Source organism: Gopherus evgoodei, chromosome 4, assembly GCF_007399415.2.
Source record: "Gopherus evgoodei ecotype Sinaloan lineage chromosome 4, rGopEvg1_v1.p, whole genome shotgun sequence".
NCBI lineage: Eukaryota > Metazoa > Chordata > Testudines > Testudinidae > Gopherus > Gopherus evgoodei.
Window position 1 is genome coordinate 84472649 of NC_044325.1, and position 238687 is coordinate 84711335.

At 41.9% G+C, this 238687-nt stretch overlaps 2 protein-coding genes across 5 annotated transcripts; both read left to right on the forward strand.

The window, feature by feature from the left end:
* Positions 1 to 1042: 1042 nt before the first annotated feature.
* On the forward strand, positions 1043 to 73927 carry PAMR1 (peptidase domain containing associated with muscle regeneration 1). 4 transcript variants are annotated; one of them, XM_030560049.1, is made up of 12 exons: positions 1043 to 1263; positions 15302 to 15478; positions 16294 to 16422; positions 28599 to 28713; positions 33453 to 33670; positions 39382 to 39489; positions 62582 to 62752; positions 65910 to 66122; positions 68076 to 68142; positions 69905 to 70137; positions 71244 to 71536; positions 72907 to 73927. In XM_030560049.1, exons 1-12 carry the CDS (start codon positions 1191 to 1193, stop codon positions 73441 to 73443), a joined length of 2334 nt encoding a protein of 777 aa, XP_030415909.1. In that variant the 5' UTR covers positions 1043 to 1190; the 3' UTR covers positions 73444 to 73927. The 4 variants fall into 4 exon arrangements, with proteins under 4 accessions (XP_030415909.1, XP_030415910.1, XP_030415912.1 ...); XM_030560050.1 differs by having other exon boundaries at positions 69944 to 70137; XM_030560051.1 differs by having other exon boundaries at positions 1190 to 1268.
* An 11574-nt stretch (positions 73928 to 85501) lies between these two features.
* SLC1A2 (solute carrier family 1 member 2) lies at positions 85502 to 221978 on the forward strand. The gene is made up of 11 exons (XM_030560053.1): positions 85502 to 86389; positions 178052 to 178191; positions 180960 to 181112; positions 181809 to 182059; positions 185461 to 185629; positions 188463 to 188589; positions 196293 to 196526; positions 201183 to 201377; positions 206170 to 206304; positions 213011 to 213242; positions 217308 to 221978. Exons 1-11 carry the CDS (start codon positions 86373 to 86375, stop codon positions 217380 to 217382), a joined length of 1728 nt encoding a protein of 575 aa, XP_030415913.1. The 5' UTR covers positions 85502 to 86372; the 3' UTR covers positions 217383 to 221978.
* Positions 221979 to 238687: the final 16709 nt, after the last annotated feature.

Sequence of the window (238687 nt, forward strand, 5' to 3'; positions counted from 1 at the left end):
GGAGATACAGGTGCATGGTAGAGCTGGTCAGAAAAGAGAATTTCCATGCAACAGGAAATTCCAACACTGAATTAGCTTTTGTTCTAAATGGGAACAAAAAGTAGAAATTTTCAATTTGGAACCATCAAAACACTTCATTTTGATAATGTTGAAACATTATGCTATAATACAAAGCATTATAAATATAAAATAAATCTAATTTTAAAATATAAAAGTTGAACCAAATTAAAATGCAACGATAAAGTCAGAATGAATTGTTTTGACTTTCTTCCCTCAAAATTGATGTGTTCCCTTGAAATATTTAGATTTCAACAAAACTACATTTTCCAATAGAAAACTATTCTGTCAAAAGTTTGTCACCTACTAGGGTAGGTGTTCCGAGCCATTCCTTTTGCATTTGCATTTTATAGCCATAGTGGAACAAATCTTTAAATAACCTTTTTCATTATTTGATCGCTGCATAAAAATGTGTGTTACAGTGGTGATGTTGTAGTCACCTTGGTCTCAGGATGTTGGAGAGACAAAGTACATGGGTCCAATATCTTTTACTGGACCAGCTTCTGTTGGTGAAAGAGACAAACTTTCAAGCCTACACAGAGTTCTTCTTCAGGTTATGTTATGATAGAGGCATCCTCGAGCAGCACATTTCACGTGGTGAGATTCCTGGCCATTGATGGGGATGATAGGAATGCTCTCCCCATGCATGCCCAGCCTTTCACTAACATGCATCATTCGACCAGCACACAAACTCCTGCATAGTTAAAGGGACCTTGCACTGAGCACCTCCTACTGGGGATACAGGCACCTTCTGCTCATTTACACTAGCTGGTAAGCCATACAAAGGATTTTTTTTCCTTTATAATTTCTTCCCTTTGAAGATGAAAAATGCTGTCTAAATTTGAGCATTATTCCCCTTTTTTGATCTCCACCCCAAATATCCTCCATTAAGTGGGTTGCCTGCTGGAGCCCAGAAAGGGTTAATGCAGCAGTGAAGAGGTTTGGGGTGACGTCGCGCTTCTGGACGCCTGAGGAGTCTCTTGAAGGTAGTTCCCCTCTGGTGATGATGGGAGTGAGCAGAGGTCTGAAATCCGAGATGCCTCGCAGCCTGGACTTGGTGAGGTCCCAGTAAAAGCAGCTCGCCTGCTATCCCTCTCCCTGAGCAGTCACTCCGTTGCATTGGCCTGGGCAGCATGGAGCTAGCCCCTTGGACTCACATAGGACTCGCACTCCTCCAACTCTTTTTCATTTCCTGCTTGCCAAGAGGTACTGTAAGTAAGCGAGTGCATTCTATACGTGGCTGAATGCTTCCCTTCCCTTTACTGTGGGCAGGGGGCTTTGATCTCTTGCTGCTGTCCCGAGAAGAGGAGAGATCTGAAGGGATGTTAATAATAGAAGGGGCTTATTATTTATTTATTTATTTATTTATTTGTTACTGGCACCAGGGAGAAACATCCAGGATAATTTCCCGAGACATTTAACAGGCTTAAAAGGGAAACAACTGGCTGAATTTATTGGCCAATGGCCATCAAGAGAAGGGGGTGCAATCACTTCACCTACTTAGTGCTTTATTTTCTTAACACTCGGCACTAAGGAAATAATGATAGAAGGGGCACTTAAGTCTATGATTTGTAAAGCTTAATTTGTTTGTCTTGGCAACAGAGACCAACATCAAGAGAGGAGGGGAAAAAAGCCCAACAGGGAAAGAAGGAAAACAAAAGCCACACATTGTTTCCGACCTGAGCTTTAGTTCTGCCAGTATTAGTGTTTCAAAGGGGAAACCTTGTTAAAGCTGAATGATCTTTTTATAGCAAATTCTTATTCCACTTTCTGCTGAACTAGCATACTCAGTTCCCTCTTGATAAGGTTAACAATGAGCATTACAATAGAAGCACACACATTTACTATGATTATTCCTAAGAATGTGCATTGTTTACATGTGAATGCGGCTCTAGCTACTTATAAACATTGGCTCCTAATGTCAGCTCTTTGTGCTGCTCTGTGAGGAGTGTTACCCATTAGAAACCAGCAGAGGACTCATTCAGAGATAAGGCGCCTCTAAATCAGTGTTTCTCAATGACCAGTCGTGGACCAGTGCAGGTCCCTGAGAGATCCCTGACATATAGTTTAGGAAGGCAGCATGGGGGTCCCTGGTAAGATAGAGTAACACTGCTCACATTTCAGTTGTGAGAGACCCATGATATCGGAATTCCCAGTAAGGTAAGTATCTCTTTAAAAAAATAATGACTGTAAATATCTAGTAAACACTCCAGTGACCCAGACAATGCAGCTTTCAATAGCTATAAATAGCACAGTATTTATGATAATGGCTCAGGATCCTCCCCAGTCTCCGTGGGGAAAGGGGACATAAACAGAGTGGCTTCCCTCTGTCGCAGTTTTATTCTTGTCTCCCAGATAGGCCCCGGGTGGAGGATGGGCACTTTCTAGTCAGGTCATGTGCTTCCAAAATGTTAACAAGGGGCTCCCTCCAAAAGGTTCTGACTCAGTGATACAAGTGAACATTCCCTTGGAAAAATACTGTGCCTCCCACTCCACAAAACTCATTCATTCTTTCCATTGTTTTCCCTCCCAAATGCATCAACCCTTTCTCTCTAATCCTCAGCCCACAACTTATCATGCTTCACTCTCCCCTCTACCTGATGTGACCCTGCTACCCAGCAGCTGTTCCTTACCCTAGCAGCAGCGATGGCAGGTGGGTCCATCCATCCCTCCCACAGCCTCTGCTGGTGACAAAAGAATAACCTCACAGTCTCTAGTTATGGGGTCGTTGTTCTAGTGGAGAGTAAATCCCCCTTAGTTGTTGGGCTGGGTGGTCAGTGGTGGATGAGTGCCTTTTTGGAACTGGAGGTGGGCAGGTCTCTCCTGACTGCTGAAGGCCTCAGAGGTGGGAGGAGGTCTTTACCAGGCTGATGATAGTGGTGAAATGGGTTTTCCTTGGCTGGTGATTGGAGGAATGGGCCTGCAGGTCCCCTGCTGGTACTAATTCTTCAGATGCTGGGAAGGTAGACACCAGCATGGCAAGAGGTGAGCTAGAGTGATTGTAGGACTCCCTCGCAATGCAGCAGCACATTGGCCCTATCTCCTCTCCTGGTCCTCCTCTTGCACTGCTATAGCTGGTGGCAGGGAGGAGTGCAGGGACTATGTGGTGCTTTCCCCACATGCACCTGGAGGAATTGGTGGGGGATGCAAGAAGGGAGTTCCTCATACGGCAGGGTCACTCAGAAAAGATGGGCCATTTTAAAGAGCAGAGTAGCCATCACATTTTGGGGCAGGTTCAGAAACAATGCTTTGCCACCTAAGGAAATAACCAATTTCTGTCCATGATTATCACACTTTACTATACAAGGTTTGTGGGGATTTGGGGACAGGGAGGGGGTAAAATTAAGGAGCTGGGTTTTGGAATAAACCTGAAGCATGGCTGATTCGTATTTCCTAAAAAAGGTGTGCATATGTTGAGGTCCCCATGTCTCTTGCTGCAGAAGTGGACCCCAAATGCATTCAAGATACATCCAGATGCATTCAATCTTAGCCACCGGGTTACCTCAATTTATGTATTTTTAGACTCTTCACAAGGACAAAGGGCTAGAGACTTTCATTCTAAATGAAAGCTGGGATTATCTTTTATAGGACCCCAAGGGCCAGACCTGGTAACAAGAGGTTTGCAGGATCCCCTACCAGCTCATCAATGCCCTGTACATTGTCCATCCACCAAACCTGCAAGGACCCCCACCTTAATACTGTCAGTGTCAGTATTACTTTGGGTGCTGTCTCCTATGTGAGATGAAACCCCAACATTCCAAGCTTCCAGGGGCAGCAGCCACCAGGGGAGGTATTGCCATATGGATATATTAGAGGGGGATGGGGTCAAGGGCCATAGAAGCAATATAGATGCTCTAGTTTAGTGAGAGAACCCCATGTCCCTTGTGTAGAGGGGAGTAAATCCCACATCCCCATGGGAATAATTGAAAGGAAATTCTGGGATGTAAGCCTCATGGCTTTTCCTGACATCCCTGTGCGTAATTGCAAGGAATATTATTTGTAAGCAAACCTGCTGAGGTGCTCAGGGTGATGGACAAGAATTCATAATAAAAACTAGAGACTAGTTCAGTCCAAAATCCTTTCTCCAAACACCCACAGATGCTGGGGCTGTTTGGAGATGGATTTGAACTTTGCGGCTTGCCCTTCTCTGTAGAATGGAAAGGACCAACACCTTCCACTCTTTGGGAAAGTTCGGCTCAATATCCTAATAAAGATGTGAGCTTTGTGGGCTTGGGCTCCATGTGCTGGTGGGCTCTCCTTCCAGCTCAGGAAAGAAACAGTGTCCTGCCCAAGTCAATTTCAGGCCCTTGTCTCTCAGCACCATTCATTGATCAAACACAAAAACTCAGGAGTAACACCAAACAAAGCAATTCCCTTGCCCAAGATGGCCTCTAGTCCTTAGAGGTCTTTCACCTTTCCTCTCAGTGGTGGAAGGAAGCCACACCTTTCCCTTAAGTCCCTTGCTAGCTCATGTGACAGGCAGGTAGCCCATAACCCTTTCCTGGCTGTTTTACCCAGTCACAGACCCGTCTCAAACAAACTCATGATAGCAAACTAACTACAGCAAGATAATAATGCCAAAACTACACAGGGGAAGCTGAGAGGGGAGCAGGGTTGGGGCAGACTGGCCCAGAGTGCTTTAGAGGCTGAAAGCATCCTGCTCATTTTGGTTTACGGCCTGTATTTTGGCCTGACTGGTCAAAAACCTACACTGAGGAGGTGAGGTTTGAGGTTTCCAGGGCTGGGGGAGGATGTGGGTTGAAGAGGAGGGTGCTCGAGAAGATTAGGATCTGAACAAGGTTTGCTGTGGTCTGTAGTTGTAGCATAGCATTCTGGCCAGTGACCGAACCAGCCTGCCTGGAAGGGGAAGAGGGAATTTTGGTGGGCTCAGTATAAGGCAATGAGGAAGGGAGAAAGTTCTCAATATGGGGCAATGATGGGTGTGATAAAAATTGCCTTTGGGGAAAAAAAAGGTGCTGTTGAAATGTGGGGAGCAAGGAACTGAGAGCTGCTGCTGGGGTAAATATCAACCCCCTGGTGCCTGTCATGACTGCTTATAAATTAGAGTTCCCAAAATGGCAGTAGAAATACCTGCTGGGATGAGGTGGCCTGTAGAACACTGCAGTCTTTATTGTACCAGGGGGATTTGTAGGGCTCATGTTGCCATGCTGGAATTAGAACGGGTACAACATTGACTTTCTTGTGTTGGAAGACTGTGCTCGGCATTATGCTGACCACTCATTTGGTGTCACGTCGGCAATGAAGATCAAGCACCAGAAAACCCTAGAAATATTCTTGTTATGTGCTGTTCCTGCCATCATACCACCTAGATGGCCACTTCCAGCCCCAGCACATACCAAGTTACTCTCAGAATTTTTCAAACAGCCTCACTTTTGTCAGACTTTTACTTGGCCTTGTTTTTAGTTACATGGAGGTATTTTCAGAGTTGCTTTTTAGGATGGGTCAGGCAAGGCCACTCATATAGAGAAACAAACTTCAAAACCATATTCAAATTCCTGTTTATGACAGGACAAAAACCTGAAAAGTCATTTGTTCCCCCTACTAACAATCTTTCTTTTCCTTTCTACAGAGGAAAAGCTTATGAGAGGTTTTTGTTGTTGTATTCTTGCTAAGAAGCAGAGTTCCTGTGTTTATAAAGGGTATGATTGGTGCTTAGTATTGGTATTTAATATACAGTAACACTTCTACAGCCATCCAGGAACTTCACAGTTGTCACTTTGCTGCACTTCTGGGCCACTCAGTACTTCATTGCAGTATTCGGAGCCTCTTGCATCAAAACAGGCCCCACTTCTTGAACTACAGTAGAGTCTCCATTACTGTTATCAGTGTAGAGCAGTGGTTCTCAACCCACGGCCTGTGGGCTGTTTGCAGCCCAATCAGCACACAGTTGCGGCCCATGTGACATCCTCATGGGCATATAAGTAGTATATATATTGTGTGGATGAAGCCCACATAACTCAGAGAGCTGCATGTGTGGCCCACAATGGTTAAACAGGTTAAGAACCACTGGTGAAGGGCTTATAAAACACAGTTGATCAGACCTGATCCAGCAGCAGGCAGGTGTATTTACACTAAAAAGTGAATTAAATTTTTTAAAAAATACAGTACTTAAATGGAAAGTATTCTTTGTGGGTAGTTTAGTCCACTTCAAATATACTTCTGCATCTGGAACTAAAAATAGCTTCAGCGCTTAAAAATGATAAAAATATAATTGAATAACACTTACGGCACTTTTTGTCTTTATAAATATTCAATAACTAAGGGGACAATGTTAACCAGGAATCTAAGCAATGCATAAAAAAGAATTAAAAGCAGTGTCAGTGCTTGTTCCTGAATTCACCTGCCAATTTTTGTGGCTTATATACAAACACTTTCTGTTTGTTTTCCTTCCTTCCCTCCCTTATTTTTGTGTGAAATGCCACACAAATAGCAGGGAAAACATACTAACAGGGGAAACAATGACTCAGTCCTCACAAAGTTGCTGTCCAATGCACAAAGTAGGCAAACTGAATAGAACAGGAAAATATTTCCCCCTTTCAGCTATCTTAGTTGTTTCCAAGAATTGTAAGTACAAAAATTTCAGATTTTTCAAGTTGACATTTTTGCCTTCATCCTTTCAACATCTGTAGGAAGCTGGATATTATGAGCATCATTTGTACAACGTGGAAACTGAGGCAAAAAGAGGGTAGAACAAAGACTTTCATTTTCAGCAGTGATTCGTGATTTTGGTTGCCCTACTTTCTGAGTGCCCAACTTGAGATATTTTGAAGGGGCTTGATTTTCAGAGGTGCCAAGCACCGACTAGTATGGCTGCAATCCACTGGGGCTGCAGATATGCAGCACCTTTAAAATCAGGTCCCTAGATATCTCAGATGGGGCACCCAAAATATGAGACATCCAAAATTAGAGCTCTGTGGCTATGTTGACATTGCATTCAGAAGTGTGACTGGAACACACACAAACATACCCAAGCTAGCTTTGATCTAGCTAGTGCAGCAGCAGGGACTAAGCACTTGAGTACGTACCCAGGGTCCCAGGAGGGCTTCAGTGATGTACCCAAAATCAATAAGAATTAGTTTTAGGGACGGGATTAGAAAGCTATTGTTCTTGACTCCCAGGCTTGTGCTCAGACCACTAGACAATGACTGAAACCCTGGGCCTATTACATTCAGTGGGAGAGTTTTGCTATTCACTTCAGTGGAGCCAGGATTCTCTCTTGTTTACAGCTGATAAATTATATAGCTGCTGTGTGTGCTCAGAGCTCTCATAGATTTTAATGTCAGTTCAGCCCGCAACAGCTACAGGATGGGGACCAGAGACTAACTGCAATATTCTCAAGAATGAAAGTACAATGGAATTAAAAAAAATAAAGCAAATTTAAAACCAATAAGCACAGACCTGAAAGGGAAAGAAAATGTATCACCACTTGTTGGGTTTCACCTCTGTCAGTGCTATTTTTTTTAATGAGAAAAACTCATTTCAAAGATATTACACTAGGGAACATTATTTAATATGAAAAACTTAAAAATTGCTCCTTGAAAGTCATACCCAAGCTTTCTCCATACAAGAGAACAATTGTTAATGAGTATCATAGAGTAAGAATTAAATAAAATAAAAAGGGTCATATTTTTCCTGTCTAACACGAACTGGTTATATAAACATCCAAAGGGATGCAAAAGGAGTATATCTGTTCAAGCTTACTCTGAATTATAAAACGCTTTTAATTTGCACAGCACAATTGTCAGAATTCTGGATATAATTACTTACAGGGAAAACTGTCAATTTAGGCCTCCAGATTAGGTGCCACCCATTATTAAAATAGAAATAACTTGTGATTTGTTTAACGTTAATGAAAACCATTTTTTTAAAATGGATTTCTATAGTCCCCTGGAGTGTTTTGCAACATAAATTTTGCAACATGTACAAAGGAAATTGAATGTAAGCAAAAGTGAACTTGACCAGTCTTTTATCGTTGGCAAAAATAAGGAAGGTCAAAAATTACAGGCATACAAAAAAAAGTCCAAAATAATTTATTTCTGTAGAAGTATTTCATTTTAATTAATGCTTAATTATTAAGTCGGGTAATGCCCAAACTGTGATTAGTAACATGGATTTTAGTTTTTTTAAAATGTGAGATTAGGTTTTTATAAATTAACTATTTTATCTTGACAACTTCACCTTATGTCCAGTATACCTGAGGATGTTGCTACCTGAAAAGTGACATCAGGATATTTGCAGGAATGTTTCTTATTAATTATTATTATTTTAACAATTTAGACGTGGATCCACAAATATATTTGTGGATAATCTCATAATCTCCACTGATTGCAATAGGATCTAGGTATTAGCTTTTGTCTAGCAAATTTCATCCCTAGATCTCAAAGCGTATACTAGGGAGAAGGGTAAGTATCACTAACTAGATTTTACAGCTGGGGAAAGTGAGCCATGAGAGAGCAGAAGTAGCTTGTAGGTTTTGAAATTGTTGTAATTCAAACAATAATAAGAATGTGTTTATATTCTCTTCCTTTCTCTTGGGGACCATGTGACTGTTGGATCCAGCAGTGCCATAGGATTCTCTCTTTTTGTGAGTTTTGGACAGCATTAATGTACCATTTTTATATAAAGAGTATGGGAAATGGGGCACTGCCCTCTTTTACTGGGGGAAAAGTGTGGATGTGTATTTTGAAAATCAGGATTAAATGAACTAACTAGTTTGAGATGAAAAACTGTATATCTCATTCCTAAGCCCCCGGAGTCATCCAGTCCCTGACAAACCATGGCTAATATGGAGCCTACAAGCGAAAGTCTCTGTATCCCAGGGCTTGTCTACATCACAAAGTTGCAGCGCTGGTGAGGGGGTTACAGTGCTGCAACTTAGGAGGTGTACACATCTGCAGGGCATCACCAGCGCTGCAACTCCCTGTTTGCAGCGCTGGCCGTACTCCCGTTTTGTCTCGGGTGTAGAGGATCCAGCGCTGGTGATCCAGTGCTGGTAATCAAGTGTAGACACTAACCAGCGCTTTTCTTGACCTCCGTGGAATAAGCAGGTATCGCAGCATACCTGAGGAAGCCTCTCTGGTGATCAAGCAGGTCTCGTTCCCCGGTTTGCTCTCGCGTTCCCCGAACCCCCGAGCAAGCAGGTCTCCTTCCCTGCGGTTTGCAGGGGGGTTCGGGGAACGCGAGAGCAAACCGCGGGGAAGCAGGTCTCCTTCCCTGGTTTGCTCTCGCGTTCCCCGAACCCCCGTGCAAGCAGGTCTCCTTCCCTGCGGTTTGCTCTCGCGTTCCCCGAACCCCCCTTGAAGCCGCCCAACAGCGCTGCAGTGTGGCCACATCTAACACCACTTGCAGCGCTGGTTGCTGTAAGTGTGGCCACTCTGCAGCGCTGGCCCTATACAGCTGTACTAATACAGCTGTAACAACCAGCGCTGCAAAATTGTAGATGTAGACATACCCCCAGTTTTCCATTCTCTTCTGTCATACAGTCCCATGCTAACCTGGATCTGGTTACAGCTATAACTTAAAGGTGCAGGGTAACATTTTCAAACGTGCCTTTGGCTAGATCTACACTATAATATTCCACTGGCATGGCTATGTTGATCAGAGGTGAGATGAGATTTGATCCTTACCGATACAGTTGTGCTCGCAAAAGCCCCCAACACAGATGCATTATACCTCCAGAAGTATAGTTTGTTTTGTTTGATGGGGGTTGGGGTGTCAAATTAGCTATGCCAGCAAAATTACAGCTTTGTGGTATAAAACTGCAGATGCCCTCAGAGCACTTTGCTGGTATAGTATACTGGTGTTACCGAAAAAACACACTCTTACATGGGGATGAGAGTGTCCATGGGGAATTGTAGTGTTATAACTAACTTTAGCTTATACCCATATAACTTTCCATGTAGACAAGACCTTGTTCACTTAGGAGCCTAAATCTCATTGATTTCAATGGGATTTAGGTGCTTAACACTTTCTGAAGTTTATGTGGAAGGTTTTGTATCTCACTCCCACGCTCTAGAACCATCCAGCTCCCTCTCCCTACAACCTGGAACTCGTCTGGTTGCCCCTGATCTATGACCAAGTTGCCAGTGATCTAGCAGCAAAATGCTGATGCTTTTTGGCTCAGTCCAACCGTCACTGAAGTCAGTGTCAAGACTTGACGAGAGAGGAATCAGGCTCATCTCCCATTCTCAGTCCCCAGGAGCTACATGCTCTCCCAGTCCTCAGACTGAGTAAAGCTGGTGATTTAGAGTTTCTCTCTCTCCCAGCCACCTCTCCCTTATTTCAGTAAGACCTTATTGTCTGTACAAACCCTTTTAAGGTTGTTTTTTTTCTAACTTAAAGAAATACTATGGAACTATTTGAGGGAGGGGTACAGAGTGTTGAAAGAGAGATTGCACCCCTCTCTGGAGAGGTTTCCAGCTCTCCAGAAGGATGCAGTGAAAGTTACATTTTGGATGATTGTGTTTTCATTGAATTGCAAACAATAGTTCTGTCAACCCCTCTGACGTGAGTAGTAATAAAATAATTTCTTGTGGGACTTTATCACCTCATTCTCCGAGGTCCTGCAGTTTGGGATAGAATTGCATTTGAGGTTTGGCAAGGAGGTGGCTGGGTGAGTCATATGTATGCCCCGACCATCCCGGTGATGGAAAAAAACAGACTCTCTTCTGTCAAGGTGATGTGATTAATAAACTGTTTCAGTTCCTCTGCCACACTCCATGCTGGGCAGCACAAGCAGGTCACTCGGTGGGAGGGGGCAGCAGCCTTTTTAGAAAGGTGAAGTTGAAATAAGTCTATTTGAAAGAAGGAAGAAAAGAATCCTAGGCAGGAAGGAAAGAGAAATTATGTCAGAGGCTGACAGCCAGGGAGCATTCCTCAGGACTAGACTTGCTGTGGATTCATTTGCAGAGTGCATTGGGTGCTAATGAAAGGTTGACAGCCCTGAAGATTAGCCATGGAGCTGCTACAGTGCAAAGGCCCAGTTTCATCCCTGGGCCAGCCCTGTGTGATATATGCTATATAAGTGAGAATATGAGTATCATTTATATAGAGGCAAAAAGAGGTTAAGAACAAAGCATTTCCACAGGGACCAGTCCTATGGTCAGTGCATAGACTGTGACTCTCTTATTCAGCAGTTCAGCTCCAAGGACAAATTAAACTGAACCCCCTCTGCAATAACCTTGATAGGCACGTCTACAAGGTAAGTGAGGTGACTTGTATTACTGGGGCTCATGTTAGTGTGCTGAAAATAGCTGTGTGGATCCTGCAGGGGCTTGGGCTAACCACCCGAGGGGTGAGACCCTCGAGTGAGTCTTTGGGCTCTCTGATGAGACAGCTCACAAAGGGGTCATTAGTACATAGTAAGCTGAGGATGCAAGGCTGGATCCCTCCATTCCTGCTGGGTACTGAACAACCATCAGATGGTAATGGCCTTATGAACCATAATGGCCCCCAACATTACAAGCGCATTTATGTGCTTACTAATAACTGTGAGCGCAAATAAAAAGGATGCACACATCTAAGTACCTTACTGACCTGTAGACCAGGTAGCTAGAGCTGGAAACATACTCACAATATCAAAGGCTAGGTTGAAGATCTCTTTAAAATCAGATCCCAGCTCACTACCACCAAAAAGGACTGGACTGGAATCAGTAACTGAGAGGTGAAAAGTTCCACACTACACTGACATGCTCCTAAGTCAACCAGTACTCCCACCCACTCTCTGACACCTTTTCCCCTGCCATTTTCACTCTTTAATAACATTGCTCTTTCTTGCTCACAGTTTCCATGACCTGGAGCTGGTTTCTTGTGTGCAGTTTGTGCTGGATCTAATGGCCTTTTCTTCCATCATGAAAACCTTATAAATTACCCATTGTTTGTTTGCTTGTTCTTGTTTCAGATAAATATTTGCATGGGGAGTTTTGCAACTCAGCCTCTTTAGAGTCACTACAAGTCTCTGCCTGGACATGTATCACACCCTCCGGAAATACAGCTGCTGGCTACAGACTTGCTCCTTTGAAGGGTGCTTCTATTAGCAAAGTCAAGCCACTAACTGCCCCACAAATATTTTAGCCATGATTCAAAATGGTCCAGCTTCTAATTTATTGCACTAAGCTCCACCAATCAATCCCTCCTCCCCTCTTCCTTCCTCTCCCCTCAGTTATGAAACTAATGGTAAAGGGTGAGTGGGGGAGTAAACTGAGTCCCAAAAGGGATGAATGACATACTGCCCCCAAAAACAAGAGAATAAAAGCAGGGGACCACTTATGCTTCTCTGAGTCACAGTTCCTTCCTGGAGCTCCTGCTGGGGCAGAATATCTGTGTGCTCTTCTAAAGGCTCAATCTAGCCTTCATCAAGACACAAATCGTCTTTAATATATGTTAGTCGCTCTTTTTATGTCCACTTTAAAGTGTCCAAGCAAAATAGCTCTTTCGCCTTTTATTACACAGGGTGAGGAGACATCTGTGTAAAGCAAGCTGGATTCCAGAGTTATTAAAGACACACTGTCAAGTCTTTATGTAGATTTAAAAAAACAAAAGTGTACAAAACCTAAGAACATAGATTCCATTATTTTTTGTTTAAATCCAGAGGAAATGGTTAAAAATGCCACACCCAGGAATTCCCCTGCCATGTGTACTCCCCAAACTTTGCAACCCTGTGTTAGTGCATGAGAACCTGAAAGTGAATTAAATTGGTTATAAATCAACGGAAAGCCCATTTCAGTGTCTCAGCTAAGTGCTAGAAGTGAGCAAACAGCAGACACAGGGAAAAGGAAATCTCATGTTTACAATTCTTTAAGGGCCAGAGTCTGCTAACCCTTCCCTATGCTGCTTTACTCTGCAAATAGACCCGCTGATTTCAACTTGAGTAAAAAGAGAAGAATCTGGCCTGTGGGTCTGGTCTAGTTGTACCAACGTAACTAAAGCTGTGATTTGACATCAGTTCAGTTAAAAACACTAACAATTTTGTATGTGGATACTCAGATTGATTTAAACCTGGCTTATATCGCTTGCATTGGTAAATTTATCAGCACAAGCTAAACTGATATAGATACCATTTATCGCTATGTACTAGAAATCTTGAAGGAAATGAGATTTCCAGCTTGATTTTGGAAACTGAAGAGATTTACATAAAATTTGTTAAAACTTTCAAATTTCAGAGTATTTGTTCAGGGGTTCAGCTTTCACTAGGAATGAGCTGCTTTCTAGGACACCTAATTGCATTGTTCTTTTTTAATGGTGGATGGTGAGACGTGTTGAATGGAATGTCAAAAGTTGAGCAGTTTTAATTAGGAGAATGATCTTGGCTTAGGGTGAATAGTGGTGAACAGGGACAGACAAAATCAAATAATTATACCTTTGTAATCAATTTGCTTAGGAATCTGCATGAAATACAGTTCACAGACAATCTATACATCACATATCTATATTTCTGTAGAAGAAAGAGGCATAGTTATGTGTTTAGTGGACCCAATATGGTCCAGTTGTTTGTCTGCTGTTCTGGGAGTTAGGCGACTTGAGTTTAATTTTTGGCTACTGTTTTCACTCTGGGACCACGGGAATAGACACGTCACCTCCTCAGTTGCCCATTTGTAAAATGGGGGTAATGATACAAATCTTTGCTATATAAGAATTAAGTATTATTGTGATTTTAATGCAAGCATATATTATTAGATTGGACAAGTACCAAACAAACCACCACCTCCCCAAATGCCAGGAGTTGCTTTTTTGTTGTAGATGAGAAGAAGGCAGGCAACAATCAGGCTTAGAATGCAAATTGACTTTTGACTAACTCTGGATCCAAACTGTGATGCAGTTCCCAGAAGTTTGTGAGGCTGGAGCTAGGAATAGGCTATGGAATTACACCAGGGATGAATTTTGCCTACAGCGATTTAGCTCTCCAGCTAAATACAAAAATCAAGAAGCTGTAGGTGGTCCCTTTTTGCTGGGCTGACTAACTATCATTAAGAAGAAAGGCAAGCTTCTGAGTGAGACTCAGGCTTCATCAGGCCATGGAGAATTGAGTGAGGCAGACCTACCACTGAATCCTACAGAGAGTTAACTCAGACCTCATTATTAAATTATGAGACACACTGAATCAAAAAGGAACTATGTGAAAAGGAAGCCAGGTAACATGGATGGGAGTTCGGCTCCTTAATAGCAATGTCTGGTTTGTTGCAATAACAAAGCAATTCTATCACTCAGAACAAAAAGGAAAGAATATTCTATGGCCAAAAAGGAAAAAAGAGAGTCTCATTATGTTTCTTTCGCATCTCATCTCTCCAGTCTGCTCTCTCACTTCTTATTATCAGGCTCCAGGAAAACAGCCATCAGGTCTGTCAACTGGTTAAGAGACACGCTGACAGTATCATGAGCTCATTAGATTTCAATTTGTAGAGTTAGACAGTATGGTAGAGGAAGGGAGATGGGATCTGTAGATTTACTGTATTAGTCTGCAGTCACTATCCAAGGTATTTCAAGATGTGGTTTCCTAGAAGGGCACTGCCAGGATAGATTAAATCTCAAAATGTAGCAGTGGGAGATAATTAAAAATGATTTAAAAATCCTGATCTAATTAGAAATGTTTTCATGAAATGAAATTTCAAACAAACAAAAATCAATGGAACAAACTGTTTTCTCCTGCAATGAAAGCAGCAGGTACTAGTGAAATGAAACTAGGAAATAAACTTGACTAGAAGCCAGAAGTGAAACTGACCTCTCCATTCAGACTCCCCATTCTCCAAGCTGCATGAATAGCAAAATAATACACAAAATGGCAGGAAAATTAAACAGTTCAGCAGATATTTTAAATTCCTTTGGAATAAATAATTTAAATTGGAGATGAGGTAGTGAACAAGGCCTGGGATTTTTAAAAAGAACTTTAAAGTGAAAATGTCCCTTCAAACTGGGGTTTTCCCCCTCTTAACGCAGAAGCAGGGAAGTCTAACAGAGAAAGGAAGGAACATATTTCCTTAATTCTGGGCTCAGTGCCTCTTTGGCTGGCAACGCAAATCTGCCTCTTTGTGTTTTAGCCACTCAAACTCAATTTATATTTTGGCAGGATCAGATATGTTACAACTTGGGTTGGCATTTGCCATGTTGCAGGCCTGGGCCAACCTCATGCCATGAAGGATCTGACTATTAACTGAACAATAGTCAGTGAATTGGATAGTTCTCTGCATTTTATGCATTATTTCTCCCCCACCATACTTTCTGTTTGCAGAATACATGGTGATCAATGAAAACTGCCCTGGAGCTGAATGGAATATCATGTGCCGGGAATGCTGTGAATATGACCAGATCCAGTGTGTCTGCCCAGGTGGGAAAGAAAAAGTGGGCTACACCATTCCCTGCTGCAGGAATGAGGAAAATGAGTGTGACTCCTGTTTAATCCACCCAGGTGTGTTGTGTTGGTTTGTAACATTGTCCCTTGCACTTTTTGTGCTCTCACGCAGGGTTTGCGGGGAAGTGCCAGCATGTGCAGCCGGTCGTTGTGCACAGAACCAGATGGGCACGCAGCCCATTTTGGCTGCCTGACTTCATGGATTGCTTTTAGTCTCCTCAGGGATCCATCTGTGTCAGTGCAAGCCGCTCCTGCACCAGTGTGAGCTAATGCGTTCAGCATGTGGCCTCATGTAGCACCATTGCTGGTCACACAGTGGGCTGAGAGTTTCCAGGGTTTTCTGTGCAAGCCTGGATGCTCTCCACAAGGTAAAGTCATAATCAGTTTCACACAGGTCATTTCTGGCTGGGATTTGATTTCCTCAGCCTCCGGATCTGGTTTGTACATTGCATTATGAAATGAGAGGGGAAAGAGGCTGGGGAGTTCGGACTCTTCAGAAAGCGATGGGAAAGCAAAGTTAAAAGTAGAAAGAGGGAGAACAAGCTGAGAACAAATTAGATTTACTTACAACCAAGGATGGAGCCACGCTGCACTGACATGCAAACTCACACTTCCCTGAAGGGTTTTCAGAGCAGGGGGATGGGATGTAGACATACAGGGCAGCTACCAACTCAGATCCAGATTCGAGAGCTAGATCTTGCCAAAGTGGGGGATGGATGAGATCCACAATAGTCAGCACCACGAAGACCACAAGCTTCTTTTGCAGTGTGAAAAGCAAACAAAGAGATTCCTCGTCCGCTTTTTCCCACCCCATCCTCTCCCTCCAACACCAGCTGTCTAGATGTCATTCAACAAAGTGACTCTGCTTTCAGGCTGCACCATTTTTGAGAACTGCAAGTCCTGCCGCAACGGCTCCTGGGGTGGAACGCTAGATGACTTCTACATCAAAGGGATCTACTGTGCAGAGTGCAGAACAGGCTGGTATGGAGGGGACTGCATGAGTAAGTGCCTTCAGTGAGATACCCTACAACTGGGCAGGGTGGCACTAGGGATATAGTGGAGGGGATAGTGGAGGGGGTGACTTAATCCGTTCATAGTAATTGCCATGTGTGACGAAGTGGGAACGTTCTTAATGTTTTCTCTGAATAATGTGTGGGTGCCTCAGTTTCCCCTATGCCTTTCTTAAGTATCTAGGTGGTGGGATAAGGGGGTATGATTGATACAGAGGGCCAGTGTGATGATGTCTGCACAGAGAATGACCGACTCCCTGTCTCCTGGCAACTGATGGCCTGGGCCCCTCCCCTGCAAAGGTGCCAACTGAAGGTGTTGGAGAACAAAGAGATCAGGTGGCCTCCTGGCTTGGGAAAAAGACAAAGGCCAGAGGAGGGGCTGGAGAGTTTTAGTTTGGAGCTGGCTGGGGGAATGGAGGGAGCCCCAGGGCTGGGGTCTAAGCTCCCTGCCCCTCAAAATGGATCTGACTCAGGGGTCCTGTTGTCCTAACCTACAAGCTCTGTCGTCTAATAAACTTTCTATTTTACTGGCTGGCTGAGAGTCACAGTGAATCGCAGGAAATGGGGGGTGCAGGGCTCTGACTTCCCCACACTCTGTGACACCATGCTATACCAAACCAATGGTCCAGTTAGTCCAGCATCCTGACTCTGAGAATGGCCAGTACCAGATGCTTCAGAGAAGGGTGTAAGAAATCCTGCTGGGAGCAGTTAGATAATAATATGCAGTGCTCAGAGGGATAACTACCTGCTTGCCCTCATCAGTGAGAGGTGGGCTTAGGCCCCGAAGCACGAGTGTTTAATAAGCCTTCCAAACTCCTGATGTAGTTTTTTAATTGTTAACTATTGTAACTCTGGATGTTCTTGTTATCCATGTTATTTCTTTGGATTTAGACAAAAATAAAAAGGGTGCCTAACCAAATGCAGAGACTCTTGAGGAAGCATAAAGAATCCTGTGGCACCTTATAGACTAACAGACATACTGGAGGTAAGCATCCGACGAAGTGGGTATTCACCCACGAAAGCTCATGCTCCAATACGTCTGTTAGTCTATAAGGTGCCGCAGGACTCTTTGTCACTTTTTACAGATCCAGACTAAAATGACTACCCCTCTGATACTTGAGGAAGCATGAAGATTTACAAAAACATTTATATTAAATAGCAGCTTATCCTCACAGCCAGCAAAACTCAGGCCCCAACAAAGCACAAATCTCTCCTCGCACAGATGTAACCACCTTCCACAGCAGAAATACAGTGCCTTGTAACTTATTCTGATGGTCAAAAGACTGGGGCTATTTCAGACCAGGATGGGGCTATTTCAGGTCGCGTTCCAGGGTATTATAAAATAATAGAAAATTTTTTGTTTGTGTCCTGCTGAACTCTTGGCCTCAATGGTCTCTTCTGCTAATGAGTTCTAAGGCTAATGGTATAAAAAGGTATTTCCTTTTCTCAGTTTTAAATCTGCTGCCTTTCATCTTCATTGCCTATCTCCTTGCCCTTGTATTATGAACAAGGATAAATAGTATCCCCACATGTACCTTCTCTGTTCTAGTCATTATTTTGTACACATTTATCATGTCTCCTGTATTCATAGCTTCCTAGGCCAGGAGAGTCCATTGTGATAATCTAGTCTGACGCCTGCATAACACAGTCCATAGCTTTTCAGTAGATAAAAATAAAAATTCATGGTGTAAATATCAGGTTTTAAATACCTAAACTGTCTAGTATCAGAGGAGAGCCGTGTTAGTCTGGATCTGTAAAAGCAGCAAAGAATCCTGTGGCACCTTATAGACTAACAGACGTTTTGGAGCATGAGCTTTCGTGGGTGAATACCCACTTCCTCAGATGCATGTAGTGGAAACTTTCAGGGGCAGGTATATATATGCTAGCAAGCAAGCTAGAGATAACGAGGTCAGTTCAATCAGGGAGGATGAGGCCCTGTTCTAGCAGTTGAGGTGTGAAAACCAAGAGAGGAGAAACTGGTTCTGTAGTTGGCAAGCCATTCACAGTCTTTGTTCAATCCTGAGCTGATGGTGTCAAATTTGCAGATGAACTGAAGCTCAGCAGTTTCTCTTTGAAGTTGGTCCTGAAGTTTTTTTGCTGCAGGATGGCCACCTTAAGGTCTGCTATAGTGTGGCCAGGGAGGTTGAAGTGCTCTCCTACAGGTTTTTGTATATTGCCATTCCTAATGTCTGATTTGTGTCCATTTATCCTTTTCCGTAGAGACTGTCCAGTTTGGCCGATGTACATAGCAGAGGGCATTGCTGGCATATGATGGCATATTACATTGGTGGATGTGCAGGTGAATGAACCAGTGATGGTGTGGCTGATCTGGTTAGGTCCTGTGATGGTGTCGCTGGTGTAGATATATGGGCAGAGTTGGATTGGTTCCTGAGCTAGAGTTATTATGGTGCGGTGTGCAGTTACTGGTGAGAATATGTTTCAGGTTGGCAAGTTGTCTGTGGGCAAGGACTGGCCTGCCACAAGGCTTGTGAAAGTGTGGGATCATTGTCCAGGATGGGTTGTAGATCCTTGATGATGCATTGGAGAGGTTTTAGCTGGGGCTGTATGTGATGGCCAGTGGAGTCCTGTTGGTTTCTTTCTTGGGTTTGTCTTGCAGTAGGAGGCTTCTGGGTACACGTCTGGCTCTGTTGATCTGTTTCCTTATTTCCTCATGCGGGTATTGTAGTTTTGAGAATGCTTGGTGGAGATTTTGTAGGTGTTGGTCTCTGTCTGAGGGGTTAGAGCAGATGCGGTTGTACCTCAGTGCTTGGCTGTAGACAGTGGATCATGTGATGTGTCCGGGATGGAAGCTGGAGGCATGAAGGTAGGCATAGCGGTCGGTAGGTTTTCGATATAGGGTAATGTTAGTGTGACCATCACTTATTTGCACCGTGGTGTCAAGAAAGTGGACCTCCCGTGTAGATTGGTCCAGGCTGAGGTTGATGGTGGGGTGGAAGCTGTTGAAATCATGGTGGATTTTTCCAGCGTCTCCTTCCCATGGGTCCAGATGATGAAGATGTCATCAATGTAGCGTAGGTAGAGAAGGGGCATGAGTGGACGAGAGCTGAGGAAGCGTTGTTCCAGGTTGGCCATAAAGATATTGGCATATTGTAGGGCCATGCGGGTGCCCATAGCAGTGCCACTGATCTGGAGATATATATTGTCATCAAATTTGAAATAGTTGTGTGTAAGTATAAAGGCACAGAGCTCAGCAGCCAGTTGTGCTGTGGCGTCATCAGGGATAGTGTTCCTGACAGCTTGTATTCCATCTGTGTGTGGGATGTTTGTGTAGAGAGCCTCTACATCCATGGTGGCTAGGATGGTGTTTTCTGGGAGGTGACCAATGCATTGTAGTTTCCTCAGGAAATCAGTGGTGTCACGGAGATAGCTGGGAGTGCTGGTGGCATAGGGTCTGAGTAGAGAGTCCATATATCCAGACAGTCCTTCAGTGAGAGTGCCAATGCCCGAGATGATGGGGCGTCCAGGATTTCCGGGTTTGTGGATCTTTGGTAGTAGATAGAATAACCCTGGTCGGGGCTCTAGGGGTATGTTGATTTCTTCTGGTGTTAGTGTAGGGAGTGTCCTGAGTAGATGCTGTAGTTTCCTAGTGTATTCCTCAGTGGGATCTGAGGGAAGTGGCCTGTAGAATTTGGTATTGGAGAGTTGGGCGGCCTCCTTTTGGTAGTCAGACCTGTTCATGATGACAACGGCACCTCCTTTATCAGCCTCTTTGATGATAAAGTCAGGGTGGTTTCTGAGGCTGTGAATGGCATTGCGTTCTGCATGACTTAGGTTGTGAGGCAAGCGATGTTGTTGTTCCACGATTTCTGCCTGTGCACGCCAGTGGAAGCATTCAATGTATAGGTCCAGACTGTCATTTCGACCCTCAGGAGGAGTCCATGTGGAGTTCTTCTTCTTGTGCTGTTGGTGGGAGGCCATCTGTGTATCAATGCACTGTTCTGTGTTGTCCTGGAGTATTCTTTGAGTCGGAGACGGCGAAAGTAGGCTTCCAGATCGCCACAGAACTGTATCATGTTGGTGGGGGTGGCAGGGCAGAAAGAGAGTCCCCAGATAGGACAGACTTTTCTTCTGGGCTGAGTGTGTAGTTGGATAGATTGACGATATTGCTGGGTGGGTTAGGGGTACCACAGTTGTGACACTGTCTAGATCAGCAAGTTCTAACTTGAGCAGAGTCCATTCAGGCCTCCATTCTTCTGAGGCTGATAAGCTGAGTTTCTCACAGTTTGCAGTGTGAGTTTTTTCTGATGACATTTTGAAAACCAGCGACCATTCTGCTCTGTGTTGATACTCAAGATCCCATTGGACTGGACTTTCCATAAGAGTAGAGATAGGAAAGAACCATTGGGTCCATCAAGTCCTTCTTCCTTCTGCCGGCACAGGGTATGGCTACACTTTGAGCTGGGGCATAATTCCCAGCTTGAAGAGACATACCCGTGCTATCTCTGATCAAGCCATCATGCTAAAATAAAATGTAGCTATTGTGGCTCAAGTGGCAGGAGGGACTAGCCACCCTGAGTATGGGATGGGTTCCTTGGACTAAAATTGGCACTGTCACCCAATCTGCCAGCCAGCCCATACCATATGTCAAGGCATTGCATCAAGGAGCATTACAGCTCTTGTGTTCACATTGGAATATTGCGTTCATTCTGGGCTCTTTGCTAGCAGAAGGGTTTCAATCGACTGAGGGAATACAAAGGAGAGCAGCAAATGTGACCTGTCTGCCCAGTGCTGTGTCTAAACACTGGAGTGCACTTTGCTAGTGAGCACACTCTTTTTTCCAGCACTGTGAATGGCTGCTTATCCATGTTCTGCACATTTACATGTCTTAGCCTTGAATGAGGATTATCAGTGTGGGGAATAGTTTTGTTAAGTGAGCCAAAAAAGTGGGGCCTTTGTGGCTGAACTGGCAGAAACTGCCATTCTAAGGTTTTCTCAGCTGAAATTCACTGCTCACATCTGGACGTTTCTTTTCAGCTGGGAGAGCCGACCCTCTGTATGTGGGACACATCATTTTTTCCCATATAGCCTTAATTTTATTCTATTATTGAACATTTAAAATGCACAGGCAGCTAGGGTGCTATATACACCTCAAGCATGATGCTTTAGAGTTTGCATTCTGGAGTGAAAAGACCCTATAGTTACTTAAAACCAGAACAATTTCCATTGGTCAGAGGACAAAAAGCTTTGTCTTCAAAAGCAATTGCAGCCTGCACTAGGAGAGTGTGGTCCTTTGTGTCCCTCTAGTGGTGGTCAAATATGAAGTTTATGAGTCTGCTTCTGCTTCTTGCTAGAGGAATTAGTCTTTTAGTTTAACAGACAGAATCTCTTGCTTTTAGATCAAAAGGTTCCTGAGTCAAACCTTACTGATGGCCTGAGCAGAATCAATTCCATAATCACTGTCTGAAAAATACTGAGAATGGATTGCTATATGAAAAGAAAGACTTTCCTGTAGTAGGTAAAAAATAAAAAAAAACAATTCTAAAGGTGCATTTTTTGGTCCATCACTTCCGCTTGAAGTCTGTGATTTCCCATTAGAAGTTGAGCAAATAATCACTTATAGAATCATTTACTTGTTTAGTAGACTCTCTCCTCTTTTTTTCTGGTGGCAGAATGGCTGGGAGCTGATCTCAGATTACTCATTATTTGACATTTTTTGCAAATTGCCTTGCTGTTTGATGCTTAAATGGTGGAAATATGAGCTTTGTTATGTAGTTGTGATTGGTCATGCAAGTCACATGGAGATTTCCCCTGGATAAGTGTTAAGCTTGTAATCAGGTTTCAGGTGCAAACACTCCAAGTAATCAGGTTTCAGTGTGCAAACTTTACACGCAGTGTGAAGAAATATATGTGTGAGTTATCGCTATTTCTTGCTTTTAAATACTTGGGAGGTGCTCAGAGACTGTATGCAAACAGAGGCTGTATAACTGACTGCTAGAGAATGTTTACCTTTTGGGCTGTTCAGAGTCAGCAAACAGAGGAGGGAATAAGCACAACCAAAGCAGAGTCAATGTTATCCTTCAAAATCTGAAGACATCTTGACACTACAGTTTGAGAGGCATGAAGTGCTCCATTCATCTCAATAAATTGTTGACTCTGAAGCTTAAAGATGACACATACTGCAGTGGTGGGTGTCAGTACAAAATCCTCAGATAGGCAAAAATGGCAATGTTTGGGGCGGTTTCACTGCTGATCACCTTAGCAGAAATATGCAGCTGAAGTGCTCATCCTACAGTTCTAAATTACGTTCCATGCCTGCCCAGGTACCAACCAGCTAGGTTGACCAGACAGCAAGTGTGAAAAATTGGGACAGGGAGTGAGGGGTAATAGGAGCCTATTAAGAAAAAGACCCAAAAATCAGGACTGTCCCTATAAAATCGGGACATCTGGTCACCCTACAACCAGCCAACTGTCTCGATGCAGCTGTGCCTAGGCAAGTTCTGCAATGCAGATCAGCATTGTGAATAAAAAAGTCTGGGGCACATTAAGCCTGACAGTAGGGGTGTCAGGTTTAATGTGCTTTCAGCTTAATGTGGTGCCACTTCCAGCAGCTCCCATAGGCCTGGAGCTGCGATCGGTAGAACCTGCGGACAGGGCAGGTCTGGACACACTGGCCCGGCCCAGCAGGGGCTTTCCCTACACAAGCGGAGACCCCTGTTTGAGAAACCCTGGATTAAAGGGAGATGAATGCACCCTTTTCTGTGGTGTAAAATACACTGCAGTACCTGAATCCACTCACCAGATGGTGCCCAGAAGCTCTTAAATGGCTTCTTTGATGTGTAAGACAACAGACATTGCAATGGGTTATAAGTTGAATGAGGCAAGCTGATTTTTCTTTTTCCTGTGTCATAGTTTGCTGGGCAGGAAGTCACAATATTAAGTAAGAATAAGACAAATGAGGACCAAATTCATTTCAAATGGTGCATAAGGGTACACAGCTGCACTTCAGCCTCTGAGGCCCACATTTTAACATTGGGCTATTTTGATAAGCCTTTAGACAGCGGTTCTCAAACTTTTGTACTGGTGTCCCCTTTTACATAGCAAGCTTCCCTTATAAATTAAAAACACTTTTTTACATATTTAAACCATTATAAATGCTGGAGACAAAGTGGGGTTTGGGGTGGAAGATGACAGATCGTGACCCTCCATGTAATAAGCTTGTGACCCCCTGAGGGGTCCCAACCCCCAGTTTGAGAACCCCTGATTTAGAAAGTCTTTTTGGGGAAAATAAAGGAGAAGGATATGAATTTTTCTCTGGACCTTGACCCTTAAATATTCTTGAGAAGGCAGTGCACATGTACACAGACAGACAGACAGACAGACAGACAGACAGAGACACACACACACACACACTCCCGTTAGAGTAAACCTATTACTGATTAGATGGCTGATTGCTTAAATGTGTAGGGCTAAATTAAGCCCATCATTGTGAAGTGTGCTCAAGTGGGGAGAGAACAATTTTGGGTCATTATTCACTTAGGGCTTGTCTACATCAGAAAGTTGCAGCGCTGGTGAGGGAGTTACAGCGCTGCAACTTAGGAGGTGTACACATCTGCAGGGCACCACCAGCGCTGCAACTCCCTGTTTGCAGCGCTGGCCGTACTCCCGTTTTGTCTCGGGTGTAGAGGATCCAGCGCTGGTGATCCAGCGCTGGTAATCAAGTATAGACACTTACCAGCGCTTTTCTTGACCTCCATGGAATAAGCAGGTATCCCAGCATACCTGAGGAAGCCTCTGGTAATCAAGCTGGTCTCCTTCCCCGGCTTGCTCTCGCGTTCCCCGAACCCCGAGCAAGAAGGTCTCCTTCCCTGAGGTTTGCTGGGTGGTTCGGGGAACGCGAGAGCAAACCGCGGCGAAGCTGGTCTCCTTTCCCGGTTTGCTCTCTCGTTCCCTGAACAAGCAGGTCTCCTTCCCTGCGGTTTGCAGGTGGTTCGGGGAACGTGAGAGCAAACCGTGGCGAAGCTGGTCTCCTTTCCCGGTTTGCTCTCGCGTTCCCCGAACCCCCGAGCAAGCAGGTCTCCTTCCCTGCGGTTTGCAGGGTGGTTCGGGGAACGCGAGAGCAAACCGCGGCGAAGCTGGTCTCCTTTCCCGGTTTGCTCTCGCGTTCCCCGAACCCCCCTTGAAGCCGCCCAACAGCGCTGCAGTGTGGCCACATCTAACACCACTTGCAGCGCTGGTTGCTGTAAGTGTGGCCACTCTGCAGCGCTGGCCCTATACAGCTGTACTAATACAGCTGTAACAACCAGCGCTGCAAAATTTTAGATGTAGACATGGCCTTAGACTTAATGGTGGTGATCAAGAAGTGAAGGCCTGTGCCTCTACCATTACCACTCCTCCTGCGCCACTGAGGTTCTGTCTCTCTGGCTCCCTCCACGCCCCCCCCCCCAGCAAATTTCTGAATGCCAGTGGATGTAACACTTCTATCATTGTTGCTTTGTCTCCGGTCTTGGCTCCTGATGGAACCCCACACTGATGGGGAAACCCAAACAACAGATGTTGAATTGTGACCAGATGTCTCCTCCCCCAGTATGAACACTCATAATGGGATAGAACTCAAAGGACTCTTGAGTTGTTTTTCTCTCTGTTCCAGGCCTCAGAGAAGAATCTTTATGTGCCGCTGAAATCAGCTTTTTTTTTCCAGACAAGAAAGGAACCCTGATGCTGACACTTTTCCAAAGTGGATTATTTTTTTTGAAAGAAGCCGGATTTGCCAGCATTAGTGGCTGGGGTACAAATTATTCTTGAGAATTTTCCAGGCCTCCCACAGCTTTAGAAGGGGAAGAAAAAAGATCCCATTTGATCAGAAGGTGATGGAACTGTTGTTTGCCTGCTGTTTTTCTGGGGGAGGCAGCACAATGTCTGCTAGATGAGCAGGAGAAAGGGTGAAGATCTGATCTGATCTCAGATGTGCTTCATGCAGAGAAGCACATCTGAGAATATTCTTTTGGAGGAAGTCCCTGAATGGCTCCTCTTTAGCCTTCAGACCACCTGCTTTGCTGGCCAAACCTACTTCCTTGGCATGGACATTCAGAAGTTCAGACTGTACTGTTCCAAATAGAAAAGTGCATTTAGTATGCCCCTCACATAAGCATTCTTTTGCTTCCCTTTATGAAAGGCAGGAGTGCAAAGGAAGCTCAAAAGCCCCTGGTTACAAAAGGGAAGCTTTCTTTGAGGTGATCCAAGAACCTTGTCACGCAATCTGAAGATTTCCCGTGCTTTGTCTCAGGTTGTTTTTGAGGCAGGAGCCAGTAACAACGCAAGGTCCCTTTCCTTGCGTGGGAAGGCACATTATCATGTGTGCTGTAGCAGATTCTGGCATCCTAGCTGCATCCTAATGGGCCTACAGGAGTGTAGTAATTAATTTTCATCTTTTACCTGAGTAACCAACTAAGCCCGGTGTAGAATGAAACACTTGTGACGAACTCCTCTGAGCTGGAGTGCTGTTTCATCAGGTTCCACTTAATTGCAGGTAGCTGAGGGTAAACCAACAAAGGTGTTTTATTAGACAGACAATTCTCAATAGGAAACTGGACAACTGACCTTCAATTTTCCCATGTCTCTCACCATAGTTCAGACACATAAGGCCTGATTTTCAGAAGCTAAGTTCAATGGAAGCTATGGATGCTTTGCACTTGTGAAAATCAGGTCACTTCCACACTCGCGTGTCCTCCAAAGGGAAGTGTGCTTATGGCAAATGCCACTTACAGTGACAGTCCCATCAGTCAAGAAGGGAGTGCACTGAGCAGCTCAGGGTCCCTGTTTGGGAATGGACCAAACTTACTGATTCTCAGTCAAGGAGCATGGGAATGGACTAAGGAGGCTAAAATTCTGGGAAGTCTCTTGGCCCCTCCTCCACAGCTTTACTACAGTCTCTTGGCCTCTTTCAACAGTTCTTCTCCTATGCTTGGTCTGCAGCCTACCCATAATCCTCCAGTGCAGACATGTTATTACCCACAAGGCAATTTCTAGAACAGAAGATTCAGTCAAAACATCCAGTAGTGTATGAACAGAATGCTTAATGAAATCCTGATAAGCTGTAAGACTCCACCAGGAAAAGTGTAGCCAAAAAATTAGGTATCAAAAGATGTGATCTGCATGGTATGTGATGACATAATTCTGCACCTTCACTTAAGTAATGTTTATAAAGTCCTTTAGGATCCTTGCCAAGGATTTCCGTTCTACAAGCGGGGAAACTGAGGTATGGTGCAGTTAAGTGGCATACTCAAGATGTTTGGTGGCAGAGCTGAAAATAGAACCCAGGATTCCTTATTCCCAGTTCTCTGTGTTAAAAGTGTTCCATTAACTCCAGGCTGTGGGGAAGAGGAGCATATCAAGTATGGATTATTGAAATTTAGGCCCAGGATTGGGAAGGGATCCAGTGGTGCTCCAGATGCAGCAGTCCCTCTCAAAACTTTCCTGTATCCCACCTACTTTGCCACAGCTCTGCAGGCCTCACTCTGACTAGTTGCTGAGTGGGAGACTGCAAAGGTTAAACGTCTTCCTCTTAACCACATCCACATGTCACATGTGAAAAAAGAGGATGAAGGGGACAAGGACTGAGGGGAGGAGTCTTTCTGAGGAGGGGTGGGAAGGAAATGGGATTAGGGGAGCCCCACATTTTAGGGTAGGACTTTGGGAGGCCAAATATTGGTGAGTCCAGACCTTAGCTATGATTAATCTGGTGCTGATGTGAAGAGGTGATACTATATAAGTGTAACCCTTCTGTCCCTCTGAGTTGGCAGCAACAAGGGCCGGGTTCAGTATCCAGGGGTTCCGTTTCAGTAACACAATGCATAACCGGCTCGAGCCCCCACCCAGTGACCTGGGACACTCACATACCACACCCCCTGGGCGCCTCTAGGAGGCAATACTTCCCTCTCGCAAGCACGGAGTCTGAGTGTAGCAAAATCTTTTTAATAAAGGAAGGAATTAATGCGGCATCCCATTGGAGAAACACCACAAACAGGGTTATAACACAAACCATAAACAAAAACCCACCTCCAAGTACTTTTGGCACTGTCCTTTTTCCCCTTAGGGTCTTAAGTCCAATCACCCCAAAGTCCAACAACCCAAAAGTCTCTGGTCAATGCCACCCCAGAGTTCGAGAGTTTATCTGTAGAGGTCCCCCCTCCAGCCTGGATAGAAAGGGGCACCTTACGTGGTCCTGGGCCAACTGCCCTGCCTCTCTGTGGGTTCTGCTTCCGCCTTCTCCACGAACTGCTCCGCTTTACCAGCTGCTGCACGCTGCTCCTCCAGCCGTCCTCAGAAACTGCTCCGCTCCACCAGCTGCTCTGCTCCATGAGCTGCTCCGGTTCTCTCTGCAAACTGCTCGGCTCCGCTCGCTCTGTGTGCCGCTCCACCTGCCACAGCTACTCCGCTCTGTCAGCCACTCTGCTGCCACCAGCTGTCCCGTGATCTGCTCCAGCCGTCCCCACAAACTGCTCCACTCCACCAGCAGCTCTGTTCCACAGTATAGCTTTGGGCTCCCCACTAGTTAGCATCGTACTCAGTGCTCTCAGCTTTTTAGTGATTTTCAGCTCTTAGTGATTCCAGCTCATAGTAGGGGAGCCCCAGTGCTATTGCACCATTAGCCCAAAGTGATTTCAGCTCAGTAACCTGTATTTAGATTCTTGAGGGAATAAAAAAATCATCTCTGACATTCCACAGTGGAGAGAGGAGGGGATGCAACTGGTGCTTCTGGCTCCACAAGGAGCCTGCACCACCAGGCACAAATACCTACCCCCAGCCTCTCTCAATTCTCTGGGTTTTGGAACCCATGTCCCATGTCTAGCCAGTACCGCCCAACTGAGGGTGAGCAATTTGTCACCAAGCAGTCCCACAGCTTGGGAGTCTGGGATAGGGTAGGCGTGCCTATGCAAATACACTCTCTGAAATTCTTTCCACCAGATGTCAGTGTAGAGCTTATCCTGACTCTGCTTACATAAGCTTAAAGGAAAGGCTTTGAATTTCTAGATAATGTTGAAATAATATAGTAGCATAATAATACTAATAATATAGTAGGGCATTTTAGTCATTCAGGAAGTTGCCTCAGATGTTAGTATGTCAAATTTGTCTATTCTGGCCCCTTCTCCCTGAGGTGCTGACTGATAGTCTCTAATGGTCTTGCTGTTTTTACTTTTCCTCTTCAGGATGTGGGCAGGTTTTTCGAGCTTCCAAAGGTCAGATTTTGCTGGAGAGCTACCCACTGAATGCACACTGTGAATGGACCATTCATGTTAAACCAGGGTTTATCATCGAATTAAGGTAAGTGGGAGGTGAATTTCAGCAAATTCTGTGTTCTGTGTGAAGCAAAGTGGCACGTGTAACAGATGGGAATCAGATTTTGATTTCCAGGTGGGTCAGACTCTGGTGGCTCTTTGGCAAAGAAAGTGCTGCCCCAATCTTAGGAAGCTACTCCATATTTAGCACCTGGCCCAGCGGGAGATCTGGGAATGCTGCACTCCTGGCCATGTTCTGCCTTCAGTTCCTGCTTGGAACATCAGCTGATACCAATGGATATTTCTAGAGACATCCAGGGCAATATATATCCCTAGGTGCCATTATGGTCTGAGCATCCAATGGTCCAACAGGGAAACACCAGGCTAGTGTAGAATGGATTCACTGAAGACAAAACTCAGGAGTGTTTTGGGGCAGGGAGAAACTGGCTCAGGTTACTCTGAATTTGTGTGAAAACAATTAATTAATTTTCATTAATGTACCTTCCCCCCCATAGAATCACAGACATTAGAGAGGGAAACTCCCTCAGATGGAGATGGAAAATGCCTCACACGAGGGGGCGCCCACCACTTTTTGCAGACTTTAATAGATTTCACGGTCAGGAAGTATTTCCTGTTACTCAGCCTAAATTTTCCCTTTCTAAATTTCATATAGTTACATCAAGTGACGTCCTCTTGAACTACCTTAAATAATTCCTTTCCATCCCTGATGCCTACAAGCTTCCTATATTTGTATAGTTAGTTGTTCAGTCAATCTACATATCTAGCCCTTTCAATCTTCCCCAATGGCTCAGTTTCCTCAGCCCTTCATCAGGGTTTCTTTTCCAGTGCCTGAGATTCTTCATTTGGTGCAATTAATTTTGTTTTTGAATGCGTGTGGCAAAGAGCTCACACATACAGCAGGAAGCTTGGCAGAGGATCAGATTCAGCCCCCACCAGCAACTACAATAAGAACATGAGTTAAAGGCTTCACATCAATCTTTCCCCAGCTTTGGAGACCAGACAAAGAAGCAACGTTAGGTGCACAAACACTTTTCTAACCATAGATTTAAAGATACTTTAATATTAAATCAGAGGAAGGAAAATCACTCAAGGAGAAAATAAATGTGGGGGTTCCTTTGACATTAACACAAGTCCTTTATCATGCTTACCACTGTGTAGTTATTAGCAACAATAATTACAAACACTGATAGGGGGTGAAACCTCCTTAGAGCAAGTGCAAGATTCTGTAGGTACCTTCAGGGGTGGCTAGATATAGCAGTGCCTATAACATGGTACAGGGAGTTTGGTGTTCAGGTGACTGATGCTGCTTTCTGTTACTCTTAATGGGACTGAGACACATTTTCTTTGCTTTTACAAGTGCGTTGTTGGAATGGGCTGTAGCTCACTCTGTGCAAAAAGCAACAAGATTATAAATGATATTGCTTTACATTTATGCACGAGACTCTTTCATTCCTAAGGATGCCAAAGTGCTTCACAAACGGTGGGCTTGACCCTGCTTTCAATCATATCAGTGGGGGCAGGATTGGGTCTTATGTTTTACAGCACCAGTGAATACAGCTTCTCTGGGGTAGGAGGGTGGCAGCCACTGGCACAGATCAGCAATGTACAAGAAAGAAAGGAGAAGGATATTAGGGCAAACCTCTACACTTGTCAATAGTGCAATGGGATCTTTAATTGCCAGGCAGAGTAGACAGGGTATTTGTTTTTAAGGTGTAATCCGCATGAGCATTGTAGAGTATGCTGCATGGGAAGCCTGCTAGGAATTAAATCTGCAGCTCTAGACCACTCTGTTCCCGCCCTTTCCAGAGGGAGGAGTGATGGTTCTGTGCGTGGGAATTTGTGTTACCACTCAAGCACTGAAAATTGTTATCACTACTGCTGCCACAGGGCACAAGGTATCTGATTTGAATGGACAGGTGGCATTACCTTATGAGAGCTTCCTTCTAGCTGATTTGCTCATCTTTCCATTGTGGCCATTCCCCACACAGTTCAGCAAACTCAATACTAACCCCTACCTCCCTTGACACAGGGTCCCACTGTTAGTGTGAAAGTGTCCAGAAGCAGAGTCTGATGAGGGAGCTCACACTGTTGGGTTTAGGGGAGACAGTAGTTTAAACTCCACCAAATCTTTCCATCCTAGTCCTGCTGCCTATTCCTGGCTCTTTGGACTTACTCCACTTCCACATAAACAAGCAGAATCCCTCTGCCATTGTTATTCTCAGCTCAGAATAGTAATTGTTAGCAAACGATTTGCGGAGTTACCATGATTCCTGGTCTCCATGTAGCCCCAGCAAACCCTGTGTGATTGCCACAGGGCAATGCTGGTGATCCTATCTGTGTGAAGCAGAAAGGAAACAAGTCACCTGCAGTAGCCAGCCAGCTAGGCCAGGTTTCTGTCCCTTTCTTCAAGCCTTTGTTTATCTTCCCAAACAAAGCAAGAAAAGTATACAAAAAAACCACACCGATAATCTGGTTAGAGGTCTGGACTCGATCTGCCAGCTGATCCTATATACCAACAAATATACCTCCCCTCCTCTGCATTGCTAAGCTCTCCTTTATATTCCAGCTGAGAGTGTGGGCTAGTCAGGAGTGCTGATCAGCTGTGTCAGCTGATTCCCAGCACCTGTCTGCCGGCTGTTCTCTGGCCTAGGGTCAGCTGCTCCCTATCTCACTCTTCTCCCCTCCCTCCAGCCAGGGCTTTAAAAGGGCAGATCTCCCAGTTCCAGTGGGTTTATATAATTTATATAAATAAATAAATAAATAAATAAAACTCTGAATCTTACAGGACTAAAAATAAATCATCTTCTGATTTGAGATGTGCTATGCTGTCCTAGGGGATTTAGTTGACCAAGCCCGCTTTGATAAATGGTTGTTGTAGTAGTTTGTTTTGTGTGCATTTTCTATCCTCATTTTTCTTTAATTTGTGATTTATCATGCTACCTCAGCCCATGTCTCATCAGGAGATGAGATACAGCACTCTAGGTAACGCACAATTCACATTTTCTTTTATGTTGTGACAGAGCTGTATCTTGGAATTGTTCTTTTCTTTTTGAGAGAAGCTCCCCCCCCCAGAGGTATATTCTCAATGCACTCACTAATAACATCACCTCATAACAGTACTTTGAGCTCCTTTTCAGTCTGAGGATCTCCAAGCATTTCATTAACATCAGGGAATTTGGCATTATCATATCCAGGACAGTTAGGAAAATAGCCCCAGTTTTACAAGTGAGGAAATTAAAGTTGAATAACTTGCCCATAACTGTGCTTTAGTCAACAATAGACCCCAAGATTTCAAAAGTGTTCAGTTGACTCCACTGGGAGCAGAGTTAGGACAATGTTGAGGATTTCTGAAAATCCTGTGCCAGGTCTGTCAGCTCCCATCCCTGCACTTTAGCCATGAGGCCTTGTGCGTTTGTACAAATCTATTGCTTCTGTAAGAGCAGATCCTGGGGCTTGATCAACCAAAGAGAGTTTGTTCTGAGGATGTCACACTGGTAACTTGATATCTCATGGCAAGTAACAGAGTGTCAGTCAGACAGAACTGGAATTTGGACTCACCAACTTGCTCATGAAGTTTAAGTGAAACTGAGATGAATTAATGCCTGATGTTTATTGAAAGCAGATGTCGTTTTTTTCTCAACCACCATTCAACAGACCCTTATGAAAACTCTGATCCATATCTTCCTCTGGTATAACTTGGTACAGCTCCATTCAACTGCTCATTCAATGGAGCTATGCAGATTTACACCAGCTGAGGTTCAGCTGTTACTCCAAACACAAAAATAAGTACTGACTGAGTGAAGACAAGTGAGTGTGTATTAATGTTAGTCTGATGGGAGGGGATAGAAGGGCATCAGCCATTTCACATAACATAGGCTTCCTTATGCACAGTCAGGAGAAATCAACTGTAGACTGTAGGAGTATGCTGAGCATCCAAAATGATTGTGCATTTTTCCCTTCTCTTCAGTTAGAAAATGTTAGATTGCCAGACAATTCAGCCCACATTTGAAGAGTTAGCCTGATAGATTCAGTCTGATCCATTATATCTCTTAAATGTGGTCTACAGAGTTGAGAGTTTTCATGGAGATTGGGAAGATTAAAAGTTACATTTTTTAAATATTCTACTGAGCAGTTAGTGGTGTGGTGTTCTCTCAGGCACAGAGCTTGGAATGCTTACCTTGCACAGCGATGTAGAGCACAGCACCTCAGGCAGTTGGTTATTCTAAAGGCTCTTTTTTATTAGCTCTCTGTCTGTTTTTCATTCATATTCCGTTTGAATATTTTGGCTTTGTGCTCTGCTAGCAGCAGCATGTTATACTGTTAACTAGTGAGAGCCTTGCTCCATGGCTGATGCAAAAGGACAGATAGCATTTACTGTCAAAGCCTCCAGATATTACCCTCCCCCTTCTGCATTAACCCTGTCCCTTTCCCCTTACACAAAGGGTGTAAGTACTGGCTATTGAGAATCAGTTCCTGTTTTGTCTTCTGATCTGAAATAAATTGTTTTTTCTTTTGTTGCCATTCTCTCTCTTTCTATCATATTTCTAAGGGACCTATCATAGTTTCTAAATGCAGAGCACAACAATTTAAGTAACACTAATAAAGTCCAAAATGGAGTTTAGCTCTCTGCCCCTCTAGTGTATCCAGCTGTTCTCCTCTCCTTTAGATGGATGCTGTAAGGGGGCAGTAGCCTCTGAACTGAATTCAAAATACAGTCCAGCCAGGTGAGAGTGGCAGTCTGATTTTGATGTCCTTCTGCCTCAGGTTTGCCATGCTGAGCCTGGAGTTTGACTACATGTGCCAGTATGATTATGTGGAGATCCGGGATGGGGACAATATAGACAGCAGGATAATTAAGCGTTTCTGTGGCAATGACAGGCCGCCTCCAATCCGAAGCACTGGGACCTCACTCCATGTTCTCTTCCAGTCCGATGGATCCAAGAACTTTGATGGGTTTCATGCTATCTTTGAAGAAATTACAGGTAAAGGAATTAAAAAAAAACACATGGCATTTTATTCTCTTTAATTCAGTCTCACTAATCTTTTTCACTGTTCTGCTTCATTAAAAACTTTCATGCTGTGTTGCCAACAGCAGTTTATACAGGTAGGTACAGTGAAGGCACAAAGTCACCGTATGGCTTGCTAAAATGAAGCTCTTCTAAAGTAGACCCCAGTCCCATTATTTGTGCAAAGACTCAACTGATTGCAACAGTTTAGGGCTGAAGTTTCATGAGGTTTGTGATGTTTCTTTTTGCACCAAAGAACTGGGAATGAGTGATGAGATGGAATTTTTGTGCACAACTCGTTGCAGTCAGGGAGTTGCTTGAAGTAGTACGTGGAAGCAGAGTAAACAGTTTAAAATGGTAGAAACCTGTTGCATTTCTGGTGTTTTGTCCATGCGAAAATGCTTTAATTATTTCTGCTACTTCACATTTCAGACCAGTTGGGCTTTTTTTTAAAAGAAATTGTTTGTACAGGGAAGATGCAGAAGGCTCTTCCCATATAGAAAGCAAACAAAAACATTTTTCTCTCTCCTTCAATGAATAATGTGACGTGCTAAATGTTTTTATGAAAGAAGTTGAGTTCCAAAATTCCAATCTATTTATTAAACATATTAAGCTTGAGTCTGATCTTATTTACACAGGGATAGCACCTTCCCCTCTGCATTACTCCCTATCCCTTCTGCCTGCCTGCCTGCCTGCAAAAGGAAGGCTGATAGCTCCTGTTTTGCCTTCTGATTTGAAATGTCTTGTGTCTTCCTTGTATGGGGCAAGTCTATAAAACCTGTCCATAGAGTTCTTAGCAGAGAAGGACAACTAGTGTGTGCTGGTTTGCCATGGGAAAATCCTACAGGATCTATAACAGCTAACATTAGGATTTCCCAATCCCTCCCTGAAATAAGACATATGAGACCCTAGACACACATCAGTGTCCCAGATTTAATGGGATCACATGAGCTGTAAATCTAGTTCAAGAAGTTCAGTTAATTCATGTAATCTTTGCAGCTAAAGCACACCTGAGCTCCAAACCTATTGGGGTTCAGCTGTTACTAATAACCCAAGGTGCAGTTAACAATCTGAAACATGCACACACACAGGAGAAATGGCTGCCCCACGTCTGCATTTACTGTACCCAATTGTCTACTTGCTGGTCCCTATAATACAATCACAATCACAGCAGGAACAGTTAGACAATGAGAGCTAGCACTGTGCTAACGAAAGGGCTGATGGAAAGCAAACATTGCCTCCACCAAATGAAACCTGGTGTGGGGTATGTTGCAAAGGCTGCCTACACTCCTAGGCCTAACATTTTTGATATGGAGTAGGATGAATTGATTCCATTTTCTCTGCTCAGCATGTACCACTTAGTATTCTAGCACTGTTCTGCACTTTATTTCCACCCCATTATTAATGGTATTTATTTGAGACTGGATGGTGCAAGCAGGGTAATCCCTGCAGAGCATGATGCAAAGGGGTGAGAGTTTGTCAGGAGGCCTCATTGTGCACCTTATTATGAATCTGTCCTGGCCTGATGAATAGCTGAAGCGAAAAGCTTTAGAAACTGTCACTGTGTCTCTTTATGTGAAGTGTTAACCTGGCCAGCAATACTGTTCATGGAAGAATACAATGTACAGGGGGAGCTGAGGGACTGAAAGCTCTGGCAGCATACAGCAAGCTTCAGCATTCAGTCTTCTGAAATCCTTCTCAATGCAAAACCCCAGTGGGTAGGCTGAACAGGGCTCACTAGGTCATTCACTTGCATGATTGTTGAGAACAGGATCAGGTAAACACACTCCAAGGCTGAGCAATGGCCCAAAGGGATGCTATGGTATCTGTTGTAGCTTAGCACTGGAGTGGAGAAGATAGGAAAAGTGGCTCGAGCAGAGTTTTTTCATTTACATGTGTCCAGCTTTGCAGGGCTCTTTGCACTTGGGTCACCTTTATTCTGGGGACCCTATGTGGGATAGATTTGGCAGAAGTTGTCTCAGAAGTCATGTTCTTCATGAAACGATGACACTGATCGAACATGGGGAAGTATTAAGACCAAATGGTCAGAGAAACTTAGGGAAATGCAAAATAATCTACAAAAAGTATGTCCCTAGAGGGAAGACCAGTGGACAGCTAGTTAATAAAAGAAACAGCTTAATCAGCTGAATGGCCTGTCCTGGAAGCAGGTGTTAACCACCGAGTGCAGCAACAGACACTGTCAGGGATAAAGGGTAATCCAGTCTTTGGAGACAGTGGCCAGAAGTGACTAAGCTGACCTTAGATGTGAAAGACAGGAGGAGGGAGGAAGACTGAAATAAAGTGAGCGGGATAATTCCCCTGCTCCTGTGTGTGGTTGTCCTTCTTAATAATCCCTTGTGGAAGGTGAGGGTTTCCCAGCTGATTTGCTGGCAACTATTACTCATGAAACATTATAAACGTCAATACAAAATCCCATAAGTAGCGAGAAAAGCTAACTTCTCTTCATATTTATAATAGAGACAAGCTGGGTGGGCTTGATAGAATGTGTATCCATGGAAATAGAAAGGTTCTGGGAATATCCTAGTTATGTGAGTTTGTTGGATAAGTTCTATTGAAACAAAATGTAGCTGGAAAGCAGAAGACTTTTTTTTTCCTTGCAAAAACTATTTTGAAAAAAATGTTTTCCAACCATCTCTCCTAACTAGTTATAGATAGTTACATGATACCCATCCACTGGAGAGATAGGGCCAAACCCTAGTCCACCAGAGAAAAACTCCCATTGAGTCCAGTGAGATTCAAATTTGGTCCATAGGTCTGTTTGTACTACAGGCCTACTAGATGCTGTCTTAATGGTTTTCATATGCAGCCAAGAAGGAGTTACAATTCCTCAGGTGAAACCAGAACACAAAAGTGAACAATTGTGAGCAAAAATTGGATGTCTAAGTCACTGTGTGGGTGTTTTTCGGTGCATTCTGTGGTTTAGATTTTTAAAGGGCACAGTGAACTATGATAGATTAGAAATAATGCTGAGTCTGACTTAATGAGAATCATGACAATCACCAGTAGCCAGGGGTCAGTGGATACTGATCCCTGCCACATGACATGGCGAGGGAACTTTTATAACCTTGTTCCATGTCATATGACTGAAACCAGGCAATAAAGACTCATTTTTATCAGCTTTTTTGTGTGTCACACCTCCATCATAATCAGGGGCAGCTCCAGGCCCCAGCACGCCAAGCGCGTGCTTGGGGCGGCATGCCGTGGGGGGCGCTCTGCCGGTCGCCGGGAGGTCCACCAAAGCCGCGGGACCAGTGGACCCCACAGGCACGCCTGCGAGAGGTCCACCGGAGCCGCCTGCCGCCCTCCTGGCGACCAGCAGAACGCCCCCTACGGCATGCCGCCCTGCTTGGAGCGGCGAAATGTCTAGGGCCACCCTTGATCATAATAACCCACATACATGCCAGGGCCACCCGGGGGGGGGAAAGTGGGGCAATTTGCCCAGGCCCTGCAGGGACCCCATGAGAGTTTTTCGGGGCCCCTGGAGTGGGGTCCTTCACTCGTTCCGGGGCTCCGGAAAGGTCTCATGGGGCCCGGGCCCCTGGAGCTTCTTCCGCTCCGGGTCTTCAGCAGCAATTCGGCAGCAGAGGGTCCTTCCGCTCCAGGACCTGCTGCTGAAGTGCCCCAAAGACCCGCGGCGGGGAGTCCTTCTGTCCCAGGACCCGCCGCCAAAGTGCTGGGTCTTCGGCGGCAATTCGCCAGGCCTCCTGAATCCTCTGGGCGGCCCTGATCCGTGCTCATTCATTTGACACAAGTGGCTCCACAGAATAAACTGGCAGACAAATAATGGCTTGTGCTATCAAGACAGAAGCAATAAATAAACTTACCATTGGTCCCACTGCATTGACTTCAACTGACAGGAAGATATGGCCTTTTCGTTGTAAAATATCAGTGCTTCCCTGGCTCTTCAGCCTCTTCTCTGTCTCTCTCTTTTTTAAAATATGTTTTCGAACACCAGGAATCATTATCATTATCATTTGTAAGCTTTTCAGGAATTTGTTATCCTCCGCCCACCTCCCATCCTCATATCCAAGTCTTTAAAGAGATTGTGCAAGGTTTTAGCAAGGGCTTTCGCTGCCCAACCTAAATACAAATAGCTTTACATCTCCACGTGAAATCTTGTCAGAAATCTGGTTTTGATGTTATGAGTGGAGTTCTGTTTCTCTTTCACCAGCTGGGTCAAAGAGACTTGAAAAGCCTGTTTCAATAAAAAAGAACTTTGCAAAAGAATCAGCTGATTTGACATGTGCCATTCTGGGTTTCATCACATTGAGAGTTTGAATATATTAGTGCCATCTCTGAAACTGATTGTTCTGGTTGAGATTGTGGTCTACGGGGGGCAGCTAGGGCACTACCGACCCTGCTTTGCTTCATCAGCGATGTTTAGTGGTATAGTTCATTCCTCCCTTATGTTAAAGTGGTAATTGGTGTATTGTTGATAGACAACTGTGATCTCTAAGTGAATTAGAATTTACTCTTTTTATACTTTTGTAGCAATGATAGACTAGAAGTTCAACAAATAAAGTTATGAGGAACCTTTAGAAAGTCTCCTAAAAGTGGCAAGAGCATTTTTATGGCAAATTGGGGTGAACTCTTCAATTTGGATCTAGATGTGAACTTTACAGCTCTGGCCTAACTTGGTATGATGGATCTGAACCAGAACATCAGATTCAGAACTTCACAGACCTTTGGAGATGTTCCTATTTGAATCTGGATCTAAATTTTATGATTTGGGCCCTAGTTTCTACCTGATAAGACCTGAGTTCAGGCTGATTTTCTTCTGAAACAGTTGGGAACTTCACTACCGCTTGAAGTAGTGCTTGTGTTACATCCCATTAGGAGCTAGTGATTTTCCTCTGCTATAATAGAGGAAATACAGAACCCTGAGGGTCTAAACTCAGATCTCTGAAGGTAAGTGGAGGAGGAACTGACTTTAAGCAATTTGTTTTAAAATGTATTTATTTGTAGCTTTAAGGGTGCATTTTGAAAAAGGGAGTGCAGGCCTGGTGCCCAAATGTGTGTGCAGCACAGTGGCTTTTGCCCTTGTTAGTAAGCCTGGTGCATGTGCAAATAATTAGCTATGCACATAGAAATCCATTTATGCTTAAAATTCTGATCTATTTATGCCACTTCTCTAATTGCACCTGGATAATTGTGCCAGGACGCATCCCAATCAGCTGGTTCCCAACCTGCTTCCTTTGCCAGTTCAAGGTCATCATCCTGATTTAAAAGTTCATAATAGGGGTTAAGAGGACACAGGAACATCAATCATTGCATTTGCATCCATGACTCAAGAGACAGCTATGCTCCTTTAGGGCAGTACTGCTCACAAAGCCCAGGATGAGGTATGTAAGAGACAGAGGTAATGTGACCCTTCAGGTAAACCCACTGTAACTCGAAAGCAGTGATAGAAAGATGGGGGGCCACGACGGACAAAAGAAAAGGAAAACTACCACCAATAAAAGGTTGTACATTCCGAGATCTTCCTTCTAGCAGGGAAGTAAGAAGATTGGAGGGTTCCTTGAATCTATTGAGTACTTATCCCTAGATATCTAATTTACCTGGGAGGCCTTTAGAAACTACTGTGATGAATTGTATAGAAAACCGTAGCTAGCTGGTTAGATAAGAACCTTATGAAAGACTGAATATTCTTGCCTCTTCTTTTGTAGCTTGTTCTTCATCTCCATGTTATCATGATGGAACATGTATTCTTGATAAAGTTGGTGCCTACAGATGTGCTTGTCTGGCAGGCTATACCGGGAATCACTGTGAAAGCTGTGAGTATAGGCATTGTGTGTGTGTGTGTTTGTGTGTGATGAAATGTTGTCATGAACTCAGCCAATTGGTAACTGTTTATATTTATTTATGTGTAGGTTGATTATAGTAATGGAGGATATAGTGAGCTCCCCATAGCTCCATTAAAGGCATAGCACCTGGTTTCTATTAGGATTGCCATTGAAGACTGCAAGGATTTTATGTGCATCATATAAAGAGAGTATATGGAAAGTTTGTGTTGGAAAAAACAGTACACAGGGAGACTTATAAAGGAGCATGCTTACTATGAGAGATGTGTATCCAAGCAGCCATTTTCCACCCTGTGGGCAGGGTTCCTCTCTTCTACCAACAACCATTTCAGTAGTGCCCCAAGTTTTATGCTATTGCTTTAGCAAATGGCAACCTTTGGGCAGAGATATTCTACCTGCCCTTACAGGCAACTGACACAGGGATTAGGTGCAGGGCCAATCAATCAAATGGGAGCTTCTGATCCTGTACAGGTGAATGGTCCCAGTTCTAGCTCTTTATTCATATGGGGGAACTTTTGTTTCTACCATGCCCACGTGGTAAAATAACTGGATTCAGGTGAGATCAGGTCAAATATCTGTTCTTGCCATTTTTATCCTTGATGCCTGAGTAAATTATTCTGCCTAATGAAGAATTTAAGGCTGAGGAGGAATAAGAACTGTGCAATATATGCTAAGATAACTGTATCAGCAATATCTCAAGTCATTAGGCCAGGTGGAATTCCAAGTATCTGAGTCATGATTGAACTCTGGGGGTATCTGGCTTATAATTGAAACAGCTTACAATGGTAGTGCTGAAAACTTCTTCAAATGAAAGCCCACTATGAATCATAGAATCATGCTGTGTTTGCCCATCAAGATTTTCATTTTATGTCTGCGTAAGCCATTATAAACCTGTCCTTACATGATTTCACATCTTTGTTCATGATGAAGATTTCACAAAATTCCTCAGGGCCAAGTTCATCCCCTGGTGTAGCAACCTGAGTGGAGTTGCATCGTTGCAATGGCTTTAGCCCCTTATGTCCCTGGCTGTAAGTGGAGGTGAAGGACAGTAAGATTCTTACAATTCCATAACTATTTCATTCATATGACTAGCTTCATCTCATCAAACACCAGAGTCAGAGGCAAGAAAGTGAAACTGACTATACATAAACATGGTATTAACTTGTCTAGTTTCACAGGACAACACATGGAGCAAACAGAATAAATGGTGGCAAAAACAGAGACACAAACATCCATTTTGGTTTTAGAAATCTAAGTGGTGCTTAGTAATAGAGTTCAGGGAAGAAGTAATTTAAAATACTTTATAAAATGATTTTTAACTTGACATGAATCCTTTAATTTGATTTAAGAAGGAACAGTGCCATTGGATGAAATACTGGAGATTTTATGATGTCCGATGCATGTGGTCCTTTGGCTTCTGTGGAGGAACATTTTTGCAGCACACACCTCACACCTTTTCTGTCAAATACAGAAGGCTTGATATTTTTTCCCCATGCATGAATTCCAAATATCTGAGTGGGAAAGCATCATGATAAAGTCTCTGTTCAAACTGGCTTCTGAGGAATATTTTAAAGATCTTTCCTTTATTGTTGCCAAAATGTATCCTAAACATTTGCCAAGAAAGTAATGGGGAAAAAAAGCAGAAAATCAAGTTTAATTATACTTTTCAGAGCAAAGGGACAAACTGGAAAAATATCCATGGCAGTAATACTGTAAAAATGGAGTCAAGTAGTTTCCTAACAGAGTTGTAGTTCCAAGAATTACATGGAGACCGAATTATGTAATGTAGCTTTTCACCAACCAGATCTTTCAGATATGGAGCTGAGGGGGAAGTGTAGGCTATCTTTAGTTTTACATTGGACATTTAAAGTGAGGTCACCTTTGCAGCATTGAATAAGCAGTTGTGGAAACTTTGGGTCTGAGTCTCCTTCCAATTTTATTGGAGTTAATGGGCAGTAATCCCACTGAAGTCAATGGATTTATCTCAGTGTAAAATGGGTAAAAGTGAGAGGAGGATTAGTGCCTTTGAATATTAAACTGATGTAACAAAATTTGCAACAGAAGGCAGTCAGAGCATTGCAAAGATTTTCATAGGGAACAGTTAGAGAAACTAGACCTGCATTCTCTTGAGGAATAGAGATGGAGGGAGCATCTCAGTGAGGCACAGCGAAAGCTGTGGGCAAGGCTGCTGGGGGGGTAGATGGGGCAAGTGGGGCAATTTGTCCCGGGCCCCACAGGGGCCCCCACGAGAATATAGTATTCTATAGTATTGCAACTTTTTTTTATGGAAGGGGCCCCCAAAATTGCTTTGCCCCAGGCCCCTGAATCCTCTGGGCAGCCCTGGCTGTGGGGACTGAGACAGACTCAGCAGAAGTTAGATTTGAAAAAGATGTATGGTACTGGATCATCTAGACTCTGACCATGCCTATGCCAAATTATTCCCTGTCAAGTCTAGTTTTATATGCACTAATATATAGGGACATTTCCAGACAATAAGGAGAGCTGCTTTAATGGTACAAACTTCATTGAACCATTTTTTTCCCTCTAAACTGAATTCTGTCACTGTGATGAAATGGCCCCGTGTTCAAGCTGCTTCACAGGGACAATATTCAGCCTAATTATGCTGGTATTAATAAAGTGATTAAGGCCACAGCTCGTGCTCTCTTCTGTCTCATACAGTGGCAGCCAGGAAATTGTCTCATCATTTACAATTAGAGGTGTTAATACGGTGGTTTAAAGGCGTCAGCTGAGGGAACTGAGTTGAGGACACATGTTAAACATCTGGTAATGATTCAGTCAAACTGTTTAAATGGACAAAAGGTGGGTGAGGTATTATCTTTTATTGGACCAGCTTCGATTAGTGAGAGAGACAAGCTTTTGAGCTGACACAGAGCTCTTCTTCAGGTCTATCTAATATCCTGGACCAACATGGCTACTACAACACTGCATACAAAATGCATGAGAAACTACTAATTGAGACAATTCTGATTCCTCTGTGATGACCCTATTAAATGATATATATCACGTGACCTTAATAACAAAATGTCAATCAGCGGAGGAGTTTAAGTGAGGGCTTCATTACTTCTCCCCCATAAATACAATAACACCACTCCCAGAGACTGCCTACCTTTAAGAAAGTTATGATAATCAAGTAAATAGAGAAACTTAACATTACATTAACAATATTTTTTGCCTCATTCTGTTCTCACACTGAGTTAATTGCAACTCCATTGACGTCACAGAGATAGCTGTGGATTAAGCTGGTATAGGTGAGATCAGAATCAAGCTTTTTGTGTGTGTGTGTGTCTCTCTCTCTCTCTCTCTCTCTCTCAGTAATCATGCGGTCATAGACGTTAGAGACAGCAAAGATCTGATCATCTTCTTCATTTCTCTTGTCAATGCTGGGTTGTTTCCTGCCATAGCCAGGGGCAGAATAGTGATAAATCCTTGAGAGATATAAACTGAAGCAACGGTAAACTGAGTAGAAGGTCTGATCCTGTCGCTTTATGCATGGAACTGCCACTCAGAGTCATGTTGTTGATGTTTTTACAAAGTGATGGCTTGTTCTGCAATTGCAGACAGAATTGGTGGAGGCTTTCCTAGCATCACAAAGTTGAGTTTGTCCTCCGAGGACAAACTGTAGAAAGATGGCAGCGCTACTTGAGAGCAACGAGTGAGTTGCTCCCTCCCCAACTCCTTCCATCCTGGAACTGAGCGTTCTGACTCAGTAGCCCTCCCAGAGCCTGCTGGCCCCACAAGCAAGGGACCTCTGATCTCTTTCTGCTCTGAAATTTCCTGTTATCTTTGTTTAAAACAAAACCAAGAAAACTTGAGTTCTTGAGCAAATGCAGGGATCTGAGACTGAATGGGGAATTAATTGCCTCAGATCCGATTTCCGTTTTTCTTCTGTTTCTCAGTCCTGTTTGCCAAGGAGCAAAGAATTGTTCTACATCCTAATGAAGGGACATAGCCAACAGACTCAGCTGTAGCATGCTGTTCCCTCACTACTACCAGAGCTTTTCGTAGCACAAGGTTTCTCAAACAGGGGTCACAGCTTGTGTAGGGAAAGCCCCTGGCGAGCCGGGCTGGTGTGTTTACCTGCCCCTGCTTCCAGCAGCTCCCATTGGATTCGCAGCCAGTGGGAGCGGCAGTCGGCCGGACCTGCAGACGGGCAGGTAAACACACTGGCCTGGCCTGCCAGAGGCTTTCCCTACACACGCAGCGACCCCTGTTTGAGAAACCCTGCCTTAACAGTTTTGAATGGGCCTATGAAAAATTGTTTCAGGCCCCTCCCCACTGCACCTATAATTGATCCCCATCCATTGTCATCATACAAATTAATATGCACAGGCCTGGCTTGAGGATTTTGGAGAGAGTTGGTAAAGAAAATCATTGAGATTCCTTCATTCTTAACTGACTTGTTGTGTATAAAAAGGGGAGGGAAACTTTATCCTTCTTCCCCCAGCCACCTTCTGTCAGAGAAGTGGAGCCCAGCTGTCTGAGCTGAGTTTTGTGCGGAGGTTATATAGGTTTAATCCTGTGTTTCAAGGGACAAATCTCCAGATAAGGCCAGGATTGAGGGCTTTTTACCAATAGAATATAGGTGCTCACATTTGCAAACTGGACTCCTTATGTGATCAATGCAAACCATCATTGTAACTCAGTACCTCCAAAGGGATCCACTGTTGTTTTTTCAATTAGCAGGTGCGCTATCGTACTGTATGCGCATCATAAGGCCAAGTACATGCCTCATAGTTGTGCTTTGGTAGCTCAATGGTAATAAAATGTCTCTGATTCATGAGAAGTCACTATCAACCCTTCGGCTCAGCTCTGAGACAGCCAGGGACAGTATGCAGCAGTGCCACGCCAGAAGGAGGAACCCTGGACGAAGTGGGTATTCGCCCACGAAGCTCATGCTCCAATACGTTTGTTGGTCTATAGGTGCCACAGAACTCTTTGACCCTTTTACTTCAGTCACAATTACTTCCCTGCTCCCTGCACCCATTTCTCCAAGTAGGAAATAATTTACTGCAGCTTTTTAATGTGGGTGCAGCTTGCTTCTTCCCTTTCATCAGCTCAACTCTGCTAGTTGGTGCGTTGGGGACGTGAAACCAAGACTCCACCCACTGCCCATCCTCTGTTCTTGCTAACCTGTTTGGGATGAGGACTAGCAAGAATACAAGCCCTGCTCCCTCCCACACAGATAGACTTGGAGGTGTGATAAAGTGAGTGCTAATGGGCTTGTCTTCATTGTCTTAATTCAAGTCCCATCCACACCCACAAACGCTTGAATGTGACCGTGCTTTTAAATTAGTTTGGCTGGCTGTCTGGAGGTATAGGCTAAAACTTGAATTAGCAAAACTCATGTGTTTTTAATATGATCTCTCTGTATGTGGGCACAGGCACCAACTTTCTGTTGTACCAAGGGGAGCTCGACTCCTGGCTTTGCCCCAGGTCCCACTCCCACTCCATCCCTTCCCCACCTCTTCCCACCCTGCCTCTTCTCCCGCCCAATTCTGCCCCCCTCCTCTGAGCATGCCACATCCTCGCTCCTCCCCCAGCCTCCTGCACACCATGAAAGCGCAGGGTGAAGCACGGATTGGCAGGGCTTGCTGGTGGGCAGGAGGCACTGGGGAGAGGGAGAGGTGCTGATAGGGGGACTGCCAGTGGGTGCTCAGCACCCACCATGTCCCCCCGGTGGGTGCTCCAGCCCTGAAGCACCCACAGAGTTGGTGCCTGTGGACACAGGCTAGGTCCACTGGAGGGCCAGTAGTCCTCCAATTCCTTCCTATGTGCCCAGAAAGGACAGACAAGTCCATCCATAATGGGATGGCGGGGGAGGGAGGGAACAATTCATAGAGTATCTTAGTTTACTGCATCACAAGAACCATGGGATGTGCTCCAAAAAGTCTTAGTGCCACACACGAATGCAGTGACAGTGCGGACACAGCAGCATAAATGTTATTGCACACTGTGGGGTCTCCCACTTGAGCTAGGGTAACTTGAGAAGAGTAACTCAGCTTGGGTTATTGACTCTTAATTGCAGTGAAGACACACCCAATGGGACTACACAAGCAGGTTTTACTGTTCTGTACATCTCTTCAGAGGATGAGGTCTCAATGCATTTCTATGGTAATACCATAGGCCTTAGTGATGTGGCTAGTATTTTTTAATATTTGGGAGAAGGCCAGTTATGATGGAACAAGGCCCCTCTCCATCATCTTTCTCTTGCTCCTATTGTACTTATCGAACCTCTTATTGGCTTTTATGCCCCTTGCTAGGTATAACTCATTTTGTGTGCCTTAATCTTGCTGATTTTGTCCCCCCATGCTCGTGTATCTACCATAAAGGACACTGCTTACCTCACTACACTACTGTTGAGATAGATATGTTTAAGAGGTAGGCATAGTGTTGCTTAGACTACAGAAAACATGCACCTGGAATTACTATCATGCAAACCCTGTTTTCCTTGATAGTAATGGATGTAAGGAGAGAAATTTGCTTTTGGGGTTGGAGAAACAGCATGGTGCAGAGGACAGAATTACAGTCTGAGTCCCAGCTCTGCCACTGACTCACTGTATGGCCTGGGACAAGTCGTGCAATAGTTTTTCCATCTGTGAGAAGAAGTTGATAACCTTTGGCTGCCTGGTGGCAGTGTTGGGAGGAGTCATCAGCTTATATGGTTGCAGTGCTTGGAAATTGTAATGGGCTAAGTATTGTTACTGGGAAACAGGTGACATTTCGAGCAAACCTGAAGAAAGCAGCACCATTTTTAAAATTGTTTCTCCTGGTCCTGTCACCGGTTGTTTTTCAATGCCCATTTGACACCCAGAAGGATTAAATGATATGGAGGTAAAAATGCCTGAGCCCTGTCTATAGCATAGACTCCAGCACTGCTACCACTGGGGACAATTAGAGGTCTCAGGTCTCCTAGTTTTTGCTTCATTAGGAAAAGATGTATATTTTAAACTGATTTTAAGGTACCTTGTGGTAAAACTTTAGGGGGAACCTGGGGTTTACTTCAACCTGCTAACTCAACTTTCTAGTCTTCACTAGAATTTTACCTTGTGCTAGTTACCATGTGTTAGCTAAAAGCATTCACCTTTTTCCTAGTGAAGACAAGGCCTTTCTGTGAGAGCAGTTCAATCTCTGGCCCAGATTCTATCCTGCATTTTATCAAAGGCACAGCTCAAGGGGGTGGGTAAAGGTAGTTTTCACCATCTTTGCACTTTCTGAAGTCTGGGCTAACACAGTCCCCATTATAAAGCTAATTTATGGCAACATTTCACAGAGACTTTAAGCCAGAATAGTTGAAATGCAGAACACTCTAGCCACACCCACTCCCATCGCCAACACACCTGGGCCTACCATCATGTCCCTATGCTAGTGGCTGCGAGGAAGGTTGACATAAAGTCATTACAATAGATCTATGATCAGGGGAATACCTAGTTGGGGTGTCCTGGTTGCTTTTGGCTTCTTTATGCCACAGGAAGAGGGAAAAGGAGCCAGAGTGTAACCAAGAATTTGGGACTCTACCGCCATTTGCTCCTTGCTCTCTCTGGAGACTGCCAGTGTGGCTGCTAATTAATACAATTCATAGCTCTTCGGGTACAAATGCACAAACTGAAGTTTGTGGTCGTCTGAGAATCACATTGAACACTTTTCTGGTATGCCCAAGTACAAAATGATTCTCTCTGCCTTTCTTCAACAGTTCTTCTCAGAGATTTTGCTACTCTGAGATTCAACCATCTATGATGCTGATTGCCCTATGTGCTCCTCTCTGCTACACACTGTGGACCCAATTCTTCACTGCCTTGCACCTTATGGAACCACTTACCTCTGGGCTAAGTGAATATAAAACACTACTAAATCAGAATGGTAGCATTGTATACCCACTTTGCAGAGGTGTGAATGATGACATAAGCGACAAGGCAGCAGGGAAATCACACTCACTTCTTGTTCTCTTTCAGGCTGCCCCCATGCTCTTCTTGTTTTGTTCACATGCTCAGCAACTGTTTTTTTCACCCAATCAAAGTACCTTGCTTAGCTGCTTAGCACTCTCCAGCAGGGTGTTGTCTCTGCATTTTATTTCATTCAGTTCTCTTCCTCCCAATACCCTCATACCATCACTTGGTAGTTTTGATCTTATTTTCTTAAACAGGCAAACAGCACAGGACATCATAAGTCTCTTATTTCTCTTATGCATTCAAGGAATGAACTGACCTTTCTGTAGCCCAAACTAACGCAGGTCTAGATTAGGGTGATGAGATAGCAAGTGTGAAAAATTGGGACAGGTGTTAAGGGGTAATAGGAGCCTATATAAGAAAAAGATCCAAAAGTCGGGACAGTCCCTATAAAATCGGGACATTTGGTCACCCTAGTTTAAAGCACTAAGATGGTGTTTTTCTATTTGATCATTATTTTTTGTTACATTTAAGACACATTTACAAATATTTTCTTGAAGCATCTGGTTTTTCCTTGCAGGTCACCCATCTTGATGACCAGGTTTGTCCCTTCTTAATTTAAAATCCGACGAGTGGAAAGGCTTTGGGCCAATTTCATAATTGGATGTAGTGATGAGAATATAATCTTTTATACTACTGTGGTTTTCCTTTTCAGCTGCATGAAGGTTGTATTCTGTGGCATGAGAATGTGACATTTAAGAAGGGACATGTTTTAGAATTTGTTCTATGTATTAATTTTCAACGTGCATAGAGAAGGTAAATGGTGGGGATCATAAGGATTTCAGTTAGGTCAGCATCCTATGAACAAATCGGTCTAATTGTATAATTAAGTAGGCCATCCAAATACCGGAAAGGTTGTAACCAGAGACACAGTTTTCTAAGGACTAAGAACAATGCTGATAAAGATCAAGTGGCTAACTGTAAGCAGCAGCCTCCAAATTGCCTCCTGATGAATAAATCATAGTGGGTGAGCCAAGCATATTTTCACATGGATACTCTCTCATTCACAGAAGCAGGGAGATGGAAAACATTAGGGGTGTGTTCCAATTGACTGGAAGGGAATGAGAAATTTTGGTTGCAGTAGGGATTACATCATAGATTGTCTAATTATTCCTAGCTGGTGGAACTGTTGCAGAAAAGATAATTACTTGTGAAGAGGCACAGAGAGCAGGACTGGAAATCCACTGGGTAGAGTACCTGTGGATGGATTCATAGATTTCATTGATTCATAGACTCTAGGACTGGAAGGGACCTCAAGAGGTCATCCAGTCCAGTCCCCTGCCCTCATGGCAGGACCAAATACTGTCTAGACCATCCCTGATAGACATTTATCTAACCTACTCTTAAATATCTCCAGAGATGGAGATTCCACAACCTCCCTAGGCAATTTATTCCATTGTTTAACTACCCTGACAGCTAGGAAGTTTTTCCTAATGTCCAACCTAAATCTCCCTTGCTGCAGCTTAAGCCCATTGCTTCTTGTTCTATCATTAGAGGCTAAGGTGAACAAGTTTTCTCCCTCCTCCTGATGACACCCTTTTAGATACCTGAAAACTGCTATCATGTCCCCTCTCAGTCTTCTCTTTTCCAAATTAAATAAACCCAATTCTTTCAGCCTTCCTTCATAGGTCATGTTCTCATGACCTTTAATCATTCTTGTTGCTCTTCTCTGGACCCTCTCCAATTTCTCCACATCTTTCTTGAAATGCGATGCCCGGAACTGGACATGATACTCCAGTTGAGGCCTAAGCAGCGCAGAGTAGAGCAGAAGAATGACTTCTCGTGTCTTGTTTACAACACACCTGTTAATGCATCTCAAAATCACGTTTGCTTTTTTTGCAACAGTATCACACTGTTGACTTATATTTAGCTTGTGGTCCACTATGACCCCTAGATCTCTTTCTGCCATACTCCTTCCTAGACAGTCTCTTCCCATTCTGTATGTGTGAAACTGATTGTTCCTTCCTAAGTGGAGCACTTTGCATTTGTCTTTATTGAACTTCATCCTGTTTACCTCAGACCATTTCTCCAATTTGTCCAGATCATTTTGAATTTTGACCCTGTCCTCCAAAGCAGTTGCAATCCCTCCCAGTTTGGTATAATCTGCAAACCTAATAAGCGTACTTTCTATGCCAACATCTAAGTCGTTGATGAAGATATTGAACAGAGCCGGTCCCAAAACAGACCCCTGCGGAACCCCACTTGTTATACCTTTCCAGCAGGATTAGGAGCCATTAATAACTACTCTCTGAGTTCGGTTATCCAGCCAGTTATGCACCCACCTTATAGTAGCCCCATCTAAATTGTATTTGCCTAGTTTATCGATAAGGATATCATGCGAGACCCTATCAAATGTGTTACTAAAGTCTAGGTATACCACATCCACCGCTTCTCCCTTATCCACAAGACTCGTTATCCTATCAAAGAAAGCTATCAGATTGGTTTGACATGATTTGTTCTTTACAAATCAATGCTGGCTATTCCCTATCACCTTACCACCTTCCAAGTGTTTGCAGATGATTTCTTTAATTACTTGCTCCATTATCTTTCCTGGCACAGAAGTTAAACTAACTGGTCTGTAGTTTCCTGGGTTGTTTTTATTTCCCTTTTTATAGATGGGCACTATATTTGCCCTTTTCTAGTCTTCTGGAATCTCTCCCGTCTCCCATGACTTTCCAAAGATAATAGCTAGAGGCTCAGATACCTCCTCTGTTAACTCCTTGAGTATTCTAGGATGCATTTCATCAGGCCCTGGTGACTTGAAGGCATCTAACTTTTCTAAGTGATTTTTAACTTGCTCTTTTTTTATTTTATCTCCTAAACCTACCCCCTTCCAATAAGCATTCACTATGTTAGACATTCTTTCAGATTTCTCCGTGAAGACTGAAACAAAGAAGTCATTAAGCATCTCTGCCATTTCCAAGTTTCCTGTTACTGTTTCTCCCTCCTCACTGAGCAATGGGCCTACCCTGTCCTTGGTCTTCCTCTTGCTTCTAATGTATTGATAAAAAGTCTTCTTGTTTCCCTTTATTCCCATAGCTAGTTTGAGCTCATTTTGTGCCTTTGCCTTTCTAATCTTGCCCCTGCATTCCTGTGTTGTTTGCCTATATTCATCCTTTGTAATCTGACCTAGTTTCCATTTTTTATGAGACTCCTTTTCATTTTGTAGGTCATGCAAGATCTCGTGGTTAAGCCAAGGTGGTCTTTTGCCACATTTTCTATCTTTCCTACCCATCGGAATAGCTTGCTTTTGGGCCCTTAATAGTGTCCCTTTGAAAAACTGCCAACTCTCCTCAGTCTTGATTCCCATGGGACCTTATCTATCAGCTCTCTGAGCTTACCAAAATCCGCCTTCCTGAAATTCATTGTCTCTATTTTGTTGTATTCCCTTCTACCCTTCCTTAGAATTGCAAACTCTATGATTTCATGATCACTTTCATCCAAGCTTCCTTCTACTTTCAAATTCTCAACGAGTTCCTCCCTATTTGTTAAAATCAAGTCTAGAACAGCTTCCCCCCTAGTAGCTTTCTCAACCTTCTGAAATAAAAAGTTGTCTGCAATGCAGTCCAGGAACTTATTGGATAGTCTGTGCCCCGCAGTGTTATTTTCCCAACATATATCTGGACAGTTGAAGTCCCCCATCACCACCAAATCTTGGTCTTTCGATGATTTTGTTAGTTGTTTAAAAAAAGCCTCATCCACCTCTTCCACCTGGTTAGGTGGCCTGTAGTAGACTCCTAGCATGACATCATCCTTGTTTTTTACCCCTTTTATCCTAACCCAGAGACTCTCAACACTTCTGTCTCCTATGTCCATCTCCACCTCAGTCCAAGTGTGTACATTTTTAATATATAAGGCAACACCTCCTCCCTTTTTCCCCTGTCTATCCTTCCTGAGCAAACTATACCCATCCACACCAACATTCCAATCATATGTTTTATCCCACCAAGTTTCAGTGATGCCAACGATGTCATAGTTGTATTTATTTATTAATGATGATCAACTGTTATGATTTCCTTTGGACTTCATATGAGGAATGATAATTCTTAATGTTTATACAGAGCTTTTTAGCTTCAAAGACATGTTACAGATGGGTAAACTGAGACTGAAAGGGTTAAGAAGCCAATCTAGTTCCCTTTGCCTCTCCCCCCACTTCTGCAGATAATGAGAGTACTGATCACACAGGGTGGAGTTGGACACTGGGAGGTTGCCAGAGGGTGTGCACCCAACGAATTCTGAACAGTCTATCTCTGTTGGGTCTTTGTCTGCATGAGGTGCTAGGCCTGAGATAGAAGGGAAATGAGGGTAGAGACAGTTGATCCATAACCGTTATTGGTTGGTATTTCTCCAACACAATCAAAAGTGGAAGCTACAGAAATCTGGTGATCACATGATCATCTGCAGAGGTTCTTTGTGGTCTTGTAGGAAAGGAGTCTTTTGGGGGAGTTCCCCTGTGCTCGGCCTTGGAGTAGAGGACAGGATTTGCCACTTAGGGTATGTCTACTCTGCACCTGAAAGCATGCTTCCCAGTGTGGGTGGACAGACACATGCTAGCTAAAGGACCCCCTGGGTACATACTAAGGTGGCTAGCTCAAGCCATCATCTGTTATTTTTCTTATGCTAGGTTAAGCAGAGCTAGCACATGTCTGTCTACTTACTTTGGGAAGCACATTTCCAGCTTCAGTGTAGACATACCCCGAATTAATTGGCTGAGGCCTCTGAAAGTGACTGTGCTGGAGCTGAGGTTAGAATTCAGGAATCACCAACCTCTCTCACAACGAACGTAGATACAGTAGATTCTGCTTGATAGCAACCTAGATATTGACAACTTCTGGCTAACAGCAGCATTTAGCTGGGAATCAATCCTGTCCCATTGACTTTAATGTTAGTGGGAGTTCAATATTGGCAACAGCATGCCACTTATTAAAACATTTTTTGGAAGAAGTGTCCCAGCTGCAGGCAGGTTTGCAGGGCTGCAATCCAGGAAGGAAGCAGTGAGATGTAATGAGTCCAAACGCCTGTAGAGCACAGGGAGAGGTACAGTGCAGCCCCACAGGCCCCCAGCACCTCTGCTCCCCATAGAAAGCCCTAGCGCCCAGGCTGCAGCACCTCTTCCCACTACTGCCTTGCCCAGAGGCTGGTTTGCAAGACTGCAGCCAGGGAAGGCATATCCGAGCACTTCCTTCCCTGTCTGGAGCCTCACAAACCTGCCTTCCGTTTATTAGCAACTTCCAAAGAACAGCAACATTTTGCTGGCAACTGAGGGGTTACTAGTAACTGGAATCTACCAGGCACTATATAGCTAGAGGATTTTGGCTGGTATTCATGTGGCAATAATAGTTCAGTAGCAGAGTTCCCCAGTTCTTGGAGATTCGGTCATACAGCTTATTATAAAAAGTGCCACAGTTAACATGAATATTTTTCTAAGAATAGAACCGCCCTTCCCTGCAGCTTCTGTACAGAATGACAGGAGGTCTGCTGCAGTATTTATATCTACGCTTGGCAGAATTCAATTTCTCTCTTTTTTATAATTTTGCTGAATAATACTGATGTCTATTTTTAATTTTTTTTATTTTTATCAAAGTAAATTTTCACATTTACGGAATCTTATGGTGGAGGGGCTACAATAATTATTTATTGACAGTGGAACTTGAGATTCAAAAAGTTAAAGCTTATAACCAATGAAACACAAATTATCAACAGCCTATGTCAAAATATGCAAAGTAAATAGCCTTAAATCAACTGTTAATCATTTCTCAAGGTCATTTTTCTTACTTTGCCTGTTTGTAAATTTAGATAACTATTGATGGAAACATTTTTTGCATAGGTTTGTGTGCATATGGTGAAATCGTTCATTGTTGTATGAGACAATGTGGGTGAGTGTAAAGGTGCGGGACTCACACCTGCAGCACCTCCTACTGGTCATCTCAAGGAATTATTTCTTCACCCGTTGGAGCATCCTCTGCAGGGCCAGTGTCCTGCGTGTAGCTGGCCCCATGTCCCTTCCGCATCCCGGTGCCCCTTTATCCTGGGGCTGCCCCCTGGCAATACCCCACCAGTCTCTATGGGTCTCCCCTCTCTGGGAACCCCCCAACCCTCTACTCCTCACCTTGCCTCAGTCTGGGCTACCACCAGTCACCATCTAGCCCCCACTTCCTGGGGCAGACTGCAGTGTAAAAACCACTCATCATAGGCAAGGGGGTTCAGACCTGCTGTCTTCCTCTGCCTCCGACTACCTCTATGGGCCTAGGACCGGCCCTGCAGCCTGGGGGGTTGCCAGCTGGGAGCTCTCCTGGTCCTCTGGCTCTCCCCAGGCCTGCTTCTCTCCCTAGGGTGACCAGATATCAAGTGTGAAAAATCGGGACAGGGGATGGGGGAGGGGGGTAATAGGTAGCTATATAAAAAAAAAGCCCCAAATATTGGGACTGTCCCTATAAAATCAGGACATCTGGTCACCCTATCACTCCCAGTACCCTTTCTGTAGGCGGCCAGGCCCTGTTCTCTCCCAGCCTGGAGAGAGACTTCTGGGCCTCTGGCTCAATACAGGCCAGCTGCGGCCTGATTGGGGCATGGCCCAGCTGCAGCCTTCCCCAATCAGCCCAGCATAGCAGCTCTCAGTCACAACCTTCTCCCAGGACTGACTTTAACCCTTTTTCCGCTGGAGTGGGGGGAGCTGTCCCACTACACACCCTTCCCCTTAAGATCTCACGGTGTGTGTGTGTGTCCTGTCTCCCCAGCATTCCTCTCAGCTGGCCCCCTAGAGAGTCCCTCTCCTTGCGCATGCTCTCCAGTGCAAGACGCAGCCAGCTCCCTTCCTCCATAGTTTGGGTTCCCACGGTAGCCCTTCCAGCTCCCCGATGGGATCCCAGGTTTGTCTGATGCCTCCCTGCCCTGACAATCCCCTCTTTTGGGTCCTGGTCATCACCACCCCCTCCTTCGGGGCAGTCTCAGACCTGGCCTGTCCTCTGGCCTCCTCCTCTTTCTCTGTACAGCACCAAACACACAAACATATAGCATATGCACACACACAACCACCCGTTGAGAGGACGGATAATATCCTCCAAAGCAATTCAGCTTTCAGCAGGCCCTTGCTTCAAGACACAATGCATTGATCAAACACAAAAACTCATGAGTAGCACCAAACAAAGCAATTCTCTTGATCAGTGTGTACTGGAGCCTACAGAAACTCTTTCCCCTTCTCTGTCTCAGCTGCAGATAGATGACACACTCTCCCATGCGTCTGAAAGTGGGTATTCACCCACGAAAGCTCATGCTCCAATACTTCTGTTAGTCTATAAGGTGCCATGGGACTCTTTGCTGCTTTACACCCTTTTTAAAATCCCTACCAGATCATGTGACAGGCAGGTAGCCCTCAATCCTTTGGCTGTTTTACCCTGTCACACAATGATTACCACTCAGGAAGGCCACTTAAGTCCTCCCCACCAACAAGAGCCAGGAATTTACGGGAGGGAGGTAGTGGGGGGGAGAGGGGTGAGTGTAGATTAGGGAGAGAAGGAATAAATGTGGTTGGAATAAATGTTATCAGAAGTTTGTTGTTCACACAGAGTTTCAGAACCCAATGAGCAAGAGTAGAGAACAAACTCTATGAAAAATAGAGATGACAATAAATATCATAAGGATCAGATCTGAAAATGTAGTTAATTATGGGGCTTTGTGACGTGCATCCCAGTGCTCTAAGATAGCTGCTGAGCAGTCCAGTGGAGGCACTGTCGAAGCATGTGCTAATCAATCTGGGGTGCTGGATCATCTGCGCCTGCAGGGAGCTATCCTTTGGAAGAGCTAGTCTGCAACAGTAGCAGTTGTGACTAGCACAGAGATTGAGGTGAAGATACATTTATTTTATATTGAATCAAGTTTCTCATTTTTCTGAGAGAGGGAGCGTCCCAAGCTACTGCAGCGTCAGAGGATGCAGCATGATCTGGTGGATAAAGATATGAGGAAACTTGGTTTCTGTTCCTAACTCTGTCACCAACTCACTGGCTGACTTTGGGCAAGTCACTTAATCACTCTCTGCCTCAGTTTCCCCAACAATAAAATGGGGATGATGATAGCTATGCATTTTTATAAAGGTCTTTGAGATATATGGATGATTAGAGGTAAATATTATTATTCTAACTAACTCTCTTCAGGCAGTTATTTTAATAATCTTGCCCTCAAAAGAAAAACTGGAACAGAAAAAATAAAAGGCAATCAAATGAGATCCCTCAAAGGCAAAATTCAAACCTATTTTGATGTAACACTCTTTATTTCAGCGGGGTTGGAGGCATGCAGGGCCTCTGTATCTGTAAAGGGCATTAAGCTGCATGAAGTTCAGGCAGGTAGAGCTTGGTGAGAATTTTCCATTGGAATGATTTTCTGACAGGAAATTCACTTTCAGCAAATTTGAAATTTTCCCAGTTTTGCAGGAAATTTTTTATTTTCAGTTGGAAAATGGTTCCCAGATCCATGGCTCCCTCACTCCTCACTAGCCTGCCTGGAAGGCCACTAGTTAGCCTGGCCTCCCAGGCTCCCAGAGCAGCCTGTCAAGTGGATTGCCCCAGAGCCAGCCCTTTCAAATTTCCAGGCTCCCTGAGCTGCCTGAGTCTCCACCCAGTGGTCTGCCAGAGCTCTGTGCCATTCAGGAAGTTTCAGAAACATTTCAAAAGGATCCAAATGAAATTTCAGAATTTCCATATGATGGGAAATTTTAAAAAACAACAACCAGTGTTTCACTGCATTTCCAAATGATTTTTTTTTTTAATTTCGGAATTTCTTGTGGAATGGGAATTCTGGTTTCCTGCCAGATCCATATGCACATCGCTTCTAACTCCTGTATATGAACTTCATTCAATATGACACTAACAAACAATGTTCCAAGTGGAGTCTGTAAGCCTCTCTTCAGCTACAGAACAAATACATCAGAAGAAGCAGCAGCTTCCCCTCCATACTCCCTACTGCCAAGGCACCTCATCAGTCTTGACCTAAGGGAGTGCACTTAGCAGGGCTGAGAAGAGAGCTCAGTCTCTGCGGCTCATTCAGTTCAATCCTTGGCTTCTCAGCTGAGGCCTGGTCCACGCTACAGCGTTAAATCGATTTAAACAGCGTTAAATCGATTTAACGCTGTACCCGTCCACACTACAAGGCACTTAAAATCGATTTTAAGGGGTCTTAAAATCTATTTCTGTACTCCTGCTCAACGAGAGGAGTAACCCTAAAATCGATATTACTATATCGATTTAGGGTTAGTGTGGACGGAAATTGAAGTTATTGGTCCCATTCTTTTACTGAGCTACCCAGAGTGCACCGCTCCGGAAATCGATGGTAGCCTGGGACCATGGACGCACACCACCGAAGTAATGTGCCCTAGTGTGGACGCGTAAAATCGATTTTATAAAACCTGTTTTATAAAATCGATTTTATTAATTTTGATTTTACTCTGTAGTGTGGACGTGGCCTGTGATTGCCAATACACCTTATGCAAAAGCAATACTGCAAGTTAATAGAAAGACCTTCCCTGAAAGCAGTTGAATAGGCACAACGTGTTATACACATTAGAACAAAGGTCAGACTGGAAGCAAGTCTCTGACTTGGGACTGTGTGACCAGATCAACTTCTTTAGCAGCAGCAGCATTAAAAAGCCTACACAAGCAATTTAAAAACAAACAAACAAAAAACATTTCTAGGCCCTACTGTGTCAGATTTTCCGAGGATGGACTAGAAATGCAAGCCTTGCATTAGGACCAGTGATGATAAATCAGGTATCATCTGGGCATGCAATCTATTATTGAATAGGAGATACGTTATTTAGATATGATGTATTATGTTATATATATATATGGGGAACTGAGTGGGAGAGCAGAAAAGTGGCATTTGTTTGAACAACAATGAGGCCATGGGACAAGAACAAATGGCACCTCCAGCAGGGAGTTGAAGGATACTGAAGGGAGAAAAAGAGCAGTTGATCCAGTTTCTCCCATTGCAGATTATGAGCATGAAAACCATTTTAAAATGACAGATGATTCAGAACTGAGGAATGTCTCCCAAAAGCAATTGAAAAAGGAAGAGGAATCTGCACTGTATTATTTATAATGGAACATCTGACTTTAAAAACATTTGTTCGTTTATTCTAGTTTTTTTTGAATGCAAAAAAAAAAAATCTGTCCAACAGGGAACAATTTTTAATATATTTCACGAGACAGATATGTTTTTCCTTTTCCAGGATGTATCAGTAGGAGACAAAGGAGGGTGCTATTAAGTTTTATTACACAGTCCATGAATATGTTACAGAAGCAATTGAGACATCTGTTTGTTTTTTTTTGTTAGAGCATCTCTTTAACAACAGTGCAGTACCAGCTGTGTCAGCATTTCTGCTAGAAAGGCCTGCAATCATCCCTCTTTGTGCTTTTTACCCTTTCAGCTCTCACAAGCTACATAAGTCAGGCTGGGTGCATGCTTACCTTAGATACTGCAGTGATGAGGATCTGCAAGTACCTAGGATAGACTGGCTGGGAAATGTCCAAGGAAGACTGGAGGTTGAAAAACAAAGAAAAATTAAAGATGGGAAAGATCTGTTGGATAGTCCAGTCCATTTGCCCACCAGTGTAGGATTGTTCTCTCCAGGGCACTTTCTAGTGCATTATCTGGTTGAATTTTCAGTTCTCAAATGGTGAATTCTACTGTTTCCATTGGGAGTCTATTCTACAGTCTAAATGGAAGGTTTTCTTGATATTCACTAAGAATTTTCTGATTCTTAATTTCACACTATCACTCCTAGATACACCCCTTTGTGCTGCCCTTAATAATTTCTAGCCATCCTTGATCTTTTCAGACTTCAGATTATTGTAGGCTGTTAGGCATTGATAAAGTATACAAGCTCAGCCCTGAACCTTTCTTCATGGGCAAATTTCACATCATTTATGTCACTTCTCTCTGAACTCCCTCCAGTTTCTCTATATTTTTCTAGCAGTGACGTGCTCAGAACAAATGCAGTATCCAAGGCATGATCACACCTGTGACATGTAGAGAGGGATTATTTGCAGCTCCAAGACATCATGCATCTGTGTTTAGATAGCCCTAAATTGCACTGACTTTTGTGGTGTGATTGCATTGAAAACTCATGTTTAATTTGCTGCCCATTATCATCTTGTGTTCATATTTGCCTCCCAGAACCTCTCTCAGTTACTCCATCTGCTGGGTTGCAGGTGAATATTCTCCTCTGTTCTCAGAGGGGAAGGCATATCCCCTATGCAGCAGAGTTTGAAAGTCCTAAGCAGCCTAGAGCTATTGCTTCAGATGCTTGCAGAGTTTTCTCAATCTGTTATTCCTTCAATGTAAATAAATTGCAGTTTTTTATAGTTATTCTTCTGTTTGAGTCCTTAAAAATCAAGGTTCTGTTGGCTCTGGGTGGGCATAAAAGGTCTGATGGTACTTTTCAGAGAGACTCTGCTTGTGTCTGGTCAAAGTTTCCCCTACCCCCCAACTAGTAGGGCCATCACACTGGTGCTGCATCTACATAGCTTGAAAAAGTGCTGTGGGAGGAGATGTTATAATCTGAAAAGCTGGCAGTGACTGCCAGGGCATATGACAGAACAGGGGACATTGCATTGACATCAAGTTGCTCCCTTAGTCTTAGAAGTAGGATAAGAACCACTGATGCCTGTGCTTGACTCAGAGAGAAAGTCCTCCTCCTATAGTTTATCAAGACAGGTTTTTCCTTCTTCTGGCCCACTATAGCCATCTAATGCTACATTTGATCAACATGTGAAATCCGTAATTACTTAAGAATCCCCAAAGGTGTGAAGCTAGAATCACAGGACAATAGGAATCACTTATTTCAGAGAGAGGACCTGATCCCCAGCAGCTGGCTGGTTCAGGCTCATCTTGCTTCACAGTGAGAGTTTGACTTAAAACCAGATCTCCAACAGAGGTCAGCCGCTAAAGAGAATTATAAATAGAACCAGGCGCAGATGGCTGGATGTTTTGCTGGATTGCATGGCACAGGGTTAGGTATAAATGACATCTACTTTCACAAAGTAGTGCACTATTTTTTTTAAAACTTTTGAGAAATAGCTGCACAGACCACTGGGGGCGGTAGCGGTTGGGTGTATCCTGAAAGGAGCTGAGAATGTTGAAAGACTTAAACAAAATATTTCAGACAAAGAAGACCATCCTAAAATTCTATTGCATGCACTACACAATCTGAGGGAGATGAGAATCAATCAGGTTCATGCACCTGACAGGCAGCCATCCAGACGATGAAAGGAAAGAATTATATGAAGCACACAAGGTGCTAGGATTTCTTTCAGGATCATCAGTGGAGATTTCATTGCAAAAAGTGGCCATGAGGTGAAAAGGATAAGGGTCCAATGGAGCTATTTAAAATACAGTAGGGGATAAGGATGAAAAGGAAGAGAAGCTGAAAGGAACAAAACAACAGAGAAACTCAAAAGGGTAAAGGATGCTATAAGGGTAACTTTATTACGACTGCCAGTCCAGTTATTATAGAAGACGATGCAGGACTCCACTACAATAGCACAATCTGATGAATGTACTGTGGTATAAAATCTGATTAGTTTTGATGAGAGCAAAAACTAACATACAAAATGATCCAAAGAGAAAACAAAATGATTGACGAATTCTGCGCTTACAGTGGCAAAGGTGGAAGAACAGGACAGAAGTGAGATAAATGTTTGAAAGACTGTTATGTCAGAAGGGAACAGACACACGGCAGGTAAAAATATAGGTAACAAAAGGAATGTCTTTATTTATAATACTTAGCCATTATATGATGAAAGTACTGTAGAGATATTAGCTAATCCTCACAGCATTTCTGTGAGGTAGGTAGTTTTATTATCCTCATCTGGGGGATATAGAAAGCAAAGTAACTTACCAAGACCCCACCATGAGTCTGTTGACCAGTGAGGATTAGAACACAGGCCTTCCAACCGTGTGCTCATTCCTCTTGATGACAGTGTCTTTATTAAATTAGCCCATAATTTAAATGCAATTTAGCTCATAATTTTGATATTGGGTGTTGTACCAAGATAATGGAACTGAACTGTTAAAGAAAACCTTGAGATGGACAAAGCGAAGAAGGTCACCAGACTGGAAACTAATATAATGGACAGGACTAGAAACTGAAGATCATCATGTAGGATATCAAGCAAGAAAGATACCCTGAGTCTGTGATATTCTCCCAGAAAAAGTTATAGTAGCTGGACAAAGATTCTATCAGAATGGATCCCAAAGATTGGGAAGCACAATTTAAACTGGTTGAAATATACTGTAGAGCTGATATGGGATATTGGTTAGGACTACTGAGATGCAGAAAGCCCTATATGGGAGAGGAAGATTAATTCTGAGTGTATTTTGCAGATATAGTGTTTTCCTTCTTTTTTTAATGTATGGCAGTTGACAAGTCTGTTGTGACTTTATATTTAGGGAGGAAAATTAGGAGTGTGGTGGAATAATTTAGCATTCCAAGAAAGATATGAAGAGTGACTGAGAATGGAGAGACTACACCTGAGCAGGCAAAATATGTTTAGAGATTTTAAAATACCTAGAAAAAATGCTTGAACAGTATGTTGAATACATTTCCCCTCTGCTCTCTTTCCTTTACATATGTAAAGCTATCAACTAGAACCATAACTGTATAAAAGATTCTTTGGTCAATTTTTATGATTATCATTTGGAGAATTCTGGATACGGATGTATCCAAGTCTAAACTCTGAAGCCCCCAAGTTTGGGAGTGTTTGGATTTGGTATCTTTTCTAGTTACTAAATGTCCAACGGTTTTCTCTCCCAAGGCTCACAGAGCCACGTTGCCAAATGATTGCTTGAAGTGTGTAATATTTCTCAAAATGGTGAGAATTCTATGGACTCTTGATGCTTGTGAATGGTATGATATTCAGACCTGGTCTTGCAAAACTCACTCACATAAATAGTCCTTATTTATGTGAGTAGCTGCACAGACTTCAGTGAGTCTACTCGCAGGTCTCATGAGTAAGGATTACAGAATTGGACCCTGAGAGGCTTTGCCATTGACATTGATAGGAACAGGATTTGACCATCAGTTAATAAGTAACAATATTCTTTACACTTCCAGTTAATGAAATAGTAACATAGTAGAAGAAAAATTCATAATCCTATGAAGGAAGTGTGAAACAGGAAAAATATATCTGGCATCCATCTGCATTGAGACTATCATCTTCTCTGGGCCACAACTGCTCTTATATAACAAGATAACAGGCACCACTGAAACAGGTAAAACCTTAATCCTGCAGGGCTACACCTGCGTGGAGCCCAATTGACTCCAATGGTGCATCTGTTCTCAGCGAATTGTGGAATAGGGCCCAAGATACACAGAAAGAGAGAGACACTGAATCTTGTGCTCTCTATTATGCCCTTAGAGACATTCTTCCTCGGTGTGATTAAGCTACCCAGCCAACCAGTGTACAAAGGGTGCTGTCACTTGAACATTTACTATCTGCAATAGTTATATTTATTGGGATTTTTCAGTATATCCCAATATAGAAAATACTATGTCAATGGTAAATATTACATTATGCTAAATGACAAGGTCCATTTTTAATGGTCGTTGTTGGGGTCCCACAAAACACAGCTCTACATGCTTTTAGATGTGAGTGAGAAATATTAAAGAGTATGTGAAAGCTGAAACAAGAATTTTAAAGAATTTCAAAACTGGGGTTTCCAGGTTCTAAATTATATCTAGTATTTCTGTGTTGACCGACAGAGTACTTCATTTAAAACTCCTACTGAGATAGAGGGAGCTTCGAAAAGGGACAGTTTCAGCAAATTAAGGCCCCAATCCTGCAAACATTCAGGCGTGTGCTTACCTTAGTACACATGAGAAATCTCATTGAACTGAATGGTACCACTCGTGCTGAAAGTTAAGCATGTGCATAAGCGTTTGTAGGATCAGGATCACTGAATTTTTTAAAAACTTGCATGTATCTGGTCTTGTAATTTTGATTCCTGTGCCCATTTTAAGCTATTTTTTTAATGTTCTACATAAAGAATCTTCCTAACACAATCCTGTTTTTGTAATAAAGTGGATTTTTTTGAAATATCTGAACTGTCAGTGGTGATGTGTAGGACTCCAGGTGCTCCTGCTCATGGTATTGCAGAAGGAGATGACTTTAAATACGGGGCCCAGGTTTACTTCAAGTGCAACGCAGGTTACAACTTAAAAGGCAGCCGTGTTGCCTACTGTCAGCTTGATGGGAGTTGGTCAACACATCATCCCGAATGTGGTAAGGTTGCTTTAAATGTTGATTCTTATCATGCCTAATCCATTGTATTGTCATTAAAACAAGCTATTGGGATTTAAATATTGGAATGTCCAAATCTCACTTGGAATTGGGCATATTCATGACTTAACACAATATTCTTTCATTTCTGTATTTTTAAGACACCATAGTGGATATTAATTTACTATCTTGGTGCCCAGGCCTGCAATCCTTACTCAAGCAAAGCTCCCATTGTTTCATCTATGCCTAAGCAAAGACTGCTGGGCTTGGACTATGATTGCACAATTTCTAGAACCTGAAATACAAAAGAGGACCATGTGTCTTGTGCATTAATGAATAGCTATTTCCAGCACTACTATGCATCTGATGTTTCTTCTGAAGAGGTTTGTTGCACTCTGTGTCAGTGATTAAGTGGCATATTGTGGGGAGAACAGAGTAACATAGCAACAGGACAGTTGTGCTAGAAAAAGAAAAATACTTTTGGTTAATGTTGCCTTACTAGTATGAAGGCAAACCTTAGATTTGCCATTGAAAATCCAAATCTTTCTTTTCCACTCCTCTGGCCAAACAGTGTCATGTATATATTTCTTCTTCCAGAAAGATCCTTCTGTTTCAGTTGTTTCCCACTGGAACGCTTTTGTTCCCAGATTCCAGAATCCTTTGCACTGCTTGGAGTAGGGCTTTCAAAACGATGCTAAGGCAAACAATGCAAAATATTCTGGGGAATATTTGGGAACTCCTTAATAAGAGCTCTTGGAGGTCAGCAAGCACAATTAAGGACATCCTTTGGGATGGATAGAAATTCTCCAACTGAAATAAAATGTTTTGGAGTTGGGTCTATGACAGTGTCCCTAAATTATGATGACATTGGCTGCACCTCTTTAGTCTATAACTTGGTCTGCCTCTAGCCTTCTCTATTATTAAAGCTATCTATGTTGTAAGAAGTGTGTACTTTCCAACTGGCTTCTCCTTCTGTTTAATCTGTCAGATAAGTCATAGCCCTATACTTAACATGTCACAGTCTGATACCATAGAAATGATAGTGCTGTCACAAAGTCAGTGATATGCAGGGTCATATAGAAGAAGGCCCTTTTCAAGTGGAGGCAGTTAGCTTACTTGGTTCAGAGAAGTTCAGGGACTTCTGAAATACAAGGGCTTTACTAGCCACTTGGTGCAAACATGCTGGATGCTACTATGGAAAATAGTGTAAAAAAGGGCTCCTTGGTGTGATTTCTTTGCATTACTCAACAAGGATAGACTGATGTGGTGTGGTTTCCTCCTGTCCAGAATGACAGGCCAGATGGCAGCCTGGGTCAGTGCCTGTAGGCAGGTCAAGTATTCGTAGGATAACTACAGATACGCACACCAGGTATCTTAATTCCCCATCTCCATTTCTGTGACTTTCTGTGAGATTACCTGGTGATGGGAGTGGTACTGTGAGTCATGACCACTAGCAATGTACCAGCCACAAGGTCTTGTGAAGGCAATGAAATTAATACGTGAACAGGAGTAAAGCAAGGGGGAGAATGATGGAACTAAACTAAGGCCTCGTCCAGACTAGGGGAGGAAAATCGATCTTAGATACGCAACTTCAGCTACGTGAATAACGTAGCTGAAGTCGAATATCTAAGATCGAATTACTCACCCGTCCAGACGGCGCGGGATCAATGTCCGCGGCTCTCCGTGTCGATTCCGGAACTCCGTTCGGGTTGATGGAGTTCCGGAATCGATGTAAGCGCGCTCGGGGATCGGCATATCGCGTCTAGACAAGACGTGATATATCGATCCCCGAGCTATCGATTTTAACCCGCCGATACGGCGGGGTAGTCTGGACGTGGCCTAAAAGCAGGCATAGAGCTTCCTTCCTTTCCCTCTCCTGAGTGTTAGGGAGCTCAGCCTCACCTCTTCCTGCATCTTCAATATGGTCCTGATTCGGCAAAGCACTTATGCATGTGCCTAACTTTAAGCAAGTGATCAGGTCCATCTCTATTCAGCACAACACTCAGGCATATGCTTAACTTTAATCACGTGCTTAAGTCCCATTTAAGTTAATGTAAAAAGAACATGCTTAAGCACTGTGCAGAATAGGGATGGATTTAAGCATGTGATTAAGGCTAGTCATATGGTTAAGTGCTTTGTTGAGTGAGAAAGTATCTGGCAAAATGAAGACTTATGCCCAGTTCAGGAAAACAGATAGGAATTGCATTGACCCCATCTATGATGCAAAAAATACACATTAATTTCAGCCTCATAAGAAAAGCAGGGGGAAAAAAGTCAATGATTGCCAATGGACAATATTAATGGGAAATATTTTTATTACAGAGTTTCTAAATGGGTAACACAAACAACAGAAAGCTGAAAAAAATAAAGAGTAGGGGGAAATATCACTTTAAGGAACATTTTCAACTAGTTGTAAGTCACAAAAAAGCAGTAAAGGGTAGGAGAAAAACAAAACAAATAAAGGGAAAAGAAAAATGGGAAGGAGATTGAGGAAGAAAAGAAAAAAAAAGGTTTTTATAGACAGAACCTAATGTGAATAAGAACGTTTTCATGTTTGTTCTTTATTTCAGAGAAAATCAGTGTTCTTTATATTTCACCACTTCCCTGCATTAAGATTGCTATGTTAACGCTAAAAAAAAGAGAGAGAAAAGAAAAGAAACTGAATATAAACAAAAGTGAATCTAAGTAATCTAGTTTCATTATCCAAACCTAGTGAAATGTGGAAAGTAAATAAAATAGGAAAAATGATGCAAAAGACCCTGATCCTGCAATGTTTTATGTATATGCTTAATTTTATGCACTGTAAGTAGTCCTGTAGAGGCCAATGGAAAAACTCACTGTGTAAAGTTAAGCTTATGCCTATGGTTTTATAGGACTGAGGCCTAAATTAGATTTTTAAAATTGTTTTCGGTTTAGAGCCTTTCAGCTTTTAAAAAACCTACAGCGCTGTTAGCAGTATGGCTATTAAGTCTAGGGAAAAACTTCTACATTTACATTGTCCCTTTAATATTTGTTGCTGACTAGTCCTGGCATCACATTTAGTTTAAAAAAAATTGTAAATTAAGTATAATTTGTGTAGCACTGTCTGCATGAAATGTCAAATGATCAGGGGCTCACAATTAATTTTCTGTGAAAACTGTTTACTTTTTTTTCTTGTTAGTTCTACAAGAAAAAAACTGCTCAGACCCTGGTGGCCCATTCAATGGGTATAGAAGAGTGGTGGAAGACACTGGGCTAATGACTGGACGCTATGCAAAAATCGGCACAGTCATTGCTTTCTTTTGTAACAACTCATATGTTCTTAGTGGTAATGAGCAGAGGACCTGCCAAGACAATGGAGAGTGGTCAGGGAAACAACCAATCTGCATAAAAGGTAGTTTTCAGTCTCTTTGCTACAGCTCATAAAAACTGATATGTTTTACCTGGAGTTTGTTTTGTATATTATTTTCTGGTTAAACTATCTGTTTTCTAAATGCCTTCAATAAAAGTGTATGAAATGGCTCAATCAGATTAGCACCCGATACTGAAGCTGATAGTCTGCCAACTTTCTCTGGCTGCTGAGCTCAGCCAGGGAAGATGCTAGTGATTCCAGCAGAAGTTTCTTCCTTTAAGAAAGCATAGAAATGTATCTCATTTTCCCCAATACCTTTGTTTTCCCTACTCTCATATTGGGATCAGATATGGGCAGGGTCAGTGAATCAAAGTAGATCACCGAGGAACTGGAAAATGAAGAAAGGTCTATTGTGTATAAGGAATTATTAGTCTTGCTGTCACAAGGTCCAGTTTGCAATCAGGCTTAGTCAAAAGGACTCTTTACAATAGTAAGGGTTTGCAAGATCAGGCTTACGGTCTGCAGCCTTTCAAGACTTGGTTCAGCAATCCATCTGCATTCAGCAAAGCACTTAAGCATGTGTTTAAGTGCTCTGCTGATTCAGGGTCTAATAGACATGTGATGGGAACCACAATAAGAGGAAGGAATTTGTGTTGGGAACTGTCTAAACTTTTCCCCAAAGAGAGAGAATTTTGTAATACATATTAACAGATTTTTGTTAAACAAAATGAAATATTATAAAGACAATTTATCCTTTTGGGGTTTTGTTCTGTATTTTAAGGTTTAAATACCCTCGCCACACATTGTGTTAAGTGTTCCATTGATAGAAAGTACCTTTTCCCTCTAGCCCTTTTGATTGATGTTAAAAATTACCCAAGATTTGACATATCTTATTAATCAAAAATGCAACTAAATATTGTAGAATGCCACAGTGTACAACTTCTCAAACATATAGATGAACCATATCCAACAGGAATCCCACAGTCCATCTACTTTACTGGAGGGAAAGAGATCTTGGCACAATCAGCTGAATTATTAAGGACCCATCAAATATCTATTCCCCCCAACCCCAAATAATTATAATATACATAATTTAAAGTCCTGGGATTCCCACTTCTGTTATCTTAGGCAAATTTGAGTCAACTTGTTATGTTCGTTCGAATTAGGCCCCTCTCCCAGAAGGGTGTACTAGCTGACAGGTTGGCAGCTATCTGTAATATCCTACTATTTTCATGCCAGGTGCCCAAACATCTGGATTATCCATGTATGCCTAGGCAGATGGTGATTATATATTTTAATTCAATTTAACAAAAGTTCACTCAGATTGCAAATAATCAGATGTGGTCTTTTAATTATTGCTCTGCAAAAGCACTGGTGGTCATTTCTCTCTCTGGCTAAAACTATTATACCTGCCTAAGGCAGAAGAAACTCAGATATTACACGGATGGGTGCCTGGCAAATGAGATAGATAGATAGATATAGATAGAGCAACAGAAAAAGTATTTTTAGGGGCAGAGAAAAAACTGGGATCCTCAACTAGTCTCTTGTAGTATATCACATTCTTGTTAAACAGAGAAAAGAGTTTGAGAGAGATTGAGAGAGAGCTCAAGCTCAACTCTTTCCAATGTACTGGGAATGTAATATACCACAAGAGACTAGCTGAGTATCTCAGCTTTATCTAGCTATCTAGGCAGGTTTAACAGGTTTACAAATCCTTGCCATGTATATATCTGAGACAAAACAAATTATCATTCCAACAGTGAGCATTTGTTTAGAGAAACATACAGTAACATAATAACCAGCTCTCCCTATAACAGGGCCAACAACAGGGGTGTTACTGCATATATTTTAATGAATATAACTATATCTACTTATTGCCTCTTCTCTTAATCCAGTCCATTGTTGCTAGTGGCAGGAAAGGTGGACAGGTATCTGAACCATAATATTTGAGCTCTGAACATGGAAAAGGATTGTGCAACATTGTATTTTTTCTAGCCTGCAGAGAGCCAAAGATCTCTGACCTGGTGAGACAGAAAGTGCTTCCAATGCAGGTTCAGTCAAGGTGAGATTGTAATGCCTCAATTTTAAGAACATTTGTAGTTTATTCCCCCTACGGGATGCAGCCAGAATTAGGGTTGTGAGCTTTGTAACAGCTAACAGGGATTCCCCAGAGACTCCTTGGGGCTAGTGATGGTGTTTTGCAACTTGGGACTGCGGGGTTTTACTGAAGAAACTGGAGGTGAAGGGGGAAGGGATCATAGGGTGGCCTATTGCAGTAGGCCCCATCACTCAAAGAGATGCTACATGATGTGGTAGGAAGTTGGGCTGGATAGGGATGGGAAAGCTTGGTTAGAAAAAAATCAGAGCCTGCCCTGAACTTTAATTCATTTCTCAAAAAGAACCTAACTCAAATTTGTCTGGGGATTCTGACATGTTCAGAGAAACTGTTTTATAATTGTCATTATTTTTTGGCTTTGTGCCACTCTGCAGTGCTGATCTTGTATGTTTTTAGAGGCAGAGCAAACATCACCAATATCTTCAGTCTCCCTCCCCCACACACACACTTCTAAAAGATTCACACTGCTTACCACACATGTCACCAAGAAACATATCTGGCCCTTATCACCATAGTATCTGGGCATCTGACACTCATTAACTGAATTTGTTTCCCCAAGCAGTAGGAAAGTATTATCCTCATTGTACAGATGGGGAACTGAAGCAGAGAAAGTGATTTATCTGCTGTTACACAGAAAGTTGGCAGCTGAATAGGGAACTGAACATAGGTGTCAGAAGTCTTAACTTAATGCCCTATCAACTGGACCATCCTTCCTATTCAGACTTCTTCTTGTTTAAAGAAAAGAAATAGACTTTACTGCCACTGCTCTCAGCCATAGTATCTTGGCTTTGAGGAGTGTCACATGTAATCCACATACATAAGACAATCTGTCTCTCTAGGACCATAAGGGATATATGCTTAAGTATCATGAGAAAAATCTATCCCCCAGGCATTTCTGGCTCGACTGACTGCAACAGGTAGCAGGAATCTCACAGGAAACTAATTTCCTGTCCATTTTTGCAGATTTCAGTAGGTTTCCCCACAAGCAATCAGACCTTCATGTACTTCCAAGTGCTTTCTCACAAAGATCATGTAATTCTCATGAATGAAGAATTTAAAATATTAGCTTTGTAAAGTTCATAGTACACATTCAGAATGATTAATTTCATTTTGAGAGCACATTTAAACTTTAAAAATAGGTCCCATATTTCATCAAATCAGTGCAATTCCTAAACTAAAATGTAGTGATTGGTGCAATTATATATTCTCTCTGGTATGGTAATTATCTCTGTTAATTGCAAAATCAAGCTACTTTATCAACAAGGTTTAATCTGAATCTTTTCCCAATATTGCCTATTATAATGCACTAGAGAAAAAGAATGAGTCTAAACTCCTCTCTAGTAAAAATTAATTATAGCGACACCCAGTTCTAGTATAATTTTTCCATTTAAAAATGCAGCATCACATGTCTTTTGCAAATGGTGATAACATGAACTATCATCCACAAAATATTCCTATGTGATTGGAGACATTCCAGAAAAAGTAAACTAAAAAAAACAAAAACAAAAACAAACCCATCTATAAAAAGGTTGAGCTGCAAATGGGAATTCTGCTAAACTGTGTTGGAGAGGTTTTTACCTTGTGCTTCCAGCAAATAAGCAAAGCCTTTGTGTTTTAAATGGTACTTAGCACAGCTGGTGATAAAGCAATGATCATGATCTTTTTTGTCATATTATTATTTCCCCGTGTTTCTTGTGTGGTGAAACAGGGAGACACCTTTGCATCAACTCTACTCTTCTGCATTCAGTAAACAGAAGCTCGAAATATATCCAACCAAGAAGCCAGCCCTGCCCTTTGGAGATCTGCCTCCAGGGTACCAGCATTTGCACACTCAGCTTCAGTATGACTGCATTTCTCCCTTCTACCGCCGCTTGGGAAGCAGCAGGAGGACCTGTCTGAAGACAGGAAAATGGAGTGGGCGGGCTCCCTCATGCGTTCCAAGTGAGTTGTTAAGAAGAAAAGAAATGCACATCTCCTTGGGGGGGACATATATTCTTCTTAGATAACTGGAGATTCCTAACAATGTAGGCTGCCTGCTCCCAGCTGGGCGAGAAGGCTCAATAACACTGGGAAGACAGATGACTCTTTCTACTTCTCAGTGGAACTTCTGTTGATGACACCAAGCAAGGAGTCAAGCTTTCAGTTTTGTAATTTGCCAGCAGGCTTTCTAATCATCTAGCTAAGCAATAGACTTAACCAAGTTTGCCTATGGAAACATTTTCCTATTAGTCACATTTTCCTGTCCCACTTAGAGCAAATTCTGTTTTTCACTTGTCTCTGCGCTTTAGCAGATAATTTACAGATATATCAAACCAAAAGCAATATAGTGGAACCAGTGAACTTTTAAGAGGCTACTCCCTTTATTCGATCCTGCTGAGGATGGGCTGGTTTTGCAAAGTTCAGAACTGGGTATGAATTAGCTCAGAGTTAGGGGCTATGTAAATCTGGAGATTTGGGAGAGCCCGTTATTGGCATAGGGGCAACTGTAAAATTCAGATCCAAACAAAAGTTCAGAGGGCTTTGGATCTTGGACTTTGGTTTGGGCTCATCTCAAGTATCTAGAAATATTTTTTTCAGTCTTTAGTTGCATAAAGCCCATTTCTACGAGATGACCCATTTCTGGTTGACTCTTGTGTGGTTGCTTAAGATGGGTTTTAGGGTGGAATTTTCACATAGCTGTGGTGTCATTCTGATTTTTTCATGTCTTTATGTAGTTATATTGTTATAGGACAGTCTTACAAAATTGTAATGGAAGATTACTAGTTCAGATGCAAAATTTACCTTCCCACCTTCTACCAGAAATTCCAATGAGAATGAAAAAAAACTAATAATATTCTATTCGCCCGTTAAAAATAAAAATTCTCATGGTGTTTGTGAGTGAGTAGAATGTTGCAAGGCTGATCCAGGGGTGAATTGGTAAACACTTTCCTAGTGCTAACAATAAAGTTTAGTACCCTAAGGTGCACCATAGTTTGGAATCAGGAAGTGGAGACATTCAGATTCTTGAGGAAAAAGAATCAACTCATCCTGGGTTCGTATTTTTACAGTCTGTGGAAAAACGGAAAACATCACTCTTCAAAAGACTTCATCTATCAGATGGCCCTGGCAAGCAGCCATCTATCGGAAAGCCAATGGGGTAAAAGATATCAGCCTCCGGAAGGGGGCGTGGATCCTGATCTGCAGTGGGGCCCTGGTGAACGAGCGCACCGTGGTGGTGGCAGCTCACTGTGTCACTGACTTGGGGAAGAGCACTGTCCTCAAGACAGCGGAACTCAAAGTGGTCTTGGGGAAATTCTACAGGGACGATGACCGAAATGAAAAGACCATCCAGAACTTACGGGTGAGTAAGGAATTCAGGTGGGAGTGTAGAAATGCTGACAGAGATACAGACCCGGACTACCCCTGTAGTCCATCTTGAATGAAGAGAAAAAAGCCCATTCATAGGAATATATTATATATATTTACATACTTTTATTTTGACATTCCTGGAGCCTGAAGTCTCATGTTCATTGACAAAACTGTTGGGAGGGTGGGAGGGTGGGGGGTTCAGCAGCACTGCAAGCTTCCCTGCACATCATCCCACTAACATTGCTCACTTCTGACAAACAGGGATGAATAGACTAGTTCAGCTTGTTGAGCCCTAAAACCATTGGCCTCTTGGGTGAGATTGCCAAAAAAAGAGATGCCAACCGGTGATTATATTTTTGGAGAGGGAGACACATGTCCACTGATCCTGGTCTGTCGCCATCAACTCATTATACATTTCAGCCCCAGATCTGAATAACTCCAAACTTTGAGGAAGTTTGGATCTGACTCCAGATCCATAGATAACAGTTCAGGTCCAGTTCGCATCAAAGTAATTTGATGAGTTAATTGATTTTCCAAGCTAATCTGGGCAGCCTAATGGTTTCATATCAAAATCAGGAGAAACTCAGCAGTTTTCAATGTGTTTTTCTTTTTGAGTTCATTAATATGTTCTTTCCAATAAAATAGAATTGCTTTGTTTTTTATTTTATATTCAACTTTCTGCTTCATTTTGGTACCTAACCCCACATTCCTCTGCCTCGCCAGAGTATTTTACTATTCTTGATAGGAATGTCTTTCCCTATTCTGCTCCTGCTGCCTGGAGTTTTCTTCTGACAGCATCTTATCAGCCCAGTAAGGGATAAAGGATTAGGCTCTAAAGTTATATATTGCATAATGCATTAATTCTTTCTTTTGCAGTGAGTTATTGGAAAAAACTCAATAAGATATATTTTAGTTCAGCTGTAGGACACTGTTACATTTCTGCAGACTGAAACGGACATGCAGTTAGTCATTGTCCACTAAAGGACTAGGCATAGTTTTCTCAATAAAAGGTGAAGCTACTTGAAATATATTTCCCTCTTCCAATTTCATTGCAACTGTAAAATGGGCCCATATTTGTTGAAAAATTGATTGCCTTTCATGATTTCTTTCTTTTTGCTGTCAGTAAAAATTGATTTGATCCCAAGCAAAGGTTGTCTTTGAAACACCGCATTTGAGTATTTTGCATGTTTTTTATTTGAAAAAGGATTTTACCAAGTTGCATGGACAAGGAACTTTTAAGTGGTGTGAAACCATCTGAAATGAAATGTGAAATTATCATGGAAAAATTGTCATTGATTTCCCATTCTTCTATTGTCCATCATTAGTAATCCTGTAAATTTTCCTTCCCCGGTTTGTTCCTAGATTTCTGCCATCCTAGTGTATCCAAACTATGACCCCATATTGCTTGATTCCGACATGGCCATTGTAAAACTTCTGGACAAAGCCAAAATCAGCAGCCACGTTCAACCCATTTGCCTGGCATCTGCTCATGATTTGGACCCATCCACAGAGGATTTAAAAATAGTGATTACTGGCTGGAAGATACTGGCTGACATTAAGGATCCCAGCTACAAGAATGATACAATTCGCATGGGAGCTGTTCAGATGGTGGACTCGCTGTTGTGTGAGCAGCAATATGAGGATAATGGAATCCAGGTCATCATCACTGACAGCATGTTCTGTGCCAGGCAGCATCCCACCGCCTTTTCTAACATCTGTCCTGCTGAGACTGGAGGCATTGCAGCCATAACTTTGCCAGGAAAAGCGTCTCCTGAGCTAAAATGGCACCTGATGGGATTAGTGAGCTGGGGTTATGATAAAACTTGCAGCCTAGAACTCTACACTGGCTATACCAAAGCAATTCCTTTCAAGGACTGGATTGAGAAGAACATGAAATAAAAAGCTTGGTCTGGAAATGGCCTTTTGTAAGTTTCATAGTTTCTCTCACAATCTCTACTGCTTTAGGCTTCTCTTCCCACCGATGAGCCACATTTGGGATTTGGCTAAGGCAGATGCCCTGATAATTTGTCATAGGTTCCGCTGTTCAGTGAGGCCACTTTACTTACAATACAGGCTCTCTCTGTGTGAGGGGTTTCAACAGATCTCAGCCTGCCTGTCTCCCTGGGTGGGAAGATGGTGCTTGGCTCCTGAGTCTGACACTCATAAGCAGGACTACTGGAATGGCTGAATTTAGTCTGTGGTATATAGTCTGCTGGATAAATGGATCTGTGTGCATTTCACAAAGGAGCATAGGTTTGAGAGAATTCGGAGGTTGGAAAGAGTAGCCTGAAGTAATTACTATGGATGAGCTTGTTATGGTGTATTCTCTGTATTGCCATAGTATGATGTATTCTTTTCCCCTCCTGAGTGCTGTACACATTAAACGAAGGTTTGTTTTTTAACCTATTTAACCATGTCTGATATCACTTTTATTCAGAGTCCCTGTCTCCTTTTTTATGTCCTACTGTCAGTGGGATGGGCCTCTCCGCTTAGCGGTTATGTGGTAGGGGAACCCAGTCCCTCCCCCTCCACTCTGTTCCAACCCAAGAGCCCTCTTGAGCACCATAAGGGAGGAGTCCACTACTGGCAGTCTGGCTAATGCCTCCCCTGGGCCTCCTCAGGAGGGTAGGGATTCTTGGCTCTGTGCAGCAGACCTCCCTTGGGAAAGTCTTCCTGGCATTGTCCCTTTGCAGCAGCAAGCGCAGGTCTGTCTTGCTCCACCTACCATCTTGCTGTGCTGAAGATACTCCATTCCACGTCCCTCCTCCAACTACAGCAGGCCCATGATGCCGCCCAGAATTGTTCCTGCAGCCTTAACTCTCCAGTGTGGGGGTTTGTCTACCACATGACTCCTACCAAGAGGTATTTTCTGCCTGTGGCTGCATGTGCATTGCTCTCACTGGGTGCTGTTCGTACACATTGAAAGGAAAAATTGGCACAAAGCCTGAGGCAGGGCCATCCTTAGGCACAGGCAGAATAGGCAACTGCGTAGGGCCTCACACTGCCTGGGGGCACCACTCTCCAGGCAGCCCAGACAGTGTAGAAGCAGGGCTGCTGGGTCCTAGAGAGAGCCGAATGCAGCACAGTCTGAGGAATGGGATTGGCTGGTGGGGTCTCTGGGAAGGGGAGGGGGTGGGGGTTGGGAAAGGAGCTCACCTGTGAGTGTGACTCTTTCCCCCCCGGCTGAGGTCAGGTGAGGCAGGCTCTGTGGCTCTGCAACGAGTATCCTTTGTTGTCTCAATAACATCCATTCTTCTCCCCCCTGCCCCACGGAGCACCCCCTCCTTTCTCCCTCCTCCCCAGGAGCACCCCCCTCTCTCTCCTCCCTCCCTTCCGTCAGGGCTAGGTTGGGTGAAGTGCTGGGAGGGAGGGGAGGCTGGCTGGCTGCTTGCTGAGGAATGAAAGTGAAAGTAACTCACTTCCTGGGCAGGCAGCCAGAATTGGAATGTCACACAGGGTTTGGCTGGGGTTAGCCAGATGTGTGAAAAATCAGGATAGGGGATTGGGGTAGGGTGAGCAGATATCCCTATTTTATAGGGACAGTCCCAATTTTGGGGTCTTTTTCTTATATAGGCTCCTTTTACCCCCCCACCCCCACCCATCCCTGTCCTGATTTTACACACTTTCTGTCTGGTCACTCTAGGTGGGGGTAATTGGTGCCTATATAAGACAAAGCCCCAAATATCGGGACTGACCCTATAAAATCAGGACATCTGGATCTGGCCACCCTAGCTGGGGAGTGCCTCTCCCCCGGGCTGGCAGCTGCCAGCGATCCATCTCATCTGGGGGGAGCTGCACAGGGCAGGATAGCTGCTGTGGCTCCATGGGTGCCCTGCCCTGAGATCAGATGCTGTGCTAACTTCACCATGGTCCATAAGGCTGGTGGTGGTGCCCATTGGCGTGTGATTGGACCTGAGGGTTTGCTGCTGCTGTTGCCACTCTGCACCCCAAGAGGTGGATTTTGGGGTCCTGCAGTTTTCCACCTATCTCCTCCTCTACTGCAGCTGTTGGACCAGCGGGCTGGGGGGTGAGCCAAGCATGAAAGCAGTACTGTGTTGCCATTTAGATTGTCATTTAACAACTTTGTTTGCCAAAAATTCTTGCTAACAATCCTGAATCCAATTTCAATATTTTTTTTAAAAAAAATCAGTATCTTAGCCAAAAACAGAAAATTAAGTTGTTGACAATTATTAGTGACAGGTTTGGTTTGAGGCAGGGAGTGGGCCAGTTTTCATCAGAGAAACAAAAAATGTTGACTGACTTTCCTATAGCCTGTTACTCCTGATAAGAGCCCTCCAACAACTGTAATATGCTCATCTCCTTACTAGTTTATAAAGCAGGGGTCGGCAACCTACGGCACATGTGTCAAAGGTGGCAAGTGAGCTGATTTTTGATGGTATGCAGCAGCAGGCTGAGCGGCTCAGCCCATCAATGCTCTGGGGTTCCAGCTGCTGCCCTATTGCCAGCTGAGATACCAGCCATCGACCCCACTCAGCACCTGCTGCTGGCCTGGGGACCCCCAAGGAACCCCAGGCTGGCAGTGGGCTGAGCAGGCCAGCTGAACCACTCAACCTGCTGTCAGCCTGGGGTTCCATTCACTCAGCTGGCAGCGGGCTGAGTGGGCTGGTGGCTGGCTGAGCAGGGCCGATGGGGGGTTGAGTGGCTCAGTCTGCTGCCAGTCTGGAGTGCCAGCAGCACTCAGCCTACTGCTACTCCGGGGTTCCGGCTGCCGGCCCCTTGCCAGTCAGGAGCTCAGCCGCCAGCCCCACTCTGCCTCCTGCCAGCCTGGGTGAGCAGAATCCCAGGCTGGTAGCGGGCTGAGGGGGGGTTGGCGGCCGGGATCCTGGCTGGCAGGAGTTGGTGGTCAGAACCCCAGATCAGCAGCGGGCTGAGCAGGGCCTGGAATCCTTGTCTAGGGTTCCAGCCACCAGCCCGCTGCCGGTTTGGGGTTTCATTTACTCAGCTGGCAGTGGCCTGAGCAGCACCAGTGGTCAAGACCTCAGATAATAACAATAGTTTATTTATATAATATAGACATAGAGAGAAACCTTCTACAAACATTAAAATGTATTACTGGCATGAGAAACCTTAAATTACAGTGAACTTGGCACACCACTTCTGAAAGGTTGCCGACCCCTGGTATAGAGTGACCATATATTGTACTAAGATTCTCCTGCTTTTTTTTTCCCTTGTGAGTCAGTATAACTTTTGCCAGCCCAGAAGTTGGGCAGCCAATGTTTTACGTTTTCACAATGTTTTCTCCAACTTTCATAAAGTAAATACATAGTTAATATGAGTTAAAAAGGCCAGGGACACTTATTTGTGAAGAATCTGTACAGCAGATCATGCCCATAGACGATCCAGAAAAGAAATTTGAGGTTGAATTTTTTAATGTTGTGATGGATAAAGCAGTATCTGCTGTTGATGAAAGGTTTAATACCTTGCAAGTACATCATGAACAGTTTGGATTTTTGTATGACATAACTAAATTCAACGAAATAGAAAAACAAGAGCAACTAATGACAAAGTGCAAGAATCTAGAGAGCCTCCTGAAGCATGGTGATAGTTTTGATTTAAATGGACTTGAACTGTACGAAGAATTGAGTACACTGTCATCAATGTTGCCACATGCAAAATCGGTGATGGACATTGTACAGTTTATTCATACCTGCAAACCTGTTGACATATATCCTAATGTGTACATTGCCACTCGTATTCTACTGACAATTCCTGTAACAGTAGCAACAGGAGAATGGAGTTTCTCAAAACTAAAGCTCATTAAAAACTATCTCCGCTCTACAATGAGTTAGGAACGCTTGACTGGTCTTGCTGTTCTTGCGATCGAACAAGACACGACTTTGTCTTTGTCATACGATGACATTATTACTGATTTTGCAGCCAAAAAAGCCAGAAAGATTGCTTTTAATTAAAAACAAATCTTTGTTTCAATACCTCTTCATATAAATTTCCAATAAAATTTTGATAAATTAAAAAAAATATATTATTTGCATCATTCTGTCATATCAGAATTTTTTCTATAGTGCTGCTTCTTTAGTGCTAGTCCATCAGCATTACAGTGTGCTTAATTAAGTTAAACTGGTTTTAATAATGTGAATGTGGCAAGTTTTCCAATACTATAAGCTTATGTTTGTGTTGCTAAGAGCAGATCAGGAACAGGGGCACCAGTTTAATAATCTCGCCTAGGGCACCATACATCCTAAGGCCGGCCCTGGCCTGAGGTTTAAGGTGTAAACAATTGACAGCTTTTTGGAATACATCCAGCTCTGTTATTGGTCTACACAGAAACACTCTGATTAAACACAGTTGTAAAGTCCTCGTCATGTATTAAAAACACTAAAGATATTTTTCAGAAGCTTTCTTGGGGTCATATCCAAGACCTACTAAGGCCTAAGGGAGTGGATCTCTTTAAAACATTCTGATTTGATTTACGATCAGTGAAGCCCTTCACTGAATCCTGCAGAGTTAGAGTGATGGTCATGATAAACTAAGGCCATGTCTACATCTAAAATTTTGCAGCGCTGGTTGTTACAGCTGTATTAGTACAGCTGTATAGGGTCAGCGCTGCAGAGTGGCCACACTTACAGCAACCAGCGCTGCAAGTGGTGTTAGATGTGGCCACACTGCAGCGCTGTTGGGCGGCTTCAAGGGGGGTTCGGGGAACGCGAGAGCAAACCGGGAAAGGAGACCAGCTTCGCCGCGGTTTGCTCTCGCGTTCCCCGAACCACCCTGCAAACCGCAGGGAAGGAGACCTGCTTGTTCGGGGAACGCGAGAGCAAACCGGGAAAGGAGACCAGCTTCGCCGCGGTTTGCTCTCGCGTTCCCCGAACCACCCTGCAAACCGCAGGGAAGGAGACCTGCTTGCACAGGGGTTCGGGGAACGCGAGAGCAAACCGGGAAAGGAGACCAGCTTTGCCGCGGTTTGCTCTCGCGTTCCCGGAACCACCCTGCAAACCGTAGGGAAGGAGACCTGCTTGCTCGGGGTTCAGGGAACGAGAGAGCAAACCGGGAAAGGAGACCAGCTTCGCTGCGGTTTGCTCTCGCGTTCCCCGAACCACCCTGCAAACCGCAGGGAAGGAGACCTGCTTGTTCGGGGAACGCGAGAGCAAACCGGGAAAGGAGACCAGCTTCGCCGCGGTTTGCTCTCGCGTTCCCCGAACCACCCTGCAAACCGCAGGGAAGGAGACCTGCTTGCACAGGGGTTCGGGGAACGCGAGAGCAAACCGGGAAAGGAGACCAGCTTTGCCGCGGTTTGCTCTCGCATTCCCGGAACCACCCTGCAAACCGTAGGGAAGGAGACCTGCTTGCTCGGGGTTCGGGGAACGAGAGAGCAAACCGGGAAAGGAGACCAGCTTCGCCGCGGTTTGCTCTCGCGTTCCCCGAACCATCCTGCAAACCGCAGGGAAGGAGACCTGCTTGCTCGGGGTTCGGGGAACGAGAGAGCAAACCGGGAAAGGAGACCAGCTTCGCCGCGGTTTGCTCTCGCGTTCCCCGAACCATCCTGCAAACCGTAGGGAAGGAGACCTGCTTGCTCGGGGTTCGGGGAACGCGAGAGCAAGCTGGGGAAGGAGACCAGTTTGATTACCAGAGGCTTCCTCAGGTATGCTGGGATACCTGCTTATTCCACGGAGGTCAAGAAAAGCGCTGGTAAGTGTCTATACTTGATTACCAGCGCTGGATCACCAGCGCTGGATCCTCTACACCCGAGACAAAACGGGAGTACGGCCAGCGCTGCAAACAGGGAGTTGCAGCGCTGGTGGTGCCCTGCAGATGTGTACACCTCCTAAGTTGCAGCGCTGTAACTCCCTCACCAGCGCTGCAACTTTCTGATGTAGTCTATTTCCAGCTCTGACGTCTAGGATTCCATGAAAACCTTGGTTAGACAGGGTTAGCACTCAATGGTTTGTCTGCATTTAAGATTTGAAAATTATTAAAATGATGGAAATTACTGCTGCAGATAGCAATATGTAGTTTATTTTGCTTTCAGTGGCAGAGGGACTCAGTGTGTTATCTTTTGGGTAGTGTTATTTTTATTGGCAATATTGGTAGACAAATGCACTGCCAAAGTTCAAAAGTTTAAGGGATATGGCCACTGCAATTGACTTCTCATGTTGCATTTTTCAGTTCCAGTTCAATTCCCAGTCAGCCATATGCCAGCGGACTATGCTTGGCTGACATGCTGCATGGCAAGAAAAAAAGTCTTAATTACATTTGAAAAATCAGGTCTATTTCATTCCTCTTATGGGAGGAACTATTTGCCAGTGAATGTATGTGATTTCCTACTCTTACTGTAGAGGTTAGATGTTATTAGGTGACAGTTTTGTGGAGAGAACTGTCTTGTGGTAGGTCAATTGTGTGTTTCTTCCTAAGGCTATTAACAAAGAATGAACTAAGAGCATGACAAAAGAAGACACTTGTATATTGGAACGTGTCCTATCCAGTGAGAGCTCTTTCATGGCTGAAAGAAAGGGGAAGGTGAATGTCTCTATCTTTAATAGTTAGAGTTGCTCACTCCCAAAGCAGTAATAAAAAAGGGCCAGGCCTGATTTTCCTCTCACTGACACCAGCATAACACCAATGTAACTGCATTGCTTGCCTTCAGCAGTTATTGAGGACTGAAACCAAATGTGAGTGAGAGGAGAATAAGACCCCAAATTCCTCCTTTTCGTGGATATAAACAATGCCCAAATAAAACTTCTTCGGTGCTCTGGAGTCCAAGCAGCACCGCAAAATCTTATCATGAGTTAAGTCCAGCCTCAACTTCTCCTCTTCTCCCTTTTATACCTATTAGCTGGGCCTAGTAGCATTATGATCCCCAGCCATATCCACTCTTCAGCCACTTATCTTCTCCCTGACTAGTTCCAGTCTCTCACAGACCAGATAGGGAAAACTGAAAGGTTGGGCTTTAGCTATATCTGAGTGACCATAACCCAGCTTTCCACTGGCTACCCAAGAGTCAGATGGGTAAGAGCATACGTACCCCATCATACAAGTAGAGGGATTCAGCTGAAGGAATAACAGAAATGAACTTCAGAATAAGTAAAAATAATTACACCTGTTACATACATCAGAACTCAATTTCCCTTCATTTTGCAAAGTCCATGAATCTGTTCTGAGAGGACATGGATACGAAAACTCCAACCCAGGCTGAGAGTTTGTCAGAGTCCAGGTCAAGAATTGTAACCCATTTTGGTCCACACACATATAGAGTCATATTCATATACCCACACGGTTGTGTGTTCAGATGTTTGCATGTATAATCCCTCATACAGACGTGCACACATATACACACATCCTGATTTATATTCATAGAAATTACAGATGGAAAAGCCCTAATAGGTCAGCTAGTCCATCCTGGCTCAAAGGCCAATGAAGGGCTGTTCCCTTCAGCATTTACCAGTACTTTCTGAGTCTAGTTTTAAATATCTTGAGGGAGGGGACTACTGCAAGTTCCCGTGAGACTCTTCCAGCAAGATTTCAACTTCTGCTTGACCCTGTGGTTGTGATGTCAAAGGAAGTTAGCATCTGAAATGATCAAGCTGTCACAACTCTTGTATTCTGGCCTTATGTACAGTCAAACCCAATGGCGTTAATTAAACACAGAGCTCAGATAATTAACCAAAAAAAAAAAAATCTGAAAAACAAGCTGGTATCATAACTCCTAGGACCTATTTTTAAAATATTAAACTGGCTCAAACATCCCTCTTTAAGCAGGTGAGAATCTATGCCATCTGCTAAAGGGAGGCTGTGAAACAGCACAACAGGGATAGCAATGTATTTGCATCAGGGAGAACATCTATGTATTTTAAAAGGTACATAAAGAGATCCCTATTAAAAGCTAATCTCTACCCTCTCTCACTCCACTGGAGTGACTGGTTCCTCTCTCTGGCTTCTATTTATAAGTCTTTTGGACAAAATCTGATAAAAAGGTTGGCATATGCTTACCATTTTAGAAAACCTCTAAAAGGAGTGGGTGTTTGTGGTAGAAGATAGTATTGCGCAGAGTGAACATCTGAAGTTAACTATAGGAGCCAAGAAAATGGAGCCAAATTCATTCCTGGTGTAATTTTTTTGATTTCAATAGAATTACTCAGTGATTAATTTGATCCTTAGGCCCTTAAATCTGCATTTAATGACTATATCCATCTTAGGCACCTGAATGTTCACTTGAGACACCTACAAGCAGATTTAGTCAGACATAAGTGCTTATATTTGAATACCATGTGAGGCAGTGATGTCCAAACTTCTTGCATTTTTGGCACTCAAGGCGCTAAATCAGGACCTTCCAGGGTGATTGTGTTAAGAAGGAAATTTGCATATGAATCTGCAAGGATGGTGCATCCTCTGAGCTGCACCCTGCAATTTTTAAACAGAAGGATTGGAACCAGTTCCATCCAGGAAGGAAAATCAAGGTAGGCATCTGGTTGCTCTGCCTGAGTCCACGGGAGCACCTAAGCAAGAGATGGCTCCTCTCCTTGACACAGAAAAGGTGGAAAAAGATGAAAACCAACAGCCATATACAACTCCCTGATTCCCTGCCATGCTTGAGGTCTGCTCTAACTTGTGCCAGCTGGCTATGGTCCCCATGGCAACATACACCAGCTGGGGACAGATGAAACACAGCACACTCCCTCCCCATCGCCTTTGCCTCTGCACCATGGACTGTGGTGTGGGAGGCATAAGAGCCAGCTATGCTGACTCTATGGCTGCTGGAGATTCTTCTACTCTGGGGTAATCTCCAGCAGAATACTTGTGGGTGATGCCTGCCCCTTTGTATTGCCTGATCAGGGCAAAGGGGGAATGAACCAGGGCAGAACATCTACCCACAGTATTACATTGTGGCTCCTTAATCTTAGTGAAATACTATGTTGGTCCTTCAGCCTAAAAAGGTTGGACACCCCTGAAGTAAGAGGGCAATGCCAACATCAGCAGCCAGATCCTCAGCTGCTGTTTGTCACTCCATAATGAAGCAACTCTGATTGACATCAGTTTAGCATCTGCCACAATATATTATAGGTGGAGCTGGTAGCACTGCCTATAGTTAAGGTTGCCCAGTGCTTTCCATTATAACATGCGGTTTTCGGTTCAGGTTGAAATTTTCTACCCCTGGTGTCTGCCTCAGGCTGAATGTTTTGGGAAAGTTTCAGCAAAACTGGTTAGCCATTTCCAAGAATGAGAGTAGGGAAAAATACATTGTTTTTCTTATTTTAAAAAAATTCTTACACCTGTTAGGTTGAGAAGTTCTAGCATTAATATGCTTCAGACCAGGGGGGGCTTAAAATTTGGGAGGGAGGGAGGCGGTCATCCTGCTGCAGGAATGTGCCTTTTGTTGTCCCAATGTTAATTTTCCCTAATTTGGACAAGTTATAAACCTCTGGGGAAAAAAAATCTCAGTTTCCATAAGCTTAGTAGAGATGTCCTACAGCGTCATTGCTAAGAACTCCAGAGATTCCATTTGCATTGAGCACGTGCCAGCCCAGGACTGAGCAGGACTTTCCTTGTAGTTGCTCTCTGCTGCTGCGATGCCAGGCACAGGAACCAAGAATAGGTGGACTGTCTCTCCTGTATTTCCAGTGGTCCTCCTCGTGATGCCCATACAACACAGAGGAGAAGGTATAGGATGTCTGACTGACATGGAGAATGGTGAGGCAGGCAGGAGCAAGAGATTGGAGGAGTTGGATGGGAGCAGAGGAGGAAGGGGACAGGAGCTAGGTTGGAATGGTGGATAGGAGCAGAAGGGGAGGGGAGCAAGACCTTGGGGGGATGGATAAGATTGGACTGGGGCAGAAGCCATGGGGTGAGGTGGATAGAAGAGGAGAGGGACAGGAGCTGGGGCATGATGGGGTAGATGGAAGTAGAGGGGGAGGGGTGCAGGAACTGGGGATGATGTGGTGGATAGGAGCAGGGATGAAGGAACTAGTGAGTGGATAGAAGGACAGGGGACTGGAGCCAGGAGGCCGGGGTAGAATATGAGCAGAGGAGGAGGACAGAAAGAGAAGAGAAGGGGACAGAAGCTGGATGGGGGCAGACAGGAGAAAAAAGGGAGGAACATAAGTGAGGAGGACTAGACAGAAGTGTCTATAACAACTATAGCACACTCCACTCCAGAACCTGGAATTGAATGTAGGAGTCTTGAATCTTTACAATCCTTTGCTGACAGCAAATATTGGCAAAACACACTAACACAGTATGCCTCAACCCCCTCAAGTGCCTAGTCCACACATAGGATAACAACCTACCATTGCTACCATTTAAAATGACCAGTTATGTTGTATTGTGGTAACAAAAAACACCAGTTTTCTGATTCAATGGCACTGGTGCATGTATATGGGCAGCTTTCTTTCTTCCTCATAGAGAACTATTTAAATATGATTTGCCCTATTCTGTTCACTTCCTCTGAAGTATCTGGCACCTGCCACTGTTGGAAGACAGGCTACTGGGCTACATGGACCAGACCATTGGTCTAACCCAGTATGGCCATCTTATGGTTTTATGAACACTTATCATGATTAGAGGTTTGTTTATTTTTATAATTCCAGCAGGAGGGCAGAGTCAGAGGCTCTATAGTCACTGGCAGAATTAGTTGCTGTGGTGTTGCAATCTGGGTTCTTGCTGCTTCTCCCCGTTTAATTGTTTCTAGGAGCTCGAACCCAGGGATTAGGCTCCATTAGGCTTCTGCATATTTAGCTATTTCTTTTAAAATTTAACTAAACGAAATTAACCACTTAAAATTGACTAACCATGGGACAATTCACCTTTCTGCTAGCTTCACTGTCTCCTTCCAGAAGTACTGATTTACCCACATCTCCAACAGAGGTCAGCAGAGCCCCACTGGAGAGATCTATTCACTGTATTCATACTTTATTAGTGCAAAGAGTCCCTTCATATGCATCTGAAAGCACACCACATAAAAAGGCTATCACCAGAGCACACATTCGCCTCTCATTACTGGTTTCTAAAAAGCTAACCAGATTCTTGTGAGTCATCCCATGTCAAAGGCAGATCTGATCCCTGCTTATCTAATCTATTGACCTGACCCGTTCCGTTATTGACATGGTTTTGCCCCACTTTCCTCTTGTTCTGGCATCTCGCTAGGCAAATCAGGAATGAAAGAAACATAGATTCTGCTATGGTTACTCACGTGAATATTTCCCTTAACTTCCACAGGTCTAGTCCTGCGTGTAAGGAGTCCTGGGGCGGGGGGGAGAGGGTTGCAGAATAGGCCCTAACTAAGTAAAAAGTCCAGGACTCCATTCCAATTGAAGAGAGGTAGGAGAAACCTGACAAGTTATTATTGGGGGCCCCGAGAGAGACACATGTAGATCTCCGGTATGAGGAATTCCCCCCGCCCCCAGCAGCCTTCTGATTGACACTCTGTAAGGCTCTTCATTAATAATAATGCAAATTAATTTTTAAAGTCAGGTAATTTATTCCAGCATCAAAAGAAGAAATGCAGGAAAAGGCTTCTCCGGCATTAACTCCAACTGCTGACTTGCTTCCAATTTCTCTGTTGTGTGTTTTTCTTTTCTCTCTCTCCCCCTATTTACACAGTAGTGTGACCCTTCCCCGCCCCTCCCTTGGAGTCCCAATCCGATTGCTAATCAGGTTTAAAGGACATGAACGTGACAGTAGTCTGTCTATCGGGGGAAATTAACTCTTTGCCTTCCTCCCTTTGCCTAGTGCCATCTCTCCCCCCTCCCCCTTGTTTGCTCTTTATACTGTAATTCGGTGGGATTTACTTGCTGCAGAAATGTGTCTCACACTCACCCCGTTTGCCAAAAGGCTAAAATTTGCTCTAATGTGCTCGAATAGCCTTCCAGTTATGCTTCAAGAGCTGCCACAGCGGGACCTAGTAGCCACCCCCCCCCCCCCCCAGTTCCTAACCGGAAAATCCAATCAACAACCCCCCAAAGGCAACGCCACGGAAACAAAGAGAAGAAGCTAAAGACGAGACTGGGAAGGGTCCTCGTTAGAGACCGACTGAGATTTATAGCCGCTGAGCTCGCAAAGCGCCACGAACAATGCAAAGGGAAACCAGCTTGTGCGTCTGCGGCTGTTCGGACGCGTCCTTTCTGGTTCTAATTTAATCTCCTGAGTTTAAGCTCACCGCCGTAGATTTAAAATCCCCTAGCAAAGAGGGGGGCAGGGCAGGTAATGAAAGCCGAGCGAGGCTGAATCGCTGCACTAACCCAGCAGCGGAAATCACGGTCATTCCTCTGGATCCAGGCATTCCCTCTGTGGGATTTTTCTTCTTCTTTAAATAAGAGTCTGGGGGGATTTATAGAGGTAACAGCAGCTAGTGATGTCAGCCCTTGCCTAAAATAGAGGATAGACTGCAAATCCGCAGCTAGAAGGCTAAAACCTTCCAATCCAGCCTCAGCCAACACCATGTCAACGTGAAGTCACCCACCACCTCTTCCTCACACATACACTCACTCACATGCACTCCCCCCTTCCCAACCACTCCAGGAGGAGAAAGCAAGGGATCAAAGCCCAGGTGTCCTCCACAGCCTAACCCCGCCGACCACTGCTCATTTTCCACTAGGGGTGGCAGAGCTTTCCCCTCCAAGACATGAAAGCCTAAAAGACGTGGAGAATATCAATCCAACAGGAGGTGGTGGTAGCGGAGGGGGGTGGAGGAATCTGAAGAGCAGAGCTTCTGGAGTCTTGCCTTTTGGAGCCTTGAGGATTATACAAGGAATTTCTGTGCTACTGCTTAGACGCTATAGGGAGGAATCCAAAAGACGAAGCTTCCTTTGCATCCCACCTCCCTTGGATTCTTGAGAAGACAGGGGGGCTTGCAGGACACCATGGCATCGCCAGAAGGGTGAGGGGGACTGTCAGTTTTGGAGGGTGGGATGGGAGGAAGAGCGTGTGTGTGTGTGTGTAGTGCTGTGCTGTGCTGTGGGTGACAGTTTCATTGCATCTGTTTCCTTGTGTCCTTCGCGCCTTTCCCCCTAAACGAAACCACCAGGGCGCGAGACGGAAAACAGTCAAAGGCAGGGCGGAGAGAGAACGGAATTTCAAAAACGAGCCGCTGAGAAGGATTCATTTGCCTACCGTCCGCAGATGCAAAGGCAAATGTGATCAAACCCCCTGCCTCAAAGTTGGAGAGGTGCCCAGATCAATGGTCAAAATGAACAATAAATGGATCTCTGTGTATATGTATAGTCTATATTATGCAGCTTTAACTAACAAAGGGAGGAAACAGAGGAACTAACCAAAACCATTTTTATATTGCAAAACTCCATAAGGTCTGTGCCAGTTACAGTGAAATGCGGTAAGAGGGGATAAGAAATGCTGGAGCTTGCTGAATGTTACACAAGAGGCATTATTTATGGCATAGTAAAAACAATGTGTTCATGATAGGACAATCCCTCTGCAGCTCTTGTGAAATGTCTGCGAGCACCAGCCACTTACTGGCTTCTCTGTGTGTGTGTGTGTGTGTGTGTGTGTGTGTGTGTGTGTGTGTGTGTGTGTGTGTGTGTGTGTGTGTGTGTGTGTGTGTGTGTGTGTGTGTGTGTGTGTATATAAAAGGAAGATCTGCTCGCAAAAGGTTTCTTTGATCACTGGTTGCCCTCCTGTGATATTGTCTAGCAATAGCATTATAATACGTCTGGCGTGAGCCTCCCTCTTTATCCTTGGACGTTGTCAGGATGGATTAGCCTGATCTGCTCTAGACAGGACCTTCCGAGGACAGAGTGCAAAAGGAGGCTCTGTTTATGTACTGGGTTTATGTCTCCTGGGATGAAAGACTTGATGAGCTGATTTCAGTAACCTGGAGCAAGGGGGCACATTGCTGTAAAGCGTTGGCACCTCAGTGTCACACTACCTGGGCAAAAAACTGTCTTCTTCCAGGCAGATGGGCGTTAGGCCAGCTGACTTGTGGAAGTTGTGTAGAAATTACAGGCGCTGTTTTTCCCCTAGACGTAATATCTTCAGAAAAATATTAATTCAACGTGTATTCACAATAGAACTCTGGCATAGTGGAGCAACAGAAACTTTCTTCTCTGGCAATAATAGCTTACTCTTGGGTACCATGCTGCCTCCGGAGGGAATTTATACATCATATATATGCACATAACTGTTCTAGTAAACTGCACAGCACTTTAGAATTTCCCCTTGACAATGAAATGACCAACTGGAGGTTATCATAGATAAATGGAGCAGCAAGGGAGCAGGGTTAAGCTGGGAAAACAGGGTATGTCCAAGTGACTGTAATTGGCCACATTTTACCATTGCGTTATCATGCCCCAGCTTTGACTCTCCTCTGTGCACCATGCAGCCAGATGCCTGTTTTTATTTTAACCTATGAAGTATTTATTAGGTATATGTTTATTTTGCAGACTCCTAGACTAATGTACTAGCTACTGTGACAGTGTTTATACAGGAAAGATAACACAACAGAGAGAACAACTATAAGCAAAGACACAGACTGGTGGGTAGATTTTTCAATCTGAGATGAAGTAAACATTTTTAAAATATAAGCAAACATAGTAATGCTTTTTAAATACATTGATTGTATAGCCAGATAAAAGAGAGAAGAGGGTTTCAATAAACACTTTTTTCCTCTTTCCCTGTTGGAGCACATTATGGGGGCAGGATAGGAAAGGAAGGAAGAAGTTTAAGTATTGTCTTCAAACTCCTACAGGAATGAACATAGATTAAGAAAATCTGGGGCATGGTGCATCAGTGACTTCATGAGTCATCTCTCTTTATTTGGTGTATCTGATATAAAAATGTACCAACATGTCTTAGGATCCTTCCGATATAAGCATAACTTCAGTCTCCGCTGCTTTATCAAAGAGTTTTTTTCTCAAACCACCATGTTTCCAACATGACAACAAAACTCCAATCAAACCAAAAAAACTACCAGCTCCTGCCCCTATCAGGTGTATAACTGAGGATAGAGCTAAGCCTTCTACTATTGTCTAAAGGTCAACAAACTTAGGCTCTTTGGACCAGCAGGGAAAGTGAATTCTGGAGGCATAGGACTTTCTCTATGAATGGTTGTCCAACAATCCTTAACATTTAACACTGGGGTCTGTTAGCTGGAAGGCCACAGATGACCTCCACTGTATAGCAGTATCCAGAGTGAGACCCTGTCTCTCAGGTATGTGTTTCTAAATGGGGAAAAAATAGCAAGAATTAAAGGCTAGTGTGAGAAAGTAAAATGGTACTGAGACAGGTTAATCTGACATTCTGCTCCTGAGATAGGTATCTAGGGCGGCATTGATGTTCTGAAAGTGTGTTTATCTGAGGTGTGTGTGCCATACCTGTATTTAAAATTAAAGTATTTGTGAGTTATTTAACAATTTATCCCTAAATAGGGGAATTTGCACAGAAGTCTCAAAGTTGAGGATGAGTCAAAAAACATCACCATTTATTTAGCAAATAATATCACAAAACACCAAAAATATACATAGAGGAGGGCAAATATACATCCATTCCCTAGAGGATATTGACTATGTACAGCCAGAGTTCACAGGGGAGGGAGATTTCCTTGCCTCCCCCCTTTCAATAGTGTTTACTTTCTCTCTTCAGTTTCTTCATAGGTCGCTTTTTTCAGACTTTTGTCTTTGTGGCAATCTACTGTGCGGAAGAATCTGTTATGATAAGTTTCTTTGCTAGCAACAAACCTAATTAAAATGAAAATGTAGAATGAAATGTCCCTTGAAATAATAAAATCAAACACCGCATAGGCTGATCAATGTTCCTTTAATCGCAGCCACTGCTGGTTTTCTTAATGCTGAATACATTGTCTGGTATCTTGACTGCTGAGTCTTCCTTTCACAGAGTCCCCTGACATGAATAGCATTACCAAGCTTTCAGGCTGCTGTCTCAAATTGGAAAGAGCTAACAAGTAACGCAGGGAGGAAAGTTTAGAGCCTGGTCCTGACATTCACAGCTGTGCTGTCATAGTTCAAAGAGTCATTCACATTATTACATATTCCTAAAATACCTACCACCGTAGTAACTAGTGTAGCACTTAATTTCTATGGGTTTGGTCCTGCAAGGTGCTGAGCACTTTAACGGTGGTCCTGATGGACATATGCTTCACTTTCAGCATATGAGTAGCCCCATTAAGTTACAGGGGACTGGTCCTACCTCTAAAGTTAAGTTTGTGCCTATGTAATTCTTGGGGCAGAGCCAAAGTGCTCGGCACCTTGTGGGATCAAGTCCCGTAGTATCTACTTACCATTCTAATCTGGTTCCCACTGAAGTCAATGGCTGTTTTCCCATTGACTTCAATGAGAGTGGGATCAGGCTCTATATCTCTTAGTACGTTTATTCTTTTTGAAGGGAGCTGGCCCAGTACATAAGTATTGCTTTAAAACTTACTTTTACAATCTAGAGATGGTCTGACGCTGTTAAATTTGGATCTATATTTTGAAGACCCTGCTCCCCAGAGATCAAGTGTTTTGGTTTTAGGCTATTCTTGCAATGAGAGTATTTGCAAAATTATCATACAGGTCTGGGTTTGAATTTTAAATACTTAACTTCCAGAGTTTGTGGGTTTCAGATCTGGATTTTTGTTTTAGACTTACCCATAATACGAATGTAACCATAGTGAGACTTCTGGTGTCACATACAATAAGTGCTAAACAATCAATGTCCAAACCAACCAAAGCAGAATAGCCCTCCCCATATCATTTCCATCACTCATTAAATCTCCCCATTAAAACTCTCCTTATGGCATTACAAAACATTTTCATGAAAGACCCAGAGAAAAGAAAGTGGGATGATGCAGGTAGCAAAAGAAAGTACTTTATCATATAAGAAAGACGCAGGCAGAGAAGCACTAGTATAGATATGTTAAAAAGAAACAGCAGTATTATATATTATATATGTGAATATATATTTCAACTGACAAATAAAAATAAGTGAAAATGGAACAGCTCACTAGATTTCTCATTACATTCAACAATACAGCTGTATCAAGCTGTATCCAGTCCTGTGAGCTTATTAGTAAAATCATCTCAGGTTCTTTATAATTTTATATATACACAGAGTGTTTCTTTAATAGACTGTATGCCAGCAGAGTTCTCACCCTGTTATAAATGTAGTCTATAGTTCAAGTGATCCCTTCCTGGGGTTTGGCTTTATTGACTCAATTAACAATAGTACAACATACACTGCAGCCTCAGCTTTCTCCCTAAGTTTGAATGTTCCTAGAGTTTCCTTCAGGAACTCTATCTCAGCCCTTAGTTTCACCATCTCTGAGACGTGCCAGTCTTTTTTGTACTCCTAGATTGGAGTTAATTGGACATGTCAGAGTGGGTCAACAAAACGACCTCTGCGTCAGTCTGCAGGGTTCAAGCAGCTAACATCAGTGTGATTCCATAGAAAAGCTTTTCATCCCCTTGCAGGATCCTAGAATTGGCCACATTGTTACACGCATATATTTTGCTTCACTTGATTTTCATTTAATTATTCATACAACTCTATTCATGTATACATAGACAGTAGTTGAAATGTTTGGCATATATGATTAAATATATTGGATTATAAAATCTACCCAAATGTGTTTCATTATTATCTTTATTTGTTATTGACACAGCACCAGTGTTTTAGACCACTTAATTTGTGTTCAGTCTCCACAGCTGGGGGACAGATGGAACAGATGAAGCATATAAATGAAAGACATGGACTATGGCCCTGACCCTGCTCTCACTGATGTCAATAGCAAAACTCCCACTGAATTCAATGGGACAGAACTAGGTCCTATGAAATATAAAGCATGTTTCTTAAAACTAACTGCTGATGACACAACAGCCCATGAGACACCAGGTTTCAGTTCAACCTTGAGTAACAATTTCAAAGAGAAGATACCTAGGGCTCTTTGTTTTCAGTTTTTATTGGATTTAATTTTTCCTGGGAGTTTATCAGTGTTTATTACTCCAACAACAAAAACAGGTAAAAATCGGTGCAAAAAACTATTAATAATTTTTCTAGGTAAATACTGGGGGTTATTTCAGTGGACAGAAGGACAGAGGAAAAAAGTATTCAGTAGATTCATGCTTTGAATTCTGTTCATTAATGTGGTTTGTTGCAGAACTAAAACAGAACTCAAAACACAATGCCACCTCTGAGTTTAAGAAAACAATACATCCCCAATCCCCAAATAAAACTTTTCATTTGAATAAACAGTTTACTGTTGTAGACTTAGAACTATTAACCTATAAATATTTACATCTAATAATTGGGCCACACCATTTGCAGCACATACACTCACTTCATCCTTTTCTCCTGTTTTTGTTTTTTTAAATCTTAGAATTCTTCCTTGTGTTCTGAAATGTATTCTGATCCAGGTTTTCCCATTTTAGTGTGTCAGATCTTTAAACCATTCTCTGCTAACAGCTAGAAATGTGTACATGGTGGGTGTGAGATTCACCAGTATGTTTAGATGCATATGTGCTTCAGAGCTTGCATACATACAATAAAGAAACAGGCACGTATCTTCTCGACTAATACATAGCTGTACTTCAACAGGCTAATGTATTATCATAATATATATATCTCATGCAATGTATTGTATTTTCCTAATAAAACAAGTTATTTTTCATATATTTGAATGATAAAAATGTAGGGTGAAAATTAGAAAAAACCTAATAATACTTTTTGTAAAAACTGGGATTTTTTCAGTAGAAATCAGTTTAAATTGAAAACCCAGCGGCTTAAACATACCATATAATCTTAGGCCAAAAATTTCAAGCATGGGTGCCTTAGGTACCCAGAGTTCATATCTAGGCACTTAAATATGACTTTCAACTACACTGAGCATCCAGCAGCAGCTCCTAAAGAAGTCAATGGGAACTTCTGGGTTCTTGGCAGTTTTGAAAATTGAGTTATTTATTTAGGCACCTAAATATGAATTTCAAAGCCCAAAGTTAGGCAGCCATTTCTTACAAAGGTTGTGTGAGATTTTATAAAGCACTTGGTGTTGGCATAACTCTGCTCCTACCAAAGTATACATAACATACTATATGGGTTCAGTCAAAGAGACCCCCTTGGGACTGCCATCTGATGTGCTGAGACTATCTCTGAGCCTGTTTTCTCTTCCAGTTTGGGCCTCCAGAACCCTGCCTTGTTCAGCCAGACACGCTTTCCTGTTGTAACACAGACCTGGAGTCTGAACCACATCCCCAAACTTGCAGATTTAACTGAAAACAGCTTAAGAAGTGCTCCTGTCTCCAGCACCCAGACGCCCAGCTTCCAATGGGATCCAAACCCCAAATAAATCCGTTTCACTCTGTATAAAGCTTGTATAGGGTAAACTCATAAATTGTCCGCCCTTTATAACACTGATAGAGAGATATGCATATCTGTTTACTCCCCCAGGTATTAATCACTTACTCTGGGTTAATTAATAAACAAAAGTGATTTTATTAAATATAAAAAGTAGGATTTAAGTGGTTTCAAGTAATAACAGACAGAACAAGGTAAGTTACTAAGTAAAATAAATCCAAATATGCAAGGCTAACTTAATACACTAAGGATCTAGTTACAAATACTAACTTCTGACCCTAGATGTTATCTTCTCAGGTACAATCCTTTTCAGACCTAGGTTGTAGTTTATGGCCTGGGTCCAGCAATCACTCATGCCCCCACAGTTACTATCCTTTGTTCCAGTTTCTTTCAGGCATCTCTTTGGGGTGAAGAGGCCATCTCTTGAGCCAGCTGAAGACAAAATGGAGAGGCTGCCAGGGCCTTTTATATTCTCTCTTGTGAGCAGAAACCCTTTTGTTCTTCTTTGCGAAATTACAGCAACAAGATGGAGTTTGTAGCCTCCTGGGCAAGTTACATGTCCATGAATGATTCAGCTTTTTGCAGGTTGATGCTATTGTTTTCATATTAGTTTAAACGTTCCCTGGAAAGCTCAGATGTGGATTGGTGTCTCCCAAAATCCACTGTGGTTAAGTACTGCCAATTACTTGACTATACCCTTCACAATATGTTGGCCAAACCTCCCTTATGTGTTTCCCACAGCAAACGCTTCAAATACAAGCACAGAGCCAACGCTCATAACTTCAGTTATAAAAATGATACATGCATACAAATAGGATGAATACATTCAGTAGATCATAACCTTTGCAAATATATGTCACATGGCATATCTAGCATAAAGCATATTCCAGTTATGTTATATTTACCACTTATAAGCATCTTTCCATAAACATGTAGAGTGCAATGTCACACAAACACACACGAACATGTGCATAAGCACATGAAGGGATACTGCATATGTTCTGGTAGCCATGGAGAAAAGGACTTTATTCTTCTAGCCATGGCAGAACCATGGAATTAACTGTTTCTACTATACCCCTAGGACCTTCTCATCTCTGCTCTAACCCGCTAATCCACCTCCACCGAGACTGCTTCTAACACTGCAAAGCTTTCAAATGGCCACCATTTTCAATATGAAAAACTGCTACAAAAATATTTTATTAAAATAGAACCTCTGTTTAATGAACTAATTGGGGATTGCATTAATAAAAAATAAAAAAAAATAAAATAAAATTTAACATCCCCAAATTATAGTAGGGATGAATAGTAACAGATGTATTCAGTGTGCCTGATTTTATTTTGTTTGAGAGGAACGCCTTTCCGCTTGGACATTGGGTGAAGGATTGAAGTTACATTCGGTGGCCAAAAAAATTACTATATGGCATAAAAATGGTTCATATAACTCATTGTTCATAAGATGTTGTATATGTCCCAAATGTGGTAGGAGATCACTGGCTTGAAGTCTGGGACATACTGTATCCATTTCTCAACTTGCATCACCTCTGTCTGATGACGTGTCATGGCTAGAAATACTGGCTTTATTTTGCCTGGAAAACAGATTACAGGTTCGCAGTAATAACCCCAGTTCTGCAATCCATATTTTGACAAAATTCCCATTTACAAGATTGATCCTGTTATGCAGCATCCATTGCTAGCCCTGGTTAGTTGTGAAATATAGGACTTTCCAACTAACAACCTGATTTATAGAATATAAAATTTTTAGTGTTTTTAGAGGCTTTAAAAATGGTTGGCTATTTTTTTCTCTCCCTTCACATAGGCACCTGGACTTTTGATATTAAGTGGGGCCTATCTAGTTTTATAAGCAGAAGGAAATGAGAATTTAAATTCTCAAACATTTCAAAAGGAGCTTTTCTGTAAAATGTGTGGCATAGACTCATGACGTTGGACACTCCTGGGTAACATGGCCATCCCAAACAAGTGCAAATAAAACTTAAACCACCATCCCTCAGTATATAATTATACTTATACACTAATCTCCCTCTGTGTCTATATCGATGTGTATGCGGTCCCCAAGCCTCAAGTTCAGCCAGGCTGCATTGGTGCAGGTTATAGGTGTGGGTTATGGTGATGTGGCATTAAACCACCTCTGTGCTTCCCTTGTTCCCAGCTGGGGTACAGTTTGATCCCTAGCCTTAAGGATGCTTCAGTTAAACTGGTTTGTTTTAGGCTGCTTGATGCTGTTATTTTGTAATGGGACTGCCAGAGTGCCAGCCCATCCCCCCTGACATGACAGTGGGGTCAAGAGTAAGTGGTGTAGGACTGACTCCGACTGGATGGGAATCCTCATCTGTCAGTTTAGGATGACTCAATGGTTTTGCGTAGCCAGAACAGTGCAAATGGGGCATTTCATGGCTGAGGATTTGGCCCATAATTTATATATATATATTTTTTTAAGCTTTATTTTAAATTCCTTTATTTTTTTTCTAGTTATGATCCCCAAGAATTTGAAATTGTCTGAAACTGGCAAGCAAAAACTAGATTTCAGGGTCAAGTTTAGGGTTTCCTAGTTTACTTCCAGGTCATTTAGAGAGCAGCTAACTGAATGGAACATAGTGCAGACCTAGAGATGGGCCCAAACTAGAAGTTTGGATGTGACCTCACACAGACTTTGGGGATGTCAGGATACAAATCCAGACCTGTACATCACAGCTTGGTCCCTTTGCTGTGCATTTGACAAACCAGAACACTGAATCTAAACACCTTCAAATGTGAGGAAATGTTAAATTCATATTGCAATCCAAACCTCAGACTTTGGGCTCATGTCTGCACAGAACCCTCTTCACACAATGTGGCATCCTCTTAGAAAATTGATGGAGAGAAGGCCCTATGCTAAGAAGAATGCTTCAATTCTTGATCCTTCCTTGTTGAATCTCTCTTCATTTTTCCCCTGGTGTCCTGCAGTGTTGATTGGTTGGGATGAATTACCGTATACACTTGTTCATAAGCCAAATATTTTTGGTAAAAAAGTGAAGCATCAATGAGTGGGGGTCGGCTTATAAACGGGTCTACACCAGAATTTGGTGATTTTAAATTCTATGGGATTATTGTATTGAATACCTAATACATTGTCGTTTTGTTTACCTGGAGCACCGGGCCGCTACTTCCCGCAGCTCCCATTGGCTGAGAACACCGAAACGCAGCCACAGGATGCTGAGGAGCTCCATGCCTGCGGATGTTCCAGGTAAACAAAATGTCCCAACTCGCCAGCTACTTACCCTGATGGGCTGGGAGCCAAAGTTTGCTGACCCATTTATTGATGTCAATACTGCAGCCTTTTAAAGTTGCAAAGGCTTTGTTTAGTGGACTAGATTGGCTTGAAAGGAATACTAAAAGAGCAGTGCTGCAGATCTGCATGACATTTGACTAATGCATTTCACAAAATGCTACACCTTACAAGCCAATCAGAAAAATACGATGAACTATAGCACTGGTGTCAGTCTGCTACTGTGTAATTTGATCTCTTCATGCATTTCTACCAATGGACCTCTTAAGTCTTGAGCCCATATGAAAATATAACGTGCAGAGTTGATGGAATTGCTAATAAAATTTAAATAGCCTGTTATCACCACAGACATGCCAGTCTACAGGGCTGCTTTGAAATAAACAAAGAACGATACTAATTTGACAGTGATAAAGCAGGTGACATTCCTATATAAAGTCCTACAAAATCTATAACTGTAATAATAAAAATAATAATAATAATCTATTTTCTTACTAGTATTTAAAATGAACAGTGAAATCAAAAGAAAATGGTTTCCTTATCATGCAGCGTTCAAACTTCAAGGTATTGAATATGCAGAAGCAAACAATAATTGTGCTGCTGCTCGTAAATTCTGTATCAATGAGAAGCAAGTGAGAGAATGGTGAAAATATAAAACAACGCTAAAAGACATGCCAAGAAGCAAGAAAAAATGTCCAACAAGGTACCCTTCATTTTCTGAGCTGGAGAAAGATCTCAATAATTGGGTTGAATGTCGACAAAATGGGTGCATTGTCACTAGAAGTGGAATTCATCTGTGTGCTCTGCAAATGTCAAAAGACGACAAATACAAGTCAGTAAAACCATCAATGTTTGTCGCATCAGTGGGTTGGTGTACTCGCTTCATGAACCTGTCTCTGTCATGTTCATGGTCTCTGTCTTCACCAGCGGACAAAGATAGAGCAAAAGCTGCCGAGAGATCCGGAAGAAAAAAAATCAAATCTTTCCAAAGGTTTATTATAAAATATCAAACAAACTATCACAAATAGGAAATATGGACGAACTACCAATGACATTCGATCTCCTGAGCAACAGTACAGTAACCAGTGTTGGTGAAAAAACAGTTTTAATTAAAACCACTTGCCATGAAAAAATCCATTTTGTGGTGGTTTTATCGTGTTTGGCAAATGGACCAAAGCTCCCTCCTGCTGTTATTTTTAAAAGAAAAACCTTGCCTAAAAACATGAGATTTCCTGCTGGTGTCATCGTACACGCTCATGAAAAGAGATGGATGGAAGAAAGTGAGACTATTGAATGGCTGGAAAAAGTGTGGAATAAGAGACCAGGATCACTTTTCAAGAAACCTCTATACTCGTTTGGGGCACGTTCAGGGCACACAAGAGGGATGAGGTGAAAACTTGTGGCCAAAAATATAAAAACTACTTTGACTGTAATACCTGGAGGCTTAACTAGAGTTCTGCAACTGCTTGATGTCTGTCTGAACAAACCCTTTAAAGACAGGCTTGTCATGGTATAACCCCCACTCTGAACCTTAGCATCCAAAAGATGGGGTACCAGCATGAATTCCCCTAAGCTTAATTACCAGCTTAGATCTCGTAGTGCTGCCACCAACCAGGACTTGCAGTGCCTGGTACACTCTGGTCCCCCTAAAACCTTCCCAGAGGACCTCAAGACCCAGACCCCCTGGATCTTACACAAGGAAAGTAAACCCTTTCCCCCACCATTGCCTCTCCCAGGCTTTCCCTCCCTGGGTTACCCTGGAAGATCACTGTGATTCAAACTCCTTGAATCTTAAAACAAAGGGAAATGCACCTTCCCCCCTCCTCTTCTCTCCCTGTCTCCTACCAATTCCCTGGTGAGTACAGACTCAATTCCCTTGAGCCTCAACAAGGGGAAAAAATCAATCAGGTCTTAAAAAAGAAAAGCTTTTAATAAAAGAAAGAAAAATAGTAAAAGTTGTCTCTGTAATTTAGATGGTAAATGTTGCAGGGTCTTTTAGCTTATAGACACTAGAGAGAAGCCTTCCCCCCAGCACAAATACAAATTAAAATCCTTCCAGCAAAACACACATTTGCAAATAAAGAAAACAATCAAAAAGACTAAACCGCCTTTGTACTTGTACTTACTATTTGAACAGAAAATTAGAGAGCCTGTAGGTACATCTGGTTACTCTCAGAACCCAGAGAGAACAACAGACAAAGAAAACACACAAACAAAAGGCTTCCCTCCACCGAGATTTGAAAGTATCTTGTCTCCTGATTGGACATCTGGTCAGGTGTTCCAGGTTCACTGTTTGTAATCATTTACAGGTAAAAGAGACATTAACCCTTAACTATTTGTTTATGACAAGGCTACACAAAATGTGGTCTGAATGGACGTGTTCAAGCATGGCAAAGTTGACAAAAGGCGGGAATCTTACAAAGCCCAACATCAATCTGGTCACCCAGTGGGTCAAGGATATGTGGGTATCCATTCCCTCGGAAATGATAGAAAAATCATTTTGGAAATGCTGTATCAGCAATGCATTCGATGGGTCTGAAGATGATGCCATATTTGATAATGACACAAAAGAGGCTGATGACAGGCAGGAATCGGAGTCTGAAGACGACACTGCTGACATCTCTGATGACAAGGCACATGCAGCTGTGACTGAATCCGAGTTTAATGAACTGTTTGGTGAATCAGAGACTGATTCAGACTTTGAAGGATTTTAAAGTCTTATGTTGTTCTAAGGTACTTGTTTTAAATATCCATTTACTGATTTTAAATATTGACTGTAATTTTGAAGGTGAATACATATTTGTTCAGTTATTATTATAACAGGTTTTTCATTAGATTACATTAAAATAATTCTAGCAAAACTTTTGAGTATTTCTTGTGATGCCAACTTTTAAAATATAGCAGGGGTCAGAAAATTTTGGCTCCCGGCCCGTCAGGGTAAGCCGCTGGTGGATTGGGATGTTTTGTTTACTTGGAGCGTTTACTTGCAGGCATAGAGCCCCTCAGTGGTCGCGGTTTCCTGTTCCCAGCAAAACAGCGTACAATCATTAAAATCTGGACATTTAGTTTAAAAAGCTGCTTATATGAATTTATATTTTTATTTATGCATTTATATTCATTCCAAAAACAATGAGGAGTCCTTGTGGCACCTTAGAGACTAACAAATGTGTTAGTCTCTAAGGTGCCACAAGGACTCCTCATTGTTTTTGTTGATACAGACTAACAAGGCTACCTCTCTGAAACCTATTCATTCCAAAGGATCTCAAAGTACTTTAAAGCTAATTTCTGACTGTACATGCACTGGCATACAGCGAAGACAAGAGGCCAAATTCAGATTATCATGTTCCCTAATTGTACATAAAATCCCTTAAACCAACTTACACTCAGTCATGTGTAAGGGATGCTAGATTGGGGTAGCCTTCACTAAGAGGATCTGAAGGAAGATGTAAGAACATGTAGGTTAGAGTAAATCTCACATGATTTAACTTGCAGCTTCTTACACTTTCCTGTCTGGCTACTTTGTTTTCTTCTGGGCCTTCAGCATGTGAATTATGCCATCATTGACTCCCTTGGGTTAAGTGGGCCCAATTTAGATGGAGAGAGAGTATGAATGCCATGTTTGAAAGGAGGTATTTCTAAGTGAGTTTAAATAGGACCGATTCACCTCTTGGTTATGCTGGTGCAAATCAAGAGTACATCAGTGAATTCCACTGGTATAAAACCAGGGTAAGTGAGAGGAAAGTCAGCTGGAAGAAGGTGCAAAATACATTAAATTATACCTGTCTTACACATTGGTAGAGGCGGAGTAAGAAGGTCTAAGGGAATCTAACTTTCACCTTAGCATGTGGCCCAGTTAGTCTCAATTAAGGCCCAACTATGGAACCCTCATTCATGTTGCCAAGAGCTTATAAGAGCAGCTCCACTCAAGCCCATGAGACTATGCTGGTAAGTGCTCATCTAATTAGGGTTCCACATCTGAGCCTTTGGCTTTATTTAGACTCATTTGATTCAAATACGCATGCAAGCTGCATTGCAACAGGTGTGGGAGTGAAGATGAGACTGCCATGGTACATTAAGAGGTCCGTGCTGCTAATGAATGAGATCCAGACTACTCATAGCAGAGGGCATTGACCAGTGTAAAAGAGGCATGGTTGGAGGGAAAATCTGGCTACCAAATATACAGTTTTCCCTAGCAAATAGCTAGCCCTGCCCTGATTCTGATATCCCTCCTCCGTGACAGCACAATGTCTCATTCATTGAATTTATCTGTCGCTTTGAGAGTATAAGAACTACTGCCCACTTCACGCTTGCTTAGAAAAGATTTGGCCCTATGTGCATAGGAATCAATTAATGCACTACTGCAATATGGAATGTGGCAGCTGTTTATAACATAGAGCTACAAAACAATTTAGGACCCAAAGAGAAGAACACAGCACCCAATTGATATCAGGGAATTTAAAGTGGGCAGATTGTGATTACTCATGTAGCAATTTGTCCTGGAGTAATGCCCCTATCCTTATAAAAAGTGCCATGGAATCATTAACTGCCACACCACTTAGAAACATTATAATTTCCTGTTCATTATATCATTAAATCACATCTATGATGTTTCTAGTATTAATATTTGCTACCTATAGTTTTTCTCTTTTGAAAATCATAGGAATAAATTATTTGATGATCTATTGAATTGGGGTGATAATGGTAGCTTTCCAAAGGGAAATCTCAAAGATCATCTGAAATACACTTTATAATATACTTAAAGTCATATATTTTACTGTCAAAAATGTCCCTGCAAACAGATACGTTTCATGTGTGTATTATTACATGCAAAGATTCCTGGTTTTGAAGTATTTCAAAAAACTAATTCTGCTCCGGACTTAGCTATGGATTTATAAGCTAAGTCGTGGGATTTCATTTTGTTCATTTGCCTTCAAATGGAAGTAAGAAGACTGTTTATACAGAAAAACTGGATGTTTCAATCCTCCTGCACGCTAATAAGTGATAAGACAGACAGATACACTAGATGCACGCTGGGATCAGTATGTATGGATATCACTGCTGCATAGTTATGAGAGAGAGAAATTTTATACATTTCCCAACAGGTGGCAGTAAATGTCAATACTTTCTCCACTATTAAAAGCTATCAGGCTTTGTATTTAGAAGTAAAAAAAAAAATCTCTTCTGAATTAGCTCTTTAAATCCATGATGCTTTATGACATTTCTAACTGCAGCTTATTCAAAACCACATAGTCATATATTGTTTTCAGAGTTCCTGAGTATCAGCTGTAATTCTGCTAAAATATTGGAATTTTCTTATGGCTACTGATTTGATCAGGGTTGGCAACCTTTCAGAAGTGGTGCGCCGAGTCTTTATTTATTCACTCTAATTTAATACATTTTAACGTTTTTAGAAGGTCTTTTTCTTTAAGTCTATAATATTTAACTAAATTATTGTTGTATGTAAAGTAAATGTTTTTAAAGATGTTTAAGAAGCTTCATTTAAAATTAAATTAAAATGCAGAGCCCCCCGGACCAGTGGCCAGGACCCAGGCAGTGTGAGTGCCACTGAAAATCAGCTTGCGTGCCGCCTTTGGCACTCATGCCATAGGTTGCCTACTGGATTTGATAATCTGTACAACAGCAGTTTCGGAAAATCCCTCAAATTCTAATGGAATACATGTCAGTATATTCATGAGAGTACCTATTGTCTTTACTGCATGTTTCTAAAATTCTGCACAGCATTCTTATCTGTTTAAGCTAAGACTCATGGTTAATTTTTATTCATTTCCTTGCAAGTTTATTGATTTACCTTGCTTGTAAATACCAAATGATGATTAAAGGTAAAGCAACAATACAGTAGGGGTTGTAAACTTTTACTAGGAGGTTTATACTCACAAATGACAATTACCTTTAAAAAAAAAAGGAAAGTAAAAGCTATACATGAATAAGATGATAGTGACATGTTGATCAATGCTATTTTTGTTGAGGCACTATACTTTTGAAAGTGTTATTGTTCAAAGAGACAGTACCAAGGTCTTGTGGAGGTAAAGGAGTTCATGACACTCTTTGTTAGAACAAAAATGTTAACTCCAATGCCGTGGCCAAATTCAGATATGGATAATTACAGTCTGCATACACAAATAGTACCCACAGTTTAAATTATATCCTCTACTTCCTGTCCTAAACTGAGGTATTGTTATGCCTTATGAAGCAGTTGCTGAATGTCACCCTAACAGTAGGTTAATTAAACTGGTGAGTTACATATCAGTTTAATCTCATCAAATGTTATGGGATCATCTGAATAGAAGGAGGTCTGTACATTTAAGATACTATTATTATTGTTCATTAATATTATGGAAATGCCTAGAGGTTCAGGTTGGGGACCACTGTGCACTAGGCTCCATGCACACATATATTAAAGAAATAGAGACTGTAAATTGTTTGGGGCAGGGTCTAAGTATATCAAGATTCACTCAAAGCCACATAGAAAGAACATGCCAACATCTGTTAATAGAAGTTGTCCCTGTTCTGAAAATCTTTTTCTAGATTAAAATATCACCAGCAATTGATACCATGATGCTTTGACATTGCAGTATAAAAGGGCTCAGGTGGGCTATGACAAATTGAACTTGTAGCATTTATTTATTCACTTCAAAACAGGCAGCAAGTCACCTTCAAATCAGCTACATTGTTTGTCATATTTAGTAAGCCAGGCACATTGACTGCATTGGAGAATTTCTATATCATGGGGCAACAAGTTAAGGTGTAATAATAAAAAAGATCAAATGCTAGCATTGCTATTATTATTTGCCTTTTTGACTTGCAAGCTCCACTGAAGCATCTTAGTAGGCCAGTGTATGCAGCACTTCCATGATACTATAGAACTGAACAATTATGTTTTACTAGTTAGGTGTTTTCCCCCATCATTTGCCATGATATTTTCCTGCTCTAATAAATGCAATAAATTTTTGAAAGTTCAGCACCATTCACCATGACCTGTTGCGTATGAAATGGATTCCTTATGCAGAGATATTGGCCAACTGACACAAAGACAATATTTAATTAATTTAATTGACTTTCAAAAGTGTTTATTGACATTTTTAATCCTACTTGCTAGTAACAATTCATAATATGTTTGTTCTATTCAAGCTTCACGTAACAGGTAGAAAAACCCTGTGCTTTGTGAATCAGTATAGCAGCTACTGCAAATCTGAGGGGATTGCACCAACCGCTATAGGTCAAAGATTGTTAAAACATTCCTAACAAAGAGCCTGGGATGCTGGATGGCTCCAACTGACTGGTAATGAGATACAGAGCATTTTGCCTTAGGGTCAGCCATTCTAATTCATCCGATGTCAGTAGTGATTAAAAAGCCACTGTTATTTGAATGCTGGTCTTCGAATAAGTCTGGTAACCTTCAACACTCGATGCTCTATTGAATATGCATCTCCATAACAGCAAATCAAACATAGGCAACAACTGATGCCCATGTGGGTTGTCTCAACCTAGAGGCCAAATGCTGAAGTGTAAATTACATACATCACCCCATGACTAATTTATTTCCATAACTTGTATCCCTCATACATTGTTTTCTTGTCTTTTACATGGGGTTGGAAGGAAGGAGAAATATATATGGCATCCTGTTACTCCATCCACCTTTCCTTCCTCTTCCACTTCCCTCCCTCAAGGACCTGTGTTTTTTGTAACCCTTTTTCTCATCAGTATATTAGCTAGATTGGCCAGACTGGTCACTGTGGAGCGATGCAAGCTGTTCCTTTCATAACTATTAACATAGTGCCTAGAAGCCGAAATGGGATTGCAGCCTAGTTACTTTTGCACACACTAAAAGACAGTCTTTGCCCTAAACAGACAAATCATGCAAAAGGTGGGACAAATGAAAGGCCATCATGCTCATTTTACAGATTGGAAATTGAATAATAAGGTAGATTAAGTGATTTATCCAAAGTCACACAGGAAGTCTGTGGCTGGGCTGGGAATTGAACTCGATTACCTTCATTCCCAGTCCAGGACCTTAAAAACAAGACCATCAGTTCCTTTCAGACGACCCTTTCATACATCTTAACCTTGAGGAGGTAGATCCTCTCCTCTGGGCAGGCAGCAAATAAGAGAGATCTAACTGAGGGAATTAAGCCATATTTCACTTGTGCAGAACAGCTGTGGCTCCCTTGCTTTTGCAAGAAGAAAAAAATCAGATTTAAATTACTATGGGATAATGAGGTTCTTCTCTTTTTTCTGGATCGTTTTTAGTGCAGTTTAAAATGACGTTTGAAAAACCTGACAATAACATTTTATTTGCAGTGACAGATTCCATTTCTTACAACTGCAGTTTCTAACTGTGCGGCAATTGGTGTGCTTATTAAACGTAGTGGAAGAAACAAAACCAACTTTAAGGTATCAAGCAATATGTGCTTGAAGACTGGATGGGAAACTACCCTGTGACTAGAAATGTATCACTGTGAAACATACAAAGAAGGGTAGAATGGAAATGTCTACACTGGGCTCATTGCATTCCACAAAAACTTGGTTTGGCGTTTGCTTTGTGGGTTAACAGAAAAATATTCAAGAAATGCAGTCAAAACCCACCCTAAAACCATGGCTTATTTAACAATTTAAGGTTCAACGTGTCATGTTGCAACAAGTAGATTCTCTCTCATTACTTATGCTCTGTGGTGTTATATCAGATCCTGTGCAGCAGAACAGAGCAGCAGGGGGCAAAGAAAAGTTACCAAATCTGTTAAATAATCATTTATGAAAAACAACCAGCCATTCAGGAGATGTCCAATGTCTCATGGAAAAAGGTGAGTAAGAAAGAATTTAATGGTGTGTGTCTGTGAAACAGGCAACAATTAATTGTTGGGTCTATGCATTAAACAGTTCTCCCTGAAGAGGGGACCCATTTTCTACTGAACCCTAGAGGAAATATTTGTAGTTAAGGCCAGCTCTACACCATTGCAAGAAAGGATTTGTGCTACTCTCACTGACTTTAAAGGGATCATGACTAGACCCAACATTGCTTACTGTATATAATGAAGAAATATCCCTTTGAAGAATAATGCTGGCACAGGTAGAGAGGGGAATTAAAGAGTCCAGGGTCTATGACATCTCTGTACTGACTGGGAGCTCCCTTAGCAGGAGAATTAAAGGCATTCTCAATTCCCTTAGCAGTGGAGCAGGCCAGAGAATCTGGCCCTTAATCTAGTCACCTTTTAAAACCTTTTAATGCCATGTGGCCACAAATTATTCCATGACAAATTGTTCCATTGTCTGATTATAGATATTTCCAAGCTGCCAGTATTTATACTTTGCTAGATGGATGTGTGTTTGTTTTCATTAAGTGCCAAAAGATACAGCAGAGCTTCTAGGATTATTTGAAAACAAGTCAGAAAGCAGTAATAAGGCAGGCAAGAAGGATCTTTGTGTTGTATCAGAGATTTAAGTATATAATTTGGGAAGTTAGTATAATTCTCCAATGTAAAAGCAAATACAAAGAGCTAGTCTAGTTATTTTGATGCATAAATATTTGACCTGAAATAATGTATTGAGTATCCCTACCATCCTCAAAAACAAACAAACAAAAACAAGCAAAGAACTATTGATTAAACAGTCTCCAGGGTGGAAGAGAAGCACTCTGACTTATTGTTGGGATTTCACAACAACAACAACAACATCTTTCCCTTCTAGGGTAGGGTTATCAGATAGCAACTGTGAAAAAACAGATGGGGTTGGGGGGTAATAGGCGCTGTGGCAAATTGCCGGCACTATTTTGATGGGTCTCGCACTTTCTCTTCTTTGGGGAGGGTTCAGGGCACCATTTCTTGCCCCTGCAGTGAAATGTTAACTGCCCCACTAGTGTCCTAAAGGAGGAGAGTGGAGAGGGAGGGACCTGGGCCCACCCTCTACTCCAGGTCCCAGCCCAGGGGCCCTGAGGATAGTGGTAAACCACTTGAACTGACACTTCCTTCCCCTGGGATACTTCCCTCTCCTGCCCTTCAGCTTGTGGGAGGCTTCCTGCCCTCCCTCTGTACAAGCCAGGTGCCCCTTTACCTAGGGTCTTGGACTTCTTAGCTCACTGCAGCACTTCTCCAAACTGTTCTCTGCTCCAGCACCAATTCCTCTCTGCTCTAACTCCTTCAAACTATTCTCTGCTCCAACTCCCACACTGTCTGATTGAAGCAGGGGTTTTTTATCATGTGACTGGCTTCAGGTGTTCTAATTGGCTTCAGGTGCTCTAATTAATCCCCCTTACAGACCCTTCTAACCCTCTCCTGCTGCCCTCTGGCCATGCTGTATCACAGCGCCTATATAAGAAAAAGTCCCAAAAAACAGGACTGTCCCTTTAAAAACAAGACATCTGGTCACCCTATTCTAGGGCCTTATCCAAAGCCCATTGAAGTCAATGGCTCCTGTTCATTTCAACGGGTTTTGGATTGGGGCTCAATTGTGCATTTCATGTGAGGATCTTATAGCATTTGATAAATCTTGTCTAAACGGCCCAACATCCTTGTGTAATAAAAGAGTGTTATGAAGAAAACTAAAGTACAGAATCCGGACACATTTTCAAAGGCACTTGCACTTACACACATGCAAATGTGCAATGTGTGAGCATACAAATGTAGCTCATTGGTTAAGTGTTTTACTCTAATGGCTGGTGCACATAGAGGATTGGAGTCTACTACTGCTTCAAACCTAATGTAGTTACTTTTATAGCTTGAGTGGAAGTGGCTTGTATTTTCAGGGCTGAAGGTCCTAGGTTTAATTCTCACTGATGATCCATTGTGGGGTCATTAAACAAAAGCTGGTGTTTGTGTGTAAGTACAAAATGTGGCTTGAGGGTAACAATATCTATATGCATGTCAAATCAAGGTTACGTGCATGCACTGGAAGTTTGTTAAAAGTCAATGTGCAGTTTAGCACACTTACTTTTGAAACTGTGCCTCTCACTGACTTGACTAAGGTTACAAAGCTGGGAATAGAACTCAGGAATCCTGGCTACTAATCCTATATACTATTTATACCAAAAGCCTGTACTAATGTACAGTATATCAGTATCTCAGACTTGCTAATCATATTTGTGTTTTACATAGTGATTCTTTCTCTTATTTTTTCTGTTCATATACTGTAGTAACAATGGTTAAAATATAAATATATCTGAATCATGCATTACTGTGGATTAGTGCTAAAAATATATTGGGGTTGTATCTAACAGTGCAGGGGGTTGTTTAAAATAAACTCAATTAAGGCATTACAGGATTTTCTATAGTGCTTCTCATATACCTATTTTCATCACTGCAATTTATGTTTTCCACCATTTGTGTTATATTTACTCATCACAAGAATGATTTAGAAAGGCATGTGAGGGATGTGATACATATCTAACCACTATTTCAGTGGCCAGCTACATACCGCTTAATTGGGTTTGTCATTTTAGACTCTCTCAGAATGCACAGCTGAACTTTCCCCCACATTTGAGCCACAAAGCTCTGTTAAGTCCGCAGAGGGCACTTTTACGTGCCCCACTGCTCTTTCTGGCTCAGAGAGGCTCCTATTGCATTCAGATGGAAAAATTGCTTTCAGTGGAACAGGCTGGTCCCTGCTCGAATGTTGGCTGTTATAATGCACAAGATATGAACACACCACAAATTCAGAGGTAAAGTGTAAGTCAGGTCTTCTTTTATTAACTTCCACACGCTCAGTAAGACTCTTTTAGAAGTATTCACACACATTCTGCCACTGTCCAAGGGAATCCAAGGTTGTGTAACTTACAAGATAAGGAGTTTGCAGGACTTACTTTGACTTACACCTTCTTACAGCCTGCGCTGGCTTGGAATTGCATCTCTGGAATCCAGCCAGGATATGGGGGTTACACTAATGGTCAAATTCACTCTTGCATCCGTTTATCAGCTGGCATACACAACGCTTTGCAAGTTTGAACCTGGTGAATGAAACTTCCAGTACCCAAAATGAATTTGACTCATGCCTACTTATCATACAAAGATCGTTTAGTTCTGTGTCAGAACAACAGGCCTTTGCTTGTTCAGTCTATGGTGTGGTAACTAAACACCCTACTGTTGGTGTATAAGGAACAGGACAGAGATCTCAGAGCTGAATCTCGCCAGTCATGGGATCTACCAATAGATCAAAATTTGAGAAAGCAGAAGCACACAGTTGCTCATGGCTGTGTGGAAAGGTAACATGCATCCCTGCGTACTGTTAAGCAACCTTTATGCTGCGTATAGGAATTGATGCTAAAAATGACAATATTCCCAGTTCTGCCATCACATAGCCTTCAGAGGGTGATGAATATGGCCATATGAATAGAATATAATTTCAGTGACATATGGGGGCTATATGAAAGTGTGAAACTAACATTAAAAATGATGTATTGAGAAAGCCAAAGCAAGCCAAGCAGAAACTTCCTTTATGAGGTTGTGAGGAGAGAGTTCACAGATGGCAAGTGGACATTTTATTTACAAAATGCCATAAAGTAAAATAATAAAGCCCAATTAAGGGAATAACAGAGACACTACCATTTCCAAGTAATGATTATAGAGTATTGCTTTCCCTGTATTTAAAGGGGCACTGACAAGATAAAAATCCAAAACCTACTCTGCCTGCAGATGTATCAAAGGGCAGAATTGGACCCAATGTATTTAAAATGTAGCTTTCTCTGTATTAATAATAACACATTAAATTACTGAAACTCATCATTTAAAAAAAATTTTTTTTTTGTCACCACTTACGCTGGTTCTTCACTTTTTGCCCTTCATCCAGTTTGGACAATATAACCTGACAGGTCAGTTATTCTTATATTCCTAGTCAATTGTACTTTCTGCTCCTCACTGTGCATTAGCTCAGTACTGTTATGATTATGATGAAATCAGAGCACTGCAAGGGGAGATTTAAATACATCTGCTTCCAATAAAATTCCAGATGAAAATAGAAAGCATTAAACATTCTATTCTATTCTATTCTATTCTATTCTATTCTAGTCTATTCTTCATTTGGTTCTATCTAAGGTATTATATAGCATCACCAAAATAGCTGAATGTCTCACAATGTTCTGTATTTATGTACACGACACCCCTGTGAGGTAAGAAAGTATAAATGGGGCACACAGAGACTAAAGCCATATCTACACCATAGGTGTACAGCAGAACAGCTGTGGTGCTGAAGTGCCATTGTGTAGATGTTTCCTACAGTGATGGAAAGGTTTTTTTTTTCCCCATTGCTGTAGGTAATCCACCTCTCTGAGCAGTGATAGCTAGGTCAATGGAAGAATTCTTCTGTCAACCTACCCACATCTACACTGGGGGTTAGTTTGGCATAGCTACCGCTCTAATGGGTGTGAATTTTTCACATCCCTGACCACTGAAGCTGTCAAGCTAACTTTTTAAGCATAGACTAGGCCTAAGTGACTTGCCCAGGTTCGTGGGAAAAGTATATATCAAAGCAGGGAACTGAACCCATGTCTGACAATTTGCCCAGGCTAGCGCCCTAACCACTGGAACATCCTTCATCTCATGGTTAATGATGCTCCTCCCACTCCCTTCTCTAACAACTAGACCTGAAGCTGATAACTACTTCCCTTTAAGGTAAGCAGCCACAAGCAGGCATGGTAGAAGAGGCTATTCCATTAGCTTCACCTTAATTCCACCATTGCTTCTGAATTTGATCCTAAATCTTTTCAACTATAGTGTTTATTTAGGATGCCCATAGCTAGATCCTATCATCATCTTTTGTCCGTGCATGTTTGCCTCTTCTTTTACATACGTCTCCCCTAAACTCCTTTCACCCCAATTTTCTTCCATGAGCCACAGCAGTAGCTGTGATTTAGTTCAGGGTAAAATGGTTGTTGATCATTGAAGTGAATTTGGTGCTCATGAATGGTACTGAATGGATGGCCGTGGAGAATAGATTTCACTCTGTATTTATCCACAGAAAGGGAGCAGCTATGCCAATGTCTGAAGCTGATTCAGCTGTGTGCCTGCTTCAAGGGAGATTTTTAAAGGCACACTTGGAAGTTGGATGCCTAATTCTAAGCATGCCTTTGAGAACCTGTTTTGTAGGAGTATGAGGGAATTCAGTCTCTATAGCCTATTCAGCCCTGTGTGTCTCTGCTGAGACTGCCAATGTGGGTATTGATTAGAGTAGTGTTTTGTGATTACTTGGGTATCTGTTCATTATCTTCAGCTCACACAAAAATATGACATGGACCTTTTTACAACAGCACATTAACATATATTAAATTCATGGCCCAATGACATGCACTTCAGCATTTCTGATTCTATACAGTAGAGGGCAGTGAAATACAAACACTCTCTCTTTCTCTCTCTCTTTCTCATTGGTCTATTACAATATGAACATGAAACTCACAGGTATCCACAAATGAGTGCAACTAGAAGATACATGTAAAATACAATCCTTCACTTCACCCCATTCAATCTGGTGACATTTGAACTGCCTTACAGTTTAAGGGCTAAATTTTCTACCAGCATAAATTGTTCCAGCTCCATTAACTTCAGTGGACCTCTGCTGTTTTGTTAAAAAAAAGTACATAACAGTATTAAATGAGTTGCAGAATGTATATTTTGAGGCAACCCCAACTGAAACTGTCTGTACATACACACAGACACAGACACACACTTTGATAGTATGCCACGTTCGTGTCCAAATGGCCCAAATACCTTTTTATGAATAGGGCTCTTACCATGGCAACCTAACATTGTCATGTTGATTATTCAAGAGTGAATTATTAATGGTTTTCAGCAAAAGAAAATTCAGTACTACATTCATTGTAGCTGTGGACTGTGATGTTGAGTGCCTCATTGTGAAAACTCTAGGAGACTTTTATAGCAGAAAATGTCACACTGTGCTATGTAGGCCATAAACCTCTTTCTTTTATTTATTTATTTATTTTATTCACAAACTATATGATCTATTTTTCCAGAGCCTTTAAGTAGCCACAGCAGTTTAATCCATTATACCATCTAATGAACACAAAGAGTGGGCTATGCTTTAAAGATAATTTCTTTCATATTTTCCCCTCAAGTTTCAAAAATCAAATAATCAATTTCATTAAAAAATCAGAGTATTTTTATGTTAAAACTACTTTTTGCCCTTTAATAAACTAATACCTTTAATTATAATCTAAGCAGTAATTTTAGAAATCATGATTCAAGAAATAATGTTGCTAGCATTTCCTGGCTTTTTACACAGCTTTTCTTGGCAGAGATGGGATGGTTGTAGAGATGGGCCTGAAAGCCTCTGAGTTTGGATCTGGGTGTAGACTAAAACTTTCCAGATGTTCACTGATGCTCAGATCCAGGGGTTTGTTCCAGGCCAATATACAGGTAGGGATAAACTGTGATGTTTGGTTTATCTAAGTGAGGGTAAATAGTGTGTTCAGGTCCAGAGCTTTAGCTTGAACTATTTATTAGTTAAATAATACATTTCTCATCTTTATTCTCCTCAGAAAGAGTCTCCTAACATTTTGTTTTGCAAAATTTCCCAAAACTCTTAAAATGCATAAACCTGAATTTTTTTCTTTGGATTAATGCACATCTCAAAATGGAATCAAAGGGAACCAGAGGGATAGTTATGAGGACAGGCCTTATCCTTACCTCTAAAATCATATACCTTTGTTCTGTTATCGCAGACACATTATCCTGTTGTGGAAAGTCCAGAACTATTCCTACAAGACCTAAAAACTGGATATCAGAATGTTCAGCTTTTCAAAAGATGTGAGTGACTGAACACTGTAGGCTTCTGTATAACAACTTCAAAACATTATGAAGCCTGATCTTTCTTCACTGGGTTCTCAGAGGTGTGGACAACAGGTTTCTCTGATTAGCCAATTTGTCTTTGCACTGAGTCTTTTCTTATCTGCACTGAAGTGTTTTGTTGATGGCTCCTGTCACAGTAACATTTTCAAATTATTGGAGAAAATGTTGAACATTTGTTCTTAAAGAGGAACATAGAGTTCATTTAAGTTTGACTTAAGGAATTTATAGATAATAGCATATGCTGCTTCCCTCAGTTTGTGAGGTTATCATACTTATGCCTTAGGTAACTGAAGGCCTCTAATTAATACATTGGGGACCAAATTCAACCTTGGCATAAGTGGATGCAAATTCCAATGAAGTCAACTATAGTTATGCTCAAGTATAAAAGGGCAAAATTTGGCCCTAACGCTGACTATTGCTGTGAAGTAGATGATTCAATGAATGTCAATAGTTTTACTGATTATCTGACTGGAACCAATGCAGCAAAATGTTCTCATGTTAAATTTGGGATGGGTTCTTCAGGGTCTTTCATTATTTGCGTTCTTCAAGGTCCTGGTTAGGATCATAAAGGTGTCCTTTCTAGGACAGAACATTATTTCCCTTCAAGAACTGGTAATTCAGCATGGTACAGGGTGCAACTAGCTCTGTCTTCATTCTTTGTGGATTTAGAGCTACTTATGTTTTGGGGCCAAATTCAGACTTGGTGTGGGTAGGTGCTTCTTGACTGAAGTCTAGGGGAGCTGAGCATGACTATACTAGACGAATTCCATTTGCTGGTGGTATCTTGATTCTACTTCTGTTACATGGTGCCCATAGAAGGAGAGTCCTTCCACTCCTACCTTTCCATACAGTGATGGTGCGTATGCTCGAGCTTCATTATATGTTGACAAGGAGTTTTATAACCTTGAGGATGTAGATTTTCCCCACAGCTCTCTTCTAGCTCTCTTTACACTCCAGATGGGCATTACTATGCAGGAACAAGATCAAAGACAGGTTTGATGTACTTGGATGGAAAAAGAGTGCTAGGGGTCTAGGGCAGGTGCTGCTTCCTCATCAGCCAAACAGACATGAACCATATCTGCTCAGAACTTTAATGAGCACACTGAAAAAATGAAACAGGGGAAGTAGAGAGGTAACCATCATTGCTTTGCAGAGGCACCCACCTGGTGCATTGCTCATCAAAAAGACAATAAACTGAAGAGCAGGTGGCCTTGCTGACAGTCATTCAAGTCAGCTCATGCTTCACTGCACCCTGACAGAAAGGAATGTGCATTCCCGTTACTGAGAAAACTATAGGAATTCAATAATTGAAAAAAATAGGGTGCAGACTAACCCCAGCAACTGACCTAGAATATACAGCACAACAGTTGGCTACTTGGAGAGACTGAAAGGTAGAGTGAAAGTTTTGCACACACAAGTATGGGGAAGTTTTCTATAAGAGTCCACCAAAATAAGAGCAAAGCAGGGTTGTCACTTATCTTTATAAGGGGAGAAAACTCAATACGTTTGTGTGAAGTTTTAAGTATCTGAGAATCATGTAGTGTGTGCGCTTAGCACAGGATTTTCCTCTAATATTTGAGCAACATGCTGAGATGTAGAACTCCAGAGTTAAACATGTATTTGCAATTCCAAGGAGGAGAAGGAATTCATTAGCTTTATCCAAGGAGATAGAATTAGGAATAGAGAGGTAGAATGAAGCAAAGTAGAAATTAGATTGAGTATCCAGAAAAAATTCCTAATGAATGGATGTATTTATTTATTAATGATGAGATTCATTAGTCTGTGACATAGTTTCCCAAGGGAAATAGTAGACGATCCATTACTTCATCCTTAAACTGTGGATTGGTCAAATCACTCAACTATACTACAGGGAACAATCCTAGATTGTCATGTGTGATGGCCTAAATGGCCTAATACGGGGTAGACAACCTATGGCACGGGTGCCGAAGGCGGCATACTAGCCAATTTTCAGTGGTACTCACACTGCCCAGATCCTGGCCACCAGTCCGGGGGGCTCTGCATTTTAATTTAATTTTAAATGAAGCTTCTTAAGCATTTAAGAAACCTTATTTACTTTGCATACAATAGTTTAGTTATATATTACAGACTTAGAGAAAGAGACCTTCTAAAAATGTTAAAATGTATTACTGGCATGTGAAACCTTAAATTAGAGTGAATAAATGAAGATTCGGCACAGCACTTCAGAAAGGTTGCCAACCTCTGGCCTAATATGTGTCTGTTTTATCTCTTATTTCATTGGGGAGGGAGGGAGATTTTCAAGGACACAATGGAAAGTAGGAGCCTACCTTCTCTCATCAATTCTCAGGGAGAGATGGGTAGTCTAATTAGCTTTAAAATCTTCCCCTGGAATGTTTTTGGGATACAGTCAGTGGGTACAGCACAACTGATGGAGAAGGATCACCTATCGACCTGCATAGTCTATGATCATCACTGTGAAGTTTGATCACTTTCAAAAGGCCAGCTTTGTTCTAGGAGGGAAAGTATGTCTCTTAGAGCTATCTATGTGCATGAAAAAGGCTCAGATTGCCAGTCTGAGGTAAGTGCATCCTAATGGCTAGGACCATGGGAGATCCTCAACCATATGTCAGTGAATACTAAACAACAGGGATAAAAAAGACTCAACATGTGAGCACTCTGTGCAAGTTATCAAACCCACACTCAGGCTGCCATTAGGGGATGTTTGAACTGCTCAGTAAAGGCAGAAGTAATCATGATTCAGAAATAACAGACAACTCCCTCTTCCTCATCACTGTAAAAGGAAACATTACCAATCAAATAGCAAGAAATGTGATAAAATACTCAGGAAATGCCTTTGGGGTTTTAGAGCACGGAATTTTTTCTCAGCTCGTCTATCATTATTACCATGCAAAGCCCTAGGGGCCTGATGTAATGGATCTAAAGGACGGCTGGCTGGCTAATGCTCCAGAAATCCTTCTGACACAACAATATATAGGTGAATGGGAACAGGCCAAGTCTCTCAGCTGATGTGATTAGGACAATTTTTTTGCACACATTCTTTGCTTCACATGAATGAGATAAATAGTGAATTACTGCAAGCTCCAGGGGCTTTCTTTCTAGCAAAACCAATTCCTCTTCTTGCTGGTATTTTCCCCTCATCCCTAGTACTATCGTATATTTTCCTCTTTTCCAGTTAGGAGGCTGCCAAGTCATTTGTTATTCCAACAACCGTATCCATGGTGCTCTTTGCACAGACTGGTAGGAGTTAAACGCTACCATAATCAGCCAGCTGACTTCCCCTTCAGAGATGGTATGAATTGCTGCCAGGAATCTAAGACCTGAAATTCATGCCCAAAATAGGACTAAATATTACCACTAAAGTCTCATTTATGAGATCTAGTGGAGTATCACTGAGATATTTGCATGTATTTACAAGGCACTCAACTGCCCAGTAATTCAACAAACATTCCATGCTTAGCAGTAGATTGGTGTGTCATTTTAGGAAAAATTGTAAAGTCTGCAGCCTTTTCTTGTAGGTATTTGTATCTCTGTCTCTGAAATGGAGAGGAAAATGCTGGGATTATGTAGCATAGAAGAGAAGAGTTATAGCCCAATTTTGCAAAACTTGCTCTCTGTCAGCTGACTGGGATGAGAGCAGTGTAGCCTAACGGCCAGAGTGGGTAGCTGGAGCCAAAACTTGAAGGCAGAAACTGAGAACCAGAGCCCAGGGTCAAGCTGGATCTGTAGTCAGGAGCCAGAGGTGAGAGTCAAACTAGAGGTCAGTAACTGGAGTGGGCAGAGTAGCAGGCAAGGAGGAGTTTAAGGCAAGGGCAAGACAGATGCAAGGCAGGAGCAGAAGGAACAAGATAATGCAGGAACATGCACAGTGGTGGGTAAGAGCATTGAGAAACCAGCAAGCTGCTTCTCCTGCTGCAGCCAATCAGCTGGTGGGGCCATTCTGCCAGCCTGCTGCAGGACAGCTGTACTGATGAGCCTTCCTGGAGACTAGCTCTGCTGCAGGCCCCAATTCCTGAGACTCTCACAAGCAGTCCCATTGAAGCCAATAGGGCTACATGCATAAATAAGAGTTGCAGAATTGAGCCTTTTATAGATATTTAACATTGTAGGGCCAGATTCTCTGCTTCACTGAGTTGATGCCTGGTGAAGAAGGGAGGAGCTTATAGCTCCTTGGCTGAGTCTCTGCCAACCCTGGCTCCAGGGCAGGTTAGAGCAGCCTCTCTCATACATTATAACATAATAAAATATCAAGGGCTGCCCATAAATCTGCTACCCACAAGTCCATCTCCTCTTTACGAACTGAGAAAAGAGACCTTTGGTAGTTATAGAGGCTAAAATAAAGGTAACAAAATCTCATGCCTAATGCAAGAAAACTAGAGACAGGTGTGAGTCCTGCCTCCTTAAAATACAGTGAGCAATTAGAGGCAGAACTGTGTGAATTTGTTTCTCCCTAATAATTCTAAAAATACCCCAAGAAAGAAAGAGAAACAAGCTAAGAAAAACACAGGTGTGTGGAGCCCACCCTCCCCCAGACACTATTAAGATTACACTAGAATCTTAAACAGGGAAGTGTCACAACCATTCTAGCTGCCTTTCTGTAGCTTATTTACAACAGGTCTTCTCTTCAATGGGGTGGATATAAAGGAGGATTAATTGAAAAGTCATTTGGTATCTTCTCGCAGCTCACCACAAATCTGAGCTAAGATTTATCAAGAGATCAGCCTTGTCCATGGAGCAGCAAAGATTAGCCAGGCTTTAAAATAAAATGCCTTGAAAAAGCTCACTAAAAATAAACTGTCATGCTTTTATCCAGAAAGAGGTACAAGGACTACAAAAGAAGTGTAGTGCTTAAGACAACATGGGCTCACATTCAAAGAAAGAACACACTTGATTCATTTTGAAATGAGTGAAATCTTAATGTGGATACAATGTGGTTTTGTTTAATAGCTTTGTATGTGGGCAAATCTTGGTACCCATCAGAACTGGCACTTTGCATAAGCAGACTAAACAATTGCTTAAGGCCCTAAGCAGCTCAAGGCCCCCCCCCAGCCATTCACTTTTTATTAGATATTGTGTTTGTGTGTGTGGGCAAGGGGAATATTCTTGTTTAGGACACCCAATGTACTAGCTCCCCCTCTAGTACTCATGATATTCAAGTGACATATTTTCCAATTGCTAAAGGCTACTTCCAAAAGTTAAATGGTGCTCCGTCATTAAACAATCCAACCAACCAACAAGTTAGCATACATTAGAACTGTTCAATTAAAAAGGCAACAATACATTGAAATCTATCGGGTGCTACAATAGCTTTCTTTGAATCAGGTTTCAAACAGGAACTATTTTTGAGTCATTCTATGGCCTACGTTATACAGAAGATCAGACCAGATGACCTCTTGACCTCCAAGTCTATGAATCTGTAAATTTGACAAATCCTTACGCTTATTTGTGATTTTGGGGACCCCTTAATGAATGAAAGAGATGGATAGGAGATGGAATGATTCTGTTGGTTGAGTTTGAAAAGTAAACAATCAGATGATTCCTCAAGTCAGCATAAATGGGGAAAACACACACACTGCCTTAAAACAGGCCTCAAATGGCTGTTGTGAAGGATGATAATTAGCAAGACTGAAGACAATCAAGTAATCAAGGCACTTACTGTTTGTTTTTAGTAAAGTTTATTACAGATTTAATGTATCAGCAAGCTATCTTTTCACACATGCTAACCATAGTCTGTTGAGCTGTTTGTGGATCAGCAAAATTTGCAAAAGTACCTGAGATATTAGGCTCCTAAACCACTTAGGCATTTTTTAACGTTTTACCTGAGATTCTATCATCAGATCTTTCAAGGACTATCATCAGATGACCCATTTCTCTTCCCATTAGATCTAAGAAAATCAGAAATGCTATTATCATGTACAACAAGGATCGTGGAAAATGATGATAACTGACATTAATATTTTACCATTTGTTTTCCCTAGACTGTGCCCTTTTAGGGATGTGGTGGACAGATGGGTTACTTTGCTAGAATGTCATCTTAGTGCTTGGTGAAGTGGGGACTTGAATTGATTAAACTGTGCCATTATTCTGAGTGGCAGATTTTGCCTTACTACAGCTCCTCCTGCAGCATTCAAGCAGCTTCAGCTTTACCTCTGGAGAAGAAGCAACTGTAGGGTATATTTTTAGAATAGTTAATATTCAAGCTGCAGTTTGGAATAAGCTTTCAAAAATGCACTGGGCTTTCCTTTCATTGGTCAGAAAACAAAGTTATTAGCTTTACAAGATGGAAGCAACTGCACTGTTCAGTGAGTTACAAAATACAGTTACACATACACCACATGATACATACATTTAGAATGAAAACAGTGATTCAAACTATTTTAAGTACAGTGGGGTTTGTACTTTGCTTTTCGGTATTCTGTTTATTGAGTTGACACCATATGTTATAGTTTCTGTTACAATATTTGCTGCATTTTGAGAAGATCCTGCCATATGATATGTAACTGTTTAAATATAAAAGGCCAGATCCTGATACACTTAGATTAGAGTAACACCTGGTGCTACTCAGTGTAAGAGTATCAGAATCTAGCACCAGAATAAGCTCTTTGCAAAATGAGGTGGAATATTTATGTTTCTCTAACAAAATATGTTGTAGTAGTTCTTTGAATTGCAAAAATGATTTAATATTGTAGGAGATATTAGCTTCCTCTCTGTTTTCTCTTTCTAAAGAGGTCTCTTGGGAGGTGTAATTAGAATAAAAAAGAGTTTAGTGCATGATCTGTGTTAAAACTCCCTGCTTTTCAAACACATCTGTCATGGAATTTGGTATTAATAATCCAAAGTTTTGAGTCATCCAGAACATTGGTAAGAGAAATTTTTAGAAAATTATCCATCCATGGGAAACTAAATTAAGTGAGCAGACACCAAAATGTTTGTGTATCAGTCAAAATCTAGTTTTGTACTATTCTAACTATTGCATTTAATACAGTAACAGTGTAAAAGAGGAATGGGTCCAGTGGCGAATTAGGTCCAAAAAGTGCTACAGAACCATGCCCTGATTCTAATTTAAGCCTCTGTATATCGGGAGCAACTGCTCTGAAATCAATAGGCCAAATTCTCTTCTCGGGTACAGCCATGCAACTTTCATTGACTTCAATGGGAACAGCACTATGTACATGTAAGAAGAATTTGACTTAGAATTACACAACTGTAAAACTAGTATAAGAGGGATCAGTGTGTGTGTGTGTTTGTGTATGTAATGCATAAATTTCCTCTTGTAGCCCACTCTTCTAAATGTGTGTAAAATTATGGCCTGGATTCTGATCAGTTATGTGGGTGGAAAATCAAATGCAGCTCCAAGGTCTTCCATTTACTAACTGTATAACAGTTCACTGGAGTTACTTCTGCTTTCCATTGGGGTAACTGAGATCAGAATCTGGCCCTCAGCCTTTTCTACCCTAGATAGAGCACAGCTTCAAATAACATAGGGACATGTGGATAATGAGGGTCTAAGTGCATTTATTTTTGATTCACAAACACGATACAGAGATGTCAAAAGCAATGAAATAAAAATCAGATGCAGAATGACATATGATGGAGTACAACTGTGCTTACAATACATCAGAAAGGCTCTGCAGTGTGTCAGAGTCGTACTATTTTCTGTACTATTTTTTAATCCTGTTTTCACTCTGAAGACACATGGACTAAAGTGACTTGGCTGTTATTTGCCAAGTCTGTAACTGTGCTTGTAATGAGGAGCATGAAACATAGATTATTTCACTGGCTCCCGTAGAGACCTCTGCAGGGCGGGGGATGTCAAATGCACTGGGAGCTGAGACTATACAATTGGAATCATAAGAGGATACTCTGCAACTGTCCTAAATATGGTTATGTATTTTTTTTTATCAATAGCACACTACTGCTGTTGTCTTGAATAGTAACCAAGGTAGAAAGGAACAGAAATGTAAAGTTCACATAAGGACATATTTGCCCTCATTTTAAATTAGTCCAGGGAAAGTTCTGGGGTTGTCTGAGGATTACCTGAAGAGGCTCCCCAGCCTGCCAAGACAAGTCCCTGTTACAAGATAAGAGAGGTTGCTGTGAACTCCCTGAGGCCTTCTTCTAGATTTCTATTTTGCCACAGTTATTTGTGTTTTTCCCAGACTCCAGAGACTTTCTAAGAATAGAAAATGACAGACAGCATGTAAGCTTACCAATGAGAGGTGCAAGGCGGGTATGTGGCTAGTAAGACAGTTTGAGTAATTGTGTTTATGATTCTCCTCTGGAGTTGTTTATTAGAGTACGTGCCAGTGGTTTCTCACGCCAGTAGATGAATTTCCTTTTTCTTTTTTTAAAATGTAAAATCTTTTTTTTTTGCAGTGCTAATGATAAAATGTTGATAGTAATGCAGTACTTTGTACTTCTGTTATGACGTTCAAACTGGTTTCTAAAGATGCTTTAGTTAAACATCATAGCACACCTCTGTAGAAGGTAACATTTATATTATTTTATAGCAGGGTAAACTGAGGCATACACTATACTACTTTAGTCCAGCAACAGAACTAAGAACAGAACTAAGGAGTCCTGACTCCAAGTCCTTGTAATAAGTGCTAAGGGGCAAATTCATGACTAGCAGAAGCAAACTTAACCCCACTGAAGTCAGTGGAACTAGCCAGCTTACTCCAGTGTAAATTTGGCCTTAGAAATACATATGAAATCATCTTATTAATCATCCTTCTAGTCTCCACCCTGGCCAAACTTCATGATTAAGTAAAAATACACACACACACGAGTCAACCTCTATATATCTTCATTATTCAATTATTTCCATTGCTCAAACTGAATATCTGGTCATTCCTCTCAGTCTTTGAGCTGTGGATTCTTTTCTATCAAACCTTTCAAATGGTTGCCAGATGTTACACCAGTCTTTTGGTCCAGTCTTTTGGTTAGGTCCAAACATCTTTTCTATTAAGTCTGCTACCCAACTTCTTTCTGATGTCCTTTCTGCCTTAGCATTATCAGTTTTCCTAGCTAGACCTAAAGGGCCAAAATCTGGGCCTACTGGTAAAACTCCTATTGTCTTCAGCAGGACCAGGATGTGACCCTCAATGACCTATTTATGTTTTCAATAATTCAGAACAAAGATCACAAATGGAAAGACATTAGTAAAACAATCAGTGTGTGCATAAGTTTAAGAACATAAGGAATTGCCACCCTATAACAGATCAGTTATTCCCTAAAATTATTAATAGAGCTGGTCAGAAAATGCTTGTTTTTTGTTAAAAAAGATTTTAAATGAAAAATTTTAAATTTCCTCTAAAATTTTTTCACAGAAACTTTCTGGCCTTCCAGAGAAAAACAAAACCAAATTGATTTATGGTTTTTAATCCAAAAATGGAAAATTTAGAAAGGAACAAAAATCTCCAGCAAAAATATATGGTTGGAAAAAGACCATTTTAGTGAATAAAATTTCAAATGAAATTTTGGACTAGTTCTGTCTAAAAATATGCTTTTTATTACACTCAGTGCCTGATGATCCAACTTAAACCTCTGTAATGCACCTTGCCCTGAAATTTACCATAGTGGGGTTTCATCTTGGGCCTTGTTGATAATAAGTATATGCCCTGAAGTATGAACACTGATTGCTCTTGTAATTTAGCTCAGCTCATATAATATTAGGTGTTGCTCTTTTATTTTTAATCAATGACTAGTCTTTTGTTTGAAGCTTACTAAGCTATATACTCCAACTAAGTCTGATGGCAGTCAGTTGAGAAGGATAATTATGCATGTGTTTGTGTTTGATAGGGGAGAAACAGTATCATATGGTGTGTTTTTTATTCACCAGATTGTACATCCATTTCCAGTGTCCCCAAAGGAATTTTCATAGCTAATTATTTCCATGCTGCAGTAAAATGAGTTTGGGGATGGGAGTTCTCTTTGATGCCTTTGCAAAAACTAATATCTGAAAAAGTTTAACTCTCCCTAGCTGGACAGAGTCTCCTTGCAGAGAGAATGTATTGTCACTTGAGTCCTTTAAAAGTGCAGTAGAGAAAATTGAGGAGAGTATACAGTAGGAAAAGCCTTGAGAAAGGCTGAAGTGGAGTGGGAAGGAATAGAGTAGGTAGAGATCCTTGTGTAGAACCGAACCATTCCTTGTAGACACTGGCTTGTATTGGGGGTGGTGTGGAACAACCCCTTACCAAGGGAGTTCTGGGATAGACTCTGCCATGGAATCCCTCCTGGAGTTCCTCAGCACCCAGAGGGAGTATTCCTTTCAGGGAAGGCATTGTGGTTCCCCCTGAGTGTACCATCATAGTATGGAAAGGATGGAGAAACCAGGGCTCCCCAAATTGCCTGCCCTCGAGAGAGATGCATACGGACTGCATATGGTTACCCAGCCTTTGTGAAGGGTAAAAATGATAATGAGGAAGTTCTTTGTTCCCCCTTTCCCTTGTTTCCCTCCCCAATCCCCAGGATCAGCTGGGAACACTCTGACCTCTAAGCAATTTTGTCTGCCTTTAGTTTCTGTGGTTCGTTTCTCTCCTGGAGGGATGTGGTCATGCATTATCAATATGTTTGCATCTGTTTTCTGTGTACATGTTGTCATAACTATCCTACTCAGATCTGAACCTTAGAGTTCAGAACATGAGAAGCTAGCATGAAACCTCCAAACTTAATTTCCAGCTTGGATCTGATATCGCTGCCACCAGACAGAATTCCAGTGTCTGGCTCACTCTGGTCTCCCCAAAACCTTCCCTGGGGAACCCCAAGACTCAGATGCCCTGAGTCTCACTACAAAGGGAAATAACCCATTTCCCTTCTCCCTCTTTACCTCCTCCCAGATTTCCCCGCCCTGGGGACCCTAGGATACTCCCTGCTTCAAGTCCTTGAAACACAAGTACCGAGAGATCAATCTCTCTCTCCCCTCACCCAGAGGGTATGCAAAGTCAGGCTTAGTAAATCTAACACAAAGAGATTCTCTCTTCCCCCCTGTCTTCTTCCTCCCACCACTTCCCTGGTGAGCTGCAGACTGAATCCCCTTGAGCCCCCACTAAAAAAAAAAAATCCACAGGTCTTAAAAAGAAAGAAAAAGACATAAAATGGTCTCTGTATCAAGGTGACAATATACAGGGTCAATTGCTTAAAAGAAAAAATGAATAAACAGCCTTATCCAAAAAGAATACAATTTAAAACATTCCAGCAACTACAAACATGTAAATACAAAAAAACAATATAAACCTGTTGTCTTACTATCCTTGTACTTACAACTTGGAAGCAGAAGATTAGAAAGCCTGGAGATAGAAAGATCACTCTCAGAGCCGAGAAAGAGAACAGACCAATAACAAAGGACTCACACCCAAAACTTCCCTCCACCCAGATTTGAAAAAGTCTTGTTTCCTGATTGGTCCTCTGGTCACTGTTTGTTAACCCTTTTATAGGTGAAAGAGACATTAACCCTTAGCTATCTGTTTATGACACGTCCTCCAAATCGCAGACAGTGGGGAATCTCACTGGCGGCGATTTCTTCCTAAAACTCTAAAATAAACAGAGTAATACAACACATGCACCTTTACATATACTACTAAGTATATAACTAACAGACTTCTACATTTTAAGAACACTTTTTAACTAGTGGATTCTGAGAAACTCTCATGGGAGAGTGCATCAACTACTTTGTTAGAAGCTCCTGAAATGTGCTGAATTTCAAAATCAAAATCTTGGAGAGCTAAACTCCAACGAAGAAGTTTCTTGTTGTTCCCCTTGGCAGTATGAAGCCACTTTAGAGCAGCATGGTCAGTTTGTAGCTGGAACCGCCATCCCCAAACATATGGGCGTAGCTTTTCCAGGGCGTACACAATGGCATAGCATTCCTTTTCACTGACTGACCAGTGACTTTCCCTCTCAGACAGTTTCTTGCTGAGAAACACGACAGGATGGAAGTTGTGATCCATTGCTTCCTGCATGAGAACTGCTCCTATACCACGCTCAGATGCATCTGTGGTGACTAAGAATGGCTTGTCAAAGTCCGGGGCCCTGAGCACAGGGTCAGACATGAGCGTCGCCTTAAGTTGGGTAAAGGCCTTTTGACACTCATCAGTCCACTTAACTGCATTTGGCTGGGTCTTTTTGGTCAGGTTGGTCAGTGGGGCAGCGATTTGGCTGTAGTGTGGTACAAATCGCCTGTAGTACCTGGCCAAGCCTAAGAAGGATTGGACCTGTTTCTTTGACTTTGGGACAAGCCACTTTTGGATAGCATCCACCTTGGCCTGTAGGGGGTTTATGGTTCCTTGACCCACCTGGTGTCCCAGGTAAGTCACTCTGTTTTGGCCTATTTGACACTTTTTGGCCTTAACAGTTAGTCCGGCCTGCCTGATGCGCTCAAAGACCTTTTCCAGGTGTTCTAGGTGTTCGGGCCAGGAGTCAGAAAAGATGGCCACATCATCGAGGTAGGCAACTGCATATTCGCCCAGTCCTGCTAGTAGACCATCTACCAGCCTCTGGAAGGTGGCGGGTGCATTTCGCAGCCCGAAAGGAAGGACATTAAATTCATACACCCCTGCATGGGTGATGAATGCTGACCTCTCTTTGGCAGGTTCATCTAGCGGTACTTGCCAGTACCCCTTGGTTAAGTCTATTGTAGAGATGAACTGGGCACGTCCCAACTTTTCCAATTGCTCATCGGTGTGTGGCATTGGATAGTTGTCTGGACGAGTTACCGCATTTAGCTTACGGTAGTCCATGCAAAAGCATATTTCCCCACCTGGTTTGGGTACCAGAACCACTGGAGATGCCCATGCACTGGTAGATGAGCGTATTATACCCATCTGTAGCATGTTCTGGATCTCCCATTCTATAGCGGCTTGGGCGTGAGGAGACACCCGGTAGGGTGGGGTTCTAATTGGATGAGCAGTACCTGTGTCAATGGAGTGGTATGCCCGTTCAGTCCGTCCTGGGGTGGCTGAGAACAATGGGGCGAAGCTAGTGCACAGCTCCTTGATTTGTTGCCGCTGCAGATGTTCCAGGGTTGTGGAAAGGTTCCCCTCCTCCACGTCACCATCTTTTTTCCCTTCGTAGTAGACACCTTCAGACCACTCAGCATCATCTCCCTGGACTGTAAACTGACAAACCTGTAAGTCTCTGGAATAGAAAGGCTTGAGAGAATTAACATGGTACACCCTGGGTTTTAGAGAGGAATTGGGAAATGCTATGAGGTACTTAACAGCTCTCAGGCGCTCTTGGACCGTGAATGGCCCTTCCCATGATGCTTCCATCTTATGGGCCTGTTGCGCCTTCAAGACCATAACCTGGTCTCCTGGTCTCCTACCTAGAAGGAACGTTCTCTGGTATGTTTGTCATACCAGGCCTTTTGCTCTTCCTGAGCATCCTTTAGGTTTTCTTTAGCAAGGGCTAAAGAGTGTCGGAGGGTGTTTTGTAGGTTGCTTACAAAGTCCAGAATATTAGTCCCTGGAGAAGGTGTAAACCCCTCCCATTGCTGCTTCACCAACTGTAATGGCCCCTTAACCTCGTGACCATACACAAGTTCAAACGGTGAAAACCCTAAACTGGGATGTGGTACAGCCCTGTAGGCAAAAAGCAACTGCTGCAACACTAGGTCCCAATTATTGGAGTGTTCATGGATGAATTTACGTATCATGGCCCCCAAAGTTCCATTAAACCTTTCCACTAGGCCATTGGTTTGATAGTGGTACGGGGTGGCAACCAAGTGGTTCACCCCATGAGTTTCCCATAGTTCCATCATGGTCCCTGCCAGGAAATTAGATCCTGAATCTGTAAGGATGTCGGAGGGCCAACTTACCCTGGCAAAAATGTCTGTTAGTGCCTGGCACACAGCTTTAGCCCTGGTGTTGCCTAGAGCTACTGCTTCCGGCCATCGGGTAGCAAAGTCCACGAAAGTCAGTACGTACTGCTTTCCTCTGGGTGTCTTTTTTGGGAAAGGACCCAGAATATCCACAGCTACTCGCTGAAATTGGACCTCAATTATGGGGAGTGGCTGGAAAGGGGCCTTGACCTGGTCTTGGGGCTTTCCCACCCTTTGGCATACCTCACCACCCGGACATACTTAGCAACGTCCTTGCCCATCCCCTCCCAGTGGAAGGACTTCCCCAACTGGTCTTTGGTTCTGTTCACCCCAGCATGGCCACTGGGATGATCATGGGCTAAGCTTAAGAGTTTTCCCTGGTACTTAGTTGGAACCACCAACTGTTTTTCCGGATGCCAGTCTTCCTGATGTCCACCAGAAAGAGTCTCCTTATATAAAAGTCCTTGTTCTACAACAAACCGGGATCGATTGGAAGAGCTGAGAGGCGGTGGGGTGCTCCGTGCCGCCGCCCAAGCTTTTTGAAGGCTGTCATCTGCTTCCTGCTCAGTCTGGAACTGTTCCCTTGAGGCTGGGGACACCAGTTCTTCCTCAGACTGTGGACTTAGGCTTGGTCCCTCTGGAAGCGATGTAGGTGATGGGGTTGTTTCCGTTGCTGGTGAACCGCTCTCCGGTGGTGCACCTGGGGGTATTTCAGGCTCTGACTGAGCCTTGTCGGTATGGTTGTCTGTTGCTTCTGCCAGTTCTGGCTCGCTGGCACCTTCTGGTGGTGAGGTTGAAGATATGGTTGCGATTGCTGGCACTGGTGCTGGTTTTGGGGGCTGTGCCAGTTCCGGGCCTGGGACTGGAGGTGCTGTGGCTGTTTCCATTGTTGGCAGGGAATCCGGGTCCACTACCTCTGTCTGGGTCTCTGGTAGCACAGACGGGTTTCCTGTGGACGGCTCAGGAACAGGAATGTGTCTGGAAGCTTGCCTGGTGTGGCTACGTGTAACCATTCCCACTCTCTTGGCCCGCTTCACCTGGTTGGCCAAATCTTCCCCCAGTAGCATGGGGATGGAATAATTGTCATAGACTGCAGAAATTCACCTTCCTGACCAGCCTTTGTACTGGACAGGCAGTTTAGCTGTAGGCAAGTCTACAGCTTGTGACATGAAGGGGTAAATAGTCACTTGGGCCTTTGGGTTGATGAATTTGGGGTCGATGAAGGATTGGCGGATAGCTGACACTTGTGCCCCCGTGTCTCTCCACGCAGTAACCTTCTTTCCGCCCACTCTCAAATTTTCCCTTCGCTCCAAGGGTATTTGAGAGGCATCTGGGCCTGGGGATCTTTTGGGTGATGGTGGTGTAATGACTTGCACCCGGTTGGGGTTCTTTGGACAGTTGGCCTTTATATGTCCCAGTTCATTACACTTAAAGCATCTTCCAGCTGACTGGTCACTGGGTCGAGGTGAGTTACTGGAGACTGGTGAGGTGGAAGAATAGGGTGTCTGTGGCTTTCCTTGGGTTGTAGGAGGGGTCTTGGGTTGCCCTCGGTTGTAGGGTTTATTGTTGGTGTGCCCCTTGGGGTATTCATTCCCCTTGACAGTAGCTTTCTTGCTTTCTGCCACTTCCATTCATTTGGCTCCAATCTCCCCCGCCTCGGTGAGATTTTGGGGTTTTCCATCTTGTATGTACCGTGTTATGTCCTCAGGAACACCATCCAAGAACTGCTCCATTTGTATGAGGAGGTGCAGTTCGTCTAAGGATTTAACATTGTTTCCTGATATCCAGGCCTCATAATTTTTCCCAGTGTAGTAGGCATGTCTGGGAAATGACACATCTGGTTTCCACTTTTGGGTTCTGCAACACCGATGGGCATGATCCAGGGTTATCCCCATTCTGAATCTGGACTTGGTTTGAAACAGTTTATAATTGTTTATTCTGTCCTTTGGCATTTCAGCCGTCACCTCTGCTAAGGGTCCACTGAGCTGTGACCTCAGCTCTACCATGTACTGGTCTTCAGGGATGCTGTACCCAAGACAGGCTCTTTCAAAATTTTCTAAGAAGGCCTCAGTGTCATCACCCGCCTTGTAGGTGGGAAATTTCTTGTGATGTGGAACAATCATTGGCGAAGGGTTGTTATGACTGGCTGTGTTCTGTTGCTTAGCCTTTTCTAATTCCAGGGCCTGCGGTGGGCTTCCCTCTGGAGTTCCAGCTGTTTTTGGTGGTCTGCATCTTTGGCTGCTTACTCTCTTTTGTAGGCTGTCTCTCTTTCTCTTTTTGTTTTATTTCTAGTTCCTGCATTTTTTTTCCATATCTCGCTTGTGCTCTGCGTCTTTGATTTGATCCTCCAGACTCTATTTTTACCTTAGAAGCCATGGTTCCTGTTTTCTTGTGTTGGGGTGCCCTCTGGTGTTTATTGTTGGAACTGCTGGCTCTCTGTTGCCTCCTGGAGTCTGCCTAGCACAGTGCCTTTTTTTTTCTTCCTCTGTCTAATCTTGTAAATGTAAAGTAAACCAGAAAAACCACTTTATTTGCATGTGTATTGGGCTGGGTACTTGACTCTCAATCGGAGTGCTATAGTTTAACAAAAGACCCTTTGTCAACCTTAATAGTTCCTTGCTTAATATGCAAGCCAAACTGCAAGGAGAGAACAGAAAAAAAAATTCTCTCTGGCTCCTTTTTCTCTCTGCTTAAAAGCCCTAGCAGAGAAAAAGAAAATAATATTCCTACTGGCTTCTGGACCTTATCTTTCCACACCGCTGTCACTCATGTCGTAACTGTCCTACTCAGATCTGAACCTTAGAGTTCAGAACATGAGAAGCTAGCATGAAACCTCCAAACTTAATTTCCAGCTTGGATCTGATATCGCTGCCACCAGACAGAATTCCAGTGTCTGGCTCACTCTGGTCTCCCCAAAACCTTCCCTGGGGAACCCCCAAGACTCAGATGCCCTGAGTCTCACCACAAAGGGAAATAACCCACTTCCCTTCTCCCTCTTTACCTCCTCCCAGATTTCCCCACCTTGGGTACTCTAGGAGATTCCCTGCTTCAAGTCCTTGAAACACAAGTACCGAGAGATCAATCTCTCTCTCCCCTCACCCAGAGGGTATGCAAAGTCAGGCTTAGTAAATCTAACACAAAGAGATTCTCTCTTCCCCCCCGTCTTCTTCCTCCCACCACTTCCCTGGTGAGCTGCAGACTCAATCCCCTTGAGCCCCCATTAAAAAAAAAATCCACGGGTCTTAAAAAGAAAGAAAAAGACATAAAATGGTCTTTGTATCAAGGTGACAATATGCAGGGTCAATTGCTTAAAAGAAAAAATGAATAAACAGCCTTATCCAAAAAGAATACAATTTAAAACATTCCAGCAACTACAAACATGTAAATACAAAAAAACAATATAAACCTAGATAGATAGGCCTGTAACTAGACCTGATCGGGAGAACAGAAGGGTGTGCTGTCTGCCAGGGGCTAAGATACAGGATGTGGACCTGAGGCTGAATACGATCTTAGCGGGAGCGGGAAAGAATCCGTTGATTATCCTTCATGTGGGAATGAATGATACGGCTAGTTACTCGCTGGACTGTATCAAGGAGGACTATGCCAGACTGGGGAAGAGGCTCAAAGACATCGAGGCTCAGGTGATCTTCAGTGGGATTCTGCCGGTTCCTAGAGCGGGGCGACGAAGGAGTGACAAGATTATGGCGATCAACAGATGGCTTAGGGAGTGATGTTATAAGGAGGGCTTTGGGATGTACGGTCACTGGGAAGCGTTTACGGATAGACGACTGTTCGTTCAGGATGGACTTCATCTAAGCAAGGAGGGAAATAGAATTCTAGGATGGAGGCTCGCTGACCTCATCAAGAGAGCTTTAAACTAGGAAGTTGGGGGAGATGGTTGGGAGATGTTCGGGAGATCTCCACGCCGGAATATAACCTGGAGAGGAAAGTAAACAAAGTGAGAGGGGATACCCTTGCGGTCCCAAGATTTGATCCAAGGAGGAATAGTGGAGTAGAAACCAGAGTAACGGGTGATGCTGGTGGTAAAAGGTCTCTGCACGACGGGGGAAAGAATGTCACTGACGCCAAACCCCGAAAATTAAAAGGTCTGTACACTAATGCGAGGAGCCTAGGTAACAAGATGGAGGAACTGGAGTTACTGGTGCAGGAAGTGAAACCAGATATTATAGGGATAACTGAAACCTGGTGGAATAGTACTCATGACTGGAGCACGGGTATTGAAGGCTATGTGCTGTTTAGAAAGGACAGGAAGAAAGGCAAAGGTGGTGGAGTAGCCTTGTACATCAATGATGAAATTAACTGCAGCGAAATAAGAAGCGATGGAATGGATAAGACAGAGTCTGTCTGGGCAAAAATCACACTGGGTAAAAAAGCAACTAGAGCTTCCCCTGAGATAGTGCTTGGCGTGTGCTACAGACCGCCGGGATCTGATTGGGATATGGATAGAGACCTCTTTAATGTCTTTAATGAAGTAAACACAAAGGGGAAATGTGTGATTATGGGGGACTTCAACTTCCCAGATATAGACTGGAGGACGAGTACTTGCAAGAATAATAGGGGTCAGATTTTTCTGGATGTGATAGCGGATGGATTTCTTCATCAAGTAGTTGAAGTACCTACGAGAGGAGATGCCATTTTAGATTTGGTGTTGGTGAGCAGTGAGGACCTCGTAGAAGAAATGGTGGTAGGGGACAACCTTGGTTCGAGTGATCATGAGCTGATTCAGTTCAAACTAGACGGAAGAATAAACAAATGCAGATCTGGGATTAGGGTTTTTGACTTCTCGAGGGCTAATTTTAAAGAGTTAAGGAAATTAGTTAGGGAAGTGGATTGGACGGAGGAATTAGTGGATTTAAATGTGGAGGAGGCCTGGAGTTACTTTAAGTCGCAGCTGCGGAGACTGTCGAAAGCCTGCATCCCAAGAAAGGGGAAAAAAAACATGGGCAGGAGTTGTAGGCCAAACTGGATGAGCAAGCAACTCAGAGAGGGGATTAGACTAAAGCAGAAAGCTTACAGGGAGTGGAAGAAAGGCAGGATCAGTAAGGAAAGCTACCTTGGTGAGGTCAGAACATGTAGGGATAAAGTGAGGAAGGCTAAAAGCCGCATTGAACTGGACCTTGCAAAGGGAATCAAAACCAATAGTAAAAGGTTCTACAGCCACATAAATAAGAAGAAAACAAAGAAAGAAGAAGTGGGGCCGCTATACACTGAGGATGGAATGGAGGTTAAGGATAACCTAGGCATGGCCCAACATCTAAACAAGTACTTTGCCTCAGTTTTTAATAAGACTAGTGAGGAATCTAGCGATGATGGAGGGATGATAAACGGGAATGTGGATATGGAAGTGGATATTACCGCAACTGAGGTAGAGGCCGTACTTGAACAGCTCAATGGGACGAAGTCGGAGGGCCCGGACAATCTCCATCCGAGGATATTAAAGGAACTGGCGCGTGAAATTGCGAGTCCGTTAGCGAGAATTTTTAAGCAATCGATAATCTCGGGGGTTGTGCCGTATGACTGGAGGATCGCTAATGTAGTTCCTATTTTTAAGAAAGGGAATAAAAGTGATCCGGGTAATTATAGGCCTGTTAGCTTGACGTCTGTAGTATGTAAGGTCTTGGAAAAAATTTTAAGGGAGAAAGTAATTAAGGACATAGAGGTCAATGGTAATTGGGACGAATTGCAACACGGATTTACTAAAGGTAGATCATGTCAAACCAATCTGATCTCCTTCTTTGAGAAGGTGACGGATTACTTAGATAAAGGAAATGCGGTAGATATAATTTACCTAGATTTCAGTAAGGCGTTCGACACGGTTCCACATGGGGAACTGTTAGTTAAATTGGAAAAGATGGGGATGAATATGAAAGTTGTAAGGTGGATAAGGAACTGGTTAAAGGGGAGACTCCAGCGGGTCATATTGAAAGGTGAACTGTCAGGCTGGAAGGAGGTCACTAGTGGAGTCCCTCAAGGATCGGTTTTGGGACCGATCTTATTTAACCTTTTTATTACTGACCTTGGCACAAAGAGCGGGAATGTGCTAATAAAGTTTGCGGATGACACAAAGCTGGGGGGTATTGCTAACACGGAGAAGGACAGGGATACTATTCAGGAAGATCTGAACCACCTTGTAAACTGGAGTAATAGAAATAGGATGAAATACAATAGTGAAAAGTGCAAGGTCATGCACTTAGGAATTAATAATAAGAATTTTGGATATACGTTGGGGGCGCATCAGTTGGAAGCGACGGAGGAGGAGAAGGACCTTGGGGTACTGGTTGATAGCAGGATGACTATGAGTCGCCAATGTGATACGGCTGTTAAAAAAGCAAATGCGATTTTGGGATGCATCAGGCGGGGTATTTCCTGCAAGGATAAGGAGGTGTTAGTACCGTTATATAAGGCGTTGGTGAGACCCCATCTGGAATACTGTGTGCAGTTCTGGTGTCCCATGTTCAAGAAGGATGAATTCAAACTGGAACAGGTTCAGAGACGGGCTACAAGGATGATCCGAGGAATGGAAAAACTGCCTTATGAAAGGAGACTCAAAGAGCTTGGCTTGTTTAGCCTGGCCAAAAGAAGGCTGCGGGGGGATATGCTTGCTCTATATAAATATATCAGGGGGGTTAACGTTAGGGAGGGAGAGGAATTATTTAAGTTTAGTACTAATGTAGGCACGAGGACGAATGGGTATAAATTGGATATTAGGAAGTTTAGACTTGAAATTAGACGAAGGTTTCTAACCATTAGGGGAGTGAAGTTCTGGAACAGCCTTCCGAGGGAAGTAGTAGGGGCAAAAGACTTTTCTGGCTTTAAGACAAAGCTTGATAAGTATATGGAGGGGATGTTATGATAGGATCGTTAATTTGGGCAATTGATCTTCGATTACCACCAGATAGGTCTGCTCAATGGTCTGCGGGGAGATGTTGGATGGGATGGGAACTGAGTTACTGCAGAGAATTCCTTCTTGGGTGCTGGCTGGTGAGTCTTGCCCACATGCTCAGGGTTTAGCTGATCGCCATATTTGGGGTCGGGAAGGAATTTTCCTCCAGGGCGGATTGGCAGGGGCCCTGGAGGTTTTTCGCCTTCCCCTGCAGCGTGGGGCACGGGTCGCTTGCTGGTGGATTCTCTGCAGCTTGAGGTCTTCAAACCAATTTTGAGGATTTCAATAACTCGGTCCTGGGTTAGGGATTGTTATAAAATTGGATGGGTGGGGTTCTGTGGCCTGCCTTGTGCAGGAGGTCAGACTAGATGATCATATTGGTCCCTTCTGACCTATGAGTCTATGAGTCTATTGTCTTACTATCCTTGTACTTACAACGTGGAAGCAGAAGATTAGAAAGCCTGGAGATAGAAAGATCACTCTCAGAGCCGAGAAAGAGAACAGACCAAGAACAAAGGACTCACACCCAAAACTTCCCTCCACCCAGATTTGAAAAAGTCTTGTTTCCTGATTGGTCCTCTGGTCACTGTTTGTTAACCCTTTTATAGGTGAAAGAGACATTAACCCTTAGCTATCTGTTTATGACACATGTCCAGAATGAGTTATAAAAAGAAATATATTTCACCAGCTGTTCTGTCTGCTTGAGCAACTGGATGTGGTTTGTGCATAAGCCAGCAAAACAGTGACAAAAAGGGAATGTGGCATAATGGTATATTTACATCCTATAGCACATGAAAGGGAAGCTCCTCTCCTACCCTCCCTTCAGACTAATTCCTTCAGTGACTTTCAGCTTGTGTTTTGCCCATCGCCCTCGTAAGCAGGACTGCAGACCTAGTCCAAAGCCCACTGAAATCATGGACTTTAATGAAATTGGATCTGACCCCAAGGGAGGAAGAACAGTGCAGCTGTGGAAATGAGGAGATTTGGGTGCTGTTCCTGACTTGCTTCACCATGGACAAGTCATGTAGCATAGACCTGAGGTATAAATTCTGTGGGAATGTGCTTCAGAGAGACACAGCTCTTGTGCTATTACTTAGCAGGGTTCAGTGTTCACTGCCATCTAGGGCTGGGCAGCTCTGCGTGCCAGTACAGAAGGGTGAAAGGTCATCTATCTGTCCTTCCCCATCTTTTTGAAGAGCTTACAGCCCATGAAGCACTAGCCTGATGTAGCCTCTTGTCTCTAAGGGTTGGCAGGGTCCTATGTAGAAGTCTCAGAAAAGATGTCAACCACTGAGTAGACCATGGACTCAAGGGGTAGTCCCTATAAGACACAGATGAAGCACTGCACAGGGCTGGTCCTTAGTATAACTTGGATCTGTCTGAAGTTCTAAATTATGCTGACTCTCAATGAGCCCCAAGGGAAACTCAGCTACCCCCATTTCCCTGGCCCTGGTCCTTGGTCTAACTTCAGAAAGGGTCACCCAAGGATTCAGATATGCAGGGTAGATTCTCTGAGAGCTGGTTAAGTCATCTTTAGGGCAACTTTGTGCAGGTGAAGTGGCAGAAAGCTGCCCCAATGTCTTCATAGTTCTAATTTGAGATGAGCCTGTGAGTTAGTGTCACAGTAACATGAGTCTTCACATTATCGCTAGAGAAACTGTACAACACAGGCTGCCCAACTCCTCCAACACAGGACCCTCAGCCTGTTGTGCTCAGTCTGTGAAAGATGTAGCATAAGGAGGATCCAGACTGTCAGATAACAGGTTAGTTTTCAGTGATACCTCTCAAATGCCCCGAGTATGATACAAAAATTAAAAACTCAGGGTTTGGTTCACCCATGAACCTGGGCTTCAAATCTCACACCCTCAGGAGCAGAAAGTCTGACAGGGTGGGTGGAGAGTGGCATACATAGCTGACAACAGCCCTGCGGCACTGGGGAGCCCAGAGCCCAGGACATAACCTATGAACTGAGAAGGGGGCAGGACCAGGCCAGCTGGGATATGAATGAGTTTCCCATGGAGCACCAGAGAATTGCAAATCTGCTGGTGAAACCCAAATTCTGTCCCCCCAGCTTGTCAATATGCATACTCCATTGTGTTTGTAGGGTGAATTTCATCCACATGGCCAGATCTTCAGCTAGCGTACATGACCATAGCTCCACTGAAGTCAGCTGAGAATCTGACCCACAGGCTTCAAGAAAGTATATAAAAATAGACCATAGAGAAAAAGACCTCTCCATCTCTTCCCATCCTCTCTCCATTCTCCAAACTATCCTCTCCAGCCTCCTTCCCCTCACCTGAGCCAGGAAAAACAAGGTGAGTCTTACAGTCCAAGAAAAAAATCAACAAATCTGGACTTGGACAGACCCAGATCTGTCCTAACTTGCAGCAGCTCAGAAGTCACATGGCTGCTAGCAATTGTGTTGAAACAGATTGATTTTTTTGTTTGTTTTCAACTGGGAACATACGTCAGTTTTGGACACAAATGTACAACTACATACAGAATGTGACAGAACACTGGGCCACACACCACTTATTTCTCATTCTGATTGGCCAGAGTTTCCCTGTAAGTAACCAATCAAAGGTGAAATCTGGTGTGGAAAGCAGAGCAAATTTGCAAAGAGATGATAGTAGTTATTGCTGGCTGTTTGCCATCTGCCAAGATTCATTCCCATTCAGGTCACAGAAAAGCTTCTTGAATCTTTCATAGGATATTATCTAAACCCACACCACTCCATATGACTAATAAATTGCATTTTGGTAGCTCCACTACTTCTGCCTTCATATTAATGCGAGTTTCATACCTTTTAAGTGCTCATCTTTGTGACTGTCTTTCCTAACCTTTAGATCTAAATGTATCCCATCAGAACCTGCTGTTCTCTCCTTTCTGTTGTATAAGTTATTTATGTCAGAAAGCGGAGTTGTGAAACTGAAATTAGATATGTTTGTGTTTGCATGTACTAAAGAAATGAAGGTGGCATTGATTTAAGTTGCTAGCATCATTTACTTTATTATGTTCTGATTTCCTCTCCTCTCCCCTCCTCCTCCCCCCCATTTGGTATGCCTTTCCATTTGGCACAGGGCAGCTTGAAAGCCAGGGCATGTTTACCGGACATGAAATAGTTTAAAAAAAATGACCACACACAGTTTTTTTATATGATGCGTTACACTAGCTAATATTAAATGTTAAGGGCCAATATTTCCTATGCTTAGATTTGGTACCAAACTAAATGGAATCCCGCGTCTGGTGCATTCTATTGATTCCTTAGGACATTTACCAATGCTGCAACATTTACTAAATGTAGTGTGACCAGATGTCCCGATTTTATAGGGACAGTCCCGATTTTTGGGTCTTTTTCTTATATAGGGTCCTTTTACCCCCCCACCCCCTGTCCTGATTTTTCACACTTGCTGTCTGGTCACCCTAACTAAATGGGAGAAGCACTAATTCAATTGAAGTCAATAGGACTACTCATGTAGAGTAAGTGCTGCTCAACATCAGTAAGGGAAGCAGAATCAGGGCCATAGTAAGTTAATTTCAAGAGGGGCTTTCTGTATTATGTTCAGTCTTTGGGGGTGTGTGGAAAGGAAGAGGGGCACCAGGAGCCTCATTCTTACTGAGTTCTCCTGTGAAGGCATGGAGCACAACAATACTTGTGGGCCTCTACCGCCTCTATTCAAGGTGAGTGTCCATGGTCTTCCTTCCCCTTCATATCTTGCCCATCACTACTTATCTACTCTTGATTGTTATGATGCCACCCACTAATCACTAATCCCCTTTTCCTGTGGCCTTAGAAACAACACCATGAATATGAGTTATTTAACCTGGATACAATAGTGGAAGTGATGAAGTGCTGTAACTTGCACAGATTTGATATTGAGTGTGGGAAGATCCTTTGTCTCTGCTATGTCCATTTTCTGCTGAGCCTGTGGCACAAAGAGGATGGAATGCTGCTTTTGTATCAGGGAAGCCCTGGATGGCACAGAGCTAGCAAAGCCTGTTGTATGGCACCTCCTTCTTACCCCCACACACTTGCAATAAGGCAGAAGGGGATAAGGTTAGAATTGTTGGCACTCCTGCTGACAAAATGATCCACAGAAGGCAGTTACTGACATAAATTAGAGCAGATCTGGAGCTGAGTAGACTCTGGCCCACAGACTTTAAGCAAAGTATAATTTGTGTTTGAGGGAGAATCAGCCTTGACTGCTCATAATATCAGAGGAGTATGAAGGTGGCTTTAAGATACAGTTGCATTCTCCTCAGGTTCAACTGCTGAATGTGGCTCTGTTGGACCTGAGGGCTTGGTATTCCTTTTTGTATTGATCCTTTGGGACAAATATTCAATTCAGAATTTTGGGTCAATGCTGGCTGACATATCGATACAGCATTGTTCTCATAATGGAAGGCCCAACAGACATTTGAGACTCATCATTTGTCAAGGATTAAGTTCACCAGTGTTAGGACTAATCTCTGATTTAGAGTCAGACTGACACTTTGGCCGAATTCCGCTCTCAGTTTCATATTAAGGTCAATTTTATCAGTATAAATGAGAACAGAATTTGGACCTACATCTGGATAATAACAATCAGTAGGAAGAAAAAAAAATGCTTGAAATGCTAAATGTTCACATGGGCTAAGCCTGTATGGTCAACAGAGCATGGAATTCCTCTTTAAGAGTTCTTTTCCTTTACATTCATTTTAAATAAAGCGAAAGAAAGGCATTTCATATTTCTGAAATAATGAAGTATGTACTAAATTAGAGAGAAAGAGAGAGAGAGAGAAGAAATTGAACTGTGGCCTTTAAATGACTAAATGTAAACAGTCAAACAGATTTCTGTCATTGAAATCATATAGACTCATAGACTCTAGGACTGGAAGGGACCTCGAGAGGTCATCGAGTCCAGTCCCCTGCCCTCATGGCAGGACCAAATACTGTCTAGACCATCCCTAACAGACATTTATCTAACCTACTCTTAAATATCTCCAGAGATGGAGATTCCACAACCTCCCTAGGCAATTTATTCCAGTGTTTAACTACCCTGACAGTTAGGAACTTTTTCCTAATGTCCAACCTAAATCTCCCTTGCTGCAGTTTAAGCCCATTGCTTCTTGTTCTATCATTGGAGGCTAAGGTGAACAAGTTTTCTCCCTCCTCCTGATGACACCCTTTTAGATACCTGAAAACTGCTATCATGTCCCCTCTCAGTCTTCTCTTTTCCAAACTAAACAAACCCAATTCCTTCAGCCTTCCTTCATAGGTCATGTTCTCAAGACCTTTAATCATTCTTGTTGCTCTTCTCTGGACCCTCTCCAATTTCTCCACATCTTTCTTGAAATGCGGTGCCCAGAACTGGACACAATACTCCAGTTGAGGCCTAACCAGCGCAGAGTAAAGCGGAAGAATGACTTCTCGTGTCTTGTTTACAACACACCTGTTAATGCATCCCAGAATCATGTTTGCTTTTTTTGCAACAGTATCACACTGTTGACTCATATTAAGCTTGTGGTCTACTATGACCCCTAGATCTCTTTCTGCCATACTCCTTCCTAGACAATCTCTTCCCATTCTGTATGTGTGAAACTGATTGTTCCTTCCTAGGTGAAGCACTTTGCATTTATCTTTATTGAACTTCATCCTGTTTACCTCAGACCATTTCTCCAATTTGTCCAGATCATTTTGAATTTTGACCCTGTCCTCCAAAGCAGTTGCAATCCCTCCCAGTTTGGTATCGTCCGCAAACTTAATAAGCGTACTTTCTATGCCAACATCTAAATCGTTGATGAAGATATTGAACAGAACCGGTCCCAAAACAGACCCCTGCGGAACCCCACTTGTTATACCTTTCCAGCAGGATTGAGAGCCATTAACAACTACTCTCTGAGTACGGTTATCCAGCCAGTTATGCACCCACCTTATAGTAGCCCCATCTAAATTGTACTTTCCTAGTTTATCTATAAGAATATCATGCAAGACTGTATCAAATGCCTTACTAAAGTCTAGGTATATCACATCCACCGCTTCTCCCTTATCCACAAGGCTCGTTATCCTATCAAAGAAAGCTATCAGATTAGTTTGACACGATTTGTTCTTTACAAATCCATGCTGGCTATTCCCTATCACCTTACCACCTTCCAAGTGTTTGCAGATGATTTCTTTGATTACCTGCTCCATTATCTTCCCTGGCACAGAAGTTAAACTAACTGGTCTGTAGTTTCCTGGGTTGTTTTTATTTCCCTTTTTATAGATGGGCACTATATTTGCCCCCTTCCAGTCTTCTGGAATCTCCCCCGTCTCCCATGATTTCCCAAAGATAATAGCTAGAGGCTCAGATACCTCTTCTATTAACTCCTTGAGTATTCTAGGATGCATTTCATCAGGCCCTGGTGACTTGCAGGCATCTAACTTTTCTAAGTGATTTTTTACTTGCTCTTTTTTTTATTTTATCTTCTAAACCTACCCTCTTCCCGTAAGCATTCACTATACTAGACATTCCTTCAGACTTCTCAGTGAAGACTGAAACAAAGAAGTTGTTAAGCATCTCTGCCATTTCCAAGTCTCCCGTTACTGTTTCCCCCTCCTCATTGAGCAGTGGGCCTACCCTGTCCTTAGTCTTCCTCTTGCTTCTAATGTATTGATAAAAAGTCTTCTTGTTTCCCTTTATTCCCATAGCTAGTTTGAGCTCATTTTGTGCCTTTGCCTTTCTAATCTTGCCTCTGCATTCCTGTGTTATTTGCCTATATTCATCCTTCGTGATCTGACCTAGTTTCCATTTTTTATATGACGCCTTTTTATTTTGTAGGTCACGCAAGATCCCAAGGGTAAGCCAAGGTGGTCTTTTGCCACATTTTCTATCTTTCCTAACCATTGGAATAACTTGCTTTTGGGCCCTTAATAGCGTCCCTTTGAAAAACTGCCAACTTTCCTCAGTTGTTTTTCCCCTCAGTCTTAATTCCCATGGGACCTTACCTATCCGCTCTCTGAGCTTACCAAAATCCGCCTTCCTGAAATCCATTGTCTCTATTTTGCTGTACTCCCTTCTACCCTTCCTTAGAATTGCAAATTCTATGATTTCATGATCACTTTCACCCAAGCTTCCTTCTACTTTCAAATTCTCAACAAGTTCCTCCCTATTTGTTAAAATCAAGTCTAGAACAGCTTCCCCCCAGTAGCTTTTTCAGCTTTCTGAAACAAAAAGTTGTCTGCAATGCAGTCCAGGAACTTATTGGATAGTCTGTGCCCCGCGGTGTTATTTTCCCAACATATATCTGGATAGTTGAAGTCCCCCATCACCACCAAATCTTGGGCTTTGGATGATTTTGTTAGTTGTTTGAAAAAAGCCTCATCCACCTCTTCCACCTGATTAGGTGGCCTGTAGTAGACTCCCAGCACGACATCACCCATGTTTTTTACCCCTTCTAGCCTAACCCAGAGACTCTCCACACTTCCGTCTCCTATGTCCATCTCCACCTCAGTCCAAGTGTGTACATTTTTAATATATAAGGCAACACCTCCTCCCTTGTTCCCCTGTCTATCCTTCCTGAGCAAACTATACCCATCCACACCAACATTCCAGTCGTGTGTATTATCCCACCAAGTTTCAGTAATGCCAATAATGTCATAGTTGTATTTATTTATTAGCACTTCCAGTTCTTCCTGCTTATTACCCATACTTCTTGCATTTGTATATAGGCATCTAAGATACTGGTTTGATCTTGCCTCCCAGCTTCGCCCTAACCCTCCTTCCTCTCTGCCATTATAGCCCGTGCTCCCTCCTGTTTCCAACCCGTCTCCCAGGTCTTGTTCCCCACTTACCTGTGGGCTTTGCTCACCTGTCCCCTTCGAACCTAGTTTAAAGCCCTCCTTACTAGGTTAGCCAGTCTGTGCGCAAATAAGGCCTTTCCCCTCTTTGAAAGGTGAATGCCATCTGTTCCTAGCAGTCCTTCCTCGAATAGCATCCCATGGTCGAGGAAGCCAAAGCCCTCCTGGCGACACCATCTTCGCAGCCAGGCATTCACCTCCACGATGCATCTGTCTCTGCCCGGACCCCTACCTTCAACAGGAAGAATCGAAGAGAATACCACCTGCGCTCCAAACTCCTTAACCCGTACTCCCAGAGCCCTGTAGTCACTCTTGATCTGCTCAGTGTCACACCTCGCAGTATCATTTGTGCCCACATGGATGAGTAGCATGGGGTAGTAGTCAGAAGGCCGGATAATCCTTGACAATGCCTCTGTAACATCTCGGATACGGGCCCCTGGCAGGCAGCATACCTCCCGGAATGAACGGTCAGGGCGACAGATGGGTGTCTCCGTCCCCCTCAGCAGAGAGTCTCCAATCACCACTACCCTACGTTTCTTATCAGTGGTGGCAGCAGACCTCCCAGCCTTAGGGGTACGAGGCTTCACCTCCTTAACTGTTGGGGGTGATTCCTTCTCTCCTGTATCAAGAAGAGCAAAACGGTTATCTTTTACCACAGCAGGAGGGTTCGCAACAGCGGTGGAGCACTGCCTGCTGCTAGAAGTAACCAGCTGACTGTGTCCACCCTGAGCCTCCTCCTCCACTGGTGTGTCAGATACACCCTGAGGCATCTCCTCCTCCTCTGGTGTGTCGGTAGTCCTGTCAACTGGGACAGCTACGTCAGCTGTCTCCACATGGATACTGTCCAGGAATTGCTCATGGATGTGGATGTTCCTCAACCTAGCCACCTCCTCCTGTAGCTCTCCCACCTGCTGCCTGAGAGATTCCACCAGTAGGCACCTTTCACATTGGATGCCACTCCCAGCCTGGATATCAGTAAGTGGAAATTGCAAATTACAGTCTTTGCAAGCCCACACCAGAATCTGGGTAAAAGCATCCATGCTTTGGTGCTCTGTCTGGCTACAGGCGCAAGTGGAGGAGACAGAAGCAGTGCTGGCACAGGTGTTGCGGGTCCTCCTCACCATTGTAAGCCTCCCTCTGTTAAACTCTCAAATTCCTGTCTACAGCACTCTGTCCACTCTGCTCTGCTGTAAACAGAAAGGTTTTGGATGTGGCTCGGTTCTTAGGTTCAGGGGACCAATGGGTCACAGATGAGACCAACAAGGGACCCCCCCTCCCTTCCTACTCCCCTTCCAAACTCCATTGCAAAACTCCCTGTTAGCAGCTCCTGTTTGCTAAGCTCCCTGGTCGCTTGTGCACAGCTTTATAAAGCCCTGGCCTGAGTGAATGCCCCGCCCACTGGTTAAGGCTCAGCCAATTACCAGAGGCTTCTAGCTTTCAAACCTTCCTAGTAGCTCCACCTCCAACTGCCAGCTACAGCACACAGTCCTTCAAACAAACAAACCAAACAGACTGACAAACACATGTGAAATTCATATTAAATAGAAGCAATCTAATTGTTCCATGAACTTAAGCTGGAGGAAAGTTTAGTAAAGTCATTTATATATATGTATTCATAAATGTATTTAATTTTATCTTTGGTTTTTAAACCTACTAATTGCATGTGATGTTTTTTGAAGTTCATATGAGGATTAAATTAATCTTCTATAAAATAGCATAGAACAGCTTCAGAATTTTATACAAGCTGAGACGATAACATTTCAGTGTAGTGACAATGAAAGATAGCAGAAGAGTGAACCACCTTCTTTACTTTGCTGCTTTTCCTGTGGGACAGTGAGATAACTGGAGGGCAACGTTTCATTTTCATTTTATTGCTTTCCCTTCCTTCTTCACAGTTTTTTCTCTGACATGGAATAAAAGGGCCTACTTCACCACTGAGTTAATCCATTTTCTACAGTGAATTTTGAGTATCTTTCAATTCAGTAGCATTTGGGTCCATAATTTTGATTCAGACCTCTGTAAAATATAGTCATCATTTACAAAACCCTAAGCTTCAGGTTTCAAACACTCCATTGAAGCTCAGGGGCATTTGGAGCTATGGTTTTTATTTGAGCGTCTCTCTAATTTTTAATACTTAATTTTCAAAGAAATTTGTAATTCTCCTGCCCCCATTCAAATCAGATTTGAATACATTCAAGGAAAATGAAGCCTGTTTGTGTCAGGAATTGTTTCCCCCTTCTAACTGGCTTGAGAATAATTTCTGTGGTACTTTACTTACCACTTCAGTGCACCATAGATTAAGTCTGTTATGAAAAGGGCACCTTCTACACAGGACAATAAAATAACATTTATTTCAAGTTCTATTGTCTTGTGGTTTAAACACAGAACTCAGAGACAATAGATCCAAGTTCTATTCCATATATACCACTGATATGCTGTCTGACATGGGGAAAATTAAGTGACTTGCCCAATCTGTGAAATGGGAATAACGAGGTTTACTGTGTCTCACATGAGGTGAACTGAGCCTTAATTAATTCATGCCTGCGAATGGTGCTTTGAAGATTTTCAGATAGAAGACACTAGGAAAATGCATTACAACATGAGGAGAGCACTATGGTTTCTCATAAATTTCTCAATAACTCCAGCTGTATCTATAGGGATATAGTTTTGCATTCTGTGGGCATGGCAAAAGCTATTGGGTGGATGAAAATCCTTGTTCTGCTTCCATTCTCCCAAAATTAATTTTCTTTTCATCTTCTCAAAGTTATTGTGACCTCAGCCTACCAAATGTGAGGGGAGCAGTATGTGATAGGAGCAATTCAAGGCAAAGAAATGTGATGAAGCATAAGGAAATAGGTCTTAACTCAACATCTCTTGTCTAGGCTCTGCTGCTGGATACGAACTGCAAGGCCTCATGGGTTTGTATAGCTTTATTGCTGGAAAGGAAGCAGCACTCCTGGCTACAGTGTAAACCTCAGTAATAAGTGGAGGTTTCAGAAGGAAGGCTTTTAGTGACTGGTCCTGAAGATAAGACCTTGTTCATTCCAAGCTATAAACCTCACAGTGGAATTAAGGCCAGATAGATGATATGGCATTCATCGCTCTGAACTTTAGTAAAGTAAATGAGGTAATAACGGCAGATGTGATACTTTTGATTGCTAAATACTTCCTTTTGGTTTACATGTAAATTAGGTATTGGAAAATCTTTTTCCATGGCTTTTGACCTGACATTGTGAATAGCATGGTTTCTCTTCTTTATTTTACAGGTAGACATGTGGGCTCAAATTCACTGGTAATGTGAATTATGGGGCAACTTGTGCACATTTGATAGTCAAAAGGTGCGCAAATGGGTGTGACTTACACAATGAGAAGGCAGATGTGTAGCAAGGAGAGTAATAAACAGGAAGGTTGCTTTCCATAGGTGTCAAGAAGAGATCCATGTATACTTCCACTCTTTCCTTCTCCATCTTCTTTTGATCTTTCAGAAATTTTAGGCAACATTTTTTTAGTGAGGTTGTTCCCCTAAATTATTGCTCTGATTAATTAATTTCACTCCAACACCATTAAGATGGTGCATATTCAGTTCTTGAGAGAGGACTGCTGATACAGCTAATTCAGCCCCGGGATACATGTAGGTTGGGATGAGGTGTACCAGCAATCGTCAATGAATGAGCCAGGACCTCTACTGAGGAGCTCCAAAAAACTGCCTTATCCAGCCTTCCAGCCTGAAGGAGAGATCCCTCCAACATGGGTGTTTTTTATGGGACAAAGGAGGATTAAGAGAAAAATTGAGGTGAGATCCCATAGGTCTATTCTGCCTTCCACTTGTTTTAATTAAATCACTGACTAATTTGATCCCTGTTTAATTTGATTGAATCCTTCAGGCTCCAAACTGCTTGTATTAAAAATAATAAAACTTCTACTCTTTATTTTAATGAGTTGTGATTACTTTAAGCAAGTATTGTGGGGCATTGCAGTAACTGGGTAGCCATCTAATGAGTCAGGAACAGGCAACATTCTGAATGCCTCAGAAGAGAAGTTAAGGATCCAGGGAAAATAATTTCACATGTAGGTTGCTGAATGACCATTATTACTCACCCCGTGTGCGCTGCAGGCTGCAATATACACATAGAGGACAGTTGTGCATTTCAATCAAAGTGATGGGAATGGTCTTGCTCAAAGGGAATGAAGGTCATGTGGTCCAAATTTTCAAATTTGAATCTCTAAAGGTAGATGTTCAAGGTACCTAACTTCAGATGCCCACATTGAAAAATTTAGCCCTTATATCTTTAAAACAATGACAAAGAAGGAATAAGATTATTTTGACATGCCTGTATTACACAGTGTCCAAATAATCATTTAACAACCTTGAGCTCCAGAGCCAGGAAAGTAATCAATAGGAGTCCCTCATCATTAGTCTTTGACATGACATCAGCCAGTGGAGTGAACAAACACTAGAGGTTTGATAAGAGACTCTAGTTAAAAGCCTCTTACAAGTCAGAATACTGAAGGTGAGTCAGATCTTTGCTGTAACTCATGGCACCAATGTTTCTGTATAGGTAAGTGGAAATGTCAGTGGTCAGACGAGATTTCTCTGAAATTATTTTGCTCTATTTTTAGCTGAGATTGGTATATTTTCCCTCCCCATTCTATGTGGAAAAAAAACCTGCAAAATTCAGGGGAGGTTCCAAAATAAACAAAGGCAAATAATAGAATGATACAAAATATGCAATGTGTTGTCACTGATACTGGGGTCTGTGGCAGAGAGGATGTGTGATTGTTGTATAGGACCTCAGGGAGCAAATCAAAGGGGGCTGTATGTTACCATCATGCTGTTCAGATCCCTGGGGTTATTGGGGCCACTGTGGTTCCTAGCATAAACTGGAGCAGATTTAAGGCCAGTGGTTTGCTAGAGTGCAGCAGCATTCTGGCCATACCCATGACACACCCAGTATGTGAAGGAGGAGTCTGGAGGTGGAGCTCAGAGCCAGCAAGCACAGCTTTATGCCACCTGGAAATTTCCTCCTACTGGGAAAATCCTCAAGAGCCCACCTGAGGCAGCTTTATGTCTGTGTAATGGTTGTAAAGAAATGTAGTGTGGGTCAGGATCTGGTCCGTGGAATTTATTATGCAAACCACTGTGATTGTTTTGGTGTGCTGCAGACTTGCAACAAGCCTCATTGTCAATGGGAGCCTTAAATCCTGAAAAATCAGGCATTGGGGGTAGGGGGGAGCCTTAGAAAATGTCATGTACTATTTTGCTGGGAGCAGTGGAAACAGAAGAAAAGTTTTCTGATATTCTATTAATTACTTGGACAACTTGAACTCCTTATAACATAACTGAATCATTTGCTATAGCAAATGTCTAGTCTTTTGAATATTACAATAGATGTCACGATATGCAGGCTTTCTCCCTGGTTCTGAAACTAGCTTTTTGTATGATCTTGTGCAAATGATTTTCCTTCTCCACTGCTCATTTTCACCAACAGAAGAATGAATAGATTTTCAATAGTTACTTTATATTCCTTAATGTTTGTAAAGCATTTTGAGATCCTGTAGGAGTCCAAAAAATTGTTTTTTGCATTAGCTAATTAGTAAACATGTATTTTGCATTCTTCCTGAATATATTTTTCACAGTATAATTTGATGTCATTGTGTGACATCCTTATTAACACATTGTTTAAATTACAAAATATAAGTTTTTTAATTTTTAAATTTGTTCTATAAGCCCTAAATTTATCATAACATCACATAATATCATAATAATTAAGAGTTTCTATGGCTGGTTATCTCAGTGTAATACCTGGAGAATTAGTGGTAATAATTATTATGGGTCGATAACTAAAACTATTCCATTATAATCTTGTTTTCAGTTGTTCATAAGTTTCACCCTTTGGGGCTGAAATTTTTGAGCCTTGGTTTCCACCAAAAGGTGAACTTTTCTAGAAAATTTGAGCAAAAGCATTTTTTAATATAAGTATGAGTGTGAAAAAGCCCCACACTTTTGCCACTATCATAATCTGGCAACTTCTAGGTATGAAGCCTAGGAGTAGAAAATTTAAAATATACTAGTGAACTAGCCATTGAGACAGGGAGTGGGACTCAGTGTTCAGATGGTATAAATTTGGGTGAATTGTGATAGGGCAAATAGTCCCTTTTTCATATTCACGGGATGGGTGATTAGTTTGGATTTCTTTTATCAAGATTTTAAGCAAAGGAAAGATGCAGTGCACATGTGTGTAACTCTGTGCATCCAGGAGGTACTGGCATAATCTGCATGGCTAGGCTTCAGGGAGAAAAAGGCAACATTAAATGGGTAATGGAGGTATCTCCGGTTATGACTGAGCTGAACCAGGACATCTGGCTACCATCTTATGGTTCAACCTATCCTAGAGATAAGGTAGAATTGTGAAGATTGGTTAAGATGTTTGGATCTGAGATTTTGGTTCAGGAGCACCTCTCAAATGGGATCCAAATTGTTAACATGGTCATTCCAGGTCATATGGCACAAGATTGAAATAGCTGGCAAAATATTGCATGAGAAAGGCATTTACTTCCAAGGCATGTGGGGAGGGATCTTGAGGGTTCTGACTAGAGCTGGTTGGGAAAAAGTTCCCCTCCCCATGGAAAATATCGGCTTCTGGGAGAAAAATCAAAACCTGAAATATTTGGGCCAAAAACCAAAGTATTTTGATTTGGAATGTAGCTGTGGTGCCTCATGCCCTCCTTCTACCTATAGGCTGGGCTCCCTGGTCAGACTACATCTCTTGGTAGGGGCAGATGGTAAACCATGGGGAGCCCATACCATAGAGGAGAATGAGGAGATCAGATAACCAAACAATAAATCCAAGGAAGTATGGCTGAGGCATATATTAATAAAAATATTTCTGTTTCCAGAGGAGATTTTTTTTGTTCCAAAACCAAAATATCAAATTTTTTTGCAGAAAACAAACTTTTAATGAAAAATTTGTCAAAAACCCAAGTTTGCCATTGAAAAATTTTTCAATGGAAATTTTTGACCAGTTCTAATTCTGACCTTTCTCTGCCCAACTTCAGTCATTTATTTGAATCAGAGCACTAAATCAAGAGAGCATTAATTAGGAGTCACACATTCAGGTTAAGTGGTCATAGCCCACACAATCAATTCCCTTTCATTTTGGGAAGGTGAGCACTGGTGGACTGGAGTCCTTTTGTTTGTGTATTCCTATATTTTGTCCATCCATTGGTCAGATCTTCCTATTTTAGACACACCTGCATAATTGAGAGGAAGAGGAGGAGACTTCTTGCTCCAGGGAAGCGACAGCAGAAGGCAGCTGGGCTAAACAATATGCTGAAGCCCTGAAATAAACTCACACCAGTGATGTGTCTGTGTGTGACATGGAGCAGCTGAGAAAAGAAATGAATTCATAAGGAGATTAAAGGGCCATGCAACTAAGAGACAGAGAAACACGCACTGACCTCGGTTAATTTGGAAAAGCTTATTAAAGAAGGAGAAAAGCATATTGTATGGTTTGGAGTTCAACATGAAGACAAACTCTTTTGGGTGAGATTTATTACCAGTGTGGGAAATTACTGGACAGTATGCTATTATGAAGAAATAAGCTTCCTGTTATTTCCAGTAGTGTTTTTCTAGGTGGAAGCAAAGGGTCTTGACGTGTCAGTTCAGTGGCCCTATAAAAATAGCCATGGATGAACCAGTATTCCTGATAATCTGTTAACTAAAAAACTACTGGTTAGGTGACGGAGTCCTGTACCCATACTAAAGGCTGGAAGAAATTGCCATTGAAATGAATGTCATTCATATGTGTATAAGATAAATGCATTTCTCACTCTTTACCTGAATTTATCCTGCTCATATAAATATAGCCATTTTAGCTTTGCTCTTTGTTAAATACAAATTCAGAAAGAAGGATAGATAAGGAGATAGTAGATGTTGCTAGTGGGGAGTTATAATGGAATACTGAGGGCTTATCTACATGGAGAAATTGATCGGAATAGCTATTGTAGAATAAACTATTTCACAAAAGCTATTCTGATCAATTTCCTCATGTAGACAAGCCCAGAGTTTTTCATTTCTAGGTCAGCGGTTCAAATCTAGTACAGATCAGGAGTGACCAAACATGTTTGATGTCTGATATCCCACATGAAAAGAGTTGATAATCATGGTCTAATTCCTGGAGAACAAATATCCACATCCTTGAAAAATCAGTATTGACAGTAAAAATCTTGTTAGCCATTTCAGCAGAAAGGGCAAGAATCAAATCAACATGGGACTCAGCTTAGATCTTACCCCAAAAAGGTGACTGAAGCATTGAGTGAGTTTGCTGGGCAGGGGCAAGGGGAAACCTACAAAGACCTTTTCTGTCTTATACTTGTCCTGTGGTTAAAGAACTTCTGGCCATGTCTACACTACAAAATTAAGTCGAGCTAACTATGTACAGGTGCCACAGTAATGACATCACATGTATGTGTCTACATATGGCTTCTTGTGTCGGTGGGGCATGACCTCATCAGGAACACTTGTATCGATTGTACTGTCAGCATGAGGCATTGTGAGATGGCTCCTGAAAGCCAATAACAGTTGACAAAAGCAATGCAATGTCTACACCGACATTGCATCGACCTAACTTCATCAACTTTGACTCTACGCCAGATGTGGAGTAGAATTATTAAGTTGGAGTTGTGGGGCAGTTACATTGGCAGCAGTGAAGTTTAAGTGTAGACACTTCCATAGTTAGGTTGCCCTAAGCTCCCTTGTGTTGATCTTATTCTCTAGTGTAGACCAGACCACAGCCTCCAATGTCTTGAGTCTTCAACAGTATTAAAAATTCATTTAATGAGATACTTTAAGAAGCCTGGTTTGCAATCTAGGGAAGTCTCTGAGACTGCAAGCTGACAAGCTATATGTTGCCAACAAGCAACAGGTGAAAATATGACTTACAGGGAAAAGTACAGTTAACAGAAAATATATCAACTTACTATCTGCTATTAATATGTATTGAACTTCTTAGAGTGCTGTATTATATACTGCTGTTTCTTCTGTGGAAAGATCACTTTCTTTCTGTTAATGACTGGTTTATTATTGTTAGTGGTTTTGGTAATAATTCCAGGTTAATTGTTTTGATATATCATAGAAGTGTTGCACCTCAAGTAGGAGAATCACAGTCAGCAATCACTTTTGTATGGACACTTCATCATAAAAAACTGAGCACTGTGTATTTCAGCTCCCTCCCTTGCCCCTCCCCACTACAGTCCACTTTTTCTTTTCATTTGTGAAGTCTGCCAGGTTTATTACAGGTCCAGGATTCCTTGTGACTACAGTAAAGAGTCTTCTAGTCTCTTGTAATGAGCCAGAATAAACCATATCACCCTTCCCTGAGAGTGGAAAGAAAGGATTTAGAAAATGAACGAAGACAGCTTCAATGGTACTTAATGCTAAGAAGATTTTCTGAGACTAGAGTACTTTAATTTGATTTCAAAATATGGGCTGAGTCCATGAATATTGGAATTTAGCTAAACTCTTCCAGTGCCAGACAGAACATGCAGTGTATAAACACACAGAATGATAGAATCCCAGATGGCTCTGGATCTGTAAACATTATGCCATCTATTTATACCCATTCCCTTCAAATCAACAGCACTTGATTAAAACAGACCAGCTCCTGCCTTATTGCCTGTTCTCACCACCATCAATTGTAGCAAACAGCAAGATCTGGTCTCCCCACACAACAGTTATAAGGACGTTTTGGGGAGAGCAGAGGAAGGAGAAACAATATTGGAATCCTTTGCTTGCCTGGAAAATCAGACGTTAAAGATCTTGTAAGATATTTTCATAACTGGATACCAGAACAACACAGGTGACAGAGTCACCAGTACATACATTGTGCTTCACTTTTAAAAGTGCAGTCTATAAAATTACCATAGTGCTTACAGTATTTACTAGACTTACTATATGAGTTACCAAAGCAGCATCCTGAATACCATGGTAACATTAATGATTTGCAAAGACGTTTGTAACGCTTCTAATGACAACCATTGTAAATGTAAAAATTAAATCAAATAACTTCTGCCAGGAAATGTAGAATTGGACTCACTACCCATCTCTCCAACTCCTCAGCCCTCCACAGAAAGCTCTGCTCACAAAGAAGAGTACGTGAGCAAACAGAATCACAGTGTAATCTTATTTATGTATCTCTGCCTTTTCATTTGTTGTCAGAATCCTTGTGCCTTGCCAGAATTCTAGATTGTAAACTTGTTAGGGCCGGTACCATGCTTGTATGTCTTTCTGTGAGTTACCTAGGACACCAGTGGGCATGGGAGAAATAAATAAAGACTATGCGAAACTCCAGGCCTGATTCCCTGCTGCCTTGCATGTATTAGATCATTTCCACCTGTGCAAAATGGAACCTAAGAACATAGGAATAGCTGTTCTGGGTAAGACAGACTATTTAGCATAGTACCTTCTCTCTGACAGTGGCCATTATCAGCTGCTTCAGAGGAAGGAGCAAGAAACCTTGCAGCAGGCAGTTATGCAATAAACTGCCTCCAGGGAAAATTTCTTCTTAACCCCCAATACTTCAGGGGAAAATGCAAAAGACCCTGTAGTCGACATTCCTGTCATTATCAGGAGTTTTTTCTTTACCACTGTCAGAGTATATCTACGCAGCAAAGAAAAACCTGCAGCTAGGCCATGCCAGCTGACTCGGGCTTGCAGGGCTGGGGCTGTTTCTTGCTGTGTAGACTTCTGGGCTTGGGCTGGATCCTAAGCCCTGGGAACCTCTGACCCTGCTGGGGCCTAGAGCACAAGCTCCAGCCTGAGCCCAGAAATCTATACAGCAATGAAACTGCTCTACAGCCCGAACCTCATGGGCTTGAGTCGGCTTGTACAGGCCAGCTGCAGGTTTTTCTTTGCTGTGTAGCCATATTCTAAGTGGTTGGCTTATGCAACAAAATATGAAGGTTTGTGTCCCTTCTAAAAATTCTTTTATCTAAAGTAACTGTAGATACTCCTATTATTCATACAAATGTCTAATTTTTTTTAATCCTGCTACACTTTTGGATGCAACAACATGACTGGTATGAGTGCGAAGTGGGTGTAAAACACTATCACTGATGTAAGTGAGAATTCTGAGCTGGTAGCATTTACACCCACTTCACGCTTTGTGTAAATTACTCTGCAGCATGTATGGCAATTGGAGAATCAGGCTGGAAGTGTTCATGTCACTATCTGGAGTGCTGGTGTCTGAGCTCTGCAGACAAATTAAAATATCTGGGCCTGCTTGTGGCTGCAGCAAGCTCTTTTCTCGATGCCTTGTGAGCTGCAATTGGTGATGACTGTTCCCATTTTAGCTCCCTGCCTTTGTTAAGACTGAGGGTGAAAGTGATATCAGAGCTATACATATATACATCCTGCACTGAAGTTATTTAAACTGATTGCATTCTTTAGTTGGGTGCAAGCCAGAATTGTTAACAAGATCCTTCCAAAAGAAAAACAGAAAAGGATTATTCAGTGGTACAAAACAGTGGAAAACCCCATGTATGCCTCAGTTGTATTTGTGAAATATATCCTACTGTTTACCATAACGTTTAATTCAAAGCCCACTAAATACCATTTGAGGAAAGATGGCAAGTGCTGTGATACTTTCTATTTCCTGCCCATTCTGCAAGAAATAAAAGTAGGTTAGAAGGGAAACTTTATGAAAGAAGTTTGCTTTGATTTTATGGAGCGTAACAGTTGCCTTATCAGATCAGACCCATGGTCCATCTGGTGTAGTATCCAGTGTCTATTATCAACCAGTACTAGATGCTTCAGAGGAAGGTGCAAGGACCCCTACTGTGGGCATGAAATAACCTGCCATAAGGAAGTAATTTCTTCTAAACTCCAGATAATAAGTATTTGGCTCTTGCCTTTAAGATGAAGATTTATCCCACAGCAATTTTTATTCTATCACATGTAACAAGAATGAATACACTAGAGTTTTCAAGTGCTGAGAGTAATCACGGCACATAAGCTAGCAGAAAAAGGCATGAGTATGCTGTGCCAGCTTCTAGGATAAGTTAGCAACTTGAATGATCTACCAGCTTGAATAAGGGAAGGCACAAGGCACTCGTTCTTTAAGACTTCTCTGCACTTATCCAGTGGGAGAGAGGGGATTTCAGTGGTGTCTGATTCTGTTCCAGCCTATCAGGACACATAGCTGTATTTTATAGGATTTCACCAGTCCTCCTCAAGGCTCAAATCCCAACTCAATCTGTTATCTGATCATCTCATTGAGTAGCCTTCCACAGGAGGCTCAGAAATTCAGGAGGGGATTGGCTGATCGATCATAGTTGACTGGTTTTTGTCTTCTTTAAGAAACTGTTCAGATAAACACTAATAGGATATGAAAGCAAGTCTGGATTTAATGTGCACATAGTACAACTATGCTAGGAAAATGACCTGTTGTGGACAATGTAGACTGTAAACCCCCAGTCCTACACAAACATCCCTCAAATGAGGTTGAAAATAGATTAGCTAATGTAGGCATTCATTCCATCACTTCACAAGATGCGTGGCACACATCCTTTAATGTGCTGAAAACAGATTGGCTGCTAGTAGAGGATCTATCTGTTTTCAATCCCAGTTGATGAATGAGGGAGAGGAAGACAATGTATACAGGGCTTAAATGGGCTGGAGATTGGAAGTATCTTGCTAAATATTCAGTGTGGATTTATTATAGGAGGCACAAATAACTTGGGACAAGTGTGATGGAGTAGGGTCTGTCTGTGTGGGGGATGGGAGAGCCAGGGAGGACTTTAGGTGACGGACAGGATTTTTAAGCGTGTAACCTGAGCCAGGTAGGGGGGAGAGGGTTAGCACCTTGGCCTGGGAAGCTGGACAAAGGAATCGGTTGGCTGGAGGAGGGGCAGTTCAGTTTCGGGCTGGGTGATGGGAATTCAGGGAATCCTATGCTGGGATCCAAGTGCCCTGAACCCCGAGAAGGACTCGATTGGGGGGTCCTGGTTGGGCCTCCAGGCTCTGCTGTAACCTGCATTCCTGTTGTCCAATAAACCTTCTGTTTTACTGGCTGGCTGAGAGTCACTGTGAGTCCCAGGAAGAGGGGTGCAGGACCGGACTTCCCCACACTCCGTGACAGTGAGCTTAAATGATTCATGACTTGGGTAAATGCTTAGAAGTGAGGATATTTATCTGACACTTATCTGAGCTTGTTGGGTCTTCAAAACTAGATTTGGACCAGATCTCTCACAAAAACAGGCTTTCCCATGAGATTCCTTGCACTTTCCTTTCTGTTCTTTGCTGGAAGCAGGATGTGCAAAGCCAGGCAAACATTTAAAAGAAAAATACTGGAATTCTTTAGAAAAAAAGTTCAGTTCTAGAAATGGGAGAGATTTTGGGGAGAGTGAGAGTTATTTTCCCAGGTAGGTTCACATAAAAAACATATGAATAACTATAGAATAATTGGGTGGTAGAACATTGTAACTACTCAGTACAGCTGGGAAAACAAATAAGAATGGATAAGTTATCTGGATGAACTTCATACCTTTTTTCTGCTCTCGAGTTCTATGGTGATGAGTGAGATGTAAATGCCTAGGCAGAGAGATGGATGGAACTGTCTATGGACAGATTATGTTTTTCCTCAAATGTATTAGTTATTCAGAATGATTTATTATAGGGTTTCTGGGAATAGTTTTTAGTTTCTAGCACTTATTTGCAAGTAGTTCATTGTATCTGAATAGACATGGTGGGGCCAGACCCTCGGCTACAGGAGAGCAAAGGGAACTTAAGCTGTCATAAGGCAGTATCTGTGAATTCACCTAGCATAATGTATTTCCTCTGCTCGTCCCTTTCTGTCCACATCTTGCTTTGGAATGGACCCGCTGCCCTAGGGCCACAGCTAGGAGGCAGTTAAGAGGTGGGCTGGGGAAATGTCAGGGTTGTGTCAATGGTGGGGATGAAGAGCTATGTACTCTGGTGGTCTTGGCCAGCAAGGTGGCTACCTGGGGGCTGTTATCCAACCCTCTGAACTTTTCCAAGTTCACTCAAAACCACTTTAATGATTTGGCCGACGACTCACCAGGTTTTAAGGAAGATGTCCCTTATTTGGTGTCTGATATTACACGCTAGGTATCTAATAAAGAACTGCTTAGATGTATTTATCAGATAAGAAGTCTATTTTCAAGCTCTAATTTTTGCAGAGAATCGTATGCTGTAACTCAGAGATGTGATTTTAGATATGAATGAAACATAGTGGGGAGCTATCTCTGATAAATCAGCTTTGCCTTGTGGAGGTTTTTATATACAGTCCATTTGTTTCCCTGAAATGTAGCTGGCCACCCTTGCTATTCACACTTCATGTTTGTTTGTCTTTAAGCACAAGTGTAGAATGACTGTACTTGCTTGTCTAACACCTATGCTTCTCAGTAGAAAATAATCCCTTGCATACACCTGTCAGTCATTAGTTGCAATATCAATGAATCTGCACACAGAGCAGAATTAAGGTGCATGGAACACAGGAATCACATAAAAATGCCCCCACTTTATTAGGCTGTGACATGAGTGTGATTAAGTTATTGAAAACTGTGAACTACCCCTGTGCCAAAGGCAAATGTTCAGATGTTATTAATTGTCATTTCCCTGGCTAAAATCCTTCCTCTTCATCTGGTTCTCGGACCAATAAGGCCCATAAATTAAGTTACACCTGGGCTATAACAAGAAGTATACAAGCCTCTGCTATGTACTATTTAAAGACATGAGGCCTGATTCTTCTCTCACACCAGTGTAAATCAGACGAAAGCCCACTGAAGTCAATGAAGTTTGGGTGGTTAAAGATCAGAAGGAAGCCACACTAGAAGTGGGGATTTTAAGTATTTCCAGAACTACTCTTTTAAACATACAGCTTCCAAAACAAACTTAAAAACAGAGCAGGAAATAGAAAGTGTTCTCACTAAAAACAAATTTTAGCATGACTTCAGAGCATCGTGATTATTTCAGATTGGCTTTCTTCCCTCTGAAATTTGGCTTCTACATTGTCTGACTTGGAGAGGCCTTTACAACTCACTCTAAAATTCATTTTCCCCTACAAGTTTCTAGTACAGGGGGTAGGGAAAGAGGAGTTGGAGTCAGCACGATTCCATTATTAAAACAAAGTGGATGGAGTGATTACATATCCTGATAGAAATGAGCCCAAACCAAAAGCCCAGAGCTGAACATCTCAAAAATTGAGGAAGCCTTGGCTGGCTCCCATCTCTGATCCAATATCCCAACTCCTTGTAGGCTTTGAGGGGAAGTTGGATCAGAATTTTCCCAAAGTCTCTGCTGGGATAAATTGGTACTGTTCCATTTTGCATCAGCCCCCCACACTTAGGTCCATCTGTAATATATGGCAGACAATAGAAGAGATTTTCTCTTTGTTAGAAAATTCCCATACAAGTCCTGATTTCAGAACAGCATGACTGCAGAAAGCAGACAGTATTGTAACCAATATATTTCACACTTACATGGCTGGTGAGAAACTTTTATTGACATCAATTGAACTAAGCGGTTCTTTTCCTAAATCCCCTTAAAAGGTCAAGTGAATTTGGTAAGAAATGTAACTTATTTTAATTTAATCTAATCAAATTAAAGAAAAGAATGATTGATTTAGGCTTGGTTTAGACATTTTTCCTGAATTGTGATCTCATACTAATCCAGAAATTTACCTTTTAATTTTTTTTTTAAATGGCAGGATAACAGCTAGAGAGTGTGCAGCACAATGCAGTTAGATAACTTTGCAGCTCCCAGTATTTCAGGCCACCAAGTAATGGGAGACTGATAACAACTGCATCAGATGAGAAGGAACTGAAACGGGGGCGGGGGAAATAAGATTTTCAATGAAACTGCTGAACATTCCTTTTCATATCAGATACTTCAAGTAATTCCTGTGGGGGATTTTGCAGTATCCATTCCATTCCTCCAGCTGAAGGAACTTGCTTGTCAGATTTGGTGAAGGTCACAGTTCTCTTGTAAATGAACACACACTTGCCTACTTTGTAATGCTTAGCAAGACAGGTTATGTGCATGAAGCACAGATTTAAATGGATACTATCTCAGGAGAGAATAGCTCGGGCAATGATCTGCTACATGCTAGCAGAAGAATGTGATGGAACTTGGACAGGCACATAATAGAGCAGAAGTGGCAGGATTAAAACATTCCAAGAAGACAGCAAGAACTTGTTTATTTAATTGGTTTTATAGCAGAAATGTAACCACAGTCCTTATAGAATTAAGAGCTATACATCTGTAGCTTTATAACTGAAAGGGTCTTTGTATTAGAAGCTAATAAAGTAAGCATATGAGACTTATAGGTTGATAGTTATGCATTGCCCTTAGAAGGAGATATATAGTAACTACACATCAGCATATTTATGACAGCTGAAAATAGTTCACAATAAGTGCTTGGCTGCAAATTCTTCAAACCCCAGGGCATGTAAAGCTTGTCTCAGGTATAGGCTGATGTCCTTTGATTGGTATAACTTTCTAGTTAATAAGGCAGGTAAGTACAGTAATTAAACTGCCTGATTACATCATTACCTGCTGGATTTTGGGGACAGTCACTTTAGAACATTCAAAGACCAGACTGTTTTTTTCTGTAGTCTCATTAAGATTTGTACAAGACAAAGTAGGATGGGGGCAGAGAGGAGTTAAAGTTGACACTGAAGCAGTCTTTTAAATACATAAAATAATATCCATTGCAAAATCAGCAATAAACTATCAGTTACTGGGTTGTTTTTCTCTAAATCAGTGAGACAGATTTAAGTAAACTAGAGTCATCCTATTTTGCTTTAAAGATAAACTTGGAAAGTCATGCTATGGAAAGCCATCCAACTATTAACTAGAAAAAAGGGGAGGCACTACAAATTTTACCCTAACTTGGGCATTAATCTTACTCCAAGAAGTGGGTATTACCACAACATTATCTAATGTATCACATTTCTAATGTGTCCATTATCATAGTATCCATGCCCATGTTTTTTGACAGAACAATCTTTTCCCTAAAACTGTTGACAGGGAATGACCATAAATGTAAATGATCAAGAGGTCTTCTGTTTCTGATTGAATAACGAACTAGAGCTTTCATCAGATTATTAGAAATCTGCAACAGAACCAGTACATAGAATTTTAATTTCTTTGCTGGTCACCAGCACTCTGATATTGCTATTTTTAAGTACTGTTCAAAAATATCCTCTTTCAGACAATAACATTTTCAAATAACCAAAATAATGGCCTTATATATAAAAACAACAAAAACCCAGTCCCTATCCTGCTAAGGTTCATGGTTACCTAGCTAATCAATATATCAATTGTTCACAGTATTATGGCTTTCAAGCATGAAGGACTCACAAAGTTTTTAGCTATCATTCAATAGAATGGTGAAGGTGTGTCCAGTCCATGACTAAAGGCCTGCTTTCCTTGGTAATTTTGGAATAATTCAACAGCTATTAAATTGTTCCCTTTTTAGCACAAGGATGCTAGGTCTTTTTTTTTTGCAAAACATTCTGATTTTTACCTTGAAGTGTTTCCATTGGTTAAGGCCCCAATTCAGCCAACCACTTAAGCATGTCCTTAAAGAAAAGTGCACGCATAAGTGCTTTGCTGCATCTGGGCTGAAATGCTGTCAGAGCAGAAAAGCTAACATGCTACAGCAGCAACAGAGATCACAGTACTTGGGATCAGAAGAGAAGAAAATGCATCTGTTTGTGACATCTGCTGTAGTGAGCTCTGAGCTTTATGTATTTACTCCATGGCTGGTTCCGTGCACGGGTCACATTGCAGCCTCATTATGAAGTGGTGGCAATTAGGATAGTCATTACATAAGGCAGGTTTTCAGTGCTTCATGCATAGACTTTTTATAACATTTATCAAAACTAATCTGAAGGTATCCATTGATCAAATACTGGCCTGTGTGTGTCGGTATGTATACACACACACACTATAGGGCAAGGTAATGTCTTTGGGTATATTACCCCTTCCAAATTCCTCACCAAGACTTCCTCTCTCTCTCTCACTCACACACACACACACACACACACACACACACACACACACACACACACACACACACACACACACAAAACTTGGCCCAGAGAATCCATCCCAGGTTTTCCACAGATCTTATTCCATGTTGAGACAGGACTGGGAATTTAGTCAGCATTGTGTGAATATCAGTGTGTGTGTGTCATGGTATAATTCCCCACTCTTAACCTTAGCGTCCAAAAGATGGGGTACCAGCATGAATTCCTCTGAGCTCAATTACTAGCTTAGTACTTGTAGCGCTGCCACCAACCAGGAATTCCAGTGCCTGGTACACTCTGGTCCCCCCAAAACCTTGCCTGGGGACCCCCAAGACCCAGACCCTCTGGATCTTAACACAAGGAAAGTAAACCCTTTCCCTCACCGTTGCCTCTCCCAGGTTTCCCCTCCCTGGGTTACCCTGGAAGATCACTGTGATTCAAACTCCTTGAATCTTAAAACAGAGAGGAAAATTCACCTTCCCCCTTCCTTCTCTCCCCCTCTCAGACTCTCCCTGAGAGAGAAAGTAATCCTAACACAGAGAGAAATTAACCTTTCTCTCCTCCTTCCCTCCTTTCTCCCCACCAATTTCTTGGTGGATCCAGACCCAGTCCCCTGGGCTCTCACCAGAATAAAAAAAACAATCAGGTTCTTAAACAAGAAAAGCTTTTTAATTAAAGAAAGGAAAAAAACAGTGAAAATTATCTTTGTAAATTTAAGATGGAATGTATTACAGGGTCTTTCAGCTGTAGACACTGGGAATACCCTCCCAGCCTAAGTATACAAGTACAAGGTAAAATCCTTTCAGCAAAATACAAATTTGAACTCCTTCCAGCCAAATACACATTTGCAAATAAAGAAAACAAACATAAGCCTAACTCGCTTAATCTGCCTAGTACTTACTAGTCTGGACATATAAGAGCCTGTATCAGAGAGATTGGAGAGAAACCTGGTTGCGTGTCTGGTCCCTCTGAGAACCCAGAGAGAACCACCACCAAAAACTAACAGCACACACAAAAAAACTTCCCTCCCTCAAGATCTGAAAGTATCCTGTCCCCTGAATGGTCTTCTGGTCAGGTGACAGCCAGGCTCACTGAACTTGTTAACCCTTTACAGTCAAAAGAGACATGAAGTATTCCTGATCTATTAACCCTTAACTATCTGTTTATGACAGTATGTAATCAATCATTGCAGCTCATAGTTATGCATCACGCTATTGCATCTCAGTACTATGGTTTAAGGAGCTATCTGTAATATGGGATACAAGAGCAGCCACCAAGCACAGTTTCTCATGCAGTTATGACAGTGCGCCTCCATCCTGAGTTGCAAAAGAACCGCCAGGCTTTTCTTGGACTAAGATTGCCAAGTTTGCAGTAGTTTTATGATACTGTCAGAGATTCAGAAAGAAGTGTCTCACCCATACTCTCTTATAGTGGGAATGTGGACAATGCTGTGTGGGCTGTAGAAAAATGTCTGGTTATGGATGGATATTTAGGGAAGGCTGATGCCAGAAATCATCTGGTTCCCACCAAAGCTGGGAATTCTCTCCTACTTCAGGAAAATTTTGGTATTTAATAGTAGCCTGCCCTGTACTGTAATAGACAACCTTTTCCTGCCTCCTCAGCATATAAGTTACACAGAGAGTCTCTCTTGTAGAGTGAGTGTTAGCAGGTCTAAGGGAGTCTAACACCTTGTCCTGCCTTTCACATTACCTTTTAACATGATCTCTTTTCTTTTAGTTAGCCATGTGTTCCATGCAGAAGTATGGCACTGCATAAATAATACATAATAATGTATAATGTTATTCTGGAGTTGGGTAATCACACTACCTCATTGAAGCTCTTGGGAGTGATAGCTGCCTTCCATTCAGGCTAAATGAGGAAACAATTAAATGCCCCTTTATTGAGCGATAGCTGCAACAATGGAAAACCACCCCAAGGATTAGACCACATGCCACTTTGGGCAGTGGCTAAGCCATACGATCCAAAGAGTTTCCAGGGGTCTTCTAAACACAGAGGCAGGACCACTGATTTGATTTTAGCTGTGTGCCTGGGGATATGTCTTCAATACACAATTAGCTTAGGGGATTGGCAGTATGGGTGTGAACCCCTGGGTTAGCATATCCCAGGTCTGGGATTCCCACTGCAAAGCCTTGCCTGCGTTACTGTGTACTCACTGTTTCTGCACTTGCTCACATATGGCTGGGGGCATATTCCATAGTTCTTTGTACAGACAAGCTTCTCGGATTCTTTCCTAGTCAGCTGTGGGAGAAGTTGTCTATCCATCAAAGGGAATTGTGAGAAGGGCATTGAAGGATTATCATCACTCAAGCAATTTTGCCTGGAAACTCACTGCAAAGTGTGCAGGTTCCAGCCTTAGGTTACATCTACACTGGCACTTATATTGGCAAAACTTTTGTCATTCAGGGATGTGAAAAAAAACCCACACCCCTGAGCCGGCATAAGAGCTCGTGTGCACAGTGCTATGCTGATGGGGGACGCTCTCCTACCTACATAGCTTCCACCTCTCATTGAGCTGGTTTTATGATGTCGATGGGAGAACTCTCTCCAGTCAGCATAAAGTGGCTACAGGAGCGCTCTTACAACAGTGCAGCTGCATTGGTACAGTGGTGCTGCTGTAAGCTTGTAAATTTAGAGCATGGATCAAACACACCCCTCATTCAAGTAAGCCAGATCAGCTGAAAGCGGTTTTTCAGTATGAATGGGAGGAATGTTTGGGCTAAAAACCAAGGTAAAAAGCCAGGTTAACTGTGCAGTGAAAACATACTGTGTGTGTGTGCGCAAGAAACAGCCAGAGAACAGGAGACAAAAGCAGGAGAAACTTCACAGAAACACACAAAGAAGGCAGCAAGGAAGCCCGACAAACAGAGAAGCATTTGTAGCAGGAGAGTAAAGCTAAGAGTGTGCTTTTTGAGTGTTGCCTGGAAAGAGGATTGGAATTGTGAACAAAGAAACTTATTTGATTCTTACTGTGTTCATGGAAACAGAACTGTGTGTGTATATATGACCTTTGTAAGGGTACGTCTACACTACCTGCTGGATCAGCGGGTAATGATCCATCTATCAGGGATCGATTTATCACATCTAGTGTAGACACGATAAATCGATCCCCGATCGTGCTGCCATTGACTCTGGAACTCCACCACAGCGAGAGGCGGAAGTGGAGTCGACGGTGGAGTGGCAGCTGTCAATCTCACGCTGCGAGGATGTGAAGTAAGTGATTCTAAGTCGATATAAGATACGTTGAGTTTAGCTAGGCTATTCTCATAGCTGAAGTTGCATATCTTAAATCAACCACCCCAGTATAGATGAGACCTAAGTAAAGAGGATTGCATCAAAGAAACACCTGACTATATCTATTTCTTCTCATAACAGAAAATATGCACAACACACCAAATATTGGTTAACCAAAAAGGAGTAACAATAACAACCATCATCCATCCATATACAGGTATATAGAAAATCATAAACTTTATACCCGTATGCAAGGGAAGATTTTCACTCCACATCAATATTCACACACTCCTGTCTAAAATATTGATGCCTTTGCTCGGTTAGCCTGCAGTTCTTAGAGGATGTATTTCTGACATGTCTAACAGAAGGAATGGATAAAAATAGATCACCTGGACAACCTATTTATCTGAATACCCAACTTAACTCACCCAGCTACCCAAAACAAATTTTTGTCTATCTTGATAGTCATTTTTTCTCTCCTTTTCCAGCATGATAAGCAATGCGTATGCTGCCATTCTGTTGTGTCAGAATGGAGTTTATAGAAAATGTGACCGTTAAGAAGTGCAATCAGACAGAAAAAAATGCCCTGCATTGGGTGAAAACTAGTGGAGCATTTTAGGATTTCCTTTGTAAAAAGCCTTTTTGGTTCCAGCAGATGGCATGCACTCATCAAAGCATGCTGCGCTGTAATCATAAATACTGCTCCAAGGAACAGCTGTCAAAAAAGATAAAACAGCACATGCTAAGCTTTAGGACCTAAAATAATTTGTCACAAGAGATTCTATTATGCTACACTTAATTTCTGTAATCCCTTTAACATATTCCAGGAAGGCAGTGTTTCTCATAATGAAGTTTCTTTTGCTTTTTAAGAGCCTAACCCATGTGGCTTTTAACAAGAGCATGCTTTGGCTCTAAACAACTCTGTGAAAGGGCTATTGTCTTAGGGCTATTGTGATTACTTCCGTGTTTAGCTTTGACTATAACAGTACTGTTCTCACTTATATAGGCAAGGAAAAAAAAACAGGTTTTGGGGAAGAGGCAATAGCTTGTTGTTAGTATTTATGCAGTTAAATTAGTTATACCAAAAGAAAATATAGATATTAAAATAATGCTGTCTGTCCATCATGCTAGGCTATATGACAATTGCATTTGGATGAATCCATTTGAAACACCCACTAACTCAAAACTCAGAGATAAAATCAACTTTGAACTTTTAAAAAGATTTCTTAAAAGAAGTCTTAGAAACCAGTGAAGGCTCATCACTACCTACAGCCGAAGAGGAATTAAAAGTCCATTAGGGTGCATAAAAGCAATTTGGGACTTTCACTTCAATTCACTAACCTGTATTTAGACATTATTTCACACATGGAGGCAGACTTGTCTCTTAGAAAACCTGGAGTTCTTAGCAGCAACCCTTCAGTGGGCATGGTTTGCAATTCTACCCACAATAGTTTCTGTTAAACAGCTTTCACCACCCAGGAAACATTGAGCAGCAGTAGCTTTATAATGAGTAACCCAGGCTGGAATGATACAGTGCTGGGTATTGGATTCAGTGTTTGATGTTGGTTCACTGATAAGCATCACTCAGATGAAACCACATGGAATATAATGCATTTTTAATTAATGAGTTCCCTTTCACTGAATCTAGCTGAAGTCTAACCAAACTTCATTCTCCTTGTGACCTTTGCAAGTTTTAAAGCAAAATATCCAAACATGAAAGGTCCAGCTCTCTCGGGCATTATACCAGTAGCAAAAAAAATGTCCCGAAGTGTTGCCCTATTTGAATTTTAAAGGTGCAGCTATTTGCTAAGGGTTAATCATAGGTCCTGGCTGGACTCATGGCTGCTCAGGGGTGGTGTATAAAGGGATGCAGAAGATGGATGTAAGAGGAAGGGATGTACTTCTGTCCTTTTGGTTGGTTAGAGCAGAAAAAGCCCCTGGGCATTACAATTTGGGTAATGACCCAGCCATGATGATTCCTGATGTCAGATTTGTGTCCATTTATTCTTTTGCGTAGAGACTGTCCAGTTTGGCCAATGTACATAACATACAAAAACCAGTAGGAGAACACTTCAACCTCTCTGGTCACTCAGTAACAGACTTAAAGGTGGCAATTTTGCAACCAAAAAGTTTCAAAAACAAACAGACTCCAACGAGAAACTGCTGAACTGGAATTAATTTGCAAACTAGATACCATTAACTTGGGCTTGAATAGAGACTGGGAGTGGCTGAGTCATTACACAAATTGAATCTATTTCCCTATGTAAGTATCCTCACATCTTCTTATCAACTGTCCAAAATGGGCCATCTTGATTATCACTACAAAAGTTTTTTTTCTCCTGCTGATAATAGCTCATCTTAATTAATTAGCATCTTAGAGTTGGTATGGCAACTTCCACCTTTTCATGTTCTCTGTATGTATATATATATCTTCTTACTATACGTTCCATTCTATGCGTCCAATGAAGTGAGCTATAGCCCATGAAAGCTTATGCTCAAATAAATGTGTTAGTTTCTAAGGTGCCACAAGTACTCCTGTTCTTTTTGCAGATACAAACTAACACGGCTGCTTCTCTGAAATTATTTACCACAGTAATTAAGCATTAGGTCCTGATCTTTTGTGGAAGAGTGTTGCCTAATTTCTACACCATTTATTATAAAGCCACATCATAAATATGTCAGTAAGAAGGGAATGCCACACATGCACTGATAAATAAAACATGTCAAACTTTATTGCAATTTATTGCATAGCATGTTATAACATACAGTTTGCTCTGTACCCTGCTTGTACAAAAAACAGAACTGAGAGTCACTTTAGGACCTGGAGTTCAGAGCAAACCTTTGCAGTATCACACTGAGATTTCCTATATTCTGGCATGAAGTTCAGGGACAAAGAGTGAAAAGATGATATGACAACAGGGCATCCCCAGATTTTCACACATATATATCACTGTCACATTTAAAGATTTTAAAGAATTACCAAGGGTGAGATCTTTAGTAAGTAGAAGTCTAAAGATGGTTCCACTAACTACAATATTGATCATTTAAGTCTCTGTTATGCTAGCAGATAAGAGCATAGATCCCTCGTGTGTATATGTACCTTCTGTAAGTTCGTCTAAATACTTTGTTAATCATGAGGCCCCTGATCTTGGACCATTAAAGTCAATGGGAGCTTTGCCAATGGGTGCCAGTAGGTGAAAAATAGTACAACTCTCTCATCTCTTAAAAGAGGTAAGTGGCGTCTATTAAAGCACCTTTCATTCATACCACAGAGACAGGAGTATACAATATACTTCTTCATTTGTTTAAGGCCACTATAGGATTGGCCACAGTTTGCAGACACACCATGGATTTATCAGTTCTTAAATGGTTCTACAACAGGCACATTTGATATTGCCAATTTTCAGTGTGGTAAAGTTCTTAAGTATTTGTGTTTTGTTCATTTGGAACTAACGCTACAAAATGTTCACTTCTACTGAGGTTTGCCATGCCAGAAACTTACATACAAATCTTTTAAGAGATGCCATCATTAGCTCCGTTATGGCTAAACAACACAAGCACAAAACAATGATTCCAGCATATTCAGTATTGCCCTGAAATTAAGGATTAGAAGTCATGAATCAATGGTGTGACATTTGCAGACCCATTGCTCTGTGATGTGCCATGTTATTGGCACTCAGCCAGTGATGAGAATACTGCATCAGATACTTCCCAGCTTTCTGCAATTTCTTACTACCTTCCCTTTTCCTCAATGGTCTGTGGAAACTTCTGCAGACATAGGCAGAGACTCCTTCCCAAATTCTATCCCAATGTGCTCTATTTTCTAGTCAAACCCAGCCAGGCCACTCTCACCAGCAAGCAATCATACAAGGCATCCTTTTTCTCTGTTCCTTTCAAAAGAATTCTCTTTAAAATATTTTATTCACAATGTTCAAAGCTCTCCCTGCCAGGTTCAAAAGCTGGAGAACCTGTTAAAGAAATTATTTGCTCGGCAGAAATCTCCTGACAATTTCACTAGGAGTTTAAACAAACAGGGCTTCATTTCAAACTTTGCCAACTCAAGTGGATCGTGAAAGTCTTTTTTGCAAACAAGTTTTTAATTTTTTTGCGGGGAACAATAGGAAACAAAAAGGTGAGTGAGCAGCTGTAGCAATTCAGTTTGGAAATGACAGCATGTTCAGTTGGAAACACCCATGTGCACTGTGCGTGCTGCAGGTTAGTTGCTTTAAGTGCGTGACATTACGCTTGTAGAAAAGCTTAAACCTAGAAGAACGAACAAGCTCCTAAGCTGAGCCAAACAGAGCAGATCTTCTTCCCACTCTGAAAAACAAGTCACGTTTCAAAATGTGTCACTAGTAATGCCATCGTCTGGGCCAGATCCAGCCCTGGGTTAAGTGATCTATCAGAGGTTTGTATTTGGGCCATGGCTTATCTGTTCTCATAAAAAAACCATACATAATAAGGTTGCAATTCAGTCAAGGTCTTCAGTGACGGCACAGGGGGGTTTAAAAAATCCTTTAATGTAGACTAATGCTTATCTTCTGCTTTTGTTTTGGTGAGTGATTTTTATTTTGTTTTTATTTTTGATACTTGCAAAGAGGCATGTGGCTTAAACCTGCCGTATGTGCTTTAGCAGTATATAATCCACTGTTTGATAACTGGCCAACACATAGCAACCATGATAGTCAAATCCAGCATAGATTTCACAGACACAATAGCATTTCTGCAGCTCAGTTTCCCCTGCAAGGATCATGGGGATGCACCAATGGATTTTCCAAATATCATAAAGTAATATAAAAAACTTGTCTAAAGCAAAAGATACACAGGACAATGGTATATATTCCAATAGTGAAATTACATTTGGTCACAGAACATCTCTTTAAAGAAGCTGAACTGTGGCCACCCCCTTGCAATGCATTAAGACAATCTGAGACTTTTTTTCAGCTACAGAGTGGAGCTGCATTATAAGCAGGCTTTGTAGTGCTTGAGCCCTAATTTCTTAGTCACTCATTATTGTTGGTTATGGAAATTTGCCATCTTCCCTCAAACCCTGAGAGTAGAGTCACTTTTTTCCTCACTCACTCATTCTTACACACACTTTTAGAGCTCTACTCTTGTAGCCTTTATTTTCCACTTGGGATTTGTAAGCCAAAATACAGATACGTGAGAAAGAGCCTTAGTACCGCTAATAAATGTCATAGGAGGCCAAATTCAGTCCTTGGTAGCACATATGCAAGTCCACTGATCAAATTTGGCCTGAAATCACTAAGATCTAGTAGACACATGGCCCTACAATGCCATTTTTACAGTGATTTTTTTCCAGAGCAGAAGTGCACATTAACTTTGCTCCTCTTAGCCAGACATACTGGGAAATTTTCTTTGTTCTCACATGTCTTGTTTTGCCAGTAGAAGTGTGGGGGTTCAAGAAAGCCTCTCCCAAGGCTCTTTTTTAAGTAAGAGGGGGCCTTAACTAGTGCTGTAGTTGAGGGATGGCATGTATAGGATTTGGCAGCATCAGCAGGCACTAGATTTGTTAATTACTATCTAACCTGAGAGATGTTTTAGTTCAGAGACCAACAGAATATACCAAATCATCCACAAATGGCCTCTAGAGAATAAACATAACAGCCTGCTAGTTGCAATAACAATGGTTACAAAATTCTGTAAGCCCTATATTCTTTACTATCTTCCTTTCCAGAGAAAAGCTAATGTTGCAGTAAAGCCCTTGGATAAGCCTGTGCTACCAGGCTTCAAACACATTACAACCAATACTCCCACTAAAGTTGGTTGACTCCTGTGCTGTTTCTAACCTTCACTATGCTAAAGCAATAATTCATGCTATTGAAAAGCTTTATGGTTCCCTTGCAGCCCTCAGATACCTGCCCTTTCCCCCAGGCACTCAATAGGTACAGTTATGCTCACTCAGCACTGAGTTTTATACTTGATTGCTTGCTTGACCCAGGTGAACTAGCTCCTTAAATTAAACGCAGCCCCTGCTAATTTACCCAGCACTCAGAATCTAGTTTCACTAGCCTCATCACAATCTTGGTTTATAGGCTTCAATTACATTATAATTTACTCTTCTCCATGTGCATCCGCTCTAGATTTCTGCCATCTGTATGAGTGCTCAGATTCTTGGGAGCTAGGCGCATAAATACTTATGAGGAACTGAACCCTTCTCCATGACTGAGGAACAGGGTAATTGTCACTCTCAGCAACATGCAGTTTGTTATCCCTTAATTTGTGAGGCTGGTAATGGCTCGATGACTCAGAAAAAGCAGTTTTTCCCTAGGTTTAAGTTTATACCCATTAATGTAAATGCAAGAAGGAAAGAAACAATTGAAAGTGAGAGCAAATAGAAGCCTTCCACATGGGAAGGTAGCAAGAAACCATTTTTGCACTTGTGTATTAGTGCTCAAGAGCCAGAAAGTAAAACAAACTGCCATTTAAAATTTGCAATTTACCTAAGCTAAGTAAGCATATTTACCTGCATATCTGCAATAAGGCTTTATATACGGCCCTATATTTACTGTAGGTAATGTCCGCAAATCCCACAGGCATAGACACCAACTCTGTGGGTGCTCCAGGCTAGAGCACCCACAAAAAATATTAGCGGGTGCTCAGCACCCACTGGCAGCCAGCTATCCCCTTCCCCCTAGTGCCTCCTGTTATAAACAGATAGCTAAGGGTTAATGTCTCTTTCACCTGAAGAACCTGACCAGAGGACCAATCAGGAAACCGGATTTTTTCAACTCTGGGTGGAGGGAAGTTTGTGTCTGAGTCTTTGTCTGTCTGCCTGCTTTTCTCTCAGCTTTGAGAAGTGATTTCTGTTTTCTAATCTTCTGTTTCCAAGTTGTAAGGACAAAGAGATCAAATAGTGAGTTATATGATTTCTTTTCTTTGGTATTTACATGTCTATAGTTGCTGGAATGCTTTGAATTGTATTCTTTTTGAATAAGGCTGTTTATTCATATTTCTTTTAAGCAATTGACCCTGTATTTGTCACCTTAATACAGAGAGACCATTTGTATGTATTTTCTTTCTTTTTATATAAAGCTTTCTTTTAAGACCTGTTGGAGTTTTTCCTTAGTGGGGAACTTCAGGGAATTGGGTCTGCAGCTCACCAGGGAATTGGTGGGAGGAAGAAGTCAGGGGGAAGTCTGATTTTGCATTCCCTCTGGGTGAAGAGGAAAGTGCTTTTGTTTCCAGGATTGGAATTACAGAGGGTGGACTCCTTCTGCTTAGATTCACGGAGGTTGCTTCTGTGTATCTCTCCAGGAGCACCTGGAGGGGGGAAGGGAAAAAGGATTATTTCTCTTTGTTGTGAGACTCAAGGGATTTGGATCTTGGGGTCCCCAGGGAAGGTTTTTCAGGGGGACCAGAGTGCCCCAAAACACTCTAATTTTTTGGGTGGTGGCAGCAAGTACCAGGTCCAAGCTGGTAACTAAGCTTGGAGGTTTTCATGCTAACCCCCATATTTTGGACGCTAAGGTCCAAATCTGAGACTAAGGTTTGGCATGAGTGGCAGCAGTTACGGGATAGACAGAATCCAGAAGCCAGTAGGAATATTTTATTTTTCTTTTCTCTGCTAGGGGCTTTTTAGCAGAGAGAAACAGTTTGGTTTTAAAAGGGAACCAGAGAGAATTTTTTTTTCTGCTCTCTCTGGCAAGTTTCTGGCTTGCATATTAAGCAAGGAATCATTAAGCTGTGACAAAAGAGTCTTTTGTGACACAATAACACTCCCATTAGGAGGCAAATACCAGCACTATATACATGCAAATAAAGTGGTTTTTCTAGTTTACGCTAGAGGAAGAAAAGGAAATAAGCACTGTTGCTAGGCAGACCCCAGGAGGCAACAGAGCCTGCAGTTCAGAAGATAAACACCGGAGGGCATCCCAACACAAGATAACAGGAACCATGCCTTCCAATACCAAAATGGAGGCCGAAGAACAAATCAAAGAAGCTGAACACAGGCGACAACTGGAAAAAAGACAAAAAGAGGTGGAGCTGAAAGAAAAGGAGGAAAGCATCAAAGTGGCAGCCTACAAAAGAGAACAGGCAGCCAAAGAGGCAGCACACAAAAGAAAACTAGAAGAAGAAGAGGTGGCACACCGAAGGAAACAAAAAGAAGAAGAGGTGGCCCACCGCCGAGACATGGAAAAACAACAAAAAGAAAATGAAGAGAAGGAAAACAGAGAAAACATGAACTGGACTTAGCGCAAGCTGGGCTGCATTCGCCAGCCAATCCTAACAACCCTTCGCCAATTATGGTTCCACATCACAGGAAATTTCCCACCTACAAGGCAGGTGATGACACCGAGGCCTTCTTGGAAAATTTTGAAAGAACCTGTCTTGGGTACAGCATCCCTGAAGACCAGTACATGGTAGAATTGAGGCCACAGCTTAGTGGACCTTTAGCAGAGGTGGCAGCTGAAATGCCTAAGGAGAACATGAACGACTATAACCTTTTTCAAACCAAGGCCAGATACAGAATGGGGATAACCCCAGATCATGCTCGTCAGCATTTCAGAACCCAAAAGTGGAAACCAGGTGTGTCATTTCCCAAACACGCCTACTACATTGGGAAAAATTATGAGGCCTGGATATCAGGACACAATGTTAAAACCTTGGAAGAACTGCACCTCCTCATACAAATGGAGCAGTTCTTGGATGGTGTTCCTGAGGACATAACACGGTACATACAAGATGGAAAACCCAAAAATCTTGCTGAGGCGGGGGAGATTGGAGCCAGATGGATGGAAGTGGCAGAAAGCAAAAAAGCTACAGTCAAGGGGAACGAATACCCCAGGAGGCACACCGACCATAAACCCTACAACCGAGGACAGCCAAAGACCCCACATACAACCCAAGTCAAGCCACAGACGTCCTATTCGTCCACCTCACCAGTCTCCAGTAACTCACCCCGGCCCAGTGACCCATCAAATGAAAGATGCTTTAAGTGTAATGAACTGGGACATATCAAGGCCAACTGTCCAAAGAACACCATGCGAGTGCAATTCATTACACCACCATCACACCAAAGATCCCCAGACCCAGATGCCTCTCAAATACCCTTGGAACGAAGGGAAAATTTGAGAGTGGGCGGAAAGAAGGTTACTGCGTGGAGTGACACGGGGGCACAAGTGTCAGCTATCCACCAATCCTTCGTTGACCCCAAATTCATCAACCCAAAGGCCAAAGTTACAATTTACCCCTTCATGTCACAAGCTGTAGACTTGCCTACAGCTGAACTGCCTGTCCAGTACAAAGGCTGGTTCAGGAATGTGGACTTTTGCAGTCTATGACAATTATCCTATCCCCATGCTACTGGAGGAAGACTTGGCCAACCAGGTGAAGCGGTCCAAGAGAGTGGAAATGGTTACACGTAGCCAAACCAGGCAAGCTTCCAGACCCATTCCTGTTCCTGAGCCGTCCACAGATACCCCGTCTGTGTTACCAGAGACCCAGACAGAGGTAGTGGACCCGGATACCATGCTAACCACTAAAACCGCCACAGCATCTCCAGTCCCAGGCCCGGAACTGGAACAGCAACCAGCACCAGCAAGTGCAACCACATCTTCAAAATCAACGCCAGAGGGCGCCAGCGAGCCAAAACTGACAATAAAAACAGACAGCCATACCCAAAAGGCTCAGCCAGAGCCTGAAATACCCTCAGGTGCACCAGCGGAGAGCGGTTCACCAGCAACAGAAAAAAACCCATCATCTACATCGTTTCCAGAGGGACCAAGCCCAAGTCCACAGTCTGAGGAAGAACTGGTAACCCCAGCCTCAAGGGAACAGTTCCAGACTGAGCAGGAAGCAGATGACAGCCTTCAGAAAGCGTGGGCGGCGGCACGGAGCACCCCACCGCCTCTCAGCTCTTCTAATCGATCCCGGTTTGTTATAGACCAAGGACTTTTATACAAGGAAATTCTTTCTGGTGGACACCGGGAAGAATGGCAGCCGCAAAAACAGTTGGTGGTTCCAACTAAGTACCGGGGGAAGCTCTTAAGCTTAGCCCATGATCATCCCAGTGGCCATGCTGGGGTGAACAGAACCAAGGACCGGTTGGGGAAGTCCTTCCACTGGGAGGGGATGGGCAAGGATGTTGCCAAGTATGTCTGGTCTTGTAAGGTATGCCAAAGAGTGGGAAAGCCTCAAGACCAGGTCAAGGCCCCTCTCCAGCCACTCCCCATAATTGAGGTCCCATTTCAGCAAGTAGCTGTGGATATTCTGGGTCCTTTCCCAAAAAAGACGCCCAGAGGAAAGCAGTACGTACTGACTTTAGTGGACTTTGCTACCCGATGGCCGGAAGCAGTAGCTCTAGGCAACACCAGGGCTAACACTGTGTGCCTGGCCCTAACAGACATCTTTGCCAGGGTAGGTTGGCCCTCCGACATCCTTACAGATTCAGGATCTAATTTCCTGGCAGGGACCATGGAAAAACTGTGGAAAACTCATGGGGTGAATCACTTGGTTGCCACCCCATACCACCATCAAACCAATGGCCTGGTGGAAAGGTTTAATGGAACTTTGGGGGCCATGATACGTAAATTCGTCAACGAACACTCCAATAATTGGAACCTAGTGTTGCAGCACTTGCTGTTTGCCTACAGGGCTGTACCACATCCCAGTTTAGGGTTTTCACCGTTTGAACTTGTGTATGGCCACGAGGTTAAGGATCTGCCGGCAGCCCCACAGATCAACTCCGCACCTCCCTCCTAGCACCTGCAGCAATCAACTGTTTTGTGGTGTGTAGGAGGCTCTGGGGGTGGTGAGAGGAGTGGGGATGGGGTGCACTTAGGGGAGGGGGCAGAACTGGGCAGGAAGAGACAGGGAAGAGATAGGGCAGGAAGAAGTGGGGCAGGGGAGGGGGTGGGGACTTGGGGAAGGAGTGGAGTGGAGGTGAGGTGAGGCTTGGGTCAGAGCAGGAGTAGGAAAAGGTGGGATGGATGGGGGCTTGGGGGAAAGTGTTGGGTGGGGGCGGGGCTTGGGGTGACCTCTCCCAGGCCCAGAGGAAGCTGGAGCCTATGCACACAGGTTCTAGAGCCCAGGTTCCAGCCCAAGCCCAGAAGTCTACACAGCAATGAAACAGCCCTGCACCTGGGGTAAGAGTTTGGGTCCATCTCTTATATGTCAGAGCTGGACAAAAAGTAGAATTTCCATCTCATAGGAAATTATGAGATTTTGAAATCTGATTTTGTCCCAAATTGGGACAAAATGTCAAAATCTCAGAATTTTTCACAAAATGAAAGATTCCAAAATATTTTTTTACCTTATTGAAACATTTTATTTGAATTTATTGTTTCAATTTCAATATAATGTAATACAATAATATACAAATTGACATGTTAAAGTCAAAACAAAACATTTTGATAATTTCCCATTAAAAATGTTGACAAAATCAATATGTTCTCAAGAAGCATTTTGATTTTATCAAATCAATATTTTCTGATAGAAAAATGTTCTGACCAGCTCTACTGCATATCCATGTAACCACATTTTGCACAGAATTTTGAGTCCTGTGCATCTCTAGACACTCTGGAAAAGAGCTCTCAGATGCTAGGACTCTCCACTTTCCCTCCCAGAAGAAATATTTATTGGGGGACTCCCTTCTCAGATACATTCATTTGACAAATATATTATCATGATAAAAAAATCCATCCTGGACATAACATTTGCCTGCTCAGTGCTTATATACTGGAGTGAAGAGTGTTATAGAACAAAGTTAGATACACAGGTGACTACTGGTGCTCTACATTTATATACTGCTGGACACATATGTAACATTTAAAAACGGCCCTTTGCAGGCTCTTTTCTAAGAGGTTTTATTATTGCATATTAGGTTTGCCTGGGTCATATCACTATCAGGATGTTAAATATCACGACATCAAATAGCAAAAAGCTGAACTGTCCATGGAAGCAAAGCATTTCCAAATCAGATACATGGCAGTTTATGGTCTTCTTAATGTAAATTCATGGCAGAGAGTTGAAAATTGAAACTCTAATAAAAGCAGGTCCTTAGGTTGCAAATAATATGAACCATTAAATACATTCATGATTATCCCATTCAAAGCAAAATAGAATTCTTTCTGAACACAAGGTCACTGTATGAAGAACTCACACTGACCTAAAATCAGTTAGCAAAAAAACCTTTTTTAAAAAGAGAAATGTGATTCTGATTTTACAGCTCTTTAAATAATGCATTTATTTTACAGTGCTGGGCTCAGTCATGCTACTGAAGTTGGAATAACATATAGCAGAATTCTGGATTTCTCAATGTCTTGTGGTAGGCTTTTTCTTTGACTTATAGGACTGCAAGCTGCTTTCAGACTCTTACAAAGTCTGCTTTTCAAAAAATTTTAACAGAATATATAGCAGTGTTTAGCTTTTTAAAAAACGAATATCCCAAAGCAAACTCATAGTTTAAGGCTAGATTGAGCCTTTCTGGAAGCCTTACTTATGAGGCAGCATATACATCTCCAGACTGGTGCTCCTTGCTATATTAGAGCAGGTCAGTGAAATTGAAACTTTGCACAAAAATTCCCAGTTTTTGTTGGAAAGTAAAAGTAAAAAGGTTGGTATATTTTTTTGAAAGTTTTCATTTTCATTTTTGTGGGAAAAATTCCATTTTTTCTCACTTTTTTAAATTTTCTTTTCCTTTTTCTAACTCAGAAGAGAGGAAAAAAATGATTTCCCCCATCACCAAAATAAATGTTATCAAATGTTATTTTTTTTTAAATAATGGAGATATGCCTATCTCCTAGTACTAGAAGGGACCCTACGTGGTCATTGACTCCAGCCCCCTGCCTTCACTAGCAGAACCAAGTACTGATTTTGCCCCAGATTCCTAAATGGTCCCCTTAAGGATTAAACACCCAACCCTGGATTTAGCAGGCCAATGTGCAAACCACTGAGCTATCCCTAATATTAGTACTGTTGTTGATAATAACAAATACCTGAATAGGAATTTAGTGAGGAAATTGATCCTACTGCCTCATGCAAAGTGCTATGGTGGGTCTTTGCTGATCATAAGTAGTTTTGTCTCAGTTTCAAGTCTCATTAAAAATTTCAGAATAGTAGCCGGTACCACCATGCTGGGGCTTTCATTGTGTTCTGTGCTAGGAAGAGGGCCAGCCTCCTGTTCCTGCACTAACTTGTTAGCTTTCAGGGGATGGTATGCCAGAATTGTCTGTTTGAGAGAAGCTGGAGAAAGAAGGTGTGTCAGTATTTGCACATTTCAAATACTCACGCACGTCACCAGCTTTTAGCTAGAGAGGGGCTTGAACCAAAACTCCAAGTGTGAACATCCTGACCCAAATTTTACAATTAGGGATCATCTCTAGTTTCCACTGCACCTCCAAATGGAATGTGTCACCCACTTTAGACAAATATCTACCCCACACCTAGTGTTCGCTCATCCTATATTCCTGTGAAACCTTGAAGATAAGTTGACAGGAAACTTTAGGCAAGATCAAAAAGAAAAGATCCCCCACATCGTTGCAAACTTGAGGGCACTCAGCACCTCAGAGGAGTTCTCAGTAACCAGCAGGATCAAGTCCCACTTTGGTGTCTTGTGCTCCACTTGAGATCTTTGCAATGCATTCAGAAGACAAGCTTTACATATTTTAGGTCTTACAGTGAAAAGTGTGACTGCAGCATGCATTGACTCTGGAAATTCTAACCAATACATCTTTTATAAGGCAGAACAATCATTGTTGCTAAAATTTGTTAGCTGTAAATATCTGTTGAAAATGGTGGTGCTAGATAACAATTGGCATGTAATAAAATAGGGCCACAAAGGATAATGATTTAAACCAGAGGAGGGGAAACTACAGCCCGCAGGCCACATTCGGCCCGTGGGACCTTCCTGTCTGGCCCCTGAACTCCTGCCCTGGGAGGCTCGCCCCTGGCCCCTCCCCTGCTGTTCCCCCTCCCCCGCAGCCTCAGCTCACTGTACCACCGGTGCAATGCTCTAGGCAGCAGGACTGTGAGTCCCTCGAGCAGCGAAGCTGCAGAGCCCGGCCTCATCTGAGGCTCTCCTGCTTGGTGGTGTGGATGGTTCCAGCTGGGTGCCTGTCCTGGTACGCTGGGTAGTGTGGCTGTAGCGCCGCCAGCTACCGGTGCTCCAGGCAGTGCAGTAAGGGAGCAGGGAATGGGGAGTGGTGGATAGAGGGCAGGGGAGTTCAGGGTAGTGGTCAGGAGGTGGAGGGGGGGATAGAGGTCGGGATGGTCAGAGGGCAGGAAATGGGGGGTTGACTGGAGGCAGGGGCTGGTCAGGAAGGGGGCAGGGGTTGGATGGGGAGGCAGGGGACAGTCAGGGACAGGGGTTCCAGGGACAGCCAGAGGACAGGGAGAATGGATGGTTGGATGGGGCAACGGTCCGGGGGGGGCAGTCAGGAATGGGAGGAGGGGTTTGATGGAGTGGTGGGGGGCAGTCAGGGGTGGGGGTTCCGTGGGCAGTCAGAGGACAGGGAGCAGGGTGTGTGTGGATGGTGTAGGAGTCCTGGGTGGGGGGCTGTCAGGGAACGGGGGTGTTAGATGGGGCACGAGCCTGGGGTGGGGACCATCAGGGGGTGAGAAGCAGGAGGGATGGGGGCCGGGCCATGTCTGGCTGTTTGGGGAGGCACAGCCTCCCCTAACTGGCCCTCCATACAATTTCTGAAACCCGATGCAGCCCTCAGGCCAAAAAGTTTTCCCACCCCGATCTAAACATTTGAATTTTTAACATTGCTGTTGGCAGTGAGATATTTATCGGCAGGTCAGACAGAGAAAATATTGCTCCAGTGTTTTCAGTGTGCTGCATACAGTACACCACATCTCGGTACAAAATATAGATTGTGTAGCACATGATAAAATCATGACTCAAGTGCAGTGTTCAACTTTTGTAATCTTTCTGTGCTTACTTGGGAACCAGACATCTGTTCTCTCTATGAATCATGGCATTTGCATTGACATGGACTGATGACTAACTGACTGAGTTATTTGTTTATATCATTTCTGGGTCTCCATTTCTACCTTGTAAACGATATTTGGCCTTCCAGAGTGACCGGGGACTTAATGACTGTACAAATTCTGCTCTCATGCCAGTATATGGAACTTCTGTGGAAATCAGTGGAAGATGCACAAAACTAACTGAGGGCAGAACGGGACCCATTGTAATGATCTGCTCTCCTTATCTTGAGTAAGAGTACCTGTACTACCTGAGTGGGCCTATTGATTTCAGTGGGCCTCTCAGTGTGTAAGGTACCACTCACTGTGAGCAGGGGTGGCAGAATAAGGGCTATAATGCACAAAGAATTGACCTTTTTAAAATGTTGGACAAATAAAAGCTATTTTTGGCTCAGTTCTTTCCCGTGCCTGAGCTGGGAAAGAGAAGAGCTGGGGGCCTGAGAGAACCAGTTGCAGCTCTCTGATATGGTGCCACCTGACCTGGCATTAGGTAGAGTGGTGGAAGGGACTTTACACCAGTGGAGCATGGGTTTGGCAATGCTCTGCTCCACCATGATTCCCCACTTTGGCATTCTACCTGCCTCCCTGACACATTTCCTGTGCTGGCTGTGCTAGCTTTACCTACCACAGAAAGTGTCCACAAGGATCCAGGCACTTAGCATCACCTGGGCAGTGCAAAATGGCCAGAGCAGAAAGGGGAATCTGACTCACTGTCAGTAGCTCTGGCACTGCACCAGCTTTGCATATGGTGTAAGAATGCCCTATGTAGACCTAGCTTTTAATTAGAATATTTTTAGGGCTACATGCTGTCTTGTCTTTTGCACGGATGCTGTCTAGCATAGCCATTTGAAAGCTGGGCAGGATGTTGCTACTTATTCTCTGAGCACAGACGCAACATAGCTAGTGTGCAACTTCCTCCCAGACAGTTATATAGGGCCCCACATCCTCCAAGAGAGAGCATGTGCTGCAGCTGTCTGCCACCACTGTGGGGATCACTGCTCAGCATGCTTCTCTTTGTGGTCATTCACCTGGATCCGCCCTGCACACTGAGAGCCCTGCTGCTTGGGCACTGCAGATCACAGGGCACCACAGACAGAGCTTAGGCCTTTCCCCCCTTCCCCACTGGGGATGCCACAGCACTTTAGCTGTTACGCATTTGGCCATGTTTGTATGGAACTTTCTTGACAATACCAGACTACCACCTCAGCTGAAGTGGTTGTGCAAAGGCTGGGCTGTTCCCTATCTTGCTATGAGAGTCAGAGTCCCCAGACACATGTGACAGTGGTACATTTAAAGTTCAACTGATTTCTTCTGCTTCTGGCACCTGGTACTATAGCTTCTTACCTGGTATTCATTTTTCTTCTAGTGCCAACAATATGCCTAAGCAGGTAGAAGTGCGAATGCATGAAAGCCACCTGAGCCCTGTGGAGCCAAGGTCCAAGAATGTATGCCTGCGATTCTTCCAATCACTCAGAAAAAACCTGCTCTTGTCTCTTACTGTATTTGGTAAGATATACTCTGCTTGTATGCATCCTGTGTTTCTTTGTGTTTATCCATCTTATACCACAGACTGTACCTGTGTTCAGCAATGGCAAACTTGTAGGCAATCTCAGCTGGGCAGCCAAGAAACGCATGGGCAACGGAGACTGAACTTACCCTTTCCCCCTTTAAGCATGGTTCAGTTAGTTCAGGGAAAAGGCACATGGAGGGAGTAGTAGCATGGAGGAATCCTGCAGAGCTGATGTCCATGCTGCATGTGTTTTGTGGATGTAATAGGACTTAAGTGATGTCTTTTACCATCACTAAAGAAAATGGAGATTTTCTCTTTTTTCAATCTCTTTGAAAATATAAAAACAAACCCTTTACCTGACCCTTTACACTTTCCTTCACTCAGTCTCTCTGAGACTCAAGCTTTATCTCCTATGTCTCCCTTGCCACAGACATTGGGTTCAGTGACCTAGTTTGATAAAGTGTTTTCTGGTTAAAGCATCCTCCAAATATGGATCAGTATGACATCTTTTTGTGGTTCACTGGCCCCGTTTCCACTCATTTTTTTCAAATACAGTGAATTCACAGACACAGTCCATTTTGCCATAGCTTAAATAACCAACTGCAGCTTTAGTTCAAAAGTAGTACAACTTTTAACCTTCCCATAGTTGAAATTGGACAAGAAGTTTGGGCTTGGACTAGTCCCTCAAAGATGCCTGATTCACTTCCCAAGAGCATCACCATGATAAAATAAGTTTATTTCTCATTGAACCAACCTGATATCACCATAGAACCATAAGTTATTCCAGCAATACTTTCAAAGCACAATTCAGATTGTCTTGTGGTATCTTATTACAACGGAGATTGTACACGAGGCCTGAGATCAGAAAGACAGAGACAGCTGAGATGAAAACACTCAGTAACAGTGCAAAGCAAAATTCAAGTATTTTAAAGATGTAAATGCTGTACTTAGATTGTAAGCTATTTGGGGCAGGGACTGTCTTTTTATTCTGTTTACATAGCACCTAGAAAAAATGAGTTGCTGGTCCCTGACTAGGGCTCCAAGATAATATTGCAATACAAATAAATAATATAATAACTATTCAAAGGAATTGTATAGGATGATCTAATATAGTGAGACTAAGGTCTGGTCTACACTACGGGGGGAAATCGATCTAAGATATGCAACTTCAGCTACGTGAATAATGTAGCTGATGTCAAAGTATCTTAGATCGAATTACCTACCATCCTCATGGTGCGGGATTGATGTCCGTGGCTCCCCATGTCGACTCCGCTGCTGCTGTTCAGGTTGGTGAAGTTCCGGGATCGATAGGAGCTTGTTTGGGGATCGATATATCGCGTCTAGATGAGATGCGATATATCGATCCCTGAGAAATCGATTGCTACCCGCTGATACGGTGGGTAGTGAAGATGTAGCCTAAGAACAATGGGATGAAATTCAGCAATCAAAGGTTTAGCTGTATATTGAAAAATGTTATCTAACCGTGACGTGCAGAATTACGGAAGTCTTTTAAGGAGAATAGTGGCAGCCCCATTAGAATAGATGAAAAGGTGTACTGTGTTGTACTCTGCTGTAGGGAACAGTCCTGACAGAGTGTAATCTATTAGGTCTTTTCTGCTCTGTTGTGTGTCTGTGAACTGGATACTAATAGCAATCCATTCAGAGAACTCAATGTTAGTATTAAATATATTGGTAACAACATGTTGAAATGTATATTCTTCACTAAATCTTCCTAGTTTTCCCATCAGATCTATCCCTGAGCTATGATATTGTTTGCCAATTCTTCTGTAGGAAGAGAGCTCAAAGCAAAATATATGCTTGATAAGACTAATGCCATTGGGGTTTAGAAATGATGCTGTTCTAGTAGTGAAAGCAGAGGAGTGGTACTCAGACTGATGGGTTCTATTTCTGGCTTTTCTACTAATTGTATTTGGCTTTGACTGTCAGTATAGTCTTGAGTAACTCACTTCACCTCTCTGTGCCTCAGTTCAGCCATCTACACAGTGATTATACTAATTACACTTACCTTCCTCTGAGGGCATTGTAAGACTTAATTAATATTTGCAAATTACTGTGAGGTTGTCAGATGAAAGAGAACACTGGACAGAATATAACAGGATCATTCTGAAACCATTTTTCTTCAAGATTGTTCTTTGGTGTGTTGGGTAAAGATTCAAGTTTCCGCTGTACTCCACTCTGGTAAGGCCTCAACTGGAGTACTGTGTCCAGTTCTGGGCACCATGTTTCAGGAAAGATGTGCACAAATTGAAGAAAGTCCAGAGGAGAGCAACAAAAATGATTAAAAGTCTAGAAAACATGACCTATGAGGAAAGATTGAAATAATTGGATTTGCTTAGTCTGGAAAAGAGAAGACTGAGGGGGGACATGGTAACAATTTTCAAGTATATAAAATATTGTTACAAGGAGGAGGGTGAAAAATTGTTCTTGTTAACCTCTGAGAATAAGACAAGAAGCAACGGGCTTAAATTGCAGCAAGCGAGGTTTAGGTTGGACATTAGGAAAAACTTCCTGTCAGGGTAGTTAAGCACTGGAATAAATTGCCTTGGGAAGTTCTGGAATTTCTGTCACTGGAGGTTTTTAAGAACAGTTAGACATATATCTGTCATGAATGGCCTCATTATTACGTAGTCTTTCCTTGAGTGCAGGGGACTGGACTAGATGACCTGTTGAGGTCCCTTCCAGTACTACACTTCTATGACTCTATGATTCCTTTCCCCGCCCTTTCTTTTATTTCTCCTTTCAGGTGTCATCATGGGTGCAGTGTGTGGGGGTCTTCTTCGCCTGGCAACTCCTATTGATCCTGACATCATCATGTTAATAGCCTTCCCAGGAGATATCCTTATGAGGATGTTAAAAATGTTGATCTTACCTTTAATTATATCCAGTTTAATCACAGGTGAGCTCTATTAGCAATAAATGCTTTAAAATGCTAGCTAAAGACACTACATGGTTCATCTTTAGTGAGAAGGAAGGAATAATTATGTGATGCAGTGAATCTTTTGCAATTAATAATAGCTGATTCATATTTCATGGGTCAAGTCCATTTCTGGTGTAACTTCATTGATTTCAGTAGTTGATGCTGCTAACCAATTTATGTCCAAATAAGCATGTGCTACCCTCTTGAATGTCACCATTCTCCTAATATACTGTTTTACCCGCATCCTAAAGTGGGATTTGTATCAATGGCAGCACAGGTCTGGACAGCACGGATTGCTCAAAGCTGTGTGCCATCCTTGAAATGACCAGCTTCCAGGCAATAAAGGGCAAAAGGACATCACTACAAGGTTTGCGTTGCCGTAATGAACATGATTAGTGTTTCTCAATAACACCCCTCAATTAGGGATTCAGTTGAATTCAGTCTTAGCCATTTCTCCACAGGTAGCAGGAGTTTAAACATCTGTTGTTCAGATGGGAGAAAAATTGGAGGTTCTTCAGGGCACCATCTACATTGTGAAGAATTCCTAAGGGAGGAAAAACATCTCAAGATAGTCACTAAAAATGGAAATAACTATAGGCAGAGTCTCCGGGTGGTTTGTGATAATTTGATGAACTGTGTAATAACTAGTCCCACTGCATATTTCTTTAAACGCAGGACTGTCAGGTTTGGATGCTAAAGCTAGTGGCCGATTGGGCACAAGAGCCATGGTCTATTACATGTCCACTACTATCATTGCTGCTGTGCTAGGGGTGATTCTGGTTTTAGCCATTCACCCAGGAAATCCAAAACTCAAGAAGCAGCTGGGAGAAGGAAAGAAAAATGATGAAGTATCCAGTCTGGATGCTTTCTTGGATCTCATCCGGAACCTGTTCCCTGAAAATCTAGTCCAAGCATGCTTCCAGCAGGTAAATACTCCTATACCTCACAATGTTCTTTTTAAATGCGAAGACCTTTTTACATTCCAAGATATGTGTTCAGAGTTCTGTCTTTCACCTAGTGAGTGGCATTAAATTACTGATGGGGTGAATACAGGACTATAGTTTTGGGCAGGTAAATTAAAAAGGGAAATAGTTTATATGGTAACTGTTTTCTTTTACTATGTAGTAACTTTGTTACTGATTTCAGTTCTTGAGCATTTTTATTTGAATCAATTCTTTGAAAAAGGTCTTTTCAGTTCACTATTAAGTAATCTTTTAAAATCACCTCATTCTTCATGTACAATATTTAATGCTCTATAGAGATGCTGGCTTCTGGCTGGTTGACAAATCATTAAACATTTCACCTCTCAGCTGCTGGTTGAATTTGAATTCAGCCCAGGTACTAAGTGACTGATCTGATGGTTGTCCAATGCCCTCTGTGTTGGTTTCAGGCCAGTTCCTAGTGATCAGGTGTCCACATCACAAAACCCACTGTCCCATACACCAAGTTCACTGCCTGTCTGGAGACCAAGATCTACATGGATAATGGAGCCAAATAGCTGAACTGCCTATAGAGGGCTCCATGAGGTCAGACGTAAGGCATCTTGTGGGGGCAGTGGCTAAGAGGGGAGGAGATTTACACTGCTGTTGCCTATTCTGGAGTTAAATACTTCAGTGCCTAATCACTATTCACGAGCACTAAATTAACACAGCATTGGTAAGAGATAAAGGAAATGCTTACAAAGAACACATTTCCCAATTCCTCTGTCAGAAGTTCTCTTGTGAGTGGGATGCTTTTTCCTAAAGTTAAATTGTTTGGCAATCATGTAGCCTATTTTTGTTGACCCAAACAAGATTTGTTGCCAAACCCATTATTAGATGTTCCTAAATTGTACTACTTGAAATAGAATGTTAAGTGGAGCTGTGGCTAGAGATGGGAGGGTTGGGTGAGAAATAAAGTGACAACACAGAGAGGGGCAGACTTAAGCTGCCAAAAGGACCCAGAGAGCTTTATTTCTTCCCTACACTCTCACATAAAAACAAAGAGTTTTAAAAAGAGTATGTACAGAATATTCCCAAATCATCCTGGGGATAGAGGTCATGTGGCCAGATCATGGCTGGCTAAAAACCACAATGTTTTATTTGAAAATTGAGAAAAGTGTCCTCATAAAATAAGCAGGGTTCTGTTTTTCCCCTTTTGCCCCTACTTGTATCATAGAGAGGAAGAGAATTCAGCCCTTGATCTGTAGAATATGGATCAAATATCCACAGGTAGGGACAGGGAATGAGTGGGAAAGAGAGCAAGGGTGAATTAAGCTGCTAATATCCAACGCTTTTCTTGGACTTGTTCAGTGGGCATAGTGTTAATGGCTAGTGTACACAGTTCATCTTGCCACCTATGGCTCAGCTATCACGTTGACCCTTTTTTAACATTGCTCCATATGGGTCTAGTCCAAAGCCTACCAAAGTCAATAGACAGACTCCCAGTGACTTCAATAGGTTTCAGATGGGGGACCAAATGAGCTTTTTAGTGTTCCCATATTTTATCTGAACAAATTCCAAACTAGTGTCCACCAAAGCTACTGTCATAAAGCCACACCCCTTTTACTATTCAGCTGTAACCCCTCACATACTGGCTTTTGGAGTGTGCCTCTACCTGTTTTCCCTCTGGTTCCCGAGGAGGTTGGGGTCCTTTCCCCTCCTCACCTGGTCTGGGTGGTATCAAAGGCTGCTTTCCCTTCCTGTGGTTATCAGGAATAGCTTAGTGGCCATTCACCATGCCCTGGTGGCCTTACATGCAAGAAGTCTTTTTGCAGAGCTCCAGCCAGGTATTTTAGAATTATTTTGTAATGTTAATGGCAGTGGCACTGAATTGTAATGATCAGCCAGGGAGAGAGAGAATTTCCCTTGCTGCCAGGTAGATGACAATAAAGGGACCCAGGTTGCATGCAAAGTACAGCTTGGTTGCAGAGTTGAACCTGGCAGAGTTTGGGACTTTTGTGAACCTCTTGAATAATTTTTTTGGATTTAAAAACAGTTTGATTTGTAAACCTCATTTTCCTGTAATGAAACTCATTATTTCTCTATTCGCCCATGCTTAGTTTGTGAGTTTATGTACTTCTGAAAAGTGTTACACCATCTAACCTAAACGTGTGATCTAGAATGATGACTAATGTCCAGATAAGCATTTTTTTTACTTTCAAGATGCTTATCTGAACCTGCACTTTGAAGTCAGCTCCTCATCACTAGTAAATATGGGTCTGATCTGGGAAGTGCTGGGAATCTTCAGCTTCCATTGACTCCAGTGGGAGTTGTGAGTGCTCAGAATCAACACCCCCTATTTATTTCTGTAGCTGTACACAGCTTTGACATTAGATCCATTTCACATAAAAATCACAGGATGATAAAATTCCCAAGATAAAAATGAAATCAGATGAAAAACAAATGTTGGCTGGCTTCAGGATTGCTGAAGAGTTTCTCACACGTTGTCAGTGTTCTTTTCTAGCTGAGTATTTTTATTTTCTAGATTTAGAGGAGGCACATTTTTAAACAGGAGTAAAATAAGATGTTAAGGCTTTGAATCTGAGCATCATCCACAATATATCCACATAAGCCCTGCCAACAAGCCGCAGGTACAATTGTAACAGGATAAGGTGCAGAAATGGCTCTGTATCCCTAATACTTTAATTTCACAGTAACTTAGCCAGCTGTTATGTGCCAAGGTTTTTTCTGAGTGCTGTCATTAATGAGATCCTACTATTGTTGCATATAGAAATAGCAGATGCTTTTCCAGGTAGCAGTGGCAAGATGTCAGTGCCAGGAGGACTCTGTATATACTAGTTTTATTTGAACTCTCATAGATAGGAACTTTGAACCAATCTAGAAAGGAACGAGTCACATAATGGGAGGAGATGTGTTAGAAATATCAGAACATGTTTTTGAACTGAACTATCATGGTAGCTTAGGTCAGAGGTGCCCCCCCGGATAAAAGTCTTTGTTGTGTGCCGTTGTTGATGCAGAATTGCTGCTATCACCCACTCCAAAGGTATGTACAGAATACAGTGCAAGAAGCACTTTTTGATCCTTCTGGATGAAAGGCCCTATATGTAAGATGTTATGGATTAACAATTAAGAAGAGAGTGTTTGCCATCCTCATTATGCTGCTGTTTTGGAATATGATCCCAGGACTTAATTACACTTTGAACTATTATAAACTAACTTATTTTTGGAAGAGGGGTTAGAAGTGTTGGATTGCATGGTCTGACCTCTAAACACCGCACTGCCCAGGGTTATTTGGAAAGAGGAGTATTATTTTATTCTCTGATCCCCCCCATATGTGTTAAATCCAGTTGTGATTCCATTCTCATCTCATCTTATAACTCCTTCAGATCCAAACTGTCACTAAGAAAGTGCTGGTGCCCCCACAAACTGAAGAATCACCTAACGTCACTGACTCTGTCTTTGCTCTGATGAACGAGACGATGGCTGAAGCACCACTAGAAGCCCAGCTGATCATTAAAAAGGGGCTGGAGTTTAAAGATGGAATGAATGTCTTAGGTAAAGAAACTTGTTTCCTGTTGAAACTTATATTGATAACATACCAGCTCTTGCTTTTCAGTGACAGTCAGTGGGTAGCTGGGTTGGTCTGATCAGTTCTGGAGTCCAAATTTGGCCTACTCAGTACATCACCAAAAGTGGCTACCAATTGCTGGCTGTTTGTTGGCCTAAGTGATACAAATCTGATGGTCTCAATACTGTTCCTAGTGCCTATGTGCCCACATCACAGATTCAACCACCACAATTATCACTAATTGGCAACCTTATAGAAAGGCTGTGACATTAATAGTAACAATGTCTTGATCATCTGTTAGAGTCTGTGAATACCCCAAATATCCTATGCATGGGGGAAACTTGAACAGCTGGTGCCCCTGCTTTATCTGTTCCGTGGAGACAAAGAATTTGAGTCTGCTGGGCACTCTTTCTTGGGCACTTTGTTCTAAGTTGTAACTTCAGGGGCAGCCCTAAACAAGGAGTCTCGGGGGTTGTAAACTGCACCAGTTGAGGAGAATCCCTTGGGGACATTGACGTGCCTCTGAGTCATAATTCCCTCCCTGAGTCATAATTCCCTCCCTGCTTCCTCTTTGTCCAGGGGAGAGTAACCTTTAAAAACACTAATTACAAACCTCCCCCAGCATGTCACCTCAGCTATACTGGCCAGCAAATAGAGATGGAATTAAGTTTCTGCTCATTCCCCACCCATTCCTGCCCGCTCACCTCATCAGTGGGAGAGAAAGAGGGGGCAGACATGCTGCACCTACACACTTCTGGGCACCAAGACACGTGGTCCTATTAGCCATGCCAGGGCTTAGGAAAGGGTCCTGCTCCTGCTTACTTCCTTGTTTATAGTCCAGATAACAACCCCGCCACAAATTTGTGCTGTTTGAACACACATCCACACTTATTATATATCATTCCAAGGCAGAATGCTACCGGGATCACTAGTATTTACTTATTACTCTATATACATATAAAAAAGAGACAATCTGGATAATATGAGAGATACATTAGATTTGGTACTAGGTTTTGGAGGAAATAGTATCTCACTGACAATGTCATTAATAACAAGAAGGACTGAAAGGCCAATACATTGCTGAAGCAGAAGAAAATAAATCTATTACCGTATTATATAGTAATGGTGGGATAACACTAGAGCGTATATGATGCTATTACTACAGTAGTTTGGCCCATGACGACATAATATGTCAGGGGGGTTTAAAAGAAAAATGAAAACAGAGGGGGATTGGCCTCATAGTTGCATGAGTTAAAGGAGGTGGGCAAATTTGAGTGCTATGAGTAATGTGACTGTTAATTTGGCATTAAGTGGACAAAAACACCTACTAACATTTTCTGGCCACAGTTGGGATTCCAGGAAATTACTTGGTAAGCGACTATTTAAGAGTTTATCAACAGCACGTCCCTCCATGTTCTACAGCACACACAGACACACATCCTTTATTTCTACTTCTACTTCTACTTCAACACACCCATACTAATGAGTGAGTTTTTGGATAGCCAAGCTGGTCATTTCTGGCATCTGCAACCACTTTCTTCCTATTTTTGTATCCTAATGGGACTCATGTAGCTTTTTGACAAGGGAAATTCCCAGCTGAGCTCACACACTAGATAACTGCTGAACTCTCATCATGTCTCACTGTTCAACCTCTTGAGGGTTGCTGAGCTTCAGAACTTTTTCTTGATCCCTGCAAATTCCCAGGTAGCAAAGCCTTGCATCCAGGGTGACCAGATAGCAAGTGTGAAAAATGGGGACGGGGTGGGGGTAATAGGAGCCTATATAAGAAAAAAGACCCAAAAATCGGGACTGTTCCTATAAAATCAGGACATCTGGTCACCCTACTTGCATCAGAGCACACTAATCCTAAATAGTATATATAGATTATCAAATAGTCCCTAGCGTACTCATTCACTCAGTTGATTTTCATTTTGGTTTTCTAATACCCAAGAGTTTCTTCCATTTGTTTAACACAGTTACAATTTCCTTTGTTGTATTACTATGGGGCCTGCTCCTGCTCCCATTGGTTTTAAAGGGAAAACTCCCAATCATTTCATCTGGAGCAGCATTAGTCCCTTAATATGTATATCCATATTTTAAGATATACAATTATTCCTTTTGGATGAGCTAGTCACAAGAAGTGTGTGTGTGTGTGTGTGTGTGTGTGTGTTGAGAGATGGGGAAGGGGTACTCCCTTTGCATCTCACTATATTCTGAGGTTGGCTCCTGTACAGGGTAGAACTACATCAGGGCTGGTCTAAACTTAGGCAAAGCTGGACATGGCCTATAGAAGGTATTGTGGCAGCCAGAGCTCTCTGGGCTCTGGCCTCTCCCCTTTGCCAGGCTGTGGGGCTTCTGCGGTCTCTATGGCATCAAGGAAGCCTATATTATGAGTGTTCCTTTGGTGAACCAAAGGAACAGACAAGAGCAGTGTAAAGGGGCCATGCAATGGAGATTCAGTACTCCTGCTTTCAAACCGAATCAAATAAAATACTGTAAATTCACTATTAATTATTATTTTATTGATTGAGTCATCATCTGGGTGCTATATTATGATAGAAGGAAAAAACCAGTTTCTATACCATGGAATATACAGGCTAGTAGAAAATAAAGAATAAAGAATACTTCCTGGTTTCCATTGTGGAAGTTTAGCACAAGATCACATTAACAAGAGGCAATGCATTTCAGCTGTGAAATACAGTGCAGTTGTTTGAAGGTTGAATTAACAGGGTGGCTTTATTCTGACATAGCTGCAGAGACTGAGACCAAAAAACATGCTTACTAACTGGTGGGTTTTCTGTGGTGTGATTCCTCCAACAGGCCTGATAGGGTTCTTCATTGCTTTTGGTGTTGCTATGGGGAAGATGGGAGAGCAGGCCAAAATGATGGTGGATTTCTTCAGCATCCTGAATGAGATTGTAATGAAACTAGTGACTATGATCATGTGGTAAGTCAAGATCGTAACTTCTAAGATACAAAAAACACACAAGCCAAATCCTGCCACAGACTGGACATATTATACTTCACTGGCAACCCATACAACTAAGGATTTCAGCTCCCTGGGCTGGCTCTTTAAACCATGACAAGGATGGCACAACTAGAAGAACATTGTTTCTGTGGGGTGTGGGGAGCATTTTGAAACATTTCTGAAGATGACAGGCATGCTGTCATTTTTTGCATACAGGGCTCCAAGACATGCAGGCACCAGCTTAAGACCTTTAGCGGTAGTGTAAAAATATCACATTTATTATAGTGGTTTACTACAGTAAAAAACAAACATCCCTTCAAAACATAACAACATTAAGCTTCTCCTGTGAGTCTAGCATAATAATAAACAGTAGGCTCGGAGGCATAATTACAGAGAAGCCAAGAGGCATGCTCTATTTCCAATGTTCTACAGCAAAATTGGCTTGCCCAAAATATGCATTCCACCAAAATGAGATTCCAATGGTTTGCATCAATATACGAAAGTCTCCTCCCATAGCCTCTGTGAATCCACATGCAAAATCTGCATTCTATAAAATCAGCAGAGTAAAAGGCACTGAACTGAATTGTTTTACTAGGAAAGTGTGTGGCATGCCCATTCAGAACAGCTTCCCTTCCACGTCCCAGCAATGGAGTGACTCCAGCCAGTTGGGATGGAGGCCTTGTTTACATTTCTTGAGCAGGATTTTTTTTCTTTTGTATCACTTATTTGAGAGTTGCCCCAGAGCTATTTACTGTTTATATTCAAGTGCCAAGTATGCCCATGTCATCTACAGATAATCTTTCAGAACAAAACATGCTCCACAGCATTTGGCATAAAACCTATTGCTTTTGGTATATTGTAGGTGCTGCACTAATGAACTAGAGAGAGAGAGGAAGCAAAAACCCCTTCACTCACCCACCCATCACAGGACAATGTTATACCTTGGCTGCAGTGGTGGGGAATGCCAGGAGAGAGCACTCAGGGGTTTCTGGCAGCTTTAATTCACACACCACTTTGGGTTATCATTTGTTTGTGTCAGGATGAGTCCCATGTATCTTATGCACTGACCGCCAGCCACTGTGAAGTGCAAGAATAAACAGGCCACACCATTGCAACTGCTGCTCTCCATGACCCCCTGCTGCTCCTGGAAGTATGACTTCCTTTAGTCACAGCACTAAAACATGCCTCCCTATGTGGTTTAAATGAATTAAGTTCATTGGGGTGCTATTCATTAGTGCCTGGAATGTAACTAATGTTTTGAGGTTGCCGGTGGAAGGCACTATATAAGAATGACGCTTATCTGTGTGAGACTGCATATAATGACAGCTGAAAAGGAGGTAAAACAACAGCCTGATTTTCTTTCTCTCTGTTTTTTCAGTCTGGTCCCTCACCACAAACAGACAGTGTAGCTTTTGTGAGGAAGGCTATTTTGATTGCAACATTTATTATAAGCTGCTGCTCTCTAATATATAGACAAGCAATGAATATAATTCTTCTAATACTCCAAGAAACTGGGTTTACCAATATTCCACTTAAGCAGCACTGGCCAGCACACCCAGGGCAAAACTTGTTTCTTTGGTCTAATCAATAATGTAAAGCTTCTGTTGGCTTCAGGGTTGTAATAACTAGAGCCATACCAGTAGAACAACATTAGTTTTTCATTGATGTTCCTCTGTCCTAGAGAGGGGAGACTGAGCAATACCAAGCATACCTCTCATTCATCTTTGCCCAGATTTTTTAGAGAATTATTGTTGCAGGGGACAAGAATCAGCTTTTTGTGTTCATAAAGATAAAAACCTTCCTCCTTTATACAAAGATGCCATCTCGTCAGCTATTTAAAATTTCTTTGCGAAGAAAGCTCCAGGCCCTTGGGCAATTCCAGTGATTTGAGACTCTTACGAGGCATAAAAACATAAAATAAAGTTGGACATCTGGTTGTCTGGGTACACATACTAAATCCTGACACAACAATATTTGATAAATTGGTTACTGTCCATTTAGTAGGTTTTCTGAAAAACAACATCCATAAAAACAACTGGATCTACATCAACTACTGGTATATCATGGGGTAATGCAATCCATGGAACAGAGAAGCTAACCATTCATGTTTCCTGCCCAGCAAAGCTTACCAGAGAGTGACAACCAACAGTAAGGGTAACCTAGAACATGAATGCACAGTACTGGGTAGTAACTAATTACAAGACATTTATATATAAAGACCTCATTTATAGAGTCACTACTCCAAATTTCTTGTTTACTTCTCATATACATACTGTGGAACACACTGTAACAATGCCTATCCCAGTATTTCAAAACACTCAGCCTACTACTAATGATACAGGTGATAACTGCAATTGCCCTAATAGAAGTGTGTTTCTTTCTGTGTCATTACAGTAAAAGGGCCAGAATTCAATATCAGACTGGAAAAACATGGCTATGCTTGGATATAAGGTGGTGTCATATGTACACATACATACTATACATATATACCCATATACGCTACAAATGTACAGCCATATCCATATTATTCATATATATTAATTATTTGGGAGTGCCTCTAAGGCTCAATCATAATACTACACTCCTCGGTCATAGTCCTGGGCCTAACATTCCCAAGCCCACCATAAAGGACTAAAAATAATTGGATAATAAAATCTGTCTATCAGTCGAATGAGGGAATGTGCAGACTAAAAAGACAGGTGAGGCATGAGTTATGGATGGTAAAATAAGGTAACCACATAACAGTGTTTAGCCCACTGGGTTATCTTTAGTCCATGCATTATGCTTTTCCGGGACAATGGGTAAACAAAAGACAAAAAGTGGGAGAATGTAGTAAGATTAGGCCGTGAAACATAAGCCTTGTATCATAGCCTTGTATCACAATCAGTTTCACACATACAGAATGGGAAGAGACTGTCTAGGAAGGAGTATGGCAGAAAGAGATCTAGGGGTCATAGTGGACCGCAAGCTTAATATGAGTCAAAAGTGTGATATTATTGCAAAAAAAGCAAACATGATTCTGGGATGCATTAACAGGTGTGTTGTAAACAAGACACGAGAAGTCATTCTTCCGCTTTACTCTGCGCTGGTTAGGCCTCAACTGGAGTATTGTGTCCAGTTCTGGGCACCACATTTCAAGAAAGATGTGGAGAAATTGGAGAGGGTCCAGAGAAGAGCAACAAGAATGATTAAAGGTCTTGAGAACATGACCTATGAAGGAAGGCTGAAGGAACTGGGTTTGTTTAGTTTGGAAAAGAGAAGACTGAGAGGGGACATGATAGCAGTTTTCAGGTATCTAAAAGGGTGTCATCAGGAGGAGGGAGAAAACTTGTTCACCTTAGCCTCCAATGATAGAACAAGAAGCAATGGGCTTAAACTGCAGCAAGGGAGATTTAGGTTGGACATTAGGAAAAAGTTCCTAACTGTCAGGGTAGTTAAACACTGGAATAGATTGCCTAGAGAAGTTGTGGAATCTCCATCGCTGGAGATATTTAAGAGTAGGTTAGATAAATGTCTATCAGGGATGGTCTAGACAGTATTTGGTCCTGCCATGAGGGCAGGGGACTGGACTCGATGACCTCTCGAGGTCCCTTCCAGTCCTAGAGTCTATGAGTCTATAGGCCCAGAGTGAGGCCGGAGGCCCGAACTAAAGTAATGGTCAAGACTTTACTAACATAAAGCAAAGTTAAGCAGGCCCTGCTCACAGAAGTTGGCAAGAAGAAGGCTGCTAATTGCACCTATACACATATCGGGGCAGCACACAGAGGGAGCACACTCATGCAGCCAACTTATCAACACTGAACAGAGCAGAACACCATACCAGTGACATCTGACAACTGAACAAAACTGTTTTGAATAATGTGTCTCAATTAGGATGCAGTGTTTTTTGTGGTGTGCTGTTTTAACCATTTAACAGCCATGGTTATAGTTCACAATATTTTATATTTTAAGGCTCCAGTCTCTGCCCTAGTCTTATAAATTACATTACATGTTTCTTCTCCATTATATTTTTTAAACTCTGTGGGGATTTGCAGGGAGGGGTTAATAGAGGTTCCGTAGCTCGTGGTTTTCTGTCATGTTAGATTGCGATTCCTGGAGTACACAGCTCACTTACTCACCAGATCAGTGGTCGACATCACCAGTGTGGTGCTTTGCTCTGTTCAGTGTTGATAACAGTCGGCTGTATGTGTATGTTCCCTCTGTGTGCTGCCATAGCTCTCTCAGATAGCTGGCACAGCAGACTCCAAGAGAACCCCCAACAACCACAGACTCCATTAAGGTACAAAGGCATCTAGCCAGGTTTATTGCCAAACAAAACACAGTCTCTAACTCCCCAGATCAGATGTCTATGGTTCTGCTAGAACATATGTGCTCTCTGACAATAGACCCAGCTCAAATCAGTGGTAGGACTCTCCACTGCCCCCTAGGCTGGACAAAGACATCCACTCAGGGATGCATGCTTATACACAGGGATGCATTCTCATACACGGGAACAAACAAGTTACACATCACTCCTGACGTATTGAGGTACAACACCTCTACATGTTAGGGTGCTGCTTCTCTCCCGTATAGGTTGGTTTGAACAAACAACTCTATCCATTATATTATCCTTTTGACCCTGTCTTTAGGATGGGTCAGCCTGTTCCTCATTATCTCTGTGGAATGTGTTCTTACCAGAATGTTCTGGTGCCATCCTGAAACGTTCATCCTATTAGGACTTGATGCCTTTTAGAGCTTAACTTTACTTTATGTTAGCAAAATCTTGACCATTACTTTAGTTCAGGCCTCAGGCCTCATTCTGGGCCTCTGATACAAGCTTGTTTCAGGGCCTAATCTTACTACAGTGGTGATGCTGCGTATCCCTCTACAGGGATTATCCTTGGTGAATCTTATAGGAAACACAGACTGCACAGCAACTGATGAAATGGTTTGAAATATTACGCCTAAATTTGTAAGTGACTAGAGAAGTAAGGTGTTATTTTTTGGGTGATCTGGAGAAAGGGGTAAACAGTGTAGTGCCAAAGTTTGCAGATGATACTAAACTGCTCAAGATAGTTAAGATCAAAGAAAACTGTGAAGAACTTCAAAAAGAGTTCACAAAACTAAGTGATTGGGCAACAAAATGGCAAATGAAATTTAATGTGGATAAATGTAAAGTAATGCACATTGGAAAAAATAACCTCAACTATACATATAATATGATGAGGGCTAATTTAGCTACAACTAATCAGGAAAGAGATATTGGAGTCATCATGGATAGTTCTCTGAAGGCATCCACACAGTGTACAGCAGCAGTCAGAAAAGCAAACAGGATGTTAGGAATCATTTAAAAAGAGATATAGAGTAAGACGGAGAATATCTTTTTGCCGTTATATAAATCCATGGTATGCTCACATCTTGAATACTGCTTACAGATGTGGTCTCTTCATCTCAAAAAAGATATACTGGCATTAGAAAAAGTTCAGAAAAGGGCAACTAAAATGATGAGGGGTTTGGAACAGGTCCCATATGAGGAGAGATTAAAGAGACTAGGACTTTTCAGCTTGGAAGAGAGTAGGGGGGATATGATAGAGGTATATAAAAATCATGAGTGGTGTGGAGAAAGTGCGTAAGGAAAAGTTATTTACTTGTTCCCATAATATAAGAATTAGGGGCCACTAAATGAAATGAATGGGCAGCAGTTTTAAAACAAATAAAAGGAAGTTCTTCTTCACACAGCACACAGTCAACTTGTGGAACTCCTTGCCTGAGGAGGTTTTGAAGGCTAGGACTATAACAGGGTTTAAAAGAGAACTAGATAAATTCATGGACGTTAAGTCCCTTAATGGCTATTAGCCAGAATGGGTAAGGAATGGTGTCCCTAGCTTCTGTTTGTCAGAGAATGGAGATGGATGGGTAGGGGAGAGATCATTTGATCATTACCTGTCAGGTTCACTCTCTCTGGGGCACCTGGTATTGGCGACTGTTGGTAGACAGGATACTGAGCTGGATGGACCTTTGGTCTAACTCAGTATGGCCATTCTTATTGGTGCCACACATGAGAAAACTGAAAGCACATGATTTTCAGAAAGCCCTTTGCACCTGCCCTCTGAAACTCAGATCCCTTCAAATCCTCTCAAGTTAGGCACCCATAATCACTAGCCACTTTTGAAAACTTAGACCCCCCCCCCTTCCATTTTACTCAGAAGGGACATTTTATTGTTTGCTCTTCCTCTAAAAGTGCAGTTTCCTCACAGCAGGAATGTTATAAAAAGAAGCTGAGGAAGATGGCTACCATAAACCACCATTTGCAAGCATTCTTTACAATGAAAAATGTCTCCTTGCTTCAGATGTGTTGAGGACTTTCTTAGTCAGTGTTTGTGAAGATTCAACACAGGAGATTTGTTTACATGAATGTTTTGGAAAGGCTTTTCAATGTGACTAAGTTCATCCCTGTGCAGAGGAGCCCAGCACAAACCTCTGCAACATTTATGTCCCACTTAAACCTTCCTGATAAGGTAAAAATGTATGGAAGTGACATATAAACTTTGTATTGACTCCTCTGAGGTGGAGTAAATGCTACCTTGTATGAACTCACATTCACATGACATGAAGGCATTCCTCGTACACTGTCATTTATTAGAAGTATAATAAATGAACAACGCACCATGCACAGTCTGTGGAACTCTTTGCCAGAGGATGTTGTAAAGGACCAAACTATAATAGGGTTAAAAAGAGAACTAGATAAATTAATGGAAGATAAACCTATCAGCCAGGATGGGCAGAGATGGTGTCCTTGTCCATTCCCAGGTTCTGGCAAACAGAGGCTGGGAATGGACAATGGGATGGATCACTTGATGATTACCTGTTCTCTTCATTTCCTCTGAAGCACCTGGCATTGGCCACTGGCAGCCGACAGGATACTGGGCTAGATGGACCTTTAGTCTGACGCAGTATGGCTAGTCTTACATTCTTATAAATTATGTAGTAACAAAATGTGTTATTGTTATTCCCATTTAAAATCAAGGAGCAAAAGTAATACCATGTAACTTAGGTGACCAGTCACACACCGCAGGTAATCAAAGCATATAGTTAACAAACAATCCATAGATTAAAAACTGCTTGTTGAAACAATTCAATGAGCACAAAATAGATTGGCGCACAGGAAAAATGGCTAGATTCATCAGATCATTTATCTGCAACAAATAATTCAGACCTGAACTTGATGAAAAATGCTACATAACTGTGAAGTATTAACACTAAAATACAGTATTCTTCAGTAAAGATCCAAAACTCTTGCATGTATAGAACAGTTACTACCCGCTTATGGGATATTACTCTAAGGCCAAAGCCTTACTCTGCAAACATACATTGAATTCAATGGTGGTGAGTAAAAAAAAAACAAGAAGAAATTGAGTAGAAACCTCAGGATTTGGCCCCTGAAATATTGTAGTATTACTTTTAGTGGGGTATTATGGCAGGTTCCTCTGAATAGGCTTTACTCACGCCATATTAAGAGAGGCATGAAGGACAGCCACTGAACCACCATCATTCAGTAGTTCTGTATCCTCTTCACATCTTTAAGTGTTCAGTCTAGAAGCCTGGATCTCCCTCCATAATCCCACATGTTTTTGTGCACAGGTTTTACGGCTGCATGCTGCAAGGATCAGTTCCATCTGTTTGTTCTGTTTTTTTCCCCCTAGGTACTCTCCTTTCGGCATTGCCTGCCTTATTTGCGGGAAAATCATTGAAATTAAGGACTTAGAAGTGGTTGCTAGGCAACTTGGAATGTACATGGTAACAGTGATCGTGGGCCTTCTCATCCACGGTGGGATCTTCTTGCCTTCACTGTACTTCGTGATAACAAGGAAAAGCCCCTTCACATTCCTTGCTGGCATTTTCCAGGCATGGATCACAGCTCTAGGCACAGCTTCCAGGTACTCCATGTGAACTGCCACCTTATTTATATTTTAGCAGCTCATTAGCTGCCATTTAGACTTTATGCAGCTGCTGTTCTGACCTTTACTAGAAAGTTATTTTATCATTAACACCAATCAGTAAACAGTTTTTGATCACCTTAATCTATTTGGGAAAAAAAAATCTTTACCTCACACTCTGTAGGCTTTAAAGAGAGGCAGGATGGATAGTGGCCATAGAGGCTGGATAGTGTCCTCAGGCTGAATGTCAAGGGACCTGACTTCTGTTCCCTGCACTGCCACTGACTCAATGTGTAAACTTGTGCAAATCAGGTAACATCTGTGCTTTAGTTTCCTGACCTGTAAAATAGGGATAATGCTACTTACCCACCTTGGTTAAGCACTTTAACATCTGTGGATGAAGTGCTATGAATGTTATTAGTTATTAAATGGAAATGTACAGAGCCATAATTGTCACAAGGCTCCATATTTGTCACAGTTCTGGGGTTAACTGCACCTCTGTGGTCTACTCAAGCAGGCCCCTTTACATTGCAGGCCTTCAGTAACACCTCTGTGAGTGGATCCCCACATCCCTCTCTCTCCAGACCAGGGATTTAGGCTTGCTGTTCCCCTGCAATTCACAGAAACTATCCCAGCAGCTCTAGTCTCAGTCCAGCACCTGCAGTTCCACTCTCTCCCAGAGGCTATGACAGTGTTTACCAATGACAAGTCAGCTTTTACAAAGTACAGTACATTTATTCTAGGGCAAAAGTATCACAGAGAAATATATCCTGAAACTATAAACCCTCTGCATGTGTGCTAAGCTTACTAGATGTTACCCATCTTTCACATGGAGATCCTGGCCAGTTCCACTCCTTCCCACTCTTCCAGCAGGGCTTTTTCCTCTTGGTTATAGTTTCATGGAAGTTTGAGGATAAAAGTGAGGCTCCCCGAGCCAGTTCAGGCTGACACTTTATACCAAAAGCCTTAACTTGTCTGCCACACCTTTTGAACTGGGTCTGAACCAGTATGTGCAATTTGCCCCAGAGATGGTACTTCTCTGGAGCTGTTTATCTGTTCCTGGATCTGCAGTAGTTATCCCTGTTGATTTTAATTCCCTGGGGTGGCACAGTAACCCTCCTCCTTGGAGCTAGCAGACAATCCCCATCTCATGAAGGTGAATATAGACACACATTTATGAGTAAAAAAAAAATGAGGAGTCCTTATGGCACCTTAGAGACTAACATTTATTTGGGCATAAGCTTTTGTGGGCTCAAACCCACTTCATCAGAAGTATGAAGAAAGAAATACGTGAGCAGGTATAAATACATGAAAGGATGGGGGTGCTTTACCGAGTGTTCGGTCAGTCTAACAAGATAAATCAATTAACAGCAGGATACCACCGAAACGGGTCACAATTGAGTAATCCCTTTGCCCATAGCTGATGTCACAGCTCAATATAGAAATATTTTTGAATTTTCCATGTTTTCAAGATCTCACATTTGTCACAATATTCACATTGCTAAGTTTCAAGTTGGGAACACAAGAGGTAGATGAAGGTCCTATACTGTCACCAGCAGTTTCACTTATGACTGCTTCCTCCAGGCTGGAATTTAGGAATACCCTGAGTGATAATATTGAGTAGCACAAGCTGTTTAGTTAGTCTTGGAGCTAGAAAACCACAGGGTATGTCAGTGCACTTTGACCTAAATAAAGTTCTATTTATATTTATAAGAACTCAGCTCCTGATTCTTCTCTACCAAAAATGACACAACAGGTATCCCATGAGCTCTTTGCAAATGAGGACTGGGAACTATATTTTGCCCGATCAGAAGGAAGGAGATACTCAGTCTCATTGAAAAGTCTATTTTTCTGTGTCTTTCTGCTAAATTTGGCAGGGTAAAGTGGTTTGGATAAGGATCTGAATTGTTTAGTCTTTCATCTAGAGCACAGATGTGCTAATCAGTAAGTGGAAAGGGAGTTGGAGACTTGATGATTCAGGAACTGGTAATAAGACATGGTGCTTTCGCTAGAGATAGTTGGTTTTCAATGGAAAATTGGGTTTTCAACTTAATTAAGTCTTGCCCCTATTTCCCCTCTATGGGTTCTGAACCCACAGCCAGACTGCATCTCCCACAATGCACCATAGCTAGTGACTTCTATGATGCACTGCAGTGGCTCAACAAGACAGGAGATTGTGATGGATCAGGAGAGATATCTGGCCTGGGAGCCTGGCCCATAGAGGAGAATGGGGGCCTAAGACACACAAAAACTACAACTCCAATGTGGCACTGAGGCAACATTTCTGAATCAAAGTGTTCGGTTTTCAACAAAAGGTTTTGGCTGAAAAATGTTGGGTTTTGTCCAAAATGTTTTATTCATCAAAGCAATCACAATTTTCCACAGAAAAAAAAATCTGTTACGACCAGATCTCACCCACTGGTTCACATATAACCTGGAAGTCTTTACCATCTGCCAGCTGTTCAGAGGCGTGTGTGAAATGATTCAGTAGTTCTCAGTCCAAATTCTTATAGACAAGTGTCCACATCACAAAAATAACTATCACACTATTGCAGCTAGCGCTCTTGTTTAGGTCCTCACTGAGAAGCCAAAACTCTTGGACAATCAAATACTTCCTCATACCATGATTAAGATTGTTAGGACGATCTTGTACTGCTTTTACCTACCCTGCACTTCTTTCAGAGGTGATAAAAAGCACTTTCTATCCCAGAGCAGTCAATCTGGCACCATTCGTGAGCACAAAGTTCACTTATGTTAAAAAAGAAAGTAAAATTAAGGGGAAAAGGTCTTGCTTGTCCTCCAAATTACAAAGCAACACCTCAGTGTAAATGGCAAAACCAGGGGAAGTCAGTTACAGCAGCCCTAGGTAGGCTACTGCCGTGTACATGCTTTCATCTCCGCTCCAAATTGTGAAAAAAGTGACTCATGTAGAAGAAAATGAAGCTTATTTAATTGAACATCAATGGTGTGTCTGAACTGTGTTTTCCATTTCTGAGGAATAAGATATGGAAATCCCTTTGTCATGGAAGCCAGCACAGCATAGCAGAGTGAAAAAACAGGAAGTACTCCTCCATCAATGACCCACAATAGACATTCAGCCATCTCCATACATGCAAACAGCCATACACATGGACTAAGGCAGCTCATGGGAGAATATGCCTTACATTTCCCATCTTGAAGTGAGATTATTCTGTTTTTTTTATATATACTTTATGTGACACCCAGAATGAATATTTGGTTGGCTGTGGTAAAAAACTAAACCATATGGGTGCCAGAATAGAGTTGGCTGAAGCTGTTTACCAGGTTCATGTAGCTCAGTGAGTGAGAAAAGCAGTCAGTCATTATAAGCACAGGACCGGGAGCCAGGAATACGAGCACCAAACTGCCTCTGACACTTCATCTGTGATATTGAAGAAGTCACTTAATCTTTTGGTTTCTCATTTTACCCTTCTGTAAAATGGGGATATCTATATTGTCCTACTTCATAGAGTCACTATGGGGACTAAGTATTGAATATGTTAAATACTGAAGTTGCAAGGCAGTATATGCAATATGTAGTAAGGCTTTATTGCAGTATATTTTAGTGAATTCAGCCCTTTGTTCTGCTCACTATAAGCAACAGTAAACATTCTTGTCAGACAAACACTAGTATTGACACAGTAATCAGGATGACCTTTGAGAAATTTCCATTAGCTCACATGGAGGTATGCAAACGAGTTGGTACAGACATGCTTCAGCTATCTTTATATTGAGCGACTGCTCTTAACAGGAATTTCCCCAGAAGAGTGTTCACTTTTCAGAAGTGACTCTGGTCAGTATGTAACCAAGCTAATTTAGTGGAGGGTTGGACCGAGTCAAGCACTGAAAATGAAAAGCATCAATATATGTAATTGAATTGGATTCATTAATTTAGAGGCAGATCGTTCAGCTGAGCTAAGTACACTTGGGCAGCAGAGGAAGGAGTCTCAATTCACTGGACAGATAGAGTGGTTTGGAACAACTCTGCTGAGGGTACTTAGGCCCAACGAGTGAAATAGCCTGCTCTGCTCCCTACAGAGGGGATGGCGAGGAAGATCCACACAAGCACCTGTTCATCAGCGCCAGCCTTGCTGTCCCCCAAACTCTGAATGTGGAGTGCATAGGCCACTGGTTCCTCTGCAAAGAACACCTCCACAACTGAAGAGAAGCAGGATTTGACCCTTCAATATTGATTTGAATTCCCATCGCAAAAAGTCATTTGGCTCTGTGCTTTGAAAAAAATCCAAGAAAGAATTCATAAATTGGATAGAAATTCCAACTAGCCCCTGTGTGACCCAGAATGTCACCTCCAGTTAATACTGAAGTGTGTCTTGATTGAAAAAAGGTTTATGGACACAGGAGGATTAAAGACAACATTTGGCAAAGGAAGGGAAAATATGAAATGTTGCCAGCTTTCTAGCAATGAGGTACTAAAAATTACATATTAAGCACTGAGCTTATCTTTCCCATAGAATTCAGTAACTTCTATTTGGTTGCACGTTCTTTAATGCACGTATTGGACTTGAGAAAGGAAATGGTCATAGCAAAATTGCAATAGTTCTGATCTTGTTCCATCATGCAAGAATATTGTGTACCATGTAACCCTGTCTTTCTTCATGTCTTTGCTCATTCTTTTAGTGCTGGTACATTACCTGTCACTTTCCGTTGTCTTGAAGAAAACTTGGGCATTGATAAACGTGTCACAAGATTTGTCCTGCCTGTTGGAGCAACAATAAACATGGATGGGACGGCTCTTTATGAAGCAGTTGCTGCAATCTTCATAGCACAGATGAATGGAATTGTGTTGGATGGTGGGCAGATAGTCACTGTGAGGTGGGTTCTATATGTTTCTGCAAAGAACTGGTTCTTTGATTTAGAAGGCTGTATAGCATGAAGATGCAATGATGACTTCTGAATGCCTATGTATTCTTACACAGTGAAACGTATGGACTTTGGCTTCTCACAGTGGCATTCAATGGATAAGACTGTTAAATAAATATGGCCCTAATTCATAGGATCTAAGACCAGAACGAACCATTGTGATCCTCTAATCCGACCTCCTGTATTAATACAGGCTGTAAGACTTCCTAAAGAGATTCTCCACTGCCTTGCACTGTGTGTTGCCATCATTTGTGACTTCTGGATTAGTAACATTTTAAACTTACTTTGTACAGGAGTAAATGTACAGGAGGGAGGGATAGATCAGTGGTTTGAGCATTTGCCTGCTAAATCCAGGATTGTGAGTTCAATTCTTGAGGTGGGCCCACTTAGGGATCTGGGGCAAAATCAGTACTTGGTCCTGCTAGTGAAGGCAGGGGGCTAGACTCAATGACCTTTTGGGGTCCCTTTCAGTTCTGTGAGATAGGTATATCTCCATATATATTATATAACACAAGGTGCAAAGCAATGGTCTTATCTGTCCAACACAATAAACTTAGCTAGATGCAGAGGGATGCTGCAAGCAAGGTACAGGACATTAATTATTTAGAAAGTCCATACGAGTACTAATAGAAAAAGACTTTCCCATAAAAGTATCCATATGGTTAGCTTGGGTTATTCCTTCTTATTTTGCCAATTAATAATAAAAATAATAACCTTGGTGCAAGGCATTTTCCAGCTGTGAGGGGGCAATGGTGACGAAGAGATATGGCTGTAGTGTAACATATTCTGGCATAGTCCAGATGAGCAGAGGGATTTCTTGGGAGCTGCCATCTGCCAGTAGACATGAGAGCAGCCCTCATGCACTTTTACACTTGTCCTAGGGCCAGTTTGGCTCTAGGCAGCCCCTTTGATTAGAGGAAGAGGGGCATATATGTCTCCCCATCTCACATTTACAATGAGTGTTGCTGTGGCATGAATATTGATGTATCCCTTCAGTTCCTAGAAGCAAGGCTGGGAGTCACACTACTCTATTCTACTCACCACTTGACAGTTCCTCCTCCAGGCTGTTCTGGGGATTAGTTCTGCTCAGTTAACACCCCTTTCCAGCAGTTGCAGTCCCTCACTCTCTGTCTGCAGCCCTTCTCTTGCTCGAGGAGCTGCTGCTTCCTCTTTGTGATTCAGCCCCCTGGACAGAACAGTAAGTGGTTTTCCCTTCCGGGGTATGATACTTTCCAGGTATCTCTGGACAAACAGATTCAACAGTCCTCACATCCACTGCCCTACCTCTGTCACTCCTGCTGTGACTCAGTCTGCTGGTTCATTATCCCTAGTGATACCACTCTGGCAGGCTTAGTTAGTAAGAAGGCCCACCCTCTACTCTGGGTTCCAGTCCAGGTCCCTTTACCAAGCAGTCAAGGTCTGCAGCTTCCATAACCTTACTGCTCTTGCCTTGGGGCTACTTCCTATTCTGCTTCCACTCACACTAGTCAAATCCCGGTCTACTAGGTCTCAGGAATTCCTCATTCTCCTTCCCTCAGTGAGTGTGACTATCACTCTTCACCCTGTAGCCTCCTTTTTGTTGCCAGTCTCTTGGCTTTATGTAAGCCCCATCTGTTCCCTCTCAGGTGATCTAAATTCCAATTAGCGGCTTCCTCCTAGCCTAAATATCTTTCCTGTCTGCCACTTAATTGGTTAATTAGGTGTGCCTGGCCTAATTCAGTCCTCTCAGGGCAGGTGTGGGAAGTGCACCCCATCACACAGAGATGTCACCCATTTCAAGCAGGACTACATCAATGCTCGCTAAGGGACATTTAGTGTGTTCCAGCAGGGTCCACCCAGGCAAATTAGAGAGGAAAACACTTGTGTGCACTATAGCTCATATCCCCATATGGCCCAGCAATCCAGCAAAACCTCATGTGCAGGTGTAGAACCACTTGGTCATGTTCAAGAGGCACTAGAGAGGTACAAGTCTTGGAGAAGTTGGAACATGGCTGGGTGAGGGGAAGTGGCACTGAAGACAGCTTACCCACTGGCTAGAGAATAGGTAAGGCAAGTCAAAGAAAAAGAAACTTCAGATAAATCTAAGGGTGAATGTAAGTAACTACCAACATAGTTTATATTGATCTATTTCTATTTAATAACTTTTGCTGATCCAAGTGGCAGGGTATCAGATCAGTCCTGCCACATGAAATGAGTTTGACACCCCTGAGCTATCGTTACAGCGAAATAGACTGGAGACAGTAGATCTTAAATTCTATCTCAGTGTGCTCACATTAACCCAGAGTACAGTAGATATATTCCTATTATGTCAAATCATTACATATAGAACTGTGTGGAAATATCTGGAAGCTCAAAGGAATACACACATTTAAGTTAGGTAAGTATAATTTTGGAATGTTTTACTGTAATCCAATTTAAAGTCATATTCGATCCTGTTACTAAAAAAAGAGAATGGCAAAGTTATGACTGTTGCAGCTGAATTGTTTACAATGGAAAACATGACAAATGCACTAAGCCTGACATTTTGAATCATAATAATTCAAACCACACATGAATGCTGCCAAGTTTGCCTTTTCCTTGTGTCTCTAATCCACCCACCTTCCTCTTAGCTAACTCCTTTTCAGGATAAAGAAGTGCCTGCACTGGAATTTCTAGTGCTGTGTTTCTTGCCCAACTATATTAGCAACATATTTTCCAGTTCTTTGCCTCCTGCAGGTTACTTACAATAGTAAAATATGGGTTTAAAGGGGTTAGGTTGCTTCTCTCAAAGGCAGATGCTGTAAAGTTGGACCTTGAATAATACAATTTAGTTTTTAGCAATAAGAACATTCCTTTTAAAGACGAGTTGCTAATAAAATATTTGCTGGCAGAGGAAGTTCTCGGACTTGTTGATCTGAATTATTCTTCCTGCTCCTACTCTAAAAAATTGTCTCACTGTGCCTGATTCAGATTTCGTACCATTTGTACACTAGTGCATTTGACCCCCTGAACTTTCCAGAATTATTCTTAGTGTATGCTGGTGTGAGATCTGAATGAGGCTGACAGCAGTGCTCCTGTGGATTAGCCATAGGAAAACTGCCAACTCTTTCCCCAGTGCAATACGATGGGACGACATTTGTGTTGTGACACCCAGACTATGTTCTGATATGGATAGAAGATTGTTTTCTTATGTCTGCCAAACCCAACTAGCAATGCTGGGGTTAGGTTCAAATGACCCAAATGCAGGCTCAGACAGGTTTAGTAACTCTCCTTTTTGTACCTCAGATCTGCCCTTTTGGGCATTTCTGCTTTAACCCAACAACCAAACCTGGCAAAGCAACCAACCCCTTGGAGATGATAATCCTGGAAATGGTAGGGGCTAAAATACTGTGTCCTCACATTAGAACCATGCTGTAGCCAAGTATTTACCCCATGGAGGCACTTATTCCCCCACCTCTTTATTGGAAGCACTTTAAAATTAATTCCTTGGTGAAACAACAGCATCTCAAATGTAGTAGTAAATAGCACGATCTATTTCAGAAAGACAGAGATTTCTTTTATTTTTTTTATTGTTCCTTGGCTCCCTTGCTGCCTAATTTATTTTCCATTCTACAAAGGAATGCCTAGTGTCTCTGAAGCTTTAGCCTGGTTTTTCAGACTTCCAGCATTTGTAGCACAGACCTTCACTGTACTCGACTTTCACATTCTACTAACTGGAACAAAAGCAGGCATGGCTCTGGATTCGCAAAACCTAATTGACTGAATGTTGGTTTTGCGAACCAGAACAAAAGTGCTTTGTATCTGGGCTTGGTTTATCACAAGCTCTGAGAGTTTTGAGCATGTGACTGTAGGATACATGGTCTTTCACCATTTCCTTATTGATAACAACCAATTCCCCACACAGGGCCTGCTCTAGGCACCAGTGCTCCAAGCATGTGCTTGGGGTGGCACTTTCCAAGAGGCGGCACTCCGGCTCCTTTTTTTTTTTTTTTTTGCTCGGGGTGCAAAAAGCCGGGAGCCGGCCCTGAGCGGAGGTGAGCTGCGGCAGTGGGTGGCGCAAGAAGGGCTTCAGGAAGTAACCCGGAGGTTACAGTTGCCTGCTCCCCCGAGTGCGCCGCTGCTCCGCTTCTCCCCACTCCCTCCCTAGGAGGGAGAGGTAGGAGGGGAAATGCGGTGTGCCTGGGGGAGGAGGCTGGGCTGGGGATTTGGGGGAAGGGTTAGAATGGGGCAGGGAAGAGGTGGAATTGGGACGGGGCCCGGGAGGGGCGCAGGGAATTTTTTTTGCTTGGGGTGACAAAAAACTTGGAACCTGCCCTGTCCCCATACTATTCTCTCACAAAACGAACTGCAAGCTCTGTAAATTAACATTAATGAACCGCACTGGAAATTCAGGCTGCAGCCCCTACACTGCAGAAATTCCAGTTGGAATGTGGAGGTGGATATGGGTAAAAGCCCTGGATTCAAACATCTCTGAAATGTAGGGAAGGAGGTTGAAAATCAAAACCAGGCTAACAGTATGAATGTTACAAATTGCCTTTATCTTTATAGTAGTCTGAACAAACCCCCCCAGATCTGAACACTCTTAAACTGGAGTTGGTGGAGGAACAGAATCCTGAAAGTTGTGGCTTGATCCTATCTCTAGTAGTTATGCAGCCCTGTATTTTCTCAGACATGCCAGGTGAAAACCAACCTTTTGTTTTAATCGAGTACACATTGAAAGTCACATCCTCCTTGTTGTTACCCAATACTGTGTTTATTCTTACAGTCTGACAGCCACCTTAGCAAGTGTTGGAGCTGCCAGTATACCCAGTGCAGGACTGGTCACCATGCTTCTCATCCTCACTGCGGTGGGTCTCCCTACTCAGGACATCAGTCTGCTTGTTGCTGTTGACTGGCTCTTGTAAGTAATAGTGACTCCATGATTCAATCTGAAGAAGTCATCATGTACTTACATCAAGTAACAAATAAGGATTTACTCTTCTCTGCTATCTTTCTATCATGGATCTCAAAGCACACTAAAATATACCTATTGTACAGATGGAGCAACTGAGGCACAGATAGGTGAAGTGGTTTGACATGGACCACTTAAGTCAGCATTAGAACAAGAAATAGAACCTAAAGGGCAGATCTAAACTATGGCTGGTGTAATTTGCAATAGTTACACTGAAATCAGTTGACTTAAACAATTGACTTCAATGGAGCTATGACAATTTATACCAGCTGAGGATCCTGTCCCTAAGAGGCTTGACTCACAGACTCCTGCCAAAGCCACTACATTCCCTAGAGATATGTAACCTTCCAAGCTGTTGTTCCAAACTACAAACATAGTTCAATAACAGTTATTTAACTCTGCTTTTATGTTTCCTTATTATAATTCTTGTCTAAATGGAGGGTTGGGTACCGAGTCTGTGGATGGGTACTGCAGTGATGTCTGTCTAGAACAGAAGGATTTTAGATGGCATTGGGCATTTGTATTAATAATGTCATCTCCAGTTACATTAGCTAGAATGAACATGCTTCAGGATACAGCCAACTGCTTGAGGTTAGGAAGAAATCCCCCCACCATACCCCCATGATAATAGTTGTCTGTTATGTTATGGGAGTGTCAGGTACTTATGGAGCTAGAGCTACAGATGTGATGGACCACTGATCCATCCAGCATAACAAGTTCTACGTTCCTAATAGAATCAGGTTTCTTCATAGAGTTCTTCTCAACAAAGACACTATAGGATGAATATCCTAAAGAAGCCTACAAACCAAACAAAATGAAAAAGCAGACTGGAAAATGGAAGGATATTCGTGGTCAGTTTTTACAAGGAGATTCTCTAAAACATGACCTGACCTACCTTTCAACCTCAGGATCTTCGGATTAGAGTCCTTTCAGTGCCATTGCAGATCCTCAGCCAAGAGACATCCACCTGTTCCACCTTTCTCCCAGAGCTTTCTGTCCCTCACCTCTGGGATTTAGAAGCTCCATTAATAATTATAACAACAATAAGACACCCAGAGTCAGATCCTCAGGTGCATTTTAGATTGGAGGCATAGACATCTTTGTGCCACTTTGCCACAGAGTTCCCAGGGACCAGTTCATCCCATCAACACAACTTAGAGCAGTCCCAGGGCTCCTCTAAGTTGCACTGATTGGTGACAGGCCCCTAGAAACCTTCACATCAGCCTGAATTGCTGTAGCACAGTGCACTCCGGTCACTGCCTTTCCTGCTTCAGCACATCACTACACAGCCTAAGCTATAAGGTTGCAGGTAGTAATGCTGAGAAGAAGTGTAACACTAGCTATGCCAGCTTTATACCATTTACTGATTTCTCCATGCCAGAGCAATCCCCAGCAGCCCAACTGATGCATCTGAGTATTTGGCTTTGAAACTTTAGTGACATAATGTGCTATTTATCCCTTGTTGCCACTGGCCCTTGTTGCCTTATTGGGAAGCATTCAAGGTCTCAATCTACCTCATAACATAGCCCCTGTAGCCATCCTTCTGTGAAATATCTGCTAGATCTGAGATGAGGGATTTTCTTCAGTTACAGTCAGTGTATCACCCTGTCTGTGAGACACCAGCGTCTAAGAATAGTTCCCACTTCCAGTTCCAGCTATAGGGGAAAATGAGGCAGGAATTTACAGCTGGGGCAAGCAACGGGAAAACATGATTTTAAAAACTATATTGTAATTGTGTGAAATCATAGCTCAGAATGGGGAACCAGGGTGGGGCTCAGCAGGCAGCTGGAGAAGGGAAAAGAGGATATTGTGTGGCTTTAAATACATTGGTGAAGTCATAGCTGAAAACAGGAAAATGGCGTAGGAATTTGCAGCTAGGAGCGGCAGGACAAGAGGAGGTCCATGCTCAGGTTTTAAATATATGTTTTCATTGGAACTCAAAATAGGCCAAGTAGATAGGGTTCTGCTACTGGAAGGAGGATGTATAAATGTAGCATGTGGTTTGTTTGGGTTTTTTAGGGAAATGTCATTTTAAGCTCTGCCTACACTAGTGAACCTCAGAGCTGTAATTCATGAGAAGTGCTGCTCCACTGGTGGGAGCTACAGTGTGGGCAGGGACCAGACAATTTTACCACCGTTTCATCGAGCCCTGCTCAGAGGCATGTTAAACAACATGGGAGTAGAAATGCCTATGTCGTGGAGCTGCACAGGTGGTGAATCCCAGTTATGTAGCTTGCTAGTACAGACAAGGCCAGAGTCAGAGAAGGAACTTCTGAAAGGAAAGTTACAGGATTTGTGTCCAAGTGAAAGACAAGCCTGGAACCTTCTCCCAGACTGGGAGGGCTCGGGGGTTCTTTGGCCTGACAAGGAACAGTTCAATCCATAGTGATAAAATTCAGAGGCTTAGCGTCAAGGCTTCAGAGAGAAAGAAAATGAGAAAAAGAGGAGGCATGTTCTGTATATCTTGTCATGCTGATAAAGCTAATGAAACATCCAGAGCCTAATTCTGACCTCGCTTATGCTAGTTTAACACCAATGTAAATCCATTAACTTCTGAGTGAGATCAGAATCAGGCTCTCTATTAATTGACTGAGTGATAGGCATAAATACAGGAGATGGATACAGGTGCAGACAATCATAATAAGCCTGATATCTGGAACTTGTCTGGATGCAAATCAATACAGTAGATATCTTTTAAGAATAGCAATTGTCCTGGCATTTCAGGTCAAATTAGAAAAAATCTTGTAAAAATGGCTCATCTTGTGAGCTTTTTACTGTTCAAGATGAAAGAAAAGATCACAAAATTACCTGATTTGTCAGGATTAGGCTGAAATCTCACAGAAAACAGCTTTCACAGTTTCAGAACACTCAAACCCAAACCTGAGTTTTGATTGGGTCTCAGCCTTGACTCTCCCTCCCCTCAAACTGAGGCTTACGGGGTTTCTGGATCTAGATCAGATCATATCTTCATTGGTCCCTCTCTTGTACAGAGAGATTGGGTAGAAAGACAAACACACAGAACTTTATCAGGCAAATTTTCCAAGCTTTCACAACTCTCGCAGTGGTGGCATTTAATAGGAAAGCATTATGTGCCAACAGCTGGAACGAATCCAGCATCATTAGTAGAGCTGGCTACTTTCCAACTGTGAGACTAACAAGCTTAGCAAATGCCATACCATGGGCCCAGGTACAGAAGTAGTTTGCATTGGGAAAACTGCTCAGATGCAACATCTAAAGCAGACACCTACATTCAGAAACACAACTGGTAAAATTTGCATGACATCTGAATCTTTTCTGTAGCTTGTGTAACATGGGTCTAAATTCAAAATGCTTAGGCCCACGTTCCTTGGGAAAACTGATATTTGAATGTTATTGCTTAGGTCTGCTTCTAGAATGTAAACTCAAGTAAAATGAGTGCCAACAAGATGAAGGCAAGTTAAGCATGTCACTTTTTGAGTCAGTGGGAGCCTTGAAGCCTCCAGTGCGGCTAACTTTGATTTATACAGAGTGAGTGGAATACAGAGTCAGACCCTATGAGCCTGATCCAACTCTCATAAAAGTCAATGGGAGTTGGATCTGATCCTACAAGAGAAATAACATAAGTATGAGAAATCCTTTCTTCAGATGACAGAATTTTTTTGTCTGATCACTGCTGACCCAGCCATCAGTCATGTACTGATTCTTCTGATCTTGACATTACTAGGTATTTTGGGTAGTCGGAAGAGAGATTGAGTCCTTCAACACTCCTTGTGTTTCCAAAATATTTGCTGTATCTCAGCAAAAGCCAGGCTGACTCCCTTTTTCAATCATGTTTCAGACTACATTGAAGTCGATATGTTGGACAAATAATTTACTAGGCCAAATTTTCCTCTTATTTACACTGATGCAACCCTATTGATTTCAGTGGAGTCATACCATTGTAATCAACAACATAATTTGGTCTATTGTTTTTAAGAATAGAATGAATGGAACCTTCTCTCTTCACCCATCCTTTCTGTCTGGATGCAACCAGCCTGGCTGAAGTCAGTGGGAGTCAGTGGGGCCAGGATTTCATCCTCTGTGTTTCCCTTAAGTCAATCAAGCCCAGTCTACAGTGAATAGTTCTGAAACATTGTGCTGTTTGCTTAGTTGAATGTCTTTTCTTGTCTACTAACAGACACAGATAGATTGAGGCATCTCCTTGCCTGTTAAATGTAAAACACACTGGAGCTATATTTGTGGATTCTGGTCTCCACCTCCTGTCTGGCATTCTGAGTACTCATCCTGGAGTGACATTAATGAATTCATTCAAGATGTAAGACTATTCACTCAAAATTATTCAGGCGTTCTATAATATTTCCATGGAGATTTTATTGCAGAGTTCAGTATATTTGATGGGTTTTGTTAAAAAATGAACCCTCTGCAAGTAATATTTTCTAAGTCTGCCACTTCCACTAGGGTTGGCATCAGACATGCATGGATAGACTCATAGACTTTAGGGTCAGAAGGGATCAGAATGATCATCTAGTCTGACCTCCTGCACAAAGCAGGCCACAGAACCCTACCCATCCACTTCTATAACATACCCCTAACCTATGGATGATAACTCTGTAAAATCTTTCACTCAAGCAAAGCAAAACTGGAGGGATTTTTCCTTCTATAATGTTTTGCTGTGAATATTGCCCATAAATGAAAAATGTTTTTCACAATTTGGTACTATTTTTATGAACATTTTGCAAAAAATTGCTGATATGCTTATGAAATTCCATAATTATGGTCTGACAACCATAATTGCCAGACATAATAGCAAAATAATGAAAAACACTTGTGAAAGCGATTCAATTGGGTTTCATAAATGTTTACACTGAAATTTTAATCAAAGCACTAAACATAAGTTTTACTCAGTCATGCATAAGGATATAAAATGATTAGTAGTAGTTCACTGATTTGTAAATCAGATTTAAACTTTTGGCACAGTGCTAAGTGGCTGTACAATGCAAGCCTAGTACCAGCAATATTAGAAAGAGCAGGGAAAAAACAATGTTGTCAAATCAATGACTGTCACGTGGAAAGGAATTCTACTGGCATGGAATCGTACATGCCTGCTTCTCTGTCATTTGATCAGAGATCATACTGCTCAATCTTCCTGTCATCCTCTGAGTAGACTTGGGTTTTTTGGAAATACATCTCAGCCTTTCTGTATTCCCATTTCTGATTGACTCCCTGATGAACCAGAAACCAGGACACCACGAGCACTCTTCCTTGCTTGCTGTGGGTTTGTTAGAGTAGAATTTAACAGAGTTTTCTGAAGATGCTTATGTCCAGCTAATATCGGTAGAGGTCTACAGATTTATTATTATTGTTTTTGGTTCACATTTTTGACCCTAAAAGGATGTCAAAGCACATTTCAAGTTAAATAGACATGCACAACAATATACATGGATCATTTCCTCTGCCCCTGAACCATAGCTGCCTCTTTGGGGTGAAATGTGACTTTTTAACAGTCCCACAGTGTTATTGTTGTCATTAACATCAGTGTAAAACAGGTGTAAAATAGCATCAGACCAGAATGAAAGCATTTTACATCTACTTGCACTTAATTTATACTGACATAAATGACTACATAGGGTGCAAAGGAGCAGCTCTAGTGTCTGCTATAGGCAGGAGACACGGAATCAAGGCACTGCAATGTGTTCTCACACAATCTCCCTTTAAAAAACTTGCACCTAAGCAGGTTTCTGGTGTAGGAGAGAATCTAGTCTTTCATGTTCAGAATCATCAGCAGTGTAAAAAGGATACTGGTCTAATGTCTGCAAGTGCCAACAAATATGTTTCCTTGTAAAGAAGCATGTGGGCCTAATTTGGCATCAGCTTGCAACCAGGAGGTTCTTATTACTGAAGAAGTGTCACTGGTTCATCATTTCACAGGTTATGACTTATATTTGATTGGCACATATACCTTATGAATACTGGCATACAACAGTGTGAACGGGCACAGTGCCACTGTAACAGCTGGCTATGCGTCTAGAGGAGCGAGAGAACCAGAATCCAACAGGAGCACTGAAGGTTTGAGTCCCATAGCGAGATTTCACATCACCTTCCCATAGTTTCCTCAGCTTGAATAAAGGGGAGAGGCTATTTATTTATACCAGTTGAGAGCTGGAATAAGTCACTAAATCTAAAATCATTTCCCCTGGTTGTGCAAAGAGAATTTTGGGCCCTGATGAATTCAGGTTAATTTACTGGCAGTGAAATGGGATGTGCATAGCGATACGAAATCTCCAACCCAAGAAGCAGGCACTTTACAGATATCAGCAAAATGCAAAATACAGTTTGGCTGTTTCTTTGTACAATCGCTCTGCCACATCAGGGAACCAGATCTGTGACTATGGGCATCTGTGCCATGAAAGTCTGTATATAGTTTCAGTTTGAAAAGTCCCCTGGGAAGGCATTTCTTTTCAACTTCTCTTGAAAGCTAAAATCCTTTCCACTCTAAAGATCTCATAAACATTCTGTAGCGGATAAATGACAGCAACAGCAGCACCTGCAATATTAGGCACTCCTTTCATCCCGAACTTTCCCCTTTCCCTAATAGTGAACTCCAGATAACAAGTGAGTCTTTCATGCTCCAGACGGATTTATCATTAACTATTAAAACTCTCTCTCTCTCCTGCAGAGACCGGATGAGAACATCAGTAAATGTTGTAGGAGATTCTTTTGGTGCTGGCATTGTGTATCACCTCTCCAAGGCAGAGCTGGAAAACCTGGATTCCCAGCATAAGGGGCATGAAGACATTGAAATGACCAAGACTCAGTCAATTTATGATGACATGAAAAATCATAGGGAAAACAACTCAAACCAATGTGTTTATGCAGCTCACAACTCTGTCATAGTAGATGAATGCAAGGTACCTTTCACATTTATGGATATAGAGACTTGTATATAGCAGTGCATGCTTTGTTTTACTTCATTTTTTAACCTGCATGTATTTTTTTTAAATTGTTTCACAAATGTGCTAGTCTCTGTGAACCTCAGACATTTTAAGTACGTTTAAGAAATTAAAGAATTTTTGCACTCTTCTTAAACATGGCATTTGAGGTGAAAAATCATATACAATGTTTACATACCAAAAACTAAGGGATTATGCAGAGTATTATGGAATATTTCAAAACACAGAGACAATATGGCTATCTACCTAGTTTCCTTTGAGCTTATTGCTACTCAAATGAAGGCTAGCTGTAAACCAAGTGCAGGTATTATTATTTGATGGCACTCTTCCATGATACGCCATAAAGAGACTCACGTGTTAAATGCACCATATCAGTGGTCGCTCCAGCACTCATACAGCATGTGTATGCTTTTCTTTCATCATAATTCTTGGTAGTCATTGTAAAAATACAAACTTTGCAATTTCTATCTAATCTTCACTGTAACTAACCTGGATTTTAAAAAGAAAAAAAAATGTCCTGATTAGAGTGAAGCGAACTTCAGAAACCCCATCAGTTGAATGAAAAGCTAGGTTGAGTGATTTGTGTATAAAGGTTTAGCAGACAACCAGGACTAGGACAGGCCTGATTAAAATCAAAAGACAATATTTAATTGAAAAGGGAAAAAATCAAAACCAAATTAAAACTTTTCATTTTACGGCCAATTTTTTCTTTAGCTGCTTCTCCTGTTCCTCCCACCTGATTATATATCAAGTGACCTGTTCCATAGTTTATCAAAACATGTCTAGATTGGCTAGTGAGTCAACTACACCCAGATATTTGTCCACAGAGAAAAAGAAAGCTTGTGGATTCTCTGGCACCTTTAAGTCTCCACAACAGACTTAGAATGGACACGAGACCCATCTCTAAAATCCAATTGCTAAGTTATCATAGACAATGGAGATGGAAAAGATTTATGATGTCATTTTCCCCGCCCCAAGCCAAAGATCATTCTTCACTGTACATTTTTTCAGAGGTTTGCCCTATCAAGGGTCAAATAACTTGTTTGAAAAATGGTATTTTCCCTTAAAGTTTTGAATAAACCAAAGCTTTCATTTTGCTTGACATTTTTTCATGGAATTTTTTAGTTTTTTGGTGAAGTTAAGATGAACGAAACTTTTCATTTTGAATGAAAAAATCATTTTGTTTTGGTTTTCAATTTTGGGGAATATTTTCCCCCTTTCTCTTCTCTTCCCATCTTCTCTTTCATTCCACTGGAAAATCAAGAAGAAAGGGAGGGGGAAGTAGAGTGCAGCAGAAAAATAAAAATGTGAAAATTGAAATAAAATGAATTTTTTATACATTTTGTTGTTTTTTCTTTTGAAAGGAAAAATATTGTCTGGCAATATCTGTTTCTTTTTAAAAGACATTTTTCATGAAAGAAAATCAACATTTTTTTTATCAGTTCTAGACTCGATTGATGGGGGTTTTTATCACTTCCTTTGAAAAACCATTTCACAGTCTGATAAAACTGTTCCTCTTCCTAAAGAGGTGGAAAGAACCAATTACCTTTGATGTTAGGATCAGTCCTGGGGTTTTTGGCCTAACAATTACTGGCTGATTTTATTGGATTTAGTGCTTCTAGGAAGCACCCGAAGATACACTAATATGGGCTTCAGTCTTACTGTGACACACTCTGGGCTTGATTTGAGAAGAAGTTCAGAACTTGCACCACTTCAGGACTTTTCAGGACCAGTCCCCCTTTCATTTAAAAGATACCAACAAGCCATAAGTTATTGACTGTGTCACAATCACTAAAATTGTCCCAAACACAGTGGGATTTTGAGGTTTATGTCATCATTTGCAAGTGATGCTCTAGTGACACGGTGACCAGGAACTTTTTAAGGTGGTATTTTTGCTGGATAGACCACAGAGAAACTGGATTGAGTTACAAAGGTTCCTAATTACAGGAACTCACAGAACCCAGGCAACAGAATTTCCCTAATTTGGGATTGCCTCACTTTCATCATGGTGAAGCTTGCTCTTTCCTCCTTCTTGCACTCTACCAATGCTGAGCTAGCCAGGTTTTCCCCTCTAATTTTCATTCCCCACCCCCCCACCTCACTCCAGTCTCTTTTAAGGACCTCAAAAGGGAGTAATGGATGCACTAGTCCATCCCCTCATTTTTTTGTCCACCAGTTAGCTCTAATTTCAAACACACCGATTTTGGCTCATTGCTTTCCAGTCCCACACTGGTCTTGTTTACCAGACATGAACTTAACACAGTTCTTGACTTATATCAGCAGGCATTTTTTGTTTGGATACCACTGACTCCTAAACTAGCAAAGTTCGACACTTATCATTGTTGTTTTAGGCTTACTCTTCATTGGGAGCTACATTCAAGTATATGAGAGGAACCTTGACCTAGGAAACACAGGACTGTCCTTGGGCAAATACTTGTCTGGCTCAGTGTCCTCAGCTGCCAAATGGGGATAATAATACTTACCTACCTCACAGCGGTGTTGTGAGGATTAGCTGATGTTTGTAAAGCACTCTAAATATGTAAAGTGCTCTACAACCACCAAGTATTTTGGTAATGATGATGATGCTCGGGTTTCTCTTCATATCGCATAAATCTTTTACCTTATCAGGCTCCAAATACCAAGGTCTTGAGCTTGAAGAGATATTTCCTTATCCTGCAGAATTCACTGGAAGGGAGAAAAGTTCGCTTCAACTCTGATCAAAGTTTTGAAAAGTTAATATATTAACATGTCATCTCTATTTACTTCCTGTAATAGACTCCAGATAATTCAAATCTGTTGTAGTCTTGTGCAGCCACTATATAAGCAGGCTATTTTTTATGTTGGAGTATAATGACTCTTATTGCATGATATTTCTCTATTTTTATGATCACATTTCACATTACTTTATGTGGTTTTCAGTTCCAAATGTGCTGTTTATTCTTGTAACTGCATGTGTTTCCCTTCCAATTATCTGTGAAAAAGGTTGGCTTTGTTTTAAACATTGGTGCATTTTTGTAATGTTTCCCTGTCCCAATGCTTCCATACATATGGTTTACCCATCATGTGGAATATCAGTCCTGTCTTTAAGTTTTCATATGAAGCTGAGGACAGTAACTTGAAAGGTAAGCTAGGAAAGAATAGGCCATCCATATAGAATTAGACGAAAGATTCCCATACCATGTAAAGGTCCAGTTCATTTTCCTCAGTCAAACAAAATACTTTAGCTTGAGGCCCATACATCTCCTGTTAAGGATCTCACATGGCTATTTTTCTATTGACTGCTGGGTTGTAACAAGGCAATCAACATTTCCCATGAACTGATAAACCAATATTGGTCTTCCACCATACTTATCAAATTAATATTGTAGCATGAACCTTTAAATGCTACAATGACCTTTTTTTGTTGTTCTGTGTACAAAATATAGTATTAAGAATTGTTTGACCTGATTGTAACTGAACCTTTCACATGCACGTGTAGAAATAGAGGCACAGTGAATGATGCTTTACAACATGTCTGTGGAGCAGCTGTTCTGCCATTTTCTTTGAAGTTTTTGTAATGTGTGTGTATATATATGTATCCACATTCCTCTATCATTCTGTCCCTTTCACATTCCTCCATATCCTCCAGCAGATGTCCTGCAGTGCAGATGCGTTCTATAGGAAAAAATTTTAGTTCAAGTTAAACTCTTCTTGCAAATTAGGAAAAGTCTGAAAGCGACCTATATGTGTAAAATATTTATGAAAACTATATGACTTCAAAACAGTGAAGGGAAAATAAAATCCAAAAAACATAAATCGTTGTTCACTCATGTTTTCTAGCCAATATTAAAATTATCCCCCCCCCCACACCTCTCCACACTTTGAGGACATTGTGAATTATGAATAAATATATATAAAATACATATATATTCACACATGGAGTATGTTATTCCTATAAATATCATACTTCTCCATATAACTCATAACTTTTCTTGTCAAAGTGCCTTGGCCTTTAAGTTAGATGTCAATGATAATTACTTGCAGGTGACACTGGCAACCAATGGCAAATCTGCAGACTTCACTCTTGTTGAGGAAGAGCCTTGGAAACGTGAAAATTAAGGAAAGCGAGTCCCATAAGCCCCTGAAGCTATCTTATGGTAAAAGATATCAAGATTAAAGAATATTTCTCTATTTATTTAACATCTAAAGTTTCTGCTTATTTAATTTGTTAACTGAAACTTAGCAAAGATCTCATAAAGTCATTGTAGCTACCATGTTTTTGCCAAATAGTGATCCATAACTATCTGTCTCACTTGTACTGTTTGAATGGATGCAGCTGGAGAATACTCTATGAGTTAACAGTTATGTTCTCATCAGACTCTCTCCTTTGCTCAAGATGCAGAAAATGTAGATGCTGCAAAACGAAAAGATCAAAAAGCCGGTATGACTTTCTCCAGGGACTCAGGGTAATGAACATATAGTATCATATAAACCTTAAATTGTTCTCAGTGTCTCTTCTTGTGATGTATGTACAAATCAGTACTGCAGTGTACCTTTGGTACAGTCAACATTGTGTAACTACACTATTTATTTTAAATGTCTCTAAAGGTTTTCTATAAGTTTTATTGATAATTAGTAGCTGGCATGGGGGACTCAAAATTTTCATCTTCCCAGGTACACTTAAAATTAAGTGTCTCAAATAAATATTTCATTTAAATTCACCCCAGGCATAACTTTATTAAAATCAGTGGAGTAAATACAAAGGGCCAGATCCCGGGCCTTTCAGATAGCACCAGATTCTGACGCTCTCTTCACATCAAATAGGAGCTTACAGCCCATGTAGTCCCTCTGAAACTATTCAAGGAGAATGATGTTATTCAACTTAAGGAAGAGCACCAGAATCTGTCCCCAAATGATTATTGAACATTCTTTTTGTTGAGGATAAGCAATTATATGTAATAGGGTGTTAAAATGTAATGGTGCTTAGCATACGTAGGTTTGTTAACTAAGCTAAACTAAATGTATATTTAAGACACTTAATTTGAAGTGATAACTATTTTTCTTCTCAATTACATCTTAGATTTGAGCCAATGAGCTAAATCCTAAAGTCATTATCTGATCAAATTTTGCATTGAAGTCAATGAGAATTTTGCCAGAGTTAGGGCTGAGTGAAAAGTAAACCAGGACTTCAGGATTCAGTCCAATACATTGAATCCCCATCTCTCTATTGTGAATAAACAATTTGTATAAATGTCTTTGATGTCAGACAAGTAGTGATTCTAGACCACATGGCATATGAATAAACAAGGCAGAGTTTTGTCAACACAGTATAACTAATTCATTCATCTGTAAGATGTAGAGGTGCAATAATCATTCTCTTAGGTTGTTTAAAAGGTGCTTGTTAAAAATCAGTGCTTGTAAAGACATAGGTGTAATCTATTATGAAATTAATAATGTTTTACAGCAAATCTGAGCCAGGTAGCAGTGGGAAACTCTACCCTCTGACCAAAACTTCTGTGATGTGAGTGTTTCTTAAAATGTTCTCTGAGCTGTCCAGCCTATGAGCTTATAATGAACCTACCTACAAGGTTAGATGGGAAATGAAGCACATATGCTTCTCTCCATCCATGCACAGTGCAGTGCTGCCATTGATGTAAACTGGAATAACGTGTGCATGTAGAGTTTAAACAATAATCCAGTCTAGTTTTGCTAATTTGTATTTGTGTTAGCTTTCCAGTGAAGTCACTGTGAGCCCCTGCTAGTAAGGACTGCTCACCTGTTTAATGGTTTGCAGAATCAAACCTATAGTCAACATATTCACCATTCAAATATTTGTAGCTGTGCAGTATTTTCCTTGGGAACATTGGTGCTCTTTTGACATCCCCTTTCTGCCTCACTAACTGAAAAGTCCTAAAGAATTTAATAGCTATTAAACTACTGTGGGTTCTATAGACATTATTCTGACAACCTGAAGAATTTAATAGAGAATTAGTCCTTTTCTGTAGGTCCTTTGGAATTCTGTTCCATCCTGTTCAACGTACTTAATGGAAATTGTGGGTACACAGAACTTCTCAGGATCGGGGACTTAGTCTGGATTTGAAGAAGAGTTCACTTCCCTGATGCCCTCAGAAAGAGATCAATTGCCCAAGACAGCTGCAACACTCTCTAAAATGAACTCTAACATTTGGGCTGTTGGCTCACCTCACATGAAAGTCACTGAGAGCTAAGTAGCAATTGTATAGGGTGACCATATTTCCAAAAGACAAAACAGGACACCCCCAGCTACTCACCTGTGGTCCCTTTCCCCCCATGCAAGGCTGTTCCCCATCACAGGTACCCGGCAGCGGCCACCCACAAGGCTGTTTTCTGGAACCCTGCAGGGAAGGGTGGCTCCCTCAGGAGGCTATTGCCAATCGCTGGAACCTTGCTGCCCTCCACCCACCCAGCTCAGCCTCCTCCCCCATGACGGGCTGGCATATCTGATCTCCCCCTCTGCACCACACCCTGCTTTTTTTGGACAAAAGCAGGCATTTGTCCCATTTGCTCTTGCCAACTGATCAAATGTGTCCTTTTTTCTTTTTTTTTTTAAAGTCAGGACAGGGCTTAAAAAAGGGTCTGTCCCAGCCAAAATGGGACGTATGATCACCCTACAATTATACCAACTAGAACATAGTGTTCGTCATAGTGTAGAGCTTGGGTTCTCAAAGGTTTTTCATAGCCTGGCCCATATTTTAGAGAGTTGGTCTCCTAAACCACTTCCATCCTATTCATAATAATCTAACTTCTCTGTGGCAGCTACAGCAATTGCCTACAGAGAAAGGTAATATTAGGAAAATGTTTAGTATATTTTTAGCTATTGTTTAAAGCAATACGATAGGAAACGGGTAGGAAAGCCAGCACCAGGTGACTAAGCTGTTCCACACAGTTACCTATTGAGAACACTGGTTCAGACATCTTTCCTTACACTTATCTCCTTTGGACATATTGCCCTTTAAAAAGTAATTCTTCAGATGGGACTAGAGAAGGAGGAGGTGAAAATCTAGAGTAACTCCACCCTCGTACAGAGAACAAATTTGGGCCTTTAGTTTTGACTAAAAAGGCACACTGTAGGACTTTTAAGTAAGACTTTATAGTTGCAGTAACTCAGGGAACTTTCAAAGATAATTTCAATGTCACTCTTCTACTTATAATATAGAAATGTGCTACTTATGGGAAACACTTTGGCTATCCTCCAGGCTGAATTCTACCATGTAATATTTAATGTGTAGCTATTCTGTCACCGTACTGAATATAACCATCAAAAAGCTTTCCATTTCTTGGGGGAAAACTGTAACTCATACTTGGCTTGTAGTTGGTAATTTACTCATTCCACATGAGGCTGGGTTGCTGCTTAACTAAACAAACAAGAAAAAAAACCCAGGAAATAGCCACTCGAGCTATTGCAAGTTTCACATTTGAGTGGATAATGTTGTCACTGTCACATCTTCCTTTAGTCTCATTATTTTGCATTTGGCCTTCGATGTTCTCTTCCTTTACTCATTTCCCCATTGTTTGGATGGCGAAACTCAAGGATGAGCACAAGATAAAGCAGCACACACGCTCTTGAGTTATTTCCATGTGAACTTAAGTTTCCTTCTACAGTCATTTTCTTTGCTCTGCTCTCAGCTATTCCCCTGCTGCTTACACAAGTATGATATATATGTGCCCTCTAGAACACTGACCTCATCAGTAGAATATGGAAAGCCTTGATCCTGGTAAGCATCCTTAGTCAGGAAAGCATTTAAGCACATGGTTAAAATTTAGCAGCACATGCTTTTCTGAATAGGACTGTAGTTAAGCACTTGCTTGAGAACTTTGCTGAATGAGGGCCATGATTCTGTTAGGGTTTTTTCTGTTGCTAGTCTTCAAGGCCCAGTGCACATTATAGTTACCTTGGGGAAACAGTTTGCTTCTGAATTTGTTCCTTCTTTGGTACTCCTCCTCCAGAAAAACAAAGACGGCACCAGCACTTTGTATAAAACAAGAAGTTTGCACAGGTCTCATGCATTAAGATGCCCCTGTATTTATGCCAATTAGACAGTATTACAGTAAGGGCCCCTGTCATTTAAAACAGAGAGACTATTTTTGTTTCTTTGGAAAACAGGGACTGTGCCTGCAAGATGCTGACCACTCTGAATTCCCTTTGGGAACTGAGGATGTATGCTTCCTTCCAGGAAGCACTTAGCACCTGGCAGCCTGAACAGAGCCTGATCAACCCATCTATATGCACTAAAAACTCCCATGAATTTTAAGATGGAGAAGGATTATTATTTTTCATCCTTCACCATTCCAGAGTAGTTGATAGTAATACATTGTCTGTTCTTAATGCTAGCTGGAGACTTTGGCCCCGATCCTACATTGTTGGAAAGCAATTGGGGTTTCATCATTGATTTCAGTGGGAGCAGGATCAGAGCCTGTACTTCATGTTGAGGACCATATTGTCTTATCTGAAATGATCTGTTTTCAGTTTCTGTACATATAGCAATCTCAGTCATTTATAATTATAAATACACCATCATTCCTCCACCTGCAAAGACCAAAATGTGGACCACAACATGAGAGACAGAAGAAAATCTATGTATGCTGTAAGCTAAAATAATGAGGGAGGGGAGTGATAGCTCAGTGATTTGCTAAACCAGAGTTGTGAGTTCAATCCTTGAGGGGGCCATTTAGGGATCTGGGTCAGGGACAGTACTTGGTCCTGCTAGTGAATGCAGGGGACTGGACTCAATGACCTTTCAAGGTCTCTTCCAGTTCTATAAGATAGATATATCTCCATATTATTATAAATTCATTCATAAATAGGGCTATTGTGGGAGCTTGTTTAGTCAATGCTGGCAGGTAAGCCACAGACAATAATATGGATTCTGATTAAATTGATTGAATGGTCTGTGTTGTCAGCTTCTGAAAGCTTTTTAAAGTCTTGTAATATAGAAGAATCTAAGAAGGGTCAAAGTTCAACAGTGGCCCCTCCCATCTCCTTCAGCCAATGGGGAGAGACTGCAATTCCTTCCGCCTGATCTCAGTGAATGATCTTTTCTTGGTTCTCTAGCTGATGATGCCTCCCCCCATCCAAAATGTCTCTGCCAATATGCCAGAAAGGAAAATCACTTCCCATCCCCAAATCCAGCAGTGAGTTTAAACCTCTGCCTCTGAATTCAGATCACTGTCATTAAACTGCTGATCTGTTTATACACTGAGATATAGCTAGTGTCCATTTTTGTCTAGAATCCTAGTAAATGGACTCTGCCAACACCTCTGGGAACCCAGAATTCCAAACACTACAGGGTTTTAAAGATCCTTGAGCAGTATAGATTTCTGATTTGTTTTCCAAGATGGGTATCATCAGTCTTTGGGTTGGTACTTTGATAGATGCTGATGTTTAGCAGAGCAAACTACTTGTCTGATAAATAGAAGCAGCAGCAAAAAACAACAGAGCTCAAATGAATCTACTCTGGTAACTGCCTGTATTTTCTTTGCTTTCCCAGCCTCATGCTGTTAAATGATTCCTGTTGCAGCAGCTCAGCAGCAATCAAACAGTTTTCTGAAAACAGCATCAGTTGCCAATCTAGCCTCTGACTTCTACAACCTCTTATAATGCCTTTAGAAAGGCTTAGAGCTTTAGTACCAGGCCTGAAAACCCCTATTATGAATATTTAAAGTACATCTCTGCTCATCAGATTAAGTCCCATTTGTTCTATTTTTGTTTACTGCATTTGGTTTTACTCCAGGAAGCACAGAAAAATAAATAAAGGCAACTTATAAAAATATGCTGCAGTATTCTACTGTACCAAGCCAGAAGATTACAGTTGAGCATATTACTGTGACTTCTTGGGCCATTATTGTAATATTTGTCTTGTGAGTTATTGTCATAAGCATATAGCACATTGGGACAAATTTTTCTCCGGTGTAACTCTACTGATATGAATGGAGTTACACCAGGGATTAATTCTGCTGCTGCTGCAGTAGCGTGATTATTATTTTTAGGCCATCTTATAACGTTCTGTTGAAACTACTGCTACACATAGATGTATTATGAAAAACATAGCTTTGAGAGTGATCGTTTTCAATCACGCTCATGATGATGAAGAAAAGACTTTTATCTAGTTTTGTTTGGCAGAAGAGTGATGTACAGATTATAACTACAGCCATTACAAAAAGCAACTGCCCTGCACAACAATGTTATAGAGCAAGGGAAGGGAGGATAAGGAGGATACATGAAACAAATTTGCTGAACTTTGCCCTGAGACAGTGTTCAATTCTTGCTCAATATTCACCAGAAGCAATATTTTGTAACATACATTTTTCACCTCTCCAGCAATCTTGCATTCCCCCTACACACACACCGGAAGGGACCAGTCCTGCAGTTCTCAGCAGACTCTGCCATCCTGGTATTACTTAGGCAAAACTTCCATTATAGTCAATGTGCCAAAGAGACTGCAGAATTGGGTCCACACTGATAGTTACCCTTTGCTTTCCTCTATTTCTTCCTAGGCCCTTATTTGATATTGAATTGAAATCTGTTGCTGTAATGAGCCAGAGTGCTGTTACTTTTCACTAATGCCCAGGCACTGAGAACTTGTTTATCTGTGGAATGCATGGGTTTAGTGACACAAGACTCTTTAGAACCAATCCCCAGCATTTCCTCCTACCTAAGAGACATCTTCATCTGGTAAATTGAAACCTGACAACTTTCTGCCACCCACAGTTAGAATACCTAATGCATATGACAGTGATGCATTAAAAACCATGGTCACATATAAACCCTGAGTTCTATATGGTAACATTGTTTAAGCATACTGTTGAGGCACTGCATAGGTTTTCTGCTAAAGATGCCATTCACCAATGTGCTAATGAAGGGTTTGGAGAGGCAGGGAAGCATGATATTTCTTACATCACTCAGCTTTTTGGTTTATTTCCCCAAATCACTTATTTGTCTATCTAGGTTCTTATATAGAGATGTCACCTGCCGTTGTTGGAATATTTAATGCTTCTAGTTTGATTTTTGTAACTAAAGATAGCACCGAGAGTCTTCAATATTTTTAAGAAATACTCTGAGATACTCAGAGAGGAAACTTACAAAATTATGTTTCATAGATAGCATCACATAACCTAGATGGTCTAATTACTGCATAGAGCTTTGTACATAAATAGGATACTTCAATGGGATTTTTGTATTGTTCCTTTCTATTTGTTTTTTTCTACAGTTTGGAAGACCATTTGCAAAGCATATTTACAAACAGATTTTGCAGTCAGTACTGTAGATTCAAGTATTTCCATTTTTGGCTTCATGTAGGCTTGTAAGTTCTCATGTACTGCAGGTTATCTTTCCTTCTTAAAGAATATTGCAACAAAACTATATAGCCTTCTTTCCAAACTATCCTGCTTGCTTTCTTAATGTATCCAGTTTATACTCTAGTGTGAACTGTAATGTATAAAATGCATAAAAAAGCATTATACATGTAATTACACTTGTTAAATATGGTGTGCTCAAAACTGATTCAGCCATTAATACAGATTTTATGGGTGTGTACTACAATGTAGATGGAACTAAATTACTTAGTATTTTCTTAACAATATTTTATATATGACCATATAAGATAAGGGAAAAAATTCTTACAGATGATCCATACCTAAGAGCAAAACCAGTTTTCTAAGAGCATTTTAGGATTGATATTTTTTTCTGTATTTTGTTTAATAAACTAAGAAAAGCAATTTAGTGATGAATTATAAGCGAAGCACAAACTGCAATAGGAATTAAGAATTTTGAGGTGTCCTTAAATGCTGCAGTTCACTATGGAACACTGTATTGTTATATCCTAAACAATCGTCTAGACTGACAGTTTTATGGATTGCTCAGCCCTTAATAGTGACATCTGACATGGTTTACCTGGGCCAAACCCTTAGTTGTTTCTCAGGGTCAAATCCTGAATAACTGATTTACCCACAACTCTTGGGTTGCGAGCTGGAGATCTGCATGTGCAAGGAGTACAGGATCAGGCACCCAGTCTATCTTACTCAGGCAAAACTTGTATGAGTTTGGCCTAGGTAAAGGATTCAGTATTGGCCTCTTAGCTTTGCCTTCATGTAAATGGACCAATGGCACAACAATGGGACCACTTTAATAGGGTAGTGCTATAGCAATACCTCCTGCCTTCTTAAATAGTTATAAGAAAAACAAATGGTATATTTTTGACCAGGACAAGTGGGATTTATTTTTCTTTTATAACAATCAATTCTTGTTAGGCAAATACCTGTAGCACTTAAGGTCATAACATTAATGAAGCATATTTAATTAGTAAATTAAAATGACTACAGTCAATTGCTTAGTTAAAATCAACAACAAAAATTACATCGTGGAAAATTCTTTATGTGGTGAATCAAACACATGGCATACAATTCAAGACAAAAAACCATGGAATTGAAAATGTCACCTGTCCACAAAGCAGATACATTTTCAGAAATTTGTTGTAGGGCCCTGGTAGTCTCCAGAGGTTTATGTGGGTAAAATATATATATTTGTGTATTGATGTGCCCTTAATTTTTAGTATCCTTATATTTTTTAATCCATCATATCAGGTATTCTCTTAATTGGAGTTGAAGGTAGCATAGTGTGTAGCTGAAGTACTAACAGCTGTCAAAGCATGGACTCCTTATTAATACCAATTTTTATACATTGCTTAAGCATGATGATCTGTGCCTCTCCTCACTTTGTGTAGATAACATGGCTATCTAGGTGTAATTTCAGTGAATGTGCATTGAGACATAGTAGAATATTTGATCTCTGTTTTGAAAAACTCTTTTCTGGTTGTTTTTGGCTTGGTTGTCTGGGTTGTGTTTATTTTAGACATTTAACTGAATAATTTCCATGGCTTGATAATTGGTTTTCTATGTTCGTATATAAACAACATTTCAGTGCATGTCTTGTTTTGATAATGGTCAAATCCTATATGCAGCCCACTCATTGTAAATATGTTATTGTTAGTTTTCAACTATCTAACCAGCATTGCGTATGAAATTCCCTGGCACTCAGTGAACGTGATTGCAGTATGGATTTGCTGCACTGTGAATGCAATAGTTAATACATTATGAATTAATGTGCATGTAGCATGATGAATTTAGTTTAGGAGTAGATTCTTCTTGTTCACTTGGCATGTTGGAACTATAGCAACATAAGGTTGGTAAGTCACCGTGTAAATTAGCACAATGGTCAGAAGGAAAAATTAGCTTTACTGTACTCTCCCTCTGGGCACCATATCATCTTTGGCAATATGCATAGCTTACAACAAGGAATCCATATTTGCACAGCAGAGTTTCAGGATTCCTCTGACTCACTTTCAGTTACTCATTGACTGCAGCCTCCAGTGAAGAAACTACAGTCAGAAGACAATGACTAAGCCTGACATTTAGTCTTAAACAGAAGCACATGCTTGACTGCTTACTTTATTATGTGCCCTGGAATGCAAAGCATGAACCTTTATTTCATCTCTTCTGTAGTAACAATCTGAGAGTAAGATTTACAAAACCATAAGTACATGGGTGGACTAATGCTGTTTCCATTATCAAATAAGGATATTAATGGATATTGAGAATTAAGCACAAAATCAAGTGGATGTCGGTTGTGCAAAAAGGACAAAAAATGTTCTTTAGTTAGTGTTCATTTATGCTTATTTGATTTGCAAAATTATACATCCCATACAATGCACATATGGCAAATATATATAATGGCAGGGATATTGTAAAACCTGTGCTATAAGTCATGTCCATGAGCTAATAACAAAAAAATCTTCATTTCTGGACCGAAAACTGAAAGTGTTATGAAGTGCAACTGATGCTCAGTAGATCTGAGACAGCTCGGGAGAGATGCATCAAGCCAATTAGTTCCTAGAGACAAGGGTCCTGATTCTTTCACAGCTGAAAGTAACTCCGTTAGCGTTAATGGAGTTAAACCAGGGTGAAACTGGAATGAGTTCAGAATCAGGCCCAACCTGTGGGGGATGTGTGGTTTCTTATGAGACGTATTATGTTTCTATTCAAACTGCATGTTCCACAGTACTGCATGTCTTCCCTCCTTACTTCTAGCCCTTACATGTTTCCTCTCAAGAGAGACCCACTCACTAGCTAGGATCCTTCATGTAAAAAGAACCAAAACAAAAAAATAAGCTTGATCTTTTTCCTTCGATTGTAAATGTTTATCTGGGACTTGGAGTGACGTATTGTACAGTATCTGTAGCACATTTTGTTTGAAGACTAATGAATGCAGAGGATAAAATTTCTACTAACTCTGGGCTCCTTTCTTTTATAGTGTAGTAGGAATGACTGAGTAGATTTTATATAAGTATCTCAGACCTTCTCTTCCTTTCAGTAATACTTTAGCCATTTGCTTTAAAAGCTTTCTTACTGTGTGAACTGATTTCTGTAACTTTCATGTATAAAACAAACTGGACATTCTTTATATACTGGAAATAATCAGTGAATACAATAGTTCATTAAATGTTGTACCTTTTATGTATATACCATCAATAAATGTTGATTCATAATTCTCATGGTTGATATTTGTGTGCATCGTACACCAATTCATTTGTTGAAACCACAGCCTAAAGGTTTCTCCTTTCCACTAAAGAATTATTATTTAAGGGCCACCTTGAATATGAAGTACTCCAGTTATGCACAGAACAGATATAGCACAGTGGGAGTAGCAAGCTCCTCCCTGCCCTGCTAATGCATCTAACCCGCTCTGGATTCACCACCTTTATGGCTGAACAGTTACTTCACTCTCCATGCCCATTTAATCCAGTGCTTGGCCAACAAAGAGGTGGGGGTGAAGCTGCTAATGCCAATAGTGAAGGTGTTTCTCATGATGTGGGCAGCTGTTTAGTAGGTGACAGACTGAGATCAGCCACTCCAAACAACCCCACCCCCCCATTCAGTTACAGTTTGCTAAATCTAGGAGGCCTCGGGAGCACTGAAAATCCTTGAGCAAAAAATAATGTGATTCTCATTCTTTTAATTGAATGTCTGTATACCACAGCCATGAAGCTGTAGAAAGGCTTAAGACAAAATTTGTCACCGGAGCTGTGAATACTTGAAATTATGTGAATCCCCAGCAGTTCTCAAACTTTTGTACTGGTGACCCCTTTCACATAGCAAGCCTCTGAGTGGGACCTCCTTATAAATTAAAAACACTTTTGTGTATACCTAAGACCATTATAAATGCTGGAGGCAAAGTGGGGTTTAGGGTGGAGGCTAACAGCTTGCGACCCCCCCCCCATTTAATAACCTTGCAATCCTGAGGGGTTCCAAACCCCAGTTTGCACGAACGATTGATTGGTGGAAGGTTGAGTGCTCATGAGAATGTGTTCACCTTGTGCCAGGAATCATTTTATGGCCTTCTCGATGTTTGTGGCAGGGCACAGAAACAAAGTCATGTGACTTAAGTGCTCAGTCGATTTTTATTGCTAGTCACCTCTGCTAACCGCTACTCCCATACGGAACTAGTTATCATTTCTTGAATATGAATTTGAATAAAAATGAATGCTCTGATTGGCTTTCTATTCTGAACTGTGGAGAGTGGATCTGTATTTGCCTAAGTATCAGAAATATCAGTCCATATCTGTATACTCCCAATATTTGTAGTACATAAATAGTACAGAAACATGAGTGTTGTTTTATCAATATCACACTCCAGGATGTGGAGTTATACCAAGATACACACACGTCTTGGTAGGGGCAGGGGAGGTTCTAAACCCAGTGGCATATTTTATGTCCTATTTTTGATGTATATAACTGAAATTCTAATTCTAGAGAAGCCTGAGAGTCCTGTAACAGAGAAAGGATAACACTGAACACACGCAGTTGCTTTAGCAACCTGACCTCCTTCCGCTGTCTACTAAAAATTAAATCCTGCCTTGTTAGTTTTGCTGAAATAGGAGGTACCTTTGCAGAGGAATCTGTTTATCTGAGTTATAATTAGAAGATGACAATGGAATGATTCCCTGTCACAGGTAGTGCAGGTGTTAAATGTGATGGGGAAGTTAAAATGTTTATTGTCAAAGTGGGAATAATTACAGTTAGTATAATTACAGTTATATTATTCTATTATATGACATGATCAGTCCTTTAATCTGTGAGCTTTAATAGCCTGCAGGCTGTGGTCTTATTAGCTCTGACAAAGCTAGGAAGGGGCAAGCATTTGCTTGGGAGACTGCTAAGGAAAACCCAGGGTATGGCAGAAAGTGGTTTTGGCAGTCCACTAGCTGGCACTCTGCCCTCTGAGTCAGCAATGAGTCAATGCCCCAGTATGGTGACAGAGGGGATTTTTTGAACAAAACTTAAATCAGAAGTCCTGATCACTCTCAGTCATTAAAATCCCATTTGAAATTAGTTGAACTCAGGTTTCTCCTTCACTTCCTGGCCTAATCTGGTGTGCTGTGCACTTCTACAGCCCCTTTTATGCTCCTCCAACCCAGAGACGGTTTCTCTGTATTGACAAGCTTGAACCATATTTTGGGATCCTTTAAAATGAAAGGAACTATAACAAGATCTTTGTTGATTACATACCAAAGCTTTGTTATGTTAGAAGCATAGAAGTAAAATATAGGATGAATAGAGGATCCTCCTAGCTAAGTGCTCCAGGTGAAAACTCTCACTTTCCAACCCAGCCCCCAAAATCCCCAGTCCTAGAGGAGAATTCCTTTCCAACATGACTGTAATTTTTTATGGAGGGAGCCCTTCTTTACCAAGGAAACAGGTGCCATGAGGTAGAGTAAAAAAGAGTCCGTCGTGGATCATTTACTAATAGCAAAAGCGTTTTTTAAAATCCCTGTTCCCCAAATCCCCTGAGAGCATGTAAGAAAATAATAATGAAGAGGAGGTTCTCAGAAAAGCATGAGAATGTCATGCAATTCTCAGACCTTATGTACATCCTTTTACCATGTACTTTGCACTGGATGCTGTATAAACAGGAAGAGAAGTCATCATCATACTGAAAGAAACTGGTGCACCCAAAGTTAATACACCCCCAGGAAAAATATTAAAACTGATGTGACCGTAAGACATGAGGCAGAATTAGTCAGCTATAATAGATCCAAGTATAGTCACTTATACTGGCCTAGTAGTAGTAGTATTTATTTAGAACAGCAGCCAAAGGCCCCCATCAGGGTCAAGGCCCCACTTCAGGAGCTGAAGTAATTCCGTTATGAAGTGGGACATCTGAGTTTGGTGCCAGTTTTCTGGACCATGACAAGTTGAGAGAATTACAGAAGCAATAGGCTTTGCCATTATGTGGAGAGAATGAAATTAAATTTCTCGTCTGCATTAGATGTAGTAGGGAGGAAACTAGACTACGTGCAAGTCTGCATCTTGTGGTTGTAGTGATCTTTGTAAGGCACTCAAGTATTGCAGTAATGCACATGACATACATGTACAGACAAATAAAGTAGAGCACTGAATTCTGCCCACAGGAAACTATACTGACAAGCTGTGAAAGGAGCGATGCTCCAGCCCCCTACCTTCAAAAGGAAGATTGTTGATGAGGCTTAGAAGAAAAAGGAGAAGAGGGATATTAAACAGGGTACATCTGTGAGATCCCTCTTCAAGCTCCAAGAGGGTCCGAGAGGCCTACAGCTCCCCTGAGGAAAACAATTAAACAAATGGAGAAACTGATTTTGCTCTCATGATTTAATTCTAGTCCAAGAGAAGGAATTTGCATGTAATACTATAGACAAGCGAGCATGTTTGCAAAAGTTTATGCAACCCAGACTAGAACACAAAGCATTTAATAAATGAGGTATTAGTCATACACCCAAATATAGTGTGTCCATTGCCACATATTTACCATCAATTTCCAGAATTGGCACTTTATCACTGGGATGATAGGAGGGTATGGCTAGTTAGAGTCTTCCAGGTATGATGGACCTATCCTGGGAATAACACTATTTGGCTACTGACATCTCTATATATTGCAATACAGTATCCATGAAGATACGTTTACTGACTCCCCTGGGTTTGGGACATGCATAAAGTAGTAGCCATGTCTTGGTAAGCTATATAAACTTTTATCCTTTCACTTTTTGGTCACTAACTCAAAAGCAGGTAAGGTCAGTTACTACTTCTGAAATGGAAAAGGGATCACCCGTGCACTGCTCTCCTGCCTGCATACACCTCCCATCCTCTGGAAAAACACCGTGATCTGAATGGAGGAGGCTGATGCTGAAGCACACAGAGGGTAGAATATGGAGTGCCTTTAATAATGTTTAATGATGGCGGCAATGATTGAAAACTGTTGTTCTATTGATTGCTGCAGGATTTGGAGCAGAGGGAAATTAAGGGCTGGCTTACTCAGGTCAAAACATTCCTCTCCACCCCCAGCTATATTCAGCCAAAGTGAACACAAACCTAGTCTTGTACGGCCAGATTTCAAAAGTATTTAGCTGTCTAAAGATACTGGTAGGCATCCAATGATTCAAAAGCATCTAAGCATGTTAAGCCCCTAAATCATTGATGTTAGGCACCTGCTGGGATTTACAGAAGGCCCTAAATAGGTTAGGCACTTATCTGCATCTTTAGGCTTTTTAAATATCTTTGAAAATCTGACTCACAATCCTTACTCATGGCCATAATTACTTGGCTGAGTAAGAACCTACTCCCATGAGTCAGAGCTGCAGGACTGGCCTTTGTGGGTGATTTGAATTCTTTCATTCTCTCCTTTGTCATCCTACATTATTTCTCAAAGACAATATTCCTTGTGAGTGAGAAATAATTGAGTCTCACGGGCTGAAATTCACCCCATTAGAGAGGGCCACCACAAAAGGACCCACAAAAGAAGGCACAATAGTCTAGTGGATAGGGCACTGGACTAGGATTTGGGAGACTCCTAGTCAATTCCTGGCTTGGCCACTGGCCTGCTAGGTAACCTTGGACAAGTCACTCCCCTCTTTATGCCTCTGTTTCCCCAGCTATAGAATGGGGAATAATAAGACTTACCTCCTTTGTAAAGCACTTTGAAATCTAAAAATGAAAAGTGCTATATCAGAGCTAGGTGGTGTTATCATTATTAAATCCCATTTACACCCTATTTTCAGGACATAAGGCTTCGTATTGCCCCTCTGCACAAGGGTGAATTTAATCTCTTATGAGCAAGTGATTTTTGACCTACTTTGCTGTTTATATCACTGGCTTTTAGAGAAATGAAATAGAATTAATTCACAACTTTTTGGAGCAAATGGAAGATGTGTTATTAACAAATGAATCACAAAAGAAAGAAGAAGAAAAGGAAAGAGGAGAAAAAGAAACTTACTTCTAGCTGCAAATTTCACTTTTTCCTCTGGTGAATAAGATGAGCCAATTCAGTCAAACAGCACCAGCTTTTTATTTTGATTAATAAGTTGAGAACAGATCTTTTATTAGGAAAAAAAATCCACATTTGCAAACTACAACAAACAAGTACAGGTTTTGTACACAACAGCATCACTGCATGATTGAAGCCCAAACATTGAATCTCTTGTGGATATGAAAAGGAAAACAAACCAATCCATTGCTCTAGAGTTTTGTGGTGAGGCTTTCATCATTTAGGGTTCTAATCCAGAGCACTTGCAAAAAAGAATTTCTCCTCCCACTCCCAGGGTTTGCGGAATCGTAGCAAATGTCTGCTGGGACCACTGTGTCTTGGACAATGAAGGAAGCTAAGGTATGTTGTAGAGGCTTGTTTCCACTCAAGGCAAGCACTGTCAACTTGGGAGAGTGGGGACCATTCTGCAAGTTGGGAGCAGAAACTTTCCACCCACGAGCCACAGTGTGGGCACTAACAGAAACCTGAAACAGAAGCCCTGAGATAAGTGCTTTCTGTTCCAGAGACAAAAGCTGTACATACAGCCCCAGGTTTAAGGTTTGAACAGGAGAAAAAAGTCTTCAGTTCAGCCCTGACTGCCCTGGGTAGAAAGAAGACATGAGACCTGCATTCACGGTCCTGCTTGCAGAGGAAATAGGATCACTGAAAACGATCTAAGTATTTTCTAGGTTAAGCCAGTGAAGGAAAACAAACAAAGCACCAAAAAGTGTGAGAAAATAATGCCAATGGCTCTAATTAAACCAACAACTGCAAGAAAATTCAGCTGAAGCTCTATGCTTAACCCAACTTGCTTGTGCTCTGGAATTTCAAACCTACTACTAAACTGGTGTCCTGGAGAGAGTTTCTAAGAGGAGCAGCACAGCATTCACAACCCAGGGGGCAGTGAAGCTAAGATGGCTTAAAGTGAACTTTGCACCATTCTGGTCCTGAGCTGCTCTGAGGGCTGGAGGAGCCACCAAACATAATTTAGCCCTGGAGGCCTGTCTAACTTTTGGCGTCCTTCTGTGCCTGCAATCTTTGCTCCCAAAACACTTCTCCTGCCTCCAAACCTACCCCATCATGCTCCCTATGCCAGTAATTACAAGAGGACAGCCTGAGGGCAGCCTCGTGGCTGTCTGCCTCAGTTTCTGCACCAAATTCTTCCCAGACAGAACCAGGGCTTTTAGGTCCCTTTTACAACACACTGGCCCTTTACCTGGTATAAAGGGGCCAGAGCTAGAACCAGGCTCTCATTCCTGATGTATAGAGAATGAATAAATGATAATAGATCAATTTTATCACGGTGTTTAACCATGGTCCATTATTTCGGCATGAACTCTGATTGTGCCTGGGTATTGTAATCTTATCTTCCCGTAGACCCTTAAAGCTACACAGGGCAGGGGAGCTTAGTTCTACGGCAGTGTTAGCGATAGATAAACCGAGTAAGGAAAACATTAGATGTCTCATTCCATCCCCAGTTCATACACCTCTGCCCATTTCCACAACTAAGCTCAATGTGAACCATTTTTTTCAGAATCTGCTCTCTTCACTTAAAGCTAAGAAAATGTTTACATACCTTCCTGAATCAAGGCCTAAATGAGATCAGAATCTGGCCTTTTTACTTGAAGGAACAATACATTTTATTTTGAGCAATCCAAAAGAAACAAACTGCTAAATTACATACAAATATATATATAGTTTTTAACTTCACAATTCTATCTTAAAATGGCTAAAACATTATTTTCCTCTCAAAGCTTGTGAGGGAAGAAGCAAAACTCTAATTGTTTCTGGATTTCTTTTCAGCAAGTTTTTGTCTGGAGCAAATGTTTATGGGATTAGAGAACATTATGGAGGTAGTTATGTGATTTTTTTAAACAACTGTACTGAGCTTTACAAGGTACTCAAAACCAATTTTAATTCACAAGTCTTATTTCCCTGAAAATTAAAATACATACCGTCTTCCAGTGATGCTGCAATTATTTGAAACATTTTTTTCCCTGGGTACAGGAAAAGCTTTGCTATGTATAAGGAATAGAGGAACGTTCCAAAAATATAGTCTGGCACAATGAGGTCCCTATATATGGCATTAAAACTATGTCTATTTTTTATGAGAATTTTTTTTCATTCTCCTCTTTGTTCCTTTTGTCTGTCTCCCTGCCTTTGGTTTTCATTCTGATCTCTCACGAATTTTCACTTTAATTTTATCATTGGATTTTCTTCTCTATTCCTTTTTTCCTAAGCAATGATGTTTAAGTCAAACTTTCAAACCTCCATATTCCAGTGGGTTCAAAATTAGATAAAAGAGATTCACTTGTCCCCAGAAAATTTGAAAAGCGGGGAAAAGGTTATAATAAAAAAAATGGTGACTTCCCTTTAAGCCAGAGGTCGGCAACCTTTCAGACATGGTGTGCCAAGTCTTCATTTATCACTCGAATTTAAGGTTTCGCGTGCCAGTAATACATTTTAATGTTTTTAGAAGGTCTCTTTCTATAAGTCATAATATATAATTAAACTATTGTTGTATGCAATGTAAATAAAGTTTTTAAAATGTTTAAGAAGCTTCATTTAAAATTAAATTAAAATGCAGAGCCGGGTGGCCGGGACCCGGGCGGCATGAGTGCCACTGAAAATCAGCTTGTGTGCTGCCTTCGGCACACGTGCCATAGGTTGCCTACCCCTTCTTTAAGCAGTGCTTACAGGCAAATACTACTGTTTAGATGTTTTCCAAGTGACCATGGAACACACGCTGACTGTAAGTAGAGCTTTTATTGAGTTCAATTGCCTTTCCCCTTGAAAAACAATCAGAGTTCTTGAGGGCAGGAGGCCACCTCTGACTCAGGACACTTTTGATAAACAGCAACTTTTTATCATCACTACTTTCCAAAAATTGCAGTACTAGGAAATATTCAATGTTCACAGCGGACTTGAATGTGGGCAGTGTACATGCATACAAAAGTGGATTTTCATTCCATGTTAACTGTAAAACTCCATAATTCCTTCATGAAAAGGGAAAAACCAACAACCACACACCTGCTTAGCCTCAGTAAACTTTAAAAACATAATAATAGGTGCCAGAAAGTATTGGCATGGCCAGTTTCGGAAGCCGTGTGTTAAACACTGGGAAAGGATATCTTTAACAATAGCTTTAAATAGAGATAATGAAGACAAAAGTATAATCTGAACCATATTTAGAGGGCATCATTAGTCCTCTTTGCCAAATTCACACTCTTTGAGTTTTCTTTACTTTGAGTAGGGAAAGCAGTTGTTCTTAACTGCAGACATGTACTGCTTGCCACCTGGCATAGTAATAACTAGATGAGCTGTGAGTGGGAGAGATCTCACATTCAGCTTACAAAAAGTGGGAGGAAAGCTCATTGGAAAAGATCAGTTCAGGTTTTTTGCCTAGAATTACATGTTCAAGTGTCAGCTGCTAAGTACCAGTTCTGGTGAAGGGACTTTCCCAGTGAGCAGCATAGAGATTTCACTCTCACTGCATCATTTCTCTTAACTATCTCACAAACTTCTTGCTGCCTACAGCATTCTCTCTCCCATCCTAATTACATTAAGCTCTGTTCCCCAAAACACCTTACTCCATTAAAGTGAATGGGTGATTTGTCACGGACTTCAATGGAGGCATAAATTTCACTCCCGGCAACTTTGGGTTTCAACATCTTCTTCCCTGTATCAGAAAGCTAATCAGTATCCAGATCTATCACCTGTGTCTATATTTATCTAAATATAAAGTATCAAATCTAATTCAGTCTAATCAACTACAACTAGAGTAGCAGGAGCCATGAGTAGCTTACTAAGATGAAGTAAAAGCTTTGGTTGCAGTATTGAATAACTTCCCCCAAGAGGCCATTCTAAATCAAAATAGTCCCCACAACTGCTGGCTCAATGAAGTTTCTTTGAGGCCTTGTCTACACTATGAGGGAAAGACGATCTAAGCTATGCAATTTGAATTACGTTAGTAATGTAACTCAAATCGACATAGCTTAGATGCCGCGGGATCCACAGTACACTATGTCGATGGGATACGCTCTCCTGTTGACTCCCCTTACTCTTCTCATTCTGATGGAGTACCGGAGTCTATAGGAAAGCGATCTGTGGTCAGTTTAATGGGTCTTTACTAGACCTGCTAAATCAATCGCCACAGTGTTGATCCCTGGAAAGTGTAGACAAGCCCTAAGTCTCCTGGGTCTCACAGCTAATTCTGAGAGGGAAATAGTTACTTTCCCGGAGCCATAGAAAGGTTAATTAAGGGGGGAGTCTCTGTCTCTGCACAGCTTCATTACTCTGTGGTAATCAGGGCCCTGGTAATGATCTCTTTGGAAGTCTCCAACAGCATGCTAAATCTTTCCAAACTATTTAATACAGGGGTTGGTTCTTGTTACCGTCAAATTACACACAAAAAACATCCCTGAGATGCCAGAAAACACATAAAAATATCATACTAGAATTCTGATTCCCACAGACGTTGTGGAAAATATTTAAAACACTCCCTTACCATAAAGCTTTTTAACATAATGTAACCCTTCTCACTTCTCTGCTTCAATAAACCAACCATTCTTTATAAATCATTCAAAAAAATGGGTGAAGTCATTGATCAGAAAAAGAGCGATTATAGTAACCGCTCACTCTTAATACACTCAGTGTTTTAGATAACTTTTCCATGTAAATTCAAGTATTGGCTATATTTCTTATTTTCAGCATTGTTTGAGGTAATTGAACACCAAATGCTGCTTATAAGGTTGCCCTGTACTTTGCTTTTTAAACCCGTCTCACTGGAAAAATTAAGTGGTGCCAGCAAAAAATATTTGGGCCCATGCACACACCAAATCGATCTAAGTTAGTGGAATTTCACTGGTGTGACACAGATGTAAGGGCTTGATTCCATTAGGTGCTGAGCCCCCTCAACGGCCACTGACTTCAATGGGAGGTCAGCATCTTACAGGGTTCAGCTCTAGGTGAGATGAGAATTAGACTCATCATCCAATTTCTAGAGAAGTCAAACCACCCATTTCAAACTGGCAAGCTGAACTTTTCCCCCAGATGAATGAATGCTTGGAAACCCCACACGCAATGTTAGTAAAGCATACAAGAATACAGGGAGTTTCAGCTGGGTGTAGCCTAGGGTTTACAACCATATAAAGAGACCTGTGGCTCACTGGTACAAAGCAAAACAAAAAAAACCCCAAACCCCTAGCTTATAATAATGCCTGTCTTATCTTTTCCCTTAATTTAGAATCAATTTTATTTTTGGAAGCTCAATTTACTTTTTTTCCATGTCTCTGGTTAAAATTTAGAGATGATTCTTTCTTCCTTAATCTGTTAATAAATATACAAATATATCAAGGGTGCTCTGTAATAAACAAAAAAAGTCTCCAAACAATAAAAACCTCAGTACAAACAATTGTTATACGCATGAAATGACAATCTAGTTTAGAAACTATAATGCAAATTAATTACACATGTGACACGACATCTAATATGAATCACTTTTGCATATATAAAATAATGGTACTGCTTCTGTAGGAGAGATTTTATGACACCTTATAAAAAAATAAAAAAGCAAACCTCCAAAGAAGTCAAGTCTTGATGTCCTTGCCATACTAGATACTAAAATTGAGTAAGGGAAGGAGATGGCAGATTTCCCCATTAAATATCTAAATAGGTATACTCCTGTTTAGAGTAAGAATTCAAATGTGTAACATGCCAAAGCCTGTACTTAAAGAGGTCTTTGCAAAGACCCTATGTTCAGTTAGGATTCAAGAGGTGAATAGGTCTTGTTCTGACTCTCTGCTTTGAACAAATTTTATGCACAGTGCCCATTTAAATGCATCCTGCAAGAGACCATTCCAATTTACAATGCCTGATGGAAAACACTGTCAAAAACTACTTCAGGAATGAAAAATGCCTGAAGGAAACAAATATCCCACAGCATAAGTGAGTTATGTATGTTCATGACAGGATGAGAATGTTGACATTGGACCTATTTACTGATGATGTAAATAGGTATAACTCCATTGACTTCAAAGCGTATGATCATATACAGCCC

What these genes read in the sequence shown, in the direction of transcription:
- PAMR1 (XM_030560049.1), top strand. Translation starts at nt 1,191, where the DNA reads ATGGAGCTAGCCCCTTGGACTCACATAGGACTCGCACTCCTCCAACTC. An exon ending in CATTTCCTGCTTGCCAAGAG is followed by an intron (nt 1,264 to 15,301) that starts GTACTGTAAGTA and finishes TTCTGTTTGCAG; the next exon opens with AATACATGGTGATCAATGAA. An exon ending in GGCTCCCTCATGCGTTCCAA is followed by an intron (nt 70,138 to 71,243) that starts GTGAGTTGTTAA and finishes GTATTTTTACAG; the next exon opens with TCTGTGGAAAAACGGAAAAC.
- SLC1A2 (XM_030560053.1), top strand. An exon ending in GGGCAGATAGTCACTGTGAG is followed by an intron (nt 201,378 to 206,169) that starts GTGGGTTCTATA and finishes TTATTCTTACAG; the next exon opens with TCTGACAGCCACCTTAGCAA. An exon ending in GTTGCTGTTGACTGGCTCTT is followed by an intron (nt 206,305 to 213,010) that starts GTAAGTAATAGT and finishes TCTCTCCTGCAG; the next exon opens with AGACCGGATGAGAACATCAG.